Below are 271438 nucleotides of genomic sequence, written 5' to 3'. Positions count from 1 at the left end.
TTCACATATCCCCACAACACTGTCTCACAGCCCCTGGACCAGGCCTACGCTGGATCCTATGAGCTCCAGGCTTTTGTTCCCACTTGCAGCAGGGGAAAGTGAGGAAGGACAAACATATTCAGCTACTGGACAATCCAGCCCAGGCCACCCAGCAGCTGGAGCCAGTAATTCTTCCACCAGCAAGACTGTGTCCAGCTCCAACGTCCCATGAGCTTCCAGCTCTGGGACCAGCCTCCCCAGGCAGCAGGCCTCTAGCCACTGGTATATCTGCTGAGAAGACACTAGTGGGACCACAAAAGCCCTCGCTGTCCTGAGTCTTTTAAAAGGAAGCACAGCAGGAGCAGGGCCCTCCCCTGAAGCCCAGTCCTATCATGTGTTCTGTGGGGCCCGAACCCCCACTTGCCTGTGAGTTCCTCTAGGCTCTAATGTGATCATGGCTCACCAGAAGCAGGCTCAGAGAGATATCCAGGGTCATGCCTAGGGCCCCACAGAGCTGAGACTCAAACCCAGGCTTGCCTGGTGGTAGAGCCAGGCCCTTCAGCCTGAGGACCTGGCCCTCTGTTGCTCCTGTAAACACGGAACTAATTACGTAGTTGTTGAAAAGTCTTTCCAGCCCCTAGGAATTCCTGGTCCCATCTCTCATCACTGTTCTACATGTTAGAAGTAGAGCAGGGAACAGGACAAGCAGAGCATTATGCATTCACCTTCTAGTGAGCAAAAGATAGGAATTAATACAATAACTGTGTGACTGCAGATAAACGGAAGGATCTCACAGTCACTGTGCTGGTTAAAGGCCTTTCTTAGCTGACATTGGAACAGAGGGTTGATAGAGGGCACAGGCCTTGTGGACAACTGGGCAAGTATCTAGGCAGAGAGAATTGCCAGTGCAAAGGCCCCATGGCAGGCTCAGATGTGAGGATAAAAGGAATAGAATGAAGCCAGGAGGCTGGAATGGAGTGGGCTCAAGGAGATGGTAGGAGAGGAGGTGGGAGGAAAACTGGGTCCCACTAGGCAGGGCCTTGATGTTTTAAGTCATTTTAATCTGGGACTTCCCTGATAATCCAGTGGTTAAGAATCTGCCTGCCAATGCAAGGGGAAAGGGTTCCATCCCTAGTCTGGGAAGATCCCACATGCCACAGAGCCTGTGCTCTAAAGAGCCCTCGAGCTATGACTGCTGAAATCTATTTGCTCAGAACCTGTGCTCCACGACAAAAAGAAGCCACCACAATGAGAAGCCCATGCACCACAAGGAAGAGTAGCCCCTGCTCGCCACCGTAAGCGAAAGCTCTTGCACAGCAGCAAAGACCCAGTGCAACCAAAATTAAATTTAAAAAAAGAAAAAAAAAATTAAATCCAAGACACGTTCACAATACAGGTTTTTCTCTAAATAAAATCCCTGATCTTGGTGTTTGTGAGATGCCCAGTGTTGCTTATTTCACAAGGTTCCCCTCCTCCTCCCTGCCTTAGGAAGCCCAGGACACGTAGGTGGGCCGCATTTCTGTCGGGAGGCTCCCTACCTGGGTTCACAGGCCACCCCTGAAGACTGGAGACCACTTTCCCCGCCCTGGCCTGGCTCAGCCAAAGCTGTAAAATCTGTGAGGTGACTGGACACCGAGGGGACCACCTTGAGCCTCTGTCCCTCGTGGATTTTACCCCTCCTTCTACCTTGTATCATAGTGAAGGTCTTCAACTCCAGGAAGCAAACGCCTGGCTTAAGGGGCCCCAAGCTACAGGGACATTTGTTACTCTAGATTCTGTTACTGCTCTATTCCACCCTCTATGTGTCTGAGTTTCACTCCCTGGCTTAGGCCCTCATGGTGGCAACACAGCTGCCATGGTTCCCAGCGTATACCCTCACCTAACTAGGAGCAAAGGCACGAAGCTGGGCACCCACCAAGGTCATGGGGGAAAAGTGCCAAACCTTCTTAGACACCCTTCCCTTTCAGGGCAGTTGCAGGCAACAGGAATGGAAATGACTAATTTGCTTGATTCAGCCATTCTCCTGTCCTGGGCATGTTACTGTTTGAACAAAATTGGGTTCTCAGCACAAAAGAAGGGTGGGCTGGCAGTGTGTCTGCCAGTCTCCACCTTTGCTGAGCTCTTCAGTCCTGGAAGGACAAGACTTTCCTTAGACAAACCAACTGGTTAAGAAACCACTGCTGGAGCTTCCCTGGTGGTCTAGTGGGTAAGACTTTGCACTGCTAATGTGGGGGACCCAAGGTTCGATCTCACATGCCGCAACTCAAGAGTTTGCATGCCATAACTGGAAGATTCAGAGCACCACAACTAAGACCCAGCACAGCCAAGTAAATAATATTTTTAAAAAAGAAACCAATGCTGGTGAATGTGTGTGCATGCAGCAGTGTCCCAGCAGGAAGCATGCTCATGTGGGATATTTCAAAGAGAGTTCAGCAGAGGGATCATTTGTAAAGAAGTAGACAGGGGAACCTCAGGGCCAGTACAGTACCCTCGGATGGTACTGGAGGAGAGCTAGTCACTGCTCAGGCCAGAAGGCATAGGGAGCAAAGTGGAACCCAGAGGAGAGGGCGCTGCCCTGAGGGGAGCTGTGACCCTGGCAAGAGGGGCTCCATCTTCTGTGGGGCCCCCCATTACCAAACCCTACCGGAAGCCAGCAGGCACAGGGGTTCAGGTGATGCTTCCCACCCTGGTCAGCCTCCAGGACACAGGACAGAAAGGGGACAGAAAGACCCCCAGGCCCAGAGTTCTTCCCTAATGTGTTTTCAGCAACAACTCAGGAACCAGGTATCCCAAGAGACCTGGTGTTGGGCATGGAAAACTAGATACCAGAGAACAACAAAATGGCTCCCATAACCCATTCACTGGCTCGTTCTTCAGTGCCTCTGGGCCCTGCACTCCACAACCGACAGGTCCTAGATACTGGGCCCCCAGACCTGGGCCAGGCACACTGCATAAAGCCCAGCAACTGAGAGATGAGACACCTAAAATCACATTTCACAGGCTGATTGAAACTCAGATGCTTGCCTAGCCACCCCACCCTGCAAGACTTTGAAACAGGGCTTCCCTGGTGGTCCAGTGGTTAAGACTCCCGAGTTCCCACTGCAGGGGAGGCAGGTTCAATCCCTGGTTGGGGAACTAAGATCCTGCATCATGATTGCTATGTGGCAAAAAAAAAAAAAAAAAAAGACTTTCAAACAACCCCCATTTATCACTGTCACATGCCAGATTCTATGCAAAGCATTCCCACCTGGTGATCTACATGGATTTTCAACACAAAACAGTGATGGGAAGACTCATCAGTCCCATTTCCAGATGAAGAAACTGAGGCTCAGTGAGACATGGCTTGGCCCAGGTTCCATGGAGATTAAATGGCAAAGCTCTGGGCCTGCAGACTTCCAGCACTAAACTCCCTTGTTTCTGCAAATGCATTAGCAGGACTGACTCTCCAGGAATGTGAAGAAATGAATAAATATTGCTTCTTTCACCACCAAGCCTTTTACAGATTATTCCTCTGCCTGGAGAGCCCTCCCTGTTTATCGGAGACCTTTTCTTCCATCAAGTTTCACACCTGGAAAGTCGTTCCTGAACCCTTAGACTGAATCAGGAGCCTCTCCTGGGTCTCCTGAGCCCCTTGGCTTTTCCCCACTGAAGCTGGGTCCCTCTGCCTGTGCTCCATAGCCTTGGTCATTCTGGGTGTCTCCCCATAAGGTTATGTCTTCTTTTTCAGTGCTAAGGTAGGCCTGGCCTGTTGTTGGAGCTCAGGAAAATGTAGGTGCATAAGTGAAAAAAAGTTAACTACAGGGGAATATTCAAAATCCATAATCCCTGGCTAAGAAGCCAATGACCAGTCTAGAACAGAGCCTGTCCAGAGTGCTGGGGTTAGGGTCCTGAGAGCCTCTGGCTGTGTCACGTGACCCATCCTTTAGTTCCTGAACAATAGGAGGGTGGTGTCCCAGACAATTACTAGGAGCTGGGCTGGTGTGTTTGCATGTGTGTGCGCACATGCAGGTGCACATTCAGTTACTCAGTCATGTCCAACTCTGTGACTCCATGGACTGTAGGCTACCAGGCTCCTCTGTCCATGGGATTCTCCAGGCAAGAATACTGGAGTGGGTTGCCATTTCCTTCTCCAGGGGACCTTCCTGACTCAGGAATTGAACCCAAGTCTACTGTGTCTCCTGAATTGGCAGGCAGGTTCTTTACAACTAGCACAACCTGGGAAGGCCCTGGACTAATAACCAAGTATTGTAATGTCCCCTACACTAGAACAGTGCTTCTGGCTGACCGTCAGCTCTTATCCTCTGAGGATCAGAAAGGTAGAGCTTCTTCTTGACGATGATCAGCATGGACTCTCACTTTGATCTTACTGAGTAGACCCTGCTGTCCCCCCACCCTCTGGAGCAATCACAGTCACCCCCTCCCCTGATTCCTCACACAGCTGCTGTGATTTGAATAACCAAGCAGGCTGGTGGATGTCCGGTAGTGACTAATTTGCTTGGCAAACAGGCCCTCTGGTCCTGGGCCCTGCTGGTACTATGGAAAGACACTCAGCCTCACTGGGGTCTCTGTTTCCTCTCTCCACCCGCATCCCCCCACCGCCGCCCCCCAAGAGCCACCTAGGTTCCCTCTTGCCCTGCTGGACCTCCTCGGAGGACTTAGGGCTTGTCTCCCCCTGGAGGCTGGAGAGGGCCCTGGGAAACCTGGCAGAGGAGAAGCGGGAGGAAGGGCAGGCCCCGAGGCAGAGGTAACCAGAGCTGGCTAAGTCTGCCCCCAGAGCCTGTCAGGAAATTTGCATGGCGGGAACAAGGCTTCTCTGGGGCTTCCCCCTCCCTTCCCACCTGGGAGAGTCATCCTAGACCTGAGATCTGACAGCAGGTGGAGGAAGCAGCTGCATGTGTGGAGCTGTCGCCCTATTCCCAGAGGTGATGCCCCGTGCCTTTCTGGTCAGGAGTCGGCGTCCACAGCCACCCAACTGGAACCACCTGCCTGACCAGCTCCGGGGAGACACCTATGTCCCAGGTGGGCCCCTCCCTGGGCCTGGAGGTGAGGGGCAGGGGAGACATAAAGCATGACCACCTGGTTTCTCTTCTCAGGCTGCAGCAACCTGGGCGGGCCGCAGGCACACCGGACTTCCGACCCTGGGGACTCTTGGGCAGCGGTGAGTCTGCGGCAGGCGCCCAAGGCCCTGCTGTTTCACCCCTGCCTGCTCTCAGCCTCAAGAGACCCTGACTGCCCCTTACTCCCACAGACCCCTCCAGGCTCAGGAGCTGCCCACTCACTGCCCTCTCTGCTGGGAATGCCTTTACTGAGTAGCGGGCTCACTGTTAGGCCTCCTCCTAAGCACTGTTTCCCCAGGGCTTCTATGCCCAGTGGGGCAGAAGAACAGATTCAAGCCCATAAAATGGATGGTGATCTATGTCAGAGAGCTGGACAAGGTGACAGGAGCAGGATGAGGGGTGGGGGAGGAGCTTGGGGCCTCTCAGAAGAGATACTCAGCCGTGAGTACACTGGAAGAAGGAAAGCCCTAGGCGGGATGTGAATGTGCTGGAGTTTTATTTCAATTTTTACTGGAAGCCAGGACTGTTCTAGGCTATGGGTGTTTAAGAGTAAGACAAAAACTCATTCCTTCCTGAAGCTTATCATCTGGTGGGGGTTGCAGGTATAGATAATAAAATTAGAGGAAAAAATATGTTGGAAGGTGGTATGTACTATGGAAAAATATAAAACAAAGGAAGGGAGATGGGGGCTGGGTGACCAGGAAAGGCCTTGTGGGATGGGATTTGCTCACACAAACTGCAGTCTCCGGCCTTACCAGACCTCCATGGTTCCCGGTTCTAGGCACTTCATTCCATCCAGGGCAGGGGAGTTGGGGTCCTAACCCTCCTGTCCCTCCCCCAGCCCTCCCAGGGTACTCTGACCGCCACCCCTAGTAGCCCCAGGACCCTTGGCTGCCCGCTGTGCCCCAAGGCCTTCCCGTTGCAGCGCATGCTAACCCGGCACCTCAAGTGCCACAGCCCTGCTCGCCGCCACGTATGCCACTGCTGTGGCAAGGGCTTCCATGACGCCTTCGACCTCAAGCGCCACATGAGGACACACACAGGTGAGCCGCGGCAGGGACTGGGAGGGGCTGCTGGTGGGAGATGGGAGGAAATGGTGGGAGGTGCAGGGGACTCAAGAGACTCCAAACACCTGAGTTCGGTGCACAAGTGGTGCTTGTGTTTGTGGGGCAGGACTCAGGCCTCAGCAGGCTAGGAACACCACGCACCTTAGCTCCTGGCCAGTAGTTGTCAGGTAGTGCCAAGGTGGGGGCCTGCTGAGGGATATGGGGAGAAAACAGATACTGGTTACAGGATTCAGGTCCCAGATTACAGGGTGCAAAAGGGAACATCATAGTGAGGAGGGTAGGAACACAGGTCTCTGGTTCATTTTTGCACTGAGTGGAGAGGGAGCAGATGATGAGATGCAGGCCAAGGTCTGGTGAATTTGGGGCAAAAATGTGTGCGTGTGTGGAGGGGATGCTCACGGAGGTTGAGTGAGGGTGGGGAGGCTCTGGTATGAGGACCATCGCCCTCCCTCTGGCCCACCTGCACAGGGATCCGGCCGTTCCGCTGTGGAGCTTGTGGAAAAGCATTTACGCAGCGCTGCTCACTTGAAGCACACCTCGCCAAGGTGCACGGGCAGCCGGCCAGCTACGCTTACCGCGAGCGCCGTGAAAAGCTGCACGTGTGCGAGGACTGCGGCTTCACCAGCTCGCAGCCCGACGCCTTTGCGCGGCACCGCGCTCTCCACCGCACTGCCTAGACTGTGTACCCGGCGTCCAACCCATGAGACGGAAATAAACAAAAGGCACTCACAGAACACAGCATTTATTACACAAGGGAGAGAGAGGGTCACTCGGTCCAACGATGGCCGCAATGCGGGGCCGTGCACACATAGTAAAGGCGCATGGCATCCTGGCAGAAAAGATACATGGTTAGGAAGGCTCTCGACCCACAGTGGGGTACAACACTCAACCTCCATTCAGAGAAGCCTCACCCCAAAAGAACAAACTATAGAGGGCTTTCCCCACTGCTAAAGGTCCATCTCAGGAAACCCGGAAGGGCAGGGTCTTCCCCAATATAGGTATCCCCACCCCCCGGGAAGGACCAGACCAAGATCATCCAGAAAGTTTTGCTCGCGCCACTCACCTCGGCCCGAGCACTGTGTGACTGGAAGAACACCGCCTCCTTGTGGCCGCACCTGAGGGGACAGTCACTCAGAGCCTGCCATAGCCCACCCTCACCGCTTCTCGGTCTGGTGAGGATAAGCCAGCCACCTCCCCTCCCCAGTACCAGCTGCGCACTCACTTTTGGCACGGGTGATCTTCGGTTCGCGGCAACGTGGGGTCCTGGGACACGTCAGCAATGATCTGGGTCAGCTCGCTAAGGGAATAGAGGGTGAATAATTATGCCTGGTCTTACCTCCCAAACCAACAAACCCGTCCCCGAGCTCCGGTCCTGCCACTCACTCCACTTCGTGCGTGATTTTGTTGACGTAGATGCAGCTGTTGTCGGCTTCCTGCTGGTAATCACAGTTCCGGCACTGCGAGAGGGAGTGTGCGGCGGGAAGGGGGTCAAGGGGTGATACCCGAAGGGAGTGGAAGGAAGGGCAGTCTTCCCCGGAGGGCATGACTAGGAGACGGAGTCTCGGAACTGGGGTCATGGGGTGTAATCGAGGATCACCTCAAGGATGGGCAAAACAAAGCCTAGTTCATTTGGGGGATAGTCTGGAGTTTAGACCAGGAGTGGTCGGGGCGGCACAGGGAGTAGGGCGGGGCCACGTTGGGTACCAGGGGGCCGGTCTCAGAATACGCTGCGGGCTCGCGCTCACCGCGTACAGCAGAATGCGGTTCTCCTTGTCCTCCTTGGGGTAAAGCATGTTATTACTGTGAAGAGGGGAAGAGGGAAATCAGAGGTCAGTACTGGGGCCATTACTTGCTGCCCTTCCACACTGCTAGCCGGGCCTCACCATTCCTGGCAGAATCGAATACCCACGAAGCCGGGCTCGTAGGTCCCGTCGGGTTCCATAGCGACTCACTGCCGGTCCAGCTTCCGCGCTTGCTCCGCCGTGCGACAGGTCGCAGGAAGGGTCAGAACTCCTAGCTTCGCCAAACTAAGGGCGGAGCCGGGCACGTGTACTGGTGCCCGGCAGCTTTGTGCTCGCCTGTCTGCCCTGAGGTTTGATTAATTACTTCAGTCTCTTGATACCTCAGAATAATTGCTTCCAATTTCTGGGCCGTGCTTCCCTAGTTCACACAATAGTGTAGTACGAAAGCCAGCAAAACGATGCGTCACGTAACGCGCGAAGAGCTTAGCATTAATGAAGACGCCCCAGCTCGTTGCAGGCTGAAGGCCAGTGCACATGCGCAAGTTTACCCTTCGCGGACTGGGCTAGCTTTTGCCAGTTCTTCCTCTCGGCTTCAGCCTTCGCCCGCCAGGCCGTTTCCCGTGCCGCTATTGGAGGAACTGTGCACCATGAAAGACCGTGGAAGGCCTCTCAGGACTGGCTGGGCCTACTCAAGCGTACCCGAGAGCCCTCTTCCTGCCGACGGCAAAGAGACGCGGCGATTGGTGGACTCTCCTGACGGGAGGGCGTGGATTGGCCAGGTCCGGGAGCAGGGGCGGGGCTGATATCCCAGAAGCGGTGGCGCCTGAGGAGCCGGTGTGAGGCGGCTGACCGGGCTGCGGGCCGCCACAGGGCGCGGCGAGATGGAGGTGACGGGGTTGTCGGCGCCCACAGTGAACGTGTTCATCAGCAGCTCTCTCAACAGCTTTCGCTCCCAAAAGCGGTACAATCGCAGCCTCACCGTAGCTGAGTTCAAGGTGTGGCCATGGGGGCGGGGTCCGGAGAGGCGGGGCGTAGGGTTTGAGGGGGTGGGACCAAGAAGAAATGGAGGGTCTGCCACAACGCAGGAAAGGGGCCAGAAATGAACCCAGGTTGCAGAGGTTGGGGACGAGACCTCAGCGGGGCGGGGCCAGATAGAACCTTAGGTTCCAGAGAATGGGTGCGGGGCCAGGGAAAATCAGAGGTTGCGGGGAGTTGGGGGCAAGACCCGAACGGGGTGGGGCCAGGAATACCTGGTGGGTCCCAAATGGTAGGTCTCTTGGAGAAACTGGGAAGGGATAGTGGTTATTGATACAAAGGACGGAGCCTCAGGGCAGAGGGTGGGGTCACTGACAGCCTTCCACCTCTTCCTCGCCTGCCCCCTCTTGTATCTTCACAGTGTAAACTACAGCTTGTTGTGGGCAGCCCTGCTTCTTGCATGGAATTGGATCTGTATGGACCTGACGACAAGTTCTACTGCAAGCTGGATCAGGATGATGCACTGCTGGGCTCCTACCCCGTAGATGACGGCTGTCGCATCCATGTGAGGCCTCCCTAACTAGGATCCCTCCCTTCCGTTCGTTTATTTATTCAACAGATGTTTGCTGTGCTTTGCGCTATGTGATAACCAAGATAGCCCCTAACCTCATGAAGTTCCCAGTCCAGCAGGGAGAGAGACGGACCCATCCCCAGACATTGGCACTCAGCGATCTGGACTGGGTTGAGAAAAGCCTAGGGGACTGGAGGCATCCAGCAGAGGTGCCTGACCTCACCTAGGGGTATATGAAGGGGATTCTTTTTTTTTTTTTTTAAGGGAGATTCTTGAAGGGTGGGTTGCCTGAGTTGAAATCTGAAGGATGAGGAAAGGGCCTCCTAAGGGAAGAGGAGGGAGGGACACACCAGGCAGAGGGAACAGAGGGTCAGGTGGGTCAGGGTGAGCAAAGAGGCTCATGTGTCAGGAGATGCCAGAACACAGAGGACCTCTGTATACATCAGCTCACATCATCCTCTCTGTTCTCGGTATCTCCCACAAAAAACTCAGACGAGCCAGCATCCTGTTTGAGGTTTGCGGATGCTAGTCCTGTGCCTGAATGGTTCTTTTTTCTATGCCTCCATGGCTTGCTTCTTCCTTCCAGTCTTTACATAAATGTCACTGGGTGTGAGGACTATATGGCCTTCAGTATAAAATTTAAACCTCCTCCCTTTCCCACTTTATTTAATTTTCCTTCTTCTTACTAATCACCCTGTGACATACTGTGGAGTTTTCTTCAGTACCTGGAACAGAGCCTGGCACACAGAGGATGCTCAGTGATTCATTGTTGAATGATGAATTGAATCCAGAAAATAAGACTTGGAAAATGGTATAATCAACAATATTTTGCAAAAGAGAAAACTTAGCTTCAGGATGGAATTGACTTTCCTAAGGAGGAACATGGGTAGATTATCTCTTTCATCATAACTATTCATTGAGCTTACATGATGTGCCAGGGGTATAGTCATGAATCAAGTTTGAGAAGGTCTCTGTTTTAGCTTTGTCCAATATGTGAGGTAGTTGTTAGCTAAACATTCACAGAAACAAATGTGAAGGGTTAGTGAGATGAGGGCCAATAAGGAGGACATCACAGAGCTGGAAGATCATATACTGTGGAGCCTGACCCATCAGTAAGATCCAGGAGGACTTCCTGGAGGAGGTGCTGCTTGAGCAGAGACCTGAAGAATAGGAAGAATTAACTAAAGAAGGGAAAAGCATGCTCCAGGAGGAGGGCACAGCATGTGCACTCTGAGGTGGGAGGGAGCAGAGTGGGTATGGGGGCTGAAGAGTGATCTCTTCTGTTGTAGAGGGAAGTGGCAGCCAGGGGAGTACTTGAGCTGGGAGGGTCCTGGTGTGAGTCTGGTGTTAACAGGTGCACTCTGCCTGCCTGCGGGGAAATGACTGGAGGACAGGAAAGTAGGGAGACCAAGGAGGAGACTGCTTCCATAGTTGGGTCCAGGACCCAGTTGAAATGATGGGTCCTGGACCATAGTGGGAGTCGGTCAGAACTGTGCTGGGCTCACAGTCCGAGAACTGTGAACTAGAACTCACAGGCCCTAGAGCTGACTGGGCTGACCTAGGCAGTCTCACCCTAGGGATGCTGGATGGATCACGCAGGGCAGTGGCATCTCCAACAGGAGGGTTTTACACATGGATTAAGGTACAGGCTGGCTGCTGACTGACGTGACCACACAAGGAAAGTTTCCTAGAGGTGGAGCCTCTGGAGAATTTGTATTTTTTTTAATTGGTTAATTTATTTTAATTAGAGAATAATTACTTTACAATATTGTGATGGTTTTTGCCATACATTAGCATGAATAGGCCACAGGTATACATGTGTCCCCCTTATCCTGAATCCCCCTCCCACGTGCCTCCCCTGTATTTTTTCTAAAATTCTTTTTCTGTTTCTAAATATCACCCCTATTTCTTATAGCAGTGAACAACAGCAATCTCAAACACAAAAATCCCTAATGTAGAAAGTAGACATTCTTAGTGATCCTTGGCCAGAGAGAAGAGCCATTTCTATTTTGCCCAGCGACTCCAGCTGAACATTTTAGGGTGTTCCTGACCTCTGTCTTTCCCCTACATCCACATCTAATCTCTCTGCAGCCCCTATTGGCTCCACCCACAAAATCTATCCAGAGTCTAAACTCTGCTCCCCCATGCCCCCATACTGGCCCCACCTCCATCCTTCCCTTCCAGACAACCCCCCACCCCACCCCACGCAGGGCCATCACATCCTCTCCCTGCCCCCATCCCGGTGCCTCTCCAGCTGCTTCCCACACTCAGCTGAGGGAGCCTGTGAGCCCCTGAGTCAGATCAGAGCCCTCCTAGTGGAGCCCTTCCCTAGCTGCATCTCGTTGTGGGTAAAAGCCAAAATCCTCAATGGTCTTTTGTGTCTCCCACTTTCCCTCTGGCTCATTCCACTCCTACCTCGCTGGCCCTGCTGTTCCTCAGAGGAGCTAAAGACATTTATACAGCTGGGGCTTTGTGCCCGTTGTTCCTCCTGGCCTTGTCTCAGACATCCCTTCCTATCAGAAGCCTCTTCAAGTTGTATTTGTCTGCATAGAACCTTGTCGTTGTCTGGTGTTTAATATACATCTCTGTGCGTTTGTTTCCAGTTGACCTCCCAACAGAATGGTCACTTCTTGAGGGCAGGGATTGATCTGATTTTGCACTGTGGCCCTGGTCCCCAGCACAGGCTTCTCAGGTGGTGCTAGTGGTAGAGATCCCACCTGCCAATGAGGAGACATAAGAGACATGGGTTCAATCCCTGGGTCAGGAAGGTCCTCTGGAGGAGGGCAACCACCCCAGTGCCAACGACTCCAGTAGTCTTGCCTGGAGAGGCCCATGGACAGAGGAGCCTGGCAGGCTGCAGTCCATGGGGTCGCAAGGATTTAGACACAGCTGAAGCGATTCAGCACTAGTACCCAGCACGGGGCCCAGCAGGGCACCCTGGAGGAGCAAGTGAATGGATGTCAGGGGCAGAGATGTTCCAAGACATGGAACCTGGGACCAGCGTAGGAGGGTCCCAGGGTCCGGAGAAGACAGACACGCTCCCCAGAGGGTGAGCTACCTGAGCCCTCATGCTACCCTGAGCCCTGCCCTTGGGTTCCAGTGGCCTGGGGCCATCAATCATATGGATGCTGGCGTATGGAGTAGATGGGAGGCAGATGCAGCCTCCAGGGCCTCAGATGGAGCACAGAGGGGGAGACACCTATTGTAGACACCAGCTGTCACCCCTTCGGCTGTGCCCCGGGGAGTACAGAAAGCAGGGATAAAAGTGAAGGTAGGAGAATGTTGTTTTTTGGAGGCAGGAGAGACTTAAATCTGAAGAATGTGCAGCCACACTCACCCCGCAGCATCCTAGGTCTCTGTGCCCACTGACCTCACTTGCCTCATTCCAGGTCATTGACCACAGCGGTGCCCGCCTTGGGGAGTATGAGGACATGTCCAAGGTGGAGAAATACGAGATCTCACAAGAAGCCTATGAACAGAGGCAAAGTACGGGATGCCCAGCGATGGATGGGGGTCTATGGGGGCTAGAGGAAGTGTGGGGGCAGGCAGAGGTGTGTGCAGGGGCACACAGGATAGACAGGGACACTGAGGGGAAGTTGGCGGTGTGTGGGGTGGGGTAAGGCTGGCATGGGGACAGATGGGTCGTGGGAGAGCAGTCAGGGTGGACAGATATGAGGTATGAATGGAAGCTGGGAGGTGTGGGGAGTGTGGGCAAACAAACAGGGCCATGGCAAAGGTTCAGGGTGTGAGGGCCTGGTCTGGGGCACAGTGTGGAGGGCCAAGTATGGTAGAATATGTGGGCCAGACAGAACAGTGTGGTGACAGACCAGAATGTGGGGGGAAGGATGAGGAAGGTTTCCGGGGTCGGATGGAGGTAAGTGGAGTTAAAGGGCCAGGGAAGATGGGGTAACGTGAAAGACTGTAGGCAAGCACCTTCTATTTATTTTCAAGATTATGGGGAAGCACAGGGGATCTGTGGAGAGGTCAGGGCTCTGGTGGAAGACCTGGGGGAACTTGATGACAGCCCTTCAATGCCCAGAACGGGAGAGTTTGTCTCTGGATGTTGGCCCTGTGGGGATGTCAGGTTATCTCCTCAGGCCAGAGGTCTCCCAGGTCTCTCATGTCTGACCCCCCGCCACCCGCTCCACCCACAGACTCAATCCGCTCCTTCCTGAAACGCAACAAGCTAGGTCGATTCAATGAAGAAGAGCGGGCCCAGCAAGAGGCCGAGAATTCCCAGCGCCTTATTGAGGAGGAGGCCCAGGCCAGCACCATCCCTGTGGGCAGCCGCTGTGAGGTGCGGGCAGCTGGGCAGCCCCCTCGCAGGGGCACCGTCATGTATGTAGGTACGTGGCCCACAGAGGCCTCATGCCCTGCCCTGTGGTGGGCAGTGCTGGGGACTTAGCCTTCAAGGGGATCCCAGTCCAGGAGGGGAGATGTCTCCAGGGGTGGCTGACAGCCTAGTATGCTCCCAGCAGGGAAGTGGGAAGCAGAGGCCATCTGACCTGGGATGTGACAGAGAAGCAGAGGCCAGAGGGGTCAATTCCAAGATGAAAGCCTGGGTGCAGTGATCAGAGCTGAGATGGGGAAACTAGCAGAATTATTAGGGCTGTGATGGGGGAGGCTCAGGCTGAAGTGATCAGAGCAGAGATGAGGGAAACTGAGGGGGCTGTGTGAGCTGCGAGGAAGTACCAGACCCTTGAGAGTAACCCAGGAAGGCTTCCTGAGGGAAGGGCTATCTGAAGGGAAGGGATGAGTGAAGATGGAAAGGGGGAAGAAGGAGCCAGGGGAGTAGCAAGCGCAAAGGCCATGAAAGGGCTTGGTCTGTGAGCAGGAACAAGCTTGACTTGTTTGAGGCAGGGAAAGGAAGTCAGCATGGCCAGTGTGGAGTGACAGAGGGGAAAGACGAGAGCTGAGACCCGGGGCATGGGCAAGGCTGGACTGTGCTAGGCCTCAGGGACAGGAGAGAGCAGTGTGGGTTATGTTTGTTTTTATAACAGCTTTTATAACAGCTTTATTGAGCTATAATTTATATACCATATAAAATTCACTTAGAGTACCATTCAGGAATTTCTTGGCAGTCCAGCGTTTAGGACTTCTACAGCGGGTACAGGTTCACTCCCTGGTCAGAGAACTAAGATCACACAAAACCAAGCAGCATGGCTAAGAGAAAATAAAAATGAAAAAAGAGTACCATTCATTATTTTTTAGTGTGGTCACGGAATTGTGCAACCACACCACAGTCAGTTTTACATTTTCATCACCCCCAAAAGAAATGCTATAACCATTAGCGGCTATTCCCCATTTATGAAACCCCAGCTCCCTAGTCCACATCAGTGGCCACTAATCCATGTTGCAAAGAGTCGGACATGACTGAGGGACTGAGAACCCCAGTGGTGTTGCTTCCCTTTAATTTTTACAAAGCCCCCTATGACTGGGGCTGTTGAGTGAACAAGGGATCAGAGGTAGGAACAGGGAGACCAGTGAAGGGACTACCATATTATATTAGTGGGCTGGAAATGGTGGTTGTCCTGGGTGGTAGCAAGGAGTGGTTTTTGCCTGGACAGGCTTTACAGTCAGTGGGCAGGCACAAATCTGGGGTGAGCTGCGAAGGGAGGCTTCACAGGCATTTCTCCCCTGGGCAGGACTGACAGATTTCAAACCTGGCCACTGGATCGGCGTCCGCTATGATGAACCACTAGGGAAAAACGATGGCAGGTAAAGATCCTCACTCTAGTGTCTGTGTGTGTGCACAGGTACACACACATGTGTGCGTTTATGTGTTGCATGCGGGTACTGCTGGGGGAGCCCACCCACACTAGCATCTGGAGTAGGAGCCCTCTGACACTGCCTCCCCCATCATGTCCTGCAGCGTGAATGGGAAACGCTACTTTGAATGCCAGGCCAAGTACGGCGCCTTCGTCAAGCCATCAGTTGTGACAGTGGGGGACTTCCCTGAAGAGGACTACGGTTTGGATGAGATGTGATGGCCAAGGAAGGGCAGCCCCCTGCTCCAGCTAGCTCGCCTACTCATTGCCTTTCCCTGTGTGTGCCCATGGCCCTCTCCCTGTGAGCCTGTTTTTATTTTATTGACTACCCTCTCCATTGACTTTTGAGACACATGTATTAAATTTGCCGGAAACCTTGGAAGTGTTTGGAGGACTCAGTGATTATAGGAGGAGCTGTAGACAGCTGGATAGGTGAGGGTGAAACAGGATGCTGGGCAAAATCCAAGTTGGGCATGGTGAGGCTTTAGGTATGTGATGAGTGCATGCAGCCCATGCATTCTAGGAAGACTGATCCACCCTGTTTCTGCTGCATGTGCAGTAATCCCTCATTAGCTCCTTGAAGGGATTCCTGACTATAATATAATGTTTGACTATATATTATACATATGTAATATATAGTATATATAGTATAATGTTTATTATATATAATGTTTGACTATATATTATATATTATTTTATAATATAAAATTATAATTGTATATTATATAATATACATATTATATATAGTATCAATATATTATAATCTATACTATATAATATAATAATCTATACTATATATAATATATATAAAATTATATAATATATATGATTATATATTATATGTTATATAATTATATATTTTATATATATAATATTTGACTATAATAATTGTTGTGGTTAATTATAACTTCTGGAGAAGAAGTTGGCAGTGGTAGGAGCAACCACAGTAAGCAGAATGAGGTTGAAATGCTTAGGGGCTGAAGGGGTCCTGGGGGAAGGTGCTCACATGTGCCTGCAACCTGATAGATACATTCTCCAATGTCTACTGTAATGTACACAGGCTCACTCAGATACTCAGAACATTCACACATCTGGACTGACTTCGGGAGGCACACATGGAACACAGACACTACAGATCATAGGTAGAGAAATAGAGTCAGTGCACAAAGATTCTCTCCACATAGGAGAGTGACGCACACACGGTACACTCAGAGATTGACATCCAACACCTGTGTGGGGTAGATGTACACCTACACACACGCGTGCACACATGCAAATCAATGAAGTTGTCAATCTATAAAACAAAACTGGCTATTTTTTATTTTTATTTATTTGTTTTGGCTGCACTGGGTCTTAGTTGCAGCTCCCAGGATCTTCATTGCAGTATGCAGACTCAGCTGCAGCATGCAGGATCTAGTTCCCTGACCGTGGGCCCCCTGCATTCAAATCAAGGAGTCTTACCCACTGAACCACTAGGGAAGTCCCCTAACTGGTTACTTTAGAAAAGGACCCCAAGGCTTAGGTCCCTTCTACATGAGGGAGTTGTCAGAACAAGGAGCATTGGGGGGTGTCCCCAAATTCTCAAACAAAAGCTATCAAAGTTCAGCCAGAGTTCAGCAGAATTAGCTAGAGGGTTGGCATTTGAAGACCCAAGGCTCACTTTAAATTCAGGCCCACTATGCACCTCCATGTGATGAGGCTAAAGAACAGGGACAGGAAGATCACGTGCTTTTCACTTTCCTGGACACACTGATCACCCAAAATCACCTTTGAGCTCCAAGCACAGGTCACAGCATCAGCGAACATGAGGATCTGTCCACCTGCAGTGGAAGATCTCAGCACACACTTCCAGGGTGTGCTTTAATGGCTTCCAGCTGTCAGCATGGAAGAAGCTGTCCCCATCAGAGGACAGTGGAAGGGATCATGCTGGTGATTTCTGAACAGGAAACACTTGCTGTGGGCTTCCCTGGTGACTCAGACGGTAAAGAAGCTGCCTGCGATGCAGGAGACCTGGGCTTAATCCCTGGGCTGGGAAGTTCCCCTGGAGAAGGGAATGGCAACCCACTCCAGCATTCTTGCCTGGAGAATTCCATGGACAGAGGAACCTGGTGGGCTACAGTCCACAGGGTCGCAAAGAGTTGGACATGACTGTGCAACCAACACGTCTGTGTGAAAGAACCACAGTTAGGGATTGGGGAGACACATTTTACAGAATAAGTGCTTAAGCTTTAAGGGGGGCCAGAAAGGAAGGGGGACAGTGGTCAATGTGTTAAGGCAATACCAGCTGCTGTAACCAATATCCCCCTACACACAGTCCCATGCAGAGGTTCTGGTTAATTGGCAGCAGTCTCCATGATTCACACACCCAGACTCCATACTGGGGCTCCATCATTTTCTTGTGTTTGGAATTACCACTTCCAGGTGGCAAATAGGGGAGGTTTCATCATTTTCTTTAAAAATCTACGTGTTCCATTTCTGCTTCTCTTGGTGAGAACCTGTCAGTCATGCATCCACTCCAATGCAGAGTGGGCTTTGGAACATACTCCTGGGCTGAGCAGCTCCCTCCCAGCCACTAACTATGAAAACCGACTGAATGTTGGTGGCTCTAGCATTGACCACCCTTTACAAGGTTACTAGATCCACAATCTCAGGGGAAGCAGCAGGAAAGGGCTGTGGGATCCACCAGACCCATTAAATCCGCAACTGCCCATGCCTGACCTGTACCATCCACCACCCTCCCCTTAATCCTCAGGTAAATGCAGGTGGAAGACAGTGGATGTCCAGCACTCTTTCTGCACATTTTTGGAGCCCTCCCCACCCCCACGGTGTCAGGCTTGATGCTGGTTACAGGCTCATAAACACCATACAGGCCTGGGAGTTGAAGGCAGACAAACATATAATTACCAAGTATTTTCTTTTTATTTTTTTGACTGATATTTGTATGAAAAAGTTTACTGACTGTAGGGGAAAGGAGAACAAAATCAGTAAATCTGCCAGGTGGTGCTGGTATGATGGAAGGAATGAGATGGAGGATATTTGAATAGCAGCCACGTGAACAAAAGAGGACTAGGCTTTGTGGCCCTGAAGCAATCCTTTCGGTGATTCATGCTGACCAGAAACTTGTCCCAGTACTAAACACAAAGTTAGGGTGAATGCAACCTTTTTCCTGGTTCCTGGAACTGTGGGATAAATCACTAACTCAACATGCTAATGGCTCACTTGAATTCATTCGTGTACCAGTTACAAACTTGGGATAATTCAATAGGTTAAGAGGTAGTGTAACTTAATGAGAAAGAGCCAAACAGCCTAGGTTCAAACCCCAGCTCTGTCCCTCACCAGCTGGGGTACTGAACAAGTCCTTCTCCCTGGGTTTCAGCCTCATTTCTATTAATTGGGGCCAATAATAATAGTACCCACCCCCAAGCGATTTTATGAGCATTAAATGAGCTAATACATCTAAAGCACTTAAATTCAGAGCCAGACACGCAGGTAAGTGCTGTATAAGCCATAGAAATAAAAATGCCTGTATACGGTCAACAGTTCCAATGCTGGCTTCATTTAATCCTCATAGCGGGTCCTGGCTCCAGTTTCTTCGTTTTCCTCTTCCCATGCCATCTTTTCTGGGCCAAGTCTGGGGCCACTCTCTCCTAAGGGGTTTTCCAGGCTGGCACCGGCCTCCCAAAAGTCCCTGAAGCCTCAGCACCCCTAGCCTCTGCACGGTCCCAGATGCGGGCAATGACCTCTCAGTCGCCGCGTGGGGGCAGCAACGCACGGCTCTGCGCACCGTGCGCGCGGAGCACTGTGGCAGGCGTAGGTTCGCTTTCGCGGGGCGGTGCCTCGCAGTCGGCCTCACGAATAGAGTTTCCCAGAAAACCAAGCGACACCCTCCGTCTAACCTTGTGCGAGTCTGGAAGCGAAGGTCTTGCTCCCTTCCTGCGGCGCGGGGAATTCTGGGGTGAAAGGATTTGGCTCCCTAGTGGAGGACTGGGCAGCGCAGACGCCGGAGGCCTATCGAACCCGCCGCGGTTTAATCAGAGACTAAGAACCAACGTCCTGGCGGGGGCGCCAGAGCTGACTTTCTGGCTGCACTAAAAGAAAGAGGTGACCTCTTCGTGGCCGGCGTGTTCTTGCCTGCCGCTCGCTTTCTTACATCTCAGCCGGTCACTCTCCGGGCTCCTGATTAGCTCTCAAGCTGGGTCAAGGCTCACCCATCTTAAAAGAAAAAACTATGTTTTCCCCCCTTTACTTGTCACCCAGCTTCAATGAAAAAACTGAAAGTGAAAAGTGAAAGTTGCATAGTCATGTCTGACTCTTTGCGATCCTGTGGACTGTAACTTGCCCGGCTCCTCTGTCCATAGGATTCTCCAGGCCAGAATACTGGAATGGGTTGCCATTTCCTTCTCCAGGGGATCCTCCCGACCCAAGGATCGAACTCAGGTCTCCTTCATAGCTAGCAGATTCTTTGCCAACTGAGCCAATAATTGTCCACATATGGCCAATCATGTTCAGTTTTTCTGGCTTCCTCCTATTTCTCCCATCATTATTTTAAAGCACATCTCAGGCAACATAGCCTCTCATCCAGATGTATATCTGTATTCTAAATGTATCTCTAAAAGTTATGAGGTCTTCACACCAAACAAAATTGCAGTAATTCTTTAGTATGACTTAATATACAGTCAGCGTTATTATATATGAAACAAAGCCCCCATTTGTTTCATAAATGACTTTTTACTGTTGGCTTGTTCAAATCAGAATCCAAATGGGTTTAGGCATTGCATTTGGCTGTTAATGCTCTAAATCTTCTACTCTACAACAGTTTCCCTGTGTGATTTGCCACAGTCTGATTTAGCTGGTTGTACCCACTGCTGTCCTCTATCCCTGTGTGTTCTACAAACTGGTAGATTCAAAAACTAGGTCAGCTTCAGCTTCAATTTTGCAATAAATATACTTTCTAGGTGGTGGTGTTTTTGCCTCAGGAGGCACATGTTACCAGGTTGTCTTTGTGATATTAAGATCCAAGGTTGGATTCTTGTGTTGTCAACCTGATCTATCCATTATAAAACCACAACCAAACTTCAGGAAAGAGATATCTAGGTGGTCCTTCCTGCAACCCTCTCCCAACTCCACAAAAACTAAACTTTTATTGCTGGAGCCCTTCCTTGTTGATAAACTCAGGAGGCGACTCTTCACCTCAACTCACTGATACAGCAATGACAGCTGACATTTAGACCAGTGGTTCTCAAACTTGTGTCTCAGGACTTTACATTCTTAAAAATTGTTGAGAACCTCAGACAGCTTTCGTTTAGGTGGCTTATATCTAGATATTTACCACTTTTGGAGATTAAAATTTTTAAGCTTTCATTTAAAAAATAATCCAGGGACTTCCCTGGTGGTCCAGTGGCTAAGACTCCATGCTCTCACTGCAGAGGGCCCTGGTCAGAGAACTAGTTCCCCACATGCTTTGACAAAGAGAGAAGGTCCCACTTGCGGCAACTAAGATGTGGCACAGTCAAATAAGTAAATAATTAAAACAAACAAACAAAATAAACATGTTACTGTTATTAACATTTTTATTAAAAAAATAACTTGAAAAAAACTAGCAAGAAGAGTGACATGTTCTTACATTTTGAAAATCTTTTTAGGGAATTCCCTGGTTGTCCGGTGGTTAGGCCTCCGAGCTTTCACAGCAAAGGGCCCAGGTTAGGGAGCTAAGATTCAGCAAGGCAACCATGTTAGGCTTAAGAGAAGATAGCTGGGTTCTCACATCTGCTTCTGCATGTGAACTACTGAATATTATCATATCACCTCTGAAACCCCCCTCTGTTCACTTGTGAAAGAATGAGTGGAAAAGGAAAAAGTCTTAGTAGTATTATGAAAATAGTTTTAACTTCAAAGACTCCCTGAAAAGATCTCAAGGATGCCCGGGTGTCCCCAGCATTTGAAATATCCAAACATTCCCTGTGACAATCCTGGTCTCTGGCTTCTGCCACACTGGGATATCTAACAATACAGAGTCCGTGTCTCTACTAGGCCCAGTGGGTTGGATCTGCTGTACCTGCCAGGACCTAACTGGGATGCAGAAACCACTCCTATATGAAAACTGAGGGACATGAACACATGGAGGTGGTTACACAGTGGATAGAGGAGCTGAGGGGCCAAACAGGAGCCAGTAAACCAAATGGAAATTAGTGCAGCAGGAAGCTGCTTAAGTTCCTAGCTCTCTCTGGTCTCTTGCCCACATTTCCTGTTGGCAAAAGCCCAGGAGCATCTCTGAAGAGGAGACTGGGGAACGACTGTGGCCTAGAGCAGCAAGGGGAGGGCAAGGACCAGATGGGGCAATACCGCCCAGAGCAGCACAGCCCGGGTTCCCCTCTGCACCAGGATTCCCACCATGACCTGTTGTTCTACACCAGGCTCTGCTCACTGATTTACCTGATGTGTCTGACTACTTTAAGATTAGAATTAGAGGTTAAATTTGTAATCCCTGTTATGATTTTAAAATATGTTTACAACACACTTGAAACTAACATAATGTTGTATATCAACTGTATTTCAGTTAAAAAAAGAGAAAAAGTGAAGTGTTAGTCGCTCAGTTGTGTCTGACTCTTTGCCACCCCATGGACTGCAGTCCACCAGCCTCCTCTGTCCATGGAATTCTCCAGGCAAGAATACTGGAAAGGGTTGCCATCCCCCCACTCCAGGGGATCTTCCTGACCCAGGTCTCTGGGGTTTGGAATATGTATTTTTTATTTAAAAAAAGAAAATATAAATAACAGATAAATAAATATATAATAGATAAAATATGTCCACAAATTTTTTGACACATTTCTCAAGAGCTTTCCCATTGGGACTTCCCTGGTGGTCCAGTGGTTAAGAATCCACCTCGAACAGTGTATGTCTTTGTGTATTGGTCTAAACCCACAGAATGCATAACACTAAAAGTGAACCCTAATGTAAACTATGGACTTTGACTGATAATGATGTGTCATTGTAGATTCATCAATAAATGCACCTCTCTTGTGGGGGATGTTAATAAAGGGGAAACCTATGCTGGCAGGCAGTGTGTGAGAATCTCTGTGCCTTCCACTCAATTTTGCCATGAATCTAGTAAAACTCTAAAAGATTAAAAAAAAAAAAAAGAATCTGCCTTGTTGTGCAGGTGAGCAGAGTTCAGTCCCTGACTGGGGAAGTAGGATTCTGCACGCCACAGAACAAGTAGGTGCTGAAACTTCTGAACCAGGCACCACAACCTGTGTCTGCACACTGCAACACAAAATGCTCCGTAAAGCAACTAGGATCCAAGGCAGCCAAATAAATAAATAAATTTTTTTAATTCAGTAGTTTGTTAAAAAAAAAACAGAACAAAAGACCCTCCCATTGAGTGAGGGCTGGTTGTAGTACATCCCTTCCAAGGAACAGAAGAACATAACAGAAGAAATTGTGTGGGACTTCTGAGATCAATTCACAAAAGGCTTTGTATTTTCATCCTGCTCTCTCTCTGGGTTCACTGGCTCCAAGAGAACCCAGCTTTCCATATGTGAGAAACCGTGCTTGAGAAACTGAGTCCTGCAAGGACTCAGCCAGCAAGAACTGACGGGCCTCTTGCTAACAGCCTTGTGCATAGGCCCGGAGTAGGCCAGTATGAGTAAGAACTCCTGAGTTCCTGACCCACAGACAATGTGAGATAATAAATATTGTTTTAGGCTATTAAATCTTGTTTTTTAAATTGTTAACAGCAGTAGTTCATGTAACTGTATTCCAGTTATCTGTAACTGCATTAAATTTTATCTAAACCTCAGCAAGTTAAAACAGCCACTTTATTTTTCCCATTCTGTTTTTGTAGATCAGGGATTTGGGATGAGCTTGACTTGAGATCTCTCCTGTGTTTGAATCAGAAGTTGGCTGGGGCTACAGTCATCTCAAGGTTTGAGCAGGCTGGATGTCCAAAGTGACTCAGCAGCTTGGCAATGACACTAGGAGTTGGCTGGGAGCTGAGTGGGGACTATAACTAAAGCACCTCAGATGTTCTTTCCACAATGGCTGTCCCAGTGTGGTTGGATGTTTTACATGAGAGCTGGCTTTCTCCAAAGCAAGTGTTGTAGGAGAACCAAGGAAAAACTGCGTGGCCTTTTCTGACTCAGCCTCAGAAGTCACTTCTGCCACTGTCTATTTTTTTTTTTTTTTTTGCCACTGTCTATTGATGAAAGTGATTACAAATCCACCCACATTCAAGAGAAGGCCACATAGATCTGAATTCTTCTTTTTTTTAAATTATTTATTTGGTTGTGCCAGATCTTAGTTGCAGCACCCAGGATCTTTGATCTTCATTATGGCATGAGGCATCTTTAGTTGCAGTACACAGAGGGATCTAGTTCCCCGACCAGGGATGGAAATGAGGCCCCCTTCATTGGGAGCGTGGAGTCACAGCCTCTGGCGCACCAGGGAAGCCCCTGTAATAAGTCTTTTTCTCTTTCTCCATATATCCTATTGGTTCTGTTTCTTTGAAAACCCTGACTAATACACCGGCGAGGTGAAAGGACAGTAAACTGTATTAGTCATCATGGAACAATTTGGCATCAACTACATTTGGGTTCATACCTGACTCTGCCATCCCCTCAGGCAAATGACTCCACCTCTCTGAACCTCCACTTCTTTTCATGTTAGTTCCGTTCTAAGAGGGTTGTGAGAGGCCTGGCAAGACATGTCTATAAAAATGCTGCTACTTCAGCCTGGTCCCATCAAACCCTCAGGAGGCATGAGCTAGGGTAGTTATGACTATTTTGAGTTTATTAATTGGTGGTGGCATTGTAACATTAACATCACTGAGGTAGCAAATTGTGAGGATTAAGAGCACAAGCCACAGGTCTTCCCTAGCTATCCAGTGGTTAAGACTCCATGCTCCCACTTCAGGGGATGCAGTTTCAATTCCTGATCAGGAAACTAAGATCCACATGCCAGGCAGCATGACAAAAAAAAAAAGCATAAGCTACAAAGTCAGTCTTCCTGGATTTGAATCTCGACTCTGGTGCTTCCTAGCTGAATGATGTTGGACAAGTAATCCCATCTTTCTGGTTAACTCATGGCATCATAATTACTTCTACGTGCATAGTCAGAATAGGCTAGGTTATATGGCGGTGACAATGAGCTCTGGCCCTCAGTGGACTAACACTTCAAAATTGTTTTCTTGTTCACAGAAATTGGCAGATGTGCTCCTTGCCATGGCTTAGGCATCCAGCTAGCCTCCTTTCTGTGGCACCTCAGTGCTTGCATAGCTTTCAGAGTTGCCTAGGCAACCTGAGAGCATCAGAAAATTAGAGCTTTGAGCATCCCGCACTGGCTTTTAAATGCTACTACTGGGAAGTCAACTAGATCCCTGATTCCACAACTAAAAGATGCCTGGAGCCTTAATTAAGACCCAGCACAACCAAATAAACAAAAATATATTTTTTTAAAGGACCAACCTAGGGTATTTGGTCTCAGTCACTGGAATGATAGAGATGCCATTAAACTAGTTGGGGAAGGTAAGGAGGAAGGTAAAGATGTCCCAAGCTCACATCTCTAAGACCCCTGTGAAGACAGTGAGTAGGATACAGAATGGAGGAGCCTAAAGATAGAAATATCTGGGCTGAAGATAGAAACCTGGGCATAAGCTGATAGCCCAGAGATGGAATTTATTTTGCTATGCTGTGTTACTTGCAAGATCCTAGTTACATAACCAGGGGTTGAAATCTAGCCCTTGGCAGTGAAACATAGAGTTCTAACCAATGGACTACGAAGAAATTTCCTGGAGGTGGAATTTAAGCTAAAGAATATCAACTCAATATTTATTGAAAAGACTGATGCTGAACTCCAATACTGTGGCCACCTGATGGGAAGAGCTGACTCATTAGAAAATACCCTGATGCTGGAAAAGATTGAAGGCAAAAGAAGAGGGCGGCAGAGGATGAGATGGTTAGATAACTTCACCAACTCAATGGACATGAATCTGAGCAAACTCCGGGAGATGGTGAAGGACAGGGAAGCCTGGTGTGCTGCAGTCCATGGGGTCACAAAGAGTCAGACACAACTTAGCAACTGAACAACAACAACAAGAAGAGAGGGAGATCCACGATGGCATGAGTGGGCTAGAGAGGCAGACTAAGATTTGGAGCTGGTCAGAATTGAAAGATGAGGGAGCCAGACCTAGATGATTGTAATTGGCAGTGAGTGCTATGAGAATGTATGCTACAAGCATGTAACTGCAAACTTCAGTTTCAGTCTCAGGCTCAGACAGGGAGGGCTTCCTAGAAGAGGTGACTCCTAACCTGACACTCAAAGCTTGAGTGGTTACAACACCAGGCAAACAAGACAGAAGTGTATTCTAGACACAGCCCATGCAAAGGCCCGGTAGCAAGTGAGCCCAGGAAAGGGCAGAGGAGGAAGCTACTCAGACTGACAGGGAGGGGTGTGGTCAGAAGGGAATCCAGATCAGTCATCAAGCAAATTTTTGGCATCAGCCAAGCCCAGGTTCAGATCTGGTCCTGCCACTCTCTGTGAACTCAGGCAAGTTGACCCAGCCTCCATTTTCTCTCCTGTTAGATCCTGCATCATAGATAAGGCCTTCGTAGCAGCCCCAACAAGCCCTCAGGAAGCATAGCTGTGACTGGGGTTTCATCTGTTGTGACTTTGTTATTTGGGCTATTATTCATTATGTTATTGAAGAGTCAATACACTAGGGTAGTGATGCCAAAAATTTGGCCTTTGTGCACCAGTGCTGAATTGAATCTTGGAGACAGAGTTTTGGTGAAGCAGAAAAGAATAGCTTTATTGCTTTGCCAGGCAAAGGGAGACACAGAGGGCTCATGCCCTCAAAGCTTGTGTATCAACTCAGGAGGACACGGTAAGGAGTTTAAGGGCAGGGTTGCTGATAAGGATCAGGGAGTATTCAGGGCCTGCACTCCTTTAATCTGACCTCCTGTTGGTCTTCTGATTCTCTGGAATGAAGAATGCTTCATCAAGCATCTGACATCTTCCATTGGGTGGAAGTTTTAATTCTGCAGAGCTCAAAGGTATTATGTGTATCCCTTAAGGCAGAATGAGGATCCTGTCCCAAAGCTGCACTATTGTTTCTTTTTTTTTGGCTGCATCAGGTCTTCGTGTGATCTTGGTTGCATCTTGCAGGGTCTTTCATTGCAGTGCATGGACTCTCTAGTTTTAGCTTGTGGGCTTAGCTACTCTGTGGCATGTGGGATCTTAGTTCCCCAACCAGGGATTGAACCTGTGCCCCCTGCATTGCATAGTCAATAAGGCAAAAGTAAATGTTTTTCTGGAACTCTCTTGCTTTTTTGATGATCCAAAGGATGTTGGCAATTTGACCTCTCTCTGGTTCCTCTGCCTTTTCTAAATCCAGCTTGAACATCTGGAAGTCCATGGTTGACATACTGTTGAAGCCTGGCTTGGAGAATTTTGAGCATTACTGTGCTAGTGTGTGAGATGAGAGAAATTGTGTGGTAGTTTGAACATTTTTTGGCATTGCCTTTCTTTGGGACTGAAATGAAAACTGACCTTTTCCAGTCCTGTGGCCACTGCTGAGTTTTCCAAATTTGCTGGCATATTGAGTGTAGCACTTTAACAGAATCATCTTTTAGGATTTGATATAGTTCAACTGGAATTCCATCACCTCCACTAACTTTGTGGTGATGCTTTCTAAGGCCCACTTGACTTTGCATTCCAGGATGTCTGGCTCTAGGTGAGTGATCACACCATTGTGGTTATTTGGGTCATGAAGATCTTTTTGTATATTCTTCTGTGTATTCTTGCCACCTCTTAATATCTTCTGCTTCTGTTAGGTCCATACCATTTTTGTCCTTTATTGTGCCCATCTTTGCATGAACTGTTCCTTGGTATCTCTAATTTTTTTTAGGAGACCTCATTTTTTCCCACTCTATTGTTTTCCTCTATTTCTTTGCATTGATCATTGAGGAAGGCTTTCTTATCTCTCCCTGCTATTCTTTGGAACTCTGCATTCAAATGGGTATATCTTTCCTTTTTCCCTTGCTTTTAGCTTCTCTTCTTTTCTCAGCTATTTGTAAGGCCTCGTCAGACGACCATTTTGCCTTTTTGCATTTCTTTTTCTTGGGGATGGTTTTGATCAGTCTCCTGTACAATGTCATGAGCCTCTGTCAATAGTTCTTCAGGCACTCTGTCAGATCTAATCCCTTGAATCTATTTGTCACTTCTACTGTATAGTCATAAAGGATTTGATTTAGGTCATACCTGAATAGTCTAGTGGTTTTCCCTACTTTCTCCAATTTCAGTCTGAATTTGGCAAGAAGGAATTCATGATCTGAACCACAGTCAGCTCCCAGTCTTGTTTTTGCTGACTGTATAGAGCTTCTCCATCTTTGGCTGCAAAGAATATAATCAATCTGATTTCTGTATTGACTATCTGGTGATGTCCATGTGTAGAGTCTTCTCTTGTGTTGTTGGAAGAGGGTGTTTGCTATGACCAGTGCATTCTCTTGGCAAAATTCTGTTAGCCTTTGCCATGCTTCATTTTGTACTCCAAGGCCAAATTTGCCTGTTACTCTAGGTGTTTCTTGACTTCCTACTTTTGCATTCCAGTCCTCTATAATGAAAATGACATTTTTTGGGGGGTGTTAGTTCTAGAAGTTCTTGTAGGTCTTCATAGAACTATTCAGCTTTAGCTTCTTCAGCATTACTGGTTGGTTGGGGCATAGACTTGGATTACTGTGATATTGCATTTCAGACTCTTTTGTTGACTATGAGGGATACTCCATTTCTTCTAAGGGATTTTTGACCACAGTAGTAGATATTGTAATGTATAGTTCAGGCCAAGGCAGAAAAGGAAAGACGACCTCAACAGAAGTGAGTGAAGTCTCTCAGTCGTGTCCAACTCTTTGTGACCCCATGAACTGTAGCCTACCAGGCTCCTCTGTCCATGGGATTTTCCAAGCAAGAGTACGGAGTGGGTTGCCATTTCCCTCTCCAGTCAACAGAAATAGGTTACCTTTATTCATGCAAGGAGGGGCGACAGTCGGACCAGGCTGAGCACCCAGAGGGATCAGGGAGGCTCCATATTTATAGAGAGGTTTGTGGAAGTGATAAGGGAAACATTAATTAGGCAGGATGTTTTGGGTATTATTTAGTTGAGATGGCATTTGTAGTTGGTCAGGGGGTGATAAGTCTTCTGGGCAGGTGTAGGGGGTGGAAGGTTTCCAGGCAGAGGGTGATAAGTCCCAGATAGATGCAACTGGCCTAGAGCATCAGGACGGAACCTAAAATTCTGTTTTGTTTTCTCCAAAGTTAGATGATTCAGCAAGGGCCTTTGACACTTGTTTTCTTTTCTAGGTCCAAAAGACTCCTTCATCTAGACCCTGAGGTCATTAAAAAAAAAAAAAAAAATGGGGAAGAGGGTGCTGTATTTCTCTGGCTACTTCCTGCTGGATAGGGGCAATGGTTTTGGGTCTGGAATGGAAGATCGTCCTAGGGCCCAGGGTCTCCTTTTTCTGAGCTTGGGGTGAGGCTCTCGAGAAGAAGAATGGTCTTGACCTGATCTCGAGAGATGGCTGGAATCCGTTCTTGGAGAAACCTTTGAATGAAATTGAAGAGACAGGGTCCAAATAAGAGGAATAGAATGATAAGTACCAATGGCCCCAGGAAAGGGAGCAACCAAGGGAGGATGTATTGGAACAGGTTTTGGGGTGTGTAAAGGTTTTGTAACTCTTTTCAGCAGCGTTCCATTCTGTCTCTAAGTTCTTTGACTCTGCCCTGGGCTATGCCTGTTTCATTAACAAAATAGCAGCAGTCCTCTCCTAGGAAAAGGCAGGTCCCTCCCTTTTCTGCAGTGAGAAGGTCCAGGGCTCACCTATTTTGTAGGGCCACAGAAGCTAATGAGTTAATTTGCCTTTGGATTGAAACGAAGGACTCCACTACCTGCTCCATGTCCTCATTAAGTTCTTGGGACAGTTTGTAGTAGAAATGGGCAGAGGTCGAGATGCCTCCAATCCCGGTGCCTAGGGCTGCTGCTATGTCAGTCCCAATCAGGAGGGGGGCTATGACAGATCGTCTTTTCCTGTGAGAAAGTTCCCCTTGGGGGTAGACTATTTGTTCTACCTCTTCTTTTTTGAGGAATGTTAGGCCCGGGGTCAGGAAGACCAAGATGCAGGGTCCAGGGGGGTCCAAGGGGAGACATGAATATGCATAGGTCCTGCAGAGAATGAAGATTCCAGGATTGGTGCAATTATTTGTGCTGTTCCAGAGAACCCAAGTGGAACAGAAGGAGGGAGCGGAGTTTGTAAGACCAGTGTAGTTGGGACTGGAGTAGTTAATACAGGTTAGGTTTGAAGAGGCTGAGAGTAGGACATTGTCAGAGACTGGCCCAATGAGTTGTGTAGTTTTCTGTTGGGAAGGGGAGGTATAGTTGCCCTGTGACAGCCAGGTTGAGGGTAAGGGAATTGCTATGTGTGGTGAGGGAGACAGTGACATGCATATCCAACACTGAGATGTGTTGTGTGTACTGGAAGAATTGGAAGGAAGAGTTGAGAAGGCGGGTCAGGTGTTGGTTGCCAGAGGGAGGTTTTAGGAGAGGCCCTAATTGGGAAAGGAGGTCTAGGCGTTTATAAGGCTCAGGGGTCTCCTGTAACCAGGAAGTTATGTTCTTTATGAATTCTTCTTGTTTCTTTTCCCGATTTTGATCTAGTACCCCACCCCCGACTGAGTACCCCTAGTGGGTAATGGGCTAGAAACATATGTTTCTTCCATTTGATTTATGGCAGGTACTCAAGAAACTCCCTCTCTTTTGTTCTTTAACAGTGAGTAGGGATTTGGACTTCCCGCCCCCGAGGTTCATGGTGCATGGTTTTGGAGCTGTATTATAACATGAGGAATGTACGTAGGAATAAATGTCTGAGCAGGGGCAGGGAGTGGCCAGAAGGCTGGGGAGTGCAGCAAGGATAAGGAGCAGAGGAGTCATGGGGCTGTTAGTTAGGCAGTGCAGAGGAAATAGCATCCTAGGAGTAGAACCCAGCTAGCAACGTAGGCGATACCCCCGGAAAGACGAAGGATAGGTGGCCAGTCCTGAGGGGAGACAGTTACTAGGCCTATAGCAAGGATTAAGATTCAGAGTGCAGTTATAGTTAGAGAGACAGGGAGAGACCAGTCAGGGCGAGGGGCAGAAGGCCCCAAGGTTGTTTGAATCTGAGGAGGAACAGTGCTCATTAGGATGTAGAATGATGTAGAGAATGAGAGTAAAGAAATTGATTTCGTCTGGAGTCAGGTTGTAGAAGGTTCCCTGGAGCCACAGTTGAGACACCAGTGTAGTCAGGTCTTTGAAGGAGGTTCCTGTCGGGGCGCTGGTCCAGAGGCCTTGCAGTAGCTGGGTCAGGAACAGTTGTAGGTTGAAGAGAGTCCAGGTCATTCAGTGTCTTCTCTGATGGTTGACAGGGGTTGTCGCCGGGTGAGTTTTAAGGAGGTGGGTCCTGTGAGGGAGACCTGATAGGGGTCATTTAAGGAGGGCAGTGCAGGATTGGAGGTGACCCGTTTTAGACGAGAGAGGTCTATGCATCTGGGACCGCATACAGTAGGGAAAGACCTCAGATCTGTCAACTCAGGGCGGTGTCGGGAATGCAAGACACTGGAAACGCAGGGTGGAGCCCGGGCAACCGCACCCAGTCACAGGCGGTGGGGCCGACAAGCGCATGCGCAGTCTTAAGGTCGACTCTAGGACCGCGCGGATGCTGGCTGGCCACCCCCCCCAGAGCCTAACCCGGCCTTGGCAGCCTGAGTCACCTGCCCCGCCCTGCGGAGCCGGACGCAGCCGCAGGCCCCAGAGCTGCACCGACAAGCGGACCGGCGGACGCGTGAGCGAAGCGGTGAGCGCCCAGTCCGGACTCCCCCTGCACTCTGTAATTCCGGCCCTGGAGGCCTCCGGACCCGAAGAGGTCCTAAAATCTTAGCCTCAGGGATCCATCACACCCTTGATCTCAGATTCGAGCTCCCAGATATGTCCGGCCTAGTTATCCCGCCCCGGGGACTCTTCCGCCCTTCCTCTCAGGATCTAAAATAGGAGCCCATGGAGAGGTACTCAGTAAATTCAGCCCTGGGTGCAGCCTCTGGGACCACGATCCGTCCTCTCAGTTCTAACAGGAACTCCGTTATCCCAGGCCCCGGGGCTCAACACTTACAGTCTTAGACCTGAACCCAAAGATCCAGCAATGAGTTTAGTCTCGCTGCTGTGAAGTGAAGTCGCTCAGTCGTGTCCGACTCTTTGCAACCCCATGGACTGTAGCCTACCTACCATGCTCCTCTGTCCATGGGATTTTCCAGACAAGTGTACTGGAGTGGGCTGCCATTTCCTTCTCTAGAGTCTCGCTGCTGGTTGCACCTAAATCCTTAAACAGTTTAGATTTCCTAAACTGTTTCTGGGGCCTCCAGGCGGCGAATTTCTAAGCCACCGTTCTGACCCGCCTCAAACCTCTAGGGCTCCGGATTTCTGATTCGAGCACTAGCTTGGGACCCCCCACCTTGAGAATCCCACTTGACCCGACCAGTGCCTGGTACTTCATGATGCCTATGCGTAGACTCAGTCCAGAGTTTTTCAAGCCAGATGCGGACCTTTGGAACGGAAGAGGTTTCAAACCTGATTTTCTGTCCCTATGCCACCATCCAAGAACTACCTCTCCCGGAAGCCCAGACCTCATCCCGAATGGGCCCTTAAGCCCCAGCTGGAGGATAGGTCTCCGCCTAGAGGCTTCATATTACTTCCTCACTTCCAGCAGTCAGAAATGCGTATTTTTGTGGGGGAAGGGGCGGGCTCAGGGAGGAGACAGCCATCTGACCCCTTTCTTTCTCCTCAGGAATCTTGAGTCACAGCCATGTTCCTGGTTAACTCGTTCTTGAAGGGTGGCGGAGGCGGCGGAGGAGGCGGGGGCCTGGGCGGGGGTCTAGGGAATGTGCTTGGAGGCCTTATCAGCGGGGCCGGAGGCGGCGGCGGTGGTGGAGGCGGCGGCGGCGGCGGCGGCGGCGGCGGCGGCGGAACTGCCATGCGCATCCTGGGCGGGGTCATTAGCGCCATTAGGTAAGGCGGGGCCTGATGGTGGGCGTGGCCTGAGGAGGAGGCTTGTCCAGCAATAGAATGGGGTAACCTGGACACTGACCAGGAACCTTAATTAAGCTGGGCCGGGCCTGGGCTAGGAGACTCTCTTTGAGGGCGCCGACCTTAATGAGTTCATGGGGGCGGAGCTTGACATGGGGGTACTCTGATTATTGAGGGGACACAGTCTGATGGGACTAGCCGGGCTTTGGGAGGTGGGACTTACTGGGGCTGGCGTGGCCTACTTCCGCTAACCTGGAGACGAACGTTAAGGGGGCGGAGCCAATGAGGCTGGTTATCCCTTCATGGGGGCAACGCTAGCCTTGTGGGCGCGGCGTGGCCCTCGTAGGTGGGTCAATGAGGTGTGCTCAGAAGAGGTCTAGCCCTTATAGGATTGGGGGAAAGGCCATCAAGGGGCAAGGCTGGGCTGGGAACTGATTGGATTAAAAATGCCCTAGTGAAGGGAGGGTAGGGTTCTGTAGGTGCCTGGTAGGTCTTAGCAATTGAGTGTGATACTTTGAAGGGGTGAGAACTAATGGAGCTGGGGTGGGATATTGAGAAGACACAAACGTTAGAAGCCATGTTGATGGAGTAGGTTCCTACACGGGTGGAACCCAGGAGGATGAGGCCGCGGGAAGCTGGGGCCAAGCTTCTATGAGGCGAGCCCTCGAAGGGGCTGGGTCTTTTGAGGAATCTGCCATTATGTAGGTGTGCTCTGGCAAGGGGGATCTTACTGTGGGGGCGCAACCAGGGCGGCAAGGATAGGGACAGGTGAGGACAGGGACTGATGAGGGCGGAGGGAACAAGTAGGCAGGGTGGCGAGCTAGGGGTTGAGGGATGGGGTGTGGGGGCTGGCTGCCGGTTGGAGGCTCCGCCCCTGGCACTAACACCACCCCCACCCCCACCCCACCCCCCGCCCATGTTTCCTGCAGTGAGGCGGCTGCGCAGTACAACCCAGAGCCCCCGGTAAGCCACCACCTGTTTTCTCATTCTGAGGCCTTTTCCAACACCCATCCTTGCCCCTTTGAAGAAGCCCCATCCCTTTCCTTATGAAATTTATCTCACTGAATCTTTCCCTTGTAACATCCTCCAACTTAGCTATTATTTTCCAGTCGCTAAGTCATATCCAACTCTTTACGGACTTTGCTGTATCCATTCCCTGTTCACTGCCCACCTCTCATTCATGGGTCACTCACCACACAGCCCACGCAGACTTTCCCAACCTTCTGCTGTCCCGGCCCGGGCACCCCTCCCCCTGCCTGCTCTAAAATCTCCCTCTGCAGCCCCCCCGCACACATTACTCCAACATCGAGGCCAATGAGAGTGAGGAGGTCCGGCAGTTCCGGAGGCTTTTTGCCCAGCTGGCTGGAGATGTAAGTACACAGGGGACCCCAGACCCGTCCTTAACCCTTCCATGCCTTCCCTTGGGCTGCCCTTCACATGTACACTCCACCATGGCAATCCCAAAGTTCCCATCCTCCTTCATCACACCCCCAGACCCCTTTGAGTCACCCCTGACCCATTCCTAACTTCTCCCCCCAGGACATGGAGGTCAGCGCCACAGAACTCATGAACATTCTCAACAAAGTGGTGACCCGACGTGAGTGACCGGCGTCAACAGACAGGGCAGGTTTGGAGGCATGTCGGCTGGGGTAGTTGTGATCTCTGGCCTCTGACCTTCAACCTGTATCCCACAGATCCTGATCTGAAGACTGATGGCTTTGGCATTGACACATGTCGCAGCATGGTGGCCGTAATGGATGTATCCTTGAGGGTAGTCTGGTGGAGGCCTCGGGGATGAGGGAATTTTCTTTGGCCACGCTGGGTGGTTTGTGGGATCTTTGTTCCCCAACCAGGGATTAAACCGGGGCCCTGACAGTGAGAGTAGGGAGTCCTAACCACTGGACTGCCAGGGAATTCCCAAGAAGGGATTTTCTGCGAGAGTGGCTGGGGCAGTCAGGGTGTAGCTTTCATACCCACAGATGTGGACATGTGTACATTAGAACACACACCCACCTATGGACATGTGGCAATACATAATAACATCAGCTGTCATAACTGGCACTTTACTTACATTTACTTGAAAGCTACCCTGTTAGACAGGTATGATTATTATATTCCATTTTACAGATGAAGAAACCAGGACCTAGAGAGGCAATCATTCAACTGACCTTATAACCTTATAACCCCACCTTGTAACTGCCATAGGTTTGCCCCCACACACACACACACATATAAGGGCACACCCACATACATGAAGATATATAGAGACGTGTGCATGGGAACACACATACATCATTCACTGATTTTGGACACAGGCACATACTGCACAAAGCATTATAGACACACATATATATACATGTCATGTGATCACATACATGTGTTGCCTAGGTGAAACAAATGCAGCTCAGCCCCTTAGCAAGGTTATTGAACCCCTCTGTGCCTCAGTTTGCCTCTCGATAAAATTGGGTGAATGATAATGGTGATACCAAATTGGCATTTCATGCAAAAGGCTTAGCACAGTGGGTAGCACACAGTAAGTGGTCTGCACACACTGTTACTATGATCTCACCCAGGTAGATTTTTCAGCTCTGAAGCTGTTTCTCTGTTACCCAGATATAATACGGATGGGGCTGGTATCTTGAGGATTTAGTGAGACAAGTGATGTTCCTGAGAAGTTTAGCACTATCTGAAGTCATGTGATAAGTCTTGGCCATTGTTGCTATTTACTGAGAATTTATCAAGTGCCAGCCCTGAGTTGAGGCTTTATACCAATATCTCATTCACTTTTTATCACAAATGCAACAGGTATTTACTCTTATCACCTCATTTCCCTAGAGTTCTAAGATACCCTGGTGTTTTACATGTCCTAACATTTATGTTTTAATTACTATCAAAGAATGTTATAAACAAGGATTTCATGAGGTTATGTGTAAAGAGAGTCTTTATCATTTAGAAATACAAACTGTGGGCAAAACGAACAATGAAGCGGCACCCAGGTGACAGGACGAGGCTGGGATGGGACCTGGGGTTTCAGCCCAGGCTCCCCTTCTTGGCCCTTACTGTCATCGCGCACACTGTCCACACTTCTGGGTGTGGCTGTTCTTAACACCCTCCCACCAGAGTGACACGACTGGCAAACTGGGCTTCGAAGAATTCAAGTATTTGTGGAACAACATTAAAAAATGGCAGGTGTGTTCAGCCTCTGAAATGACTGGCACAAAGATCCCCAAGCCTTGGAAATGTCATGCCCCATGAGGCTCAGTTGAATCCTGACCTCCTTGTCCCCACAGGCCATATACAAACGGTTTGATGTTGACTGTTCAGGCACCATTGGCAGCAGTGAACTCCCAGGGGCCTTTGAGGCAGCAGGTGTGGCTGGCAGGAACATGGTGGGGCTGGGGGTGGGACTGGTGAGGCAGCCCCCACTGATCTGGTCTGAGCCTGAGTCCTGGGGCTAGGAGAGGGTTGGGCTATGTGACCCCTACACCTGTTAACTAAATCGTTATCAGGATTCCACCTGAATGAACATCTCTACAACATGATCATCCGACGCTACTCAGATGAGGGAGGGAACATGGATTTTGACAATTTCATCAGCTGCCTGGTCAGACTGGATGCCATGTTCCGTAAGTGACACCCTAGCTCTCTTCCCAGGTGGGGATTTGTCTAGCCTTCATGGGCCAAGCCTCCTTTGAGCCTGATGCTGAGGTGGCCAGTGTTAGGGCTGAAACAGCCCATGTCCCTGCCCTTATGTTGCTCACAGTCCACAGGAGAGGCAAATTACCAGACAGTGACAGCTCGGGATGGTTAAGTCTGGGATCGGGGAAGCCTGTGCAGAGTGATGGGGGCTGTGAGGGGAAGGGCAGGGTAGATCAGGTTTAGATTTGTGACTGGGAACTCTTCAAACTTAACTAGCCAACTGATGCAGCTTAAGTGATCAAGGAGGCCTTCCTAGAGAAGGGAGGGCATGTGTGAATTGAGACCTGATGGGTAAGGAGTGACCCCAGCAAGCAAGTGGGGAGCAGTGTTGCATTGGGAGCAGCCTGTGTGAAGGCCTAGAAAGGAAAGAAGAGATGGTGCTCTTGGTGATTTTGGTTAGAGTATTTCATGGAGGAGGAACCTAGGGTTCAAAGAGGCGAATTTCTTGCTCACAGCCACTTAGCTAGGAAGTTGCAAAGCTAGAATTTGAACTGAGATTTGTCTGAGAGAGGGGGCAGGAGCAGTGGGATGGTCAGGCCATGCAGGGCTGTGAATGCCAAGTTTGGAGGTGCTCAGACACTAACGGGGACAGTGGACAGGGTCTAGGCAGGGGAAGAACAGGGTCTCAGGTTTCCTTTAGGAAGATCTCCTGGCATGCCAAGAGCCCAGGACGGACAATATATTAAGAGCATGCAGAGAAGAAAAGGGGCAGGTGTGTTGGGGACATGAAGGGAACGTGAGAAAGGACAACAGGGCAGATAATGCCAAAAGTCATGTATGAGAGGGTCAAGAAATGGCCTGGGATTTACCAGCAAGAGGGCCAGCTGTGAGTGGAGTGTCTGGGGTACCACATGCGTGGACCCCCGAGGGTGGCAACAGCCGTGAGTGAGAGAGAAGCCACACAGACTGTGGGCACCTGTTTACATACAGGTTTGGCAGTGAGTGGGGAACATGGAGATGAGTTTCAGGGCAGGAGTGGGGACCACAACAGACTGTAGGATTAGGAAATGCAGAGCCTCCTTCCAGTAGCTTGTTTCAGCTGGAACTGGAGGGTGTGGAGCTTAGAGGTTGGTGGGGGGCTGGGGCTTGGGCAGAGGGTGATGAGGGGCGTGAAGGTCAAGATATGGAGGCCATTACTGAGATGAGTAGCAGTCTGGGTTCCAATCCCAGTTTCCTTTTTCTCTATGTAACACAGGCACATCACTTCACCTTTCTGTGCCTTATCTTAAAATGACACTTATCTCCCAAATTCAGATTAAATGAATTCGTACATGGAAAGCACTTTAGACAGGTGCTTGCCAGAGTAGGTAGACTACTAGCTGTTGGTATTATCATATATTAGTATATTTTAATCCCACCAACCCTTCCTTTCCCCAGGTGCCTTCAAATCTCTCGACAAAGACGGCACTGGACAAATCCAGGTGAACATCCAGGAGGTAAGAACCCCCATCTCCCCCCTGGAATGTGGGCTCCTAGCAGGGGGCCCCTCCCCTCAGCCCCATATACCAGCTCGGAGCTAGGGCTCCCTCCCTCCCATTTTCCCAAAGACCGCTGGGTGAGAGCAGAGAAGGGCTGCTGGCATTCCTGGGTTCCCTGCTGCTCACTGTCTGTCCCTTCCTTTCCCCAGTGGCTGCAGCTGACCATGTACTCCTGAACGGGAGCCCCAGGCCTGCCCCTCATCACCTCACTGTAGGAGTCACCTTGGACTCTTCGGGCTCCCCCAGGGCTGATTCTGTCTGCAGTCACATCCTCCTGGGTCCTGCTGACCCACAGGCCTTTCTGTCTTCTCAGCCCTTGGCACCTGGATTCTCAGTCAACAGCCAGGGCCCAACATGCTTCAACACGCCTTGCCTCTCGAGTCACCCCCACCCAGCACACCCATCTCGTCTACTCCAAACCCTTCTCTTGCACCTGTGCCAAGCCCAACATTTGTGTGGCTTCCACACCCCAAGGGCCCTTCTCTTAGTTCTGGGAGGATCACTCCAGTCCCTCCACACCCAGGCACACCCATTCAGTTACCACCCAGGCACCTGAACTCCAGGCCAAAACAGGGCCACATGCCCCAGTGCCTTTGTCTGTATTCTGCTCCCAGCCTGCCAGGCCCAGAAGGAAATAAATGCACCCTAGTTGCTGCTCTCTCCGAGATCTGCCTCCTGTTCTGAGAGTTGGGGGGTGGCTCTGCCTCTGTTTAAGGCAGAGGAAGCCTGTCTGTATGTGTCTCCTAGTCCCAGTCTTTTTTCTCATTCTGGATCCCAATTGAGCTGTAGCCTTATTCTTTCTGAGCTCTTGCTCAGATCCCATGGAAACCAAGACAAGAAGTCTGGACCATCTCTGCTTCTGCTGCAAGAGCCAGACCTGTGGGAGGTCTCAGTGTCCCCCTGGCTGTGCCCCCCAGGGCCCTGTTTGCCCCTCTCAGCTTCTGTGCTTGAATGAGTCTGTCTTCACTCGCCTCTACCTCTCTGGTGTCATGCAGTATGCTCAGGATCTTCCTCCCCACCCTCGGGCCTCTGCAGGGAGAGGGGCTGCCATCCCAGGATACAAAGCCCCAGACCCTGAGGGGACAGCCCAGGGATGCTGTGTGGGGCTTCTGGGAGGGCTGAGAGGCAGTGACATCCTAGGGACAACCTGGTCTAGTCGGAGGGTCCCGGGGCTGTCCACAGGGCAGAGATGACTTGCTGGTGGAAGGATGGGCTAGAAGGCACAAATAGGGAACATGGAGCTGGCTGGGTTCCCCAGGAAACCAGCACATTTATTGATGCCTGTTCGTGTCCTGCAGACTTCTTGGTTTCACTTCTTGTGAGGGAAGGAGGCCCAGCCAAGGCAGTACAGGCTGTAGAGAGTGCCTAGGGAGGGAGTGTGGGGGATACTGAATGAGGCCCCAATTCCCTCCCTGAGCCCCATCTTGCTTCTGAGCCCATGCTGCAGGCTCGAGCCCCTTCCCAAACTGCCCTTCAGCTGGGGAAATGCTGGACCTTGGTACAGACCAGGCTTCAGGCTTTCTCCCCAGATGCATCACTAGCTCAGCCACCTTCCTGGGACAGGAGCCCAAGCCCTGGGGTGCTCCCTCCGTATTTGTCAGCCCAGGTTCCCAAACGGTCCCACACCAGCTCAGAATCCAATTCCCTGGCGAAACCCTAGCGCCAGAACCCGCCCCTTCCCCTCTCCATCTCGAGCCCCGCTGCCTCCTCCCGCAGTTCAGGCCGAGCCTGGCCTTGCACTCACCCCCCAGACACAGAGTCATCGTCACTCGATACAGGATGTTGTCTGTTGCACCGCCCTTCAAGTGCACCGGGAGGCCATTGTCCTCCTGGAAGTTGGGGGCACACGATGAGAAAGGCGCTGTCAGCACCGCAGACCTTAAGCTCCTGCCTCCCCCAGCTTCTCCTCTGGACCGAGCGGGCGGCCCAGGCTCCTCCCCCACCCCACCCTCGCCCCGCCCACCTGGAAAAGTTTCTGTTTCTCAGCTACTCGGTTCTCGAAGCGGTTCCGGGCGGTTGAGCTAAAGGAGCGGACCAGTGCCTGGGAGACCTGTGCAGAAGGGATGGGTGGACATTGGGGGAGCCTGGAGGGGAGTCCCGGAGGAGGTCCCGTTGGGGGTAGGGTGTCGGACTTTCCGAGGCTCTGACTTGGGGACACTCCTGTCCCACGGGAGCGTCTCTAAGGCAAGATGCGAACTGACAGCGCAAGTGCGGGAGGGTGTCCTGGCAGGAAAGGCCTAGATGAACGGGACTTGTGCCTTAGAGGGTCTGGCTTGAAGGTTATCGGACCGTCTAGAGGATCGGACCCAGAAGCAAGTCTCGTGTTCTGCGGGTCCCAGTCCCGAGAGGTTTCTTTCTTTCTTTCTTTTTTTTTTTCGGTTCCCTGGGTTAATGGGAGGAGCTCAGGTCGCAGGAAGGGCAGGACTGGATCGGGGTGCTTAAGGAATTTCCCGGCAGCTTAAGAAGTTAGGGAGAGGGGAAGGAATGCTAAGGGAACCCTGGATGAAGGGAAGAAGTTCAAACTCGGGGCTTTCGATCAAGTTAACGGGTCCCCGGGTGTCTCAAAAGCTTTTGGGTTGGGAGCTGGGGAGAGGGGCCCCAGGCTTAATAGAAGGGAGCCCCGAGCCCTGAAGGGGGCTCACGTTCCAAGCCCCCAGATCCCGGAATTGGGGGAGAGTCTCATATAGGGGTGAGAGTTTCTTAGAGTTTCCGAGTTGGGGGCCGCAACCCGACCCCTGGGGGCCCTCACCCGCAGGGCCCTCATCCTGTGTCCTCCTCTTCGGCCGGAGTCACCTCCCCTCTCTGCCCAAGGACAGACGGCGCCCTCCCCTCTGGGGGAGTCCCAGGCCACGCCCCCCGAGTGCCTTAGGACACCGTGGTCTCGGAGGACGCTTCCCGATTCGTCCAATAGGTGGGCGGGGAAGACGCTGCAACCCCATCCCCGCATCCCAGCGCGGAATGGTTGGAGCACCCATCTGTTACTCATCGCAGAATTCTGTTGGTCCACGCGGAGAGGAAAGCGGTCCCAGAGGATACATTTTTGGGTTGTTTCTGAGGTGGTATCAGGCTAGGGCTAGCGCAGTTCCTCCATTGGGTCCCTTGGATCTCTCCCTATCCGGTTGATGTTGAGAGCAACTGAAGGAAGGTAAGACACCATCTTTTATTATGCCATTTTCCTCCCACGTTGTGACAGATTGCTGTGGCTTTGGCTAAATGTCAGTGTTCATTTTGGGGTTCAGGGACTACGTTGTATGGAAAGTACACTCAACTCACACCACATCCAGATGAGATACGAGACCCAAGGAAGTAGATTACGCCCATATCTCATACAGGAGGAAGCATACGCTGCTTATTTATTAAGTGGAATGAAGGGCAGGATAATTTCCTTGTTTAAGTAATCATTTTTCATTATCTTTGTTTATTGTGACCCCATGTAGCTGACTGCTTAAGTTAAACATGCGCACAAAACGACGACGCTGCATAGCAACTGTCTTTGCTTCTTCATCTTACCCCCACCACCACACTCGGTTCTTCACCCTGGAAAGCAGTGTAGTTGCTCTGTCTGTTGACTAGACTCCACTGCATCCCCAGCACCTGACAAATGGGGGGATTTGATAAATATTTGTCAAAGGATATACAATGCAAGCCAAATGTTCTCTAACTTGGTCACTCCCACCTACTTAACCAAGTAGGGCTTCAGTGCTTCTCCTAGATTCTACTCATTTAGATATTTCTGGTCATCCAGGAAGTGGCCACACATGTGCTCATTCCCCCAGCTGTCCCCTGTTATCTTCAGCTGTGTAGAATCAGTATTCAGGGAAAAAAACAAATTGCTCTGGGTTGGGATACCAGGAAGCTTGGAAAGGCTGAAGGAGTGCTCTCTAAGCAGGACAGCGAACTGATGTATGGGGCCCTGTGCAAAATGAAAATGTGTGACCCCTCATTCAAACAGCAAACAGTAGGAAAGAAAAAAACCACTGTTAAAAATACCAAGATATTGGGATTTGCCTGGTGCTCTAGCAGTTGGGGTTCTGTGCTCCCAATTCAGGGGGCACAGGTTTGGTCCCTGGTCAAGGAACTAGATCCCACATGTTGCAACTAAGACCTGGCACAACCAAATAAATAAATATTTTAAAAAATACTAAGATATAAAGCATTTTTCTTTCTTCCATGATTGTTCTTGACCTGTCATGGTGTTTTTAATTTGCTATTCATCGTCATGCTCCCTAGAGCAAGGGATACCCTTGGGGTGAGTCCAAGCTGTCACTGTCGCCTGGGTGACACATGGCTGCTGGCTGCCAGGTTCTCCTTCTCTCCCCACCAACCACTGGACCAACTGGTGCCTTGGCCTGAGGTGGAGAAGTCCAACAAGGCATAGCTCCTTCCCACAGGCTTGCTCCCTACAGGGGGATTCAGCCTCTCTTCCAAGAAGACACAAGAACTGGGATTAATGGTGGGCAGAACACTCGCTCTGCTGGTCACCTGCTGAATATGCCAGGGACTGCCAACTGAGGAGGGAGAAGCTGCCACTCTGCCCTGCCCTCAGAGGCCACGGGATGTGTGTAGTGGACCTTGACCCTCCTGAAGCCCGGGCCCTCAGGAGGCAGAACAGGCAGCTCAGAGCCTGTCTCAGGGAGACAGAGTGGTGGGAAGAGAGAATGCACACAGGTCAGGCTCTAAGTTCCTGATGGCTGCTCCATTGTCCCAGCAGACTTCGCTTACAAAACACAAAACACAAATTCAAAGATAACATGAAGAATTACAAGGTGGTGCGCTTCCCTGGTGGTCTAGTGGTTAAGAATCTGCCTGCTAAGGCAGGCGATATGGGTTCAATCCCTGGTCAGGGAAGATTCCACATGCTGTGGAGCAACTAAGCCCATGTACCACAACTCCTGAAGCCTGTGCACCTAGAGCCCATACTTCACAATGAGGAGTAGCCTCCACTTACCACAACTAGAGAGAACCCTGGCGCCATAAAGAAGACCCAGTGCAGTCTATAAATAAATAATCACAAAAATGTGTGTTGAATAAGCAGCAGTACATAAAAAATAAAAAGGAATTACATGATGGCAACTGCAGAGGATTAAACTCCCCACTTCTGAGGGTGGGGCTCTGTGTAGCTGCACTAGACACATGCCTCACTTTTAGGCTAGTCCTATAGGACTGACACTCAGGACATGTAAAAACTGACCTAAGAAGGCTGTTCTCTGAAGCTTCCCCTGCAGGGAGAGTCCAGAACACACCCTGTAGCTCTGGCCTTGGTCAGGAAGCCCTAGTCAGAAACTGCTGCTGGGACTCCCCTCGTGGTCCAGTGGCTAAGACTCCTTACTCCCAATGCAGGGGACCTGTGTTTGATCCCTGGTTGGGAACTAAATCCTACATGATACAACTAAAATTTCTGCATGCTGCAACTAAAAAAAAAAAAAAAAGATCTTCATGCTCCTTCATGCTCCAAGGAAGATCTGTGTACTGCAACTAAGACCTGGCACAGCCAAATAAACAACTAAAAAGAAATATTAAAAAGAAAAAAGAAGCTGCTGCTGCCATCACTCAGGTCTCCTTTAGGAATGGGTTCATCAGCTTGCAAGACTAAACAGCTCAACTTCAGGATCAAGAGCCGGCTGGGGGATGTAAACTCTGTTGCCCTGTGTTAGCATGAACACTTATTGATATAACAAAAAGGCACCAAAATACTGTGATTTGAAGAACACAGAACTTACATATTTACTAATCTCACCCTGTGGATATTATCTGGATCTTGATATGGGCAAACAAAAAAACTGCAACACTTTTGAGACAATTGGAAATTTAAACAATGATTGACTTTTAAAAAACGTATTTATTTTTGGCTGTCCTGGGTCTTTGTTGCTGCGTGAGCTTTTCTCTTATGCAGGCTTCTTATTTCAGTGGCTTCCCTTGTTGTGGACCACAGGCTCGAGGGCACTGAGCTTCAGTAGTTGCAGCATGTGGGGTCAGTAGATGAGGTTCCGGGCTCTAGAGCACAGGCTCAACAGTTACGGCCAACGGAGTGAGTTGCTGCTTGGCATGCGGGATCTTCTGGATCAGGGATTGAACCTGAGTCTCCTGCATTGGTGGGCAGATTCTTTACCACTGAGCCACCAGGGAAGCCCCAGTGATTGATTTTTCTCTCAATATTTCATGAAAAATTTCAAAGATACAGAAAGGGTAAAGGAATCTTCTAGTAAACATTCATATACCCACCACCTAGACTCTATAATAAATACTTTGCTACATTTGCCTTATCACATAACTAGCCATCTATACCTCTATCCACCCGTATAATTTTTTGGTCTATTTTAAAAGAGATTGCAGACATTAATATTTTTAATTCAATTAATATTTTTAATTCAAATACTTCATGTGTCATTAACTAGACTGCTTGGATATTTTATTATAGTAAATAATTTAAACTTTTATTTCTATTGTGGCTGTGTTTTTTTTTTTTAAGAGTGAGCCTCTACGTTTTAGAAATACATAGTCAAATACTTTTTGGTGGAATAGTATGAAGTCTAGTATCTAACTGCCAAGTAACAAATCACCTCAAAATGTGGAAGCGTAACACAACAGTAAACATTATTTCACAGCCTCTGTGGGTCAGGAATCTGGGGATTTAGCTCAGCTACAGCGTCACAGCTCAGTATAGTGGTGGGCCGGAACCTACCAGCGTTTGCCTGTCCTGAATGGGGAGGGAGACTGAAGGCAGCCAGGCAGCCTTCTTGAGTCCAGAACCAAGCTTTGGTGGCACTCTGCTGCCATCTTGTGGCAGGTCTGGAAAACAGCCCCTCCCACCTCTACTTCCCGCATTCTTCTAATCCCTTTTGATGATGTTTTAGGACTTGCCTTTAGAAAACCTTTTACTTTTAACTTCCCAGTTGTTGAGTAGATCATGAGTTCAATTTGGCTTAAAATTCGTAAGTGTGCATAGGAAGAAAAATCTTCCTTCTGATCATTCTCTGTGATCCTCTCCAAGGGAACCATTCTGTGTTATTATGTGTCCTTCCAAGGAAATTTTATGCATGTAAGAAACAAAACAAAAATAACCCCTCAAATACAACAACAAAAGTACAAAAATATACTCGGCCTTCCCCAGACATAAAAGGATAACTTGTTCCTGAAATCAGCAGTTATTCAGTGATATTTATTGATCCTGATTTGAACAAGCAGTATGTATATATTTTCAACAAAGAAAAAATATAAAAATAATATGACCAAATAGGGAAATATGGACACTGACTGAAAATTTTATTATATGAAGGAATTAATGTTCATTTTTCTAGGGGTAATATGGAGCTTGAAACTGTATACAGGCCCCTGTGTCCCTGATTTTTGAAGTAAAAGGCTTTTGCTTTAGTCTGCCAGTCTTCTGCAGAGTCCCAAAAGGCTTGCTCAAGAGTTAATAATTAGAAAATGTGAAGATGGAGAAATAAGACATAGCTGTTGGACTGGGAAGCCAGTAACAGCTTAGACTATAAACCAGTCACATAGCAGAAGCACAACACCCAGTTCCCTGAAGATATAAAGGTCTGACACACCTTCTTAAGTTGCTCCTGTAAGGAACCAGACCCCCACCAGCTGAAAACTGCTGGCTTCAAGCACACAGACCCCAGAACAGTTGAAACCAGAAGATTGACAATGTGCAAAACTTCACCTTGATCCCAACAAACCAACACATTTCAGTATAATAGCTCCAGTGTTTGAACAAAATATTTCATTAATTCAGCTCTTTGATGAGATTCATTTTAACAATTCTTACTGCATTTGAAAACAATGCATCTAATAAGATTCAGAAGAATCTATTTGGGTGCCAAAGTTTTGTCATATGAAGAATTATTCCTGTAATTCTTCCAATAGTTTAATAGCTCCACTATCTTTTCTGGTCATAGTTATAGCTCCATCGCTTGTAATCCCTTTACAAATTTTTCAGTTTCATGTGTACTGATTAATAGTGCCTTTTTATAATCCTGTTGGTATGTTCAAACCTGTGAGTATAGAGTTGAATTTAAATAAAACTAAACTGTCATAAAATTATCATTTTGTGTTTTTTTTTTCCTTTTGGCCGTACGCATAGCTTGCAGGATCTTAGTTCTCCAACCAAGGATTGAACCCTTGGTGATAGCATGGAGTCCTAACCACTGGACTGCCAGGAATTCCCTCATAAAATTATCTTGATATGTCACATAAATGAAAAGTATTGTGAAGTTTGCAGTATTAGTATTCTAAGGAAATAGACTATATCAAATCTATGCCAGACTTGATGGCCTAAAAAGAATTGCCTCTTAATATTTCACAGCAGTGTAGGTTTGGTTTGTTGAGATATATGCTCTAATTATTGAGATGTAGAGTTCTAACTTATCTGTTGATTTATTATGGAAAAATTATATACACCGTATCCCAAAATAGAACTTTTTTTTTTTCTTGACTGAGCTGTATGGCTTGTGAGATCTTTGTTCCCCAACCAGGGATTGAACCTGAGCAGTGAAAGTGCCAAGTCCTAAGTTGTTTCACTGATACTTTGTCACACCAAATGCAAGTAAGTATAAATAAGGTTAAGGTAAAGGAACCCTCCTTTAGCAATGGGGTAAGTAGGATACACTCAAAACAGATCACCCCACCAGGTAAAGAACCTGGAGCAGATGAGGTTCTGGCTGAGGGTGGTGGAAATACAGAATGGGCTGAGGAAGAAGGAAGCTATCAATTATGGCCTTGTGACCAGTTACAAAAGTGAAAATTGTAGTGGCTTTCCATATTTCCCATTTGCCTATTTTAAAAAAACATTTACTTGCTTGACTGTGCTGGCTGTTATGGCAGGTGAGATCTTTAGTTGCGGATTGTGGGATTGAACCCCGGCCCCCTGCATTGGGAGCCCCAAGTCTTAACCACTGGCCCCCAGTGAAGTCTCTTATTTGCCTCTGTGTTAGTTGCTCAGTCGTGTCCTACTCTTTACGACCCCATGGACTATAGCCCGCCAGTCTCCTCTGTCCATGGAATTCTCTAGGCAAAAATACTGGAGTAGGTTGCCATGCCCTTTCTCCAGGGGATCTTCCTGACCCAGGGATTGAACCTGGATTTCTGCATTGCAGGCATCCTTTACCATCTCAGCCACCAGGAGAGGCCAGTCGCCCATTTTCCTACTGTATGTATTTGTTTGTACATGCTATTTTCTCCTCTTTCCTTGGTACATTTTTAGTTTATATGCAAGTTTTTGGAAGTTACTTTACAATTGAGCCTTAAACTAGTATTCAGTCAGACTGTGACTTCAGGAGTAATTAATATAGCCAATAATGGATACAGTGACTTTTGGGGTCTGTGAATTTCTTCATTAGTAAGGAGGACAGCTGTATCTTGTTAGATACGTGACTAAGTTTCGCATTTTGCGGTTGTATAGGGGTTCACGTGTGTGTAGAGAGTGCTACACTAATTAGTCCAAGAGGTAGGCAGTTCTGACTATTGATTTATTGCCCTTTAGCTCTAAATTCGCCCTTTTGTCTGCTTTGTGAAAATGAATATAGGGTCACTAAAAAGTTTTTTCTTTGCCAGTTGGCATGATGATAAGCTTCATCCGTTGAGGTTGATGGGGGCTGCAGAGTGGAAAGGGGGGTCTGCGTCCTGGTTCTGTTGTGCTCGATGGCCAGGCTCCCACGGCGTGCTTGGCTTCCCTGATGCCCAGCTCCTGCAGTGTGGGCGGTTTCTAGCACCAGGCTCCCACGGCGTTCTCAGCTTCTCCTGAACCAGGGCGCTGCACAACATAAAGTACGGAGCAGCCAAGTAGCACCTAGTGGCCAGTAGCTTTGTTTTTCTTCCCCCGTAGTCCTGCTGTGTGGGATCTTAGTTCTGGACCCGGGACTGAACCCACACCGCCTGCAGTGGAAGCATGGCGTCTTAACCACTGCAGCACCAGGGAAGTGTCCCCTTTGGGTGGTTTTTTTTTTGTTTTTTTTTTTTTCCCATTTATTTTTATTAGTTGGAGGCTAATTACTTTACCTCATTACAGTAGTTTTTGTCATACATTGAAATGAATTAGCCATGGATTTACATGTATTCCCCATCCCGGTCCCCCCTCCCACCTCCCTCTCCACCCGATCCCTCTGGGTCTTCCCAGTGCACCAGGCCCGAGCACTTGTCTCATGCACCCAACCTGGGCTGGTGATCTGTTTCACCCTAGATAATATACATGTTTCAATGCTGTTCTCTTGAAACATCCCACCCTCGCCTTCTCCCAGAGTCCACAAGTCTGTTCTATACATCTGAGTCTCTTTTTCTATTTTGCATATAGGGTTATCGTTACCATCTTTCTAAATTCCATATATATGTGTTAGTATACTGTAATGGTCTTTATCTTTCTGGCTTACTTCACTCTGTATAATGGGCTCCAGTTTCATCCATCTCATTAGAACTGATTCAAATGAATTCTTTTTAATGGCTGAGTAATATTCCATGGTGTATATGTACCACAGCTTCCTCATCCATTCGTCTGCTGATGGGCATCTGGGTTGCTTCCATGTCCTGGCTATTATAAACAGTGCTGCGATGAACATTGGGGTGCACGTGTCTCTTTCAGATCTGGTTTCCTTGGTGTGTATGCCCAGAAGTGGGATTGCTGGGTCCCCTTTGGGTGGTTTTATAGCAGAGTGCCTCGGTTGAGACACTTCCCCTCAAACAGCTTTCCTTGACACACCAGAGTGGATTTCCATTCCAACGAGTTCCAAATGGCACATTTCCAGCAAGATCCACCACCACCATTCTCCGTGTCCTTCGGTGAGCCATAGCCATGCCCTCTCAACAAGCTCTGGATCTCAAGCCCTGGGAGGGCCTCTTCCTCGGGTGTTCCACATCAGGCCGAGGGGAGCTGTGGAGCTTGGATGGCTTCTCAGAGTTCTCCAAGTTGGGACAATGGGGCTGGAATCTCTAGGATCAACCAGTAACTGGATACAGGCGTACATTGTTTTATTATGCTTCATTTTATTGTGCTTTGCAGATATTGTGGTTTTTACTAATTAAAGGTCTGTGGCAACCCTGCGTTGTCAGATGAAGGTTAGCACTCTATAGCAATAAAGGATTTTAAAAATAAGATATGTACTTTTAAAAGATATAAGGCTATTGTACACTTAATATACTATGGTATAGAGTAAACATAATTTTCATATGCCCTGGGAAACCAAAAATTGGTGTGACTCATTTTATTGCATTATTCACTTTATCATGGTGGCCTGGAACCAAGCTCACAGTATCTCTGATGTGTGCATGTATAAGGCATCTCTAGAAAGGGGATATCACATTGCAATATTTATTTGACTTTTTGTCTTTTTTTAAAATTTATTTTTAAATTTAGATATAATTGACACATAATGTTCTATTAGTTGAGGTATACAACACGATTTGATATTTGTATATATGGCAAAATGAGCACCACCACAAGTATAGTTAACATTCATCACCACACGTAGTTGCAAATGGAAATCCTTTTTTTTTCATTTATTTTTATTAGTTGGAGACTAATTACTGTACAGTATTGTAGTGGTTTTTGCCATACATTGACATGAATCAGCCATGGATTTACACGTGTTCCCCATCCTGATCCCCCCTCCCACCTCCCTCCCCTGAAATCTTTCTTTAGCTGAGAGCATGCACTGGGGGGAACTCAGCTGCAAGGCATTACTAGCCAGCACTTCAAGCGGACGAAGGAGAGTGCCTTGGTCCTGAAACAGTGATCTGAGTGGCACAGAACAGCATCTTCTGGACACAGCAACAGGTGGGTGTGCTGTATGTCCATATTTCTTTTTTTCAAATTAATTTTTATTTCTTTATTTTTGGCCATGCTGGGTCTTTGTTGTGGCCCACAGGCTCTTCGTTGCTGAGCAAGGGCTTTCTCTAGTTTTGGGGAGTGGGGACTGCTCTCTGGTTGCATCGGGTGGGATTTTGTGGCTGTGGCTTCTCCTGTTGCAGAGCACAGGCTCAGGGTTGTGGCACAGGTGCTTGGTTGCTCCGCGGCAAGTGAGGTTTTCCCTCCTGGACCAGGAATCGAACCTGTGCCCCTGCACTGTATGGATTCTTAACCACTGGACCACGGAGGATGTCCCTCATGTATCTTTAATTTTTTTTTGAGAAATATATTGTGGCATGACATTTTTCTTGAATTTTATATATTTGATAAACCATTAAAAAATAATCTTCATGATAAAGTCTTATTTTTTTAATTTATTTTTTATTGAAGGATAACTGCTTTACAGAATTTTGCTGTTTTCTGTCAAACCTCAACATGAATCAACTATAGGTATACATATGTGCCCTCCCTTTTGAACCTCCCTCCCATCTCCCTCCCCATCCCACCCCATTAGGTTGATACAGAAACCCTGTTTGAGTTTCCTGAGCCTTACAGCAAATTCCCATTGGCTATCGATTTTACATATGGTAATGTAAGTTTCCATGTTACTCTTTCCATACATCTCACCCTCTCCTTCCCTCTCCCCATGTCCATAAGTCTATTCTCTATGTCTGTTTCTCCATTGTCGCCCTGTAAATAAATTCTTCAGTACCATTTTTCTAGGCTCAGCAGTACAGCCCCGCCTCTGCAGCGCAGGCTCAGCAGTAGGAGTAAATCTTTGTGATTTCAGTTTAGGCTGTGGCTCCTTAGGTAAAGAATCTGCCTGCAATGCTGGAGAAGACCTGGGTTAGATCCCTGGATGGGGAAGATCCTCTGGAGAAGGGAGCAGCTACTCACTCCAGTATTCTTGCCTGGAGAATTCTAGGGACAGACGAGCCTGGAAGGATATAGTCCATGGGGTCGCAAAGAGTAGGACACAACTGAGTGAGTTTCACTTTCACTCCTTAGATATAAATTCAGTTTTGGTTGTTTATTTTTTTCCCCACTGTCCCATTTCCTACACCCCGCCCTGCTGCCCACGCCATTTCCCACTGTCCTATTTTTCCCATTGTGGATTTTTCTTTAAAATTTTATTTACTTTTGGCTGCACCATGCAGCCAGCACGTGGGATCATAGTTTGGTTCCCTGACCAGGGGTGGAACCCACGCCCCCTGCATTGGAAGGATGGAGTCTTAACTAATGGACCCAACAGGGAAGTCCCTATTGTAGTTTTTTCTCACTGTCTCTCTGAGCTATCTTATTGGACTTCTACTAAGCCCAATATGAATTCAGATCCTGGTTCTGTTGCTGGCTTTGCTTTAACCACCCCAAGTCTGTTTCTTCATTTGCGAAACAGGTCTGTTACTACATCCCCAGCATCGTGGGTGAGAAAGGGAGAGGGGGCTGATTTCCCGCTGGTGTGGGTAAAGCGGAAAGAGCTATGGGACTGTGTGGGTATCAGAAAAGATGTATGCAGGTCAGAGGGTAAGGACTGATCCCCAGGTTGAAGGAGGGTGTGGCACAGTCAGGTGAGTCTGGGAGCCTCTTCTCTGCCCTTCCCCAGCTAAAGTGTCTCAAGACCCTGACCATCCCCAGGAGGGAGCCTGAGCCAGGGGCTGCCCTCTGGATTTCAAGGGTTCTGTCCTCAGAGGCCATCCATGTTCCCCAAGGGTGGATGTGTTTGCTTGCCAAGGCCTGAAGCATCTTTCCTTCCAGTTCCTGCATCAGGACTCTGGGCATCTAATGAAGGTGAAAGACTGCCCAAGAAAATCTGTCTTTCCTGATACCTTTCCCCTTCATGTCAGGCTTTTTAAAAATAAATATTTATTTATTTGGCTGTGCTGGGTCTTAGTGGCAGCATGCAGGATCTTTAGTTGTGGCATGTAAACTCTTAGTTGCAGTGTGTGGGATCCAGTAACCATGACCAGGGATGGAATGCAGGCCCCCTGCATTGGGAGTGTGGAGCCTTAGCTACTGGGCCACCAGGGAAGTCCCCACGTCCCCTTGGGTATTAGAAGCTAGAAGAATAGTCATGACCGGGAACCATGTACCATGAACCATGTCATTTTTGTGGTTGCAGAGCATTATTGTCTCTCATTTCAGATTTGGTCACAGAGTGACTTGTCCCTTTCTCATGTCATTATGTCACAGGAAATCACAATATGCTGTGAGGATGAGCTGCAAGTGACTTAGGTAGATCCAGAGGGAGGCCTAAGAGCTGGAGCTGATGAGCAAAGCAGAGCGAAGGTTCAGTTAGGTCACTCTATTCCTTAAGTGAGTGAGACTATTGATGGAACATAGTTATACTTGATTTTAGATACAGCTTTCTGAGGGAAGATAAGAGGTGATGAGGGCTGACTTAAGGCAATAATAAAATTGTAACAATGATAAACAATGATCACTGATTATACTACTTAATAATTAGCACTTAATAACTATAAATAAGAGCTTCCCAAGTGGCGCTAGTAGTAAAGAATTCACCTACCTGCCAATGCAGGAGAGGGAAGAGACACAGGTTTGATCCTAGGAATATCCCCTGGAGGTGGGCACAGCAACCCACTCCAGTATTCTTGCCTGGAGAATCCCATGGACAGAGGAGCCTGGTGGGCTACACTCCAGAGTGCCACAAAGAGTCAGACATGACTGAAGTGACTTAGCATAGCACAACTATAAATAAGGGTCTCCCAGGTGCTCAGTGGTAAAGAACCTGCCTGCAAAGCAAGAGACTGTGGGTCCGATCTCTGGGTCAGGAAGATCCCCCAGAGAAGGAAATGGCAACCCACTCCAGTATTCCTGCCTGGAGAATTCCAAGGAAAGAGGATCCTAGTGGTCTATATGTAGTCCATTGGGTCGCAGAGTCAGACAGGACTCAGCGGCTAAACAACAACAACAAATGATAAACAGTAATGAGTTCAATAATTAATAAGAAACACATATATGTATTAACATATATAAAAGAACAATTATTAAATACTTGGTGATGACAATAACTAGCAATCGCTGTATTGCAACCTCCCTCCCATTCCTGATCTCCTTACCCTGCCCTTTTTTTCACCTCAATGCATAACACCTTCCAACATACTGCAAAATTGACTTATGATGTTGGTCTCTCTTCCCCTATTTGGAATACAACCTGCAGGAAGGAGGGGCTTTTTGTCTGTGTTGTTCACTGCTGTATCTCCAGGGTCTAGAATAGTGCTTGACATATAGTAGGTGCTCAGTAAGTAGAGTTGAACTGAATTAAATGTATTCAACCTTAACTATGTTCCAGACATGCTCTAAGCATATATTATCTGTATTCTCACATAAGAATTACTACCTAGACACAAATTATGAAGCTAGTTCAAGGCCACCTGGCAAGTAAAGTAGCAGCAATTGAACTTGAACTCAGGAATTTTGGCCGCAGGGCTTACCACCCTAAAGTACCTCTTCATGGTACTCACCAAAGGGGTGTGTGTTCCAGAAATGCCCCAGTGACAGAAGCAAAAGAGATTTCAAAATAACCAGGGAGAGGCAGGCCAAGGAGTATCAGGGTGGGCAATGGGGGTCATTTACTGAATTAGAGGAGCTTATTTGTATGACTAGGAATGGGTCAATTTAGGTATGCCTGCAATTATTAAAGTAACTTTGAATTGTTATGTAACATCAGACTTTTCTTTCTGATTTTATTGTTGTGCTGGAAATTCTGCTAGGTTTTCACATTGAAGTTTTCATGATAACTCCATGAGGTACTATTATGAGCCCCATACAGATGCTTAGAGAAGCTAGGTTATCATATCTATCTAGTGATAGAGTCCAGACCTGATCCTAAAGCTGATATTTGAAATGTGGAAGATAAGGTACCAGAACTCATAGCCAATAGTATATTTATGGCTTGGGAGACCAGGGCAACTGGGACATTGTTAGAAGATATATTAGAAATGTGGAAGGAAAAGAGGATTTTGGAGCTGTAAGGTGGGGGTGGTGGAGATGTAAACCTGGCTTTAGATATTACACTTGAGATGCCTGAGGGATTCCTAGCTGGAATAGTAAAGCAACCTGGTCCATCATTAATGTTGCTTATGAATCTAACAAAGATGAAATATCAAACTTTATTTCCAAAATTAAAATATGTGAATTCTTGGGAATTCCTTAGTGGTCCAGTGGTTAAAACTTGGTGCTTTTACTGGGACTTGGGTTGGATCCCTGGTCAGGGAACTAAGATCCTGCAAGCCACACAGCCTAGCCAAAAAAAAAAAAAAAAAATTAATTCTTTGGAATTACTCGTGAAATTCTTCAGCCAAGGTTTAAGGCATGGTGACTTATAAGTGAGGAATTTCACATCTATATTTATCTTAAAAAAAATTTTTTTTTTCTAAAGGGAAAGTTCCCCACCTACATCTTTCCTCACCATAAAAATATTCTATTACTTGCCTACTTTATTAACTCAGTCATTCAAAAAGTTTCTGACTGCCTCCTAAGAACAGAGTAGCAAATGCAATTCTAAACACATCAAAGATTTAGAATTATGGGTAAAACTTGTACCATGTCAGTTATTTTTAATACAAACAATAAAAAATCCTTCACATTTCACAATCACATCTGATAATTTTTCTTTTTGAAAAGAAAAGAGAGAATCTGGGAGAGAATGTCATTTCTAGGAAAGTCTTGTCCTAAATTCCTAATTCTCCTATGCATATGAAACAATGTTCTCTGCAATCACAGTGAGAATCAGCTAAAATGCATTTGGTAGAAAATTTTACCGTTGTTTTCTACTAGAGGCTCAGGATTAGAAATTCTTACTGATATTTTTAAAAAGTCCCTTTAAGAGATAATTACTGAAACATTTTCAGATGTCATCATATAACATCTGAGATCAGCTTTCAAAAGAATCCCATGAACAGGAAGTAGATGTGAGTACAGACAAACAACACTGGCCACAGGCTGACGATTTTTTAGATTTTTTTTGATGTGGACTATTTTTAAAAGTTATTGAATTTGTTACTATATTGCTTCTGTTTGGCCATAAGGTATGTGGGACCTCAGCTCTCCAACCAGGGATCAAATCTATACCCCCTGCATTGGAAGGCAAAGTCTTAACCACTGGGATATCAGGGAATTCCCTGGGCTGATGGTTTATATAGTAGGGTAATGAGAATATAAGGGCTCATTCTACTATACTTTCTATTTCTGTGTATGTTTGAAGTGTTCCATAGCAAAGACAAAGTTTGAATTTTTAAAAACTTCAAAGCTAGAAGGAAGTATGCAAAAATGGTAACATTTATGTTTAAGGTAAATGTTTTTCCCTCCCATTTTCTTATATTCTCTGTATTCTATTTGGGCATTTTTACTCTTTTATAAGGATAAAACAAACAAAAATCTTATTAAGTTCTTTCATCCTTTTGTTCCTAGCATTTCCACTTTCTGTGTTAGGGCCATGAACTGACTGCAATTTATAAGTGAAAGTCACTCAGTCGTGTATGACTCTTTGCAACCCCACGGACTATACAGTCCATGGAATTCTCCAGGCCACAATATTGGAATGGGTAGCTATTCCCTTCTCCAAGGGATCTTGCCAACCCAGGGGTCAAACCCAGATCTCCTGCATTGCAGGTGGATTCTTTACCATCTGAGCCACCAGTGTTTTTTCAGACTGAAATTTATAGATTATCTGAAAAAACTGCTCTTTTTCCTTTTCAGTCATACACTCAAATCTGTACACATGAAACTCTATCCTGTCTTGCCCTTGTCCTTGAAATTAGGATCTTCCACTTAAGAGGCTTTGGGCAAACTACTTTGTCTCTTTGACTCTCAACTTATCTTTCTTTTAACTAAATTTTTATTTATTTGGCTGCACTGGGTCTTAGTTGCAGCATGTGAACTCTTAGTTGGAGCATGTGGGATCTCGTTCCCCGACCAGGGATTGAACTGGGCCCTGTGCACTGGGAGTGTGGAGTCTTAGCCGCTGGACCACCAGGGAAGTCCCTCCATTTCTTTATCTTAAAAGTAGAAAAATAAACCCAATCAGAGGCACAAATAACAATGGACACAAACAACAAGGCAGGGAACTAACACTTGCTGAATTCCAGGCATTGTACTAGGAATTTTGTACACATTTATTCCTCTCAAAAATAGTTCTCTTAAGTAAGAAAAATATGAATACCTCAATATTAAGTGAATAAAGCATATGGATATAAAATTAATTTATTCAATTAACAAATATTTATTGAGCACCTACTATATTTTAGGCACCATGCTGAAAGCAAAACCAGTGGTCAACAACTATGTGAACAATGGTCATCTCTATTCATCATAATCAAAGGAATGAAAGAAAAAACAAAAGTGACTTTTCCATTTTTCATCCAGCCAATGGTGAACATTCAATAAATATTAGATGAATTCATGTGGTGCTTTGGGATCTCCTGTAAAGTGGGCAGATGCATAGATGCATAATCTTCCTGAAGGCACTTGAGTGATTTATACAAAATGGCCTAAAATGTGTATTTATAAAAAAAAAAGTCCAAACAGCAGAATGACGTACAACTAGTGACTGTGGTTTCTAAATACCATTTTGGAAAGTACCAAATTACCAGAAAGAAAAAGGACTCCTTAGAAAATGGCTATATCAAGGTGGGAACTAGGGAAATGAAAAAGACCCTACTGTGGCAGACACCAGGCCAGTGATCAAAGACAAGTGTCCTTTTTGACACTCCTGTGTCAAACCACACAGGGGACAATCTGAGCATCAATGAGAGTATAGCTTACACAGATTTAAATGTACTGAATATGTTTCACATACACACCACCCTAAACTCACTGGTTACCATGGCAGTTGGCTAGAGAACCAGCTCATTATTTTGGAAACTTGTCTTTCTTTATATGGGTAACCAAACAGCAGTTTAAGGGACGTTTTTCTTTATAAAAGTATTCTAGCTAAATAAGGGAAAAAGAATAATATATCATTTTGTAGTCCCTATTAACAGATTTACCAATTGAACATCAATGGCTGCTACATCATAAAAAGACACCTAAATATTATGCCTCTCAATATTAACCACTTATAAGAAATCTTAACAACAAAAATTGAACCTCAATGTATCCTTGATATCAAGTACCAACTTATAGGAAATACCAAGGATAGAGGAGCAGGTTAAACTGACCACTGGGATCTGCCAGCAAAAACCAAGGTCTAAGAAACTTTAAGGCAAACAAAATAGCTTTTTCAAAAATTAAATTGCTGGAGGCAAAAACAAGGATAAAGGAGAACGCATAGACTGAGGCTTAAAAAACAACAATCAACAACAATTTTTGGACATTATTTGGATCCTGATTAACTTTTAAAAAATTGACATTCATGAAACAGACATTCATGAAACAATCAGAAAGGAACACTGCCTATCAGATATGTAATAGCATTAAGGCAGTACTCTCAATTTTTTTAAGGTGTGAAAATCTTTTGTAAAATTGTGATATATTTCATTAGAGATACATATTAAAATTTTTATAGTTGAAATGATATATCTCGGTTTCATTTCAAAAACAACATGGAGTTGGAGGAGTTTGTGGAAATACAGATAAAACAAGCCTGGCCATAAAATGGTAATTACTGAAGTTGGTCATGGGAGCACTGGGTACATTGTAAGAGTCTGTGAGGATAGAAAGCTTTTAAAAACTATATACATTTTGATCTAACATTTCCACTTTTAGAAATTCATCTTAAGGATATATTACACATATATAAAATAATGTAGGTGCAAGGATATTATTGGATTGTTGGAAAGAGCAAAATTAATAAAAACTAAATTGATGAAGTTAAAGAAATTATGAAACACATATGGAATACTATGCAGTTGTTACGAAAGAATAAGGCCACTATGTATTGATGTGGTCCAATCTTTAAGGTATATGGCTAAGCAAAACTATTCATAGAAATGTACGGAAATTTGCTACCATGTATGTAAAACAGTTTTATAAAGAGTGTTATGTGTATGTTTACACTTAAGCAAACAGAGAAATCAGGAAGTATATGCATGAACTTGATAGCAGTGATTGCTACATGAAGGGGGACAGGGCGAGAAGAATGTATGAAGATTCACTTACGTGGATACAAAATTTAACTTGAAAATTTTTTATCCTCTGCCTGCATTTAAACTATTCAGAGTTATTTTTCTTTTTTGTGGCTGTGTCCCTTGGCGAGCAGGGTCTTAGTTTCCTGACCAAGGATGGTACCTGTGCCCCCTGCAATGGAAGCAGAGTCTTAACCACTGAAAGTTGCTCAGTCATGTCCGACTCTTTGTGACCCCATGGACTGTATAGTCCATGGGATTCTCCAGGCCAGAATACTGGAGTGGGTAGCCTTTCCCTTCTCCAGGGGGTCTTCCCAACCCAGGGATCGAACCCAGGTCTCCCGCACTGCAGGCGGATTCTTTACCAGCTGAGCCACAAAGGAAGCCCAAGAATACTGGAGTGGGCGGCCTATCCCTTCTCCAGCAGATCTTCCTGACCCAGGGATCAAACTGGGGTTTCCTGCACTGCAGGGGGATTCTTTACCAACGGTCTATGAGGGAAGGCCCAACCCATCAGGGAAGTCCCATGAGAGATAATTTTTAATGTCATAGCTTTGAGCCCTTCCAACTGTACAGCCTAATCATTAAGCCACTTAAAGAAAAATGACATACAGCACACTGCTTTCTAAACCCTTTGTAGGCAATGGTATACGTAGAAAATGCAGGTGTTTTGACTGAATACTCAGGATGACTGAGAAGATGGATGGCATTAGGGTGCAATGAACATTCTGCCCCAGACACTGGGTGCAATGGGTATTCTGCCCTAGGCTACCACGAGGGCTGAGGGAATGTGTTTTCTAAGATTCTCAGATTCATTCATAGGCCCTGACCTGGATGTCCCTGGAGTTGGATCAAGGTCTTTTTCCCCATCACCATCATATCCTGGAGTTACGATATCAAAATTCTAATATTTAAAGAAAGCTGAGCACCAAAGAATTGATGCTTTTGAACTGTGGTGTTGGAGAAGACTCTTGAGAGTCTCTTGGACTGCAAGGAGATCCAACCAGTCCATCCTAAAGGAGATCAGTCCTGGGTGTTCATTGGAAGGACTGATGTTGAAGCTGAAACTCCAATACTTTGGCCACCTGATGTGAAGAGCTGACTCATTTGAAAAGACCGTGATGCTGGGAAAGATTGAGGCCAGGAGGAGAAGGGGACGACAGAGGATGAAATGGTTGGATGGAATCACCGACTCAGTGAACATGGGTTTGGGTGGACTCCGGGAGTTGGTGATGGACAGGGAGGCCTGGCGTGCCTTTCATGGAGTCGTAAAGAGTTGGACATGACTGAGTGACTGAACTGAACTGAGTATTTAATCCAGAAATGGGTACAATTCCAGACATTCCATCTAAAATTAATGCTGATAAACTGGATCAAATTAACTGGAATTCTATTTATCTTCACAAATGATAATTATCTACAGTTTGTTCTTCAGGAGCTATCCTTGTTGAGTTTCTTTAATCATAATTTTATTTAGCCTTGATGATGAACTGGCAAGCTTCTCTCAGGGATTATTTGTTCTTTAAGGTTTTGTAGGTTAAACTGTTTTCTCTAAAGAGACAGAGCTTGGATGACTTTTTATGTTCTTCCACAATCACTGATTGTTCAGAAATCCCATATTTTCTTAAATCAATTTTGATGTTTTTACAAAAACCCATTCTTTCTAGATTTCTAAATAATTAGTCATGCATAGTAGCTATTTTTAAAAAGTACCCCCTCCTCCTTCATACTGCTAAATGTCTTTTTTTTCCTACATCAGCATTCTCAATGTGTATTAAAATTTTTTTTTAACAATTTTGTGTATTTTTTTATTTTTGGCTGTGCTGGGTCTTCATTGTTGCCCATGGGCTTTCTCTAGTTGTGGTGCGTGGGCTGCTCAGTAGTTGTGGCACACTGGCTTAGCTGCCTTGGGGCATGAAGAATCTTCCTGGATCAGGGACCAAACCCATGTTCCCTACACTGGCAGGTGGATTCTTTACCACTGGACCACCAGGGGAGGTCTGCTATTAACTTTCAGTTTAGGTCTACTGTTGTTTCTGATTTTATTGGCTTGTTCTTTTATTTTTAATAATCATTCTTACTGTTAACTTGGGTTGATGTGATAATTTCCCCTTTGAATTGACCATTCACTTAATGTGTTTAGTATGGGATTGGCAAGGAATAGATGCTGGAGATTTACTTGGATCCTTTAATCTACTTTTATACCTTGGGTTCTGATAGAAGTACAGCTTTGGTTACACTGAACTGTTTATTTATTGACCATATCAGGTGGCATGCAGGATCAAACCTCCTGCAGTGCAAGTACATGTTCTTAACCACTGGATCACCAAGGAAGTCCCATGAACTGGTTTTGATACGCAGAATTCACTGCCATTCACTTCTAGTTTGTAATCTTAGTTTTGATTCTCTTGAAGTTATGGTTGGAGGTGGTTTTAGATTCCTTAGTTGGGCAGATTTTTTTTGACTACTCTTCTGTTCCATTTCTAATCTTGAAATTTTACAACCCTTTCAATGAACATCTTCTCATGATAATTACTTTGCTACTGTTTTTCAGAAGAGGTAGTTTTGAAGGTTTTTTCACATTTGATATATTCATAAGGCCCACCTCTTACATGAACTCCTAACTCCTTAACAGTAATATGTATGTATGCTTAGTCTCTCAGTCGTGTCCGACTCTTTAAGATCCAATGGACTGTAGCCCACCAGGCTCCTCTGCCCATGGGATTCTCCAGGCAAGAATACTAGAGTGGGCTGCCATTTCCTTCTCCAGGGGATCTTCCTGAGGCGGGGATCGAACGCGGGTCTCCGGCATTGCAGACAGATTCTTTACCATCTGAGCCACCCTAGGACTTATGTCCTTAACAGTAATACTGTTATTAATTAATGACAATAACTAGTATTTATTGAGCATGGGCTTATGTAAAATTTCTGACAGTCCTCACAAAAACTCTATTAGATACACATAATTATCACTGCTTAAAAATAAGTAAACTAAAAAAAAAAAAAAAAGTGTTGTGAAAAAAAAAAATAAGTAAACTGAGGAACTCAGACACTGCATAATTTGTGCAATGTTGTATAGTCAATAATTGGTGGAAGTGAGATAATGTTAATTAAATAAGGTAAATGGCAAAAGGCACAGCCATAAAATATTTTAATAGGGTCATTTTTTATTAGGAATTCTCATAGTTTAATATATTTTGAGTGGTAATATGAGGCTTTTCTATATTCATATTAAATTTTTTTCAGTATAAGCTCCCTGATTCCCTTAGTAAACAGTGAGTATGAGGCAACAAGAATTCCCACATTTATTGAATTTTCTTCTGGTATGAGTTACCTGATGTTCCATAATGGAAGTGACAAATGAAGGTTCTCTGACAATAATTACATTACATTATGCATTATTTACTACTGATCGAGGCATGAATTCCACATAAAGGCTTTCCTACATCCCTAACACCAAGGCTTTCTAGCCAGTATGAATTCTGTAGTGTTCGATGAGCTGTGAGCCAAGAATAAAGGCCTGCCCACATTCTCTACATTCATAAGGTTTGATACCAGGATGAATTCTTTGATGTTCAGTAAGTTGTGAACTACGAATGAAGGCCATTCCACATTCCCTACATTGATAGGGTTTCTCACAAGTATGAATTCGCTGGTGATGAGTCAGTTGTGAAACACGAATAAAGGCTTTCCCACATTCCTTGCATTCATAGGGCTTGTCACCTGTATGAATTCTTTGATGTTGAATAAGGTATGAACTACGACTGAAGGCTTTTCCACAGTCCTTACACTCATAGGGTCTGTCACCTGTATGAACTCTCTGATGTCGTGTAAGCTGTGCATGCTGTCTAAAGGCCTTCCCGCATTCTTTACATTCATAGGGTTTCTCCCCAGAATGAATTCTTTGATGTCGAGTAACTTCTGAGCTATGAATAAAGCCCTTGCCACATTCCCTACATTCATAGGGTTTCTCCCCAGTGTGAATTCTCTGATGTACGGTAAGTTGTGAATGCTGTCTAAAGGCCTTCCCACATTCTTTACACTGATAGGGTCTAGCACCTGTATGAATTCGCCGATGAACAGTAAGTTGTGAGCCACGAATAAAAGCCTTGCCACAGTCTTTACAGACGTAGGGTTTCTCACCTGTATGAGTCCTGTGATGCAGAATAAGCTGTGAATGCTGTCGAAAGGTCTTTCCACATTCTTTACATTCATAAGGTTTGACACCTGTATGAAGTCTCTGATGGAGAATGAGTTCTGAAGTTCGACCGAAGGCCTTCCCACACTCCTTGCAGTCATAAGGTTTCTCACCTGTATGAATTCTCTGATGTTGAACAAGGTGTGAGGCACGACTGAAGGCCTTCCCACATTCCTTACATTCAAAGGGCTTTTCACCAGTATGAGTTTTCTGATGTTGAATAAGGTGTGAGCCGTGGCTGAATGCTTTCCTACATTCATTACATTCAATCGATTTCTCGCCAGTTTCACTGCTGGGATGTAGGGTGAGTGATGTATGCCCACACTCAAAAGTGGGCATGTTTCCATAGGTGATATTCACTTGCTTAAAACAGCACTCATGATTTATTTGTTGTTTTTCAAACTGGCCTTTGTATGCCCAGTCTTCATCATAGCACTGAAGGCTTTCCATTAGCTCCCAATTGAATGACACTACTTCAAAGGTGTCTTTCTGCAGAAATGTCTTACACCTTGACTCCAAGTCTGCAAAATGACAAAAAGTAAATACAACTTCTTCTCTCCCTCTAAGAGAAATCTGAAAATTCTCCAGTAGATGAGAGAGACAAAATGAAAATAATCACCATAACTGGTGAACTGCTTGTGTAAGCCTCAAATATTGCTGTGCAATGTCTAAAAAGCACAGGAAGGCACAGATATGATGAGACCTCACATGGTGCCAGAAAGGAACAAGAAAACAAGTTAAACCAGTGGTTCTTAGTTCTGCCAGGCGACAGAATCATCCAGAAAGCCTTGTAACAAAAGAAATGTTCTTCAAGAACCACCCCACACTGAATCAAAATCTTCAGGTGTAGGCACAAGACATGTGTGTACATACTTCTCGAAATACAAAGTTAAGATTCACATAATGTGAAATTTCTCATTTAATCATTTTAAAGTGTACAATTCAGTGGTGTAGAGTACATTTCCAGTGTCAGGCAATCACTGTCACTACCTAGCTCCAGAGCACTCTCATCACTCCAAATAAAAACGCTGTGCCACAGACTCACAGACACAGAGAACAGACTTGTGGTTGCTGAGAAGGAGGGGGAGCGGGGGAGGGTCGAGCTGGGAGTTTGGGACTAGCAGATGCAAACTATTATATACAAGATGGATAAAGAACAAGGTCCTACTGTATAGCACTATATTCAATTTCCTGTAATAAATCATAATGGAAAAGAATATGAAAAAGAATATACATATACATACACACAGACATATATATAACAGAATCACTTTACCATACAGGAGAAACTATCAAAACATGTAAATCAACTGTATTTCAATAAAAAGAAAGAAACCCTGTGCCCATTAAGCAGCCACTCCCCATTTTGCAGTCCCTCCAGCCCCTGGCAATCACTAATGGCAGAGCAACACTAATTCTCTATGGATTTGCCTTTTCAGGGCATTTCATACAAATAAGGCATCTATATATTTAACACCTTCCACCATGTGATGCTAGTACCAATCAAATGAAAATCTCTGCTTAAACTTTTTCATAGCCTCCCCACTGCACTTAGAATAAATTTCAAATTCAATGCCACGGTTCACAGGTTTTTGGCAAAGCAGGTCCCTGCTTGTCTTTGTAGTCATTCTGTTGCTCTATCTCCATCAAGGACAATGCATCTTCAAATTGAGTACTCTCCCCTTTCCACCCTAGGTAACAAACCACAGTCCTCCTTTGAGCACATAGAATAAATCTAGGTCTTTTCCATCTTTCCATCTTAGATCTCTATCAGGAATCCTGTCCTGGACCCTCTACATGGCTGATTTTCTCTTCAGGTCTTGGATTAAAACACATTTTCAAAAAGCTCTCAGCACTTTCACTGCCCAGGGTGTGGGTTTCCCTGGTCAATCCTGCAAGCTGTGTGGTGTAGCCATTTTAAAAAAAAAGAAGATGGAAGGGGGCTATGATCCAAGAAATGCAGGTGGCCTCTAGAAGCTGGAAAAGGGTAAGAAAACCGATCTTTACCTAGAGCCTACAGAAAGGAATAAGCCCTTTGGACACCCTGAATTTACCCCAGTGATATATTTTGGATTTCTAATCTCTAGGACTGTGAGAAAATACATGTGTTGTTTTAAACCACCAAGTTTGTGGTAATGTGTTATACAAGGGTAGGAAACTAATACACACAGAAAGAAAACACTGAGTAACTCAATGTATCGTGTCTATTCAGTCTTAACTCTGGAGTCTAGTCTTCCAGGGAAATGGAAGATAGAGCCAAGTATAAAGAAAACCAGAAATCTGGTTCTCGGTTTCTGAGCTTTGAAGTACAAATGTCTTGGTAATTTTAGTCTAATTTAAGTGCATGGCAAATATAGTTTTGATTATATATACTTTTGTCCTCAAACATGGACTTTCAACTGCATCTCTGAATCAGGGGTTGGAAAACTTTGCTTTATAAGGCCAGATGATAATTATTTTAGGCTTTGTGGTTCAAGAGACAAAAATGAGGATGTTATGTAGGCACTTACATAGTAAGAAAACAAATTGCTACACATTTTTTATTGATGAAATTCAAAGCATAATAATTTTTTTTTTTGTAATACAGGTCAAAGAATGATAAGCATAGAATTCTTTTCTGTGGGAGGTAACATTTCACTTAACTGGAGTTCAAGGTTAGTGTTCTCCAGCATCAGAATTGATGGTAAATATTTATCTGTTAGTGCTGATCTGTAATCAGCTTTTATGTATGTCACTTTTGAACATGTTGCATATAGATAGTACTGCCAAATACTGATATAAATCCATAAGCATATGATTTTAATTATGTATATGCCTCTCTTAGAAGGCATTTACAGAATTCAACAGGCTCATAGGCTATATAAAGACAGGTATCAGGACAGATTTGGCCCATAGTTCACAGTGCACAGATGACTGACTTATATCATTACTATTAAGAATAATGCAATCTATATGTTTATAAATTATAGAAATGACAGTATGAAGCAAGAATTTCAGATCACTAAAACAAGATTAGAATGGGGTGAATCCAAGCAGAGGTCGACAAAACTTTTTCTGCTAAGGCCTACATAGTAAATTTTTTTTAGATTTTGTGGACTACATAAAGTCTCTGTCACATATATATAATTTTAAACTCTTATGAAATGTATAAGCCATTGTTAGCTTGTGGATGGTACAAAAACTGGCCACAAGCTGGACATGACCCATAGATTGTAGTATGCCAACTCCTGGTCTAGGGCATAGTAGAGTAAAAGGTGATAAAGGTCTTAAGGTCTTACTTTTCTCAGAAAAAGAATTTCAAAGATACTATTCCATACCATCCACCAATAAAAGAAACCAGGTCTCCTTTGAGGAGTGGCTGATTTCAGGAGTGAGGCAAGAAAGATACAGGATAAACCCAGAATATGTTGTAAGCACCAGAAAATAAGGAAGTAGTCAAAAACAGGAAGAGGAATGCCAAAAGAACCTAGGAGTCAACCTGAAGATGTTCCCAAATGGCCAAAGCTTTCCCAATGAGCAATTTGAACAACAAAACAAACAATCATATTTCTGGACTACAACTCATAGGATAAATAAATAAATAGCCTATACTGATAGAAGTAAATCTCTGAATAAGCAGATGAATGGGAAAGGGGGTAGGGAAAGCCCTTCCATACAGAAGAATTCCAATTAAAAAATGCAGGGTACAATAAAGGACACAAAATCAACACACAGCAACACTACTGTATTAACTGTTATAGACAAGAAGAATACTAAAATTATAGTGGGCAAAGTGAGGAGAAACAGCAATATCTATGAGGCTGCAAAGTATCTCCCTCCAAGATAATTACCAATTACAGTTGGAAAAGCAGTAACCTTACAGGAAAGAAATATGGAAGAAACCTTAACCAAGTTGATCAAAGTTAACACTACCAGTAATATTAACATCATATTGGGGGTTGCAACCCCCAATATGATGCACAGAGAAGGACACAATATCACTTCTGTGTATTCCTGCCAAAGATGCATAACCTCAACCTAATTGTAGAAAATATCAGACAAACGCCAAGTGAGAGACATTCTCCAAAAGAGTACTCATCAAAAGGATCAAGCTCATGAAAGACAGGAATTGTCACAAGTGGAGGATGCTAAGTAGACCCAACAATTAAATGCAATGTGGGATCCCAGACTGGATCCTGGTATAGCAGGACAATAGAGGAAAAACTGATGAAATTCTAATAAGATCTGTAGATCAGTTAATAGTACTATATCAACGTTAATGTCCTGATTTTGATAACTATACTATGATTACATAAAATTTTAACACTGGGAAGCTGAGTGGAGGGTATTTTGGAATTCCTTGTAATAATTTTGTAAATTTTCTACAAGTCTAAACTAAAATGATTTCAAAATAAAAATATTTTGGAGAAAAACTTTACCAGAAAGAAGGACTTCCCTGATGGTCCAGTGGCTAGGACTCTGAGCTCCCATCACAGGAGGCCTGGTTCAATCCCTGGGTTAGATCTCACATGCTGCAGTTAAGAGCTCCTGTACTACCAATTAAAGATCAGCCAAATAATTAAATAAACAAATAAATATTTAAAAAAATTTTTACTAAATGGAAAAAAATCCTATTTCAGTCTTTAGGTGGGAAGAGAAATGCAGGTTTAAGCACATTTCTTAAAAGGCAAGTTAAAGATTATTGTACTTCTAAATTGCTTGAAAGGCAATAAAATGTGAGGGAAACAAAAAGAATGAGGAACAGAAAATATAAAATAAGATAGCAGAAATAAGAGCAGACATATGAATGATCACAAATGAGAATGGATTAAATTCTATTAAAATTGATTAAAAAAGGAAACTAATTCTGATTACAGTGACACACTAAAAATGGCAATTTTTAAAAAGGATAAGCAAAGATACACCATAGTTCTATAAACTAACAAAAACAAGGCACTTTATATTAATATCAGAAAAATTAGAATTCAAGATTAAAAGCACTAAGTGGCAAAATGAAGGATGGACTGTACTGCAAATACAATTTGCAACAAGGATCTATATTTCACTTTTACATTAATAAAAATGTATGTAGTAGCAAAATATATAATACAATTAACAGCTCTCTGAATTTGACAGTACAAGTACAGAGAAAGTTAAAAGGACATACAGACTCTAACCATATAATAAAAAGGCTTAAAGAGGTGAATGCACCATCCAAAGAACACTAGTTTTAAATACACGTGGAGTATTTCCCCAAACTGGTACAACTTGACTTGTTGACCACACTGGAAGAAAAAAGGCAGTGGAATGAGTTCTTTGGGCTGAGAAAAAACTCTTGCCAACACAGAATTCCATACTCATTGAAAATATCCTAGAAGAAAGAAGGTAGAATAAAGACATTTTCATGTGGTCAGAAACTGAGAGAATTTGTCAACAGCAGACATACATAAAAGGAAATCTTAAGGGTGTTCTTCAGATAGAGAAAAAAATGATCCCAGAGGAAAATAAATGACAACAATACAAAGAAGTCAGGAGGTTGTACTGATAACCAAGTATTCAAAGGCTCCAGTTCTATCAAGCAAGTACCAGTTACAAATATTTGCTAACATATGTTTAGTGATTGTTATCGCCTGGCTTTGTTCTGGGCATTTTCACATACTAACTCATAAAGAAGCCACAGTAACTGTATGAGGAAGGCACTATTTTTAATCATATTTGCAGAGGAGAAAACTGAAGCACAGAGAATTGAAGTAACTGACCTAAACTCACATATCTAATAAGTGACTGAGCCAGGATGTGAACTCACAAAATCTGATTCTAGAGTATTCCCTTAGTCACTCTACATCCTAACCTCTCAAAAGGTAAGAGAATAAATGGATTGCTGAATTAGGTAAAGCAAGAAGCTGTTTTAAGAAAATAAGTATTTTTTTAAGGAATGAAGACACTTGCAGAAAAAATGATGCTAATAACAGGCGAAACAGGTGCCCCTGGAGAAGAAAGAGGGGCACATTCCTTTTTGAAACGAGATGAAACATGAGAGAAGAAAGAACAGGAAGGAGTTAATGGGGATAGGGTGAGGTTCCCTTGGAAACGGATGCTCTGTTCTTCATGGCCTCATGTCTCAGGCTTTTCTTCCTTAGCAGGGTTTTGAGGGAGTTTCCTGACAATAACTCACGTTACTGTGATGAGTTAACACTCCTGCAGGGCTGTCATTGCCAGTGACTTCCCACCATTGGATCAGCCCTCACTCACCTGGGCACCATGGTCCTGTCATATCATTCACAACCATCCAGGGTTCTTTCCCTTGCTCCAGTAAGGAGACAACATCGGGCTTAGAAATGGAAAGTCCTGTTTATAGGAAAAGAAATGGGCATGATTACGCTGTTCCCAGACTCAAACCCAGTCCCCCGGTCGCTGAGGAAGAGAGACAGTTACACAAAGGGAGGTGTGAAGGCTGTCCGCAGGATAGGGAGGTGGAGGTGCCAAGGCACTATCCATTTGCACTTCGATGAAGCACTAAACAATTCCCTTGGAGACAGAGCAGGAACTTAGTCAGCCACTTGTAAGTCTTCCTAGAAATTCACCATGAAGAAACCAGAAACTGCGTTCTCCATTTGCGCTCTCCTTCTCCCCAGGCCGCACTCTTCCTGGGCCTGCTCTATGCCCAGCTGTGCCCTAGCTTACCTGTATTGCATGTGTGTGCTTGGTGAGGGCTCAGTTGCTCAGTCATGTCTGACTCTGCGATTGCATGGACTGTGGCCCTTCAGGCCCCTCTGTCCATGGAATTTTCCATGAAAGAATACTGGAGTGGGTTGCCATTTCCTCCTCCAGGGGATGTTCCCAACCTAGGGAATCAAACCCATGTCTCCTGCATTCTTCACCACTGATCCACCTGGGACACAAGGACTGTATTACCCTTATCTTATCATTTCTCACTGGGTTTGGTAGGTGGAAAGCATCAGTGGGCTGGAAGAGACAGTCCAGGATATTTCTTTTTCCTCTCCCGCGATCCTTTGACCCAGGAGTTCTGGATACAGCTACATGCTGCTGGCCAGCCCTTCTCCACGGCTTGCGCTCTCACCATTTTCCAGTGGCAGTCTTTCCTCCCTTGACCCCTTCAGCCAGAGTGGATAACAGCCTCCCACTGCTGTAGTCCCTGGCAGCCAACTTTCCTGGCTGCTCCTGTATTACACAATGTTCTTACCTAGTGAGACCAAGTTGCCAAAGTTTTCCAAAGTCACCTCCCTGTACAGGTCCCTCTGGGCAGGTTCCAGGCACTTCCATTCTTCCTGAGAGAACTCTACAGCCACATCCCTAAATGTCACCAATCCCTGAAACAATAAACCCAGGCACTATCAGTAAATGAAATGACTTTTATTTTTTAAATTACCAAATTGTTCAAAATCCACAGAAGTATAGAGTATAGTATAATGGCCCCCATTACTCCAGTCATTTAAGAGGACCTTACACATTTCCATTTTTCACCCTTGCTGTTTTCTGAGGTGAATCCCACATACAAAATTATAGTATTTCACTCACCAATACTTTAGTATCTAACAGATTAGACTTAAATTTTTTTTAAGATTTATTTATATATTTTTGGCTGTGCTGGGTCTTCGTTGCTGGGCATGGGCCTCCTCTAGTTACGGTGGGTGGGAGATACTCTTCATCACGGTGCGTGGGCTTCTCAGTGCGGTGGCTTCCTTGTAGCAGAGCATGGGTTCTAGGGCACAGTGGCTTCAGTAGTTGCAGCTCGCAGGCTCTAGAGCGCTGGTTTAGTAACTGTGGCACAGGGGCTTAGCTGCTTCATGGCATGTGGGGTCGTCCCAGACCAGAGATTAAGCTGGTGTCCCTCACATTGCAAGGCAGATTCTTAACCACTGGCCCACCAGCGAATAACCAGAATATCACCATCACATGGAATAAAATTAGCAACAGTTTCCTAATAACTAGATCGAGTTTCAAGTTTCAAATTGCCTCAATTTCCTCAGAAGATTTGTTTTTTGCCTCCAGAAATGATTTTTGACAGTTGGTTTGTTGAAATCAGGATTCACACAAAATCCACCCCTTGAAACTAGTTTAGAGACTTCCTCTATCTCTAAAATCTCTAACAGCCCCTTTAAAAAGTTTCATTGCTATTTATTCATTAAACAAACATTTGAATCAGTAGCATTTCCCAGATTCTGAATTTGGCTCACTGCATCTTCATGATAGTGTTTAATATGCTGCTCTACTTCCATATTTTTTAAGGGTCATAAATGTCAGAGGTTGTACTGTGTTCTTCCTGTAGCATCTCACTAGGAGGCACATAATGACTGGCTGTCTCATTTTTAATGAGGTTAAAATTCATGCAGTTGGGGCAAATAGGAGAAAAATTAAAGTCTGCCCAATGCGAGACACTCCTAGGTGCAAAGCCTTTCTGAAGAAAGGCATCTTCTTGTTGTTGTTCAGTCTCTCAGTTGTATCTGATGCTTTGTGACCCATGGACTGCAGCACTCCAGGCTTCCCTGTCCTTTACCATCTCCCGGAGTTTGCTCAAACTCACGTCCACTGAGTCGGTGAGACACTCCTAGGTATAAAGCCTCTTTGAAGAAAGGCATCTTCCACCAGCTCCCTAAGGACTACCACACAGCAAACCAACTGAGATCATTCAATGGGGAAAGATTAGTCTCTGTTAACAAACAGTGCTGGAATAAGTGAGTATCTAAATGCAAATTAACTCAAAATAGATTGTAGATATAAATGTAAAAGCTAAAATCATAAAACTTTTAGAAGAAAACACAGGAGTACATCTTCACAACCTTGGTCGGGCAATGGTTTCTTAGGCATGGTACCAACCACCAAAAATAAACAAAAAGAACAAAAGAACAAGAAGATAAAATAGATTTCATCAAAATTAAAACCTTTTGTTCTGCAAATAATTTCATAAAGAAAGTGAAAATCCAACCCACAAAACTGAGAGAAAATACTGGCAATTTCTATATGAGATAAGGGACTTGAATCCAGAATATATAAAGAACTCTTACAACTCAATAATAAAAAAGACAACCTAATTTTAAACTAGCCGAAGACTCTGAAGAGATTTCTCCCAAGAAGATATACAAATGGCCAATGAAATATGAAAAAGATGCTCAACATCACTAATCATTAGGCAAATGCAAATCAGAACCACAATAAAATGGCACTTCACATCCATTAGGATGGCTATTATGAAAAACAGAAGAAAACAAAAAAATAATATTTCCAAAAACACATTTCGGTGAAGATGTGGAGAAACTGGAATCCTCTTACATTGTTGGTAGGAATGTAAAATGGGTAGCCGCTTTGGAAAACAGTTGTGACAGTTCCTCAGAATGTTAGAGAGTTATCAAGCTACCCAGAAGTTCCACTCCTAGGTACAGAGAAACACGTCCACCTAAAAACACTGGTATATACTGACGTTTACAGCAGCATTATTCATGATAGCCAAAAATGTAGAAGCAGTTCAAATGCCCAAAGACTGATGAGTTGATGAACAAAATGTAGTCTACAATATCCATGGAATATTGCTTGCTATAAAAATGAACAAAGTACTGATACATGCTATATCATAGAAGTTTGAAAACATACTAAAGGAAAAAAAATCACACATAAAAGACCAAATATTGAATGACTCCATTTATACAAAAAGTCCAGAATAGGCAATTTCATAGAGACAGAAAGTAAATTAGTGGTTGTCAGGGGAAGAGGAGGGGAGTGTGGGAGTGATGGCTAATTCAAACAGGAGTATTTTTTTTTTGGTAGTGATGTAAATGTTCTAAAATGGCTTGTGCTGACAGCTGCACAACTCTGCAAATATACTGAAAACCACTGAACGATACACTTATATGGGTGAATTTAATTTTATGTGAATTATATATATATACAATAAATAAAGCTGTTAGTGTTTTTGTAAATGCTGGTTAAATCTACCAATATATACCACATTAGAAATTAAAAGAGAGAAAATGTTTAAATTATTATTAATTTATTTAAATAACTAATAATAAGCCTGTTACATGTTAACATAAATAACACATTTGATGAAAAATAACTGTCAAAATAAAAAAGAATTTAGTAGTACTGTTTTATATTTTTGCAAATCTCTTTAATGACTGGCTGAATGGAAGAGATTTTCATACCTCTGTCTTCAACCTGCTGGTCAACTTAATTTTATTTTATTTTTTGGCCATGCCACATGGCTTGCAGGATCATAGTTTCTGGCCCAGGGACTGAACCTGGGCCACGGTAGTGAAAGCCTGGAATCCTAACCACTGGGCCACCAGGGAATTCCCCAGGATAACATATTTCATATAGCTTCCGGGAAATTCTACTGTACACTCATTAGAGTTGTGAGTGAAACAAGGAAATAATGTGTTAGTATTATTTGAAGTTATTTTGGCCCCTAGACCTCCTGAAAGGGTCTCAGAGTCTTCCTGGACCACTTTAAGAACTGCTGACCTGGCGCTACACAATTTAACATGAAAGACTTGAAAATACACTGTGCTGAGTAAAAAAATCTGCTTAAAAAAAAAAGAGTATGATAAGTGTACATCAAATTTAAAAATGGCAAACTCAAAAGTAAATTGTTTAGTAGGCATCCATGTGGGTTTCCCAGGTGGCACTAGGGGTTAAGAACCCGTCTGCCAATGCAGGAGACATAAGAGACACAAGAGATGTGGATTCGACCCCTGAGTCGGGAAGATCCCCTGGAGGAGGACATGGCAACCCACTCCAGTACTCCTGCTTGAAGAATACCACGGACAGAGAAGTCTGGCAGGCTATAGTCCATATGGTCACAAAGAGTCAGACATGACTGAAGTGACTTAGCACACACGCATGCATGAATCCATGTATGGCAAAATTATTATAAGAATCAAAGTAAAAAAAAAAAGAATCAAAGTACCAACAAACACAAAATTAAACATAGTCATTAACAGTGGCAAGGCAGGCCTTCCCTGGTGGTCCAGTGGTTAAGAACCACCTTGCAATGCAGGGGACACCGGTTCAGTCCCTGGTCCAGGAAGATCCCACATGCTGCAGGGCAACCAAGCCCCTGTGCCACAACTACTGAAGCCCGAGCCCTAGAGCCTGTGCTCTGCAGGAAGAGAAGACACTGCAGTGAGAAGCCGGTGCACCACTACAGAGTCGCTCCACTTGCCGCAACTAGAGAAAAGCCCTCACGTAAAAACGAAGATCTAGCGCAGCCACAGATAAATAAATAAGTTAAAAAACACTGGCAAGGCAGTAACAGTATGTGAAGGGATGTGGGAGGGGTTGCTCAGATGGTACATTAAGCTGAGTGATGAATATATCAACATTCATTTTATTATTCTTTATATCACATGCATGTTATAGATATGTTTTTGTATATATTCTTTGATAGTGTGAAATGTTTTATGATTTTTATGGGGGGGGTTGACATTTAAAAATCAAAGAGAAAAACAGAAACTACTTGGGTTAATGGAAAAGGTCAAGGTTATCTTCTCTTTGGCTCTATTTAGCCATGGTTCTGATAAGGGCAGCTCCCGTATTTCTCTCAAGAGAATATACTTCTGCTCCATTGGTACTCTGGTAAGAACACTGCTGGAGAAGAGAGGGCCACCAGAAGTAGGGGCGGGGGGGCATCATCATTCAGTCCCTGTAATGGAGGAACTGAGAGCAGGTTATCGAATGGGGCTCAAGTGAGACAGGAAAATTTCAGGATAAGGAACACAAATGTTTATACTATTTCAAGAATAGAGGAAATTTCACTTACCTGGATCATGGCTTTTAGAACCACCTGTCCTACTTGAATTTCTTTAGATTCTCTGTTGAACAAGTGAAGAGTCCTGAAGAAAACAGAGTAGGGGGGAGAAGGGGCACATCTCATAAACTGAGCTTAATTAGAGACAGCATTTATTTAGGCATCTCTAGTAGCTCTGACAGTAAAGCATCTGCTTGCAATGCAGGAGACCCAGGTTTGATCCCTGGGTTGGGAAGATTCCCTGGAGAAGGAAATGGCAACCCACTCCAGTATCCTTGTCTGGAAAATTCCATGGACAAAGAAGCATGGCGGGCTATATAGTCCATGGGGTCTCAAAGAGTCGGACACAACTGTGACTTTTTTTTTTTTTTTAATTTAGCCATAAACCACCTAAACAGACAAGTTTAAAACAACTGTACTTCCAGGGTCCCTGCTCGGCTTCTTTTCCACCTCCTTGACCCACTGCACAACACTAATACCAAGAGTGCTCACTTCGGCAGCACATATATTAAAATTGGAATGATACAGAGAAGATTAGCATGGCCCCTGTGCAATGATGACATGCAAATTCGTGAAGCGTTCCATATTTTTAGAATTCATTTGAATCAGTTCTAATGAGATGGATGAAACTGGAGCCCATTATACAGAGTGAAGTAAGCCAGAAAGATAAAGAACATTACAGCATACTAACACATATATATGGAATTTAGAAAGATGGTAATGATAATCCTATATGCAAAACAGAAAAAGAGACACAGATGTACAGAACAGACTTTTGGACTCTGTGGGAGAAGGCGAGGGTGGGATGTTTCAAGAGAACAGCATCGAAACATGTATATTATCTATAGTGAAACAGATCATAAGCCCAGGTTGGATGCATGAGACAAGTGCTCAGGCCTGGTGCACTGGGAAGACCCAGAGGGATTGGGTAGAGAGGGAGGTGGGAGGGGGGATTGGGATGGGGAATACATGTAAATCCATGGCTGATTCATGTCAATGTATGACAAGACCCACTGCGGTATTGTAAAGTGATTAGCCTCCAACTAATAAAAATAAATGAAAAAACAACAACAAAACACTAATACTAAGAACTAATGAGTTAACAAAACCCAGCCCTTTCCTAGACCTTAGGGAAACTGAAAGATGCAATCAAGGTGAATGTGCTCCATCATTCACAAAGAATCCAAGCATCTCAGCAGGTGGGGTTCTGGCGGGGACAGTCTCTGTCCCAGAGACTGGGATAGCATCACCTATTGTTAATGCTAATCTATACCCCAGATGGGGCCTAGACAGCTCCCAGTCGTTCCAAGCAGACCTTCCTTTGTGACTGAGGCAAGGAAGATTGCAACACAGACTCACTCAGCCTTCATGTGAGGACAGTACCTACAGGCTGAATCCTACAGGCTAGGAGCAGAGCATACCTGTGCAGGCCAAACCTTATGAAAAAGACATCCTTAAACAGTCTTCCAGCTTCTCTGGGCTCAACAGGCAAAACCTCTTGGGTATGTCTCTGGCTCTGTGTTCTCCTTCCAAGTCCAAAAAGGGGCCCCGCCATCCCTATGAGGGGCTCTGTCAAAACCTCTAGCCAGAGCTGGACTAACCAGATAGGAGCAAGGAAACCACAGTAATACAGGCATCCTACAAGCATATGGGCACATCCAGAGTACTGACCTGAGTGAGAACTCAGTTCCTAGAAGCCTCTTGGCCAGGCAATCCTTATTTTCTACCTAAGCCCTCTCCACTGCTTTCCTGAAGAATAAGATTCCTTCTGTGGCTGGCAGCTGCTGAGGCTGGTGGAGAACAGCCTACTTCAAAATTAGGAGAATGCAGGGGGGGTTTTTTGGTCTGTTTGTGGTTTTTTTTGACCTCACTGAGCAGCATGCAGAATCTTAATTCCCTGACCAAGGATCAAACCTGCAACTCTTGCAGGGGAAACTCAGATTCTTTTTTTTTTTTTTTTTTTAATTACCTTTACTTTCAGATTCTTTCTTTTTTTAAGTTAAAATTATTCATTTATTCACAAATAGGTATTGATCACATACTATGTGCTCAGCATTGGGGGATATAGTCATTGCATACATAAAATTTATAATCTCAAGTGAAGAGTTATTATTATAACCTCATCTAGCATTATACATATATGTACTTAGTAACTCTTAAGTGCTCTGTAAGACAGGTGCAGTAAAGAGTATATGGCAATTGGGTGGAAGCTCAAATTCTTAACGACTGAACTGTAGGGAAGTCCCAGAACTCAGGGGTTTTTTTTAAGAGGCTGGTTCTAATTAGAGAGACAAGGAGCTTACTATGGTGAGGGGAGTCAGAAGGAAGATTAAATCACTGGGGGATGATGTCAAGAAGATTTCAGAATGTGATCTGGGGCCTAAAAATCAGAGAATTTAATAGACAAAAAAAAGGACAGAAGGTGGCTCAGTGGTAACGAATCCACCTGCCAAGCAGGAGACATGGGTTTGATCCCTGGGTTGGGAAGATCCTCTGGAGAAGGAAATGGCAACCCACTCCAGTAGTCTTTCCTGGAAATCCCATGGACAGAGGAGCCCTGCAGGCTCCAGTCCATGCGGTCACGATGAGTTGGTCATGACTGAGCGCACACACTTGGAAAGGGACAGAAGAGCACTCTGAGCAGAGTGAAGAGCAGTGGCAAAAAACAGTGGACCGAATGTAGATGGTGTGTTTGGAGAGCAGAGAATATTGGGAGTAACTTATATAGTTTGGGGCAGAGTTCAGACCAGTGCTGTCTTATAGAACCTTTGTGATGTGGGAAATCTACACATCTTGTTCTGTCAATAAGGCAGCCAATAGCCACATGTGGCAACTAAGTATTTGCAATGTGGCTAGTCTGACCTAGGAACTGAGTTCTTAATTTTAGTCAATCTGAATTTAAATTTAATTAATTCTAGAATCTAGAGGAAGATGGCATCCCCAGTGGCTCAGTGGTCAAGAATCTGCCTACAATGCAGGAGTTGCGAAAGATGTGGGTTCAATCCCTGGGTCGGGAAGACCCCCTAGAGTGGGAAATGGTAACCTATTCCAGTATTCTTGTCTGGAGAACTTCCATGGACAGAGGACCCTGGTGGGCTACCATCCAGTGTCACAAAGAACTGGACACAGCCAGTTCTTTGTTGTGTATGTAGTTGTTGTGTGTAGTTGTTGTGTTGTGTGTAGTTGTATGTAGTGTTGTTATGTTGTGTGTGGTAGTATGTAGTATGTATGTAGTGTTGTGTATGTAGTATGTGCGTGCACTACATAATGCATGTAGTTAATGCTTACAACACTAACTATGAGGACCAGGTCTCATCATCACTGTCAATGGCACCTGCCACAGTGATTGAAGGATAAAGGTGACCAATGAATACTGATCAAATATATAAAAGTTTGGTTTTCACCAGAAATTAATGGAAGGCCACTGAAGAACTTAAGGAAGTGATAGGGCCAGTATGGCCAGATTACTTTTGCAGAGAGGAGTAAAACTGGAGTCAGGGAGATCAACTGAAAGGTGATTGTCCTTTCCCAAACAAAGGGTCTGACCCAAGACAGTGACAGCAGAAACAGGAAGGGGATGAATTCAAGATGTTGGAGAAGTAAAATCAACAGGCTCTGGCATCTGTTTGGATATGCACACAGAGAAAGAAAAAGGAGTCAGGAATTCTTTCCTATTTACTGAGTTCCTACCTCAGTTGGCATGGTTCTACATGTAAGGAAGATAACAAATCCAGGCCCTCTCCCACAGATCTCACGTTCTAATGGAAAAAGTAACAAATATTGATACACTGACATCAATTCGTATTAATGTATAAAGAGATCAAAGTTCTGTGGAGGGAAATAAAATGGTTAAGGAGACAGGGAGTGTTGGGGGAATGAAGGGCAGCCCGAGGACGCTTTTCATTGGGAAGATGACATGTGGTACACAGATATCTAGGGTAAGTGCAGTCCTAGCAGAGGGAAAAACAAATGCAAAGGTCTCAAGACAAGAGCAGGTTTCTCTGACTACAAAGAGGAAGGAGACTAGAGCGGCTAGAATGGGTGAGTGAGAAAAAGAGGGCCAGAGAGGAAGATGGAAGTTGAATCACACGGGGCTTATGGGCCATTGTAAGAACTTTGGTGTTTATTCTTGAGTAAGACGGAAGTTGAATCACACGGGCCTTATGGGCCATTGTAAGAACTTTGGTTTTTATTCTTGAGTAAGACAGGAAGCCACTGAAACATTTTAACCAAGGAATGACATAATCTAACTTTCATTTGAAAGGATCACTCAGAACTTCCCTGGTGGTCCAGTGGCCAAGACTCCAGGCTCCCAGTGCTCCAGGCTCCAATTGAACTAGGAGGCTTAGTTGGATTCCTAGTCAGGGAACTATATCCCACATGCCACAACTAAGACTCAGAGAAGCCAGATAAATAAATAAGTAAATATATATATATATGTATATATATATATATATATTTCTTTTTACAAAAGGATCATTCATGGAAAAAATGGACTAAGATGACAGGGGTGGGGGTGTGTGTTGGGGGGTGCCAAAGCAGAGAGACCTGTGAGAAGGTTACTGCAGTAATCCTGGCAAAGGATGAAGGGCTTGTGTTAGGGTAGTATGGTTGCAGGGGAGGTGATGAGAACTGATCAAATTCTAGATAGTCTCTGTAGGAAGAGTTGACAGGATTTGCTGACTTTAGGTATTAAAGAAAAAAGAGGCCAAGAAGATACTAAGGTTTTTAGCTTGAGCAACTAGAAGTATAAAGTTGCCCTTTTTTGGCTGCACCATGTGACTTGTGAGAATCTTAGTTCTCTAACCAGGGATCTAACCCAGGCCCACAGCAGTGAAAGCCCAAGGCTTAACCACTGAACCACCAAAGGAATTCTCATGAAGTTGCCATTTTTTAACACAATGGACTAGGACAGAAGCGGGTTTGGATGGACCAATTACGGGTTCTGTTTTACCTTTTATGTCAATCCTTGAAATGATTATTATACATCCAAGTGGAAATGCCAAATGTCCATTAGATGTTTGATCTTGGAGTTCAGAGAAAGTCTAAATGCAGGAATATAAAACTGGAAGTTACTGATGTTCAGTTGATATTTAAAGCTCTGATACTAAATAAGATTGCCTACAGAAGAGTGAAGGGAAGGAATAAAAAAGATAGAAGACCTGAAGACAAGATGAATTCTGAAGATAAAGGATAGAAATATTGAAGAGAGATCCAGAAGACCTAAAATATGTATAAACTATGATATGAGTGACAGTGAAGAGCCTTTGGGAACTTGTATACTGAAGAAGCCTAATCTACATAGTCTTAGAGCCACTGAGGGACTGACTTGGAGCTCCTGGTTCCCACAGAGGACATGAGCTTTCATATAAAAGGCTTCCCATTGCCTGCATCTCCTCACTCACCTGGGCTTCCCAGGTGGTGCTAGTGGTAAAGAAAACTCCTGCCAGTACAGGAGGCATAAGTCAGGAGGATTCAATCCCTGGATCAGGAAGATCCCCTGGTGGAGGACATAGCAACTCATGCCAGTATTCTTGCCTGAAGAATCCCCATGGAAGAGGAGCCTGGTTGGCTATAGTCCATAGGGTTGCAAAGAGTCGGACACGACTGAAGTGACCATGCACGCACGCACTCACTAACCTATGCACAAACCTTTTGTCAGTCTCTCTCCACAGCCCAGGATGTCTTCCTTGTTCCAAAAAGAATTCACACCAAATATCCAGAAGCAACTTTGTATACATAGAAAAAGAAATGCGTCTAGCCAGTGTGGTAGACATTACTAATTTAATTATTAAAGTTTCACCACTATCCAGTTTTTCAAGCTTCCAGTTTTCCTCTCCCCTTTGGGCACGCAGATGACATTTTCCAGTCCCCTGTAGCTGTTGTTTAATCGCCAAGTCGTGACTCTTTGCCACCCCATGGACACTAGTCAGCCAGGCTCCTCCATCCATGGGATTTCCCAGGCAAGAATACTGGACTGGATTGCCAGCGCCTGGGTAGGGGTAGCGGGAGATGTTGCTAGTCATGAGTAAATCTATATAGGTGTTGTCACCTTAACATCAGTAACCTATTCCTGAAAAAGCAATCATCCTGAGTAAAAAGTCTAACTAGGAGCATCTTTCCCAATATTTAAAATGTGGAAAAATAAAATATACCACATTTTAACACAAAGCCCCCAAATAATTTCTAAACATAATTAAACACAAAAAGACCTGCATATAAATAAGAAACTGCTGTATTAAGATGAAAATTTCTTAAAACATCACTTCCTGATCACTGATTATTATGGCTATTAACAACTAGTGATTCCTTTTGTTGACAAGCCAATCTATACCTTTGTCAAAATACTCACATGACTGATATTTTACTAAGTAAATTTCTGATGTAACTTGAAACTTTTCCTGTATGTCATATTTTTATAGGTATTGAGCTTTATGGACATAAACATAAATTTTTCCAGTCTAAATATCAACCCAAAATCTATACACTGAGAGGTATGTACATTCCTGGACAATGGTCAAGATTCTGAGTCAGACAATAGCATATTAAATAAGTGAAAGATTTCTATAAAATGGTAATGCTGAGTACTCACAAATTTAGTAGTAATGAAGTAGTTCACAACATAGAAAATATTCAAGATATGGTTAGTGAAATAAAAGCAGATTACAAAACAACTGGGCATCATATGGTCTCATTTGTAAAATACATGTATATATCAAAGTAGACAAGATAGAAAAACCAGACTGAACACATCTGGGAAGTTTTGTGTTTTGTTTTTTGGCCGTGTCATGTGAGGCATGCGGGATCTTAGTTCCTCGACCAGGCATCAAACCTGCACCCCTTGTGGTGGAGGCACTAGAAGTGTGGAATCTTAACTACTAGACAGCCAGTAGAAGTCCCTCTGGAAATTTTTATCCTTACAGATTACTTTGGTTATTTCTGGGTTGTGATCTTCAATTTTCTTAGTTTTACTTAAGTGTGTTTTTTCAATAACCACGCATTAATTTTTAAATATAACCTACAAGTAGCAGATGAAAAAGAAAGTACATTCTTAAGACTCTTCCTTTGAACATGAAATAATAGCTCAGGATATTCAAAAGCAGTTCTCTTGCACAGAATGGCTTTTGTTATTTCTACTTGGTCAGTTCCCAAGAGTTGCAAACTTCTTGATTTGGTAACTACATTTATGTGGCTGGAAAAGAACTAAAAGTCACTGAGGCCAAGTCCTATGTACAAGTGATGCTTCCTTTCAGCTCTTCTTGCCAGATAGGTTTATGATGTTTTTGTAACCTGCCCTATTGGCCTCAGGGTTCTCTGAACAGCTATAGAGGCACCTTGCTCCACTTGTCATATTTTGGATTTCTGAAGATTAGAATGAAAATTGCAGGAAATACAGGTGACTCAATTCACTTCCTCAGAGTTCTTATGGGATCAGTTTGACTTAGATATGATGACATGACAATGATTGCTCTCTGGTCACACAGATATCTTCCTCCTAAAAATTCACACAGAGTAACAGCAGAGTAAACTAGTGCCCTTTATCATCCTTTGCTTTGGACATTTGTATACCAGTTTTATCTCCCATATTACATTATCTGTAATTTAAAAATAGAGATTCACTTTTTTAAAGTATTTTGTCTCCCTGTGTTCTAGATTAGGATTTTGCATATTTGCAAATTCTTAATAAATGCCTGACCCAAAGGAATTCATTATAAAAAGTCCAAATGGGAGGGGATACATATGTATGTATGGCTGATTCATTTTGCTGTACAGTAGAAACTAACACATTGTAAAACAACTATATTCCAATAAAAGTTAATTTAAAATACATAAATAAAAATACAATTATCATATGATCTATCCAAAAAAAAGAGAGATGTAGGTCTATGCTAACAGGAACCCTTTGCTGCAGAGATGGTATAAAAGAGAAACGGAACAACTTGATAGTAAAAAAATGAACATCAGGAAAGTAGCTGTACTAGACATTAAAATGTACCATAAAGTCTCTTTAATTAAAAAAAGTGTGGCAGTAGTTCATAAACAGACAAACCAGTGAAAGAGAACCAAAGGCCTATAAACAGAACCAAGTATATATGGACATTTAGTATATGATAGAGAGCACATTTCAAATCACTGGGGCAAAGAAAATTCTTAATAAATGGTGCTAGGAAAACCTATAGCCCTTTAGAAAATACAAAATTAAGTCCATACCCCAAGATTAAACTCCAAATGGATCCGGGTGCTTGATGTAAAAGATGAAACTCTACAATTATTATAACACATGTAAATTCTCCTTTAATTCTGAGATCGAGAAAGGCTTTCAAAATCTAGAAGCAATAAAGGAAAATACTGGTAATTTGATTATATAAAAATAAAAACATTCAATGGAAAAAAAAAAACATAAACAGAGTCAAAAGTATGTGTTAGTCACTCAACAGTATCCAACTCTTTGCGACCACATGGATTGTAGCTGGCCAGGCTCTTCTGTCCATGGGATTTCCCAGGCCAGAATACTGGAGTGGGTTGCCATTCCCTTCTCCAGTGGATCTTCCCAACCCAGGGACAGAACCCGGGTTCCCTGCATTGCAGACAGCTTCTTTACCGCTGAGCCACCAGGGAAACAAAGTCAAAAGACAACTGTTGAACAGGGAGAAAATATTGAACACTTGCACCATACATCACAGATGAGAAAGTAATATTCCCAATGCATAAAGAATTCTTAAACATGTGACAAAGCATCCGAAAAAAAAAAAACAAACCCAAAACAAACAAACAAAGCACCATGAAAGAGGGGAAAAAAAAAAAAGAAAGTAAACAGGAAAAAGAGATGGACAATTCACAAAAATCCAAACCATGAGATACCGCTTCACACTCATTAGGATGGGTATTATTAAGAAAAGAAAAAGCAGAAAGAAACAAGCAGTGGCAAGGACGTGGAGATATCAGAACCCTTGCGCACTGCCAGTGGGAATGTATTAATAAAACGGTGCAGCTCTTTTAGAAATGGTATGGTGATTCCTCAGAATAATAAACATACTATGTGATCCAGCAATTCAACTGCTGGATATATACCCAAAAGGAAAAGCAGTGACCTGAACAGATAATTGTAAACCCATGTTCACAGCAGCATTATTCACAAAAGTGAAAAGATGTTAGTAACCTAAGTACTCACGGATAGATAAACCATTTAACATAATGTGGTATATATGTACAATGTAAATGCACTTAATGTTACTGAACAGCAGAATTAAAATGCAAATTTTATGTATATTAAACCATAAAACCCCCAACAAACTGAGATTGGTTGGTTACCTACAATGGGTGACTGGGAACAGAGTGGAAAGAATGGGAGAATGGAATTAGGGGAAGGAATGATGGAGGAATAACTGAGTAGACCTTTTGATCTAATTCTGACTTTCACAATACGTTGAGTTTCACATACTCAAAAACTAATTAAAATCAACCAAGATGTGTGATGTGTGTTTGATTTGATACATACAGTATCAAATGAACCCAGGTATATTACAAATGAGTAATGTTACTGTTGCAGGAAGGGGGACCCCTTCCAGGGCCTGAAACTGGGCTCTTGTCTAACACTCGGAAATGAATTGTCCGAGGATACACATGTGCTGATAAAGCAAGAGATTTTATTGGGACAGGACACCCAGGTGGAGAGCAGTAGGTAAGGGAACCCAAGAGAACTGCTCTGCCGCATGGCTCGCAGTCTTGGGTTTTATGGTGATGGGATTAGTTTCCAGGTAGTATTTGGCCAATCATTCTAATTCAGAGTCTTTCCTGGTGGCACACGCATCGCTCAGCCAAGATGGATGCTAGCGAGAGGGATTCTGGGAAGTGGACAGACACGCGGTGTCTCCTTTTGACCTTTCCCGAACTCTTCCGGTTGGTGGTGGCTTATTAGTTCCATATTCCTTGTCAGGATCTCCTGTCACAAAACAACTCATGCAAATAGTTACTATGGTGCCTGGCCAGGGTAGGCGGTTTCAATTAGTGTGCTTCCCCTAACATTACCATATAGAAAAGTACAGGGAAAACTATTTTTATTTATTTTTTGGGTTGGGTACTGTATATTGGGAGATTTCCCTGGTGGCTCAGTGGTAAAGAAGCTATCTGCCAATGCAGGAGAGGCGGGTTCAATTCCTGAGTCAGGAAGATCCCCTGGAAAAGGAAATGGCAACCCACTCCAGTATTCTTGCCTGGGAAATACCATGGACAGAGAAGCCTGCTGGGCTATAGTCCGTGGGTTTTCAAAGAGCTGGACAAGACTGAGTGAATAAACAACAACTATATTTTTACTATGGACTGTAAGACTAAGTACAAAAGTACTATATAAGGTTTGGGGATGTGGATTAGCAATTCTTAAACTACTTTCTACTTAAGACTGAGCAAATAAATAAATATATGTGGTTAATGAGAGCCAAGTTTTTTTTACTGCCAGAGAAAGGAATTTCAGAAAAGGAAATGGAGAAGGCTAAAAGAAGTGCTGTGGTACTGAACTGGAGAGATCATATAAAATCATGGATTATCTATATAAGTATACATAAAGACAAATATAGATATGTGAGTACAGATGCATGTATTTCATATCTGAGAAAGTCAAGAAGCAAGGGCATCCCATTTGCAATGAGTGCATCTAATCCCGGTTTCTAAGTATAATTTTCACATAAAAGGAGCCAGAGATCCCTCAGAAATTTGCTGATTTCAGGACTGGGGCTGGGAAAGTACAGTTTCAACCTGGAACATCTTGTGGTGCAGGAAAATAAGGAAATGCTAAAAATAAATGCATCAAGCGGACACACTGAAAGGATACAGAAGCCAATCCAAAGGATTTCCCAGTGGTCAAATTTGGGATAATTCAGCAATAAAATAGTGATAGTAATGGATTATAACCTACAGTACTTCAATCCAGAGAGTTGGTAAGTTAAATGGGGAGAAGGAAAATTTATTTCTAACAAAATGATAGTGGGAATATAGAATGAATAACAGGATCTTAAAAAAAAAAGCATTTGGAAAATACCTGGTAATAAATTTTCAGGCAAGAATTATCAATGGATGTAGTAGGTGAAAGTAGGATGAGAAACAGCCTATTGATATAGACTAAAAAGTAATTGTCCATAAGACACATTAATTGTAATAAAAAAAAGAATGATTTTGCAGTGAAGAAACTTGGCAAATTAAAGTTAACATTGCTAATAAAGAGACAAATTAATCTTATGTGTCTCCCAATAGAGCTTCCCTGGTGGCTCAGTTGGTAAAGAATCTGTCTGCAATGCAGAAGACCTGGGCTTGATTCCTGGGTTGGGAAGATCCCCTGGAGAAGAGAATGGTGGCTACCCACTCCACTATTCTGGTCTGGAGAATTCCAGAGACTGTACAGTCCATGGGGTCACAAAGAGTTGGACACGATGGAGCAACTTTCACGACTGAGTGACTTTCACTTTGCCTCAACTGCATACTCTGAATTTAATTATGAGGAAGTGTCAGACAACTTCAAATTGAGACTGTAAATTCTATATTGCAGAATTTACAAAATAAATTGCCAGTTCTCTTCAAAAGTGTCAAGGTCATGAAAAACCAAGAAAACTGAAGTCACTCAGTCATGTCTGACTCTCTGCAACCCCATGGACTGTAGCTTACAGGGCTCCTCTGTCCCCCGGATTTTCCAGGCAAGGGTACTGGAGTGGGTTGCCATTTCCCTCTCCAGGGAATCTTCCCAACCCAGGGATTGAACCCAGGTCTCTCACATTGCAAGCAGACACTATCATCTCAGCCACCTGGGAAGACCTAGTAAGTAACTGTTTCAGATCAAAGAAGACTAAAGAGGACTTCCCCCACCCCACCCCCACAGTCCAGTCATTAGGACTGCATGTGTCCAATACAGAGGGTTTGATCCCTAGTCTAAGATCCCATGTGCTATACAGTGCAGCAAAAAAAATTTTTAAATAATACAATAAAACTAAAAGAGAAGATTAAGGAGAGTTAACTGCAACATATGATCCTGGATTGGATCTTTGTCCAGAAACAGGACAGTTAAGCCACATTGATGAAATCTGAACAAAAGCTGTAGATTAGTTATTAACTCTTAGTATAACTGAACATGAACTTACGCAAACTCTGGGAGATGGTGAGGGACAGGGAGGCCTGGCATGTTGCAGTCCATGGGGCCACAAAGAGTCAGACGTGACTGGGCGACTGAACAACTGTTGCAGGGAGGAAGCCAATTCTGACTTGTAGGAAACTTTCTTTGACTTGCTTTTATTATTATAATCAAACTCAATGGCTTGCCTGGAGGACCTGCCCCTCTGCTTGACTGTAAACTAAAGTGCCTTTTCTCAGCTCACAGAGAAATAGTTTGTCCCTGCCCAAATGTGAATAGAAGAGATTAACCTTCTGAAGGCTGAACATTCCCTTGGAGATGTTTTGCAAGATTGAAGACCCTTTCAGTTTACTTCCCCCCTGCATCTCCCTTTCTATTCTTTTGACTTTAGTTCCTCATTGCTTCCTTCTCTCTGATCTATAAAAGAACCTGGCATCCAGACCCCAATAAGATGGTTATTTTGAGGCGCTAGCTTGCCACCTTCTCCATCGGTCTGCTCCCAGATTAGTCTCTTCCTTGCCTCAACACCTTGACTCTCGGATTCATCAGCCTATCTGTGGCGAGCAGAGCAAGCTTGGACCCGGTAACACAACAATATCAGTATCTCTTAGTGTATCTGTTAATCTCCTGGTTTTGATAGAGAAGCTGGGTTAATAGTATTTGGGAATTCTATTTTTGCAACAGTTTATTTATTTTTATATTTTAGTATTTAAAATGAAAAGTTTTAAACATTTAGATGAACACTAGTTGTGCAGGGAATATGGAAAGTGTGAGCCTTTCAGTTTACCTTCATGGCACTCAGTAATTGACTCCAATGGTAAATACTGGACTCCAGTTCACTTGGGGGTGAATGGTGGTGTGGGGCTTTGTTAGGCCAGAAGTTTCAGAAGGAAAGGAAAGCACGTGTTTAAAAAAAAAAAAAAGCCTAAAATGGAGTCATGTGTCCCATAACAACAAACCAAGACTTAATTCCAGTTTAAATGTTTCTCAAGAAAATGTGCTCTTTAAATAATCAATCTGAAATTTCCTGCTTGGCACCAGTGAGGTAACCTGCATGATAAGACCCCAGCCATTCCATTTCCCTAAAAGATGTCCTGGCCTAAAACAATCCTTTCTTTTCTTTTGCCAGTAACTTCCTTGCCCCACTTTCCTACTGCCCGTAAAAAACTTCCATTTTGTACAACCCTTTCGAGTAGCTGCTGCTTAGATGGGATACTGCCGGATTCAGAAGTTGAATAAAGCCAATTAATCTCCACATTTGGCTGAATTGCTTGTGTATGTGTGAGTGTGTTTAAGCACACATCTCGAAAAAGAAGGGTTTCAGGGAAAGAAGAAAAACTGATGCACGGAGAACCTAGCTTTTTAATGTTCAACAGTAGTTCTCTCAATATATCTCTCAGAGAAGAATCAAGAGAAAGCAATCGTGAGGGATCAGGGCATTTTTAAAAGGTTCATCGCCCAACTCTTCCCGCACAGGCAAGGGTGAGCAGAGAAGACTGGACATCATGCCCCATCCCGGTGTTACAAGGGAAGGCTGAGGTTATAATTACTGTCTGGGGTCACAATCTGTCAGAGCACTGGAGTCACAGGCACCACCTCACAGCTACACACTTGGTGCTGAACAAATGGTCAGTATCACACAAATACAACATATTCGCTCTTAGGACACACAAGGACACACCACACAATGAGACACCTCCACATCTTTATACACAGTCACAACCTCACACCCAATAAGGCACACACAGTCGCACAATCTGCTCACACTATGACACACAAAGCCACATACAGAATCTCGCATCCTCAGCCGCCAGCGCGCAAAAACCCAAGGCTCTCTGGACACGCCCCGTCCCCGCCCCAGAGTCCCAGACCCCTCACCTTCTGCCTTCCCTTGGTCGCGTCCGGGTCCCTGCGGAGCTAAGGATCTCGCCACGACGTCAAGTGAGACTTAACGCTGGGCCACTGTGGACTCTGGGAAACGTAGTCCAGAGCCAGTCCAGCCGCAGACAAGATGGCGTCCTCATACCTCACAGTCTGGTCTTGGCCCGTTTGACACTGCCCTCGAAAGCCTTCAAAGAAAGGGGTTCCCTCTCCAAACCTTCCATCATGCCTGAACTTATCTTCCCCCAAGTCAGGATCACTCACTCTAAGAGCCTCATAATCACAGGAAGAGGTCGCCAAGTTGGCAGGGGGAAAGAGACGGAGAGACATAGACTGTCAACCAGCAAAGCCTTAAGGGAAATGTAGTCTAAGGCCGGGAAAGCGCCGTTGCTGTTGACAGAAGGTAATCAGATACCAGCTTGGGCTCGGCCACCGTGACTGTGCGGGCGGCGTCGCGAAGACTTCTGGGAGTGCTCGCTCGCCCTCGGAGTGCGCAGGCGCAGCGCACCGAGTGGACATTTTGGTCTTTGTCCGCGGGTCAGTCCGGCCCCTGGGTCCACGTGGCGCGAAAATAGGAGGTGGGATGTGGGCGTCTTGGGCCGATGGGGTCGGGGAGGTTGAAGGGAAGGATTCCGGATCTATTGGGGTGCGGTGCGAGAGTGTGGAGTGGGTTTAAGAGCTTCTGGCCTACATGTAGGGTGGGGGTGGGGGCCTCTGGGGAGGGCTCGAGCGATGTGTGACCCTGAGTTTGACCGCAAATTTGACCGGATGTTTGAGATAGTTGAGGGAGAAACTGTGGGTACGGAATTGTATGGCTGCTTCTAAGAGAGAGATGTACGAGACCAGCACTGAGAGAATATCCGAGCGGCACTTCCCTTGTCGAAAGTGCTGATGATTAACGGTGCCATCTGTCTGGAACATCTTATTTACTTGAAGATTGAAGGGCTATAAAAGCTAAGTGGTAAATAATTTTAAAATGGGCTTTGGTATAAAAGTGCGTTTCCTTTTAATTGGGTAGAAGGCAAATCGCTGTGGGTTTTGTTTTGTTTTTTTTTTAAACAAGAATATTTCAAAGGATATTTTTGTTAGGGGTAGCCTGCTTCAAATGGTCTCCAATGTCCTGATCTTTGGGGTACTTTAATAGGACTGCTGTTAAGTCTAAAGAGTAGATATCAGCGTTACGTTTTTAGAAGCAGTGTCCTATTGGGCAGAAGCCGACAACTGGGGGGTCAAGGGTTTGAGGTTCCAGATTCGGCACTGTTATCCTCGTTCTTTGAAGAAACTAATTCCTGGAATATTTATCCATGAATCTGGACTAGTTAGGTATCCTGACTGCTAAATGCGTTTTCCCAGGTTAAGGATTTTGTGAAGTAACAAAGGTACTTTTTCTAAGGATCTCCTCCAGTTATCCTCGTATTTTAAATAATTGGGTACCAAATCAATAACTACAAATCAGTAGCCTTCAAATAGAAAACAACTGCCAGTTAGAAGGTGTGATAGAGGAAAACCATTATTTACAACAACGGTTTTTTTTAAAAATTAAGGAATAAGCTAAAGAAATATGCAAAACTACCGGAAAAGAACTTTAAAATACTGCTGAAGGGCGTAATGTAAGATAGGAACAAAAATAAAGTGTTTTTCATGTTATCCTAATAAAAGTATCCACAAATTTTTTTGGCGGGGGCGACCTAAATTAAGCTGATTCTGGACTTCATATGGAAAAATAGACAAGCTAGAATAGCCAGTAAAACTCGAAAAGCAGTCGGGGTGTGGGGAAGTGGGAACCCAACAGTAACATTTTACTTTTTTTTTTTTAAGCCACACTGCTCAGTTTGCAGGATGTTAGTTCCCCAACCAGGGTGTGGATTGAACCCACACTCTGGGCAGTGAATTCGCTGAGTCCTAACTTCTGGACCACCAGGGAATTCCCCTGATGGCATAACATTTTTAAATCCTCAGAAATTAAAATAGTATTGGCATTAGCAGGAAGCAGGCCTATGCAGGGCAATTCAGCAGTATGTATAATAACTACTTTTCTTTTGACCTAGTTATTTTACAGATGGAAATTCATTCTACAGATGTACCTGAATTTACATGAACTGATGCAGGCACAATGTTTCACATAGGAAAAGGTTAGGAACAATTCATGCCCATCAGTAGGAGATTGAATTTGAAAAAGAATAGCTAGCTCTATGGGTATAACTGAATCTCTTTGCTGTTCACCTTTAACATGTCATTGATAATCCCAACTGTACTCCAATATAAAATAACAAAAAATACAGAAAGGGAGAAAAAGTTCCTCAGAAATAGTACAGTTATTCTTACTGTTTCTGGTAAAAATTTCTGAAAGATTCAGATATGCAGATGCTCTTTTTAAATTTCTCTGTTTAAGCTTTTTTTTCTGACATTTCTTTTTATAACTGGAATGAGGAAGTTAGAATTCTTTGTTCAGGTTACACTCATCTTTAGCAACTCATCATTGCCTCCTTTATGAGATTTTGTTCTTTGATTTCCATGATGGTTATTTCTCATGGTTAATTCAGTGCTTCTGATGATATTTTTTACAGATCCTAATTGTGAGTTATTTTGGGTCAGACTACATCAGAGGTGATCTTCAAATTGCATAATAACATCATGAGAGAAATAGTGATCCACCACTAGTGATTGTATTTTCTCCTTTATGACCAAAATGTAATCTTCATGGTTTCATAATTTGCTCATTCATCGCTCATTTAATGAATGGTTTTAACATCAATAAATAATCTTTTAGCTGAATCAGCAGTAATTGCTTCAGGCTTGCAAAGTGATGATTTTCTAGTTTTTTCATTACTTTTACATTTATTTGGTTGCTACCTCAAATTGTATCAAACTTATCCTGGCTTTTTCTTCTTTAATCATCATTTTAAAATTATACTCTTATAACTCTAGCTAGTTTTCTTTTTCTGATAGTCATATTATCACAGTTTTATTCAGTGGAACTTCCTTCTTGCTAACTCCTGTCTCATTTTAACTTGCCACCATTTAACTTTGAAAGCTTTTCCACTCCAGACCCACCTTATACCTTCCCTCCTAGACTTGGAATTGGCCATTTCTCCAAGGAGCTCTGGTTCCTTCTACTGGAGAATGGTATTTGAAACCAAGATCTGGGTGCTCGATGCTCTCATTGCTGCAGAGGTAACATTGTTTCAAGGCCATTTCATAGACAGAATGAATAAACCCATTTTTAAAAATCACGAGTTCATATTAGTATTTCTAATTCCGTTTAAATGTTTAAGGATTTTTACCTCAGTACTTAGCTTGTAATTGTATTTTATGGTAAAAAAATTTGGAACAGGTTAATACAAGTGTGGGCTTATTTGCTTTATTCTGCAGTTTCAAAATAACTGAAAATAGTTTCAAAATAACAATGTTGGTAGTGTAGTAACCATAAACATACTGTATCCTGTGAAAATTTTCTTTGTAGCTCTTTTTGCCCTTCCACTGTGTACACTAAAGATGTAGAGTCAAAGTTCTCTGCTTTATTTATTTTTTATTTTTTTCTGTTTTAAAGTCATTTGAAATAAATCCTTGTTTTGAGGAATTACGTTAATTACCAAGTTAATGCACAGTTGAGTTCACGTGTTTCAGTTTGTTTCCAGTTTAGGGACTGCTTTTTAAGAAGTGAATTTGTAAAAATGTTGATAATGCATTTCAACAAAAACTATATATCTCATAGAGAGATATTCTGCTCTCCTCCCCATCACATTCTTCTCTGTCCCAATTAAAATGTAGTTTCTTTTTTTTGCTGTTGTTTATCTTTCAAGTAGATTTTGAATTTGTTAGGCCATTTGTATATATTTCTTCTCTCCTGTCCCCCATCCTTATGTAAAAGATGCACTCTGTACATTCCTCTTTTTTGTCACTTCGCAATATGTCCTGGAGATATCCTTTCTTAATCATATATATGATTTTTAACTGCCTTGTGTGTGAGTACTGTAGTTGATTCTGCTGTTGGATGTTTGGGTTGATCCTAATCTTTTGCTGTTACTAATTAATTGCAGTAATGAGTAATTTTTCATCTGTGTCATTTTGTACTTATGGAAGGTTCTCCTGCGTTGGCAGGAGGATTCTTGACCACTAGCACCACCTGGGAAGCCCCTTGATTATCTCTAAAGTAGATTGCTGCAAGTGGAACTGCATATAGGGCTAAGAACTTTAATTTCTTTTCAGCTATCTACAAGAACACTTCTCTTCCTAGAACCTTACCATCAGAGTGTAGTGTTGAATGTTTTATTTTTTTGCCAAAAGTATGAGTGAAAATTGATATCTCAATGTAGGTTTAATTTACATCTCTATTATGGATATGATTGAGTACTTTTAAAGGCCACATGTACTTATCTGGGAACTGTCCTTATCCTTTTCCTCGTTTTACTATAGAGTGCCTCTTCTAGGAACTGTTAAATTACATTAGAACGGTTAGCCCTATGTGAGATGAGTTGCAGGATTTTTTCACGTTTTAAAATTTGTGTTTTGATATTGTTCAGTGGTAGTTTCTTTTTAAAACTCATGTGGAATCAGGAAATTTTTGTTTTTATGTTAGATTTATCAGGTAGTTAAAATGATAAGTTATGTTAGTTAATTGGTCTTTTCACTTATGGTCATAGAAAGCCTTTCTCACTCCAGGTTTCACCTTTACTTTCCAATCCTTACAAGGTTATAACTTTTATGGGTTTTCATATCCTAGCATATGATATTAGGTATGCATCAGGTTTATATTTTTTTCCAGTAGGCTACCCAGTACTTCCAACACCATTTATTAATATTAAAAGACCTTAACTCTCCTATTTTAAGATTCTTTACTTTGATCATATACTAAATTCTCATGTATTTGGTTTGTTTCTGGACTTTATATTCTCATCCATCTTCCAGTGTGTATTCATGTACCCATATTTATCTTTTTAGTGTGTGAGCTTTATGATTTTGTTTTAATATCTAGTATAGTTGGTTTCTTATTGCTTATCTTTTTCAGTTTCTTAACTATTCCTCTTTATTTTTCTATGTAAACTTTAGAATCAGCTTGTCTAGTTCTAGGAAAAAGCTAATTGATATTGCATTAAATTTTGTAAAATGATTTTAGGGAAAGGGACTATAGTGTTAAATATTCCTGTCTGTGTACATGTTGTATGTTGTAAATATGCTAGTTTCCTTTTGGGTCTTTTAGAGTGTTTTAAAATTTTCTTCATATAGATTTTAGACACTTTTTACTAAGTTTATTTTTAGGTCCTTTATCTATTATATTGCTCTTCTGAATGGAGTCTTTGTTGTGGTATATGTAAAGCTTGTTGGTTTCTGTAAGTTAATTTTATTCCCTGCTTAATTTATTATTGTTTATAATTACATTTAAAAATGAGACATTGGGCATCCTTATCTTTATTTAGAATTTAATAGAAATGCCTTCAATGTTTTTGCATTAGATGAGATGTTGGCTTTTGTGGTCAGATGTAGATTATGATGACCTATATGTGTAAATATTACCCTTCCTGCCTGGGTCTCTGGGGGTGTGAGTAGAAATAAAAAGTTTAAAACTGAGACCACTGCCATGCCTCATATACAACAACCAGGAAAGATCACATTAATCAAGGAAATAAAAATCTCTCTAAACTCTGATAACTGCAGTCTTTAAAACATCAAACAGAACAAAAAATAAGATACTCATTCATATTCTGTTTTTCCATTTCCTCCTTTTGGGTGACCATGTTTTAACTCACTTTATCTTTTGCGTTCTTTTCATAGCTTTTGTTTGCTTAAAGTTTTTGTCTTTTTCAAAAAATAATTCTGTTAAATTTTTGTAATTTTCAGGTGAGTTTAATTGTTGGAAAATTTTGCTGTTCATTGCCACTGTTTTTCTTAAAGCATCCTTGTATAGACCACAAAGTATTTGCCATGTTTGTAGGAGGTAGATTTTCCTAGACAAGTACCAGGAAAAGGGAAACATAGTAGCATTCTGTGCTTCAAAGCTCTCCTGCCTCTTTTAGTGTTTAAAAGCAGAAGGCTTCTGTACCTTCTTTGGCTAGCTGACCCTAACTTGGTTGAGGCCGACCTCTATCTTTCTCTATTTCCTATAAATCTTCATAGTAGTTTCCTTCCAGGACGATGTGTTTACTTTCAGAGGTTTCTGAATCTGGGGTCACCCCACTCCCAAATGCTTTTTAAGTCTGCTCTGCTAGCCCTGCAGTCTCTTTTGGTTTAATATAGGTTTTACTCTCATTGATTCTTAGAGTAAGACTTATTCTGTAAGGAAATATTAGCTGTGGATTTCTGAACTCCCTAAGTCCTTAGAATCTCCCTTAGCATTCCCAGTGTTTCCTAGGCTTTTTTGCAACTTCCTCTTTAGGCCCCCTGTGTGGGTTTTCCTTTGGTAGAGATAACATGGAGTTTGGGCTGGGTTTTTTTTGTTTGTTTGTTTGTTTTTTGTCATGAGTCTTGTTGATTACCACAGTTCTCACTCAGGGTGAATTCCTCTTTCTGAGAATGAATCTTTCCTAGTTATTTCTGAGGTCTGCTACCTTAAGGAACTCTCACCATTATCTTAGTCTTTCTTGCTACACTGTCGCACACTATTGTGCTTCCTGTACCACATCTCCTATTGTAGGTTTTGGGACCACACTTAGATATAATTTAGAGTTAAATTCTCACTACCACTTTCACTACAGATGTAATGTATGGATAACTGCTTGCCCCTTACTCCCCTCTAACCATTAACCCATTTTTCTTGGTATTTTGTATGGTTTTAAGGAAAAGTACTTAAAAGATTGAAACTAAGCAGTCACCTGACTCCTGTGAAATGTTTCCTTGTCTTCCTGACTATTGGTGTTCTAGGATTCAATGCTCCTTGACCATTCACATACTGTGTATGTTCTCTATAAGCAATCACATAACATTCCACCTGTCTTCAGCAGCAATTACAGTCTGACAGCTGACAGATTCCCATTTCCATTCTAGGTTGTTCTGAGTTCCTCCTTTATGTATGCAGTTGCCTAATGGATGTATTTGCCTGCATGTCCTTAGAAACCTGACACTCTGAATGTCCAGGAGATCAAACTTGATCTTCTTCCTGCAGGTTGTTCCTAGGCAACCCACACTCTCATGTTTATCTCTGTGTACATTACTATTTAAGTCAGTCTCTGAGCCTTCCATCTGCCATACCCCAGTACAGGTTGGTGACTGTGCTTTTTCACCATGCATAGTAGATAGAGTGTATAAGTAGTAATTTGTATTTTTTAGGGTTTTGCTTTTTTTTTTTAATAATTTCAACTTTATAGAAAAGTTGCATGTACCCTTTCTAGAGAAGAGTGCAATGTACAAAGAAGTCCCATATACACTTTACCCAAATTCACCATTTACTTTTTAAATTGCCTTATTTTTCCTTCTCTAATTCTCCAGAAATGTGTAGGTTTTTTTGCACTATTTGAGACTAAGTTGTATACTGCTCCCTTTATCTGTAAATACTTCAGCATAAATTTTCTAAGAACAAGGATATTCTTATACATTATCATGGTACAGTAATCAAAATCAGAAAATATAATATCAGTACTATTAATTCAAAGTCTATATTCAAATTTTGTCTATTGTCCCAATAATGTTCATAACTTCTTTTGTTTTGAATGTGTGGGTGAACATATTTACAGGACATTCTTTATATATAGTTTCATTTAGAGTATATTGCAATCAAATATTAGGAATCCAGGAACACTTTTTCAGTTTTTGTTCCTAAATACTGTCAAGAACAACTTTATCCATGTGACTTAGTGTGATAGGCATATGTTGTTCTAGATAATGAATATTAAATTTCATCCAAGAGTAAGGGTCACAGTTAAAATCATATTAGGAACCTACATAGGAGTGTGGTGCTAGAGAACAGTAGCAGCCAGTCATGTAAGATGTGAACAACTTTTCCTATGTAAGTCAAATTCTCAAAATAAATTCCCCCTCTCTTCCTCCATTTTTGGGTGTGTGGAGCTTTAAATGGTTTAATGAGTATATGGCTTTGAAATTCTGGATCCAGATAGTACCTGTGCTCATATAGTTGTATGTGCTTTAATCTCTTAAGGCAAAAAGTTATTACTTTATTCTTTTTCACAGGGTCACTTCCTTGTGCATTCCTGGAGATTGCACCGTCCTCATCCTTCAGAAGGTTCGGGAGGCCCCAGGGCTCAGCCGAGTTCTAGGAGAGAACTTTGGCTTCAGCATTAACATTCTAGTGCTGTGTCATTTCCCCAGTAGCAGGTTGTGGACTGATCAGGCTGGATGTGATCCTCTGTTGAAGCACGAAGACAAACTCTGGATGGTGGAGAAAGAAGTGGAAAGGAAGTTTGTTCAGGTGAGTGCATCACAACTGGGCACATCACAGTTGTTCAGTCAGCACTGCCACCTCTGAAAAGCTTTCTTACCAGCCCTAATCTTAGAGTAAGTCTTTAGAAACCTAAAGGACATTACCAGTCATCATTTTTTCTTTCAGTATTCTGTGCCTTTAATCAGATTCTAGAAGGGCAGGTGCCCTTATTTTTATTCTGCATGTCAGCACTTCACACTTCATTCCCTCTGCCTCTCTGTGATTGTTCTGTCTTCCATGATACCCTCAGTCTCATATCTCCTGGTGTGTGTAGGCTCCTTTCCTTGTGTGTTGTCTTTTACTATCTTAGGTTTACATATTGTATGATATTTAGGTTCCTTTTTATTACTTACCAATTTCTCTCATTCTTTCAGTGGTTAAATGCTTCAGCATCATATTTTACATCTGTAATCACACTTCCTGTTGCCTTATCCAGTTCCCTCATTATGCATCAATAAACTCCTGCCTCCTTCCCTTCTGCCCCCATGTTTCTCTTTTCAGAAGTTTTTGCTGTAGCAATCAGTTCTGCTTTTTTGCTATGTGTGTGTGTATAGATGAATGGATGGATGAGTCTGTATTTATTTTTTTATATAATACATGAATTTGTAAAAAAATTTTGAATATCAGTAAAAACATCTGACCCTTGGTCCTGTAGTTCTTTTTCAAAGCTGCAGTCACTTAAGAGTTTCACATGGATTCTTCTTGAGGCAGTCTGTGAATAAACAAGCATATATTAATGTATCTGTGGTGCAAATACAAGTATATATAAGCACTCAGTCTTTTCATTTAAATGGTGGTATGTATTCTATTGTGTACATAGTTTTCTTCTTTTCTCCATCAACACTTAATTCATTTAACCTGTCTCTAACGGACATTTAGGTTGTTTCCAGACTTGTGTGAGTGAAGATGCAAGTGAATATACTTGTTTATATTGCTTTGCAGAGATGTGCAGATACAGTTACATCCTAATTTACTCAAGTAGAAATGCTGGGTCAAAATTAAGTTTATTTATAGATTTGATAGAAATAGGCACACTGTTCTCAAAAGAAGTAAACCAATTTACATGTCTACCAACATGGTGTATTGATATATTCAATAAGTATTTCCTGCATGGTTTGTATTTAGCACCATTTCAGGTACTAGGGAAATGTTATGATCCAAGCAGTCAAAAATTCCTCCTTCTTGAGGCCTACATTCTAATTGGGGAAGACAGACTATGTAAATAGGTAAACAGTGTATTCTATCAGATGGTGGTGAGTCCTATGAAGAAGAATAAAGCAAGGAAAACTGGCATAGTGAGGGCCAGTTGGGGGTTATAATTTTTTTTTATTTATTTTTTATTTTTTGGGGGGTTATAATTTTAAATAAATTGGTCAGGAAAGGTCTCATTAAGAGAGTAACATTTAAGAATGTGAGAGTGCAGTATGCAGTATTTGGTGGAAGAGCATTCAGCTAAAAGGAACGAAAAGTCTTAAAAACCCTGAGGTTTGTGCTTCCTCTTAAAGAAATAGTGATGAGGGCAGTGGACTTGAGCAGAGTGACAAAGGGTTTGGTTAGGTAACAGGCCAAATCATAGACTTTGGCCTTTATTCTGAGTGATTTGAAAGGCCATCAAAGGTTTTTGAGGTGAGGAGTGAAAAGATCAGAATTAAATTTGAGCTGCTATAAAGAAAGTATGGTATAGGGGGCCAAGGCTAGGAGATTAATGGGAGTGATAACTGCTGCAGTGATCTAGGTAATAGTTGTACTTAGTGACAAGTGGTCAGATTTTTAAGATGCTTTAAAGGAATAGTTGAAGGATTGACTGATTTTATGTTGGATATGAGAGAAAGAAGTCACTGATGACTTAACTAGATAAGGATGAGACAAGAAGACTTCAGGAATTTTGAGAGACCGATCAAGGATTTTCTTATGGACTTGTTAATTGTGTCCTGTCTACTGATCCATCATCTAAGTGCATATTCAGGTAGGCAGTCAGGAATCTAGGGAGCTGGAGAGTCAGGAATTTAGGGAACCTAGAAAGTTGAGAAGACTTATGTTCTGCTATACTAACAAGCTGCTTTAATCAGTGGTGCTGTCTGCATTTCCTTGCTCAGTTCTACTTCTCTTACCACTCAGAGATGCCATTGTGTCCAAGTCTCCTGCATCCAGCCTGCATTCCTAGATTCTGTTGTTAGAAACTAGGAGGTGGTGATGTGACCCCCCTGAGACTGTGCCTTTTGTTTTTGGAGAGTGTTGTGCATAAGAGCTCTTCCTAAAAACAGCAGTGACAGCTGCCTACACATATTCTTCCTAGTAGGACATTAGAATTATAGCTGTTTCCTACTTTTACCAACAATGCAGTTTTCCCTTTTTCTTCTTCTCAGACGAAAGTGAGCAGAGATGTCTTTTTGGTTTTATTGGCTGTACTGTGAGGCTTCTGGGACCTTAATTCCCCAGCCAGGTATTGAACCTGGGCCCTTGGCAGCGACAGGGAGGAGTCCTAACCACTGGATCATCAGGGAAATCCCAACATGTCTTTATTTTACCATTTTAGAGGAAAGGATCTACTTATGTTATGTTTGAGTCATCCTTCTAGGAGTACTTTCCAGTTTCAGCTTTATTGGTGCTTTTGTTGCTTTATCTGTCAAAGTATTTCCCCATCTTTTGCTTTTTTCTCCGCCTTCTACCTTCTTATTGGACATGTCTTCTGAACTCTGCATTCTGCCTTTCCTCTTTCTGTTTATAAATTAATTCTCAGAAATGACTCGTTCATTCTGAAGTTAGAAGTAAAAGTAAACTGAAGTCGCTCAGTCGTGTCAACTCTTTGCGACCCCATGGACTGTAGCCTACCAGGCTTCTCCATCCATGGGATTTTCCACTCAAGAGTACTGGAGTGGGTTGCCATTTCCTTCTCCAGGGGATCTTCCCAACCCAGGGATTGAACCCTGGTCTCCCACGTTGTAGGGCAGACACTTTACCATCTGAGTCACCAGGGAAGTCCCAAGCTTTCTATAAATATCAATCTATTTTTGCACCTCTAGCCTTTCTGTATTGCCCACCATAATTTTACCTATTTACAGGGTAAACAACTTTCCAATTGACTTCATTTTCATTGTGTTAGACAGAGATTTCAGCTCATTGTTTCAGGTCCAGATGTCACATCAGATTAGGTCTGGATTACTTCCTTTCTCATGGTCCTTGTGACATAGTCAAACCTTTTAAAAGATAATTAGGAGAGGACATATTAACCCTGTGAGTATAATGTGAACATATTTTCTTCTTTCTATAAAATTATTTGAATCTTGGCCTTTGAGCTTATTTAAACTCGTTACTTAATTCCTCTTTTATTGATCTCCCATCTTATTGTCCATCCTACTTCACATTTTGCACAGCAATTCAAAAGTCCTCAGTAAACATCTTACATGTTTTTTACTTTTATGTGTGGAATCTATCATGTGGAATCTACCTGTTGAAAGGAAGGCCAATATTTTATTTTTTCTGTCTGAAATTTTGATTACACATGCAGTAACTTGTTAAATAATCTGAATTATTGTAGAAGGATTTTTTTAGACCTGTTCTTAACATCTTCAAACAGTAAAAACATTGAAAGAATAGTACATTGATCTACTGTATACCCACCACATAGACTCAGTAATACGTATTTTGCCATGTTTGATGCATCTATTTCCTAGTGCATGAATATTGTGTGCATTGAAACAGCATGACATTTAACTACTAAATAATGAAGTATACATTTTCTAAAAATAATGTTATGTGGGGGGGCCCACATAACAAAAACACTATTATCATACCTTCATCAGTTCAGCTCAGTCGTCCAGTCGTGTCCGACTCTTTACGACCCTATGAACTGCAGCACACCAGGCCTCCCTGTCCATCACCGACTCCCGGAGTTTACCCAAACCCATGTCCATTGTGATGCCATCCAACCATCTCATCCTCAGTCATCCCCTTCTCCCACCTTCAATCTTTCCCAGCATCAGGGTCTTTTCAAATGAGTCAGTTCTTTGCATCAGGTGGCCAAAGTATTGGAGTTTCAGCTTCAACATCAGTCCTACCAATGAACACCCATGGCTGATCTCCTTTAGGATGGACTGGTTGGATCTCCTTGCAGTCCAAGGGACTCTCAAGAGTCTTCTCTAACACCACAGTTCAAAAGTATCAGTTCTTCAGTGCTCAGTCTTCTTTATAGTCCAACTCTCACATCTACATGACCACTGGAAAAACTGTACCCTTGACTAGATGGACCTTTGTTGACAAAGTAATGTCTCTGCTTTTTAATATGCTGTCTAGGTTGATCATAACTTTCCTTCCAAGGAGTAAGCGTCTTTTAGTTTCATGGCTGCAGTCACCATCTGCAGTGATTTTGGAGCCCCCAAAAATAAAGTCTTCCACTGTTCCCGCATATCTTAGATGATTAATTTTATGTAATATTTAGATTTCCCCAGTTGCCTCCAAAATACCTTGTATAGCATTTTTTGTCTTTAATGCCAGAATCCAGTCAAGGTTTAAACATTGGATCTGGTTATTGTCTTTTTAATCTTCAAATGGTAAGCTGTCCTCTCCTTTATTTCCCCCTTTATTTTGCCCCCCGTATTTAAAAAAATACTTAACTGTCAGCCATCCAAAGAAAAAAGAGTACAGCCATTACTGCAATCTAGCATCTCAGATTATAGTTAGTATATTGACTTAGCTATGTAGAAATTTGGGTTTAAAAATACTTCATATGAAACACTTATTTTAAGAAAAGTGAAGTGTGATTGTGATGGAAGTTAAGGGAAAGATGTTTAGAAGTAGAAGACAAGATTGGAGAAGTCTAGGAGCCTGTTACTGGAGCTGCTTCTAGGACGTTCCATAGATTATAAAAAGCCTAAGATACAGGATGGGGTTGGGCTAAACCAAGGGACATAAGGAACATAATATGCCTAATTGTGACTCATTGATTGCATACCTAACACACTTGGTAGGTTTTTTCTCAGGCCTCTGAACTTAACTATTACTTACAGTGCTCTTCCTCCACGTATCTATAAGGATCACTCTCTTTCTTTTTTTTTTTTATTTTAAAAGCACTTTATTTTTAAATTATTAAATTTATAATATTTATCATTGAAATTTTATTTCACTAGTTCAGTTCAGTTCAGTCACTCAGTCAGGTCAAACTCTTTGCGACACCATGGACTGCAGCATGCCAGGCCTCCCTGTCCATCACCAACTCCTGGAGTATGCTCAAACTCATGTACATTGAGTCGGTGATGCCATCCAACAATCTCATCCTCTGTCATCCCCTTCTCCTCCCACCTTCAATCTTTCCCAGCATCAGGGTCTTTTCCAATGAGTCACTTCTTCACACCAGGTGGCCAAAGTATTGGAGTTTCAGCTTCAGCATCTGTCCTTCCAATGAATATTCAGGACTGATTTCCCTTAGGATGGACTGGTTGGATCTCCTTGCTGTCCAAGGGACTCTCAAGAGTCTTCTCCAACACCACAGTTCAAAAACATCAATTCTTCGGCACTCAGCTTTCTTTATAGTCCGACTCTCACATTCATACATGACTACTGGAAAAACCATAGCTTTGATTAGTTAGACCTTTGTTGGCAAAGTAATGTCTCTGCTTTTTAATATGCTGTCTAGGTTGGTCATAACTTTTCTTCCAGGGAACAAGCATCTTTTAATTTCATGGCTGCAGTCACCATCTGCAGTGATTTTCTAGCCCCCCAAAGTAAGGTCTGTCACTATTTCCACTGTTTCCCCATCTATTTGCCAAGAAGTGATGGGACCAGGTGCCATGATCTTATCTTTCTGAATGTTGAGTTTTAAGCCAACTTTTTCACTGTCCTCTTTCAGTTTCATCAAGAGGCTCTTTTTTTTTTTTTTCCATTTATTTTTATTAGTTGGAGGCTAATTACTTTACATCATTGCAGTGCTTTTTGTCATACATTGAAATGATTCAGCCATGGATTTACATGTGTTCCCCATCCCGGTGCCCCCTCCCACCTCCCTCTCCACCCGATCCCTCTGGGTCTTCCCAGTGCGCCAGGCCCGAGCACTTGTCTCATGCACCCAACCTGGGCTGGTGGATCACTCTCTTTCTTCCTTCATGTCTTGAATCTTAACCTTCTCAGAAGCTGTTCTATCTGAAACTGAAACTCTTTATCCATTCCCTAGTTTTTTCACATAGCAGTTAAAACTTGTTAACAAACCTCTTTTATTTTCTGTCTGCTAGAATGTAAACTTGATGGGTGCAGAAAGTTTTGTCAGTTTTGTTCAATGCTTTTTATCCTTGGAGCTTAGAACTGTGCCAGACTCACAGTAAGAAGGTAGAAGAAGGTATTTGTTGAATGAATAATGAGATGTGTTTTGAGCATCAATTCTCAAACTTTTTGGTCTTAGGAACTCTTCACATTCTTTTTTTTTTTTTTTTCTTTTTTTGTAATTAAAAAGACAGCTTTATTGAGACATAATTCAGATAACATAAAATCTACCCTTTTGGGGATATACAATTCAGTGTTTTGTAGTATATTCACAAAGTTGTGTAATCATCACCATTACCACATTATCTTCATCACAGAATGTAACCCATTACCCATGAGCAGTAACATTTATAGTCAGTCCTAAAACTTGAGGGCCTCCAAAGGAGGTTTATTATGTGGACTTTTATGATGTTTATTTAATGTAAAATTGGGAAACTTTTGAAAACATTTATTAATTTTTTAAAAAACTCAAATAATAATCTCATTACATATAAACTTAAATTACAATTCTTAAGTAACTGTTTTCCAAAATAAAAAAGTTTAGTGAGAAGAATGGCATTGTTTTGCATGTTTGTGGAGCAGTGTTTTAATAGCCTTTTCAGATAATTGTAAATATTCTTTGGTACTATACTAACACTTTATAAGTGGTAATTTTTCAAGATTAGCCACAATGTGCAATTTGAAATTATATCAGATTTTTCTGTTCTGTTACACAGTATCCATTTATCTTAAACTTGGAATGGATTTCTGACCCATGCATGATTTTGTAACATCATGCATTGTGTGCTTAGTTGCTCAGTTGTGTCTGACTCTCTGTGATCCCAAGGACTGTAGCCCACCTGGCTCTCTGTCCATGGGGATTCTCCAGGCAAGAATACTGGGATGGGCTGCCCTGCCTTCCTCCAGGGGATCATCCCAACCTGGGGATTGAACTCAGGTCTCCCACATTGCAGGAAGATTCTTTACCCTCTGAGCTACCAGGGAAATCCATCATGCACTGGCCAGTTGAACTGTAGCTCTTTCAGGTGTTGACATGGGGGCCTTCTTGAGTGGCTCAGTTGGTAAAGAACCTGTTTGCCAATGCAGGAGACACAGGAGAACACCAGTTCAATCCCTGGTTTGGGAAGATCCCCTGGAGAAGGAAATGGCAACTTGCTCCCATATGCTCGCCTGGAAAATTCCATGGACAGAGGAGTCTGGTGGGCTACAGTCCATGGGGTTGCAAAGAGTCAGACACGAGTGAACACACAAATGTTGACATAACTCATACAATATCAAAATGTCATATTTTGTTAACATTACCAGTCTCATTAGAAAAGTCTTTGGAAGATTCAATCACATGGTGGGGGAAACAGGTTTTCCAAAATCCTAATTTGTACTTTTGTTCGAAAACTTGAATTCTGTCATTGGCAGCATATACAATCAGTTGTTTTCCTTGAGGTGATTCTCTTACTTTTTTGTCTGAACAAAGTTCCTGCCAAACAATGCCCAAGTCTTAATAACCATAGTTGGTAAGGCATTTATTAGTTTAAAGCAAATTAATGGTGCAGCATGAAGTAAAGTAAAAAATGGTGCTTCATGAGTAAAGTGGCCAAGTTTAGCTCACAACTTAATTTGTTTGCCCAAGTGCTTTCCCTTGAGACAACTGTCATCCTCTTGTGTACAACAGAACTATACATGTATATGTATAAAATTAATATTTCTTTAAATGTATAGTTTTTGCTTTTCATGGATTTGATACTCACTATACTTTTTGTTTGCTTGATTTTCCTATACTTAAGCACAGATTTCCTTGGACTTTCTCCAGAATAGTTCAAAGCCCTCTCAGTACTAGTTTCCACATTGTTACATGCATTGTGAAATCTCCATTTTTCCCTTTGGAGACGATAAGTCTAGAATTCTTGTCCTCTTACTTCAGTGTAGACCAGGCTGTACTCTGACCTGATAGTCATCGCTTCCCTTGTAGCTTTTTCATCACCATTAACATAGAAATTATTTCATTTTTCCCCCTCTGTACATCCCCTCATTTTTGGATTCTATATCTGTTACCATCTCTGTCTACTAATTTTGGTGGAACACATCTTCTAATAGCCTCCTGGGAGAAAAGGTTTCTTTTGGGCATTTGCATATCTGAAAAATGCCTGTACTTGACTGTCTCATTAGATTGATAGTCTTAAGCTTAAATTGTTTTTTTTTTTAAGCTTAAACTTTTCAGTAAGAATTCTGTCTTCTAGCTTCCTGTCTTTCTATTGGAAAATTTTATTCTCTTTTCTTTGAATGATGCATATTCTTTCTTTTGAAAGCATTTTTCGCCTCTTTGCTGTTTTGAAATGTCCCAATAATGTGTCTAGGTATTCATCTTTCATTATTCATTTGCAGGGTACCAAGTGCACCTTTTAAGACATCTGGAGTCATGAATTAGAGGAGAGGGCATTTTTTTGTTCTTTGACTATTTCCTCTAAACCAGTTTCCCCCTTTCATTTTCTGGAACTTCTTTTACTCAGCTATTTTATTACTTTGGTTTATCCTCCAATGTGTCTTCTTACAACTTCTATCAGGAAATGACAGTTGTCACCTATGCTTATATGTCATTGATCAAACAAGGGACCTGGCCACGCCTGAGTTTGCTAGAGTGAAGAGGTGCAATCCTTCTGCACTATGGAAACCCTGTTATTGGTGAATGGTAATACAATTTCCATTACCTTAGCTCTCACCCCACCCCAGTGTCCCCAATCTTACTTTCTAAGGGACCTTTTTCTGTTTCTTGCTTCCAAAATCCTCTTATTGTTTCTCTGATAAAATATCTTCTCATAACTGTCTGTGATTGGTTTCAGGGTTTTGTTGTTTGCTGTGCCTTACCTTTATTTCCTTAGAGTTTCTTTCTTTCAATGTTGATCTTTCATGTTAGTGGGGTTCCTCTACTGTGTGTGGAGTATTGGCTACACAGTCATGTTTAAGAATGATTCACTAAAAGGTAAGCTCTTTTGTGCCTGGGTGCTTCTAGTCAACTGGTAGGCTTCAGTGGATAAAGAGTAGAGCATAGAATGCCTCATGGACTTGGGGGTCTCCTTTTGAGTTATACTGTCATACTCTCATGGTCAGATGTGGCCAGGTCCTTTGTTTCACCAGAAAAAAATGACCACAAATAAGTATCATCTTAGATGGGAGGCATCCTATTTAAGTTTTTCACTGGCCTTTTAGTTGGTCCAGAAAAGGGTCTTTTCATATCCTGCTCAAAGTTGCCAACACTTTCGGCACTGATGACAGAATGGAGCTGGGGTCTCACCATGTTACATACACATCCCATTGCTTTCAGTATAGCACCTGTCATCTCATTTGTTTAGTGTCCCTGAGACTAGGGCTTCTGTGATTAAATTCCTGCAAAGAATAACTTTGATTTTGTGAAAAGAGTGGTCCTTTGTCCTCATGACTGACAGTAAGGGGCCAGCTGCACCTTAAACAATTTTTATTTTTTCAGCGAATATCATCCCTTCTTTTGAGGCACTTAAAATTTCTCTTCATTTCCTGAGTCTTTATGATATTTTGTGGCACAGGTTTGCTTGCTTGACATCAGTGTCCTCTTCTGCAGTGCCTTTATGTTATTTGAACTTCTTCAGCTCTTCTGTCTGTTGAAAATCTTCCATGTACTTTATGTTATTAAAAAAAAAATGTTAATACCTGTGTGTATTGATGTTGCCTGTCCTTGATGTGCTTTCTTGTCCTTTGAATGGAATTTTAGAAGGAAGCAGTTGGCTTTTCCAGTCCCTTTTTCAGAATCCCTGGTAGACTTTCTCAATTTTATGTGGTTATCTTTTTATCCTATTTGTTAGTCCCTCATTTTTTGGTATATTCAATTTGCTGGATTATGAAATTAGGTTATTTTTCAAGAGTTTTCTGAGCTGTTTATACATATGTGAATGTTTAATTTTCAACCAGGAGTCCTATTCAAGGGTTTCCATCTAAGAATTTAGTTGAAGACACTGATCATGAGGATTCTTTCATACTTTGAGCTAGTTCATCCCTCAAAGCACAATCTGAAATTTCATTACTAATGGAAAAATTCATAAATAATGATAACATAAAGCTAACATTTGTGGGTGCTTACCATGTGCCAGCCACAGTTCTAAGCACATTATACATTGACTCCTTTAAATGATGATTCTTTGTACTCCATTTTATTTAGAAGAAGCTTGAGAAGATGATGAACAGATAGATTGGCAACAAGACTTGGGAGACAAGTTGCATCCAGCTTCAATAAAGTACAGACTGAGAAAAAAAGCAGTGACTAAGAAAATTGGAAAACTGCTTCCTCTGCTATCAGACTATCTTTTAAGGCAACAACTTTTTCAACCTAGAGTTTGAAACACAGTTTAGACTTAGTTGTGTAGGAAAGAATCGTCAATTTAAATAGTGTGGAAATCTGCCACAGTTTACTCCTTGTAGTAATAACCCTTTTTGTAAAAGGGTATAAAATCAGTGTGGAAATGCCTTCACTAAAAATTTGAACCCCACATGATATCAGAGCATTCATACTGGAGAGAAAACCTATGAATTTATTGAATTTTGGAAAACTTTCATTCGTATGTTGCACCTCATTCAATATTGAAGTCAGGCTGGAGAGAAATCCTGTGCTTCTAAAGAATATTGAAAAGCCTTTAGCTAGATAGCATCTCATTGAGCAGAAGAAAATTCATACTGGAAAGAAGTCAGTGAAGGTTATAAATCTTCACTGAACATTTTAGAAAATTTAAGAGTTGGAGAGAAAGCTCTAAATATACTGATTATGATAAAGTTTTCTCTTGAACCTTATCTCTTACTCTACATTTGAAAGGTCATAACAGAGAAGCCCTGCACATGTAAGAAATGTGGAAATACCTTCAGCTAAAAGTAAATTTTCATTCGTCAGAAAATTCATACAGGAAAGAAACCTTGTGAATGTGGGAAAGCTTCCATTCAGATGTCACACCTCAGTCAGCAGAAAATTTGTAGTGGGGAAAACCCCTTTGCCTGTAAGGTATGTGGGAAAATCTTCAGCCACAAATCAACTCTTACTGAGCATGAGCATTTTCATAATAGAGAGAAACCTTTTGAATGTAATGAATGTGGAAAAGCATTCAGCCAAAAGCAGTATGTCATTAAACATCAGAACACCCATACTGGAGAGAAGCTTTTTGAATGTAATGAATGTGGGAAATCCTTCAGCCAGAAGGAAAACCTTCTTACCCATCAGAAAATTCACACTGGAGAAAAACCTTTTGAGTGTAAGGACTGTGGGAAAGCTTTCATTCAGAAGTCAAACCTCATCAGACACCAGAGAACTCACACAGGAGAGAAGCCCTTTATATGTAAGGAGTGTGGGAAAACCTTCAGTGGCAAATCAAACCTTACTGAGCATGAGAAAATTCATATCGGAGAGAAACCCTTCAAGTGTAATGAATGTGGAACAGCTTTTGGTCAGAAGAAGTACCTCATAAAACATCAAAATATTCACACTGGAGAGAAACCTTATGAATGTAATGAATGTGGAAAAGCCTTCTCTCAGCGAACATCACTTATTGTACATGTGAGAATTCATTCAGGTGATAAGCCTTATGAATGCAATGTATGTGGAAAAGCCTTCTCTCAAAGTTCATCTCTTACTGTACATGTGAGAAGCCATACAGGTGAGAAACCCTATGGTTGTAATGAGTGTGGGAAAGCTTTCTCTCAGTTCTCAACCCTTGCCCTACATTTGAGAATACACACAGGTAAGAAGCCTTATCAGTGTAGTGAATGTGGGAAAGCTTTCAGCCAGAAGTCGCACCACATTAGACACCAGAAAATTCATACCCATTAAAACCCTGTGGATATCATGAAAGGTGTTCATCAGGAATTTACACCTTATAACACATCAGAAATAATCATTCTGAAGGAAGGCATCACAAATGAGGGAAGCAAAAGCTAAAAACTTAAAGGACACCAGAGAATTCATCTTGAAGAGAAAGACATTTGTATGATTAAAATCCTGTATCCAATAAAAAACACTGCAAAAGTAATGCTGAAAACTTTATGATTGCCATCTGCATGAATCTGGAGATCTTCACCAGTGTAATTAAAAAAGAACAAACTATAAGTATTAGAAAGAAAGAGACTTCTATGGTATTGATTTAGCAGAACAGAAGAGATTCTGGAAAAGCCTATGCATTTATTAGAATTTATAATATAGAAAAGGCATCAGGAGCTGAGAAGCTAATGGGACTATTTTTAAAAGTGCTTTGGAGGTAATTTGTTCTCCAAGGGGGGTGGAAAATAGAACATGAACTATACACAAAGGTAAGGGGATTGGGCTAAAAGCAGAAGTATGAAAAAGCTATATAGTAAAATGGTTATGACCTTGGGAATGGGAAACATTCCTTATGGCAAATTGAAAAATATCTTGCAATTCTACTCTTGAGTTTGTATGCTCAGGAAATTATGTACCAGACTATTTACTGTAGCATGATTTGTAGTACTCATTAATTGGAAACAACTTAAATGCCCATCAGGAACAAAATGGAAAATACTTACAATGGAATACTGTATATCTGTAAAGTGTAATAAATGAGATCTATATGTATTAGAAAGATCTCAAAAGTCATGTTGAGGGGGACAGATAAAGTTGCAGAATGACAGATAATACGATGACATTTTTGTAAATTTGAATTAAAACTTCCTCACAGGATTTCAGTGCTATATATTGGTAATGGATACATATATGTATGTATGTTTTTTAAGTGTTTTTGAAATGGGTTGGAAGGATACAGACCAAACTCTTGATAGTGGTTGCCTGTGAAGAGTGGAGAAGGGAAGGGAATGCGTGTGGGGGAGGGGGTTGTTAGAGGGGGACTTCAGTTTTATATATAAACATCAATTTCTCTTAAAAAAGACTGCAGAAAATATATTGAAATACTGGTTAATTCTGGATTGTGGTATATGGATATCTTGTCTTATTTTTTGTACTTTCCTGTATTTTTAAATTTTCTCAAAATCAGTAAGAATGGGGGTGAGGATGGGAACACTGTACCTATAGAAATCATGTTCTGATGGATTCATTCCCAATCAACTACTAAACTTTTTATAGGAAATATTTCTAAAATTTTATGAATGAATGGATGGACTTGCTCTCTATGTAGTAGGAAATTATCTATTTTATTAAAATTAAAACTGACAGTATAATCCAAATGTTTTAATTTATTTATATCTTCATGTTTCTGACACTATTTTGTGACATATCATTCGAGCTTAGGAAGTTTTAAGAACATTTAGTTAAATAAAGATAAACATAGACATCATATAATTTGTCTTTTTCAGATAAACTGGCTTTGGAATGACCATTTTACTGTCTTGTACATTTCTGTGGGAACAGCATATGCGTTAACAGGAGAGTTTTTGATTATTTGATTTTTAAAAAGAGAAAACCACTCAGCATCCCAGAACATCCACAATTTGAGTTAAAAGTCAACACTTGGATCTCAGTCTTAATCTGCGGATTATTTCATTCTTCCCCTACTTTAACAAACACACCTTTTTTTGTTTTTTTCCAGCTTTTTTTGTTGTTGTTGTTTTCTCCAGCTCTTCTGAGGTATAACTGACAAAACTGTAAGATATTTGAAGCATACAACACGATGATTTGGTAGACATTGTGAAGGGATTCTCCCCATTGAGTTACTGCTTTCTTTTACAAAGGTGGAGAGGATGGGATGTGTATGGAAAAAGTGGTTCACACTCTAGGCAGGATTCTATTGTGCAAACCAATCCTTCCTGAAGGTACTTTTTATTCCCTCATCACAGTGTAACTTGATATAAATAATGTTTTTAGATTTTCTTGAATGGTGAACATCAGCAATATAGCATTTGAGGTTGACTTAAAACTGCTTTTTAAAAAGCTCTTAAGGATTTCCCTTGCAGTGCAGGGAATACTCCATGCTCCCAATGCAGGGGGCACAGGTTCTATCCCTGGTGTGGGATTCAATCCCTGGTCAGGGGAACTAAGATCCTGCATGCTGCATGGCCAAAAAGAAAAACCCACAATGTTACTGTGTTGTTATGTACTAAATTTACAAAGGAATTAAACCAGTTGTTTGTACACCATTTAAAAACTGCCTCCCGGGGATTCACTAGTGGTCCAGTGATTGGACCAGTGGTCCAGTCCTAATCACTGGACTAGGACTCTGCACTTGGCACTGTCAAGGGTGTGGGTTCAATCCCTGGTTGGGGATTGGGTGCAGCCAAAAAAAAAAGTCTCCACTTATAAATCACAGTAGGAACATTTCCCATAAAGATTTTAGTCATAAGGCATTTTCTTAATCTCTCATGCTTCATTTAGGTCTCAACTCTGCTCTGTTTTTGCAGCTTTGGAGTCAGTAAATAAAGCCTGAAACATTAAGACAAAACTAAGAGAATTCATTAATGTATCTGTTGACTATGGCTTAGGATATCCCCCACTCCCACCCAGCTTGGCAGTGTTGACCCAAAGAGGGAAGTCGAATCTGAAAATCACAACTGTCATTTTATTTAACATGTCAGGAGGTAGATGACCTGAACATCTTATCTTACTCCATCCTAATAAAGTAGTTTATTGGGAACCAGAATCATTGTTATTCAAGATGTATAAGATAAATTATGGTTAATCCCACTTTGCCCACATACATATTAATAGTTCCCTTATACCTAAACCATGTGAGACATCATAAAACATTCTTCTCAAAACCCAACAAAATATCTAAAGTATCCTAATTTTCAGTTATAACCTTTTATCTACTGTTCCAGGTATTCCTTAGTTATATCTGTTTAAGTGATATTATCTCTGCTTTCCTTGCTTAGATACTGCATATGTACTTCACGTTTAAGGTGTTCTGTTTTAAAATACTGGGCCAATACAAGCTATTTTATGAAAAATTCCACTTTGTAATTTTACTGTGTACCACTGGTGAACAGCAAACATGATTTTGTCATACAAGGCAGTAATAACATAACCTAGCATTTACTTAGCTCTATTTTTTTATGGTGTTTTCATGTAAAATTTTAAACTTCAGTGTACACTAGAATCTCTTAGAGGGCTTATTGCTGGGTCCCATTCCAGAGTTCCTGATTCAGGAAATCTGGGTTGATGGGGGCTTAGAATTTGTATTTCCAACCAGTTCCCAGGTAGTGCTGTGGCTGCTGTGCCACAGACCACACTATGAGAACTTACAGCCTAAACTATTTTATCTTCAGAGCAGCTCCACTGGGTGGTAGACAGTATGCATATGATTTCTTCATTTTATATCTAGAAAAAACGAGAGGCAAGTGACAAACTTGGTGTGTTATGTCTATTTTATGGCTGCTTGTAATTATTTCAGTGTAATAGATGGGAGAGATGGCTTTTGCAGACTTTGGCAAATATTTGCTTACTACCTCTTACACACTGGTCATTAGATATATAATGAATAGCAAAACAACATACTGCTGTCCTTTTAAGGTCTTACTAGTGCTTTTGTGTGTGCTGTGTGGGATTGGGGGGAGGTGGTGTAGGATGTGGTTGAAGATACAGGTATGGAGCATATGATGTGAGAGTCATAGGCCATTGTGTCAAAGACTTGATTCGTTCTTAAGTGCCATGAGAATCTGCCAAAGAAGACTTAAGTATGGCAGTGTGATTGATATTTTGGTAAGACCATTTGATGCTTTGTTAAGAGTGGGTTGAAATGGGAGCAAGAGTAGAGAGGCAGAGTGGTCATTTTAGAGGCTTGAGTAATCACTAAAGCAAGGTGATAAAAGTTTAAGATGTTAACATTCGAGATGGGTGGAAATTGATAGTTCTGGTTTTTATTTGGAAGTGAGTTGACAAGACTTAACAAGATGCATGATAACAGGAAGACATCAAGTACTATGCCAACTTTTAATGTGTAAGGCTAGCTGATGAAGATGTTAGGGGCCATGGAGAAGCAGTTTAAGAGGGAACAGAATCAAGAATTTGAGGTATATCAGATCTGTAAAGCTTGTTTGACAATAAGTGGGAATCAGAGCAATTCTTTTTTAAGATTTGCACCAGAAGCCTTAAAACAGTATTAATGACAGGCGATAGGACAAAATCCTTGAGGTAAAGTATATGTATTTAGAGGAAGCAAGAAAGCTAGATTTGAGCCTTGGTACTCTCCTAAGTCACACAGAAAAGAAAATCAGCTGATTCCTTTGCTAATGAGGTACTGCAATCCTATCTAGAGTGATGTCTTAGAAGCCAAGTAGATAGAAATGATCATTTGTTGATTTTACCACAAATTAAATGAGCCAGTGTCCTTTAAATTTGGCAGTATACAGGCCACTGTAAACCTGTTCAAAAGCCTTTTTAGTGGATTGTGAGGGGTCATAAACCAGATTGGTTTAGCATAAGGTAGACTGATAAGAACTTGGCTCTGTTACCAGGTTTGAAAACTGTTACTGCCACTATTTTTGAGGCTCTCTGCAAGTCTTGTAACATTTGTACCTCAGCTGCCTTATCTGTATATCATCTCATAAAGTTGTAAGTAATAATTCACATTTTTAAGTACTCAGCACATAAGTGCTTGACAGATGTTTGTCATTCCTAGAGTTAAAGGGTGAAGGTAAAGATAGGAAGAGAGGCAGCACATGTAGACCCTTTAAATGTTTCACTGGAAACCTACAGGTTAGTTAGTGTGAGGCAAATGTGAGGTAAAGGGAGTTTAATTCTTTGGTTTTGGTTTGTTATTAAAGCTGGGTACAGTATATTTGTAAACTGGAAGGTAACTTTGGGACAGAAGTATTTGAGAAGATGGGAGAAGAGGAGTTGTTGCACAGATGACTCAGTAAGTGGTACTTTCTCTGAACAGGAGGGAGGAGAATACAGGTGTCACAGCAAACAGATCTGAGAATTTGGTGGTGGGGAGAATAAAAGGAGTTCCTATTTGGTTAACTGTATTTTCTCAGTGGAGTATCAGATGAAACTGGTTAGAATGAAAGAGGAAGGAATGTGCAAGATTTGAGATCAAGGAGGTCTGTCATAATAACTGAAGCATGCTCATAGGTCCCCAATAAACTATATCTCAATGCTCTGGGATATTTCAGTAAAAATTGCTTTTCCCTCAACAGTCACCCCTTAGTTTAGACATTCTGAGATGTGTCCAATTTCCACTGCATGCCCTGGGGATGGCTTTTCTCTAATGATTATTTTTCTACCCTTAGAATAATATCAGGCTTGAGAGACATTTATTCAGATATCCTGCCACATGAAAGGGAATTTTGAATGTGTATTACTGAATGAAAGTTCTGTAAGAAAGTGCTAATCGCTCAGTCATGTCCAGTTCTTTGTGACCTTATGGACTGTAACCCACCAAGGTCCTCTGTCCATGGAATTCAGGCAAGAATTGGAGTGAGTTACTGTTACCTTCTCCAGGGGATCTTCCTGATCAAACCCGGGTGTCCTGCATTGCAGGCAGATTATTTACCATCTGAGCCACCAGGGAAGGCCTATAAAAGTTATATAAAATGAGATTATGTGCAGATGGTTTGGAGGAGTGAACTCCAGGGCTTTAGCTGGGTAGAGTTAATTAATTAGGATAGGCAGCCAGGGAGTTCCTAGCAATGCTGCATCAGGAATCTTTTAGGAAATGTGTAAAATAGGAGAAAACACTGGAGACCAAATTGAAATACACCAAAGGTTAAACATTTACATAAAAGAATGTTTAATATAAATGTTTTTATTAAGGAATAGTGACTATAAAACCATGATATGTCTACTTTGTGGAGTTAAAAGAACTCAGATTTTGAGAGACAAACTTTTGTGATTGAGTTATTGGGTTAAAGCACTGTCAGATCCTTATATTTAAGGAAGATGCTAAATGTACTGATGTTTAAGTGTACATGCTGAAAACAAGCAGGGTAGCCACTAAGAAAGGGAAGCAGGGTGGCAGGGGGAGAGGGAAAATTAGAGAAAGATAATGGAGTAAGGAAAAAAAAAAAAAAAAAACCCAAAGAAAGGCAGGAATGTGAGGAGGAAATAACAAAACCGAAATGGAAGGTAAGTAGAAACCACATAATGAATAGTGGAAATAAATCTAAGAAATATCATTAATCCAGTAAATGTAAAAGGCTCAACTTTTCAGTTAAAATTAAGGATCATGAAATAGGATTCTTTTTTAAAAGCAGCTATAGGCTATTTGCAAGGGAAATCTCTAAAAAGACAGGGACAGAAAAGTAAAAAATACAGAAAAAGATATATTAGGCACATGGGAAATGGCAACCACCCCAGTATTCTTGCCTGGAGAATCCCATGGACAGAGAAGCCTTCACACTATAGTCGATGGGCTCGCAAGAGTCGGACACGACTTAGTGACTAAACTACCAAACCATCATCCAAAAGAAAGCTGTTGTATTTAAATTCCAGACAAAATCGTCTTTAAGGCAAACATTACTAGAGATAAAGTCACCAGAGAAGGATAAACATTTCAGTTCACTAAGAAGATAAAATTCTAGTTTTGTATTTTGCTGAATAATATAGCCTGAGAATATTAATAAAGAACTACAGAGAGAAACTGACACATTCACCAGGTATTTTAAAACTATTAGGAGCAAAGTCAATTTGAGAGAAAATCATTTCTATCGTTTTTTAAATCCCTTATGATCGAATGCCTAAAGGGATGGGAGAATGACCCAAACTGTCATGGCCTAGATCTGGCTCTTTCTACTCAAGGGATTATTTCCTCACCCATCGATTATGGATAACCATTCAGGAGGCCTGGCCTCATAGGGTTAAGTGTAAGTTGGAAGGCTTTTGAGAACCCTTTTACCTGAAGTACTTTCAAGTAGGACTGTGTCCTCTAACTGGAGAGTGCCAAAAGCATGAATAGAGTGGGATGGGAAAGCACATGGCACATTTCATTACCCTCAGGTCTCTTTCTCCACTGCCTTTCCGTGTTTTTACAGTACAATAAAAATATATCATTTTCTACAGTGTGATAGGGAAGCTAACAAAACAAGGTGTAAAATAAATAACCATTTCTATCCAAATACACTTTTGTACAAGTTCAGAATACAACATGAAGGAGAATGGTTAGCAGATGTCAGAGTGATAATCCTGAAGAGCTGGGATTATGGATGGTTTGGGGTTTTTTTCCTTCATTTTTTCTGTCTTTCAAGAAGTGTAGATGTATTGTGTAATAAAAGTGAACAACAGAAGTCCACACACTGCACTCCTCGTAGAATTTCTGCTTGGCCTAGTTGGAGTCCTACTATAGTAAGTTTGGTAGAATTTAAGCTTTCAAATCTGACTGCGTAAATGAAAGAGACATATACTTTTACTTGTCTTTCATTACTGTTCTCTACCATTGCAAAAGTACATGACAGAAGAGGCGGACCAGCCAACTGGGTAAGTTTTCCATGTAGGTAACCATAATGGAACTAGAGAGAGAATTCAAAAACTGCTGTTGAAGTTTTCAGTGACTAAGGAGTGTGTTTATTTCCTAGATCTACCATAGCAAAACACCACAAAACTTAGGCCACCAAGTATTTTGATAAGCCACCAAGTCTGGTATTTTGCTCTTCTCTCACAGTTATGGAGGCTAGACAGTCCAAAACCCACAGGTGTGATCAGCACCCTGCTCCCTCTGAAGGTTCTAGGGAAGAATCCTTCCCTGCCTCATACAACTTCTGTAGCCCCAGGCAATCCTTGGCTTGTAGTTGGATCACTCCAGTCTCTTCACATGATCCTATTCCCTTTGTCTCCTCTCTGATGTCTCCAAAATTTCTCTTTATGACAGGAGTTACTAGATGTAGAGCCCACCCTCATCCAGTGTGACATCAGCTTAACTTAATGATATCTGCAAAAACCCTGTTCCTGTTTCCAAATAAAGTCTCATTCATAACTGCTGGGGTTAGGACTTAAACATATCTTTTGTGGGGCTTCCCTGGTGGTCCAGTCATTGGGAATCTATCTGCCAACACAGAGGACACAGGTTCGTTCTCTGGCCCAGGAAGATCCCACATGCTGCAGGGCAGCTAAGCCCATGTGCCACAACTACTGAGCCTGTGCTCCTCAACAAAACAAGCCCCACGCGCCACAACATTAGAGTAGCCCCTGCTTGCTGCAACTAGAGAAAAGCCTGTGTGCATCAATGACCCAGTGCAGCCAAAAATAAATATTTTTTTATTAAAAAAAAACATATCTTTTGGGGAGGCATGTGGAAGGAAAGTTATGACCAACCTAGATAGCATATTTAAAAGCAGAGACATTACTTTGCCAACAAAGGTCCGTCTAGTCAAGGCTATGGTTTTTCCAGTGGTCATGTATGGATGTGAGAATTGGACTGTGAAGAAAGCTGAGCACCGAAAAATTGATGCTTTTGAACTGTGGTGTTGAAGAAGACTCTTGAGAGTCCCTTGGACTGCAAGGAGATCCAACCAGTCCATCATAAAGGAGATCAGTCCTGGGTATTCATTGGAAGGACTGATGCTGAAGCTGAAACTCCAGTACTTTGGCCACTACATGGGAAGAGTTGACTCATTGGAAAAGACCCTGATGCTGGGAGGGGTTGGGGGCAGGAGGAGAAGGGGACGACAGAGGATGAGATAGCTGGATGGCATCACTGACTCGATGGACATGAGTTTGAGTAAACTCCGGGAGTTGGTAATGGACAGGGAGGCCTGGAGTGCTGCAATTCAAAGTGTAGGACACGACTGAGCAACTGAACTGAACTGACTGTAACCCACAACCTGGAAATCAGTAAACCTGGTTGAAACAGTAGTTTCTGTGAAAATGGGCTTAGATACATATGTCGTTACAACTACCAGCATGAGTGAGAGCAAGTCTAGCTGAAATGCAAATTTCTTTTTTTTTTTTAAAAAAAACTTAGATCCATAAGATTTTCTCAAAACTATATTCCAGAATGAGTTTTCAACAGGTTACAGTAGCTTGAAGTACAGGAAGGGATATAAGCATATGACATAGCTCTCACACTGAAAGACTTATTAATATATGAAAATTACTCAGCCATTAAGAATACATTTGAATCAGTTCTAATGAGGTGGATGAAACTGGAGCCTATTATACAGAGTGAAGTAAGTCAGAAAGAAAAACACCAATACAATAAACTAATGCATATATGTGGAATTTAGAAAGATGGTAATGATAACCCTATATGCGAGACAGCAAAAGAGACAGATGTATAGAACAGTCTGTTGGACTCTGTGGGAGAAGGCGAGGGTGGGATGATCAGAGAGAATAGTATTAAAACATGCATATTATCATATGTGAAACAGACCACCAGTCCAGGTTCGATGCATCAGACGGTGCTCAGGGCTGGTGCACTGGGATGAGTCAGAGGGACGGGATGGGGAGGGCGGTGGGAGGGGGGTTCAGGATGGGGAACACATGTACACCCATTCATGTCAATGTATGGCAAAAACCACTACAATATTGTAATTAGCCTACAATTAAATAAATTTTTTAAAAATGGATAGAAATGTGTAGGTTGGTAATAAAAAATAGCACCCACCCTTTCTCTGGGCTCCATGGATGTGAAGCATGTGAAATAAGCAACATCAACTCTAAAGGCCTAGAGAGGAAGAGAAATTCTTAGAAAAAGCATGGTTAAATTAAGGCGAAAAATGGAGGCAGAACCTTTCAAGTTGAGGTTTAACACATTTGCAGTGTTCATGACACAACTGGCATTTCCAAGGGCAAAATGAAATGTAAGCACAGACAGAAGTAGAGCAGAGAGCAGGTTAGGATTTTTTACTTCAGTTGTACTGACAGTCGAAAAGTAGGGCTGTCATCTACCCTTTGCAGACATCCATTTCACATATAACCAGAATCACTAAAAAGCAATGTATCTGGCTGTATCAGGTCTTAGTTGCAGCACATTGGATCTTTATTGCATCATGCACAGAGACTGTGTAGCACACGGCCTTGGTTGCTCCATGTCATGCAGTTGGATCTTAGTTCACTGACTAGGGATCAAACCTACGTCCCCTGCATTGTGAGACAGATTCTTCACCTCTGGACCACCAGGGAAGAACCAGTTTTTATTCTCCCTAACTCCATTTAGTGGAAACAGCTAAATGGTTACTTGGGTTGCTGAGTGAATTAATCCAGTAAGGAGACTGACAGCAAATTTTTTGAGATCATGGAGCGATGCAGAATGTGCATTGTATAAAGATGCAATCCCTATTTATATCTCCCAGACAAATCTGAATGACAATTTTGGTTATCTCATTGCTGCACTAACATTCTTTAGTTCTTGAACAGTCTGAACTTCTTACTGTATTATTCAAGGTCTTTCATATTTTGTTCACTTTCTACTTTTCAAGTTTAATCTACCACTAACTTAGAGCATATACTTTATATGTCAACTGAACATAGATTGTTTAATATTTCCAGGACTTGCTTTGCTGTTTTCCACATTAGCAATGTTTCTCATGCCCTTTCATGTGCTTGGAATGTCCACCCATTATAATTCTCAGTTACCAGCTATCAAAATGTATTCATCAAAGGCTGAGATCAGCTATCACTCTTCCATTGAGCCTTTCCTAGTCCTCTCTGCCTTTTTCCTCTCAGAAATCATAGGTTACCAGTAATTGAGTCTTCTATAATATGTCAAAATTCACATCAAGTTTATTAAGTGTAGTCACTTATTTCCATTTTATAGTTGAGGAAACAGAATTTACATAGCTAGTAGTTAATCATTTTTATTAATTTTTTTACAGATGAAAAATAGAAATTTACATAGTTATGAATTAACTGTTTTCAAAACATTATTTTAATAGTGCATCTTCAGAGATCAATTGGGAAGCTAAAGGCTATTTATTCCAACCCCTTTCTAAAGTGAACAGAGGCCAATAAAATGAAGCAATTGGACTCATAAACTATAATTAGCAGGATGGATCTGGCAGAGTACCAAATCAGTTAATCTTAACAGCTTGATAAGGTTTGCAAAAAAATGACATTGAAATTATGAAAGAGGGACTTCCCTGGTGGTCCAGTGGCTAAGATTCCACACCCCCAATGCAGGGGGCCTGGGTTCAATCTGTGGTCAGGGAACTAGATCCCACATGCTACAACTAAGAGTTCACATGCTGAAGCTAAAGATCTCACATGGTGCAATGAAGATCAAAGATCTCGAGTACACCAACTAAACACCTAGAGCAGCCTAATAAATATATTTTTAAAAAAGCATCCAACAAGGTTTAATATCCACTTGTATTAATACCTTTTTCCCCCACAAAACTAGGAATCTAAGAATAGAAGACAGTTTCTTCAAACTGTTTCATCAGACCACCCCCACCAAAACAAATACACTGTTGACATCATGCTTAACGGTAAAATATTGAATAATTTCCTCTTAAGATTGGGAGTAAGGCAACAATGCCCATTGTCATCACTTACATTTCAGCAGCTATATTAGAAGTCTTTGCCAATGTAATAAAAACAGAAATAAAAGGCATAGATTATAAAGAAGGAAAACCATTTTTTTGCAGAGATATTTGAGTATTTACCTTATCTGTCAAACCAAAAAAAACCAAGTTTGGTCATACATTTAAATATAAATGCCAAAACCAAAGAGTGATTATTGAAAAAGATAAAGAGTTTTGTGATTTAGGGATAGGTAAATGTTTCTTAGATCACAGAAGACAAAAAACATTAAAGGTTAAAACTGATAAAAAGTTCATCAAAATTAAAAACTTGTCACCAAAAGACATCTTTAGGAAAACAGGCAAGGAACAGACTAGGAGAAAATATTCACAAAACATATACTGATACATGACAAAGGACTGGTAAAAAGGATACATAAAGAACTTCACAACTCAATAATTTTTAAAAATCCAATTAAAAACGGCCAAAAGATTAGTATATTTTATAAAAATTGCAAACAGCCAAAAATCTTATGAAAGAGAATGCAACATCATTAATTAGCAGGGAGATGCAAATTAAAACCACTAAAATACCACTGCACACTCACCAAGTTGGATTTTTGTAGAACTGGCACTCTCAGATATTTTTGGTGGGGCTGTAAAATGGAGAAAGATCTGGAAAGTTTCTTATAAAACTAAATATACATCATTTTATGATTCAACAATGCCACTCCTGGCTCTTTACCAAAGAGGTTGAAAACCAGGGGCTTCCCAGGTGTCTCTAAGTGGTAAAGAATCTGCCTGCCAATGCAGAAGATGTAAGAGATGTGGGTTCTATCCCTGGGTTTGGAAGATCCCCCAGAGGAGAGCATGGCAACTCACTCCAGTATTCTTGCCTGGAGAATCTCATGGACAGAGAAGCCTGGTGGCCTGTAGCCAGGGGTCCATGGGGTCGCAAAAGAGTTGGGACATGACTGGAGCGACTTAGCACACATGCATGAAAACCATAATCACAGAAAGATTTGTACAAGAATGCTACTGAAGTTTTTAGCCAAAACAACCCAAGTATACATCCTTAGGAGAACTGATAGGTGGTGTGCTATGCTTAGTTGCTCAGTCAGTCCGACTCTTTGTGACCCCATGGACTATAGCTCGCCAGGCTCTTCTGACCATGGAATTCTCCAGGCAAGAATACTGGAGTCAGTTGCCATGCCCTCCTCTGGGAGATCTTCCCAGCCCAGGGGTCAAATCCAAGGCTCCTGCATTGCAGGTGGATCCTGAGCCACCAGGGAAGCCCATAGGTTAGTCATACAATAAAACACTACCCAGTGATAAAAAGGAATGAATTTCTGATATATCCAACAATATTATATATATATATAAAATCTAAAAAACATGCTCTTCAAAAGAACACTTACACAAACCTGTATATTTTGTGTGATTTCATTTATATGAAACTCTAAAGAGACAAAATTAACCAGCCATCCCCCTCCAAAAAAGAATGATATTTGCCTCTGGATGGCTGGGTGTGAGTTTTGATGACATCTGAGACATGAAGGCAATTCTTCACGAGATAGTAAACTTCTACATCTTGACAAGGGTTTGGATTATATATACACATTGGTCAAAACCAAGAAAGTACACTCAAAAATTTCTGCATTTTTCCTATATGTACATCGAAACAGGCAAACAAAGATTGAACTCATTAATATGCTTGCTAAAGTATTTAGGAGATACTGTACTGATGTCACAGTTCACTGTGAAGTGCATATAATAATTAGATGGATTAATGGGTGCATAGAGAAATGCCCAGATATATGACATAGCTAGTGTAATAAAACATGAAGGATAGGATATAGGTGGTGAGCATATGTTCAGTGTAAAACTCCCTCAAGTTGGCTATATGTTTGAAATTTCTCATTAAACTATTGAAAAACAAAGAGATTTTTAAAAGTTATCTTTGAATGCCACCAGGCAAGGTATAACTTTAGTTAGATTACTGCAATACCAATCAAGTGAGATTTTTCTTGCTCCTTATTTTTCTCTTCCCCTGGTTCAATTCCAGATGAGCCAGAGACCACCTACAGAGAGGGATAAAGTAAAGGAGTCAAATAACAGACTGGTATATCAGAGAAGAAACTAATTTTTTATTCTTTCCAAGTTGCAGAAGGTGGAAAGTTTTTGATTTAGAAGAAGTATGAAGTAGTGACTTCTTCCAGGGAATATTTTAATTCGCAAAAATGATTATAATACTGAGAGTGATCTCAGATTTATTATCTTACAGTGACTGAAGAAGTTATTCAACCTGCCAAGATTTCATCTGTACTCATTTGTGTCTGACTCTTTGTGACCCCATGGACTGTAGCCCTCCAGGCTCGTCTGTCCATGGAATTTTCCAGGCAAGAATAGTGGAGTGGGTTGCCATTTCCTACTCTAGGGGATCTTCCCTGACCCAGGGATTGAACAGGTGTCTCCTGAGTCTCCTGCATTGGCAGGCATATTCTTTACCACTAGTGTAACCTAGGAACCCTCAAGATTTCATCCAGGGGCAGAAAGAGAACACACAGACGTATTCACAGTGGTAGTTAATAAAATCTTTTGTTTGCAAGCAACGTGTGGCATCTTATTCAATTTACTGTATTTGTTATCAGTTGATATGGAGTTTCTGGGTATACAATGCTATCATTTGGAAATTACAATAGTCTTACCACCTCCTTTTCAATTCTTACATCTGTAATGATTTTACTTACCTAATTGCCAATCACAATTTTATAGGCTCAAATAAAAGCCAATATCAGATTCCTGGGCTTCCCAGGTGGCTCAGTGGTAAAGAATCTGCCTTCCAAGCAGGAGACGTGGGTTCAAACCCTGGTCAGACATGACTTAGCAACAAATCAGATACCCAGTTAGTCACAGCCAGGTACAGTTTATGAGTTGCTCAATAGTCTGCTACCATGCAACAGATACACAGGAGAACCACAAGCTTTCCATAACTATCATATAAATACCAACACATCTATAATAACAGACATATTCACAGTTACCTACTAGCTCATTCAGCCAACAAAACCACAAGCCTAAGGCACCACATCATTCTCTACCTCATATAAGTAATTCCACAGTCAGAAAATACCCACAAACCACTTCCTGTTACTTCTCCTCCAGTCACATACAAGTGCATATACAACTCACACCTAATCCAAAAAAACAGACACACCAGAGTAAACACTACAGGGCAACATGACTCCATCCACTGCCACAATCGTTGCACAGAAGTAGCTGGAGGTCAGACACATCAGGTCAGGCACGGAGAGCCGCCCCTACACACCTAAACACAAACACACTACACTACCAGCTGTGTGCTAGGTCCAGTTTCAGGCCCTAGGGTTTCCCCAGGGATAAAAACCCCTCCTACCCCCAACCCTGGACCAGAGACCTCATCCAGGTCACATCCAGGGTTGACATCAGCATTCCTACCTGGAATGAAAGTCGGGTACTCAGCGCACACAGGCTTGACATTCCTAGTTTCCTCCTTGGCTTTTGCAGGCCTGTCTCTGGCTATGGCATCATCGCTCAACAGGCTACACCTGGCTGTGCATGCGCACTTCTGCAGGCTGAACCGCCCTGGAGTCTGGGGCATTTCTGACTCTGCAAATTTTGGGGGAATAGCTTGTGAAGGATAGGTGTTAACTGCCCTCTAAATGTTTGTTAGAATATACCTGTGAAGCCATCTGGTTCTGGACCTTTGTTTGTTGGGAGATTTTTGCTTTTTAAATAACTTTTTCAACTTCAATACTGGTAATTGACCTGTTCATATTTCTTATTTCTTCCCGGTACAGTCTTGGGATAGTATTCATTTCTAGGAATTTGTCCATTTCTTCTAAGTTGTCCATTTTATTGGCATATTTGTTTGTATTTGTATTTATTTGTAATCTCTTAAGACCCCTTATATTTTTGTGGTGTCAGTGGTAACTTTTTATTTCTGATTTTATTGATTTGGGCTCTCTTTTTCCCTTGACAAGTCTGGCTAAAGGTTTATTAATTTTGTTTATCTTTTCAAAGAATCAGCTCTTAGTTTCATTCATCTTTTGTATTGTTTTGTGTGTATTTTATTTCTGAGCTGATCTTTGTGATAATTTTCCTTCACCTACATTTTCATTTTGTTTGTTCTTTTTCTTGTTCATTTAGGTGTAAAGTTAGGTTGTTTATTCGAAATTTTGATGTCCACATTTTAATTTCTGATATTGCGAACTTGTGTGTTCTCTCTTTTCTGTTGATTGCCTCTGATAGAGGTTTGTCAATTTTATTGATTTTTTTCATAGAACTAATTAAACTTTGATTGATTTTCTCTATATCTCTGTTTTTCTCTTTGCTTGATTTTCACTCTACTTAATTTTGTTTGCTTTGGGTTTAACTGATACTTTTTAATACTTAGAGCCTTGATTTGGAAGGTAGAATTTCCCTCCCTTCTCTGTAGTTCTATTTAGCTGTCACTCACAAATTTCAGTATGCTGTATTTTCTTTATCATGTTAAAAGTTTTACATTTTCTTCATGATTTCTTCTTGACTTATGGATCCTTTAGACATATGGTGTTTAAATATTATTTTGCAAATTTTTCCAAGTACTTTTATTTTTGATTTCCAGCTGAATTCTATTGTGGTCAGATAATATATTTTAAGCCCTTTAAATTTACAGGGACTTATTTTATGGTCTATTGTGATGAATATCTTATATACAGTTGAAAAGAAAATGTATCCTGCTGTGGTTGAATGAAGTGTTCTATAAATGTAAAGTTGATATAAACAGCAGGTCAAATCTTTATTTTTGTGTCTACTTGTCCTATAAATGAAAGAGGAGTGTTGAAACTTCCAGCTGTAATTAGAGATTTCTTTTTTATTTTTGTCTGATTTTGCTTCATGTAGTTTATAACTCCAATAATGTATGTGTTTTTTGTCTTTTTATACTGTTCATGGGGTTCTTGTGGCAAGAATACTGGAGTGGTTTGCCATTCCCTGCTCCAGTGGACCACATTTTCTCAGAACTCTTCACTATGGCCTGTCTGTCTTAGGTGGCTCTGCACAGCATGGCTCACAGCTCCACTGAGTTACGCAAGCCCCTACACCACAACAAGGCAGTGATCCATGAAGGGACAGGATGTTTAGATAGCATCACCGACTCTATGGACATGGAGTTGGCCAAATTCCAAGAGATAGTGAGGGACAGGGAGGCCTGCCATGTTGGAGTCCATGGGGTTGCAAAGAGTTGGACATGACTTAGCGACTGAACAACAAAAATATGTATGTTGGACCTCCTGGTGTTATCCCACAGGTCATTACTGCTGTGTTACTGTATTTTGTTTCCTTTTTCCTCTCTGAGCTTTGTTTTGGATACTTTCTTTTGCTGTGTATGCTAGACTTTTTCTGCTCTCATGTCTAATCTGTTGTTAATTTCATACACTTAAGATGTTGCAGTTTCAACAGACAAAGGATTAATCTCAAAAATATACAAGCAACTCCTCCAGCTCAACTCCAGAAAAATAAATGACCCAATCAAAAAATGGGCCAAAGAACTCAACAGACATTTCTCCAAGGAAGACATACAGATGGCTAACAAACACATGAAAAGATGCTCAACATCACTCATTATCAGAGAAATGCAAATCAAAACCACAATGAGGTACCATTACACGCCAGTCAGGATGGCTGCTATCCAAAAGTCTACAAGCAATAAATGCTGGAGAGGGTGTGGAGAAAAGGGAACCCTCTTACACTGTTGGTGGGAATGCAAATTAGTACAGCCACTATGGAAAACAGTGTGGAGATTTCTTAAAAAGCTGGAAATAGAACTGCCATATGACCCAGCAATCCCACTTCTGGGCATACACACCAAAGAAACCAGATCTGAAGGAGACACATGCACCCCAATGCTCATCGCAGCACTGTTTATAATAGCCAGGACATGGAAGCAACCCAGATGCCCATCAGCAGACGAATGGATGAGGAAGCTGTGGTACATATACACCATGGAATATTACTCAGCCATTAAAAAGAATTCATTTGAATCAGTTCTAATGAGATGGATGAAACTGGAGCCCATTATACAGAGCGAAGTAAGCCAGAAAGATAAAGACCATTACAGTATACTAACACATATATATGGACTTTAGAAAGATGGTAATGATAACCCTATATGCAAAACAGAAAAAGAGACTCAGATATATAGAACAGACTTGTGGACTCTGGGAGAAGGCAAGGGTGGGATGTTTCAAGAGAACAGCATTGAAACATGTATATTATCTAGGGTGAAACAGATCACCAGCCCAGATTGGGTGCATGAGACAGGTGCTTGGGCCTGGTGCACTGGGAAGACCCAGAAGGATCGGGTGGAGAGGGAGGTGGGAGGGGGGACTGGGATGGGGAATACATGTAAATCCATGGCTGATTCATTTCAATGTATGACAAAAACTACTGTAATGATGTAAAGTAATTAGCCTATTAAAAAAAAAAAAGAATTGCAAAAAAAAAAAAAAGGTGTTGCAGTTTCATCTCTAGAAAGTCCATTTGAGGTATTTTTTTTTTCTTTTCTTTTTAATCTTAACTTTTTCTCATCATGTCCATGTTTTCCTATACACTGGATCTTATTTATAATGATTCTTCTAAACTTCTTTGCTGTTTCGCTTCTCTGTCATTTCTGCATCTATTTCTATGAACTAATGTTTTTCTGCCTTTTCAAACATCTATTAACTGTTTGTTTCAAGTTTATTTATTTATTTGGCTGCTCCAGGTCTTAGTTGCAGCAATATGGGATCTAGTTCCCTGACCAGAGATCAAACCCAGGCCCCCAGCATTGGGAGTGCAGAGTCTTAGCCACTGGACCACCAGGGAATTCCCAAATGTCTATAACTCTTGATTGGATGTTGGATATTCATTTGCTGTCAGCAAAGAGATGTCTCTATTCTGCTTAGACTCCCCTTCTCTGTTTTGCAGAGTATGGCATTCTAAATACAAAATTATTTTCCTTCTAACTTTGTCATATCTACAGACTTTCTCATACAAAGGGCATTATTATCCATTTTTAAGTGGTCATACAATGTTCTAAGTACAGTAAGAAACCATTGGGGAAAAAAGGTGTAAGTAGATAATGTCACAGAGTTCCCTGGTAGTCTAGTGGTTAGGCTTCTGGGGTTTCATTGAAGTGGCCCAGGTTAAATCCATGCTTGGGGAACTGAGATCCCATAAATTGCAGTGTGGTCAAAAAACTCAAAACAAGCAAAAAAAAACAGAGAATGTCAAACATTGATCTGACTTTGATACATCTGAGGTGGTGGTTAAAAATATACAGATGCCTAAGACTTATCCTTAAACTAAGATCGTGGCATTCGGTCCATGATCACTTCGTGGCAAACAGATGGGGAAACAATGGAAACAGTGACAGACTTTATTTTCTTGGGCTCCAAAATCACTGTAGATGGTGACTGCAGCCATGAAACTAAAAGATGCTTGCTCCTTGGAAGAAAAGCTATGACCAACCTAGATAGCATATTAAAAAGCAGAGACATTACTTTGTCGACAAAGGTCTGTCTAGTCAAAGCTATAGTTTTTCCAGTAGTCATGTATGGTTGTGAGAACTGGACCATGAAGAAAGCTGAGCACCAAAGAACTGATGTTTTCGAACTGTGATGTTGGAGAAGACTCTTGAGAGTCTCTTGGCCTGCAAGATCAAATCAGTCAATCCTAAAGGAAATCAGCCCTGAATATTCATTGGAAGGACTGATGCTGAAGCTGAAGCTTCAATACTTGGCCACCTGATGCGAAGAACTGACTCATTAGAAAAGACCCTGATGCTGGGAAAGATTGAAGGTAGGAGGAGAAGGGGACGACAGAAGATGAGATGGTTGGATGGCATCACCAATTTGATGGACATGAGTTTAAGAAAGCTCTGGGAGTTGGTGGATAGGGAAGTCTGGCGTGCTGTAGTCCATTGGGTTGCAAAGAGTTGGACACAACTCAGAGATTGAACTGATACTGCTAACTTACCCTTACAGATTTTGTGGTCTGGGTTGGTCTCTGAAATTAACACTTGAAACAGGTTCCTGAGTTGATTTTAATTGAACATTCGAATTTTAGAATCAATGACTTAATTTATTTTCATTGTTACAGATCTCACAAAATATGCTTTCATTATTCTCTTTGCCTTCTCCAAATTGCATAATAACTTTATCAAAATTCATTTCTAATGTACTTTATCTTGTTTATCACTTACCTCTGCTGTCTCTCCACCCCTACCTCCTAGAACAGGAAAACAATATTTGTTAGTTTTCTTGCTTTATTTTTCCAGGTTTGGAGACCAGGTATGATACAAAGACATTATCTCCAGAAGAAAACATTTCTGAAATAAATTTATCTAAATGGAAGATAAAGAAGTGAAATGCCTGACCTTGAGAATTCCATTATTCAAAATAGCTGGCAGAGTAAAGTCAAGATTGAGAAACAAGAACTTCAAAATGAATATTTTAGCCAAATGAAAATCATCTATGAAAATATAGCTATTCACAGAAAAGATACATCTCTCACCCTACATCACAGAATTCCTAGTAGAGAAACATTTATGAATGTACAGAATGTGGGAAGATCTTTAATTATGGCTCAGATCGAATCAAATGTGAGAAAAATTCATACTGGTGAGAAGCCTTTTGCATCTAAGGTATGTGGGAAGGCCTTTACAATTTGTGAACAACCAGCTTGACATCTGAAAATTCATAATGGAGTGAAACCATATGTATGTCTAGAATCTGGAAAGGCTTTTAGTTTTGGCAGAGACCTGAGAGTACACAAAAATATTCATTCAGGGGAGAAATCCTATGAATGTAAAGAATATGGGGAGGCATTTTGAATTCATCAACAACTCACTCAATATGGAAAAATTCATAGTGGAGTGAAATCCTATATATGTAAAAAATATGGGAAAGCTTTTAGTTAGGCAAAGTCCTTAAAGTACAAAAGAATATTCATTCTGGGAAGAAGTTCTATGAATGTCAGATCTGTGGGAAGACCTTCAGCTCTTCCAGACCAGATACTTTAGAGTATACCAGAAAATTCATACTGATGAAAAACCCTATGAATGCAAAGAATGTGGAAATCTTATAGCCTATGTGCACAATTTGTCAACATCAAAAAATCCATACAGATGAGAAATCTTATAAATGTAAGGAATATGGGGGAAAAAAACCATAAGACTTCATTCATACAACAGAGCATTCATACTAATGAGAAACTCTATGAATGTTAAGAATGTAGGAAGGCCTTTAGGCAGAGGGCACATCTTACTAAGCATCAAAGAATTCATATTGGTGAGAAACCCTATGAATATAAGGAATGTGGAAAGACCTATAGATGGAGTTCAACACAACCAACATCAAAAACTGCACACTAAAGAGAAACTGTGAATTTAAGATACATAGAAGGGCCTTTGAGGTTCATTCAATTCTTACAGATCATTAGATAATTCAATGGTGAGAAACCAAAAATATGAATGTATGGGGCAATATGGGATGGCTTTCAATAGAATGAGTATTAGTGAATGTACATCAGTAGAAACCCTGTGAATTTAAGGAATGTGGGGATGCTTTTCACACTTTATTGAACATCAGAGACTTAATAATGTCAAGAAGCTAAAAATCTAAGAAATGCAGGAAGGCCCAATATTCATGTCTCTATGAACACCTGAGAATTCATAACCCTGAAGTGTTAATATAAAAGAGCTTTTTCTTTCAATTAGCTCTTCCATATTAATACTAGAGGGAATGTTTAGGAATTTTTTTTGCCATTCTTACAACTTATTAGGTGTAAAAGATTTCTTGCCAGGTATCTTAATCTAATGATCATATAAAATACTTCCAAAACTGAGGCAATAGATAGGCCCCAGGCTGAGCAACTGATCTGTCCCCTGTGGACAGATACTCCAAGATAGAAATAATGGCAGAAGTGAAGAGGAGGTGAGGCCTGCCCATATAAAAGATTAAGAGAACATATTATTTCTCATTCTTGAGGTCAAGGAGACCTTCCCAACTACACATGTGCAGAAAGGCTCCTCAGAGTCCAAAAAGGCAGGAGGTGCCACCAGTAGTAGGTGATGTCAGTCATCCCATAGGCCTCTGTGCTGGAATCCATCTGAGCTAAGAAATGTGCATGCACACAGGGGAGGACCCCCAGTTATATTAAATACAGACTCAGAGCCAGCAAGGTGACTGACCAGAGGAAACCCAGAAGAAATGCCCCATATAAGGAATTTAAGCTACCATGAAAGCAAGATACTCTCTCTCTGGGCCCACCTGTGTGCGTCTATTCATGTGTACTTTTCTTTCCTCCTAGTAATTCACTACTTTCCATCTCTTTGTTGACATTCATTTCCACAAAGCAGACAAGCCAGGGCCTTGTCACTGGCCCTCGTAGTCTAGTGGCTAGGACAGCACTCTCACTGCCGCTTCCTGACTTCAACTTCTGACTAGGGAAGTGAGATCCTGCTTCAAGTTGCTGCAGGCCAAAGCCACCTGAGATCAAACCACTCAACTCCTGCTGGATGTCTGCAAATTTGGATAGTCTCTTAATCTACCAGTTGTGGAACTGAAAGAAAGCCTTTAGTCACAGCCCATACCTAGTCTATCACATTATCAAGATATGCAGCAATATACTTATTAGCTCTGTGCCTCAGTTGTGAAACAGTGATAATACCAATCTAATTGAGTTTTTATGAGGACTAATAACCTGTAAATCTTTGTTAAGATTATCTAACAAATAAATATTAGCTACTGTTGATCAGATAAGCAAGAGCATTACCATTAGTGAATTCTTAGAGAAAGACACTATGTTGGTAATGATCTTAGAAAAGCCTCCAATCACCTCCATCCTCCTATTCAACTTTAGATGACTGACTTTGAATAAAGTCCTGTAAAATACAGAGAACATGTGAGACAACTTCATTCTTGATGAGCTGCATCAGGAAACTAATGCTGGAATAAACACTCTGGAACTAGTGGCTGTAAATATATATTGAGAATATAGCTAACTGCTGAAGTAGAAAAGGGTATGAAGCAGTTTGCTATTAATAAACTCCTAATAAGAGATACCCTATAATCTACACTCTCTGCTCACAACCCAGAATTTATCAGAAATGATCAAAAGGATAACTAAGAGAAAACTGTCCATTAGTAAACCTTCCAAGTTGCCATTATAAAAATTTTCAAACATACAGGAAAGTTTAGAAAGTACAATGGACATGTATTTACCATCCTACCCTCCACCTAGTTTAAAAGCTAACAGTTTGTCATATCTGGCTCATCTTCCTATAAGTAATTTTCAACATAACCCTACTGTAACCACATCTTCTAAAATATATCATGTGACACATGTTCAGATATTCCCAGTTGTCCCAAGATTGACTTTAATAGTTATTTACTTTCATTTTCTAAAAAACTATTATATTATTCTTTTGTTATTTTATTTTTTGGTCGTACTATGTGGCATATGGAATCTAAATGGATCAAACCCACACTCCCTGCATTGGAAGCACAGTCATAACCACTGGACTACCAGGGAAGTCCCTACTTTTTTTTTAATCTAAGGTAAACTCTAGGCTCAGAAATTGCATTTCGTGATATGTCTCTTTTAGTCTAGCTTAGTTCTTCACTTTTATTTTTCTTCATGAGTTTTCTTCTTAGAGTCCACGTTGCCTTGCAAGATGGTCCATATTTTGGATTGTTGTGCTTTTTTCCTAATGTTGTCATTTAGTTTATTCTGCCATCTACATTGGAAATTAACACATTATTGACCAGAGACATATTAATACATCTTTTGTTACCCAAACATTGTGGACCAGAGCGTTTCAATATTCTTTACGTGACAAATCACTGGCCACAGGCGTTGGTTTCTGCAAAACTTCCTGATCAGTAATGTGTTAAGCGTAGAGAGAAGATTAAGTTTGAATCAAACAATTTTGCAGAATATTTCCTAAATGATGTATTTAGTATTGCCATATATCAAGGTACAGATTGAAATCATGAGGCTAAATTTGAACATATGGTTAAGGTGGTGACTGTCAACTCTATTTTAGAGGGTATTTTTTTTATTCTTACAATTAGAAAGTAACTTATGGAGTGATTCTAATCTCCTCTTTATTTGATTCACAGAGAAAACCAGAACAAAAATAGGATACCACTCAGATGAGTGATAATGAATTGCTACATATCAAAACCTTTAAGAGGTCACCAAAGTCATTTTGCTGTTGTTGTTTAGTTGCTGTCTTGTCTGACTCTTTGTGACCCCATAGACTATAGCCCACCAGGCTCCTCTGTCCATGGGATTTCTTTGTAAGGTTGCCATTTCCTTCTTCAGGGGATCTCCCTGACCCAGGGATCAAACCCACATCTCCTGCATTGGCAGGTGGATTCTTTACTGCTGAGCCACCAGGGAAACCTCAGGTCTTAATTCTGGTCAATTACCTGGTTTCTTTTTCCACACTTGACCTGTCCTAGGAAAGCCATCTTATAAGAACACTAACACTCTTTAACAAAATTTGGAAAATCAAGATATCATTGTTCTGAAACAGTGTCTATCACATAGTGGACACTTGATAAAACTGATGATGTAATCAAAACCCAAGAAACTAGAAAAAAAACAAATTAACCTAACTACTGCAGAATGAAATCGTTTATATGGTTAAAACTAGAAATCAATGAAAGAAGAAATAAAGCCTATTAAATTTATTTGTGTGGAAAAAACACCCATGTAAATTAGACTTATAAATTTAATCTATGTAAAGACAAATATGACAGCATTAATAAGGTAATATATATATTTATGGAAATTTAAAAATAAGAATACTAAAATTTTTTTTTGTTTTATTAATTTATATTAATTGAAGGCTAATTACTTTACCTCCATGGTTTTTGCCATACATCGACATGAATCAGCCACAGGCGTACATGAATTAAATGAATTAAAATTCATTCAAGATGAGGTAGAAATCTGCATAGTCCAATACACATAGCAGAAAAATAAAAATTTGGTCCAAGTTCTCTCTAAAAACAATACTTAAATCATCACTTAGAAACTCTAAGGATAATCTCTAAAAGAATTTTACAAGCTCATCCTAGAAGTCTAAACACTGGATGAAGACAGCTTTCAAAAAATCTAAATGAGCTTAATTTGTGAATATGAATGCAAATATTCTAAGGAAAATGTTAGCAAAATGAAACGAAACATGGAGGAAATCATGACTTGAGAGGCAGAACTCTGAACTGAAACAACCTAAATCCCAAGATTCCGAGCCAAACTTGGATAGAGCTATCTCCATGAGAAGGTATCTCTAGTTGGAAGAGTGACAGAAGGGATTTTTGTGGAGCAGAGAAGTGGAAGAAATCCATGATACCAGTAGCTGCCAGCAAGTACTTAAATCCCAAGGAAAGGGAATCCTATCTTACTAGTGGAAGTCTGTTCTGAAGAAGATGAAAAAAATCCCATTGCTTTTTTCTTCTTTATTCTCTCACTGGTTGGAGCTGGAGGAAGACCGAGTTGTGGCAAGGACACAGCGGAATGAGAAGACTAAATAAAGCCCTGTTGCTGTAACTAGAGCCAGGAAGGGGTCCTCTGGGAACTAAAAAGTTATAGGGAGATAGGGGAGAGGAGGTAACTCAAGTTAGAGATCCTTTAAAGTATATGAACTCGAGGGTGCACACATGTAGATCTGACACTATGCAGCAGCATACCAAAGGTCTTGAGAACTGAACCAGAAGGTGGACCATAAACCAGGTCTCAGAGTGGGTCCTGGGTGAAGCACTTGAAAGATAAAGCACACTGGCACTGCAAATACTTTGAAAACTGAACTGACATTGGAAGCCCAGGGCACAGAAAGTACTTTAGAACTTACACACTAAATCTGAATTCAACCTACTAAGATAAACAAACCAAAATTATGCCCCCCACGGGATTAAAACTAGATTCAAAGAATCAAATTATTCAAAATGTCTAGCAAACAATAAAAATGTATTCTGCATACAATGGAATAGGACAATTTTAACAACTCACAATGGAAAAGAAAAAAAGGAAAAGACATCAACACTGAGATGATCCACGTTAGAATTACCAAAGACTTTTAAACAGCTATTAGAACCATGTTTCAACAAGTAAAAGTAAATCTAAGCAGAGACACCAGAAGCTGTAAGAAAACAACCAAAAAGAATTTGGTTTTAAGGAACTTTAATTAAAATTTTTTATTATATAATTTTTTCAGATGTATAATAGGAAATTTTAGAACTAAAAAATATGATGAAAATTAAAACCTATTTGATGGGTTCAGCAACAAAATGGAGAAAACAGAGAAAAGACTTAGTGAACTTGAACTTGGGTCAATAAAAAATTATCTAATAGAGAAAGATTTAGAATAAAACAAAACTTATTAGAGCCTCTAGGATATGAGGGACAATACCAAAAGGTTTAACATTTGTGTCCCTGAGATTGTGAAGGGAAAAAAGAAAGTGCCAGGAAGAAAAAAATATTTATAAGGAATTAATGGTTGAAAACCTACCAAGTTTAGCAAAAGATCTTAAACTTACAGATCCAAGAAATGTAGCATATCACAAAAAGGATAAACTATAAGAAACCATTGCTGAGACACATCATAACCAAACTGCTGAAAATCAAAGAAAAAATATACCAAAAGCTTCCAGAAAATACAGATGCATTTTACATATAGGAGAACAATGCCTTGAATAACAGAACTCTCACTGAAAGTATGAAGGCCCAAGGGTAGTGGAACATTTTTTAAATGCTTTAAGGAAAGAAATGTCAACCCCAATCTTTATCCAATGAAAATGATCAAGAATGAAGAATAAGAGATGCTAGATAAAGAAACACAAAGAGGATTTGCTCCCATAAGGCTTGCTCTAAAAAGAAATGCTAAACAAAATTCTTTAGATGAAAGGAAAATGATACCAAAGGAAAACTTGAAACTTCAAAAATAAGAGCTAAAAGCAATCCCACTCCTGGGCATACACACCGAGGAAACCAGAACTGAAAGAGGCATGTGTACCCCAATGTTCATCGCAGCACTGTTTATAATAGCCAGGACATGGAAGCAACCTAGATGCCCATCAGCAGATGAATGGATAAGAAAGCTCCGGTACATATACACAATGGAATATTACTCAGCCATTAAAAAGAATACATTTGAATCAGTTTTAATGAGATGGGTAAAACTGAAGCCCATTATACACAGTGAAGTAAGCCAGAAAGATAAACACCAATACAGTATACTAACGCATATATATGGAATTTAGAAAGATGGTAATGATAACCTGATATGCACGACAGAAAAGGAGACACAGATGTATAGAACAGACTTTTGGACTCTATGGGAGAAGGCGAAGGTGGGATGATCTGAGAGAACAGCATCGAAACATGTATATTATCAAGTGTGAAACAGATCGCCAGTCCAGGTTGGATGCATGAGACAAGTGCTCAGGGCTGGTGCACTGGGAAGACCCAGAGGGATCGAGTGGAGAGGGAGGTGGGAGGGAGGTTCAGGATGGGGAACACATGTAAATCCATGGCTGATTCATGTCAATGTATGGCAAAAACCACTACAATATTGTAAAGTAATTCGCTTCCAACTAATAAAAATAAATGAAAAAAAAATTAAAAAGAGCTATAGAAATGACAAATTGCTGAGTAAATAATAAAATTATTTTTTCTTTTTATAAATATTTACTTGCTAAAAAGCAAGGAGTATAACACTGTCTCATGAGGCTTGCAATGTATGTAGATACAATAAATAATCATAATATAAAGAGGGGAGGCTAAAAAGACATATATGGTGTAAGATTTGTAAATATAACATGCAGCACTAAAATGTAACTCAAAGTATACTGTGAATTACATATACTGTGTGTATCATAATACTCTCCAAAGTGAATCATCCCATGTTGAGAAAAGTTTAAGAGATCTCTGGCAGTATCAAACGTAACTGAAAACCCTTTATACATACCCTGTGATTGAGTTATTTCAGTCTTTGTATAAAATCAACAGAAATACAAGTGTACACACAGACACACCCACAGACAGACATATACAAGAATATTTACAGCCACATTTTTATTACAACACAAAATTATAAAAAAATACAAATACCCATCAAGAGGATTGATAAATAGCAGAATATTCTTAAAATGGAATAGTATACAGAACGTAAATGAATACACTACTGCCACATGCAATAATGTATGGATCTTTAAAACACTGAGTGAAACAACACAAAAGAATTTATAATGTATAATAAAATGCATATATAGTTTGAAGACGTAAGAAAACTACTTCATGTTAAAAACCGGGAAGTGGTCAACTTTGGGGGTAGTAGCAATTACATTTTATTCTGAAGAGTGCAATAAGAAGTTTACTTCATATTTTTTTCCTCTTATGGAGGCTGATGCTTATAACCATTTTGTATCTTGCCTCTGTATGTACTATATAAGCACTTAAAAAAATAAACTGAGTCAGGAGAACTCAAAAACTTAGAAAATTAGCTTCACTGCTGATAAAAAGTTCAGTATCAATGATCACACCCATTTCATATGCTAGTAAACATAGATAAATATTTATGTGGTACAGTACATTAAATTAATAATTATTATTACATTTGTCATTAAAATTACCTCATATTTATGTTTAAGCATGCTTTAAAAAAACAAAGTTTTACAATAACTTAGAAAGGCTTCACAAAGAAATCACATCATTTATTATTGCATTTCCATGTTTTCTCCCTTGTGAGTTCTCTGATGGACAATAAGATTTCTCTTATAACTGAAAGACTTACCACATTCATTACACATATAAGGTTTCTCCCCTGTGTGAGTTCTCTGATGTACAATGAGATTTGTCTTCTGGCGGAAGCACTTCCCACATTCATTACACTTGTATGGTTTCTCTCCAGTATGAGTTCTTTGATGGTGAATGAGATATGATTTCCTGCTAAAGGCTTTCCCACACTGAGGGCATTCATAGGATTTCTGCCCTGTATGTATTTTCTGATGTACAGTGAGGGTTGCTTTCTGGCGAAAAGACTTCCCACATTCATTACAAATATAAGGTTTCTCTCCTGTATGGATTCTCTGATGTAAATTGAGATTTGTCTTCTGACTGAAGGATTTTCCACATTCATTACATTCATATGGTTTCTCTCCTGTGTGAGTTCTGTGATGATCAATGAGGTATGACTTCATTCTAAAAGCCTTCCCACAGTGAGGACATTCATAGGATTTTTCCCCTGTATGTGTTCTCTGATGTGCCACGAGGGTTGTCTTCTGGCGGAAGGATTTTCCACATTCATTACAAATATAAGGTTTCTCTTCATTATGAGTCTTCTCATGAAGAGCAAGGGTTGTCTTCTGGGAGAAGGATTTCCCACATTCATTACAAATATAGGGTTTTTCCCCTGTATGAGTTCTTTGATGTACAGTAAGGTTTGCCTTCTGATGAAAGGACTTTCCACATTCTTTACAAATATAGGGTTTTTCTCCTGTATGAATCCTCTGATGTAGGGAGAGGGTTGTCTTCTGGCGGAAAGACTTCCCACAGTCACTACACTCATATGGTTTCTCTCCTGTGTGAGTTCTCTGATGACGAATGAGGTGTGATTTCAATCTAAAGGCATTCCTACATTGTGGACATTCATATGATTTCTCCCCTGTATGTGTTCGCTGATGATCAGTGAGGGCTGTCTTTAGGCGGAAAGATTTACCACATTCATTACAAACAAAGGGTTTCTCTCCTGTGTGAGTTCTCTGATGATCAATGAGATAGGATTTCCTCCTAAATGAATTTCCACACTGATGACACTGATAGGGTTTTTCTTCTGTGTGAATTCCCTGATGCAGAATCAATACTGATTTCCTGCAAAAGGACTTCCCACATTCAGTGCATGTATGCTTTTTTTCAATATTGGCTGTTCTTCTTCTTTTATTATAATCAGATGTGTTTCCCCTTCTGTAAGTTCTACTATGTGTAATTGGGCCTCCTCTTTTAAGAAAGGCTTTCTCACAGTCATTATATTCAAATGACTGTGCTGGAGTTTCCATCTTATGATATTGCGTGATCATTTCATTATGACTGATGGTCCTCCCACGTTGATTATGAGATTTGACTCCAGAGTGAGCTATCTCTGGTTTAGTATTGAGGAGTGATTTCCCATACCCATTACACTCACTAAGTCTCCTTCTTGTAGGACTTAGATTACTGATGATTAATTCTGAAACATTTTTAAAAATTTTTTCATGAGTGTCATATTCAGGAGGTAGCTTTTTTGAATTAATAGGGTTTTTATTTAAAGTAAATGTCTTTTCACATGTACTCCCGTTCTCGTTAACCAGTTTTTTGTGGTTGATTAACATAAATGATCTAGAATAGTTATCTTGCTGTTCCTTGAATTTCAATAAAAAGTCTTCGGCTTTCCAGTTTTCTTCTAGAAAAGAATATAATTAATAACAACTTGTGAATCTTACATATTTTCTATGAAAAGGAATTGTACATGTATATGAGGCCAAAAAAGACCAAGGACAAACTATTCCTTGCCTGGGAAACTACATGGAACCTAAATTAAAAACTCTGCCTCAGTGTGGAAAAAGATGAAAAATAAGTAATGAATGCTAGTAACATTTGCACTTTGTACCAGAACTTCATACAGAAAGTGAAACAAAGACAAGAAGCAGTAAAGAGAAGAGACAAAAGAATAGTGGATGAAGAATTCATGCTTGGATAGGTGGATTCAGAGGCAATAAAGTGAACCTATGGCATTAAGATTTAAGTAGGATGAACAAGACAAATTAGTGGAAAAGCTAGTTCAGGGAAAATTTTAGAGGTAAGTGTTTGGAGGACACAGATTAGAGCTTTTAAATGTTCATCCCTAGATTGTGAGGTAAAATACTTTCAGTTGTCCCACCAACCCCCTTCCACACAGCCATCGATAAATCTTTCCAAGCATTAATTATTTTCCTAGCATTTAGAAAAAAAAAAATCCTATAGTCTTACATTCTAATCCTCCATATGATTGGGAATCATTTTTTCTTGTGAGGGAAGTACAAAGAAAACACTCCCAACAGGAACTTTATTTTTATTAAAAACAAATGGGTTTTTTCATCAAATTGTGCAGCATGCAGGATCTTAGCTCCCTGACCAGAGATTGAACTCATACCCTCTACAGTGGAAGCCCAGAGTCTTAACAACTGAATCACCTGGGAAGTCCCCCAACAGGAACTTTGAAATAAACTAGTGTTTTGTTCACTGGTGTATTCAGATTGCTGTTATTATTTTCTTTCAAAATTGTTCACTAACAAAACACTCATGATAATTAATTATAACTATTCTTTTCAACTGCTAACTTAATTTCTGAGGTTTAAAGAAAGAATCAAGTCTTTCTCTAATACAGTAACATTCTTAACTCCAGTTTTCCATATGTGGACCAGGAAGATTGCTCCCTTTGGTTCTAGATCACTCATTAACCTTAACCTTTATTTCTCTTATAAATTTATAACTATATTTGAGATCATCCATATCTAGTGAAACAACATTAAGTCTAGGCTCAAAAGTCTGTTTCTTCCTGAGTCCATTGCCCCCAGTACTAACATACAAGGAATTTCTCCTGTAAACAAAACTTTACATCACCTAAACTCATTTTTTATATTCAAACAAGTTTTCAGGGTTGTCCGTATATCTGAAAAATCTCACCCATTAACACGTAAAGCCTCATATTTATTGCTGTATATACACCTCACTTATTCCTAATCATATGCTTTCCTTATATTCTTTTAATCAGCTGACTTTTTTCCTAGTCTTATTTCTAATCATATTTAGAGAATCTTCAAGAAAATGCTACCACTCCATATCAAAACCCTTCACATATGCCCCACCATCAATTTAAGGATTCTTTATAACTTGAAAACAATTATAGCTTATAAAAATAATTCTAACAAATCTTTTTACATGCTTACACTGTATCATAAATATTTCATTAAAAATGCAAACTTTGATAATAATCCTTTCTCATAATTCTTTATTGAAATTCTTTATTGGTTATTTTCTTTGTATTCTTCTGAGTTTACATTAACACTGCATATCACAGATAGGTAGTGCTAGAATCTACCACTTCAATCAGATGTACAGATCCATGACCTGAGCAAATACTTCTGAAAGGACTTATCAGTACATGCTTTGTGAATGGAGGACAAAGAGATATCCCTTATATAGTTCCACAAACAGAAAAAAAGCAACTGACTACTTAACATGTATACTACAGCAAAGAAAGTACAAAGGATATTATCTTTGAAAGAATGAATCCTTAAGCATAAACCATGTATAGTCAAGTATCAAATTATATAATATTCAAGAGTTGTACGTGTTACAGTTATAAGCAACATGGGAATGAAGAAAAAGGAGAGGTGGATATGCTGGGGAGTAGTCAAGGAAAAGCAAGGGCAGGAAATCATGACTTCAAAGAGATACATTATATGGGAGGGTGAACACAGTGAAAAGTACAGACATGACAAACCTTACATGTATAAAGGACATTTAGGAGACTAGATCAAGTGGAAATTAGCAAGAATTTCCACAAAAGAGAAAAAGTAGAAAAGACCAGATGACGGCTTACTATGGTAGTCCTTCTATAAAGGAGAATTTCAATTTCATGTAATTAACAAAAAGAAGTAGGGAATAAGTATCTTGTCAGTAAAGTAACAATATAAGTTGAAAAAATTAGGCAAAAATTATAGCAAAGCCAAACTGTAATTACAGTTTCAAGATATGAAATACAGTAGCTGTCAATTTGTATGATATTTATGTAGAAGTGAGAAAACTACAGTGAAAAATGAAAATATAGGAGGATGTAAATATATTTCACAGGTTTATAAACACAAACTGTGAAGAGGTTCCCAAAAGATTATGACAGAGACAATCAAGCTGGTATCACAGCGGGAACAAAATAATCTGGAAATAGTTAATGGGAAAGAATTTAACAGCTAGGAAAGTTGGAAAAGGTAAGACATCAGAGTGCAGAACTTATGAAGGACTAGAGTGAAGGTGAGAGAAATGTGCCAAGTATGTCAGTGCTAGAGGTACCTATATAAAACAAAGAGTTTAAGTTCTCAGAATGGATGATTCTACTGTAATTAAAAGGCAGATCTCTTGATGACAAATTAGAGAAAAAAGACTGAGAGTCTAGAGAAATAATATACATTAAAAAAAAAAAGATTTATGTGACTATTATGTATAAGGCACTGTTCCAGGCAATGTGGCCAGAGTATAAAGAGAACAGACCAAGCTGTAAATAATCACTTAGAGAATTAGAGTAAGAACAAGTCAATGTTTTACCCAAAGCAAGGGATGGTTTCAGGTAAGATGATCACCCATATACAATGAACCATGAAAGCTTACTGGAAGAAAATAGTAACTATGGAATTATCTGTCTAGTCCAAGGCAAGGGAATTTTAAAATTAATAGCTAGACTTAAAAAAAAAAATAGCTAGACTTGTGGTGAGAATGGGAACTCAGAGTTAGCATAGCAAACAAATCTGAAATGACACTAAAGATACGGAGATCAAGAAAACAGAAAGCACCTGAGAAATATTAACCAAGAATTTTTTCTTTCTTAAAGATAGATAAGAATGCCTAAAAGAAACCTATACAATGGCTAGACGATAAAGGACTGAGAAAGCTAGAAAAGGGCAGAAATGGATGAAAAGATCTAAAAGAAGGAAGGCTTACAGTACATTTTGATTAAGAGTGGCAATCAGGCAATTAATTAGACAATTAAGAGTGGCAAGCAAATTAGGAAAGTCTATAATATAGGGTAAGTGATATTTGAAAGTGTGATTTAAGATTTTTGCAGGCACAATGGTCATTTCAAAGGTTAGGATCCTTTAAAAGGACACCACCAAAACATTTCAAAGGTGTCGCCCACCACACGATCACTTTAAATTTATTTTTCACTAGATTTCATCTGCCTGAGAGAAACTCACCTAAGCAGGTATGACCTTTAAATGATGTCCACGGTTCTTCTCCTCGTTCCAATTTGAGGATCACATCAGGCTTGGTCATGTGACACCCTGATTAAGGGAAGATTTGGATTAACTTGCTTAGATGTTAATACATTTGAAAAATCAGTAAGTTGAATTTCCGTTCTGCAAAGTAAGATACTCCTTTGTGTAAGAGTAAACTTAACACCCTGTACCAGGCAAATGAAAACACAATTATCCTTTGTGTCAACCAAAAAGAATTCATCACCTTTTATCCCTGAAATCCAAGATCACATGTATTTTAGGCACTCTGAAAGGAAATGCATGCTACTTTAAGTTTCAAAGAATTTTTCTTACCCACAGAAATGAGATGGCAATAGTTTTCCAACATTACATCCATGTAGAGTGTCTTCTGAGCAGGATCCAGGTGCTGCCACTCCTCCTGACTGAAGTCCACAGTCACATCTTTGAATGACACTGATCCCTGTAATGGTTTGGAACTGTGATCAGAAAATTGGCCAGAAATTTGGGACTAGTTTTTTATTTTATAACTTATTTTATCTTTGGCTGTACTATACGGCATGTGGGATCTCAGCTCCCCACCCAGGGATTGAACCGGTGCTCCCTGCAGTGGAAGCACTGAGTCTTAACCACTGGACTGCCAGGGAAGTCCCTGGAGACTAGTTTTGATCCTGCTCCTTTCTGGCATTCATATGAAACTTGTAAAGAAAGCCTACCATTTTTCTTGTTTTGTGATTTAGATTGTAAGGGAAGCAACGACAACAAAAAATCAAAATAGAAGTACTTGCCACCAAATTTACTTAATAACTCATTCTAAAAATGTATTGTGAAGTCACTTAGTAATCCCAAATTGCATTAGTTTGCTGGGGTGCCAAGATATACAAAACACAGTCTGCTCACAAGAAGTTACAGGTGCAAAGCATGCAACACATACTTTTTTTTTTTTTTTTAACACATACTTTTAAGAAATCTACAAGACTGGTGGTAAGGGTACTACAACAGAAGTATGTTACAGTGTATTACAAGGGCAGAACAATTTTTCAGGCTTCACCAATGAGGTAAATTTTTTCTCCTTTAAGATTAATGTGTTATGCAGGAAGAATATGGTTTTAAAATGCATGGGTGTGAATGGAGAGAGCAGCACGATAACACATATACTACCATATGTAAAATAGGTAGCCAATGAGAATTTGTTGTATGACTCAGGGAACTCCACCGGAGCTCTGTGACAACCTAGAGGGGTGGGATGGGTGTGAGGTGGGAGGAAGGTTGAAGAGGGAGAGGACATATGTATACCTATGGCTGATTCATGTTCATGTATAGTATAAACCAACACACTATTGTAAAGCATTGTCCTTTGATTAAAAATAAATTTTAAAAAATGCATGAATGTGATATATCCAGCAATAATAGAGTGAACTGGTCAAGAAAACAATCCCTCAGATGACAATTTTAAAATTTGTACACAATACATAATAAATAACTAATAGAAGGCACTGGAAAGACACCAAAGTAAGCAAAAATTGTAGGAGAGTTTATTCTTAAACAACAACGAGTGAGAATTCTTAAGTTTGTGGCTATTTTGCATGAAGGTACCCACCCCAAAGTCCACAACTCTGCAGGCAGAAAACCAGTTTACTTCCTCAAAGGTGACAGAGGCTAGAACTGAGGACTGGTAGATGAGCTGAAGATTTAGCGACATTTATCTAGAAGTGAGAAAACTACAGGAAGAATGAGACTCCAAATCTGAGTATAAACTTTGCCAGAACTCTAGTTTGATAGATAAACTAAGCAATTGTTAAGAGAGATCAAAGGAGCCTTAGGAAAAAGCAAACAGACATGAGAAAAGAGTTTTGAAAACCAGAAGTATACTGAGTGAGATTCCGAGATTTCTGCATTTTTGATTAACAGCATTACACAACCTGCTTATAAGTTAAGCAGAAGAAAACTAGAGCCTTATTGGACTGAGGTGTCAGAAAGTTGGGGCTAACAAAGCAGCAGGAAGTATTAAAGGGTGAAACACTAGAAGAAAGAGAACCACAGAAAGCCCGCCCTCAGATCTAAACATTAATATATACCAATTCTTTGAGAGCTAAAAGTACATGAACATCACCCATCACGGGACCAGAGTGAAAAAAGCAGCAGGAGGAAGCTGAAGAGACCCAACTATCAGCTGCTTCACACTTGGGGTGGAGGTAAGAGGACAGGGAGGGCAGGGTTTGAAGCTTGATTCCAAGCAAGTTAATTGTCTGCTAGAAGAAAAACAAACAAAACTCCTCAAAAAAACAAGACATACAGAATTTGGATTACTTCAACACATTATTCAAGAGATCCTGGTTTCTAGCAAAAATTATCAGATATGTAAATAAAACAGAAAAATAAGAGGGGGAATATAACCCATATTCAGAAAAAGATAGTTCATGGAAACTAATTCCTAGTGGGCCCAGATCTTGGATTAAAAAAGAAAAAAAAAGGCTTCAAAATAGCTGTTCTAAATGTGTCCAAAGAAGTAATGAAAAATCTGGCATGGAATCTTGAAACATAAACTGATAAAAAAACATGAACTGAAAATTCTAGACCTACCAAGTACAATAAATGAAATGAAAATTTCACTATATAGGCTCAATAGCATAGGAAAAGGAACAAACAATAACCTTGTAAATGCAGACATACCTTGGAGACATTGCAGTTCCAGTTCTAGACCACTGCAATAATTATTGCAATAAAGCCAGTCACAAAAATTCTGATTATGCATTGCATATAAAAGTTACATGTACATTATATTGTAGTCTACTAAGTGTGCAATGGTATTATGTCTAAAAAACAATGTATATGCCTGCCTGAATTAAAAAATACTTAGATAAAATGTGTTGATCATCACTAGAGCTTTCTGTGAGTTGTAATTTTTTTGTAATAGTAACATACAAAGATCACTGACTACAGATGATAACAAATACAATAATAATGATAAGGTGAAATATTTCAGGAATAGCCATCTTGACAGACATGAGCAAATACTAAATACTGTTGGAAAAATGGCACCTACAGACTTGCTCAACTCAGGATTGCTAAAAACCTTCAATTTGTAAAAATGAAATATCTGCAAAGTGAAATTTACAAAAGCATAATAAAATAAAGCATGACTACATTGATCAACATAAATTAAGCAATCTGAATAGAAAGGAAATAAAACAGAAAAAAATGAATAACAGATTCACAGAGATTTTTGGGTCAATTTTCAAAGTAATGCAAGACAGATATAATTGGAGTCCCAGAGAAAGAGAAAAAAAAAGGTCTGAAAAAATTTTAAGGAAATAATGGCATAACATATTCAAAATAAGCAAAAACTTGACTTACACATTAAAAAAGCTTAATGAACCCCAAAAGAACAAAAATGAAAGAAAACTACACTCAGAAAATCCTAATCAAACTGCTAAAAGTCTAAGAGAACATCAACCAAGAATTCTGTACTCAGCAACATTACCTATTAAAAACAAAGGCGATAGAAAGCTATATGAGCAGATAAACTCTGAAAGAACTCATCACTAGTAAAACTGTACTGTGTCAGTATTGACTGACACAAAGTAAAACAGAATGTAGAACAGATTAAAAACAGATTAAAAACCTGCATAAAAACAGGTTAGGAGGAATCTTAAATGCGTTAAGAAGCCCAATCTGAAAAGGCTACAGAATATAAGATTTTGACTACGTGACATTCTGGAAAAGTCAAAACTACAGAAAAGATAAAAAGATCAATGGTTGCCACTATTACAAATTATAGAGGAGAGGGGAGGGATGAGTAGGCAGAGCATAGAGGATTTTTAGAGCAGTGAAATTAGTCTGTATAATATTATAATGGCAGATATATATCACTATATATTTGTCAAAATCTATAGAATAAACAGCACCAAGAATGAACCCTAATATAAACTATGAACTTTGGATGACAATGATGTATCAGTGTAGGCTCACTGATTTTAACAACATACCACTCTGGTACAAGATACTAATATTAGGGAAGCCTATGTATTCATCAGGATAGGGAATAAATGGAAACTCACTGTACTTTATACTTAATTTTTCTCTGAATGTAAAACTGCACTAAAATATAAAGTATACTTAAAGGATTTAAAATAAAACAGGTCAGGTAATCTGAAAACAAAGAGCAAAACAGCAGCCCTGACTTCAACTGTAGGACTAAACACTCTAACAAAAATATCAAGATGATGATGATGATGATGATGATGATGATGTTGGCTGTGCCACGTGGCTTGTGGGATCTTAGTTCCCTAACCAGGGATTGAACGCCTGCCCCCTGCATTGGAAGCATGGAGTCTTAACCACTGGACTGCTAGGGAAGTCCAAAGACTCAGATTATCAAAAATGTATAAAAAAGCAGGACTCAAAATATATTCCCTGGTGGCTCAGACAGTAAAGCGTCTGCCTACAATGCGGGAGACCTGGGTTTGATCCCTGAGTTGGAAGGATCCCCTGGAGAAGGAAATGGCAACCCACTCCAGTAATCTTGCCTGGAAAATCCATCCTATGGATGGAGAATCCTGGTAGGCTGCAGTCCATGGTGTTGCAGTCAGGCATAACTGAGTGATTTCACTTTCAAAATATATTCTGTCATCAAGAGACGTATTTTAAATACCACAAATACAAATACACGTTTCAAATAAAAGGATGGAGAGGGACATAAAAACATTAAACATGGGAAAGCTGATGTGGCTATAGTAAAAGGAGACAGAACAGATTTCAAGCTGAGTTGAGGAGTATTACCACAACAGACAAAGAAGAACATTTCCTGACGATAAGAGAGTAAATACATCAGGAAGATGTAACAATTACAACTGTATATGTACTTAAATAACAATTTCAAAACACATGAGGCAAAAATTGACAAAAGTGAGATTTCAGAAAAGTCCAAAATTGATGTTAATGTTTTCATTCCAATACCAAAGAAAGGCAATGCCAAAGAATGCTCAAACTACCGCACAACTGCACTCATCTCACACGCCAATAAAGTAATGCTCAAAATTCTCCAAGCCAGGCTTCAGCAATACGTGAACCGTGAACTTACAGATGTTTAAGCTGGTTTTAGAAAAGGCAGAGGAACCAGAGATCAAATTGCCAACATCTGCTGGATCATTAAAAAAACAAGAGAGTTCCAGAAAACATCTATTTCTGCTTTATTGACTATGCCAAAGTCTTTGACTGTGTGGATCACAATAAACTGTGGAAAATTCTGAAAGAGACAGGAATACCAGACCACCTGACCTGCCTCTTGAGAAACCTATATGCAGGTCAGGAAGCAACAGTTAAACTGGACATGGAACAACAGACTGGTTCCAAATAGGAAAAGGAGTACATCAAGGCTGTATATTGTCACCCTGCTTATTTAACTTATATGCAGAGTACATCATGAGAACTGCTGGGCTGGAGGAAGCACAAACTGGAATAAAGATTGCCAGGAGAAATATCAATAACCTCAGATATGCAGACAACACCACCCTTATGGCAGAAAGTGAAGAGGAACTAAAGAGCCTCTGGATGAAGGTGAAAGAGGAGAGTGAAAAAGTTGGCTTAAAGCTCAACATTCAGAAAATTAAGATCATGGCATCTGGTCCCATCACTTCATGGGAAATAGATGGGGAGACAGTGGAAATAGTGTCAGACTTTTTTGGGGTTCCAAAATCACTGCAGATGGTGATTGCAGCCATGAAATTAAAAGACCCTTACTCCTTGGAAGGAAAGTTATGACCAACCTAGATAGCATATTAAAAAGCAGAGACATTCCTTTTTCAACAAAGATCTGTCTAGTCAAGGCTATGGTTTTTCAGTGGTCATGTGTGGATGTGAGAGTTGGACTGTGAAGAAAGCTGAGCGCCAAAGAACTGATGCTTTTAAACTGTGGTGTTGGAGAAGACTCTTGAGAGTCCCTTGGACTGCAAGGAGATCCAACCAGTCCATCCTATGGGAGAGCAGTCCTGGGTGTTCATTGGAAGGACTGATGCTGAAGCTGAAACTCCAGTACTCTGGCCACCTCATGCGAAGAGTTGACTCGCTGGAAAAGACCCTGATGCTGGGAGGGATTGGGGGCAGGAGGAGAAGGGGACAACAGAGGATAAGATAGCTGGATGGCATCACTGACTCGATGGACATGAGTTTGAGTAAACTCTGGGAGTTGGTGATGGACAGGGAGGCCCGGTGTGCTGCGATTCATGGGTTGCAAAAAGTCGGACACGACTGAGCGACTGAACTGAACTGAATGTTAGTTTTGATCACTAACTGAGAGAACTAGACCAACGGGGGAAAAATCTGTAGCCATTCAGAATCTCTAAAGAATACTGACACCTGATGCTGGTAAAGATTGAGGGCAAGAGAAGGGGGGGTGACAGAGGATGAGATGGTTGGATGGCATCACTGACTTAATGGACATGAGTTTGAGCAAACTTGGCGAGACAGTGACGGACCGGGAAGCCTGGGGTGCTGTAGTTCATGGGGTCATAAAAAGTCAGACAGATTTAGCGACTGAACAACAACAACAACTCATTTGATATTTATAAACCACCACTTTCAATATTTTGTACATTTTTTTTTCAAGAGTAAATGGACTATGCACCAAGATAGATCATAAGTAAATCTCAACAGATTAAAGAAAAATCACATGAAGTTATGTTTTCTGACCACACATGAACTAAATTAGATATCAATAAACATAACATATCTAGACAAGCCCCAAATGTTTGGAAATTAAACAATACACTTCCAAGTAATCAATTTAGGATCAAAGAAAAAGAAAAAAGAAAACTTTCATAAAATATATTAGGCTAAATACAATTTTGAAGAATAGGTTAAGAGAAAAACTTATAAGTTTAAATGCTTGCTTATATTAGGAAACAAGAAAGATTTAATATCAATAATTTAAACTTTCATCTTTAGCTTTAAAAAAGAATATGCTAAACTCAAAGCAAGTAAAGGAAATCGTTTGGAAAAAAGGAAAAATCAGTAAAATAAGAAATAAATAAACATCAGGGGGGAAAAAAAAATCAATGAAACTAAAAGCCAGATACTTGAAAGTATCATTAAAATGTAAAACCTCTAGGGACTTCCCCGGTGGTCCAGTGGTTAAGAATCCACCTTCCAATGCAGGGAACGTGGGTTCCATTCCCAGTCAAGGAACTAAGATCCTGCATGCCACGGGGCAACTAAGTTGGTGTGTCACAACTATTCATAGAGAAGCCCTCACGCAGCAATAAAGACCTGCAACAGTACCAAGCATAGCCCCCCACCCCTCACAAAAAAAGGTAAAACACTAGTTAGACATTTAAGAAGTAAAGAGGGATGCTACATATGGCCACTATCAGTTCCTGCAGATATTAAATAGAACAAAGAGATTATAGCATAAATAAATTAAAGGCAATAAATTAGACAGTTTAGATGAAATGGACAAATATTTTCACTTAAAAACATGATACCAAAGGGAAAAATCTGAAAACCCTTAACTATTAAAGATATTGAGTTTGCAATTCAAGAAGTTCCCACGAAGATTTTTCCAGGTTCAGAAGACTTCAAGATAAGTCCTGTGAAACATTTAAGAGTTAATGATAACACTACACTCACTCTTTCTTAAAAATAAAGGACCAAGGAATACTTTCCTAATCCTTTTATGAGGTAAATCTTATACAGTTACCAAAACCAGAAAAAGGCATAATTACAGACCAATAGCCTTGATGAATACCAATTAAAAACCAAAAAATAAGAGTGAATTATACAAAGGGACAATATAAAAAGCATAACACATGAACAAGTGGTGCTTATCTCTGGAATTCAAGGTTGGTATAATACCTGATAATCAATAATATAATCCTCATTAAATCATAATATAGTAGGAAAAGCCTATGGTCATTTCAAATGAAAAAAAAGGCAAAGACTCTTGAGAGTCCCTTGGACTGCAAGGAGATCCAACCAGTCCATCCTAAAGGAGATCAGTCCTGGGTGTTCATTGGAAGGACTTATGCTGAAGCTAAAACTCCAATACTTTGGCCACCTGATGGGAAGAGTTGACTCATTGGAAAAGACCCTGATGCTGGGAGGGATTGGGGGCAGGAGGAGAAGGGGACAACAGAGGATGAGATGGCTGGATGGCATCACCGACTCGATGGGCACGAGTTTGAGTAAACTCCGGGAGTTGGTGATGAACAGGGAGGCCTGGCATGCTGTGACTCATGGGGTCGCAAAGAGTCAGACACGACTGAGCAACTGAACTGAACTGAACTGAACTGATATTTGTATTAAAATCTCTCAACATTAGAAATAAACTCTTCAACTTAATGAAATGCAACTACAAAAGATTTATACATAATATCATACTTATTGGTTAAAGGTTGTTTTCCCCCTAAGATCAGGAGCAAGACAAGGATAGCTGCTCTCTCTAGTTCTATTGAACACTGCAGACAATGCATAAAGAATGAAAAATACAAGGCAAACAGACTGGAAAGGAAGAAGGCAAACTGTATTCACAGACATAACCAGATATGTAAAGTACAGGAAAAGTGAATTTACCACAGTCACAGCATATTTATCTCAAAATATATTTTAAAAAATCAATTCTATTTTATATACTAACAACAAACAATTGAGAATGAAGTTAAAAAATAAAATTAAGAAAACATTTGCAAGACCTGTGCACTGGAAACTACAAAACACTGATGAGAGAAAATTTAAAAGACCTAAGCAAACATGGAAATACATTAGGTCCATGGTTCAGAAGACTTACTACTGTTAACCTAACAATTATCTTCAACCAACTTATAAATCTTTGAAAACCTAATCACAAACCATTGGGTTGTTTTATAGAGACTAATGGGTTGATTTGAAAATTTATAGGAAAATGTAAAATACCTATTATACCTAAAACAATTTGGTAGGTTCACATTACCTGATATCAGGACTTAATACCCTAACTAAAACTGTTATCTTGGTGAAAGTATAAACACACAAATCAATTAAACAGACTATAAAAAAACACCTACACACATGATCAACTGATTGTCAACAAAGGCTCCAACAGAATTCAGTAGAAAAAGGATCTCTTTTCACAAAAGACTCTGGAAAAACTGGATATCCATTGAAAACAGAAAAAGGGAACTTTAACTTTTACCTTACAGAATGAAATTGACATGGATCACTCCTTTAAAATGAAAATCTAAAACCATAATACTTACATAGTAAAGAATAAAATATGCATAATATGGCGTATGCAAAGCCTTCTGAGGTAGTGCACAAAAAGCACCAATCATAAAAATTTAAAACCTGGTAAACTGGATTTTGTCAAAATTAAAAACTTCAGCTCTGAAAGACACCACTAAGAAAATTAAAAATCAAGTCATAGACTGGGAAAGATATTCCCAGTATTTCTATCTTACAAAAGACTTGTATTGAGAACGTATAAAGAACTCTCATAGTACAGGAATAAGAAGACAACCAAATTAACTGGCAAAAGATCTAAACAAATCCAGTAGCTATATATCCATGACAAATATGCAAAATAAAAAACACCCACCAATTTTAATTGTTAGGGAAACAAAAAATTTCAACAGAATGAAATGCCAATACACACCTGCTAGAATTAACTAAAATTAAAGAGTGACCATACCAAGTATTGGTGAAGATATGCAGTTATAATATAATAACTATCATACATTGGTAGTGGGAAAGTAAAATGACACAATCACTTTGCTTAACAGTTTGGCAGGTTTTTTAAATAAATTTTTTAAAAATAAATTTAAACATATATTTTTCACACAATTTACTGATTTCAAACCTAGGCAGGTTTTATTCAAAAGAAATGAAAATATAATCCACATATGAGCATAATAATACTATAACAGTCAAAAAGTAAAAAAAAAAAAAAAGTCTATCAAAAAGTGAGGTTATAACTAAAAAATTGTGGTATATTCATATAATGGAACAAGAGTAGTCAGCAATATAAGGAATGTTCTGATGCACACAACATGAATTTCAAGAGAAAATTACATTGAGTTAAATAGGCTAATCCCCTAAAAAGCACATATTCCACATGTGCCATTTATATGAAAGTCTAGAGGAGGCAAAACTAATTTACAGTGACAAAAGCAGGTATGATTAATAATATCCTAATAAAGGCCAACTGTGGCAGTAGAGTACCTGGTTGTAGGGGGGCATTTTTCCAAAAAAAACACAGAGATGGCCAACAGGCATATGAAGGTACTCAACTTCACTAACATGGGAGAAATGCAAATCAAAACCATAACGAGATACCATCTCACACCTGTCAGAATGGCTATCAACAGAAAGACCACAGACTAACAAACACTGGCAAGGATGTGGAGAAAAGGGAACCTTTATACTCTGCTGGTGGGAATGTAAACTGGTGCAGCCACTGTGAAAAACAGTTGGAAGTTCTCAAAAAACTAAAACTAGAACTGTCACATGGCCCAGCAATTTCACTCCTGGGTAAAATGTAAAAACACTTATTCAGAAAGACACATGCATCACCCCAATGTTCAGAGCATTATTTATAATAGCCAAGATGTGAAAGCCACCTAGGTGCCCATCAACAGGTGAATGGATAAAGAAGACATAGGGAATAGCCACACACACACACACAGAGGAATATTACCCAGCTAGGTGCCCATCAACAAGTGAATGAATAAAGAAGACACAGCCCCCCATAACACACAGGAGTATTATTATTCAGCCATTAAAAAAAGAATGAAATTTTGCCATCTGCAACAACATGGATAGATTTGGAGAGTATTTTATTTAGTGAAGCAAGTCAGAGAAATACAAATACTGTATGTCATCATGAATGTGTGGAATTTAAAAAATAAAACAGATATATATAACAAAACAGAAACAAGACTTACAGACAGAGATAACTAGTGGATACCAGTGGTGAAAGGGAAGGAGGGAGGAGTAAGATAGGGGTAGGAGATTAAGAGGTATAAACTACTAGGCATAAAATAAATAAGCCACCAGGATATACTGCATAGCACATGGAATACAGCCAATACTTGTAATAACTATAAATGGAGTTTTAAAAACCTTTAAAAACTGAATAACTATGTTTTACACCTGAAACGTATGTAATACTGTAAATCAGCTGAAAAAAATAAAGAAAAGGTGGGAGATGCTCTAGGTTAAAAAGCATTTAGGATATTCCCAAAAAATTAAATTTAAAAATAAATACTAATCATAAGAACGCCAGAACGGCTATAACAATATTAAACAGAATAGATTTTAGAACAAAGAATATTATCAGGGATTAAGAAAGCCACTTTAACTTATTTATTTATTTTCTGGCTGCATTTTGTGGCATATGAGATCTTAGTTCCCCAACCAGGGACTGAACCCATGCCCCCTACAGAGGAAGCACAGAGTCTTAGTCACTAGGTCACCAGGGAAGTTCCAAGTAAGGCATTTTATAATGACAGAGGAGATCAATTCAAAAAAAGACAGAACAGTCCTAAATATACATTCATCTAAAAACAGAACTTCAAAATATATTAAGTAAAAACTGATAGAAGCAAAAGTTAAAATAGACACAATTATAGCCACATGAATTCTACATGTAGCTCTGTCGGTAAAGAATCTCCCTGCAATGCAGGAGACCTGGGTTCAATTCCTGAGTCAGGAAGATCCCCTGAAGAAGGAAATGACAACCCACTACAGTATTCTTGCCTGGAGAATGCCATGGGCAAAGGAGCCCAGCAGGCTACAGTCCATGGGGTCACAAGAGTCGGATATGACTTAGCCACTAAACCACCACCACTGTCCTGTCAGGAGCACATGATGTCTGGTTGTCCTGCTTCAGTGATGCCAAGAGTGATCAGCAGTGTCATCCTATTCCATCCATTTAAAAAAGCTCAGTCAGCCTTTCCATTAATAGTTTTGGGATTCCCTGGTGGCTCAGATGGTAAAGAATCTACCTGCAATGCGGGAGACCCAGGTTCTATCTCTGGTGGGAAGATCCCCTGGAGTAGGGAGCGGCTAACCACTCCAGTATTCTGGCCTGGAGAATTCCATAGAGGAGCCTGGAGGGCTACAGTCCATGGGGTCACAAAGAGTTGGACATGACCTCGCGACTTTCACTTTCACAGCCACACTTGTAACTTAAGATTTTGACTTCCTTTTCTGTCATCGGTATAACAGACTGAAAATCAATAAGGATATAGAAGACTTTACCATCATAATCAAGCAATTTAACTTGATTATTTACAGAATACACCATCCAACAACACTAGAATATACATCCTCTACAAGTACATACAGAACATTCATCATATGGTACTATAATCTATGGTACAAAAGAAGTCTATAAATTTAAGAATGAAATCATATACAGCATGTTTCCTGATTGTAACAAAATTAAATTGGAAATCAATAAGAGAAAGCTATTTGGAAAATCCCCAAATATTTGAAAATTAAACACACTTCCTCTAAACAAATGGCTCAAAAAGGAAAACATGAGATAAATTAGAAAATATTTTCAAACAAATAAAAATGAAAATACAACATGTCTAAATTTGTTAGAGGAAAATTTACAGCATTAAATGTCCTACAGGGGAAAAAAAGTTCAATATCAATGATATAACCTTCCATGTACAAAACAAGAGGTAATTAAATCCAAAGTAATGAAAAGGAAAGGAAATACAAAGTGTAAGAGCAGAAATGAAGAAACAGGAAACAGAAAAACAGAAAATCAATGAAACCAAAGGTTGCTACTTTGAAAAAAATCAGCAAAATTGATAAACCTCTAGTCAACTGATCAAGCAAAAAACTAAAAGTCAAATAATCAACAAATAATCAACAACAGAATGAAAGAAAGGCACCATTACAGATTACACAAACATCAAAAGGATAAAAAGAGTAGATTTTTGAACAACTTTGTGTCAATAAATTCTATAACTTGGATGAAATGGACAAATTGCTTAAAAGACATAAATTATAAAAGCTCACTGAAAAAAAAAAAGAAAAGCTCACTGAAGAGAAAAAAATTGACAGCATGAAAGTAAAAGTGTTAGTCGTTCGGTCGTGTCCAACTCTTTGCAACACCAAGGACTATAGTATGCCAGGCTCCTCTGTCCATGGAATTCGCCAGCCAAGAATACTGAAATGAGAGTTGCCACTCCCTTCTCTAGTGGATCTTCCCAACCCAGGGACTGAACTCAGGTCTTCTGCATTGCTGGCAGCTTCTTTACTGTCTGAGCCACAAGGGAAGCCTGAATAGCATTAATAGCCACAATTCTATTAAGGAAATTGAACTGCTAGTAAAAAAATCTTCCCACAAACAAATCTTGAGGCTCAGATGGCTTCACTGGTGCATTCTAACAAACAGTTAAGGAAGAAATAATAACAATTCTATACAAATTCTTTCAGAAAATAAAAGGAGAGAATACATCTCAACTCATTCTGTAAGTTATTATTACCTTCATACCAAAACTAGACAACAACATTATAAGAAAAACTATAGACCAAATTATTTATGAACCACAGACAAAACAATCCTTAACAGTGTGTTAGTAAATTCACTAAGCAATATGTGAAAAATGAATATATGAATCTATCAAGACCAAGTGGGGTTTATTCTAGGTATAAGCTGGTTTAGCACTTCAAAATCAATCAATATAATTCATCATGTTAATTTAAAAAGGGGGAAAACCATATAATACAGAAAATACAACAGAAGCATAAAAACTTTTGACAAAATTCAACATTCATTTGTAATAAAAATGATCATTAAACTAGAATTTCTTCAACCTCATAAATCTGATAAAGAGTATTTATGTAAAACTAATCACCAATGTTACACTTAGTCAAAGACTACATGCCTTTCCCCTTAGTCACAAATAAGGCAAAAATATCTGTTCTCATTACTTATATCAACACTGCACTGAAAGTTCTAGACAATGTAGTAAAGCCAGACAGAAATAAAAGGAATATGGATTGGAAAGCAAGATGGACAACAGTAATATTATGCATCTGACATGATTATGTGTGTATAAAATCCTAAAGAATCTATCAAAAAATTACTAGAATAATTTTTGAGAGAAGGTAGGTTAATAAACAAAAATCAAATTGCATTTTCATATACTAATCAACTGCATTTTAGCAATAAACAATGGGAATTTGAAATAAAAATGAATTGCATTTACAACAACATAAAAAACACCTCAGTATTAATACAATAAACATCTGCAAGACTGGTACACTGAAACAACAAAACATTATGGTTACCCACTCCAGTAATGTGGTCTGGAGAATTCCATGGATTACAGTCCATGGGGTCACAAAGAGTCTGACTCTTTGAGTCACGACTGAGCGACTTTCCCTTCCTTTCTGTTTGGAATGTGAAAAAGCTCTGGAAATAGATACTGGTGATGGTTTAATACCTGTGCTCCTTTTCCAATCCTCCAAGTGTTTGCCCCAATGCTCATTTATGGATATTCATGTTTCTTATACTTTTCTGTTTAACTGTGTGTGTGTGTTAAAATATAAGTGACATAAAATTTTATCATTTTAACCATTTTTCAGTATATAATTCATTGCCATTAAGTACATTCACAATGTTATGTAACCATCACCAGCATCTACTGGAGTGGGTAGCCATTCCCTTCTCCAGGGGATCTTCCAAACCCAGGGATTGAACCCAGGTCTCCTGCATTGCAGGCAGGAGCCACCACGGAAGCCCAAACAGAAACTCTGTGCCAATAACATTGAACAGTTAACTCTTATCTTACAGTTTGCCTAGTATTAAACCCAAAGCACATTAGAAGAATATTTAAGACAATCCATTATGGGAGAGGAAGATATTAAAATACACATTAACAGTTTAAATTCAAGGATCTCTTGAAGGATCAGAGGGGAGAAATACAGTATTCTTGGTTTTTGTACAATCTGCCAAGCACAGCTCTTGTCTCAAAACCTCAAGACAGGACTTCTTGACACTTAACTAATAGCAATCTGTCAATTCTATCTTCATCTTGACTGTTCTTTTCTTTGCAAGACAGGTGCATGCTGCATTATGTGCTGTGCTGTGCTTAGTTGCCCAGTCATGTCCTACTCTTTGAGACCCTATGGACTGTAAAATGCCAGGCTCCTCTGTCCATGGGGATCCTCCAGGCAAGAATACTGGAGTGGGTTGCCATGACCTCTTCCATGCAGTACTATATTCTCATTTAATCTGAGGAAATGCATTTTTGTTCTAGCACTGTTCTCAGAAGACTGAGAAAAGATGTTGAATGATTACACCCATTAATATGTGAACACTGGTTAAAATTAGAAGGAGCACTTGTGGAAGGTAAAAGCTTATCTGACCAATAGAACAAGTGGGTACTGGTTTCCTGAAGGGGAAGGCAAACAGGGGCTTTTAGTACAAGAAAAGCAAATGCTCAAATAGTCTTTAAACAAACAAACAAAACTATTTCAGAAAAGAGAAAAGAACCATCATCTCACCTGAGCCATGGTTTTGAGATTTACAAGAGATGACCAGTCTTCCTTTGGGCTCTTCTTTAGAAAAGGGGTGGTTTCTAAGAAGGCAAAACCAATATGAAAAGAAGCCACATGACACCACATACGTCTTTCAGCTCTCATGACTTACAACTCAATTAAAATCGACTCTATTTCCTTTGCTTTGGTGCCTGTCCACTCAGTCCACACCACTTTTCTCTCCTAAGCTGCCTACTAACTACTTCCAAGCTCTTCTCCATTAAGGCTCAATCCACATCATGACCAACAATACATGAAAATACTTGTCACCCCATACCCTGAGAACCACTGATACAAAGTTCTTGATGCTTGCCAAAGTATACACTGTGATTCTAGTTCTTATTTTTCTCATTATGAGAGAAGATAAGCTTCTAAAGTTTTTTAAAAAAAACCTCATCTTTAAAAAAAAAAATAAAAGACAAGCCAGGCCAAGTCAGGCCACCAACTCCCCAGTCTGCAGCTACCACCAGCCCCTGCAGACATTACTGCAGTCCATCTTTAGTTTCCTGTCTGTGAAAGGTCTCAAATTTTTTTCACTTTTCTAATAACTATTTTCTGGATTGATATTAGATCTTTTTAAAGGAAGGAAATTAATCCTTTAAATACCTAAAATAATTTTTATAGCTTTTCTTTATCATATACTTTATTTCCTTTAAATATTTGAGTATATCTGGACTTCATATTTAGTTCCACTGATCTTTTCATTTAACTGCCAGGACGATTCTGCAGTTATTACAGTTTTAAAACATATTTTAGTATCAGGTAGGCCTACTCCCTGCTCCATTATTTTCTCTAACCACTTCTGTCTTGTTCATTATCTCCTAACAACTTTGGAAAGTTTAAAAGCTTTACTGAAATTTTACAGAAACTTCATGAAATGTCAGTTTTGACACTTATTGTGTGTCTTCTGGTTCTTAAATCTTTAATTTTTGAGTCTGTCAGGAACATCAAATTTTTTTTCACAAACCACACAATCTTTGTATCTTGTATTTTGATAGCCACTTCCCATAATTTTCTGATATGTACACACACACAGTCTATTGATTTGTTAATGTCTTTTCCAGTAAACCTCTGAGTTTTCTGTTGTCATTATTTTTGACAGGATGGTAACTAAGAAATTTTCCTACCTCAGTCTCAGCAGATGTCCCAAAGGTGGTGAGCAAACAAGCTTTTAATTGTCCCTCATGCTAAAATAAAGTCTTAAAAAGCAGCTGACTGTAAAGTTTTGCTACCATTAATTTAACTCCAAGGAGGAAGAGGCTCCTTCAAGAGGATAGAAGAGGCTAAGAAAAGGAAATGTCTCTTTAAGACAGCAAATTATTTTTAGAACAGTTTTTTAGGGAGAAGAAAAATAGATTCTTCTTCCTCCCTTATAACAAACAAGGGGCTCCTTAGACCCTAATACTACTATAAAGTAGTGAGAGAATTTGGGGGAGAAATGTACATGCTTCCAGGATATGGGGGAGTGGAATGGTGGTGACTAAGGGGGCTAATTCTCATCTGAGTTCCAGATGGGGAATCCAAGGATGATGGAGCATACCTAGGTTGGCTTAGATCCTATCCAAGAGGACTGACAGGAGAGAACAAGACCTATAAGTACGTGGGTCACTACATGCCAAGAGAGGTATATGGAGAAGTGGTTGTGCCCATAAAAAGGGAACTGTATCTGGAAGTTCCCAACAGTGGGGTCTCTCAGAAGGAAAGGTGTTTGTTGTTGCTCAATCACTGAGTTGTGTCTGACTCTTTGTAACCCCATGAACTGCAGCACACCAGGCTTCCCTGTCCTTCACTGTCTCCCAGAGTTCACTCAAACTCATGTCCATTGAGTTGGCCATGACAAAGTAAGATATAACTTACACTATATTATAATGGTACCAGTCATGTTAGCCTGTTTTTGTCCTTGACTTATGATTTCTCTTTTTCAGCTCCCAATCCATTCCAGCTGAAGACTATCAACCTAGACGGAATAAAGAGGGGACAAATAGAGGAATTAGAGAAGAAACTGATCACATTTTCTTTCACACAGCAGGCTTCCAGCAGGAAGGAGCGTTTTTGCTTTTAAAACAAGTTTGAAGCACTGATTTCTACAGTGAACATTCTATTCAGCTAAATGAGGCTGATCTCGGGTTTAAATGTTCAGCATCTTTGCAACGACTGAAGAAATTATTGAACCTTTATTGTCCAGGAATTCACCCAAATACAAACTTTGAGAGCAGCAGTTTTCGGAGAAAGTTTTTTGTGTGCTCCCAACAGTGTTCTACTTATGTCAACATACTGGTCATTAGTCAATACAATGACTTTCCCAATACAAGACTGTACCATCTGAAAATTATTTTAATTTTACCTCCTCCTCTCCAATTTAAAAATATGTATTTTTTTTACTTTTCTGTTTACCAGAGTCAAATTTTACAGGCATATAAAATGGCCAAAATTCTGATAATCTAAATAATACATACTACTTACTAGTCTTGAATCTTTCTCAAGTGTTCCATCTCAGTCACACAATGAACCAGCCACATTCACAGTCACCGTGAACTGTGCACTTACTTGTGTGCACAGTTTAAAATGTGACATATTCACTGTTGTATCACCCACTACACAATCCCAACCCCACAGCCACATGTCGTGCATAAACTCATACAGTCCATTACATACTTCTACACAAAGCAGCAAAATTTTACTCACAACCCCCTTACTGCTGCCACTCAAGTTGCACAGCCTCAAAACAGACTCGCACCTAATTTAAAAATTAGACCACATAGAGACCCTCTGACTTTCACAAACAATAGGTTCCATAACGTCGCACAGAGTAACACATGTCCACACACACACACACACACACACAAGAACGGGCACAAAAAACTACACAATCAGAACGCCTGTATGTGCCAGGCCGAGCCCACAGCCTCCTCGGGCTCCCTGTTCTACCTCGGCGTTCCCAGCACTTGCTCTCAGTTTCTTCTCCTGACTAGGTTCTCGCTTCCCTCCTCGCTTTCTCTAGGGCCCGGATTCTCGCTTTCCTTCCCGGTCTTCTCTCAGTCCAGGTTCCCTCTTCTTTCCTCGGGGTTCCCAGCCCAGGTTCCCACCTCCCTCCTAGGCAACCCCCACCGGGACCCAACATCACACACCCGCCCAGAGAGCGCTGGACCTACTAGCCTCACCTTCGAAAGGGGGCCGGCCGTCTGCGCCTGCGCACTCCCGCGCGAGCACTGCCTCCCAAGGGTCTCAGCGGCCGGTCTCCGCCGCCGCGGCCTCGGCGCGCGCCTTCTCGACATCCGGGCTTTTGCGGCCTTGAACTACATTTCCCACAGTCCCTGGGTGGCTTTTGAAAAGAACTTTGATCTTTGGTTATCTCTGTTTCCCCTCCGAAGTCCTCCTCGCAGTCGTCGCCCTCCTAGTGGTAACCGGAGTCTGGGCACGGCGGGCACTCGCCGTGAGGAAGCCCCCACCCTCTGGCTCACACTGGGCGTGTGGAGCCTGCGTGTGAAAAGTGCGTGTGAGCGTTTGTGGCCGTAACGAGGCGGCTGTGTGTGCGGTGATGAAGCCGTGACAGGTGCAAGATGTGGGACCCATTGGCTCTGATGTGAGGTAGGTGACACTGTGGGGCTTGAGATCTCCCTTCAGAAGACGGTGCTGTTGTTCCCTAGTGAGAGGTAACCCAGTGTTAGTCGCTCAGTAGTGTCCGACTCTGCAACCCTATGGACTGTAGCTTACCAGTCTCCTGTCCACGGAGTTCTCCAGGCAAGAATACCGGACTGAGTTGCCCATGCCCTTCTCCAGGGGATCTTCCTGACCCAGGGATCCAACCCGAGTCTCCCGCATTGCAGGCAGATTCTTGACCAACTGAGCCCCCAGGGAAGCCCAATGGGGATTTTAATTCTGTGACCGGGTGGGAGTTTGGTTGTGTCTGGGATAGAGCTTCATTTCTGCAGTTTTAGTTTTAACATCAGGACACAGGGGTTCTGTTGAAGATCTCCCTGAGAGAATATCTGCTCCTGTAAAGACAGGCCTTTACCATGCCGGTATTAACTGGAGTCTCACTGAAGCATGTTCTACGCTGCCTTTGTCAGGGCACCCCCACCTCCAGTGCCCAGACTCCAGTGCTTAACACAAAAGTGAGTTGTCAGTGGAGTGAGTATTGCCCGCCTAGGGGCCAATTTTAGTTTCTATCCTTTCCTAGGATCTGTATCCTTGTATCACTGCTTTCTCTTTCCTCTTACTTTATAGTCAGGACCCCAGCTGCAGAGAAATGGTCCTCCTGCTAAGGGCCTGGGCACAGTCCTTCTTGAATCGATAGCTGGATTCTCTCCTTGCTTTGAGTGAGGTTGGGATTTGTCCAGCTTCTCTGTGATCTTTTATGTATGTGTTTGGGATCTGGGAATAGGAGACATAAAATAAGAGAAATGTTCTAAATTAGCACATTGGGAGCTCAGAGACAAGATCATCACTTTTTTTTTTTTTAACCCTCTTATTCAGCAACACTTTCTTTGGACTGTGAATTTCTTCTAAAGTGGAAACAAGAAGAGGACTAATAAATACTCTGAATTCTTAAAAAAAAAAAAAAAAAGCCATGGCCCATGTAAGTTGGTGTTTTGTTCCTCATTGAAGTAGTCCTTTTTTTCGCTTTATAGGTCATATGCATATTTGCATTCTTTATCCTGATATTGTTACCTAACTGAATATCATATAACTTGCCAGTGAGTGGGTAAGTGATGGTGCCATGCATCCTCCTCCATATTTTCTGAAAGTTTTGTGTGTTTTTTTTAAAAATAGAATTGGTATTATTTCTTCCTTAATTGTAGGATAGTTTTTTTTTTTTTTATGCTGAAAGTAGAATTTTTTTTTACTTTAATGAATAATTACAATTGGGAAACCACACCTGCCTTAACAGTCTGCTTCATCCACTTTACTTGGGATTGATTTTGTCTTACAGAAAGCAACCATCAAAGTTTCTTTTCCCTTGCCCAAGATTTTAAAAAGTCAACCATTACATATAAATACAGAAAGGCCAATGCCAAGTTAACAAATGAAAACTGTAACTCAAAATAAGGTATGCACATTGACAGTAAGTGCATTGGAATACTCTATACAAAATGATGCTGGAGAGTTTACAAACAATTGGTGATGTAAAACAGAGGCTTCCTAAGAACTTACTTAATCAGACCTTTAAAGAGCCCTAGAAAACTTCATTTTTAACAAGGGTCCCAGATGATTCCAGGTTTTGATTAAAGTGTAGTTTGGGAAACATATTTAACCTCCATTGAGTGTCAGATTACATATACAATAAAATTAAAATACAAACCATGTAACTGAACAAAAAATAATATCTTTATATAAGCTATTAATAGGTATCTAAATACAATATGGTTTTTTAAAATGAAATCATGTGTATAATTGTATTTATAAAGTACACTAATCAAAAACTATACAACATTAACAACAAATCCAAATAAAAATGAAGATATTCCTCTGAATTTCATGTTTCACTGAGCATCAAAAACCACCAATCTTTTAGTCCTTTTCTTGTACATTATTCTGTATCCACATTCTCTGCATCGGATTGGATCCCTTGATTTTATTTCATTTTCTGTGTGACATTCTCCACAGATATATATCATTGGCTGCTGCTTTGGGGGTTGAACATCCTTCTGGGTGTCCATTGTTGTCCGTAACACGGAGAAAACGTGAGGCCTCTTCAAACAGATTCCGACTCGCCTCTCTGTAGGATAGTTTTTAACCAGCAAAAAGCATCTGTGATAGGCAGAATAATGACTCCCCTCCAAGAAAACTGTCTACATGCTAATTCTAGAACCTGTGAACATGTTACCTCATATGGCAAAAGAGACTTTGTAGAAATGATTGAATTAATGCTTTTAAGATGGGAAGATTCTCTTGGGTTATCTGAAGAGTCAGGGTTAAAAGAGGATGTAAGGATGGAATATGCATGCTTATGTTTTAAAAAAAAACACAATATTACTGAACTTTTAAGATGGAGGAAGGGGGCCATAAACCAAGGAATGTATGTAACCTCTAGAAGCTAGAAAAAGCAAGGAAATTGAACTGGAGAGAGCTGCCAGAAAGATGCATAGTCCTGCCAAAACCTTGATTTAGTCTAGTAAAACCCTTGTTGGACTTCTGACCAACAGACAATAAATGTGTTCTTTTAAGCAACTGCATTTGTGGTGATGTGGGCAGTAGCAGTAGAAAACGAATACATCATCTGAGTTTACAGTTTTCTTCATGGGGAGACTTTAATTTCTTTAATAGGTAAAAGGCTTTGGTATTTTATTTTTTCTTGAATTAGTTTAGTAATTTGTGCCTTTCAGGGAATTGACTTATTTCAACTTAGATGTCAAATTTTTTGGCATAAAGTTGTTCATAATATTCCCTTATTATCATTTTAATGCCTGTCAGATCTACAGTAATGTACCCTTTTAATTGATAATTTATGCCTTTTTTTCTTGATCAGTATATCAATTTTATTGTTCTTTCCAAAGAACCAGCTTTTAGTTTTAGTTTCTCCCTAGTTTGCCCTTGCTGTTTCACTGATTACTGATCTTACTTATTCTTTCCTTCACTCTGTATATTCTAGATTTAATTTTATCTTATTTTTCTAGCTTAAAATTCTCTTCTTCCATCCATGAGTTGTTTAGAAGAGTGCTCTTTAACTTCCAAATATTGGGGGACTTTTTTAGATCTTTCTGATAGTTCATTTTTAATTCTCTGGTGGTCCAGAGATGTTCTCTGTCATTTCTGACCTTTTAAGTTTATTGAGATTTGTCTTATGGCCTGAATTGTGAACAATTTGGTGAAGGTTCCATGTGCAGTTTTAAAAAATGGGGTATTATACTGTCTTTTGGTAGAGTGTTTATCAGTTTTGTCTGTAGTGGTGATCAACTCTTCTATATCTTTACTGATTTTTTTGTTGTTGTTGTTACTTGTCTGTCAATTACTGGGAGAAGACTGTTGAGACTTCTATTTTTTTTTTTTTCCCATTTATTTTTATTAGTTGGAGGCTAATTACTTTACATCATTGCAGTGGTTTTTGTCATACATTGAAATGAATTAGCCATGGATTTACATGTATTCCCCATCCCGGTCCCCCGTCCCACCTCCCTCTCCACCCGATCCCTCTGGGTCTTCCCAGTGTTGAGACTTCTAGATACAATTGTGGATCCATCTGCTACAGTTCTGTTAATTTTTGCTTTATGGTAATTTGAAGCTCTGTTATGAGGTGCATGTTATAGCCTCTCGACGCATGGATTCCTTGATCATGAGATGTTTCTATTGATAATACAGTATTCTTGTCTTGAATTCTGTTCTCTTTAACATAAATACTTTAGCTTTTTTTTTTTACCATTTTTTTCATAGCAACTATTTTTTTTCATCCCTATTAAAAAATTATTTATTTAGCTGTGTTGTGTCTTAGTTTCAGCACAAGAATCTTTGTTGCATCTTGTGGGATCTTTCGATGTGGTACACGGACTCACTAGTTGTGGCACAAGGGCTCAGCGTTTGCCACAGAGGGGGCTTAGTTGCTCGGTGGCATGTTGGATCTTAGTTCCCCAGCCAGGGATCAAACCCACGTCCCCTGAACTGCAAGGAAGATTCTTTACCACTGGGCTACCAGGGAAGCCCCTCCATCCTTTTATTTTAACCTATTTTATGTGTATCTCATATAACAGCACATAGTTTGATTCTACTTTTACCCAGTCTGACAATTGCTGCCTTCGAGTATCTAGACAGGGGTTAGCAAACTGTGGTTTACTGGCCAAATCCAGCTCACAGCCTTTTTTTGTACGGCCTTCAACCTGAGAATGGTTTTGCATTTCAGAAGGGTTATAAGTAAGTTAAGAAAAAAGAATGTCATGGAGGCTGTATGTGACACACAGACCTTGAACTCTGTATAGGGTAGATTGCTTATCTCTGCTTCACTTAGTTCTTCTTCTGGGGTTTTATCTTGTTCCTTCACTTGGAGGATATTTCTCTGTCACCTCATTTTCCTCAGTTTACTGTTTTTAATTTCTTTTTTCTGATAGGTTGGTTATCTTTTCCAATCATGGAGAAGTGGTCTTGTAGGAGGTGTCCTCTGTCTTCCAGCAGTGCCCCCCACTCTGGTCACTAGAGCTATATGCTCTAGTGTGCCTTGTATTTGCACTGTGTTGGCACTCCTGTTGTGGTAGGCTGACTACTGTGAGCAGTCTGGTAGGTGTGGCTGACTTCTGGTCTGGTTGCCTAACAAACCCTTTAAAATATCTATATCTATATCTATTTATTTGGATGTGCTGGGTCTTAGCTGTGGTACACAGGAGCCAGTTCCCTGACCAGGGGTTGAATGCGGAGCCCCTGCACTGGCAGCGTGGAGTCTTAGCTGCTGGACTGGACTATCAGGGAAATTCATGGCCCTGTCTTATGCAGAAGCTGATGGGCACTGGTTGGCAGAGCTGGATCATGAGACTGCTGGCAATGGGGCCTCAGAGGATCTCAGAACTAATGTTGGCCCACTGGCACAGTGGCGGGGGGGCGGAGCTAGATTCTGGAATGGGTGTTGTGTGCCTGGGGGTCCCAGATCTGGTGTGGCATGCTGGTGGAGGGAGCAGTTCCTGACATGGTCCCAAAAGCTGCTATTGGCCTGCTGGTGAGTAGGCTGTTGTATCAAGATCATGTTGAAAAAGACCAAACGAGGTGGGAGATATACTCTGTTCATCTTTGGAAAATACAGTCTGCACTGGATGTTTACTAAAGAATTTGCTTTAAAAAAATTCTTAGTCATAACGGGGAAGAAAAATCTTCAGGTCCTTTTTCTAAAGATGGAGGTTGTCATAAGATATTCTGGAAAAATTTAAAAACTTTCAACTATTTAACTTAGTTGGAAACCTCTCTTTATTTTCTTAATTTCTAGATGAGTGATTAACAATTTTCCACCCTATGCAAGAGGATGTGTATGCAGAAACTGAATTGTTTAAGAGTATGTGGGCACTCTTCTTCAGTCCCACTAAATTCATTTTCGACCCACACAAGCTTCCAGCCTGTATACTCACTGTATCATCCCTTTCCTGCAGTGACTTCTTTAGCACTGCTTTTTCCTTTTGAAAAATGTTTCTTATAATTTCAAAAATAGTACTGTGATTTGCCATTTTAGGGGTTGGTGATGTTCAAAGACGTGGCTATAGATGTTTCTCAGGAGGAATGGGAATGCCTGAACCCTGCGCAGAGGAATTTGTACAAAGATGTGATGTTGGAGAACTATAGCAACCTGGTTTCACTGGGTAAAGTTATCTGTCTCTAATAATTCAGAATCTGTTTCTTGGAGTTTCTGCTTTCTGTGCTATGAATTTTAGGGCTGCCTTTCAAATAACAAGATGAATTTTCACTTTGTGTAGAAATGAGCACAGTTAGATGGAGTTGCACCTTCATTTTCTCTATCCTCATGCTTTTCTCTGGCATTTCTTATAATTGACTTTCTTCCTTAAAAATTAAGGAGCAGAATTAAAATTCTATACCATTAAAGCATAACATGGTCAAAGAAAGCAGGCTTTGTCTTCGTTTCACTTGCAGTGTACCAAACGAGCAAATGCTCTAGTGCAGATAAAGCTAAACACATGGGTCCTGGGTGCAAAGCTCATTAACCTTCTCAATTAGTGCAATGGACTGAATCAAAATATATCACTTACATTTACAATTCAAAGGAACACTATTCCATTTACTGTAATGTTTGTACTCTCTTTTAAACATTTGGAAATTACATTCTAAGAACTTTACATTTCTCATGGAAAAATATCTGAGAATAAGTATTTCAGAAACTCCTTTTTTTCCTCAAAGGAAAATAAGGAGAGAAAGCTTATGTAATTTAAATAACATTTTACCTTAGACATTATTTGTTTCTTATGATCCCGAGTTTATCTGTATATGAGAAGTGGACTCTTCTTTCTTCTCTAGACCTTATCAAGTATCTTCTTGTCCTATAGGCTTTTTAAAATGAATTCTGAAACACGGTATTTGAATACTCTAATTTCAACCTCATCTCCATTTCTTTTCTTATAACCAGGACTTTCTGTTTCTAAGCCAGCTGTGATCACTTCACTGGAGCAAGGGAAGGAGCCCTGGATGGTTTTGAGGGAGGTGACAGGAGAACGGTGCCCAGGTGAGTGAGCAGGAAGTTGTTGCAAGGAGTAGGCCAACTGGTCAGACTGTTGGGCTGGTAAAGTTATTTTAGACAGACTAATTAGGGAAAATCTGGCTTAAAAACTTATTACAGTGTTATAGTAATCAAACAGTGTTGTACTGGCATAAAGACAGATATATAGATGAATGGAGTAGAATAGAGAGTCTACAAGTAAACCCTCAGATATATGAGAAAATGATTTTAGATAAGAGTGCCAAGACCGTTCTATGAGGGAAAAGACTGTACTCTTAACAAATGGTTTTGGGGAAACTGGATACCCCACATGCAAAGGAATAAAATTGTATCCCTACCTTACACTATATACAAAAATTAACTCAAAATGGGTCAAACAAGTAAATCTAAGACCCAAAACTATAAACCATCTGGAAGAAAATACAAGGGGAAAAGTTTCATAACTTTGGATTTGGCAGGAATTTCTAGGATATGACACCAAAGGACAGGTAGTCAAAAAAGACAAATATCAAAGTTAAAAAACTTCTGTCCATCAAAAGATGTAATCAATAGAGTATTAATTAAAAAAAAATCATGCAAGTTCCTTTTGCTAGGAGATGAGAATACTATATTTAAACATTATAACGATGGGTCTTCCCTGGTATTTCAGTGACTAGGACTCCGCATTCCCAGCACAGGGGGACAAGCTTCAATCCCTGGTCAGAGGCGGAGTGGGGGTATTAGATCCCACATGCTGCAACTAAAAGGTCTCACCTTCTGCATCTAAGAGCTGGCACAGCCAAATAAATAGATAAAGAAATATTTCAAAAAATCATTTAGCTTTAAAAAATAAATAAAAATAAATATTATAAAGACATTTTCACTCTAGTAGTCGATCAAGAACATATGAATATATATTCTAATAGAATATTTAGGAAAAATTAAATTAATTAGAAATTGTGAAAATTAAAGAAAATGACTACATTGAGGAGACAGAGATGGTAGAGGAATGACTGGAAAGAAAGGAGTAAGACCTTAGGAAAGTATAAGGTCATAAAGGCAGGTTCATTCCACAAGACCAGGTTCATTCCACAAGTCAGAGGTCTTTGATGATGTCTGTAACTCCCAGTACTCCAGAGCTATGAGAAGAGTTGTTTCTGTTATTTTAAGCCACCTAGTTTGTGGTACTTTGTTATATCGGCTCTAAGAAATTAATACAGAGGGGGAACATGGAAAAATAATATATACTTTCCTAAGTGTTTTGCTTTCATTTAAGATGTTATTTTTACTAATTTTTTATACGTGGTGAGGCCTTTCCTTTTGCATAGATGTAGTGATTTCTTTAAAAAAAATTTTATCTTGAAATATTGAATCAGCTTTACCTTGAGTATTCTACTTGATCATGATACATTATTCTTTTTATTCACTTTTGGTTTTGATTGGTAAAATTTAATTGAAGATTTTTTCATCTAAGTTGACGGGAGATATTGGCCTGTAGTTTTTTTGTGTGTGCATGTATACGTGCTGCCTTTTGCCTGATTTTGGTGTAAGAAAAATAGTGGCTTCATAACATAAGTTGACAAGTATTCCCCTTTCATCTTTTTCTGGATGAAATTGTGTAAAACATTCTGTAAAGGTTTGGTAAAATTCTCCAGTGAAACCATTTGGATCTGGATTTTTTTTTTTTAGCCTCTTTTAAATTATAAATTCAATTTGTATTAATATAATAGTTATAGGACTTCCTTGGTGGCTGAGCTGGTAAAGAATCCACCTGCAATTGGGAGACCTGGGTTCAATCCCTGGGTTGGAAAGATCCCCTGGAGAAGAGAATGGCTTACCCACTCCAGTATTCTGGCCTGGAGAATTCCATGGAATATATAGTCCATGGATTGCAAAGAGTCAGACCCAGCTGAGTGACTTTCACTTTCTTTCTTTCTTTCACTTTAATAGGACTATTCAGATTTCCTGTTTCTTCTTTGGTAGTTTTGGTAGTTAGTGATTTTTCAAAGAATTGCTTCATTTCTTCTAAGTTGTCAAAGTCATGAGTGTTTAAGTTATATATGGTTTTCTTATTATCCTTATGATGGATTTTATATATATAAATGTATATATATATAATATATCCATGTATATAAAGGATATACATGTCCTTATAATCCTTCAAAAATTTTTTTTCTTTGAGATTTTTTATTTCACTCTTGGATTATTTAGAAACGTTATTTGGAGGTGTTTGGAGATTTTCTTTTCTTTCTTTTATGGTTTGATTTTATTCTGGTCTCACGTGAAAGTTAGAGGAGGCTATCTACAAGAGTCTTCCCTCACTTCTGACATCAATTCCACTTTCAAGGGACTCCCTGGTGGTCCAGTGGTTAAGAATCTGCCTTCCAATGCAGAGGGGTGGGTTCAATCCCTGATTGGGAAACTAGGATCCCACATGCCGTGTGGTGCAGCCAAAAGACTTTTTTTTACAAGTTGCTCTTTCAAGGGTTCTCAAGACCACTCTTACACTTGATAAGTCACTAAAAGGATTCATAGAACTCACTGAAAGCTATCATCCTCACAGTTAGTTTGTTATAGCAGGAGACAGATTAAAATTAGCCAAAGGAAGAAGTACAAAGGGCAGAGCCTACAGCCAGAGTTCCAAGTGTGGAACTTCCCACTGTCCTCTCCCAGTGGAGTCATGGACAGTGCTAAGTTTCCCATCAGCTATGTGTAACAATATGCATTTGGGCATATTGCCAAATAGAGAAACTCACCTGAGCCTTAGTGTCCAGAATTTTTGCCTGGGTTCCTTGTTGGCTACCCATGTGGCTGACCTTTAGTTTCTCGCCTCTTAGGAGGTAAAGCTGATACCTTTAGTCTCCATTCTTTTTGATGGAAAGTTGATACCTCATGGCTGAAACCTTCCGTCATAAATTTTATCATTAGATTTGTCTGGTGGCTTTGGCCCTCAGGTAAACAAAAGACACTTTTTGTAGAGGTCGCATCCCTGGAGATGAAGACTGAAAAACCTTTCTTCAGGTAAGGTTAAATTCTTTACTATATATCATAGAACATATTCTATATGATTTTGATTCTTTTAAGATTCAAGATTTGCTTGATGACCCAGAATATGGTCTGTCCTGGGGAATGTTCAATGTATGTTTGAAAACATTGTGTATTCTGCTGTTGTTGGGTAACATGTGCCATGAATGATGATTATATCATATTTGTTGATGGTCTTGTTTGTTTTTTCCATATTCTTGCCGATTCTCTGTTCAGCAGTTCTATTGGTTGCTGAGATTAGGGTATTTGAGTCCCCAGCTATAATTGTGATTAGTGTATTATCTTTCAGCTCTTTCAGTTTTTCCTTCATGTGTTTCGAAGCTCTGTTAGTAATGCTTATTAATTTCTTTACTCTGAAATCTACTTTATCTGATACTAATGTAGCATTTCTATTTTCTTTTGATTATTTACATGATACATATTTTTGAAATGTGTTTCTTGTAGTCACCATGTAACTGAGTCATGTTATTTATCCATTGTGTCAATCTCTGTCTTTTAATTGGTTATATAGACCATGTACACTTAAAATAATTATTGATGTATTAGGCTTAAGTCTGCCATTTTGTTGTCTTCTGCTGGTTCCCCCTGTTTCTTGTTCTTCTGTTTCTTTTATCTTGCTTACCTGTGAGTTGGGCTTCCCTGGTGGCTCAGTGGTAAAGAATCCGCCTGCCAGTGCAAGAGACACATGAGATGCTGGTTAGATCCCTGGGTCAGGAAGATCCCTGGAGTAGGAAATGAAAACCACTTCAATATTCTTGCCTGGGAAATCCCATGGGCAGAGGAGACTGGTGGGCTACAGTCCATAAGGTCACAAAAGACTTGGACACAACTTAGCGACTAAACAACAACCACCTATGAGTAACTCAGACATTTTTAGAGTTCTATTTTGATTTATAGTGTTTTTTTTAAATATACTTTTTTTTTAAAAATTTCAGTATTTGTTCACACACACATACACGTTTGTTTATTTATTTATTTAGCTTGCTGGCATTGAAATTTAACCATTTCAAGTGAAGTGTAGAAAGATTACATCCATTTAGGTCTTTTACCTTTTTTTTTTTTGATTGTTTTAAGTATGTCTTCTACATAGATTGATCACTATGTAAGATACTGTTACAATTTTTGTTTCAACCATAAAATAAGGTAAAGAAACTTGTGGAGTGGGATAGTCTATTATGTTTACTTTTATTTTTTCCCATTCTTGTCTTTCTTTTCTGAAGATCTTGCCTTCTTCTATTATTATTTTCTTTGTATTTGGAGGGCTATTTTCAACTATTCTGTAAGAGCTACTTGCAATAACACACTCTCTTAGTTTTCCTTTGTCTGAGAATGCCTTTATTTCTACTTCATTCCTCAAAGATAGTTTCACTGTATGTAGAATTTGAGGTTGACGGTTCTTTTCTTTTAGCACTTAAAAAGTACTGTGCCATTTCCTGTTGCTCAGCATGGTTTCAGATGACAAATCCAGTCTTTTGAATTGGTGTTTCTCACTATTTTAAAATATTTTTTTCTTGTTTTGTTTTCAGAAATATGTGTTTTGGTTTGATTTCTATTTATCTATTTAGGAATTTTCTCAGTTTCTTGAATCTATAGATTTGTATCTTGTATGAAATTTGGGAAGTTTTCAACCATTATTTCTTTGAATACTTTTTCAGTCCCACAGTCTTTCTCCTGTCCTTCTGGGACTTGGATGACATGAATGTTGGATCTTTTGCTATTGTCACACAGGAACTGAGGCTCTTAATAAAAAGTCTATTTATCTTTGTTGTTCAGGTTAATACAGTTTTTAATTTCACTGAATCTAGTGTCTCTGTCATCACTCTACTCTTGAGACCATTCAGGGTGTCTCTTAGAATGGTTACTATATTTTTCATTCCATTTACCTTGTATAACTAGTATCTTTTTGAATATTTTATTTTATTATCTTTTATTGAGGAATAGTTGACTTACAACAGCAAATTCTTCTTTATGGCTAAGGAATATTTCATTGCTTATACATCTTCTTTACCCATTCATCTGTTGATGGACACTTGGGTTCCTTCCATATCTTGGTTGTGGTGTATAACGCTGCTATGAACACTGGGGTGCATGTAGCTTTTGGAATTAGTGTGTGTGCATGTGTGTGTTTGTTTGTTTTTAGATACATGCCCAGCAGTGGAATTACTGGGTCATATGGTAGTTCTGTGTTTAGTTTTCTAAGGAACCTCCACACTCTTTCCCCTAGTGGCTGCACTAATTTACATTCTCACCAACAGTGTACAAGGGTTCCCTTTTCTCCACATCCCTGCCAGCACTTGTTTCTTGTAGACTTTTTGATGATAGCAATTCTGACAGGTGTAAGGTGATACCTCATTATGGTTTTGGTTTTCATTTCTCTGATAATTACAGATGTTGAGCATTTTTCTTGTGCCTGTTGACCATCTGTATAGCTTCTCTGGAAAAAATTTTTTTCATGTCTTTTGCACATTTTTAATCAAGTTTTTTTTTTTTTTTTGGTATTGAGTTATATGAGCTGCATGTTTTGGATATGTATCTTGGATATTACCCTATTGGTCATATCACTTGCAAATATTTTCTCCCATTCAATGGGTTAACTTTTCTTTCTTTTTTTTTTCATTATTTCATTAATTGCTGTCATCTTTATACTGTATTTCTTTTTTTTTTTTTCATTTATTTTTATTAGTTGGAGGCTAATTACTTTACAATATTGTAGTGGTTTTTGTCATTTAACTTTTCATTTTGTTGATGGTTTCATTTGCTGGCAAAAGCTAAGTTTAATTAGGTCCCATTTGCTTATTTTTGCCTCTCTTTCTTTTGCCTTTAGAGTCAGATCCAAAAATGTATTGCTTCAATTTATGTCAAAGAGTGTTCTGCCTGTTTTCTTCTAGGAGTTTTATGGATTCAGGTCTTACATTTAGGTCTTTAATCCATTTTGAGTTTACTTTTGTACATGGTATGATGAAATATTCTAATTCCATTGTTTTATGTGTTGCTGTCCAGTTTTCTGAGTACCACTTATTGAAGATACAGTCTTTTCTCCATTGTATATCCTTCCCTCCCTTGTCATAGATTAATTGACGATAGGTGTGTATGTGATTGAGATTTTAGATTATCTTTTTTAAAATGAACCTTAGAATTCCCATTTTTGTGACATTTGCCTTGATTTCTTTAAAGAAGAGGAAGATCATCAAGACAGTGTGAGTGCAGAGTACTTCGTTTTCATGTTTCCCCTACCACCAGACTTCTTCTTGTTGCAGTTTTCATTTATGTTTTTTCTTAAGTAATTGCCATTACCTGATCTTTCCACCTGGTTTTCACACTCATTTCATCTACTGGTAAAAACGAGGAGGGGAACAAATATGACTGATTTCTGGTAGCATCTAACTTGGCTGTTGAGATTAGTGGAGAATGTATATACTCCAGTAGCTAGTACCACTGAGTTTTCTGGGTCCTGTCAATGTTTTCTAGAGAGAATGGAATATTTTGTTTAATCTGAGGGTCTTGTCTGTCTGAATTAGTTAAGAACCAATGCTGTAGAACCATCAATTCTGTGTGTTTCTCCCTGGTTTCTCTCCCCTGCTACATCCCCAGAGGTAATCATTATTTTGAATTCTGTTATGGTTATTCTATTTAAAAACTAGTTTACCACATTTGTGTATACCCTTATACACTATATTGTGTTTTGATTGTTTCTTTTATAAAAATGATAATGAGTATGTGTCTTCTGTGATTTAGTTATTTTGTACCACATGGTTTTACAAATTTTCCCAAATTACTTTATACCTGATTTCATTTTCACAGCTATATAATATTCCATTCCACATTTTTCTGGTTGTTAATTAGATTGTTCATAATTTTTTGCTAGTATATACAGTGGTACTATTAATATTCTTACACATCTCCTGAAGCACATCGTACGTTATTTACTAGAACTGGAATTGCCAGGTCATAAAATACATACATCTTCAACTCTGTATTATAACAAATTGTTTTCCTACATGTTGGTACTAATTTACATTACCCCTGGCAGTGTGTAATAATTTTGGGTCTTCAACATCTTAACAAAAATTCAAATTCTTAGACATTTAAAATTTTAGTCTGATGAGTATAAATGGTTATCTCATATCTTAATTTGAGTTTCCTTGATTCCTAATGAGCTTGAGCATTCTTGCATATGACTATTTAACACTGGTTTTTCTTCTATGAAGTGCCTATACAGATCTTTTGCCCATTTTTCTCACAGGTTATCTTTTTTCTAGTTAGAATTGTATCTTTTGTGTCTTGTTTAAGAAATTTATGTTGTTGTTTGTTGTTGTTTAGTCATTAAATTGTATCCAACTCTTTTGTGACCCCATGGCTCCTCTGTCCATGGGATTTCCCAAGCAACAATACTGGAGTGGGTTGCCATTTTCTTTTCTAGGGCATCTTCTCAACTCAGGGATTGAACCTGCGTCTCCTACATTGCAAGCAGATTGCTTACCATTGAGCCACCGGGGAAGCCCTTTTTATGTATACATATATATTGTTTTTCACCACAAGCCTTACAGTTTTTCCTTTACTTTAATCCAGTTAGAGTTTATATATTTATAGTGCATGGTAGGGATCCAAGTTAATTTTTTTTTCTAGCTATAGCTATTTTTTCTAATATGATTCAGTAAGTAATTCTTTTCTCACTGATCTGCAATGCTTCCTGTGTGGATCTGTGGATCAACATGAATGAACCTTGAGGATATTATGCTAAGTTAAATAAGCCAGTCACATATAGAAAAAAAAAAAACAGCAAATACTGTAGGACTCTAGTGATATAAGGTATATAGTCAAATCCATAGAAAAAGAAAGTAGACTGGTGCTTGCCAGAAACTGGAAGAGGGAAGAATGGGGAGTTATTAATGGGTACAGAGTTTCAGTTCTGCAAGGTGAAAAAGTTCTGGGGATGGTTGTACAACAGTGTGCACACTTAACACTACTACATTATACACTTAAAAGTAGTAAGATGGTAAATTTTATGTTGTGTGTATTTTATCACAATTTAAAAAATATTTTTAGAGGTAGAGGTAAAATTTAAGACTTAGCAGTGTATGATTGGTATTTAAGCCAGACTGTTATTAAGGGAAAATGTGTAGATTGAAGGCTGAGCAGAGCCTGATTTCTGGGACATTCCAACATTTAGAGGTCAGAAAGTGGAAAAGAATGCATTAAGGTGAACTGAATATAAGTAGAGATGTAGGAGGATAACCAAGAGAATATGGTATAAAGGGAGCAACTGATCAGTTGTGTCAAATGCTAGTAATGAGTCAAACAGAGTGATGACTGGCATTTGAGCACTGATTTTGGTAATTTTGTTAGTGACTTTAGTTAGGAATGTTTCAACAGAGTTATGGGAGTTGAAATATCTGTTGGAATGGATTACAGAGAAAATGACTAACATACAACGTCACTTGATCTAAGACAGAATCAGGGAAAGGACGGTCTTTGCAATGAAGGGGGCTGATATCTATTGAAAAATAGGAATCTTGATTTCTGCCTCACACTAGGTGGATTATAGATCTAAATACGAAAAAACTTCTAGAAGATGATATGAGTATATTTTATGACCTCGCAATCAGACTGTTTTAGAATTAACAATTTCTGTTTATCAAAACATTGTATTAAGAGAGCAATGGGGCCAGCCTCAGAATGGGACAAGATACTTGCATTATGTAGTTGATTATATTAAGGATTCCCTCCAAGTCAAAAAGACAACTAAAACCTAGAAATACCCAAATGTCCCTTGACTGAAGAATGGATAAACAAAGTATAGTTTATCTGTACAGTGAAATATAACTCACTCATAAAAATAAATGAACTACTGATATATGGTACAACATCATCGAACCCTAAGAACATAGTGAGTGAGAACAGACACAAAAGGTCACATATTGTATAATCACATGTTTATGAAATTTCTTGACAAATTCATAGAGACATAAAGCAGATGGGTGGTTTCCAGGGCATGGGGGTGAAGAGGAGAACAGAACATGACCATGGATATGAGGTTTCTTTTTGGCGTAATGAAAATAATCTGGAATTAGAGATCTGACGGTTGCAGAACATTGGGAGTGTACTACAAGTTACTGAGTTATACACTTCAAAGTGGTTAAAATGATGGATTTTATTTGTACTTTATCACTCCTAAATTAATAAAAATGAATGAAATACTTGAATAGGCAATTTATTAAAGAAGATATCCAATTGTCCAATAAATATATGGCAAAGTGTTCGATCTTGTTTGTCATGGGGAAATTAAAAATCAAATCATAGTGCAGTATCACAACACATCTGCCAGGATGCTTAGATATAAGACGATTGGCAATAACAAGTGTTGGTGAGGATATGAGGAACAGGAACTCTTTCAGAGTTTGATGGAATTATAAATTATAAATTAGAAAACTGTTGCATAATGTCAGATGGACCTGAGCAAGTGCATATCCTCTGATGCAGTAATTTCACACCTAACAGAAAGGAGTCCTATTTCCACCAAAAGAAATGTGCATGAATGTTCATATCATATCATAATAGCCAGAAACTGGAAACAATGAAAATGATCATCATTATGAAAATGGAAAAATAAATTGTTAGAATTGAATGCTTTATGTATCTGTTGGCTTCAAACTTTCTTTTCTGAAACAACCTCTGAAAAGCTCTAAGATAAAGAATTTGTAATATCCTAGTTGTTACAAGAGACTAATGGTGTTATGACACAATGAATAAAGCAGAAATAGACTCAAAATGTGATTTTAAAGCTAATCAGAGGCCTTATGTAAGACTCATGATAAAGAGTTGGAGTTTTAAAATTTCACTTTAATGAGAGGCTCTATTAGTTTGAATATAGGTCTGGCTGTATGTGACAGAGACCCCAAAATAAATGTAGCTTAAACTGTATAGAGGACTAATTTTCTCTTGGATTAAAGTCCAGGGTAGAGTGCCAACTCTGCTCTGCAGAACCATCATGTGACAGACATGACATCAAATGCACATTGTAGCTGGCTTCGCTGAGGAAGCAGGAAAATAACAGATATAGGGGGTGGGCCAGCCAACTCTTAAGAAAGTTCTCGGAAAGTACTGTATGATACTGCATTTCTTTAGGCAGAATCCAGTTGTACGGCATATTCTGCTGCAGAGTGCTGGGACAGGCAATCCTTATATTGGGCAGCCTGTTCTCAACTAAAACCCATGGGTTCAATCAGTGTACAAAAGGGAAATAATAGATATTTGAGAATAACTAGCAGATATCACATAATCCTTTGGCCTGATGGAGAGTGTTAAAACATACAGACTCTTAGAGATTCTGATTCAGGTGATCTAGAGTGTTTTGTAAACCTCCATAATTGCAACAAAATCCCATGGTGATTCTCAAGTGGATCAAAATATGAGAACCACTGACCTGTTAGAGAACTATCTCCCGTTTCTCTCATGAGCTTTCATTTCTTTCCATTCACCTTACCCTTTTTCATTGTTACATTATGGTATTTAAGAGCCCCTTAAGCCTTTCATTTCTTATGTGAATTATTTCCAATTATCTCTCTTTTCTGGCTTCCCTGATAGCTCAGTTGGTAAAGAATCTGCCTGCAATGCAGGAGACCCTGGTTCGATTCCTGGGTTGGGAAGGAAAGGCTACCCACTCCAGTATTCAGGCCTGGAGAATTCCATGGACTGTATAGTCCATGGGGTTGCAAAGAGTTGGACATGACTGAGCGACTTTCACTTTCACTCTTTTCTATCAGAGATATTTCATTTCTCTTCTAACACAAAACTAGCAATTAAAATGTGCTTCTTTATCTTTCAGATTTGGTGTCCAAATGTGAGCCCAAGAAGTTATCTCCAAAAAGAAACATTTATGAGACAGAATCATCCCAGTGGGTTATCACAGACCCATTTAAAAACCATAGTCCTGAGAAATCCATTTTCAGAGACATTCAGGCATGCAAAAATCAGTTTGAGAGACAACAGGGAAAACAGGAGGGCTATTTCAGGCAATTTGTTATCAACCATGAACACATGCCCGTTTTTAGCCAACATATTTTGTTCACTCAGGAATTTTATAATAGACAGAAAATCTTTGAATGTAAAGAATGCAGGAAAAACTTCAGTTACCATTTATTCTTTAGTCATCACAAAGCTCATTCTAAAGAAAAACTTTCTGACTATAAGGAATGTGCAGAAACTGTTGATACATCATACCTTACTAAACAGAGAATTCAAAATAGTAACAAGTGCAATGAATGTAAGGAATGTTGGAAGGCCCTTATTCGTTATTCACAACTTAAACAACATTTGAGAATTCATAATGGTGAAAAATGTAAAGAATGTGGCAAGGCCTTTAATTATGGCTCAGAACTTATTCTACATCAGAGAATTCACACTGGTGAGAAACCTGATGGACGTAAGGAATGTGGGAAGTCCTTTATGCAGCTGTCACAACTTATTCAACATCAGGGACTTCACACTGGTGAGAAACCCTATGAATGCAAACAATGTGGCAAGGCTTTTATCTGTGGCTTTCAACTTACTGAACATCTGCCACTCTGTACTGGTAAGAAACTCTTTGAATGTAAAGAGTGTGAAAAGACTTTCAGGCATCGATCACCCATTACCATACATCAGAGACTTCATACTCACAAGAAACCTTATGAGTGTAAAGAATGTGGGAAGGCCTTTAATTATGGTTCAGAACTTATTCTACACCAGAGAATTCACACTGGTGAGAAACCCTATGAATGTAAGGAATGTGGGAAGGCATTTAGGCAACGATCACAGCTTACTCAACATCAAAGACTTCACACTGGTGAAAAACCCTATGAATGTAAGCAATGTGGGAAGGCTTTTATCCGTGGCTTTCAACTTACTGAACATCTGAGACTGCATACTGGTGAAAAACCCTATGAATGTAAAGAATGTGGGAAGACTTTCAGGCATCGATCACACCTTACAATACATCAGAGAATTCATACTGGTGAGAAACCCTATGAATGTAAAGAATGTGGAAAGGCCTTTAGCTATCATTCAAGCTTCTCTCACCATCAGAAAATTCATTCTGGCAAAAAACCTTATGAATGTAGTGAATGTGGGAAGGCCTTTTGTGACAGCTTACAACTTACTCTACATCAGAGGATTCATACTGGTGAGAAACCCTATGAGTGTAAGGAATGTGGCAAGACTTTTAGACAATGCTCACACCTCAGAAGACATGAGAGAATTCACACTGGTGAGAAACCTCATGAATGTGTGATATGTGGTAAAGCCTTTAGACTTCATTCACACCTTATTCAACATCAGAGAATTCATACTGGTGAGAAGCCCTTTGAATGTAAGGAATGTGGAAAGGCCTTTAGCTATCATTCAAGCTTCTCACACCATCAAAGAATTCATTCTGGGAAGAAATCATATGACTGTGGGAAGGCCATTAATCGTGGCTTACAATTTAACCTACGTCAGACACTTCATACTGTTGAAACACCAGTACGTTTTCTTCTCCCCACATCCTAGTCTAGCATCAGAAAATTCTTTTTGGAAACATACATTTCCTTTTTTTCTTCAAAGAAAATGTTGGTAAAATACTGGGTTTCATTAGTATTGATTTAGTTTAATAATCTTTCTACTCTTTTTTAAGTGGGAAAATGAAGTTATTAAAAGGAAAAAAACAACGCTCTGGTTTCAATGATGATTATGAATTATTGTAATTATCAGTATTGGAAGTAAATTTTATAAAACTGTGTTTTCACTGAAACCAGTGAAGTGGGAAGGAAATAAAATGAAAACAATTTCTTCCTCTCCTACAAATCCCTGAAAAAACCTGTATGTATGTGTTGCTTCTTTCTTCATGATCAAACATATCTGCACATTGCATGTATGTTTTGCCATGTGTGTGAAAGTTTTTACCCTCTATAGTGACATATATCATGACATTTGCTTTTTTCATTTAAATAATTGTGGACATTTTCCCAGGTGAATACATACAGATCTGACTCATTCTTTTAAAGTTTCAGAATATTTCTAGTATGGGATGTAGGCCAGTATTTTGAAACATCTCCTACTGTAGACATTTAATTGTTTCTACTTTTTCACCAGAAATGATGGTGTAATAAACATTCTTACATTGTCATATTTCTATTGGTAAATTCCCAATCATGAGAGTGTGTATATGTTTTGATATATTAATTTTATAGTTGAAAATATTAGGAAATAAAAGCAATACTATAAAATTCAAAAATTACCCAAAATAGGGCTTCCCTGGTGGCTCAGTGGTAAAGAATCTGCCTGCCAATGTAGGACACATGGGTTTGATTCCTAATCTGGGAAGATCCCACATGCTGCAGAGCAACAAAGCCATCTGCCACAATTACTGAGCCTGTGCTCTAGAGCCTGAGATCTGCAACTACTGAGTCCATGTGCTGAAACTACTGAAGCCTGTAAGCCTAGAGCCTGCTACAACAAGAGAAGCCACTACTCACTTCAACTAGAGAAAGCCCACTTGCAACAATGAAAACCCAGGGCAACCAATAACAAATATATTTTAAAAAATATTCAAGGCATCCCTGGTGGCTCATGGTTAAGAATCTGCCTGCCAATGTAGGAGACACAGATTCGACCCCTGATTGGGAAGATCCCACATGCCATGGAGCAACTAAGCCCATGTGTCATAACTATTGAGCCTGTGCCCTAGAGCCCAGGAGGCACAGCTGCTGAAGCCCCCTTTCCCTAGAGCCCGTGCTCTGCAACAAGAGAAGCCACCACCATGTGAAGCCTACACATCAAACCTGGAGAGTAGCCCCTGCTCACTCTAACTAGGGAAAAGCCCACACAGAAACAAAGGCCAAGTACAGACAAAAATAAACAAAATTATTTTTTAATTACCCAAAATAATGTGAAAATTAAAATCTCTCCTAATGAGTCCTAGAGTCATCTGCTTTTGTAACTATAGCTGTCACTTCTATTCTTCCAGGAATTAAATTTTAAAAATTCTTTGGACAAAACTGGATTAATCATAATCCATGATTCATGATATTCTCATCAGTCCACATTTAGCCTACTTTTTAATACATTAGAGAGTTTTATAAACATTGACGGATCTATTTATTGGGGCAGGCCTGGAGCTTAGGTCCATGGGTGCCAGACTGGTATCTGGGTCTGTAGGGCCAGTATGGTGCTGGGTTGGGCAGCCTGGAGCCTGGTGTTTGGGTTCACAGGGGCAGGCCTGGATTCTGAATCATATTGGTTTACCTGGGGATTCACTGGGGAAGGCTGGTGCTGGGGTCTGTGACAAGGATGGGTTCTCACTTCACTTTCCTTCCCTCCATGCAGAGGGTACATTGCTTCATGCTTCACTGCACAGGCTTGAAGAATAAGTAACCCAGGTAGTGTGAAATTGTCCTTATCCTCTTCAATCTATCTTTCATTTCTGTGCTCCACCCAAGTGTTGTAATTTCATGGGGATGGTTGTTCAAATTGTTCAAATTTCTATGAGACAAATGCTATTCCACAATCTTACAGATGTTGCTACTACAATTCTCTATTTTTGATATGTACACACTTCTGATTTTTCACGTGTATTTTTATATTTATTACCACAAACAGTATGCAAAACAATTACAACACCTCAAGGAATTCCCTCACGCATCCCCTTTCTACTCAGACACCCCTAATCCGTGGCAACCACTGATATATTCTGGATGTTTATATTTTTACATTTTCCACAATGTATAAATGGAACCATACAGTATGTAACTTTTTGAGGCTGGTTTCATCCATAATGTTGCATGTGTCAGTAGTCCATTTTTTTTGTTGTTGTTGTTGAGTAGTTATTTTATTGAGTGGATATACCATGGTGTGTCCATTTATCCACGAGGAACATTTGGGTTGTTCCAGTTTTTAGTGATTATAAATAATAATACTATAGACATGCATGAATAGGCTTTTGTGTGAACATGTGGTTTTATTTCTCTATGCTAAATGTAAGTGGGATCACTGGGTCACATGGAAAGTACATGTTTAACTTTTTAAAGAACCCACCAAATTGTTTTCCAGAGTAGTTTTACTACTTTGCATTCCCATTAGCAGTGTATCAGAGTTCTAGTTGTTCCACACCCTCATCAGTGCTTGATATTGTCACACATCTATGATTTTGAAAAGTCCCAGATTATAAACTGATGAATATCTCAAATGGTACAACATCCCAGATGAATATTAGAGACCAGTGTTTATATCTATGTTTTAACTGTTGCATATTACTTATAAAGCAGGGGATGATAAGTCTGATTCTATTGCTGGACCACAAATTAAGTGGAGATATTCAAGCACTACCTGGCAAGAATGTTTCAGGTTTGAGATGCACTATGCAGATACTGGGGACATAAGAAGTGAGGCAACATGCTTGTTTACGCAGATTATCAGACAATACATAGGAGATGTAGGAACCATGTTTGTAGGATGGATTTGATTTATAGTTGGACTGGAAATTTGATTTATAATTGCCATCACTGACTCAATGGACATGAATTTGAGTAAGCTCCGGGAGTTGGTGATGGACAGGGAAGCCTTGCGTGCTGCAGTCCATGGGGTCACAAAGAGTCAGACACGACTGAGTGACTGAACTGAACTGAACTGGACTGGAAAAGCTCTATTATCTCCATGATGCCTGAATGTCTGGCATTGAGTTTGATTGACATAGGGCAGAGGGATACATAAGATGCTGTTTGAAGTTGAAATTTTCCCTGAAGACCCCCGGAGTCAATTTGTTTACCATATAAATGATTAGAGAGCCCACTTTGACTATGTGACCAGTGAACAAAGGGGCATAAAAGTCCTTTTGGGGAACTTCTGCCTTGAGCTCTCCCAAGATTCACATAGATCTTAGTGGTTCTATCTGGAGGTAGAGTGCAGTCTTTATGTGAATAAGGACACTGTGGAACTTGCACCTGAATGATTCTCAGACTCCCCCTACCTTTTCTCTTGGTAAGCTACATCTTTTGCTTTTAAATGAAAGCATTAAGTATATGAGCTTCCCTGGTGGCTCAGTGGTAAAGAATCTGCCTGCCATGGCAGGAGATGTGGATTTGATTCCTGGGTCAGAAGATCCCCTGGAAAAGGAAATGGCAACCCATTCCAGTATTCTTGCCTGGGAAATCCCATGGACAGAGGATCCTGGTGGGCTACAGTCCATGGGGTCACAAGAGTTGGTCACAATTTAGTGACTCAACAACATTATATGTATATACTCTGTGGAGTTTTGTTAGCCCTTTTGAACTGATGAAATCTTTGTACATGTTAATTCTCTTGTGTCCTAGGACCTTACAGTTAGGTCTACAAAGAATGAATTTGCAAATTAATTCCTATCCTGTCATATATATTTAGGAATAAGTGGACTAGAATTCCAGAACCATGTCTACCCCTCAGAGCTACACAAACTTCACTGCCCAAAGTTAGATGAAAAGTCCTCATTTTTTTTTTAAAAAAAAGAAAAGTCCTCATTTCATATATTAATCAATTCATAAAATAAGGACCCATAAAAATCAATGAAAAAGAACATTTTCAACTTCTTCAAAAGAAATCTTCACACAGGAGACTGAAAGATAGCCCAATTCTGGTTCACACCAAAATAAAAACTATTGGACCTAATTTCCTGAGAAGTAGCTTATATGTGAATAGTTGTTTGAAAGCAAAACTTCATTTAGACTTTCTTCAAGGCATTCCAGGTTACCACCTACAAGGACATGGCTGTACTTAATGTACATTGGATTCTATATTTTGATTTCTGGCTGGACCTTAGTTCATGAAATGACTCTGCAGAGGATCTTTAAAAGATAGACTTAACTTCCTTCTGCATTGTCCACAGCTGGTATTTTGGGGCTATTTCAATTTTTTTTGCAAAATTGGGAAGTATGCATTTGAATAATCAAGTTGATAAGTGTAACTTACTACCACAGAAGGAGAAAAATAAAAAATATGTCTATGAACTCCTCACTGAGTTGTTATTTAGGTATGTAGTTGTAAACAAAAAATACAGCCCAAACTTCAGCTGTATTTCAGGGCCAGTTTTTGCTCACATCAAGATCACCTAGTAGTCACTACACTTTTGCTCTTTGACTCTGGAATACAAATATTCATACCTTTACTTTTACAATACAGATACTAAGAGATTATTTTCCGCTTACTTTAATCCATCAAATTTAAAAATGTAACCATTTATTCTTAAGGGTCAGAAATTTGAGAAGGCCTCAGCTGAGCTGTTCCTGCTTGAGGGCAGAGGGTCTCTTATGTGGTTCCAGTTAGCTGGCAGCAGTGCCTAGTCATTCAAAGAACTGACTTGCCCCAGATTGCTCAATCATATTTGGCAGATAATACTGGATAATGACGGTGCTTAGCTAGGGCTATTGACAACAATTGACTCTCTAGCATCATGATCTTGGTATAGCTGGACTTCTTTCATGGAAACAGCTTTCCCCAGAGTTAAGAGTTGAAAGCCTCATCTGTTGCCTTGTCAATCTTTCTTTCTTTAATATGAATTCTTTGCTACTGTATAGATGTGAATTATGACTAATTATTCTTACAATCATTTCATTTGAAGTATTCACATCCATTGTGAATTCCCTGTTGATGTAAGGATTTGAGCTGTGGCTCTAAGCTTTTCCATATTCATCATTTTCATGTGACCCAGTAAGATAATGTTTCATCCAGTTAGAATTCTCTCATGTTGAGCAAGGAAGACACTAGGTCCCTCTCTTCCTACAGCATGACTTTGATTTCAAATAGACATACTTATGGCTGAAGGCAGTCTCAAGATTTATAATCTGTATCTAGTATTTATGATTTGAGCTGTTGCTAAAAATCTTAATATCCATTCTATTTGAATTCCCAGTTTTCACAACATTCATAGTTTCCCTCTAGTATGAATTCTCACATTTGAACCATCACCATATTTATAATATATACAGCTGTCTTCCTTCAGAGTGAATTATCTCCTAACATCAAAGTTATGCACTGTTTGGTAGTACCAGCGTACACATAACCCAGGGCCCAGCAATTTCATCCCTAAGTATATGTGTGTAAGTATATACACAAGAGAAATGAATATATGTACACCTAAATATAAATATATTTGAAGAAGCATTATTTATTATGACCCTAAGCTGTAAACATTAAAAAAAAGTCCATCAACATTAGATTGGATATACTGAAATGTAATTATATAATGAAATTTTATACAGGATGAAAATAAATAAATTTCTCCAACATGCACTAATGATGAGTTTTAAAGACATAGTGATGGATGAAACAAGTCATATATGAAAGAATACATGATGTATACTTTATATAAAGGTTTATAATATGCAAAAACTAATTTATAATGTTAAGAGTTAGAACTGTGGTTAACTCTGAAGGGATAACTTTTATTCCATATTTGCAGTGAGAAATACAGTCACACCTCCTTCTTTTAGAGCAATTCTGTTCACAGTGTGGTCCACGGACCACGGTCAGGTAGCCTACTACTTAATATTGGGTCACAAACGGTTATATGTTGAAATTTTAAATAAGCAATTTAAAATGTTTTTAGCAACTTGACAGAAGAATTTATGTCTGGTGAAGGTAATAAAAAATTTAAGCTTGTATTTTCAGTGACTTTTATCACTTAATTCATCTCATAATTCTTTTTATGTGTTTCATGGACTAGCAAATAGTAGGTAAATATGCTACAGTACCTTAAACTGTTTAATATTATTACACTTGCAAGCAACCTCATGTACAGGGTTTACTATGTCTTAAAAATTTTTCACCAGAAAAGTCACGTTTTAGTGAATTCGCACAGTTTCTATCTTGTGAGTTTTCTGATGGACAATGAGGTTTGACTTACAACTGAAGAACTTCCCACAGTCTTTACATTCATATGGTTTCTCTCCTGTGTGAGTTTTCTGATGGCGAATGAGGTTAGATTTCCTACTAAAAGCTTTCCCACACTGAGGACATCCATTGGATTTCTCTCCTGTATGTATTCTCTGATGAACCGTGAGGATTGCCTTCTGGCGGAAGGACTTCCCACATTCATTACAAATATAGGGTTTCTCCCCTGTGTGAATTCTTTGATGGAGAGTGAGAGTTGTCTTTTGGCAGAAGGACTTCCCACATTCATTGCAAATATAGGGTTTCTCTCCTGTGTGAGTCCTCTGATGTACAGTGAGGGTTGTCTTCTGGATAAATGCCTTCCCACATTCATTACATTGATATGGTTTCTCCCCTGTGTGTGTTCTCTGATGATCAATGAGGTATGACTTTTTTCTAAAAGCACTTCCACACTGAGTACATTCATAGGCCTTCTCTCCAGTATGTGTTTTGTGATGTCTAGTAAGGGTTGCCTTTTGGCGGAAGGACTTCCCACAATCCATACAAATGTAGGGTTTACCCTCTAAGTGTGTTTTCTCATGAAGAGTGAGGGCTGTCTTTTGGCGGAAGGCTTTTCCACATTGACTGCAAACATAAGGTTTCTCACCTGTGTGAATTCGTTGATGTTCAATGAGGTACGACTTCCTTCTAAAGTTATTCCCACAGTAAGGACAATGAAAGGGTTTCTCTTCTGTTTGAGATCTCTGATGCATGATAAAAATGGACTTCCTACAGAAGAATTTCCCATATTTGCTGTATGAGTGGGGTTTCTTCTCCATATTTTGTTGGTGGACATTGAGATTTGACTTTTCAATGAAGGCTGTGCCATCTTTATTGTATTCACAGGATTTTTCTCCTCTGTGAGCTCTGGTATGTGTAAATAACATTCCTTTCATAAGGAAGGGTTTTTCACATTCATTATGTTCAAATGATTGCTCTGGAGTTTGAACCTTCTGATGTTGAATAAGCTCTTGTTTACCACTCAGACTCCTTTCTGTTTGTTTACAGAGATTCACTGCTGCATGAATTTTCTCATGTTTAGTGTTAAGGAGTGATTTCTCCCATCCATTACTCTCACCAAACTTCTCTCTTATAGGACTTATATTTCTAATGACTAATTCTGAAATATTTTTAAAAACTTTTCCATCAGGTTTATATTCACATAGTGTTGTTTTTGAAATAATACGGTTCTTGTCGATAGTAAATGTTTTCCCCCAAATGTTACTTCTCTCTTTTATTAGTCTTTTGTGGTTGATGGATATAACTGACCTAGAATGCCTGTCTTGGTATTCTTTGAATTTCACTAAAACATCTTCAGCTTTCCAATCTTCTTCTAGAAAAAATACAATTAACAATAGTAAGCCTCCATGTAAACATTATGGATAAGATAAACAATACAAACACAATCCATGGTGGGCCTGTCTATCACACTTCTTTAGTCTACAGAAAGGTCAAAATAAATTACCTCTGGGAGCTAACAAACACATACCCTGCTACACTGTTAAAATGAGGAAAAACTGTCATAAGCAAACAACACATATCTTTGGGATGTTGTAAATATAAGCTACACTGAACAGGTATGATAAACACAAGGGCAAGTAAGCAGAAGACAAAGGATAGTGAAAGCAGGATTGTTCTTGGAACAGGCTGATTCAGAGATAATGGAGTGAGCCTATCAAGGGTACTAACAGTAAGTAGTGAAAATGTTCAGGTGATGATGAAAAACTATATATTTATTCCCTAATGACTAAATAAATGTTATAAAATACTTCCATTTGTTTCTTCCTCACTTGTATTGAGCCTATCCATGGCAAATGAACTTTTTCAGTCCCTCATTTCCTAGTGTTAACAAACACACTCGTCTATACTCTTGACCCTAGTTCTCCACATAACTGTAATTTTTTTCCTTGAAAAGGAAGAATTGGGAAAACATAATTCCCTTAGGAATTATAAAATAAACCAGAGGAAAAGGATATTTGCAACATGAATATAATCACTGTTGTATTCTGATTGCTGCTACCATCAATTTATTCTTCCAGAGATGATCAATAACTAAATTCTCTTGACCATCAATTATAACGTTTCCTCTTTTCAATTTGCTAAATTACTTTTTTAGTTTTAGGGAAGGATGAGTTCAAGTTTTCCTCCCAATGCAGTGCATATGTGCTAAGTTGCTTCAATTGTGTTTGACTCTTTGTGATCCTATAGAGCATAGCCTGCCAGGCTTCTCTGTCCGTGGAATTCTCCAGACAAGAATACTGGAATGGGTTGCTGTGCCCTTCTCCTGGGGGTCTCCCCGACCCAGAGATCGAACCCACGTCTCTTATGTCTTCTGCAGTGGCAGGCAAGTTCTTTACCACCAGCACCATCTGGGACTCTGCTATTCCCTATTGGAGCTGTGAAAAACTGAATTCTTTAATATACATGTATGGCACTGGTTGACCTATTATTTTTCTTAAAACTTCTTGGCTATATCTTACTATTTTACCTTACTACCACCCATATCTGATGGGGCAGTTTTAAATGTGGATTCATCCTACTTATGCCTTGCATCTTATTTACAATAGCCTTTTTATCCCATCAAACTAGTCATGAAAATGTAAACAAGTGATACCGTATCTATCTTTAAAATTGCTCCACCAGATATGGGTGGTAGGATCATGTATTTATAAAACAGAATACTACAATGAAATGTATATAATGGAATACTATTCAGCAATAAAAAGGAAAAAACCAACTGAAACATAATGACAAAAGAGATGAATATTAAACATTTTTTAGACTTAAAACTTCATGCAAAAGAGTACATATTTCATTTATGTGTAGTTCTAGGACATACATAACTAATCTGTATCAGTAATGGAAATTATACTGCCTTCCTGACAACTTCAAGCTCCTCCAGGGATATACTACTATCCAATTTATCCAAAAGCCTTCACATATTCTCTCTACTCTTCAATGTCTATTTTGTCTGAAATTAGTACATAATTTTATAGTCTGAATCATCCATTTCAAATAATCTTTCAATAAGATTTGTTGCTATTTTAATATTATATGTAAAATGCTCAATTTGATAATAATGCCTTCCCAACTAAAACTTATGTTCTTTGAAGTCAATATTTGATTAACTATCTTCTTTGAAATCTTCTGAGTATACATTAACACACTTAAGAGTGGTGAAGGGATATGATTATCTTGGCATGTATATATAAAAAGAACTTACTGTTTAAATGATTTCTGAATGGATGAAAAAGATAATTTCCTTTCATACTATCATAGGCCATCAATCAGGTAACTACTGAATGTCTAGCCTCTCTTACAAACTACAGTAAGGAAAAGTAAAAGAGAGGACCTTATTTTGAGGGAACTGTTAATCAGATGGGAAAAGAGGCCTCAGATAAAACAAGGTTGAATCAGGTAGCAAATTACTAGATCATATCAGAGGATGGTTCTGTTTGTGTGTTACAGACACTAAGTATAACGTGAATGCAGAAAAACAGGAGCTGACATGCATCTGGAGTCAGCAAGGGACATTTCATGTGGAAGTAAAATTTGATCTTTTAACTCAAGGATATGTAGTATTGTGTGGGAAAGAACATAATTCTTACTCTAAAAGAAGTCTTGACATTTGCCTTCGTCTTCTGGGAGGTAATCTCTAAATCCTTGGAATGTCATGTCTTAGAGGAATATTTATTTGCCTGGGAACCTTTGGCCAGCTAGAAAGTAACAATGTGATTTAGGCTGGGGGAGTTCTTTGAGTCACACCAACAATGTGATTTAAGTGGGGGTTTGGGTCACAGAATATTAGTTCAACCTCTTATGGGGATGGAAACTTAGATCAGTCACATGGGCAGTCAGGCATCCTATGTGATGGAGCCCTAATATAACCAACTCTGGACTCTAGGCTTGAGCAAAGCTTCCCTGGCTGGCAACATTCTATAAGAACTGTCACAGGGAAGTAACGCTGTCCCTGATTCCACGAAGAACAGACAACTAGAAGCTCTGTGTTTGGTACTTTCCTGGACTCTGCCCTATGTGCTTCTCCCCTTGGCTAATTTTAATTTGTATTCTTCTCTTACAAACCATAACTGTGAGTATTACAGCTTTCAGTAAGTTTTTTAAGTCCTTATAGCAAACTATTGACCCAAATCTTCAGAGTCCTGAATTTACAGTTGGTATCAGAATTAAGGGTGTCTTTTTGTGTACTGTTTTACTCTCTTATTTTGTAGTTGGTTGACTTTCCAAGTATTTCTATAAGTATACAGCAGCTGTCACATAATGAAAGGTCCAGTTGTACATTTGAGAGACTAGAACAGAGATGAGCAGGAGTTCTCAGTCAAAAAGGGAAATACATGTGGAATGACCAGATGGGATATTATTGTCAGCCCTTGAAAAAGAAGGGACTTAAATTTCATATAATAAGGGGATATCTTTTTTTGCATATTGACTGAAAGAAAACTGAAAGAACTAGAAAAAAATCATGGCAAATCCAAATACTAACTACAGCAGTCCATACCTGAAATAACATGGTTCTTACTTTGGAAGATGTCAGTGGCAAAGGAGAATATGATAGGATGTAATATTTCATGGAGTGAAATAAACACAAATTGTGGAAAGCTAATTTTTAAAATATAGCAGAGATGATGAAATCAACCTGATTTTATAAGAAGCTGACTACAGTAATAAAAGGATATAGAAACAAAGATAAGGTTAATGACTATATATTATTTCTAAAATATCAATAACTGAAAGGATGAGACAAGTGATCACTATATTGCTATAGGCAGATTAAAATAGCCCAGTAGAGTCCAAGTGGGAGAAATGCGCTGAAAAAGGCTATTTGAAAGCCATTCACATAAAACAAGGATATCACAACTTGAGAATGGATCAGATTATTATAGCTTACGTGGCTGTTACAAAGATAAGAACTGAGGATAAAGAATGATCCTTTAAGGATACTGATGAGAGCCTACTGAAATAAAATCCATTTATTTGACAAATATTTATTTTTTCAGAGGGAAGAGATGTAAGCAAGATGAAAAAGGAACTCAGGGACATAGGATACATTTTTCACCCCAATCAAGGTGGGTACATATCAGGCATCTGAGCACTATGTTATGAAACATGGAGATTTATTGGGAAGAAATGTATTAAAAGGAAGTGATACTGAAATTATCACCTTAGTCCGAGGCATATGGATTTTGAAATCTGATAGTAGGTCTCACAGTAAGAATGGGACATGAGACTGAGTGCAAGAAACAAGTAGAAGGGGAAAGGAAGAAAAGAAAATGAAGACTAAGAGGAAGATAAATATTAGCAATGATTACCCTTTTATATTTTGGATTTATGAATACCTATAAATAGAAGACTATAATAAAAGAAGAAAAGTTAAAGAAAGAGACAAAAAACAAGAAAGGCCTAAACCAACAGTTTCCAAAAGATTCATATGGGAGGTCTACAAAGTCAAAATTATTTTTGTTAATAATAACATTCCACTGGGACTTCCCCAGTGGTCCAGTGGGTAAGATTCTGTACTCCTAATGCAGGGGAAATGAGTGCAATTTCCCTGGTTGGGGAATTAAGATCCAGCATGCTGCACAGTGTGGCAAAAAAGTGATAACAACACTTAATGATTAACAAAAATAATAGTATTTTAAACTGTGTTCTTATTTACACTAATGACAACAGCAATAGTAGGTGTAGGTGACTGAGTGATGACACAGAGTTGCTAATGTTGTTAAAAGAAAATTTCCTATTACCTTTCCTGAGAAGAGGATCTCTGCCATGCCATGCAGGACCACACGGGGAAGCACCAAATTTGGTCAGGAGGCAGAAAGAAGCAAGGGGCAAGTCTAGACCACAGTCTTTACTGGGGCTTACTTCCATGGAAAGGCAGGGCAGGGCAAACAGCTTACGGTCAGTTAGTTTGAATAGTGTTGGCAGGTCATGGGTTAGAGGGATGATCTCCAGTAGTCTGATACCTGGTCCTGGTGACTCAGGGCAGGGAAAATATTGGCTTGGTGTCTGTGAGTTATATAAAGGAGGTGGCTGAGGATATAGAATTGTAACCGATTGATTTGTATATGAAAAGTTGGCTCACCAACAAGTTGTTTGCTTGCTATCTCTAGGAATTGGCTAACTCTGGGAAGGGCAATCTCTCCTTAGCTAGTAGGCTCCCTAAAGATGTCAAAACATCATAAAATATAAAAAATGTTTAAATGATTGATACAGTGGGTAAAATGCTGGCACATTAACATATATCAAAGCACTGCCAATAGTAAACACTGCATTTCTAACTATCACACACACGAGAAAAAAGTTTCATTAGTTTTATTAATTTATTAGATCTCCACCCTTGAGAACATATATTTTCAATATTCTATGTGAGTTAAGGGTACCAACCCTCTGCCTGGTCAAAAATCTGCCTATAACTTACAGTTGGCCCTCAGTTCCTCCAAACCCACAGTTCCACATCTATGGATTCAGCCAACTGTGGACCCTGTAGTCCTATAGTATTTGCTGTTGAGAAAGTTGCATATAAGTGGATCTGCATAGTTCAAATGTGTATTTTTCAAGGGCCAATCATATTTTGTGAGGAAAAGTGCTGGTATAATTATTTGAGTTGAGAACTGAATATCTACAATTTATGGAACAGCAGTTTTACTTGAAAAAACACTGACTATTATTCATTTGTGGGTATCTGGTAGACATTTTCTTGAACAATGTGAACCTGTCTATTCAAAGTAAACATCTGCCAATACTTGTTATCTATGATAAAGTTCAAGCTTTTAAGTGTAAGTCATTATGTAGGAAAGCTTGTATTTGCTATGGTATGCCTGTCAATTTACCAATACTTAAAAGACTTTTATGATGAAATTGCTGGTAATACTAACACATGTGGGTTTGGGGTTTTTAAAAAATACAGTATACGGAAAAGTAAAAATTTGGCAGACCTGTATATACCAGTGAACTGTTACTTTCCAAATGACCAATATATAGTATTACAAAACAATGCATGGGGAAAATATTTAAATAGACCATTGGATTTTATGTAATAGTCTACCAAAGCTCATTGTTATATTTTCAGATTTTATATTGCAACTAACTATTTAGACATAACCAGTTGTTAAATGGTACTGTTTAGGAACTACCAATTAAGTTTGGGTGTAGTATTAATTTAGAATACCCATGACAATCTAAAAAGGCTTTTAAAAATTTCTCTGTCAAACTACATAAATGCATGAAAGAAGATTTTTCTCCACATATTTCAATTAAAATAGCATATTACAACAGACTAAATGTAGAATCAGATGTGAAAACCAGCTATCTTCTGTTTACCAAGATATTAAATAAACTTCAATCATCTAACAATGCCCCTTTGCTCATTTTTTTCTTTTGGAAAAGTTTTTTTTTTGGTAAAAAATATGATTTTTATGTCAACATTAGTTTATTATTTTTATATTGTTCTTTTTAAATTAAATAAATGAATATTTTAAAATTTTGTTTTAATTTCAAATAGGGTATACAAACATGCACAAAGTTCTTTTAATTCTTAAGAGTATAAAAAAGTCCTAAGACTAAAAAGTTTGAGAACTGCTTATTTAGACATTCAGATTTTGGTAATGGCAAAGAAGTCTATATCAAAAGACCCTTCCAACTGATAACAGTGATAACTATGGACCAACTATAAAAGACTAACTTCCTTGAAGGCACTGAAGAATGATCAAAAGCAGGCAGAAACTGGAATGGATACAAACTTTGAAAGAAAGAAACCCTATTGCATTAAGATCTACATTTTTCCAGGTCTTCCACTGTGTATTCTGGCAGTTCATGCAGCACACAGGGGACAGATATCAAGTAGAAATAGAAAGCAGGAGTCATCATGTGCAGAAAAATCAGAAATCAGAGTTCAGGAGTACCAGAGTGGCTGAAAACTGAGGACAGAATCCAAGAAAGAAGAAAGCACAGAAGGAAAACCCCAACATTAGCATAAACCCCTCCACAAAACCTTGGTTAACTTCATTTCCACAGGGTAAGACTGCAAGGAGCATAAAGGGAAAAGAAAGCTGGAACACTGCAAGAATCAAGCAAAGATTTCAGCAGTTAACTCAACTCTACAAAAGTAGTTTTTATTATAATTCCAGTCCTATGCCAAGTTAGAAGAATCTGGTGAAAACTTCGGTCTTTCTATTGAAATCCCATAATGGTCATGTATTAGGAACAAAGGCTGCATCCAAGGACTTAGAGCAATAACATAAAACTAAAGGCGAAACTGAAATGGAAATAAACATAACCTAAACACTTAAAGGGCTTCCCTGGTGGCTCAGCTGGTAAAGAACCTGCCTATAATGGGCGAGACCTGGGTTCTATCCCTGGATTGGGAAGATCCCCTGGAGAAGGGAATGGTTACCCACTCCAGTATTCTGGCCTGGAGAATTCCATGGACTGTATAGTCCATGGAGGCACAAAGAGTCCAACATGACTGAGTGACTTTCACTTTTCAAACAACTTAAAAGCAACCTGACAAAAGAATTCATGTGAGCCTCTAGTAACTTAACTAGAGATACCAAGGGAACATTTCATGCAAAGATGGGCAAAATAAAGGACAGAAATGGTATGGACCTAACAGAAGCAGAAGATATTAAGAAGAGGTGGCAAGAATACACAGAAGAACTATACAAAAAAGATCTTAATGACCCAGATAACCATGATGGTGTGATCACTCACCTAGAGCCACACTACCTGGAATGCGAAATCGAGTGGGTCCTTAGGAAGAATCACTATGAACAAAGTTAGTGAGGTAATAGGATTCTAGCTGAACTATTTAAAATCCTAAAAGATGATACTGTGAAAGTGCTGTACCCAATATGCCAGCAAATATGGAAATCTCAGCAGTGGCCACAGGACTGTAAAAGGTCAGTCTTCATTCCAATCCCAAAGAAAGGCAATACCAAAGAATGTTCAAACTACTACAGAACTGCACTCATCTCACACACTACTAAAGTAATGCTCAAAATTCTCCAAGTGAGGCTTCAACAGTACATGAACCAAGAGCCTCCAGATGTTCAAGATGGATTTAGAAAAGGCAGAGGAACCAGAGATCAAATTGTCAACATAAGTTGGATCATAGAAAAAGCAAGCAAATTCCAGAAACATCTGCTTCCTTGACTATGCTAAAGCCTTTGACTGTGTGGATGGGAAAATTCTTAAAGAGATGGTAATCCCAGACCACTAACCCGCCTATTGAGAAATCTGTATGCAGGTCAAGAAGCAACAGTTAGAAACAGACATGGAACAATGGCTGCTGCTGCTAAGTCGCTTCAGTCGTGTCCGACTCTGCCATTCCAGAGACGGCAGCCCACCAGCCTCCCCCGTCCCTGGGATTCTCCAGGCAAGAACACTGGAGTGGGTTGCCCTTTCCTTCTCCAATACATGAAAGTGAAGAGTGAAAGTGAAGTCACTCAGTCATGCCCAACTCCCAGTGACCCCACGGACTGCAGCCTACCAGGTTCCTCTGCCCATGGGATTTTTCAGGCAAGAGCACTGGAGTGGGTTGCCATTGCCTTCTGGAACAATGGACTGCTTCCAAACTGGGAAAGGAGTACGTCAAGACTGTATATTGTTACCTTGTTTATTTAACTTACATGCATAATACATTATGTCAATGCAGGACTGGATGAAGCACAAGCTGGAATCAAGATTGCTGGGAGAAATATCAATAACCTCAGATATGCAGATGACACCACCCTTATGGCAGAAAGTGAAGGAGAACTAAAGAGCCTCTTGATGAAAGTGAAAGAGGAGAGTGAAAAAGTTGGCTTAAAACTCAACATTCAGAAAACTATGATCATTGCATCCGGTCCCATCTCTGCATGGCAAATAGTTAGGGAATAATGGAAACAGTGACAGACTTTATTTTCTTGGGCCCCAAAATCACTGCATATGTTGACTGCAACCATGAAATTAAAAGATGCTTGCTCCTTGGAAGAAAAGCTATGACCAAACTTAGACAGCATATTAAAAAGGAGAGACATTACTTTGCTAATAAAGGTCTTTCTAGTCAAAGCTATGTTTTTCCCAGTAGTCATCCACAGATGTGAGAGTTGGACCATAAAGAAAGCAGAGTGCCAAAGAATTGATGCTTTTGAACTGTGGTGTTGGAGAAGACTCTTGAGAGTCCCTTGGACACCAAGGAGATCAAACCAGTCAATCTTAAAGGAAGTCAGTCCTAAATATTCATTGGAAGGACTGATGCCGCAGCTGAAGCTACAATACTTTGGCCACCGCATGCAAAGAACTGACTCCTTAGAAAAGACCCTGATGCTGGGAAAGACTGAAGGCAGGAGGAGAAGGGGACAACAGAGGATGAGATGTATGGATGGCATCACCAACTCAATGGACATGAGTTTGAGCAAGCTCTGGGAGTTGGTGATGGACAGGGAAGCCTGGTGTGCTACAGTCCATGGGTTCGCAAAGGGTTGGACATGACTGAGCAACTGAACTGAACTCATAAGATCACAACTCATCAATCTTTAGAAGAAGAAAAATGATCCAACATCTTTACAACATGTTACCTAAAGTTTTCCTGAGAAGAAACAGGAAAATGGAGAATAAAAGCCAATCAACAGACCCTATATTGAAATTAGAAGAAATTTAAAATAGCTAAATTTAAAATAATTGTTATTTAAAATAGCTAAATTTAAAGTAGCTAAATAGATACTTTACTAAATAGATTTCTTACAAGTCTGTAAGAAAAGATGAAAATATGGGTGAAGATCTCTCCTTATCTCAGGAGAGATTAGGAAATGCAATATGAAAAAAAAACAATATTTGAAATTTAAGATTCACTGGATGGGTTTAATAGCAAATAAATATAAGGGAATAAAGAATAAGTAAGCTGGAAGTCAGAATAACAGAAATTACTCAAACTAAAAGAAGTTTTAAAATCCTTAGTGAACTAGAGAAGGATGAAATGATTTAAAATATAATTGAGAATACAACAGGAAAAAAACTGTAGAAGTTCAGACCAAAATTTTCCCACATTTGGTCTAAAGACCAACTTGCTAAATTCACTTACTAGTTCTAACAGTTATTTTCTTCTAGATTCCTTAGGATTTACTATGTACACAAATGTGTCACTTACAAATGAAGACAGTTCCCTTTCTAATCTGTAGCCTTTAACTTCTTTTTCTTGTCTTATTATACTGACTTGTGTCCCATATAATGTCTAACAGAATTTGTGATAATGGACATCCTTTCTTTGTTTTTGCTCTTATTAGAGGACAAGCATTCAATCTTTCACTACTGAATGTGATGGCAGGTATAAGCTTTTCAAAGATATTCTTTATGAGGTTGAGTAACTTCCCTTAGATTGCTAAAAACAGATTTATAATAAACAGAAATTGAATTTTATTATTTTCCTGCATTTACTGAGATGATTATGTGGCTTTCTGTGTTTTTAGCCTCTTTTTATCTTTACATGGTAAATTATATAGCTTGATTTTTTAATACCAAATCAACTTTACTTTCCTTGGACAAAGTCCTTTTGGTCATGAGATATCATTCTTTTAAAATATTGCTATATTCAGCTTTATAGTAATATATTAAGCTTTATAATATTATATTAATATTATATAAATTATATTATAAAAATCTCTATATTAAGGATTTTTATCTCTCACTTCACAAAGGATGCTGGTGTGTAGTTTTTATACTTATAGTGCCTTTGATTATAAATAATGCTGGTCTTATAAAGTAAGTTGGGAAGTGTTCTCCCCTACTCCATTGGTTTGCATAAAATTATTAGGGAATACCCTAATTGTTCTTTCAATGTCTGTGGGAACTACAGTGTTGTAGTTCCTTTAATTTTTGGTATTGGTAATATGTCTTCTAATTTTTATACTGTTGCTGTTGTTTAGGTGCTAAGTCATGTCTACTCTTTGCAACCCCATGGACTGCAGCATGCCAGGCTTCCCTGTCCATTGCTGTCTCCTGAGTTTGCTCAAACTCATGTCCATTGAGTTGGTGATGCAATCCAACCATCTCATCCTCTGTCACCCCCTTCTCCTCATACCCTCAATCTTTCCCAGCATCTTTTCCAATGAGTTATCTCTTCGCCTCAGGTGGCCAAAGTATTGGCCCTTCAGCTATGGCATCAGTCCTTCCAGTGAACATTCAGGGTTGATTTCCTTGAGGATCAACTGCTTTGAACTCCTTGCTGTCCAAGGTACTCTCAAGAGTCTTCTGCAGCACCACAGTTCAGAAGCATGAATTCTTTGGTGCTCAGCCTTCTTTATAGTCAAACTCTCACATCCATAGGTGACTACTGTAAAAGCCATAGCTATGACAATATGGACCTCTGTCAGCAAAGTGATGTCTCTGCTTTTCAATATGCTGTTTAGCTTGTGTCATAGCTTTTCTTTCAAGGAGTGAGCATCTTTCATTTTCATGGCTGTAGTCACAGTCTGCACTGATTTTGGAGCCCAAGAAAATACAATGTATGGTTTATTAATTTTATTATTTTAATGCATCAGCATTTGGCTTCACTCATTTCCTCTATTCTTCTTCTGTTATGTATCTCATTGATTTTTGCTTTAGTCAGTTTTTTCCTTTTATTAACTTTTGAGTTCAACTTACTTTTCTTTTTCTAGTTACTTTAGGAGACAATTTAACAGGGCCTGTTTCAGAAGGCCCTGATTTAAAGTGATAAAAATTTTTTAATGTTACTATAATTGCTTCTCACAGACTTTGATATGCTGTTTTGATTATCATTCAGTTCAGAATACCTTCTAATTTACCTTAGGATTTCCTCCTTGATTCATTGGTTATTTGGAAATGTAATTAATTTCCAAATATTTGGGGAATTTAGAGAAATGCTTTTTGATTTCTAGATAAATTCTACTGTGATCAGAACATAAGGCTATTAAAATTTCATAGAGGGGAGAGTTAGAAAGAAAATCTCTAAAAACACTCTTTAGGTAGTGAAAATGATAAAAAACTGAGAAAAACTGAAGGATTTTGAAGCTGTTAGAACTGTTATGATTTCTGATGAAGTGTTCCACTTTATCACTGTAATATTCCATGTTCTGAAATATACTTTGATCTATAGCCACTCCCATTTTCTTCTTAGTGTTTGCATGTGTAACAGAGTCATTCTACTTTTGATCTCTTATGACTAACAAATTCCTAGACCCACTCCCTTGTTGTCCCCTCTTGCCCCACAGCTGGGCAAGCCAATAAGGGACCTTGCATACTTTCTACTGGTGCTGGCAAGAATTTTAAACCCTGTAAGCCCTAGACCACATGTAGAAACCCGACCTGACCACCTCCATAACCACAGTAAACACCAAAGACAGACACCTTTCCTTGCTCTCTCAAGCCATTTTAGCACCAGCTTGGGAATCCTCCTGGCTCTCCCTACAAAGCTTCATTATGTGAGATTTCAGTCCATATCTGTCACATATTTTGAGTGGGTGGGTGGGGGGGTGATTTCATCCCCACACAGTCAAGTCAGTTCAGTCGCTCAGTCGTGTCCGACTCTTTGCGACCCCATGAATCGCAGCATACCAGGCTTCCCTGTCCATCACCAACTCCCAGAGCTTGCTCAAACTCATGTCCATTGAGTTGGTGATGCCATCCAACCATCTCATTCTGTCATCCCCTTCTCCTCCTGCCTTCAATCCTTCCCAGCATCAGAGTCTTCTAAGGAGTCAGTTCTTCGCATCCAGTGGTCAAAGTATTGGAGCTTCAGCTTCAGCATCAGTCCTTCCAATGAATATTCAGGACTGGTTTCCTTTAGGATTGACTGGTTCAATCTCCGTGGTGTCCAACAGACTTTCAAGAGCCTTCTCCAACACCACAGTTCAAAAGCATCAATTCTTTGGCACTCTGCTTTCTTTATGGTCCAACTCTCACATCCATACATGACTACTGGAAAAACCATACCTTTGGCTAGACAGACCTTTATCAGCAAAGTAATGTCTCTGCTTTTTAATATGCTAAGTTGGTCATAGCTTTTCCTCCAAGGAGCAAGCGTCTTTTAATTTCATGGATGCAGTCACCATCTGCAGTAATTTTGCAGCCCAAGAAAATAAAGTCTGTCACTGTTTCCATTGTTTCCCCATCTATTTGTCATGAAGTGATAGGGCTAGATGCCACGATCTTAGTTTTTTGAAAGTTGAGTTTTAAGCCAGTTTTTCCACTCTCCTCTTTCATCTTCATCAAAAGGCTCTTTTGTTCTTCTTTGCTTTCTGCCATAAGGGTAGTGTTATCTGCATATATGAGATTATTGGTATTTCTCCCAGCAATCTTGATTCCAGCTTGTGCTTCATCCAGCCCAGCATTTCAAATGATGTGAAAGTGAAAGTCGCTCAGTTGTGCCCAACTCTTTGTGACCCCATGGACTATACATATACAGTCCATGGAATTCTCCAGGCCAGAATACTGAAGTGGGTAGTCTTTCCCTTCTCCAGGGGATCTTTGCAACCCAGGGATCAAACCCAGGTCTCCCACATTGCAGATGGGTTCTTTACCAGCTGAACCACAAGAGAAGCCCTCACATGATGTACTCTGCATATAAGTTAAATACACAGGGTAACAATATACAGCCTTGATGTACTTCTTTCCAATACTGAAACCTGTCTGTTGTTCCATGTCTGGTTCTAACTGTTGCGTCTTAACCAGCATACAGATTTCTCAGGAGGCAAATAAGGTGGTCTGGTATTCCCATCTCTTGAAGAATTTTCCAGTCTGTTGTGATCCACACAGTCAAAGGCTTTAGTGCAGTCAATAAAGCAGAAGTAGATGTTTTTCTGTAATTCTCTTGCTTTTTCTATGATCCAGCAGATGTTGACAATTTGATCTCTGGTTCCTCTGCCTTTTCTAAATCCATCTTGAACATCTGGAAGTTCTCGGTTCACCTACTGTTAAACGCCTAGCATGGAGAATTTTGAGCATTACTTTGCTAGCATGTGAGATGAGAAGAATTGTGTGGTAGTTTGAACAGTCTTTGGCATTGCCTTTCTTTGTGATTGGAATGAAAACTGATCTTTCCCAGTCCTGTGGCCACTGCTGAGATTTCCATATTTGCTGGCATATTGAGTGCAGCACTTTCACAGCATCATCTTTCAGGATTTGAAATAGCTCAACTGGAATTCCATCACCTCCACTTGCTTTGTTCATAGTGATACTTCCTAAGGCCCACTTGACTTCACATTCAGAATGTCTGGCTCTAGGTGAGTGATCACATCATTGTAGTTATCTGGGTTATTAAGATCTTTTTTGTATATTTCTTTTGTGTATTCTTGCCACTTCTTCTTAGTATCTTCTGCTTCTGTTAGGTCCATACCATTTCTGTCCTTTATTGTGCCCATCTTTGCATGAAATGTTCCCTTGGTATCTCTGATTTTCTTGAAGAGATCTCCAGTCTTTCCTATTGTATTGTTTTCCTCTAGTTCTTTGCATTGATCACTGAGGAGGGCTTTCATACCTCTCCCTGGTATTCTTTGGAACTATGCATCCAGATTTTTATATCTTTCCTTTCCTCCTTTGCCTTTAGCTTCTTGTCTTTTCTCAGCTATTTGTAAGGTCTCCTCAGACAACCATTTTGTCTTTTTGTATTTCTTTTTTTTGGGGATGATCATCCCCACACAGGGCAATCAAAAAACAGTAAGGTTTATTATTTTTTCATCTTTTTTTGTTTCACCTACCTGTGTCTTTATATTTTAATATATAGGACATAGTTGGGTCTTCTTATTCACTTCAGATACAAAATAGTCATCTTTAGAAGTTTCATTTGGTTTTATTTCAGTCTTTACTACCTTGCCTCATTATATTCATTCTTGCTTTACATCCTTGATAATACTCAAGTCATTTATAATGGTGTTTTAATACCCTTGTCTGCAAATTCTATTACCTCTACCATTTTTAGGTCTGTTTTTATTAACTGAGTTTTTCCCTACTGAATTATTTTTTCTTGTTTATGGGTCATATTTTCCTGCTTCATATGTTTAATAATTTTTGATTGGTCACCAGACATTATCAGTTTAATGTTGTTGAGTTTAAGATATGGTTGTATTTTCATAAAGAATACTGGTTTTTTTAATTTTGGGTGGTTTTTTTTTGGCATTCAGTGGCATCCATAGAGTTACACCACTAGGACATCCCTTCAAAAAGAACTTACCATTCATGTGCAAGAACTGTTAGCACCTTCAGGATGCTCTTTAGGTTTGGAAGCAAGCCAGGGTGTCCCCAGAGAATCCCCACCCAATGATGAATACTGAGAAGGTACTAGAGGGTGGCCATTTCTGTCCATGAGGACTCCTCTGATGAACAGTCTTTGCTTCAGAGGACTGAGATTGATTGAGCCTCTGTCAGATCTGCATAATGGTCTGAGGCTCTCACTGCTCAGTCCCCTTTCTTTCCACATGTCTATACCATGGTCTGAAGACTTTCTGTTTCTTACTTCTCCCTTTTATCTTTCATAGACGTCACCTCTAAGAAATCCATTCCACTCCCAACTCCATCTCAGCATCTCCTTGGAGGAACCAATGGACAAACAGAAGTTATTTTTGGATTAGTTTAATCCTTTTGATTCTTTTTTTAAAAAAACTGTATACTTTATTTATTTTTGGCTGTGCTAGGTCTTCTTTGCTGTGTGGGCTCTTCTCTAGTTGCAGTAAGCAGGGTTACTCTCTAGTTGAGGTCTGTGGGCTTTTCATTGTGGTGGCTTCTGTTGCTGCAGAACATGGGCTCTAGGGTGTGAGAGCTGCAGCAGCTGCAGCTCCCGGCTCAAGAGCACAGGCTCGGCAGCTGTGGCTCTTGGGCCTAGTTGCTCTGTGGCACGTGGGATCTTCCCAGATCAGGAATCCAACCTGTGTCTCCTGCATTGGCAGGTGGACTCTTTACCACTGAGCCACCAGGAAGTCCTAATCCTTTTGATGCTTTTATTTAAGTTCTTTTATGACAAATCTTGCAGTCTCTAATCTATGGCTAATCAAGCCACATTTGTTAGGTCTGACCTTTCTAGTGTCTACCTAATGTCTTATATATTAACATGTTCTCTCCACTCTGGCTGAAGGGAAATAAAATGTTTCTGGTGGGAGAGGCTATGAGAATTGTTTGTCTCACAACACTGTGGTAACTGTATTGTTCTTAGAACATGTCTTTGCCTGCTGTCATGGGGTTTCACCTACACACATGCAGACTTATCTTTAGCCAAAGACTCAAGAGGAACCTTCTCCACATTTGGGGAACTCTTTCTCTGCATAGCTCTCTCTTTTTGGGAAGTGTGTCCTGCAAATTCTAGCCACCTCAGTTTCCTTGAATGCCAATGTTGGTCCCTTAAAGTCAGTGAAATTGCCAGGTTCTTTTTGGATTCCTCTCTCTGCACTACAGTCTGGATGTTACCATCATGTCAAAGCCTGGAATGTGGTAGGGTGCATCTCATTTATTTCCCTTATCTCAGGAATCCAGGCCTGTGGTGCCTGTTGTTTAGTAGTTTTGTTCAGTTTTCTAGCTTTTTTCTGTAGGAGTATAATTCTAGACTCTGTTAATTCCTCAGGACTAGAAGCAGAAGTCTTGAATTATAAAAAAGGAGACCCAAAAGGTTCCTCAGACATTAGGGAAGCAACAATGTCAAGCTTAACAAAAGTTCCATAAGAAAATAGATGAAGATGAAACACCCCCAGTTTGATATGGCTGACACATTTCTGGATATAACAACTTTTCGATGACACTACAATAAAACTACAAACCACTGTCCTTGGTAAAATCATGCACTAAAGCTTTCTAAAATATTAGCAAACCAATGTCAGCAATCTATAAGATGAATAGTGCATCTTGTCCAACTGGGGTTCATCCCAGGAACCTAAGGTTGGTTTAAAATTCAAATTAATCAATGTAATTATATACAGTAACAGATTAAAAAAGAAATAAATCAACAAAAGCTAAAAAAGCATTTATTAAGATCAACATTCATTCATAATTAAAATTGTCTAAAAACTAGGAAAAGAGCTCCCAGAATCTAACAAAGAGCACTTATGAAAAATCTAAAGTTAATATTAAGCTTAAGAATGAAATATTAAATGTCTCCCTTCTAAATTTAGTGAACTGCAGAGAATGCTCACTATCACTACCTCTAGTCAACATTGTACTATAGGTCATAGTCAGTACAGCAGGGTAAGAAAAAGAAATGAAAACAAAAAAGTATGCAAATGTAGAAGTGAAATATATTTCTAGAAGGCCTGCTTTATATGTATAAAACCTAAAAAAATACCAAAACAAACAAAGGATAACATTAACAACAATAAAATTTAATGTCATCAATACAAGTATACAAAGTCAATATCTAAAAGTCAGTTGTGGCTATTCATATTAACAAAAGCCTGGATAAAGAAATTTTTAAAATCTCACTATTTACAATAGCATCAAAAATATTAAAAGTTTAGAGATAAACTCAATAAAATATGTGTAAGAGCTCAATAGTAAAAATAATAAAACACTGTTTATGGGAATTAGAGAAGGTAACTAAAAGGTTAAGATATAGTATTATAAGAGACTGTGAGACTCAGTATTGCTAAGATGTTTGTTCTCACCAATAAAAATCCCAGCATATTTATTTAAACAAATAAAGAAGTTGATTCTAAAATGTAATTGAAAAAGAAAATGAAAGGGACTTTGAATAGCCAAAACAATTTTTTAAAAAGGAAGAGGAGTAATTCTGACATCAAGACTTATTATAACACTATAATAACCAAATTAATCATTAAGTCCTATTAATAATAGGACTTAAATTTTATCAAAGGAAAGACTGCGCTATAAATGGACTGACACAAATACAATCAATTTTTGATAAGATCATCAGAGCAATTTAATTCAATTCTACAGTGATGCAACAAATGGAAGAAAACAGACTCTTAACCCTTACCTCATACCATAAATAAAACTTAACATGAGATGGGTCACAGAACTAATTTTTAAAAAGCAAAATATACATAACATTTTTAGAAGAAAATACAGGAAATTATCTTTATAACCTAGGGGGAGGCAAATATTTGAAAGATCAAAGAAATATTGATAAAAAAATTATAAATTGGACTTCATTACAATTAAAACCTTGCTCCTATTGAAAGACTACTAAAATGAGTAGGCAAGCCACAGACTAGAGGAAATACTTGTAATACCTGTATCAAATGAAAGACTTCTATTCAGAATATGTAAAGAATTCCTAAGGAAACAATACATTAACCCCATAAAAGATGAGTAAAACATCTGAACAGATATGTCTGAAGAAGATATAAAAAGCACTTGGAAAAGTTCTTAACATCATTAGTCATAAAAGAAATCTAAATTGAAACTGCTAAGATATACTACTATTCTTAACAGAATATTTCAGAATGACCAAAATGAAAATATTGATAACATTAAAATGTAGAGGAGAATGTGGGAGCAATCAAAATTCTCATAGATTGCTGGTAAAAGTTTAAAATGGTATGATAACTTTTAAAAACTGGCAGTTTCTACAATGTGAAATGTAAACCTGCCCTACAAATGAGCAATACCATCTAATAGGTGTTTACTGAGCAGAAATAAAAACATATATTCACAAAAATATTTTTACAAGAACATTCACAGTAGCTTTATTGATAATAGACCCAGGAACCTTGGTGGTCCAGTAGTTAAGACTCCACACTTCCACTACAGGGGGAGTGGGCTTGATCCCTGGTCAGGGAATTAAGATCCATATGCCACACAGCATGGCCAAACACAAACAAAAACATAATAGCCCCAAACTGGAACATTTCAAATGTCTATCAATAGGAGATGTATAAACAAACTGATATCTCCATACAACTGAGTACTATTCTGCAACTTAAATAAGCTATTTTAACATAAATACTGAAACATGTATTAATACCTCAGTCATTAAGCTGAGTGAAAGAAAGTAAACATGGGTCTGGTTTAAGATGGTGAAGTAGGAAGATGTATGCTCATTTCCTCCAGCTACAGTACCAAAATTGCAACTAGCTGTTGAACTACCATTGACAGGAGGACACTGGAACCCACTAAAAAAAGATACATTATATCCAAAGACAAAGAAACCACAGCAAGACAGTAGGGGGCCCGCAATCACGATAAAATCAAACCCCATGCCTGCTGGTTGGGTGACCCACAGACTGGAGAACGATAATACCAAAGAAGTTCTCACATTACTGTGAAGGTTCTGAACGCCACATCAGGCTTCCCAGCCTGGGGATCCAACAAAGGGACTGAGAATCCCCAGGGAATTTGGCCTTGAGGGCCAGTGGGATTTGACTATAGGCTTCTTTAATTATAGGATTTTCAGAGGACTGAGGGAAACAGAAACTTGTCTTAGAGGGCACAAACAAAATTTCACATGCACCGAGACCCAGAGGAGAGGAGCAGTGATCACACAGGAGACTGAACCCAAACTACCTGCTAGTGTTGGAGGGCCGCCTGTGGAGGCATGGGTCAGCAGGCGTTCACCACAGGGACAGGGGCACTGGAAGGACCCCTTGGCATAAACCCTCTTGGAGTTTGCCATTAACCCTATCATAGAGCTAGTAGAGCTAGGGCTGGGTTGCCTCAGGCCAAACAACTACTAGGGAGGGATGCAACCCCACTCATCAGCAAATAATTGGATTAAAGCTTTATTGAGCAAGGCCCTGCCCATCAGAGCAAGAACCAGTTTTTTCCATCCAAGTCCTTCCCATCAAGAAGCATACACAAGCCTCTTAGCCTCATCCATCAGGGAGCAGACAGAAGAAGCAAGAAGAAGCACAGTCTCACAGTGCCGAAAACAGAAACCAAATTACAGAAAGTTAATTATGATGAAAAAGCAGAAAGTTTTGTTCCAGATGAAGGGAAAGATAAATTCCCAGAAAAACAACTAAATGAAGTGGAGCTAGGCAACTTTCCAGAAAAAGAATTCAGATTAATGATATGATGATCTAGGATCTTGGGAAAAGAACAGAGGCAAAGATTGAGAAGATGCAAGAAATGTATACCAAAGACCTTGAAGAACTAAAGAACAGACAAACAGATGAATAATACACTAGAAAGAATCAATAGCAGAATAACTGACACAGAAGAACGGATAAATGACCTGAAGGACAGAATGGTGGAAATCACTGCCACAGAACAGAATACAGAAAAAAAGAATGAAAAGAAATGAAGACAGACTAAGAGACCTCTGGAACAACATTAAATGCGCCAACATTCACATTATAGGAGTCCCAGAAGGAGAAGAAAGAAAGGACCTGAGAAAATATTTCAAGAGGTAACAGCTGAAAAACTTCCCAAACACGGGAAAGGAAATAGTCAACCAAGTCCAGGAAGCACAGAGTCCCAGGAAAGATAAACCCAAGGAGGAACACACCGAGACACACAGTAATCAAACTGACAAAAATTAAAGACAGAGATAAAATATTAAAAGCAACAAGGGGAAAATGACAAATAATATACAAGGGAACTCCCATCAGGCTATCAGCTGATTTCTCAACAGAAACTCTACATCCCAGAAGGGAATGGCATGATATATTTAAAGTGATGAAAGGTAAGAACCTACAACCAAGAATACTCTACCCAGCAAGACTCTCCTTCAGATTTGACAGAGAAATCAAAAGTTTTCCAGACAAGCAAAAGTTAAGAGAATTCAGCACCACCAAACCAGTTTTACAACTAAGGCAAAAGGAACTTCTTTAGGCAGGAAACCCAAGAGAAGAAAAAGACCTACAGAAAAACCCAAAACAATTGAGAAAACAGTAATAGGATCATACATATTGATAATTACCTTAAATGTAAATGTATTAAATGCACCAACCAAGAGACATATACTGACTGGGTGGATGAAAACATGTGCATGTATGCACTTCCACTTACTACATCACTCTGACTGACACCCCCCCCCCAAATTGCATGTAATTATTTTAGAATGTTAGGTTAATCATGTTCCCATTATGGTTTGCAGTTATAATTAGCTTTTATTTTTTGTCTGGCTATTGATTATGAAACTGATAAACATCTTTTACTTTGTGATTATGTAACTGTTACTCACTTAACACCATTGTATCATGATTGGTCAACAATTGGTCAAAAATAATAGAACTCTGTATCACCGAAACTAGGATCAAATAGAAAAACCTGTAATCACTTTTTAAAATCCAGATGCATATCGGAATTATCTTGAAATTTTTTGAAAAATACAAATGTTCAGGTACTGCTTTTTTTGTCCAGAGCTCCAGATATGTTTCTAATGAGCAGTCATATTTAAAAACAACTGGACTATATGATGATCTTTTACTTTTATCTAGTTTGTTCCACTTTTTCTATTTCATATTCAGTGCTTCCATTTCATTTATGTTCTCCAACTTCTCCATCTCTTCATTTTTTTTTTGAAGTTTTTCTCAAGCCTTTATCAAGTGTAGTAGAAAAGCTTTTGTATACATATATATATATGTATAATACATGTATTTTAGAAAACTTATGAATTTTTGCCTAACTAAAAAAATTATGACATTTTGATTCCACTTGTTTGACTTAGTATGAATAGAATGCTAGGTTTCTAATTAAAAAATAGGTATGCAACAAGCAACAAAAGTCTCTGTATAGCATAGGGAACTATAGTCAATATCTTGTAATAATATATGATGGAAAATAACTTCAAAAATAATATATGTGTATTTGTATAACTGAATCACCTTGCTGTGTACTTGAAACATTGTAAAAGTGAACATGAAAGTCTCTCAATCATGTCTGACTCTTTGCGACCCCATGGACTATACACTCCTGGGAATTCTCTTAGGCCAGAATACTGGAGTGGGTAGCTGTAGGGATATTCCCAACTCAGGAAAGAAACATTGTAAGTCAACTACATTTCAATAAAGTAAATATATATATTTTTTAAGTATACATGAAAAAAGTCCAGAATAGACAGAACTAATCTGTGTTGGTAGAAATCCCAGTAGTGATTGTCCTGGGGAGGGATTGCCTTGGAAGAGGGCTGATGGAACTTAACAGGTTAGTAGGAGCGCCCTTTATCTTGATTACAGTGTGAGACACATGGGTTTCCACTTCTGTCAGAATGCAAAGAACTTTACACTTAAGATCTTTATGGACATTGTATCTACAAAGCATGGACTGGATTCTCAGTAAAATAATAGCAGCCAATAGCTCATAAGCATAAGTCACACAAGGAAAGGATTTATGTAGAGATTAATATTTAAAAAATTTAGAATTTAGAGGCATAGAAGTCAGCCATATACAGGTACTTCAGAGATCTCAGGCCTTTAAAAGTACATTCCTAAATAAGATGGCTACTATTAGGAAAAAAAGAAAATAATAGTTGTTGATAAGGATGCAGAGAAACTGGAACCCTTCTGCCTTGTTGATAAGAATGTAAAATGGTATAGTCACTATGGAAAACAGTATGGCAGTTCCTTTCAACATCAGACATAAATTACCAAATGATCCAGCAATTCTACTTTTGGGTATATACCCAAAAGAACTGAAAGCAATGACTCAAACAGATAATTGTACACCCATATTCATAGTAGCATTAATCACAGCAGCCAAAAAATGGAAGCAACCCAAGTGTTCACTGAGAGCTGAATGGATAAGCAAAATGTCACATGTATCTATAATGGAATATTACTCAGCCTTCAAACAGAAGAAGAGTCTGATACATACTATACCATGGATGAAACTTGAGGACATTCCGTTAAGTGAAATAAACTATTCACAAAAAAGGACAAATACCATATAATTCACTTACATGAGGTATCTACCACAGTCAAATTCACAGAGACAGAAAGTAAAATATTGGTTGTTGGGGGCTAATGGAGGTAGGGTAACAGGGAGTTATTGTTTAATGGGTACAGTTTTACTTCTGACAAATGAAGGGTTCTGGAGATGGATAATGGTGATAGTTGCATAACTATGTAAAAGTACTTAATGCCATGGAACTATATGCTTAAAAATGGTTAAGATGGTAGATTTTATGTAATTTTACCACAATTAAAAAATACAGATCTCCAGAAATACTCAAGGACATCAACTACCTGAGTCCACTAGACATTATACAGACTCACCTAGGTAACTCTGACTTTGAAAAATTTTCTCTGTTGTCCATAGTTCTTTTCCTTGTTCCAATTTGCGGATCATATCAGGCTTAGTTATGTGAAATCCTGATAATAAAAAATAAGACTTGGTCTAAGAAGCTGTTAGGCTTTAAAACTATTGAAGGAAGAGAAAGATACAGCTTCAAGGTGGCTATTAGACAAGGCTATTAATGTCCTACCAAAGTTAATACCTTGCACTAGGCAAGTGAGGACATAATCATGCTTTCTATTAACAAAAAGATTATTCATCACCTCTGATCTTTGAAATTCAAAGTTCCACAGTTTCAGAAATTCTTGAAAGGAGGTGCATGACACTGAAACATGCAAGGAATTTTCCTTACCCACAGAGATGAGGTGACAATAGTTTTCCAACATGACATCTCTGTAGAGGGCCTTCTGAGCAGGGTCCAGTTGCTGCCACTCCTCCTGGGTGAAGTCCACAGTCACATCCTTGAATGAAACTGATCCCTGTAAGGGCATACTCCAGTTCATCCTAAAGTAATTGGAACTAGTGAGAACTAGACACTGGAGACCATGTTCAGTGGTCAGACCTGGTCTTCTTGCATTTTGTACTGTAGAAAATTCTCTCTGGAAATACATTCAATTGTATTTACCTATTATCTCATGCTAAAAATATATGAGATCATACTCTTTGCCTTGAATGTGATTGGTTGCTTGGTGCAGTGAAACAAATAAAATCTTGACCTTGCTCATAAGAAGTTACAGGCTAAAAAAGAGGCATATGTGTAAATATTTACACTCAATAGATATTATAGATGTGATGACAGAAATATGTACAGGGGAAAATACTATAGCGTATTCTAAGATTCTGGATTCTAAGATTTCACTGAAGACATAAAAATTTTGTACTCACAATGAATTTATTTTGTAGCACTACATGTCAGTGGGCTTTTAAAATTCATTGGGAAAGTAAAACCAGTTAGTAAATTCAGGAAATAGCAAAAGGTACAGTATGTTAGGAAAGAATCTTTGGGCTTAAGAAGAAAAAAGTGTATGAAGGAAAGTAGTGGGCATATTTATGTAATAATACTGAATTTTTTTTCCTACATAGCAGTAGTCTTAAAAATACTCTAAGTACACTCCCAACATACAAATCATTAGCTGGCATTAATAGCAATCCACATTGTTAACAATAAATGTTCCTGAATGTAAACTACTACTATCTTCCTCCTTTTCAGTATACTCTCTTGTACATTGTGTACACATGTCTTTTGTAACACACGTCCTACTTTGGATCTACTGCTTTATGGAGTATTAAAAATGAAGAAATGTTAAGTCAGCACATATGTGAAAAAAACTTGTACTTTAGAGGCAATATTCTTGAACACTAGAGAAGGCCTGAAGTGTGTTAGGTGGGAAAGACAAGTAAGTACCCACTGTTGGAGGTCTGTCTGAGATTAAAGTGGTATTAATGGTCTAGACAGGGGACAACTGTTTGTTCCATGGTAAATTTCAATAGAATTGGTCATCAATTACTCGTAGAGTAGAAAAAAAGAGAGGTATAGCTCTCAGGTCATCTGCATAGCAAGTGGATAGGTGCTGAGACTAGAAAAAAGAAATGGGAAGCAGGAGAAAGAATAAGCTGGACCAGAGGTGGTAATGAGGTAAACCCAGGTACTGAGTGTACTTGAAACGGCTATGGAACATACAGGCAGTATAGCTGTTGGAGGCTGGATATATGGTTCTGATACTCTGGATAAAGGTCTAAAATGGAGAGCAGTATCTGAGGGTCACTAGAATCACATCAGTATAACCTTTAGAGTGAATGTGATTGTACATACATAAAAAGAGACATAGAGGAGAAGAGAACCAATTGGCATCTGGGGAAAATCCAGAATGGCATTTTAAAGACTGGTAGATAAAGAGGAATTTTTTGAAAGAAAAATATGGGAAGAGGAAAAAGTACCAACTTTGATTCAAGAGTAGACTATTCTCTTAAGAGTGAATGAACACATGCATCTTCTTCTCCTGCACCCACATATAAAAATTAGAAGAAAGTAAAAAGATAAAAATACATCTATGACAGCACTGAAGTACAGGAAGGTTTTTCACTGGTGGGTCACAGTTTGTAGGAATTGCCAACAAACATGGATAAAACAGAAAGATCAGAGAGGAATGTGAAATTTCAGTTTTCTGTATAAGGTTGCAAGCAAATCTCTATCTTAAAAACCTCACAAAACAGGAAATTTAATCACAAAATAATAATGTGATCTATTAATTTTACCTCTCACCATACCATTGCAAAACCTAGGTCAGTGGAAATTATCAAGGTTTTGCATGTCTGCTCCTTGATTTCTTACAAATCTAGATCTCAAATCAGTGTCTACATAAGATAGATTCATTCAAGTAATATAAATCAAGATAATACATTTCTCTTTCAGCAGTACTTTCATGAGAAGACTATGAAAGGAGACAATGAATGATACATCCAATCAGTATGTGAACATTGGCTACAACTAGAAAGTGCATTTGGGGAAGACTGAAGCCTATCCTGTTGGAATGAGAGAAACTGGGAATAGGGCTGTAACTAGGGTGAGGCAGGTGAGACACATGGGCACAAAATTTAGGGCTGGACAGCCCTGAGAGTCCCTCTTAAATTTTGTATGAAGGCCACTTGCTTGCCCTATGGAAACCAGTTTGATGGAAGTAAATCCCAATATCCAGAAAATTTAAGAATAGGGAAGCAAATATTCACACAAACTAAAAACAAGTTACTTCAGAAAGAGAGGAAACATCATCTCACCTGAGGCATGGTTTTGATGTTTGCAGGAGATGAGCCTTCTCTTTTGTGCTCTTCTTTGGAAAAGGGAAGAGACCTGAGAAGGCAGAGATGGGAAGATACAAGGAGCCATGTGAAACCAGATTTGACTTAGAGCTCTCAGAATAACTCAGTTAAACCTGCATCTATTTTCAATTTCGGCACTTGCTCACTTTGTGTACCCCACACAAATCCAGGACAGAGATGAGTATGGAAATGAACCAATCCTGTTCCCTTACCAATGCCAGAAACCTAATCTCCTGGTGAAGGAGAAGAGATTCTGGGGAATCTGTTGTAGCTTGGAGAGAGGGAATATAGTGTTTTTCCTTCTGCAGCTCCACCTAATGTCTCCCATGGAAGACAAATTTATCACGTTTCCAAATCGTTCTTCATGGATTTCCTACCAATTTACATTGTTATCAGCAGTGCATGAGAACACCTCCCCAAACCCTAATGAATATAGTTGAAAATAATTTTAATCTCTGCCTACCAGACATATATATATACATATATGTATATATATGTATATATGTATGAAAGTGAAAGTGAAGTCGCTCAGTTGTGTTTGACTCTTTTCGATCCCATGGACTGTAGCCTACCAGGGTACTCAGTCCAAGGAATTTTCCAGGCAAGAGTACTGGAGTGGGTTGCCATTTCCTTTTCCAGGATATATATGTATACATCTCTAATTTACATATTTCTTATATGAGAATAACCTCCTTTTATTTCCTTCCTGTGAAGACATCTTACAGTATATTTGTTTTTCTCATGGTGGTGTTTATTTTATAGTTGGTTGACATTATCTCCTTTTTCAATTTAATAAATTAACCTATTTTAAGTTGAAAATAATTTTTAGCTGCTCAAGTGACTATTAAAATGTTTTTGCCTTGTGAAGATTTCTTCCCCATATATATTCTTTAACAATACTACGTACTAAACAGTCCATATTTTCTCAGTTGATGTAAAATGCCATCTCTATCATTATTACATATCCCTACATACTTGAGAATATCTGGATTTTCTATTTAATTTCTCTACTTCATCTCTTTGATTCACCTGTACATTCTACTTAATTAACATAGTTAATTATTGAAAATTAACCATTATTTATTAGTAACTTATTAATAGTAGTTTAAGTATTAACTACTGAACAATACTTTTTAGCAATGCAGGTATAGCAATAGAAATTGATCTTTCCACTTTGTAGGCTTCCAGACAGAGAGGAGTATATTTTGCTAAATGAAGTCTGATGTATTGATTGCTACAGTGAATGTTTTAATTAGCAAAATAATATTTTAATTACTAAAATGAGATTGGTCTTACGATTAAAAGTATACCTAATACTTTGATATCATGGAATGCCTTAAGAAGCTATTGACCCTGCCATAGATTTCGTCCAGAAGCAGGAAACCTTATTCATACATCACTGTTGAAAGTGTTGCTAGCGTGTGCTCAGTAGTGTGCAACTCTTTGTGACTCCATGGACTGTAGCCCGCCAGGTTCCTCTGTCCATGGAATTTTCCTGGCAAGAATACTGGAGTGGGTTGCCATTTCCTTCTCCAGAGGATCTTCCCAATGCAGGGTTGGAACCCCCATCTCTTGTGTCTCCCGCATTGGCAGGCAGATTCTTTGCCACTGTGCCACCCGGGGAAGCCTCCTGAAAGTGCTAGTTATGGGTGAAAATAAATGGTTTGCTTTTTTTCTGCATGCTACTCATAGAACACTAAACATTTTAACACACTGGTTTTAGTTAGTGTGGGTTTCCCTGGTGGCTCAGACGGTAAAGAATCTGCCTGCAATGCAGGAGGCCTAGGTTCGATCCCTGGGTCGGGAAGATCCCCTAGAGACAAGAATGGCTACCCCCTCCAGTATTCTTGCCTGGAGCATCCCATGGACAGAGAAGCTTGACGGGCTACAATCCATGGAGTCACAAAGAGTTGGACACGACTGAACAAATAAAGAATGCTTCCCTGTAGTGAACCTTACCATCTGGGAATTATGAAATCTTACCTCTTCCTTTCCACTACTTATACCTCTATTTTATTTGCTAAGTTGCTACTGAGTTACAATTTTGGAGGCAGGCTTGATGATCTCTGTTCAGATAATCAAATCTTACCTATCTAACTAGTGGTCAGACAGTTTCTCAATCAAAAAAACTATCACAAAACATTAACAGTAGGTTACAAACACACGCAGAGTTAAATTCTATCACTTCAGAAAAGCACCATAGCACAGGCACCCGCGTATCATTCACAATCTCTGACAGCACATTAATAATTCCAGGCAAAGTCACAAAATCACATCACAAATCATATCGCTTCTCCATAGTCACCTGCGGTCTCAAACAGGACTCACACCTATTCGGAAGAGAGACACATGCAGAGGAATCCTCACGCAGCAACGAGACTCATTCAGTTTTAAACACAGTTAGCCGCAACACTGCACAGAGCAGCAGCACGCATCCAAAACGCTGCCGGTTGGGTACAGACGGCCGCCTCCATTTGGTACACACACACCCGCTGTGTGAGGTCCTGCTCCTCGCGATGGAACTCCCTCGGGGTCAAAACAGACAAAAATCTCCCTTCGCAAAACTCGCTCCAGGTCACGCAAGATTGTCACCTTCAGGGTCACGCCCACGGGCCACGCCCGAGGCCGCGCTCTCACAGATCTAAATGTCTGGTTTACTAAGGGCCCGGTTCCGGTTCCGTCCTCATAATTATAGGCCCGGTGTGGACTCCCGGTTTCCCCCCTAGGCTTCCCATCAGGTAAGGCTTCCCTAGTATGCTCTCCGGGGCCGGAACTCCCAATTCGCGCCCCCTCCTCTGGGCCCCTAGGACCTACCAACCTCACCCCAGCCAAGGCTCAGTCGTCTGCGCCTGCGCACTCGAGCACTGGCTGGCGCTCCCAGGAGTCCACGCGGCGGCGGGTTAGCAGCGGCGAGGTCCGGGCTGCAGGCGCTTGGTCTGTTTCTGCCAGGGTCCGCTTTTCCGGGTTGGACTACGTTTCTCACAGGCTCTGAGGGCACGAATGCACTTCGGCCTCTGGTTTATTTTCCCCTGACCTTGTAGTCATAGTTTGCCTAGCGGTGAGTGGAGGTGACTCGGGTCTGGATGCAGGAGGAGCTCACTGCTGGAGTCCTGAAGTTTCCCAGGCACGGACGCGGCAGGTAGAGGCGCGAGCCTTAGGCTTTGCAAGTCACCTGCTGAGGAAGGTGACTGTGGGTGTGACTGTGTGCGTCAGCGTAAGTTGTGGTTATAAGTGCTATGAGAAAGAGCAAGAACGAGTGTGTTAGTAACGGGACCAGGCTGTGTACGTGCGGAGTCTCTAACTGGTCCAGGTTAGGCGCCTAGGACTGTGAATGTGGGCGGGGCCTTATTACTGACCCTGCTCGGCGGCGACTGTGAGGCTTTATATACTGTGACTAAGTAGCCATTTGACAGCACTATTGTAACAGGCTAGAGTCTGATCACTGCCGGCCTAAGGACTTACCAGGTGGCCCAGTGGCTAAGATTCCAGGTTCCTAATGCAGGGGGCGGGGCTTGATCCCCAGTTGGGAAAGTAGTTCCTACTTGCTACAAATAAGAACCTGCGCAGCCACATAAACAAACATGAAGCTACCATCACCTTTATTTAAAAAGCAAAACAAAAACTGGCCTGATGTGGCTTTTTCACTTTTAGTACGGTAGAGCTTCATTTTTGTAGTTCTAGCGTTGAGGAATCCGTGGACAAGATCCCTGTGTGACTGTCTGTTCCTGTTAAGCCTCTGAGACCCTTGTTAACCACAGAGACCCTCAGTTTTATTTTATTTATTTATTTTTTTTTGAGACCCTCATTTTAAAGCATGGCCCCTGTTGCCTTCATCAATGTACCCTGACTCTATTGTCTAGCTTAAGAGCTTGATACACAGGTATTCAGTACATTAAGTGTAGCCTGTTCTGGCACTAATTGTCAATTCCATGGTTTCTTGGAATTTGTTGGAATTGTGGGTTTTCTTTCATTGCCTCTGTATTTTCACTTTTTAGAGCCACGTTACACCGGAATGCTAGCTGCACAAAAATAGCATTCTGGGTCTTGAATATATTGAGAGGTAGAATGAAGGTTGCAACTAAAAAAAAAAAACAAAAACACATTTCTGTGTTTATTAGGGCGATTTTAGAGCTGGAATTACCCCTAAAGCAGGGTGCTGGGAAACCATGATATTAAGGCATCAAGAGTAAGATTTCTGCTTCCAAAGATTCCTTTTGGAAGCTCTGTGGTAGCAAACTGCATATTGCATACATACAGTATTTTCATAGCTTTGTCAACAGGAAAATTCGGTGAACATAGAAACAGATTCTGGCTCTAGGTTACAGTTAACTGATTTTTCTTTATGATACAGGGAAGGGTCAACAGTATTCCAGTCTTTCTCATCCTTCCATTGGGAACATGGATGATGGAGGCTTGCTCGCAATGAAGATTGTGTTCTTATTTAACCTGTCTTGGTATGAGAGGCCTGTATGTCATGATTCCCTTTCTCCTCCAAGTTTTGCTGTATTCTAAAAGAAGAGCCATGAAAGGAAAAAAATGTTGCAGTCACACATCTCAGACCCAAGCTAGAGGTCATTTTTGAGCATTTTGTTTCATGGAATGAATTAAATGCCCTGCCAAATAGTGACTAATCCATTTACCTGGTCTCAAGGCCTTCTCTTCTTAGTTAATGATAGTTATTAATACCATGAGGATACATCCCCTTCTTTCCCAGTTCCTCATCAAATGCCTTTCCTACAGTTAATTTTTGTATAACTACTCACCAGCACCTTGCCCATGTGCTGTTTTTGCCTAAGTAGATTTATGACACAGAAAGAGTCCTCTGTTACATGGTGATTTGTGAAGGAAGAGACCAATTAGGCAGAATTACACATTAGATACCTTAGATTTTCTTCAAAGACATGAATGGGGAAATGGCAAAGAAGGAGAAGGTTTGATTTCAGTAACAGTCTTCAGTAAAAACAGTCTTCTGTTTTGGAGGCCTTTAAGAATATTATCTGGAGAAAGCAATGACAACCCACTCCAGTACTCTTGCCTGGAAAATCCCATGGACAGAGGAGCCTGGTAGGCTGCAGTCCATGGGATCGAGAGTCGGACATGACTGAGCAACTTAACTTTCACTTTTTACTTTCATGATTGGAGAAGGAAATGGCAACCCACTCCAGTATTCTTGCCTGGAGAATCCCAGGGACAGGAGAGCCTGGTGGTCTGCCATCTGTGGGGTCACACAGAGTCGGACATGACTGAAGCAACGCAGCAGCAGCAGCAGCAAGAATATTATCATCCCCTGGAGAAGGAAATGGCAACGCACTCCAGTATCCTTGCCTGGAGAATCCCAAGGACAGAGGAGCCTGGCAGGCTACAAACAGTTGGACACAACTTAGTGACTAAAACACCACCAAGAATATTATTGGGGATATGTACAGAGACATCTCTTTGAAGGGCAGACATTTTCTCCCAAAGGTTTAGGAAATTTATATGGTACCGTCACTCCAAATCTTTGTTGTGATGAGACAAAGAACCGAGGAGCTTACACTCGCCTGACAGTATCAAGCAGTTCTTGTATAAGATTTGCCATCATTTTTTTCTTTTTTGAGTCACATAATTGTGTAAACTGAGAGTCAGTACTATATAATGGTCTGAGTCTTGAACAGAGGTCAGCAAACCATGACCCTGTCAGCAAAATGCAGCTTGTAGCCTGTTTTTTTGTATGGCCTGTGAACTAAGACTGGTGTTTAACTTTCTCTGTCACTGAAAGCATATCAAAAGGACAATATTTCATGACATGAAAATTACATAAAATTCAGATTTCATTTTCATAAAGTTTAGAATTTTGTGAAAACATTTTGTGGAAATTTGTTTTCTCTCCTGTTATATTAGCATCTACATAATATCCTTGATTTTGTCTTTTGGCTCACAAAGTCTAACATATTTACTATCTGGTTCTCAGAGGGTAACAGGCAGGAGGCCAGGGGTCTCCAAATGGAGAAAATAGGCTGAAAGTGGCAGACATTTTTTATCCCTCTCTTAAGCAGCTGGAGGAAACAAACTAGTGATATATATTTTTTTCCTTTCTATATACAAATTTAAAAGAGGTTTCTCTTAAAATACTGTGTTGCCATAATGACACCTGGTTCCACCTGAAGTGAACTTTTCTCAAATCTTGAGTTAACCAATGCACTTTTCTTATGGAAATGTTTGCTTAAGCTATGTTAATATACTATGCGTTTACCCCAGACTCTTCTTCAAGTCAGTTCCACCTAACGGCTCAGAACTGACTTGATAAACCAGTATGTTAGACATTGTTCCCCTTATCTATGTAAACGAAACTATTTGTATGGTAATCTGCCTTTCTACAAGAATCAAGTCAATCGTTTTTTTGGCCCATCTCTGAGTTTTAAGACATTCCTTTCTTTCATTAAGAGACCACTAGTAATTATATAACATCCAGCTAGAGACTAGCAGGGGGTTATTCTTTCTGCCCACTTCTGACACGTATGTCAGAAGCTTTCTCTGTCTCCTTTATACTTTAATAAAGCTTTATTACAAAAAAGCTCTGAGCGATCAAGCCTTGTCTCTGGCCCTGGATTGAATTCTTCTCCTCTGGAGGCCAAGAATCCCAGTGTCTTTTCGTGGTTCAGCAACAACCTTTCAGTTCTTTACAGAAAAATTTACTAACCTTTAATTCCAGAGTCCACATTCCACATGGTGCTAGTGGTAAGGAACCTGCCTGTCAATGCAGGAGACCTAAGAAGTGTGGGTTGATCCCTGGGTTCAGGAAAATCCCCTGGAGAAGGGCATGGCAACCCACTCCAGTATTCATACCTGGAGAATCTGATAGACGGAGGAGCCTGGAGGGCTACAGTATATGGGGTCGCAAAGTCAAGACACAACTGAATGCCTTGCAGGCACACATGCCACATCCTGTACACCTTGTGTCATCAGAATATTTCCGGTCATTTAGGGCTTCCCTGGTAGCTCAGCTGGTAACGAATCTGCCTGCAATTCAGGAGATCCTGTTATAGCCACGCTATAACAAACTCACTCAGAAGGACAATGCAGATAGTGGAGTGCAGCTTATTACACTGGCGGGCCCAAGGCAGGGTTTCCTCTTAGCCAATGACCCTGACCAGCACTTGTGAAAACCTTTTATACCCCAAGTGTACGTGTCCGAACCCACCACCCCAAATTCCTTGAGACTTACAAAGGAAGGGTAAATACAATCACAATAACCCCATCATTCACATGTTATGTGATCAAACAGTTAACAATCAATAAGCCTGCGGTTACATTCCAACCAGTTAATAACCGATAAGCCTGTGGTTACGTTCCGATAGATACTGTCCGGAGTCAGGGGTGATTAGTGTATGTTTTTTCTTAGGCATTGAGTAACCTGGGTACAATTGTCAGGCGAGTGTATGCTCCTCCATTCTTTGTCTCGTCACAACAAAGATTTGGAGTGATGGACATTAAAGCCCCTTGGCAGGTCACAGCTCTCGGAGGACAGACCGTGTTACAGCTCAGTGTTACAGCTCTATTTATTTAGATGATAGCAGGAAAATCCATCTTTGAGGTGTGAGGGCACTTCGGTCCAAAGACGGGAAGAGAAGAGCGCCCCATCGTGTGTGTGTTGGGGGGGGTCGGGGGTAGGGAGAGAGAGAGAGAGAGAGAGCTTAGGCAGGAGTGTTGTTTGTTTTACCTGAGGTTCTCACGCTGGTCCTCGGACCTTTGTTGTATTTTCGCGGGCTTTCCCTTCCAGGTCTTTTAGCCACCGCCATTTTGGACTCCTTTTCCCTATTCTAACTACCTAACACAATATTCAAGGTTCCCCTGTCCGGAGGGGGTTCCCATTGTCGTTCCCATAGGCACTAAGCAGAGAGTCCAGAGTCCATTGGAGAGGCAGCCGAGCATGATCAGCACGGACAGGCCTGAGATAGAGTACTGGCCCTATGAATTCCTTCTTCAAGCCCAGTTCGATTCCTGGGTCGGGAAGATCTGCTAGAGAAGGGATAGCCTACTGGTTGCAGGAAGGAGGACCCCTTCCAGGGCCCGAAACCAGGCTCTTGTCTAACACTCGGAAATGAATTGTCCAAGGAGACACATGTGCTAACAAAACAAGAGATTTTATTGGGGAAAGGGCACCTGGGCGGAGAGCAGGAGGGTAAGGGAATCCAGGAGAACAGCTATGCCAGGTGGGATTGGTTTCCGGGTTGTCTTTAGCCAATCATTCTGACTTGTTCAGCCAAGATGGATGCCAGTGAGAAGGATTCTGGGAGGTGGTTGGACATGTGGTGTCTCCTTTTGACCTTTCCTGAACTCTTCCTGTTGGTGGTGGCTTATTAATTCTGTGTTCCTTACCAGGACCTCCTGTCGTAAAACAGCTCATGCAAATGGTTACTATGATGCCTGGCCAGGGTGGGTGGTTTCAATCAGTGCGCTTACCTTAATATACCCACTCCAGTATTCTTGGGCTTCCCTGGTGGCTCAGCTGGTTAAGAATTGGCCCACAGTGCGGGAGACCTGGGTTCAATCCCTGGGTTGGGAAAATCCCCTGGAGAAGGGAAAGGCTACCCACTCCAGTATTCTGGCCTGGAGAATTCCAAGGACTGTATAGTCCATGGGGTCACAAAGAGCCAAACATGACTGAGTGACTTGACTTCTTCCTTCCTTCATTAATCTAGAGTATCTGGATTAAAATCTAGGTCTTGTAATGACATTATATTTATGCATTCACTTTTTAAAAACTTGAATGTTTTGAATGTTTTCATACTTTTTCCAAGTTTTGAGATATATTTGAACATAATTTTAACTAAAAGTTTTTTTATAACCTTGCATTTAATGACTAGTAGTCATGAATGGATATTCTATATTCTAAACCAATCAGTTGTTGTTAAAGCTGAATCTTACCTGGGTAATTCCTTCTACTTGCTATGCAGCTCGCATGTCTTACCCAAATTTTCCTTCCTTCCAGAACCTTCTGGGAACATGTATCCATGTCTTTTCACATGCAGACATGTTCAGGAATGTGGCATTGGCTTCTGCTGGGTGGAAATGCATCTGCTCAGATGTATTTATTAATATTCAGGGGAATAATGTAGGAACTGGATAGTTTACATTATTATCTGGGTGCTACTGAATAAAAATATCTATGTACCTCCCTATTCAAAAGCTACTTGATTTTAATTTAAATCTTTTTTTTCTGACATCTTTGTGGGATTCACCCATGTTATGCACGTAGCAGGCACCTTTTTTTTTTTTTTTGCTTTATATTCCATTATAGGATGTTGCACAGATTACTTTTCTCTCCTTCAGATGCTGGAAATTTGAGTTGTTTTGAATTTTTCTTTAAGAGATACTATTGCTATGAACATTACTGTATTGTATGCTTATGTTTTGTCAACATAAGCTTTCTTTTTTGCTATGGGAAAATGTCCTGGGAAAGAATTGCTGGGTTATGTAATAAATCTATGTTTAGTTTTGTAGACACTATGTTTAGTTTTGTTTAGTTTTGTATTGTATGTTTATGTTTTGTCAGCATAAGCTTTCTTTTTTGCTGTGGGAAAATGTCCTGGGAAAGAATTGTTATGTAATAAATCTATGTTTAGTTTTGTAGACAGTTTAGTTTTAAACACACTGTAGTGTGTTATGCTTTCACACCCACTGCATGAGAGTTGTTGTGTTTTTTTGCATGAGAGTTCTAATTGTAATAAGTTAAGCATAATATTGTAATCTTTATGATAACCACTAAGAGAATAATGTATAACAGTATAAATTAATGGAGAAACTATTTGTGTAATACAACAGGAGGTAAGAATGGTAGAATAAAAATATAAAGAAATAGGGACTTTCCTGGTGGTCCAGTGGTTAAGAATCCACCTCAAAATGTGGGGGACGTGGGTTTGATCCCTGGTCGGGGAACTAAGATCCCATATGTTGCAGGGAACTAAGCCAGGGTGCCACAAATACTGAACCCATGTGCTGCCACTAAGACTCAAAATAAATTTTTTTTTTTTAAAGGGGGGGTCTTCTCTGCTGGTCCAGTGGCTAAGACTCCATGCTTCCAAAGCAGGGGTCCCAGGTTCGTTTTCATACCCTGGTCAGGGAACATCCCACAACTAAGAGTTCACATGCTGCAGCTATGGATCCCATGTACCTCAGCAAAGACCCAGTGTAGCCAAACAAATAAATAAATATTTTTTTAAAAGACAGAGGGGACACATAAAAGCAAATGTTGGTATACCCAACATTATTAGTAATTAAATGTAATGGAAGTGGATTAAACATCCCAATAAAAAGAAAATTGTTATCAGCCTGGATGAAAAGTACAAAATCAACTGTATGCTTATAGCAGCTGATATATATTAAGTGTAATGATACAGAAAACTTGAAATATGAAAGAGGTAAAAAAAAATATATGAAAGAGGTATAATGTAAAGACTAACTTGTGGAAAGTTGATGTCTCTATATTAAGATCAGACCAAAAAAAACAAAAAAAACTTACAATAAATAACTGTTTTATAGTGTTTTATAAATGATATAAAAGTCATTTATATGGGGGGATGTTTTATAATGATAAAAGTTTAAACCTAAAAAGAAGATACACTAGTCATGAATTTGTACCTAGTAACAGCCTCAGGATATTATTAATAAAAACCAAAGATTAACAAAGGATGAATCCACAAATGCACTCATTGTTCATAACACTATACAGGAGGCAGTGATCAAAACCATGCCAAAGAAAAAGAAATGGAAGAAGGCAAAATGGGGGACTTTCCCAGTAATCCAGTGGCTAAGACTCCATGCTTCCAGTGTTGGGGGCCCAGGTTTGATCCCTGGTCGGGGAACTTAGATTCCATATTCCACAACTGAAAGATCCTGTGTGCTGCCACTAAAACCTGGCACACCAAATTAATTAATTAATTAAAAACAAGAAGGAAAAAAACTGGTTGTCTGAGGAGGCCTTACAAATAGCTGAGGAAAGAAAAGAAGCAAAAGGGTAAGGGAGAAAGGGAAGGATATACCCAACTGTATGCAGAGTTCTAGAGAATAGCAAGGAGAAATCAGAAGGCCTTCTTAAATGAACAGTGCGAAGAAACAGAGGAAAACAGTTGAATGGGAAAGATTAGAGATCTCTTCAAGAAAATTGGAGATATCAAGGGAACATTTCATGCAAGCATGGGCACGACAATGGGCAGAAATGGTAAGGACCTAACAGAAACAGAAGAGATTAACAAGAGGTAGCAAGAATACACAGAAGAACTATACAAAAAGGGTCTTAATGACCTGGATAACCATGATGGTGTGATCACTCACCTAGAGCCAGACATCATGGGCCTTAGGAAGCATCACTATGAACAAAGCTAGTGGAGGTGATGGAATTCCAGCTGAGCTATTTCAAATCCTCAAAGATGATGCTGTGAAAGTACTGCACTCGATATGTCAGCAAATTTGGAAAACTCAGCAGTGGTCACAGGACTGGAAAAGGTCAGTTTTCATTCCAATCCCAAAGAATTACAATGCCAAAGAATGTTCAAACTGCCATACAACTGAGCTCATTTCACATACTAGCAACATTATACTCAAAATCCTTCAAGCTAGACTTCAGCGATACATGAACCAAGAATTTCCAGACATATAAGCAGGATTTTAAAAAGGCAGAGGAACCAGAGATCAAATGGCTAACATTCGTTGGATCATGGAGAAAGCAAGGTAATTCCAGAAAAACATCTGCTTCATCGACTACTCTAAAGCCTTTGACTGTATGCATCACAACAAATTGTGGAAAATTTTTTAAAGAGATGGGAATACTTTTCTCCTGGGAAACCTGTATGCAGGTCAAGAAGCAACAGTTAAAACTGTCATGGAACAACAGACTGGTTCAAAATTGGGAAAGTACCACAAGGCAGTATACTGTCACCCTGCTTATTTAACTTATATGCGGAGTACATCACTCGAAATGCCGGGCTGGATGAATCACAAGCTGGAATCAAGATTGCTGGGAGAAATATCAACAACCTCAGATATGTGGATGATACTACTCTAATGGCAGAAAGTGAGAGGAACTTAGGTTGTCTTCACATCTTGGCTATTGTGAATACTGCTGTGGTGAAGATAGGAGTCAGGTATCTCTTTAATAGCCTGTTTTCATTTCCTTTGGATATAGCTTGTACTGCTATTTTACTTGATCAGTAACAGTCATAATTCTACAAGCAGAATCAAAATGACATGTACCTAACTAGACACATAGAGTCTCTCATTCATTAATATCACTTATGATCCAGTTTCACAGTCAACATATAATGAACACATAAAAATCATGATAAGAGTTGGTACAGCACATTGTTTCCTATGATCTCACCCACTGCACAAAACCACAACATGGATCCTACACGATATTCCTAACTCCACTGAGCCCATCGCATAATTCCACAGAATTCCAAACCAAACAGAGAAACCACTTACTACAAAGTCACAGTTTCCCATACAAAATTAATCATCCTACAAGGTTTGTCAGCTTCTTAGAAAGTTAAATATAAACTTAATCTATTATCAGCATTTTTTTTTCCTCTAGGTATTTCCCTAGGAGAAAGGGAAACATGCCATCGTTATCATAATATATAAAACCTGAAAATACACTAAACGCTCATAAGAAGAAAAATGAAGAAACAAATTGTGCCACATTTGCACATTGGAATGCTGTCCGGAAGAAAAAAAAAAGATGAACACAACATCCATAAATCTTAAGGAACAAGAATGAGCTAAAGGAGACAATTGGAGCTGGAGAACTGACAGAACTAAATTAATATGACACATATCAGAACAATGGCTGTCTCCCTGTGAGACTGACTGGAAAAGGACACCAGGGAATTGAAGCTGAAGCAATGATGATATAAAACACTCACGAGGGCGGGCATACACTCAATACACTGAGTGTCTGCTAAGTGCTGATCTGGGTGTTGGGGCGTTCTCAAGGGGCAAACCTGACAAAAACAACAAAATCCTTGTCCTCTGGTTCACGACCTAGGGTCTCGCCGGTCTAAGTGAGGTTCTCGCCCCGGCCTCTGCACGGTTTCAGCCCTTCTTAGCCCTGCCTCCCTCGGCAGGGATTCACGATTCCCTCCCCGGCCCTTCTCAGCCGGGGTCCCGAGTCCCTCTGCCCTGGGCTTCTGATTCTTACCGGGCCCTACCAGACCAAGGCTTTCTTCGCTTGCTTCCTCTGCCCACCCCGAGTTCCCTTTACTGCCCTCCCTGGCCCAGGTTTGCAATTATTTCCTCGGCTTGGGCTTTCCTTCCTTCCACGACCTCCCCTAGCTAACAGAGGAGCATCACCTGGCTCTTCGGCGTCTGAAAGGCCCACCAGCTGCAGCTCCTCGCCATCGGCGAGCGATCCGCACACCCTGGAATTCCCGGGAGTCGGAGGCTCGGAAGGGCCTCAGCTGCAGGTGGGCTTCACGCTCTGCTCGGAGGGCTGGACGTTTTCTGTGTTGGACTACGTTTCCCACAGGCCCCAGAGCCTCGAATGAACTTCGACCTTGGGCTCCCCTTCTTGTGTCGTGACGGTTATTGGGTTATGCCTGGTGAGTTGAGATGAACCTGGTCAGGCTGCAGGAGGGGCTGGCGGTGATCGGGGAGGATGGGGTCAAGTTCGCGGAGGACGGATGGGAGGTGTGGAGCCAGGAGCCTGTGTCTGCGTGAGAGGCGGACGACCAAGGTTGCGGGTGCTATTGTTCGTGACGGCGTCTTTGTGGAGTGTTCTCGCTTGTGCGTGTGTGAGAGCCAGCGAGCCAGTGAGAGCTAGTGTGTGTTGGGGCCCTGAGATGGCGTGACTGGTATCTGATTGGGGTCGTGGCACTGTCCGTGGGGGCGGAGCCTACCGTGGTTCACATCACCAAGGCAACGAGGGTGTGTGACTGACATTGTGACCACGTGGTCCGGTACCATCTCTGTTATGACTGTCAAGAAAATGGAGTTTGTTTTTTCAATTAGCTTGTTGAAATTTTGAGTTTTTTTCAGTGCACTAGGAATGTGTGAATTTTTTTTTACACGTGTGTGTGTGTGTGTGTGTGTGTGTAAGTTGTATCAGCACGTCTGAGTACCCAGCCTAATGCTTAACACAGAGAGGACACCGGTGAAGTGAATGTTGCCCACCCAGGGTATAATTGTAGGTTCCATGATTTCTTGGACTGTGTTTCCCTGGATTCTCTTCGCTCTTCACACCAAATAGCTAATTGGATATAGCTGTGAAGAAAAGTTCACTAGAGTGAGTCATGAATTTCATTCTTATAATGAGAGTTCCCAATAGAAAATTACCTCCGAAATCATGGGGTTAGAATTGAGGCTTGCATCTGTTTTCAACACAGGTTTCTGGGAAGACTTGAAGCGGGAGGGGGACACAGGTGTAGCATCCCTTCCCGGGTAAAACTCCCTTGGATGCATTATGGAGGCCATTTACACATTTCAGAACCACAGCATTCCCTGTCCTGTGCCCTCCAGAAACTGCTGTGAACTTAGATTCCAGCTTTGAGCATAGGTGGCGCTTACCTTTTTCTCTGATACTGGCAAAATCAGCAGTATTCTAGTTTCCCATTTCCATCTGGTTGTATTTGTGGTGGGTGATGGGTCATGTCTGTTGGTGGACAATGTGTTCATCACAACTTTTAGCCAGTCTAGAGTCTCATAAGTCCTTCTTCTTGGTCCTGTAGTTCTGCAAGTTCTGAGGTGGAGAGCATTGCTACTTGTTTAACGGCCCATACAAGGTCAGTTCGTATTTGCTTTTTGTTGTCATATACTTTTGTTTTACAGAGTATTAAAGTATTGCTTTCCTTCTCCTAAGTTTCCCTAATTGTGACTTATCCACTTTCCTGGTTCTAGGCTTTCCCTTCCCAATTAGTAACAGGGCCATACAGATGGATGCCTTATCTTTCAGTGCTTTTCCAAGCACCCTTTACCTTTCCAGTTAATATCCCCATACCCACTGGGTAAATCATTCAGTAATCCCGCATGCTCTTCTTTCCAAAGGAAGGCACAAAAATACAACTAGTGGAGGAAAAATGAAGGACTTATTTTAGAATGTGATTTGTTAAGGAAGAGATCTGTGGCTAGGTATAATAACATAGCAGATACCTTTGATTTCCAAATAAAGCAAGGTAGGAAGTGGTTTGACTTCAATTAGTAAGTGAAAAAGTTGACTTTGACATTTAGAAGTGGGTATATGATTGGAGTTTTGTGAAGAGAGGTATGTGTGTACAAGAGCAGGGAGTTTTTCCAGAAAATCCATGGGGAGTGTTGAGTGGTGATAACCAAGTCTTGTTTGAGATCTGGCAGTAGACTTAGTTTCAGACCATATATTGGTGTAGACTGTGATAGGCAGTGTGGTATAGTGGTATTTGAGTCTGAAGAAACACTAATGGAAATATAACAAAAGCCACTTATGTAATTTTATAATTTCTATTGAACACATTTTAAAAAGTAGGAGGAAACAGTCAAAATTAATTTTGATAATGCATCTTATTTGAACTAATATATCTAAAATATTATTTCAACATAAAATGACATAAATAAATTGAAGTATTTTACATTCATACCTTCATACTAAGTTTTCAAAACCTGGTGCATATTTTATTGTTACAGCACTTCTCAATTTGGATACTAAATTTTCAGTGGTTAAGGTGAAGTATGCTTGCATGCATGCTAAGTTGCTTCAGTCGTGTCTGACTCTTTGTGACCATATGGACCATAGCCCACCAGGCTCCTCTGTCCATGGGATTCTCCAGGCAAGAGTACTGGAGTGGGTTGCCATGCCATCCTCCAGAGGATTTTCCCAACCCAGGGATCAAGTCCATGTCTCCTAGCTCTCCTGCACTGGCAGGTGAGTTCTTCACCAGTAACGCCACCTGGGAAGCCCAAGGTGAAATATACTCACATCAAAACAGTAAAATTGTGTTTAACTGAAAAACATTTTATATTGCTTTTCTATTTTAATTAAAACTAGATTTAAAATTCTGTTGCTTGTTCAAACTTGCCATATTTCAAGGAGGTCAATAGTTATTAGGATCTCTATTTTGTAATTTCTTGTTATAAAATGTTCATAATAATCACATCAGTGCCTTATGGATTTTATGAACATTGAATATATTAATCTGGGCATAGCCCTAGAGCACCTTACTAAATACCTTGTACTTTATTAAATTCTCAAGAAAGAAAAGTTGCTATTATGTGGAGATTCTAAATATTCCTCATAAATTTCTTAACTAAAGAGTAATGAAAATATAAAGTTAATTTTAATGAGGACTTAGAAGGAATTTTTAACAGCCAGATTTGTGCAGATATCCATAATAGAAATTCTTAAGGCAATTTAATTCCATTTTGGTACTCATAAAGGATCACAAATCTGTTGAAATTATGTTCAAAATTCTTCTATATAGTTCCTAACTTTTTTTTTTTTTTGATATGTTTGGTTTTGTTTGCAGAATATCTGTAACTTCATGGATTTATATAACTGTATATAATTTTAAAAACTAAGTTAATCGCATTACATAAATGTGATATAATACCATGCAGATAAGACAAGCTTTTTACATAGGAAAAAGAACACTCCTAATTGTTAATATTGTATATGAATCTGTTTTACTAAGATTGCATTTATAATCAATCTTATATATCTAAAATGATATTAGTTTTTGAATAATAAAGTTAAAAAATTACGTCATATATAATAAGTATATCCCTGCAGAAGGGAATGGCAACCCACTCCAGTATTCTTGCCTGGAGAATTCCGTGGACAGAGAAGCCTAGCAGGCTACAGTCCACAGAGTCACAAAGAGTCAGACATGTCTGAGCACACAGCACAATAAGCACATACACTGTACCAAATACATTTCTGCCTCTTTTACATACATTTTCTTATTTAGGCTAAAAATGCTACTACCATCTTTAATTTTGTTAATTCAAGTACATGTATAATGAATGTATCATATTGCATTGGTGTGATAAAACAAAAGGATGTTCACAAGTTTGTAGAAGTAGTTTATTTCAGTCACAAATTTCCTTCATGTTCCCACCCATTTTGAAGATCTTTTGTGCTCATTATGTTCCTAAACAAAAGGAAAGCTTGTTTCCAACTCTGTTAAGTCTTTTATGTAGAAATAACTCTTTTATATATGTCTGATGGTGGAATTGATGCAGATTGTAAAATATTCAATTTTTAAGGAACTTATAACTCAATAATTACCCACAATCCCACCATCTAGAAATAATCATTGTTAATAACATAATATACATTCTTTCAAAAATTTTCTCTCTAGGTATGTGGGGCTTTATTCATTTTTTTGGAGATATAATTAACATATAACATTATATTAGTTTCAAGTGAACATGATTCAATATTTGTATATATTGCAAAAAGACCACAATAAATCTGTTTTAATATTCATCACTATACAAAGTTACAAGTTGTTTTTTCATTGTAACAAGAACATTTAAGATTCAGCAACTTTTTTACTCTCAGGAACTTTCAAATATACAATACAGTATTATTAACTATAGTCATCATGGTGAACATTCATCTCCATGATTTATTTAGAATTAAAAGTCTACTTTTTGACCACCTTTACCCATTTTGCCCACCCTCTAACCCCCCATCTCTAGCAACCACCAATCTCCTTTCAGTGTCTAGGAGTTTGTCTTTTGTTTTTTTAGAATTCATATATTAGTAAGATCATACAGTATTTGTCTTGCTCTTACTTACAATGTCTTCAGGGTTCATCCATGTTTTCACAAATGGTGAGATTTTATTTCTTATGGCTGAATAATATTCCATTTGTGTGAGGGTGTCTGTGTGTGTGTGTGTGTGACATTTTCTTTACTCATTCATCCATCCATGGACAGTTACATTGTTTTCATTACTTTCATAATTAAATAATATTGAGGGTACATAAATCTTTTTGAGTCAGTGTTTTAACTTCTTAAGAAAAATACTCAGAAGTGCAATTGCAGAATCATATGGTATTTGTTTTTAATTTTTTAAAGGACCCTCGATTCCCTGGTGGCTCAGTGGTAAAGAGTCTGCCTGTCAATGCAAAAGGACCCTCCATTCTGTTTTCCACAGTGGCCTCACCGGTTAACAGTCCCACAAACAGTGCATAAGAATTCCCTTTCTCTGTGTCCTCACCAGCATTTGTTACTTCTTGCCTTTTTGATAATCACCATTCTGAAGGTTGAGATGAGGTTTCATTGTGGTTTTGATTTGCATTTCCCTGATTAATGATGTTGTGCACCTTTTCATGTACATGTTTGGAATCTGTTTTCCTTGGGAAAATGTCTATTCAGACCCTTTGCCCATTTTTTAAATTGAATCGTTTGGTTTTTTTCCTATTGAGCTGTATGAGTTCTTTATGTGTTTTGGATATTAACCCCTTATCAGTAATTTGATTTGCAAATATTTTCTATTAGTAGGTTGCCTTTTCATTTTGTTGATGGTTTTCTTTGGTGCACAAAGTTTTTTAGTTTGATGTGGTCCCACTTGTTTATTTTTGCTTTTGTTGCTTTTTTCATGCTATATCCAAAAAGAATCACAGCCAAGACTGATGTCAAGTTGTTTACCCACAATATTACCTTCTGGGAGTTTTATGGTTTCAGGTTTTATGTTCAAGTCTTTAATCCATTTTGACTTTATGTATGGTGCAAAATAGTGATCTAGCTTCATGCTTTTCCATATTACTGTCCCTTTTCCCAATACCATCTGTTAAAGAGCCTGTCCTTATTACGTTGTATATTCTTGGCTCTTGTGTCATAAATTGACCATAAGTATAACACTTGGGTTTATTTTCTGATCCCTTTATTCTATTCCACTGGCCTGTGTGTATGGCTTTTTTTTTTAATAATATAGTATATTTTTTTTATCAATATAGTATATTGATTACTATAGCTTTGGAATGTAATTTGGAATCCAACTCTTTTTTTTTCTTCCAATCAATGAGCACAGGATAGCTTAATTTTTCTGAGTGCTCATTATAAGTCTATAGAAATGCAACTGATTTTTGGTATATGGATTTTGTATCCTGCAACTTTACTAAATTTATTACTTCTAAGTTTTTTGATGGACTCTTCAGGGTCTTCCTGTATATACTATGATTTCATCTGCAAATAGTGACACTTTTACTTCTTTTCTCATTTGTATACCTTTTATTTCTTTCTTCCTTTTTTAAAAAAATGTAATTGCTGTGGCTAAGACTTCTAATTCTGTGTTGAATAAAAGTGGCAAGAGTGGGCATCTTTGTCTTGTTCCTGATTTTGGAGGAAAAGCTTTCAACTTCTCACCATTAGGTATGATATTGCTATGAACTTGTTATTATGCTGAAGTATGTTCCCTCTATATCCACTTTGCTGAGAGTTTTTATCATAAATGGATTTTTAATTTTTGTCAAATATTTTTTATGCATCTATTCAAATGATTATGTGGGTTTTCTCCCTCATTTTGTTAATATGTTGTATCATATTGTTTGGGGGATGGTGAGCCATTCTTGCATCCATGGAATAAATCCCACTTGATCATGGTATATGATCATTTTAATGTATTGTTGAGTTCAGTTGGCTAATATTTTGTTGAGGAATTTTAAACCTGGGTATGTATTTCTTTTGTTTCTACAAAAAAAATTGCATAAATTTGCCACATAAATCAGTTAAGTGAAGGAGAAGAAATACGTATGTGTACTATATTTTATAATTACATAATTACCTTTACTAGTGCTCTTTGTTTTTTTCACATGAATACATATTACTACCTGGGACTTACTTTTAACCTGAAGAACTCACTTGAGTATTTCTTTAAGACAGGGTTGCTAGCATTTAATTAATTCCCTTAGTTTTTCTTTATCTGGTAATGTCTTTATTTCATCTTCACATTTGAAAAATAGCTCGTTTGAAAGTTTTTTGAGCACTTTGTATATATTATCCCATTGCCTTCTGGTCTCCATTGTTTCTATGCAATGTCATCAAGTAAACTTATTAGGGATTCACTTTTAAGTGACAACTAATTTTCCTTTCTGCTTTCCAGATTCTCTCATATTTCACCATTTTTACCATGATTTGTCTGTTTGTAGATCTCTATGAATTTATTCTATTTGGTGTTCATCAAGCTTTCTGGATATATAGATTAACATTTTTCAATTAGTTTAGGAACTTTTCATCCATTATTTACTTTAATAGGTTAAAATGCTCCTTTACTCTTTTCTGTTACATCTATTACAAGAGTGTGCTTAATGGTTTCCAACATTTCTCTGAAGCTCTTTTCATTTTTCTTATTTTTGTGTTGTTGTTCTTCAGGTTGCATGATGTCTATCGAGATACCTTTAAGATATGCTTTAAGTTATACTTTTTTTCTGTCTAGTTCATATCTACTGTTGAGACACTAGTGAAATTTTCATTTTGGTTATACTTTTCAACTTCAGTATTCAGAATTTACATCTGGTGATACTCAGTTCAGTTCAGTTCAGTTGCTCAGTCATGTCTGACTCTTTGGGACTCCATGGACTGCAGCACGCCAGACTTCCCTGTCCATCACCAACTCCCTGCTGATATTAAATAACTTCTGTCTCTTCACAGATTATTTGTATGACATTATGATTATACCTTCATTTACTTTTAAGCATTTTTATTGTTTATTTGAACATATTTATAGTTGTTACTTTGAATCCTGTGTTCAATCTAGTTGTTTTCACAGGCAGTTTCTATTGTTGGTTTTGTATTTGGTTTATGGGTTATATTTCCTGTCTCTTATTTATGGAAAGTTGACATTTTTAGATACTTATTTCAACTGTGATACTTTTGTCTCCTTCCCTTCCCCAGGTTTGTTATCATTATTTATATTTCTTATTTAGTAACTGGCTAGACTAATTAAGTGAAATCTATCTCCCCTATAGTGTAAATCTCTAATATTGCTCCTTGGAGTATAGACTTGACTAGTACCACAGTCACCCTTGGATGACAGTGGTTTTGACAAGGCTCTTTGAATGTCTCTTTACCTGACCACACCAAGCTGTTAGGATCCACTAATTGTGACTGATGGCACTATTATTTTCAGTAATGCCCTGGGGATACACTGCTTCACAGACTAAGGAAATCAAGTCAGTGTTTGAGATTTGTTCTGACAATAGGAAGGGCTCCCCAAGTATCTTTCTCTGATCCCTTCTGACAAACTTGCCTGCCTACAGTTTAGCATTTATCTCCAATGAATTTTTCAATCTTTATAGCCTTTCACTAAAATTTCCAGTTTTTGAGACTGCCCTTACCCTTGAACTTCTCCACACTCCATTGCAAGTGGAGAGGGATATGGAGGGGGTTGCTCGGTAGTCTTGGGTCTCAGCTCCCCTCTCTTGGCATGGAACTCCTACGCCATGAGCCAAGGCAAAGACAATTGGAACCCCAGTATTCTCAGTAGTGCCACACCCAAGGTACAGCCTACAGTTCTTAGGTGGCTGCCAGGCAGTTGCATGGCTTAGTTGCATTTGCCTGAGCGAAGGTAGCTGGGGGCAAATGAGAAATGCTGATGTTCTGCTCCTCCCAGGAAGATCTGACTGGGAGCAGGGATTGAGGAGGAGTGAGGAAGTTTGTGTCCTTAGTTGTACTAGTTTGGAAAAGAATCTTTCTCACTAGGATGGAGGGGTAAGGAGGGGTGCAGATTAGGTTCAGATACTGCAGACTTTTACAGTTCTTAGTAAGTTTTATTAGATTTTCTTGAACAAATGTTTCTTCATTTGCTGTATGTTTTTATATATAATTTTCGCCAGTTTCAATGGAGACAATCTCCATAGAAGTCCTCATGCTGTCATACCAGAAGTGGAATTCCTCGATCAATTCTTTACAGTTCTAACCATGGACCATGTAAGTTGCTATTTCTCTCCTTTGTGAACATTTCATTTATCTGAATCTTCCAAGAAAACAGCTTTAAGAGCCTACCCCCCACATCCTCATGAAAATCCCCATTTTCACTTTCTAGTGAGAGCTGGAGTCAACAGCACACTGTACCTTCTATGTGCCTATCTCTTTTCCAAATAATGTTCAGTATTCCTATGTATAGATTTTTTGTTCAGAGCAGTTATAGGGTAGAAATAGAATCCCCAGAGGGAGGCATTTACCATCCTTTTACATACTCTTGAGAAAAAGAGCAAATGTATCCATTTAATGACATATGAGCAAACTCTACTTCTGAACAGACCTGATTTTCCAGGTAGATTGGATTTGATGTTGGTTAGTCTAAGACATGGGGAAGGCAATGGCACCCCACTCCAGTACTCTTGCCTGGAAAATCCCATGGACAGAGGAGCCTGGTAGGCTGCAGTCCATGGGGTCGCGAAGAGTCTGATGCGACTGAGCTACTTCACTTTCACTTTTCACTTTCATGCATTGGAGAAGGAAATGGCAACCCACTCCATTGTTCTTGCCTGGAGAATCCCAGGGACTGGGGAGCCTGGTGGGCTGCCTTCTATGGGGTCACATAGAGTCGGACACGACTTAAGTGACTTAGCAGCAGCAGCAGTCTCAGATATAAACAGTAGATTATTATTGATTTCAGAATTGGAGAAGACCTTATCCAACCTATGCCTAAATATAATTAAGGCAGGTATATTTTCACCAAATACACTACTCTGCAGCCACTAAAAAGTGCTTAATAAATAATTTCTCATTAGAAGTTATAATTCTTATATAATGTGAAATGGTGATTAACAGTGATGAACTTGGGGTTGAAAGAAATTTTAAAATATTGTTCATACCCTATTTTCTAAGCTAGATATTTTTCCTATACCAAGGAACAAGGATGTGGGAATTCATCATCATTGATAATTCATGCCACAGGCATGTGACATAAAATGTTCATTTACAATGTTAATTTCTGCTATACAGCAAAGTGATTCAGTTATACAAATACATTCTTTTTCATATTCTTTTCATTATGGTTTATTACAAGATATTGAATATAATTCCCTGTGCTATACAGTAGGCCCTTGTTGTTTATCCATTCTATATATAATAGTTTAATTCAATTCTTTTTTATCTATTAGTCAAAAATGTTTTCTTCAATTTTACATGTAATATGTGGTTTCTTGTTTTAGGAACTGGTGACATTCAGGGATGTGGTCATCAGCTTCTCTCAGGAGGAGTGGGAATATCTGGATTCTGCTCAGAGGGACTTGTACTGGGATGTGATGATGGAAAATTACAGCAACTTGGTCTCACTGGGTAAATTTGGCTATTCACATAATTTAGAATATTTTCTATAGACTATCAGTTGACATTCAGTTAACTCAATGCTACACTAGATGAATTTCTTCTCCAAGTTTCCAAATGCATGGATTGAGCATGGTTTTGGAGATGACACCTCCTTTTAGAACCTTCATCATTCTTCATATAATTTGTATGAAGTCCCTTCTTAGTTTCTTCATATAATTTCTGCCTTCCTTGATATCCAGAGAGCTAGATCTGATTATAGGTTACATAGAGTATATCCTTTAAGGTATCTATTGTATTTTGTTTGAGCCCAGAATTACTTTAAGTTCTTTACATTATTCCCTTACCCACCTCTGGGAGAACAGCTAAGATACTGTCTTGATTTGATATGATTATCAAAAGAATCTGTGTAATTTATAGTTAGATTGGCAAACAGAATTCATATTCATTGCCTGATACAAGTATTGTCTTACACCTGCTATGAGATTAAAGAACTTTGAATTTAACATTAAGTCAGAATTCCAGCAAGGACCTCTTAATGTTTTAGAAAGCTACTTGTTTTCCTCTCAGCTCATGTAGTTCTTGCCTTGTACCAGGCCCTGTTTTAAGCCCTTTTAATATACTAAGTTACCTAATTCTGCAACCCTACGACATAAATACTACTTGCATTATTTTTCTTTGAAGACATTGCTAAGACGAATATTTAGGCTACCTCTCCAAGGTTACATGGCTAATTAGTGTCAGAAGCAGGTTTTATTATGTTACATTTCTTTCTTGTAAGCAGTGTGTTCCATTTCTAAGCACGTTGTGACTACCTTATTGATGGAAAGGAAGTTGCTATAAAGGGTTGTGTGGGATGTGACAAGTCAACGGGGCCAGGAGAGTAAAGACTTGATGAAACAAGGAAAGTCATCACCAGAATAAAAAGCCTAGCCTGTTCAAGCGGAGGCGAGCCCCTGTGATGTTTTGGGGAAACTCCATTTGACTGACCTCTTATGTGTCATTATGGATTTGTTGATTTTCATTAGTTTAGTATACTTTAGCCCATCACAGCCTTTGATTGTTGATACCTAGCTGTATAAATACCAAGGAATTCCTTATAGATTTTTGTGTACCATTGACTCGATTCTTTATTTCTTGAATATATTACTGCTTTCTGAAGTTTCCCCGGGCTCACTCTGTATCTTCCCTATCCCAGACCATACATCTGAATTGGTTAAAAGTGAGTTCTTCTGGACTTCCATGTTTTATGTGTTTTTTTGTTTTGTTTTTTTTTGGACTATTTTATTTATTTATTTTTTTCCATTTATTTTTATTAGTTGGAGGCTAATTACTTTACAACATTGCAGTGGTTTTTGTCATACATTGAAATGAATTAGCCATGGATTTACATGTATTCCCCATCCCGGTCCCCCCTCCCACCTCCCTCTCCACCCATTTTATGTGTTTTGCTTCATCTTGAAAAATTAATACTAGCTATAAAAAAATAAAAATTAATACTAGCTATAAATTTTATTTAGTTGTTTACTTAACATATTTTAGTACACAAAGTATTTTTTCCCCTTTTTCTATTCTTGCATTGTCAAAATGGTGATCTCCTTCAGATAATTTTTTGTCTTTTGTCATGATTCATTAATATGATAACATTCTTGCTTCTGTCACAACCATCAAGGGCATATCTTCTACTTTCCCTGCTCCAGGTTATGGCTCAGATCTTTATTTTAGGAGCCCTGACTCATTATCTGGCTTACTGTCACAACTTAGACAGTAGGCATGCTTAAGATTTTTTGTTTCATGGGAGGTAAGTCTTTGACAATTTTATCTCTTTTTAGCAAATTGTTCTTTTTTTTTTCAACTTCTATGGCATCTAGGGTTTCACTATTTATTTACCTACAAAATAATTTATATCAACATTTTCAAATTGATTAGCATAGGAATCGTATATCATTTTAAAAAATACCCTCTGTGATGGTTCTTTCCCTTGTCATTTACATTTTATATTTGTTAATTATATTCTTTACATGTTTCTAACTCATCACATTCTGATTCCCTATGTATTCAATTCTCTCCTCACCTTTTCTTTAGGTCACTTTGTTCTCATCTATCTTCTTGAATGGGATGTATACATTGCTTATTTTCATTCTTTCATTTTTATTAATATAAACATTTAAATCCTTTCTTTGTGACTAATTTTGTTTCATGGGTTTTTAATATGTAATATTTTCAGTGCCACTATTCTTAGAAATTTCAATACATTTCCACAACAACTGAACAGTTGTTTGATAGAAACTTTCTTCATTTCTAAAAGGAAGTACTTTTAATTTACTGATACTGGCATTCATTTATGATTTTATTGTTGCAGTCAAATAAGATGTTTGCATTATTTCACCTTAATTATACATAACATAATTCAGTCACAGGAAATTATTTTTGTTCTTTATCATACAATGTGTATCAGTCACTTTGGATTTTCTTCAGGTTGTTCCCTCATTGATTACCAATCTCCAGCTAGTTCCACCAGATTGTTACAAAGTGCCTTACACTATTCCCCACCTCCACCTCCCTTTTTTCCCACCTCCTACCTCCACTTTTACATATCATTTCAGCTACAGCTTTACTCAGAACTGCATAAGCCTTAAAATATGGTATATACCTATTATAATGTCTAAAACACTGATATTTTGGGGGCAACATAGCAATGGTTAGCTTTGAGTATAAGAAAATGGAGTATTTGGGAAAGAGCATGAAGGAAAATATGTAAATATAAACTAGGATTTCAGTAGGATAGATGAATAATAGTGACAATACTACTGAAGAGAAGTAAATAAAACATTTCTTTATTCATATATGGGATAAACTCATGAGTATGCATAGGAGGAAATTAATAGCAATGATGGAGATAATATGTGTAAGTAGAGAGGCAATTAGAAGACAATCATTTATAAACACTATTATATATATACATATATCTTACTATATTAGAAATTTCATATGTATATAAATTTGTGTATATAAAATCACTGTAGTGTAGTGTGATATTTTTAAAAGCATGGCAGCATGCTGTAACTATTGCACTATTCTTATAGTTACTTTGATAGTTGTATTCTCCAGTGACATGTGTGTAATATTTGCTTTTATTCTTAAATTCCTTTCAACCAGTGATTTGCTTTTCTTCTAACTGTCAACTACTATGACCTTGAGCCTTGATATTCAGTGGCACATAAAATAAATGATTTTGTCTTTTTGCAGTTTAAGGAATAAGGAAATAAATAGTATGAATGACAACAGAGAAAATTTCAGAATACAAAATTGAAAAAAAAAAAGGGTATGAGGGCAAGGAACTAGATATTGGAATAGAGATGGATATATGAACTTACATAGAGTCAGCTAGTAGTACATCATTTCTGAGGGTACTAACTTTTAGACCTGGACAATGAAAAGGAGATGGTATATAAGGAGTCTGTTTCTGAGAAATGAAACATCTTGTGGGTATCTCTAAATGACAGGAAATGTGGTTTGATGTAGGAGGTGAAAAAGGTTAGGTGAAAGGGGATAATGGATTAAAGCACTGTCTTACAAGCAGAACCTTGTTATCCATGGTAAAGTATTAGGATTATATTATAAAAGAAAAATCTCAGAAAACTGTTAGAATGTATAGGTTATCAAATTTTCATCTGTATTTGCAGTATCTCTACAAGATAGCCGATAACTAAATTCCACATTTGTAAATGTTAATTCAGTTTATCTGGATTATGGATTAGTTCATGCACATCAGTGTTTGAGAAGTTTACTAGGTGATAATCCAACACCAAAATTTCAGACCCATTGCCAATCCATATCTCTTATCACAAACTTCACATCCTTATTCTTATCCTTCTCTGAGCTCTCTTTACCTTTCTTCACACTTTATAACAATATTTTAATCATTCATTTATGCTGTGAATTATTTTCAGCTTTTCTACTGTGCATTTTATAACTTTTATTTTTGTGGTACATGAAAAAAGAAATTGTTTTCTTCCCCCTTTCTTTCAGACTTGGAATCCAAGTATGACACAAAGACTTTATCTGTAGAAAAGGACATTCTTGAAAAAAATAATTCTCAGTGGGAAGTAATAGAAAACAGTAAATTAGTTGGCCTTCAGAATTCCATTTTTAGAAATGATTGGCAAAACAAAAGGAAGATTGAAGTACAAAGACCTGAAGTGGGATGTTTCAGTCAAATAAAAATCATCTCTGAAAAGGTGCACAGTTACAAAAATCACAAATTTCTTACATTACATCAGAGATTTCATGATAGCAAGAAGCCCTTTGAATATAAGCAATATGGGAAGGTCCTTAGTTGTGAATTAAGCGTTGATGAATATGAGAAAATACATAGTGGTAAAAAAACCTCTGAATGTAGTAAATATTGGGAAACCTTTGGAGTAGATGACCCCCATACCCTACAACTGAATATTCATACTGGTGTGAAACCTTGTAAATGTATGGAATGTGGGAACGTATTTAGTTTTTATGAAGACCTTAGTGTACACCGTGATGATCAGAAGTGCTATAAATGTAAGGAATATGGAAGGACTTTTAGAAGAACTGAAGAAATCACTTCATTTCAAAGAATTGATGATTGTGAGAAACCATATGAATGCACTTTTTGTGGGAAATCTTTTAGAGTGCATGCACAACTTACTAGACATCAGAAAATCCATACTGATGAGAAACCTTACAAATGTATGGAATGTGGCAAGGATTTTCGATTTCATTCACAGCTAACCGAACATCAGAGAATTCATACTGGTGAGAAACCATACAAATGTATTCAATGTGAGAAGGTCTTTAGAATTAGTTCACAGCTTATTGAACATCAGAGAATTCATACTGGTGAAAAACCTTATGCATGTAAACAATGTGGGAAGACTTTTGGAGTCTGTAGAGAACTTGCTCGACATCAAAGAATTCATACTGGTAAGAAACCCTATGAATGCAAGGCATGTGGAAAGGTCTTTAGAAATAGTTCATCCCTGACCAGACATCAGAGAATTCATACTGGCGAGAAACCATATCAATGTAAGGAATGTGGGAAAGCGTTTGGAGTAGGTAGTGAACTTACTCGACATCAGAGAATTCACAGTGGTCAGAAACCTTATGAATGTAAAGAGTGTGGAAAGTTCTTTAGACTTACTTCAGCTCTTATTCAACATCAAAGAATTCATAGTGGTGAGAAACCATATGAATGTAAGGTATGTGAGAAGGCTTTTAGACACAGTTCAGCCCTTACTGAACATCAGAGAATTCATACTGGAGAGAAACCCTATGAATGTAAAGCATGTGGGAAGGCCTTTAGACATAGTTCATCCTTTACAAAACATCAGAGAATTCACAATGGTAAGAAACCCTATGAATGTAAGGAATGTGGTAATGCTTATAGTATGGGCAGGCACCTTACTTGATACCGAACAAGTTATACTAGGGAGGAGTCTTTTGAATGAAAGACATATATAAAGCCTATTTGTTTCTGAGTTTCACTGAAAACAACCTGTGTATTTATTGACAAGATTCAATCTCTTTTAAATCTGTTTTCAGAATTTATGGCCATTCTAGAAGCAGAATTGTTCATTCATAAGTGATAAATACTTTCAGCTTTGTTCAATATTGCCAAATATTTCTCCTTTTTATATCAATCAACATTCTGAATATCCATTCACATAGGATGGTCCCAGTTAATCCATTTTTTAAATGTGTGAGAAATGTATTCCTGTAATTATCAATTATTTGAGTTATTTTCATATGAGTTTATCCATGGATGTTTTGCTTACAGTTACTTTTGGTGCTTGTGTTTTTGTTTTTTTGGACTATTTATTGTTTTTGGCTTACTGTTCTGTAATATTGCTCAGATATATCTTTTGCATTCTAATTTTTTGCTTGTTATATATGGTATACTTATCTTCTCCAAAGAGCCAGAACTCTCAGATACTATGTGGTTTTAAAGTATTGTGGTCCTGCAAGGTGTTTGTGTAGATTTGTTTTGTTTTCTATTGATTTTGTTTTAATGGTAGATGTTTAAACTTTCCATTATCATCAAATGTTTGAGTTCTTTTTGAATTTCTATGTTGTTTTGACACAACAGATTTCCCTAAATACCTCCTGCAACACAGTTCCTTTAAGGAACCTTTTCACCTCTAGGCAGTACCAGTCAGGATCCAAATGAAATGGCATTTTAAATATTTCATAAAATATTCTAACCCAATCTTAGCAGTCTCTTAGTAGCTTTAAATGGAGGGGAAACTTTACAGCTATTGCAAGGATTATAAATTGATCACTAAACTTAAATAAAGAGGGTCTATAAACACTACTATTGAATGGCTTTGATTGGGTTTTATAACTATAATTTTCCCTGTTATTCCCACTCAGTGTTGTCTTACTGTGGTTGGCAGTTGGACCTTTGATTTTAGCAGTCTCAGCTGACTCAGAAAAAAAAAAAAAAGACGAAAAAGAAAATAAGACCGTTAATAAGGTTGCAAATCTTAACCACCCATCATCTCTTTCTTAGGACAGTTGACCTGGTTGTTAATCAAAGCGATCAAAAGCCACACTGATTATTAGATTTTTTATAATAATATTTACCTGTTATATTTATATATATTTACATCACTATCATTCATTAGATTCTAATTTTTGAGATTGGTGCCCTGCCCAGTTTTGCATGATCAGCAGTAGTAAGTAAGCTGTTTTCTAATTGGGTATATTGAGCTATGCTTCCCTTACATATTAATTATTAGTATTTTATTTAAACTAGCAGTTAATAAAAGTATATAACTGATAGTTCATGCCCTACAGAGTAAAAGAATGAGTCTCTGTTACTACCCTTATTAGGATACTTGCTATTTCATATCTTTGAAATAGTTCAATTGTATTATAATTATTAATATTGTTACTAATACCTCACTCTACTTACTGAGCTATCATGTCACCACACTGGTGAGTTACTCTTCTATCCTACTCCACCTAGTTATTCTAAGTTACCATCAGTGCTGATTAATTTCCCTCTTCTTGAGTAGTACTCCAGAACTACTTGCCCCACACTTCTTCATGTGGTTTAATATTTTTTGCTTGCTTGAACAAATTAAAACAATGAGCTATCTAAACCTTATCTACAAACTTAAAATTAATGACAAGTAAAATAAACAGCTGTCTTGACACTTATTTTTTGAAACACTAATAAATTAAAAAATTAATATAACATATTCTTATTGTCTCCCTTATTTGTAATTATAGCTACATTTTGGAAATATATCATTAATATTTTTCTTTGAACTTTGTTATGAGCTCCTGTCACTTCACAGTCTGCTAATCTGATAAACCAGAATATAATTATTGTTGTAAACTGTTGTTTTTGATTCTTGCTCATGGTGCTTTAGTTGACAAAACTTTACTTGTTTCCATTTTGTTTTTTTTCATTTCCTCCTTTATCCTTTCCACATGTTCCCTACACTACTTGGAAGCTTTGCTTTTTTTTTCCCCCTAAATACAAGGAGATGTTCCTGACCTATCCTGTTTATTGCTGCCATGAACCATGAAATTAGCTACCCCAAAGAAGGAATTCTGGTTCAATTTAATGAAGAAGAATTCTACTTTATAAAGGGAATGAGGAAAATAGAAAATCACCATAATTTTATAATTATATAAAAAAATCCATTGATGGATGGTAAATATGAAGGTGAAAGTATAAGGGGAAAATGGGTTATTAGAATTATCTCATAATATCTCTCCCAAGTATTTAATTACAAAGATAAAACATTGCATACAGCCCCTTTACCCAAATAATCACCAATAGTGACATTGGTATCAAGGTGATTCACTAAGAAGGGCAAATACTTGGGTAGTATTCTCACCAAAACATGCATGTGCTATGTGCTAAGTCACTTCAGTCATGTCCAACTCTTTGTGACCCTATGGACCATAGCCCGCCAGGCTCCTTTGTTCATGGGATTCTCCAAGCAAGAATACTGGAGTGGGTTGCCATGCCCGCCTCCAAGGGATCTTCCCAACCCAGGGATCGAACCCATGTCTCTTATGTTTCCTGCATTGGCAGGCAGGTTCTTTACCACCTGTGCCACCTGGGAAGACCAAAACATGCATAACTATGTCCTAATAATGAGGGAACTGCAGGCAGATCCAAAATGCAAAACCTTTTGTAAAATAACTTGCTCAGTTCTCCAAAAGTTCATAACCTTCCCAGGTTATAAAAGGAAAGGGAACAAAATACAACATAGGATTGTGAATTCAATTTTTGGAAAATCAGTGGAGAAAACTTGATGGAAGCCAATCAAGGCCTGTCATTTGTTTGATAGTATTGTGCCCAATGTTAATATCCTGGTTTCCATCATTATACTATGGTAATGTAAAATGTTAGTATTAGGCAAATTGGGAGAATGGTATATGGAAGCTCTGCTTTCTTTCAATTCTTAAGCACAGAATTTTTTTTCTTTTAACATTGTTTGCAGTCAAAAATGGGAATAATACAGGCTGGATTTACCTTCCAGCCTAAAATAACAAAACACTAGATAAAATATGAGATATACATGATTTCAGACATTGGACACCAGACAACAGAATGGTCATGCCTAACGAAGTATAAACAAACAAATGTCCATACATTTGACCCAGTGTACTGTTTAGAGAGCATTCCCACATCTCAGCACTGGGAGGGGTAATATAAAGATTTGTAACTCCCTTAAGTAGAAAAGATGGAGCTGAGATTCCAGGGAGGCAGTGATGGCTAAAGTTTGCAGGGCAGAGTATTCAGTCAAGTTCTAATCACTTCAGAGGATTAAGGAGACCACCTATGACCAGCAAAAGAAATGCTTAAGAGCAAAGGCAATCCTTGGAGCTCACATAGGGTCAGGAATTGTTTGTGTCCCCATGAACAAGAATGGTAAACTTCATAATTCACAGGGTACTGGTTAGATTACTCAAAAAGCTATTGCCTCAGTAGAGAGGCAAGCTAGCACTAGACTAAGGCTTTCCTGGTCCCACCCAGCAGAGCTTAAAGCAAATCTTGAACAAACTGTTCTCAAGTATCATCAGTATATTCCAGAACAAAACTTGAGTATATTTATAGAAATGTAAAAATACCAAGGATATTGAGGGTAACTTTCATACTGTCTGGTAGCAAATAAGTTTTATAAGCAGGCACACATGACTATAATAAGTAGAAAAATCAATAGAAATACATCCAGAAATGACAAAAATAGATTTTGTATTCGATTTACAAGATTTTGTATTTGTTAATAGATACTAGCAGTACAAAACTATATCCTGCATGTCCAAAAAGGAACAAGAGAGATTGATCTTGGTAAGTACTGATGTGGAAAATATTTAAGACTCAAACAAATCAAGAGGTTAAAAACAACAGTGTCTGAGAATACAGTTAATAGGATTAATCAATTAAACATTCCAAAAGCAAGCATTACTAAACTTGAAGACATAGCAATAAAAACTATATAACTGAAACAGAAAAACAGAATGAAAAGAGAGCTGTGGGACAACTTCATCTAGCCTAATTATGTGTAGTAGAGATCCCTGAAAGACAGGAAGAATGGGCAGGGGACAAAAAAATAATTGAAGAAATAATTGCTGAAAACTTTCCAAATTTGATGAAAACTGTAAACCCAAAGATCTAAGTTCAACCCATCCCAAGCACAAGTAACAAGGCAGAGGGGAGTGGCAGTGGGGTCGGGGAGGCAACTATTCCCAGGGACCCATAACTACACTGATTAAAATCCATGATAAACAGGGAATCTTAGAAGCAAGGGAAAAAAAATCTCACATGTGCAGAAGAGAATATAAGAAAGAAACTGCAAGTTGGAAAAATGAAGGTCAACTGGATTGACCTTGGGATTTGAGGAAAAACCTAGCCCACTGGTGAGTTCCCTGGTGGAGAACTGGGTGTTTTGTTGTTTTGTCTTCCCATATATTCCAATCTGAGCACCTGAGAAGCTTGAAATTAGAAATGTCACCAAGTGCAAATAACTACCAAAACCCTAAACAATAACAAAAAAACAAAACATCCGAAGTATACTTGCTTTTCCTATCAAAAGGGCTGAGAAGGTTGCTGACCTGCAGAACAAAACCCTATTGACAATGCCAACTCTACACTAGCTAAACACTTTAAAAATACCAATCTTTCACACTATTATGCATGACACCTAGCAACACCATCCTCCCTTTTTGCCAGTAAGTATCTGCAGAGGCACATGAAGATGCTATGTGTGTGAACAGAAACCTGACAGCCATCCTTGCCCATTAATAATGGGCATCTATAAAGACTGTATGTATGAGTGGAACATTGACTGCCATCCTAGCCCAAGGATCACGAAGCACACCTCATTTCCTGGCTGGCAGGTCCACTGAGAGGGTGTAAGTATGACTGGGGCATTGATTGTTGTGACTCGGCACTTATTCCTCCCCTTACTATCTGGTAGGCATTTACAGAGGCAATATGTAAACTATCACTCCAGATGCAGCAGTAACATGCACCCTAATGTTCACAGCAGCACTATAGTATTTATAACAACTAAGATATGGAAGCAACCTAAGTAAGTGTCCAGATGAACGGATAAAGAATGGATAAAGGAAATATGGGGGATACACACACACACACACACACACACACAATGGAACACTACTCAGCCATAGAAAAGAATGAAATTTTGCATTTGGACCAACATGGATGGACCTAGAGGGGATTAGTGAAATAAGTCAGACAGAAAAAGATGAGTACTGTAGGATATCACTTATTAAATAAAACAAATGAATAAATATAACAGAAACTCACAGATACAGAGGAGTAGGGGTTACCAATGAGAAAAGGGAAGGGGGAGGAGCAAGCCAAGGGTAGGGGATAAAGAGATACAAATTACTATGCATAAAATAAATAAGTTGCAAGGATATATTGTGCAGCACAGGGAATATAACCAATATTTTATAATAACTTTAAATGGAATACCTATAACTAATACAATATTGTAAATCACTATAGATCAATAAAACAGTATTTTTAAAAAATGAAATACCTAGGAATAAATTTAACCAAGGAGGTTAAAGACCTGTACACTGAAAACTATGACTTTGCCAAAACAAACTGAAGGAGACACAAATAAATGGAAAAAAATCTGTGCTTATGGGTTGTAAGAATTAATATTTTTCAATACCCATATTACCCCCAAAGATTTTTCAGATTCAACACAACTATATAAAATGTCAATGGCATTTTTCACAGAAATATAAAATAATCCTGATTTTAAACTGTAGTACAAAGCCTTAGGAATCAAAACAGTGTGGTATGGGCATAAAAACTGACATGTAAATCAGTGGAACAGAATAGAGAGCCCAGAAACAAACTCACACATTGTTATAATTAATGAGAAAGAAGCCAAGAATATACAATGGGAAAAGGATATTCTCTTCCATAAGTGGTGCTGGGAAAACTGGACACAAGGATATTCTCTTCCATAAATGGTGTTGAGAAAATTGGACACCACATGTAAATGAATGAAACTGAGCCACTGTCTTACACTGTACACAAAATCAACTCAAATGGATCAAGGAATTGAACATAAGACCTGAAATCACAAAATTCCTTAATGAAAAGGGGGGTAAGCTTTCAAACTTCAGTCTTAGCAATTATTTTTTTGGATTTGACAACAAAAGTAAAAATAAACAAGTGGGACTACATCAAACTAAAAAGTTTCTGTACAGCAAAGGAAACAACAAAATGAAAAGGCAACCTATGGAATAGAAGAACATATTTGCAGATTACATATCATATGGGGGTTAAATGGAAAATATATAAAGTTCATACAACTCAATAGCAAAATAATAATCCAAATAAAAACTGTGTAGATGATCTTAATGGACATTTTCCAAAGAATTCTAACAAATGACTCACACACACATGAAAAGATGTTCAACCTCACTAACCATCAGGGAAATACAACTCAAAACTAGAATGAGATACTATCTTACATCTGTTAAAATAGCTATTATCAAAACGACAAGAAATAACAGGTGTTGGTGAAGATGTGGAGAAAAGGGAACCCTTGTGCACTGTTGGTAGGAATGTAAATTGGCACAGCCACTAAGGAAAACAGAAGTTTCTCAAAAAGTTTAAAAATACAATTATCATAGAATTGAGTAATTTCACTTCTGGGTATTTCTTGAAGGAAACAAAATCATTATCTCTAAATGATATCTAGGACTCTAGAGCCCATGAGCCCTAACTACTAAATGAAGCCTGCACTCTGCAACAAGAGAAGCCACATGCATTGCAATGAGGAGCTCATGCACTGTAACTAGAGAGTAGCCCCCACTTGCCACAACTAGAGAAAGCCCATGTACAGCAGGTAAGACCCAGTGCAGTCAAAAATAAAATTTTAAAATAATTTTAAAAATTAAAAAAAAAAAACTCAAACTACTTGATGTGCAGCAAAAATGAAGGAAATGAAGCTTGGAATATTTCCCACTTAAAATGGGCCCCTGCACTGTACGGATCTATATAGCAGACTACTGAACTCAAACTCACTTTAAAACAGTGCTCACAGAGGAAATGACACTCACACCAGGACAAGAAGACAACATCAGAAATAAAAAGCTATCCCAAGATTCAGAACCTGACCTGTATGATTATTTATAGTGTTCTCTTGATATACTGGACTTTTGCATATGAATCAAATGTTTTCTATCACAGGCAAAATGCTACGCAGAATTTAAAAATTAATCCAACTGTTGAGCTTATGGTCAATCACCTATGTCCAGTACTTCTGAGTTACCTTGGTGGATTTCTCCTCTCCAAGGCAATGACTTGATAGCCCTTGGGAAATTTATTGTAGAAGAAAGAAGTTATTGTTCTGTTTGGGCCACTATTGATATTACTAGATGGAACCCCCTCAGTTGGCCAGTCAATCACACTTGCTCTGACCCTAGCCATAAATATGAATTTTCTTTCAAAGTTACTCAAGCTCAGAGCAATGAGCTAAATTTCAGTGAAAGAATATAAATTCCCAATTATGAGAAGGGATCCTCCTCCTGTTATGTGATGGCTTTATATAGCTAACAGGCTATGGTCATTTAAGTTTAACAGAACAATGTGTTTGTTGGGAACAATTAAATCATACTAAAGATAATCAGCTTAATAACACTAGGAAATTAGGCTGAGTGCCTTATGAACAATGCTTATATATCATTACCTTTAAAGACAGCAATTGGTAAGGAATAGACTGGGTCAGATGACTAAGAATATACTGGGCCATGCTGAATGGAAGTTCTTGGTTTAAATTCTTAGTTATGATCTTATTAATGCTACTAGTTGTTCTACTTATACTCTGCCCATTTTACAACGTTATTGGTTTTTGCATTACCAAATGTGTGACTGAGCCTCCAATAAAGATAATGATGACTATGCAACTTGAACAATTAACCAAATATAGTTTTACATATATATATATATATGATCAAAATGATTGTAGTAGTGTAACTCTAGATATGGGAAGAAGCAGCAACAGGGAATCAATTCCTATATGATAACTGACTAGTACAACAGATGATGGTACAGTGAGTTTTATGACTATCACTAACATTGCCTAGTCCAGTAATTCCACATTGGGGAAAGATTGAAGGTGGGAGGAAAAGGGGATGATAGAGGTTGAGATGGTTGGATGGCATCACCGACTCTACATGAGTTTGAGTAAGCTCTGGGAGTTGGTGATGGATGACAGGGAAGCCTGGTGTGCTGCAGTCCACGGGGTCGCAAATAGTCAGACATGACTGAGCAACTGAACTGAACAACGAAATCCTCACCTGATCTAGGAATGCGTCTTCCGAGCATTGTGGGGCAAATTGGTCACAAATGTCTCCCAAACGTTGGTTGAATTTATTATCAAAAAAGGAGAATTGTAAATCACCATCGAGTTCTACAAGAATCAAGTCATTAACCACCATAATTGTTGACTACAATAAAACATCCTAAAATCATGAAGTCCTTATTACCAAATTCAGACTTAAAGTAGGGGAAACCACTAAACCATTCAGGTATGATCTAAGTCAAATCCCTTATGATTATACAGTGGAAGTGAGAAATAGATTTAAGGGACTAGCTCTGATAGAGTGCCTGATGAACTATGGACAGAGGTTTGTGACATTGTACAGGAGACAAGGATCAAGACCATCCCCAAGAAAAAGAAATGCAAAAAAGCAAAATGGCTGTCTGAGAAGCCCTTACAAAAAGCTGAAAAGAAGAGAACTGAAAAACAAAGGAGAAAAGGAAAAATATACCCATTTGAATGCAGAGTTCCAAAGAATAGCAAGGAGAGCTAAGAAAACCTTCCTCAGTGATCAGTGCAAAAGAAATAGAGGAAAACAATAGAATGGGAAAGAGTAGAGATCTCTTCAAGAAAATTAGAGATACCAAGGGAACATTTCACGCAAAGATGGGCTCAATAAAGGACAGAAATAGTATGGACCTAACAGAAGCAGAAGATATTAAGAAGAGGTGGCAAGAATACACAGAACTGTACAAAAAAGATCTTCAAGACCCAGATAATCGCAATGGTGTAATCACTCACCTAGAGCTAGACATCTTGAAATGAGAAGTTAAGTGGGCCTTAGGAAGCATCACTATGAACAAAGCTAGTGGAGGTGATGGAATTCCAGTTGAGCTATTTCAAATCCTAAAAGATGATGCTGTAAAAATGCTGTACTCAATATGCCAGCAAATTTGGAAAACTCAGCAGTGGCCACAGGACTGGAAAAGGTCAGTTTTCATTCCAATCCCAAACAAAGGCAATGCCAAAAAATGCTCAAAGTACCACATAGCTGCACTCATCTCACACTCTAGTAAAATAATGCTAAAAATTCTCCAAGTCAGGCTTCAGAACTACGCGAAACATGAAGTTCCAGATGTTCAAGCTGGTTTTAGAAAAGGCAGGGGAACAAGAGATCAAATTGCCAATATCTGCTGAATCATCAAAAAACCAAGAGAGTTCCAGAAAAACATCTATTTCTGCTTTATTGACTATGCTAAAGCCTTTGACTGTGTGGATCACAATAAACTGTGGAAAATTCTGAAAGAGATGGGAATACCAGACCACTTGACCAGCCTCTTGAGAAATCTGTATGCAAGTCAGGAAGCAACACTTAGAACTGGACATGGGAAAAACAGACTGGTTCCAAATAGGAAAAGGAGTACATCAGGCTGTATATTGTCACCCTGCTTATTTATCTCATATGCAGAGTACATCATGAGAAATGCTGGGCTGGATGAAGCACAAGCTGGAATCAAGCTTGCTGGGAGAAATATCAGTAACTTCAGATATGCAGATGACACCACCCTTATGGTAGAAAGTGAAGAACAACTAGAGAGCCTCTTGATGAAAGTGAAAGAGGAGAGTGAAAAAGTTGGCTTAAGCTCAACATTCAGAAAACTAAGATCATGGCATCCAGTCCCATCACTTCATGGCAAATAGATGGGGAAACAGTGGCTGACTTTAGTTTTGGGGGTTCCAAAATCACTGCAGATGGTGACTGCAGCCATGAAATTAAAAGACCCTTACTCCTTGGAAGGAAAGTTATGACCAACCTAGACAGCATATTAAAAAGCAGAGACATTACATTGCCAATGAAGGTCCATCTAGTCAAGGCTATGGTTTTTCCAGTAGTCATGTATGTATGTTAGAGTTGGACTATAAAGAAAGTTGAACACCGAAAAATTGATGCTTTTGAACTGTGGTTTTGGAGAAGACTCTTGAGAGTCCCTTGGACTGCAAGGAGATCCAACCAGTCCATTCTAAAGGAGATCAGTCCTGAGTGTTCATTGGAAGGACAGATGTTGAAGCTGAAACCCCAATTCTTGGGCCACCTGATGCAAAGAGCTGACTCATTGGAAAAGACCCTGATCCTGGGAAAAACTGAAGGCAGGAGGAGAAGAGGATGACAGAGGATGAGATGGTAGGATGGCATCACCGACTCAATGAACATGAGTTTGGGTAAACTTCAGGAGTTGGTGATGGACCAGGAGGCCTGGCGTGCTGCGGTCCATGGGGTCACAAAGAGTCAGACACGACTGAGCAACTGAACTGAGCTGAACTGAACAGAAATTCAGGATCAGTCATTCTGTGCTCTGTGAAAATGAGCCTTTATTTAGAACTATTTCAGGAGAATTTTTTAATGAACTTGGATTTTTGCATCTTCCCATACTTAGGAAAGCACTAAAATCATTAACCAAGATATCTATTCCTCACAACTGGCAATAATCGTCTACCAACATGTGTCTTTAATCGCATGTATACCTTCACATCTTCAGAGTAATTTCTCAGAGCTACCTGAAAGGCTGTCTCCCAGGCTATAGTGCTCAGTAAGTACTCAGATAGAACTGAAACTCACGGCTATCACATTGTGTGTTTTTCAGTCAACATTACCATGAAGAGAATTGAAATGCTACTATATATTTCATGCACCTATAGGTAAATATTGTTTTGTTTACCAAATAACTTTCATACAATATACACTATTTAAAATCCTCTACTTTCATTTAGTATAATACTTAATTCTCTTACCCTTCCTTTCCTAGTGCATGCATGGTTATATGATGGCTGCTCCGTGAACAGCACTATATCCACTTCCCAGGCAGGAAGGAGAAAAGGAAGAAGGCTAAAAGAATGCATGTCTACTGAGCCTTCCCCATGTTCCCCCCTTTAAAGAACTGTCTAAGAAATCCAATCTGACAGCTTTTGTTTACATCTGTAAAGTGGTTGGTTTTTTTTTTCGTATTTGTTGTTTGGCACAGTGCCCCTTCAAACAAAATCAGAATTTTTATAGCAATAAAGGAGACAATGACTATTACATTAATCACACATGACAAAACAACACTGTGTAATATTAAAAATATTCTCAAATAATTTTCAATTATGTGGAAAGTTACAACATCACTTAAGTGAAAATATTTAAGATGCATGTATATACATGTGTATATGTATCTACATGATTGCAAATGTGTACATATGTAAAACCAAAATACTCAGCATACATATTAATTTTAAAAATTAGGAAATGCAAAGAAAAATAATAGGCTTTAGTTTACTTCATGGGTCTCTGTTAGAAGTCTGCCAAGAAAGGAAAAAAAAAACTCCCGAAAAAATAAAGCATTTTAGAAATAAAGGGAAAATACCAAATCATCTTATATATAACTTATAGATGTCATAACCATTATATTCTCCTCCTTGGAGATCTCTCTTGTTGAAGGATATATTAGCTAGGCAGCAGTAGGGAAAGGATGGGGTTAAACCAAAGTATGATTGTTTTGCAGAAATTGTTAAATTACAGAAAGTTCCAAACACTAGATGTTTCAAAAAGGTTACAGTGCACACAAACAACCAAAACACTTTGCTTGCAGTTTTTTGCAACCTAGAGCAGCTTTTGTCTTTTTACCATGCCTGCCCTTTTAGTATTATGCACGCGGAAGTTTAAAACTTCCCCATCCAGCTTTGCACAGACAGTGCTTTGAGACCTGGCTCCCTGTCTTCTTACTGTCACAACTAATAAATGCTTCTGCTTTAATCAAAAGTACTTGATGTGGGACTTCCCTGGTGGCCCAATGGTAAAAGAATCTGCCTGCCAATGCAGGAGACAGGGGTTCACTCCCTGATCTGAGAAGATTCTCGCATAACTCCAAGTAACTAAGCCTGTGCCCAACAACTACCGAGCCTGTGCTCTAGAGCCCTGGAACTAACCACGGAGCCTTCCGGTCGTAACTACTGAAGCCAGCGGGCCCTAGAGCCCGGTGCTCCGCAACAAAAGAAGCCACCGCAGTGAGAAAACTGCTCTGCAACTGGACAGTAACCCCCGCTCCCTGCAACTAGAGAAAAGCCCAAGCAACAAGGAAGATGCAGCACAGCCAATAAATAAATTAAAAAAAAAAATGTTAAAGTACTTGGTGTGTTCACTGGCTATAAACTACAAGGGACAGACTCATTAAGCCTGGTTAATAGATACAGATGAGACAAGGAGATAACAAACCTTTCCTGAGGTCCAGATGACAAGGATATCTAGCTCACTTGCCCCTGGGATCTCAGAGGAGATCTCAAGCTTCCATCTCAACTACAATGCCATACAGAAGATTCAGGGTCTTAACTGTCAAACGGCAGAGTTATCCTGTGTCTCATATATGACTATATGTGACACACGGTCACCGACTCAGTCTCTCCAGATTCACCAATCAGAAGACACAAAGGTGTAACAGTCTCAGTCACAGAGTCCCCCTCCCTTCCGCACACAGGGCAGCAGAACCACAGTCCCCACCAGGGCGCAGTCACAGAAGCACAGTAACAAAGCTCCCGATGCATGCACACCAACAGGAATATATACGGTCACACAGAAACAATCCACACACCCACCACAGGGGCACAGAGTCACAGGACAACCCACACTAGCACAGAGCATTACACACGATCGCACATTAACAATCATACCTCGCAGACTCACCCGCATAAAGCTAAACACACGGTACCACACACTGTCATAATAACACACCCATCACAAGGACATACTGTCATACATAATAACCGACACTTCCCTTTCCAACCTCGCCCGTTCAGCCTGAACAGAGAATACTCAGTCTCCATCCCCGCCCAGACCTCTGGATGTTTCACCTCCAATCTCCCTTGCAAGGCGTCAGTCGTCAGGAACAGCTCAGACACTAACACCGGCTGCCGTACCGCTCCGGGCAGACCCGCCGGCCTGAGAACGCGGCGACCTCTGGGAAAGGTAGTTCAACACCGCATTCGCGAGGGACAAGATGGCCTCGGGCTGGAGCCTAGCCAGAGATCCCCACAGTCACTCCCTCCCTCACCGCTTCTCCCCCACCCTAGCCTCAGACCGTGCCCTGGAATTTTCTGGCGCTGCCTTGCACCGCGGTTCCTAGTTGGAGTCACCCCCAACTAGGGGTGAGCTTGAACTGAGCTTATTACCACTGCCTTCTCCCAGAGGTAGCTGGCACAGGTACAGTATTACCTAAGTCCTGAGTCTCGGGCTACGTACACTCCTCCCCCAATCAGGGAGACAGTCCCACAAGCTCGGGTGGAGTTGAGAAAGCGCGAAAGCTGACTCGAACCACCGAAACTTCTGGGAAATGTAGTCCACGATCAGAAAAGCGGACGCCCGACCAATATCGACCGATTCCGCCCGGTTCTGAGCCCGGGCTCTGTGGAGCCCAGGAGACCTATGGGAATGCTAGCCAGCCGGCAGTGCGCAGGCGCAGGCTGTCTGGCTCGCCATCGTCGTCTTTGTCTGCTGGTGAGTTTGGTTTTGGTTCTGCGAAGCGCAGATCTGGGTTGCTGGACCTAGGTTTCTGGGCTTAGAGTCCGGTCGGGTAGGTTGTAGGGGAGATTTCGCGGAGCCTACGACCGGGCTGGGGAAACTGAAGGAGAGGAATCGCCTTCTGTGACGTGCAGCGGTGTTCAAAGCTTCTGTGGATGGGGGCAGGGGTACAGAAGGAAACGGGCGGGTTCGTCGGTGGGTGACCTAGGGTGTGAGGGAGAGTGAGAGGGTTGCAGAGTTGCAACCTGTGTGGTTCCAACTTCGTGAGAATGGGTGGCGTTGGGAACTTACTGGGATAGTACCATTTAAACCTCACTTTTGTAGTTTCTAAAATAATGATAAAAGGGCATTTCTCTGCAACATCCGTTTCTGTGAAAGATGAGAAAGGGAAAAGGCTAAGCAGTTGAGAGATAAGTGATTTTTGTATAAAAGCAGACCCATTGTGGAGTAGAAAACAACATCAGCTTTATTTTTTTTTTTTTTAAAGAGAAAAGATTTCCGGGAAACTTGTTATTGGATGTTTAGACTCCCCAGAGGTATTGACTTTTCTTAATTCTTTGGAGGACTTACGGTGAGGTTGCTTTGAGAAGTCCTGGGCTAAGGAACAACTTTAAGAGTTCGTTTCCACTGGTGCTGATAGCGCAGAATTGGGAAGCAAGTTGTCCTATCTTGGGCGCACAAGTCAGAAAACCAAATTAAGACTCCCTGATTTGTCAGTGAGCATGGCAATTTGACTCCTAATTTTACCAGGTTTTCCCCAAACCAAGTGACCTTTGTAAATGTAGTGAAACAAATTTTTCTTTTATCTGTAAAAAGAATTTCTTCAAGTATTTTAATCACACAACATATTTTTCAATAAAATGAGAAAGTACCACCGTACAAAAGTTCATATATGGAAATAATATTTTTGCTACATAGAGAAAATAATCAGTAATAGTTACGAAGACTACTTGCTTTACAATAGCAACAAATCAGATAAAACACCTAGGGATAAACAGTAAAAGTATAAAAGCTTTATGAAGGTATTTTTAAATGTTAATGAAAGACCCAAAAACAACTTGAGCAAGTGGAAATATATACCATAGATATATTAGATAGATTTTAAAAGTGTGATGTGTTTTGTTATATGAAGAAAGTAAAGTGTATGTTTGGTATAACATACTATTTTTTTTTTTAAGTAAGTGGGGGTAGAAGTGTATATTTGTAGTATGAAGAAACTTTTAAAGTTTACAGAGAAAATAAAAATGGTTGTGAGGGGATGTAGCAGCTAGGGCAGGAATAAAAAATCACATTTTTGCTTGCCTGTTTTGTGTATTTCCATTTTTAACTGGGATGGAGTAGTTAGATTTCTCTGTTCACTCCGTTCCTTTTCAGGTGTTATCGCTGACTCATTCTTGAATATTTCCTTGGCTTCCATAATACTTCTCTCATTTTTACAATTCCAGTGAAAACCAAGGAACAAGGTCCCCTCACCCCCCAAAAATCTCCATTAGTGAGTGATGTTTGTTTGTCCCTCAAATATCAGTGTTCCTGAGTTTCTGACTTTGATCTTTTTCACTTCTAAGAACTCTTAGGAGCAACAAAATTCCACTATAGCTTCAGCTGTGACACAGGACTAATGAATGACCATTGCTATTTGAGGCTTGTCCTGAGCTTCTCAGGCATATATCCAACTGTCTAATGGACAACTCCATCTGGAGGTTGTATAGGAACTTCAAACTCTTTATGTCCAGAATGTCATACTTACCTCTTCCCTCCTGTGTGTTGCTTGTTTCCCATTTTTTGAAATGTGTGGAGCCTTTAAATGACATAATGAGTTTGACCTGAGATGCAAATTACAAATACTCTTTTTCCATGTGCTCACATGTATGTGTATGTGTGTGCTCTGGCTTCTAAGTCAAAGGGTCATCATTCCTTTGTTCTTTTTTCACAAGTCAGCTTCTTTGTGCATCCCCAGGAGCTTCACGTTCCTTATCCTTTAACTCCGCTGAGGGTCCTAAGGGCTCAACCTGAATTCTGAGATGCTGCTTTAACCTTCATCCAAGTCCTACGTCAGTATTTCAAATTTTAAAGTAACCAGTTCAAACAAGAAGAGCAATTGATGATAGAGGAAGAAATGTAAAGGAGGTATTCTCTGGGTAAGAGAGAACCCAGCAGGTATGAATGGAATAAAGGGTCATTACAGTGGCTCAGTGAGTTTGCAACATCTGAAATTTTTTGAAATTTTCTTATTGTCTCTTGTCTTTTGGAGTGAAAATTGCTAGGCATCCTTTAGATATCTAGGTAACGTTTCTAAATTCTCTTCCTGGTTTGATGCTTTTCTTTTCTCAGATTCTGGAGGACTAGTTCTCTCTTTAACCTTGATTCTGGATGCCAGCCTCTCTATATCATTTGCAGCCTCAATTTTATAACTTTTACAGTCTAAATTTCATGCTTCTTCCTCTCACTAACATTCTCCATTTTTTCACTTCTCCCTATATGCCTACACTCCTTTCCTTCAGCATTCAGTCCTTCTTGCCAAAGATTAGAAATCTGTAATCTTTCAAATCTACAAATGTAGATTATTTTCTTTAAAATTTTACTATCATATTTCTCCCTCCTTCTATTGTAATGTACCTCAAAGTTGAATTTTGCCCTTTTATCCTTGTTTTTTTATTGTCTTATTTTCAGATATCATATTTTGTATATCTATAGTATACAGATATACAAGTATATATCTATATACTATATACACAGATATACAAGTATATCTACATACTATATCTGTATACTATCTGTATATATATCTGTATACTATACTATAGAGTATATCTATACTGTATACTATACATAGTGTATCTCCAGATATCGTCTCTACCTCCTGCTTTTTAACAATAATGCGGCCTGGAAATGAGTGCTGTATTGTACTGTTATTTTTAAAATCTAATACATATACTTGGTAGACATTAAAAAAATAGGTATATCTCCTATTCCTGGCTCTCAGTTCTCTATTTCTGCTCCTCGGAAGCAGCACAATAAACATTGTATGCTTCTAAATATTTTTATGATTATATGAGGAGACTTATCAGGGAGAGCATGACATGATTTGCCTGTGACAAGATTACTGTGGTTGCTGTGTAGAGAAGAGTGTTAACATATATCGAAATATTCAAATGTCAGGCAAACTCAGTGTATTTTTTTTTAATTTTATTTATTTGTTTTTGGTTGTACTGGGTCTTCATTGCTATGTGGGCTTTTCTCTAGTTACGGTGAGTGGGGGCTACTCTTCGTTGTGTTGTGAGGGCTTCTCATTGCAGTAGCTTCCCTTGTTGTGGAGCAGAGGTTCTAGGCACGTGGGCTTCAGTAGTTGGGACACGTGGCTCAGTAGCTGTGGCACATGGGCTTAGTTGCTTTGCGGCATGTGGAATCTTCCCGGACCAGGGATTGAACCTGTGTCTTCTGCATTGGCAGGCGGATTCTTTGTCATTGAGCCACCAGAGAAACCCAGTGTATTCTTTTTAAATGGTGACCTGTTAAGAGCAGAGGTTGGCAAACTCTGCCCTACTATCTGATTTTGTAAAGTCATTTTCTTGTCCATTAATTTTCTTACGGTCTGAAAATACTTTCAATGCCTGAATTGAATTGGTATCTGCAGATACATGATATGTAAGGCAATGAAACAGGACTAAAAAGTGTTCATCAATCATGGTAAAGCTAAATGAAAGTCACTCAGTCATGTCCAGCTCTTTGTGATCCCATGGACTTATACAGTCCGTGGAATTCTCCAGGCCAGAATACTGGAGTGGGTAGCCTTTCCCTTCTCCAGGGGATCTTCCCAACCCAGGGATCGAACCCAGGTCTCCCACAATGCAGGCAGATTCTTTATGAACTGAGCTATCAGGGAAGCCCCTATAGTAAAGCTAAGTGGTAAACCAGCACATTTGGGAATTTAAAGCTAAGGGACTATAGTGAAGTGAAGTTGCTCAATCATCCGACTCTTTGCGACCCCATGGACTGTAGCCCACCAGGCTCCTCTGTCCATGGGATTTTCCAGGCAAGAACACTGGAGTGGGTTGCCATTTCCTTTTCCAGGGGATCTTCCTGACCCAGGGATCAAACCCAGGTCTCCCACATTGCAGGCAGATGCTTTAACCTCTGAGCCACCAGGGAAGCCTACTAATAAATGCCCAAATGTGCTAGTTTAAGGAATGTAAGAATTGATTTATTGGCTTACATCAGTTATGTGATGGGTAGTCAAAATCTGCATAGTACCTTTGGTCTTTGTTGTACTTTAAGATCCAGACTTCTTCCAGGTTTTCTCTTTATCATTTAGTTGTGGTTAAAGCTGGATTAACAATGTATCCTGGTTCCAGCCTGGTAGGGGAGAGAGGAATCACCACTCTAGGGTAGAAGAGGGTCAATAAATTTTTTTGTAAAGGGCCAGAAAGAAAGTTTTTTGCCTTGGTAATCCATAGGATCTCTGTGGCAACTACTCAGCTCAGGTATTATATATAGCACAAAGTTAGGACGCTTGGCATTAGAGCACTTTGATTTATATTTAAAAACACTTTTTAAAGCACAACATAAATGCTATTGAAAGGACCAGTTTGCCTGGTATTCAGATAATGTTGCCTAGTTCAGTTCAGGACTGTCATTTTACAGTATAAAAAATTCAGTTCTGGTTAAGTATCTGTGAAGGATGTTGATATAATCCCTGTAAAAATATAAGGGGGGGGCTTTAATTATCAAGAGAATGTAATTTCTGTGTTTTCTTTTGACTTACCAGTTATACAGAACTTAGTTCTAATCTATTGTACATCATACTTTTGCAAATTTAATGAATTTGAAAATTGGAAAATTTTAAACAAATAGTATTATTGTACTTTGTTAAAAGTTTAGTAAAATTCTCACCTTAAACCACACATACCTTGGACTTTGGAGTGATAAAATGAGAGAATGATTGCCTCTATTTTTTTCTGTTTATTTTTCTGTTTAAATTTTCTTTTCTGGTCTAAGTTTTCAGAGGTTATATTTGCTAGGTTTAAAAATTTAATTGCATAGAATTGAACAAAATAGTCTCTATAATTCTTATTTTCAAATAATCATTTTTTTATTTTTTAATTTTGCTTTTATTCTTACTCATGAATCTATTATTACTTGTAGTTTTGTTTGTAATAATCAATTTCTCTTCCTATCTTTTCTAATTTTTGTTTTTCTTTTGTTTACTTTTCCTTATTGTAATTCCTTAGTTTGAATATTTATTATTATTATTTCTTTTAAAAATGATGTAACCATTTATGCTAAAACTCTCCAAGCATTTTTTCAAGTGGGTTCTGATATACATTGTGTTCTGAATAATATTCTAAATATTATGTAATATATTTTAATTTCCTCTTTGATCAAATAGTTTGTTCAAGCCAGTAGATTTTGAAATTTACAAGTGAAAATTTTTAATTTGTTTAATTTATGACTTTTTTTTAGGCTGTTTTATCTGTCCTTTTCTACTTTGTGGAATATTTGAAGTTTTATAGGCCTACTATGTGGACTTATTTTGAGAATGTTCTCTGAGCATTTTAAAAGATGTTTCACTATTTTCAAGATACAGAATAAACTAGTTCTATATTATAAATTAGTACATATTTTTATTTCATGTTCCCATTTCATATATATTCTCATATTTCATGGATTTGATCTCCTAGGTTGAGAGAGGTAGACTTCTCAGTTGCTAATGTTTTTGTATCTTGGATTTCTATAGTTTATATATTCATGATTATCTTTATTTTATTTTTAGTCATTATTTTCAGCAGTTCTGATATATTATTTTAGAAGCATATCTTATATATAGTTTAGGGGGGATTTGCTATATCAGTTGTTAAACTTTAGCATGCATCAAAATCACCTGGAGAAGGCTTCCCTGGTGGTCCAGTGCTTAAGAATCTGCCTGCCAATGCTGGGGACTTGGGTTTGATCCCTGCTCTGGGAAGATCCCACATGCCACAGAGCAACTAAGCCTGTGAGCCACAACTACTGAGCCTGTAAGCCTAGAGCATGTGCTCTGCAACAAGAGAAACCACCACAATGAGAAGCTCACGCACTGCAACTAGAAAGGTAGCCCCCACTCACCCCAACCAGAGAAAGCCTGGGCAAAGCAATCAAGACTCAGCTCAGCCAAAGAATAAAATAAATAAGCATATAATAAATCTTTAAAAAAAAAAATCACCTGAAGGGCTTGTTAAATACAGACTACTGGGCCCCACCCACAGCTTTTTTAAGATTCAGGAGGTCTGGCTTGAGGGCTGAGAATTTTCTACATGAGCCTATCATAGATTTTTTAATAGTTATTATTATTCTGTTTGCATTTTTTTACAGGAACAGTATGGTTGGTATTGATTCTAATTTTCTGTACTGTTTTAAATTCTTTTTTGGTCATGGCTTGTGGGATCTTGGTTCCCTAACAAGGAATTGAACCCGTGCCCTTAGTAGTGAAAGCACAGAGTCCTAACCACTGGACTGCTAGGGCATTCCCTACTGTTTTAAATTCTGCCTCGTCTTTTATCTTTTGCTGTAGGATTTTTTTTTTTTTTTTTTTGCTGTAGGATCTTTGTTGTGATATATATCTTCCTGAGCATTTGAGAAGTTTATTTTTTTTCTTTCTTGTGTTTGATTTTATATTCATAATTTTCTTAGTCTTCATCCTTGATTTTAGATAATACCTATTTACTCTCACTAGGAGTGATGTATATTTTATACATTTTACAATGTATATATTTTCAGTCTCCCTCTTCCCTTCATCATGTTGTGATTATTATTCCAGCTTTAAATAGTAACAGTTGTACTGTTCTTATCGCCCCTGTCATGTGTATGAAATTCTTGGCATCTTTGCCTTTGATTGTGCAGTGATCCATTTATCAAAATCTTATCCACTGTTCAATCTTAAACTTCATTTTTATTGAACTGTCTCTTACTTCTAGCCCAATCTCTCTAATCCTTGTATCTCTCATCTCAGATACAGAGTAACTTGGATCTTAAGTATTAATATATACTCTCTTGGGTTTGTATTTTTCACTACATTGAAATGTAAATTCACTTCATTGTAAATTCGACGGCGCATGTTGAGTTGCTTCAGTCATGTCCCACTCTGTGTGACCCTATGGAGTGCAGCCAGCCAGACTCCTCTGTCCATGGGATTCTCTAGCCATTGATACATTTTATTTTGTGAAATGTCTATTCTAGTCTTTCTCCCATTTTAAAAACTAAATTGTTTTTATCTTTTTATTATTGAGTTTTAGCGGTTCTATATATTTTGGAGAGAAGCCCTTTATTAGTTCCTCCCAGTCTATGACTTTTGTTTTTGTTTTCTTAACTGTGTTTTTTGAAGGGCATTAATTAGTTTTTAGTTTTGATGAAGTCTACCATTTTTTCTTTTATATTTATTAATAGTTTTAATGCTCATGCTGTGGTCTGTGATTCATTTTGAGTGAATTTTTGCTTATGGTATGCAGTGAGTGTTCAGGTTTTTTTCTAACTATAGAAATTACAGCATTGATAAGAGTGGCAGCATATTACTAGTCAGTTCTTAAAATTATTTATATGAAAATGAGGATAAAATTTTGAGATGGATAAATCAGGATAATGTCAAAGGTTTCGAGAGAGTGGGTGGAAAACAGCTACAAAAGAAAGGATTTAGAGAGGGCAAGAAAAGAGTTCTTGACAAAAAAGAGCTTGGGTGCCAGAATATCAGGCATAATGAAAGAAGAAAAATAAATGAAAACTGAAATTTGATGGCAGTGACAGTTTCAGTATCCAGAAATGACAGTATCAGTAATCAAAATGGAAATAAAAATCAGATTTGGAAGCAAAGATGGCTATTTTCTGCCATGTTTTCTTTTTTTTCCCTTTCCCATTAAATGTATATGTACTTTGCTGTTTAGCCCATGTGAAACTCAGTTGTAAGTAGGTAAAAAAGCACTGTCTATAGTTATTACACATTTCTAGATTGATTCAAGTTAAAAGGCCTAAGTCTTCAAGGAAATTTCTGTAGGTATAACAAATTGGAGCTTTTAGAAGTCAGATAGGATTATAGCTGTGCTTACTCCATTCTTCCTTACCCACTGTTCTTGCTTCATGTAGACAGCCACCTTAAACTCATCTGACTGTGTCTATTGGTGTTTATTCTCGCATTTCATATAGCTGTTTTACCTATTTTAAATACAGTCAATTTTAATCATTATCAACACCCTAATAAGAAAGATGGGGCTCAGAAAATTTCCTGCATTCATTTTTCATATTTTCTGTGATGATTATAATCAGTGTCCATGAGTAGGTCTGTTAAAATGGTGGCTTCACTGTACACATTCAGTTGGATATATATCTTTCTTTTCTATGACTCCAAATGTCAGTATCAGGGTTCTCATGATTTTCTCATTTTTTTCAGACAAGAACCCTTCCATATCTGACACCTGGCAACTACCAGCATTCCTGTAGTCTAGCAGTAGAAAGAAGTTGGGATTCTATACTATATATAAATCTTTACTTATCACCCTCTTTCAGTATGGCATTCTCATCTACTTTCTCTGTCAAAACTAAATTTGGAGTTTCTCAGTTACACTTTTCTGGATAATAAATTCCAATTTCCTTCCAGTTAGGAGAGTTGGGTGCATCAGCTTCTCCTTATGTAATAATTTTATAAGCCACTTTCAGTTCTTACTCAATCTGTCCATAAAGTTATAGAGCCTTTTTGTCAACAGCTGTGTCACAAATTACCTTTCATCTAAGTGGCATCCTCATCTACTAGCATTTTATTTAAGCCTCTCAGTTTTGTGGTTTAGTCCTTTATTCGCTTTCCTTTCAACATTTCCTAATACTTTCATCCATTGTTGTTTCCTCAGCCTTTCAATTTTTATGAATAATGCCCTTCATCCCCTTATTGTCATTTTAATGGAGCTTCAGGAAGATGTAGAAATAAACATCTTATTTAACCACACATCCCTTTAATAATACTCCTATTCATTTTTTATCCCTTCATCGTACACTTTACAGTGTTATGTTTGTCTTTCATCCTGTCACCTGTTCTTTATGTTTTCCCTTATTTTACTGATTTATAAAGTATACATTGTTTCATTTAGAACCAGTTTAAGCTAATGTACCCATGGGTGTCATTTGTACTTGAGCTTTCTTTTATACTGTTAGGTTAGGTTTGAAATTAAAAGTCTGTTTTTAAATGGCACTGTTTTTTATTCTTTTGGCTGTGCTGGGTCTTTGCTGCTGCACTGGGACTTTCTCTAGCTGCAGTGAGTGGGGGACACTCTTCATTGCAAGGAGCAGGCCTTTTACTGCAGTGGCCTCTCCTGCTGCGGAGCATGGACTCTAGGCACTCGGGCTTCAGGAGTAGCAGCATGCAGGCTCAGTAGTTGTGGCTTGTGGGCTTAGTTGCTCCATGGCATGTGGGACCAGGCATCGAACTATGTCCCCTGCGTTGGCAGGTGGACTTTTAGCAACTGGACCGCAAGAGAAGCCCTAAATTGTACATTTCTGAAATTTTATTAAAAATAGTAGAGAAGTTCACAAGTGTGATAATGATGATGATGATGATGATAGCTACCTTATCAGACGTTCACTAGATGCCAGGCATTAAATATTTTACAGTTAGTTACTCTTTTCAATGATCTTTTTTTTGTACTCCCTTTCAGAAAAGGCCTGGGAAATGTATAAATAAATAAAGATACCACAGGAAAGACCTTTGAGTTAAGTTGCATCCTTCTTTGTGAAAATACAGCTAAGAAAAACTCAGAAAATACAATTAAAGAAAAACTCAGACAACTTCATAAAATACAGCTAAAAAAAAAAACTCAGAAAAGTATTTCCTCTGAGCACAGACATTGATTCTTTAAGACCACTACTCTATGTATGGAACTCAGTTTAAAAATTTGGACATAACTTACACTTAAGTGAGAGAAGCTATCTAAGAAAGAACCATTAAGAATATAATGAGGATGCTACATTTCATCCCAATTTATAATCATCTGACCTCAGGATAACCAGTGTGAAAAGTCTTCCATCATAAATTCAACTTTGTTAGAAGAGAATTATTATTGGAGAGAAACCATCTGCATATGTTGAATGTGGGAAAGCTTTCACCTATGTCACATGTCAAGAGATACTAAGGAATTCTTGTTGGAGAAAATACCTGTGCATGATAAGAATGCTGGAAAGCCTTCGGCCTGAATCAGATCTCCTTCAGCATGATCAAATTCATACTGGAGAGAAACTTTATGAATGTAATGAGTGTGGAAAAACATTTAGCCTGAAGCAAAACCTCACAGAGCATAAGAAAATGCATACTGCAGAGAAATCACATGAATGTACTGAATGTGGTAAAGTGTTCTCTCGAGTCTCATCCCTTACTCTACATTTGAGAAGTCATACAGGAAAGAAATATCAATGTAATAAATGTGGAAAAGCCTTTAGCCAGAAAGGAAACTTGCTTACTCATCAAAAACATCATACTGGAGAGAAACCTTATGAATGTGGGAAAGCTTCTATTCAGATGTCAAGCCTTATTAAACACCAGAGAAATCATATTGGAAACAAACCCTATGCATGTAAAGAATGTGGCAAAGCCTTCAGTGGCAAATCATATCTCTCTGAGCATGAGAAAATTCATACAGGAGAGAAACCCTTTGAATGTAACCAATGTGGAAGAGCCTTCAGCCAGAAGCAATACCTCGTCAAACATCAGAATATCCATAGTGGAAAGAAACCCTTTAAATGTAATGAGTGTGGAAAAGCCTTTAGCCAGAAAGAAAACCTCATTATCCATCAAAGAATTCATACTGGAGAGAAACCTTATGAATGTAAAGGGTGTGGGAAAGCTTTCATTCAGAAGTCAAGCCTCATCAGACACCAGAGAAGTCACACAGGAGAGAAACCTTATATATGTAAGGAATGTGGAAAAGCCTTCAGTGGCAAATCAAACCTCACTGAGCATGAGAAAATTCATATTGGAGAGAAACCCTATAAGTGTAATGAATGTGGAACAATCTTTAGGCAGAAGCAGTACCTCATTAAACATCACAATATTCATACAGGAGAGAAACCCTATGAATGTAATAAATGTGGAAAAGCCTTCTCTCGAATCACATCACTTATTGTACATGTGAGAATTCATACAGGTGATAAGCCTTATGAATGTAAAATATGTGGGAAAGCCTTCTGTCAAAGCTCATCTCTTACTGTGCATATGAGAAGCCATACAGGTGAGAAGCCCTATGGTTGCAATGAATGTGGGAAAGCCTTCTCTCAGTTCTCAACTCTTGCTCTGCATATGAGAATCCATACTGGAGAAAAACCTTATCAGTGTAATGAATGTGGGAAAGCTTTTAGCCAGAAGTCACATCATATTAGACACCAGAGAATTCATACTCATTAAAGCTCTATGAATGTCTTGAGTTTAGGAAAACCTTCAATAGAAGTCATACTAAACAATATATCAGAAAATTCATTTTACAGTAAAGTGACATGAATATGGAAAAACCTACAGGAACAACTCAAAATGTAATACACTGAGAAATAACTATCATACTATCATGAAAACCTATACCCCCAATACCCCCACAACAAACATATTCATGCTGGACTTTTGGGAGCATTCTCATTAAGGATCCAGTCATGGACACTAATCAACATGGTTCTAGAAGGCCTACCTGATATATTCAGACAAAGATATGCAAGGTGTAAAGATGTGAAACAAAGACAAAATTGTCATTATTTTGTTACATGTTTTACTACATGTATAACCATCAAAATTACTTGCTCTTGAAAACAAAGATTGTGCCAGGATATTATATCCAGAAATATATGCATGTTTGTAAGGGAAATTGGCAGTTCATAGAGGTGGTAATCTCAAATTGGTAGAAAAATCTGGATAATTCAAAAAATGGTCTCAGGGTAATTGATTCTTCATGTGGAAAAATACTAGAACTTTGCTGTTGTCATACATTATAAAGTATTTATTAAAAAGTTCAAAAGTATTGAAGACTAGAACTCAAAGAGCAAAACTTAATAATATAAGAGTTTTGTAGGGGAATTTTTTTTCAAACTTTGGAGTAGGAAAGAATTTTGAAAACACATTCCAGAATACCCATTCTTGAGTATATATACATATAGTGAAGAAACTGATACATGTACCCAGGGAGTCCTGTTTCTTTAATGTTCATTGCAGCATGAGTTATATTAATATAGCAAAAAATTGGAAACAAATGTCTGTCACTTTGGAGATGGTTGATAAAATGTGATGTAGTCACCCTGTAGAATACTCTCTAGCAGTTAAGTATAACAAATTAAATCTATATGTATTAACAGAAAGATCTGAAAGTCATGTAGAGTGAAAATGAAGTGTTGAATATATTATAACTATACCTGTGTTTGAATTAAATCAACACTAACCAACACTAGTATTAAAGCATTGGTTATGGGTAAACATTTTTATGTAAAACTATGAAGAATGGATTGGAAGGATACACACTCAATTCCTAAAAATGGTTGTCTCTAGAAAGGAAGGGAGTAGAAGGGAAATGGGGCCAATCATGGTGGATGAACAATACTTCAGTTTTGTATCTAAATATCTATCTTATTAAAAAAATAAAGATTCCAAGTAAATATGAGAAAACATTAGTTGATTCTGGATTGTAATAATATATGAGTTTATTGTTTATGCTGTTTCTTTAAAGCTTCTGAAAATTAAAAAAAATAGGGATAGGAGTAGAGAGACTACATGGAATACATGTCATAATGGACTTACATTTCCAATTAGATGCAGATACTTTGCAAAAAAATATTTCTGAAATCATATCTTTACTATAAAACATGAAATAAAATTTAAAATTTTAATGGTAACTTAACATCCATTTATTTAAATTTACTGTCAAATGTATCACTAATCTCTGTGGTCTCTGAGAGCATGATTTTGCAACAGGTGATTGAAGCACATTAATTTAAGGATCATATTACTTTATAATACATGCACAGACTTGTTAGAAATAATTAGTTTTTCAGAAACATTTATCAGAAATTTTAATAGGCCACATAACCAGTTCTGGTATTAGAAATCAGACATTTTAAAAATGAAGAAAACATGTTAGTCTTTTTTTTTTTTTTTTGGTATGACACCAAGTAAAACAACTGTTGCATTTCAGCTTCAGTTTTTAACTCAGACTAGTTATTTTCTCTGATTTGCCAGACACAGTCAACTCCCCCACCCCACTTCTAGTTTGTTTCCTTGTGGAAAATGGAACTGAAAAGGGAGATCTCAGACCTAAAGAGAATTCTGTTATTAAAAGCAAATCTTGAGGATTTTCTATTCTTTACCACAATAACTTGATATATAGAAACAGTTAATGCTTCTTTTGAATAGTGATTGTATGTAACATTTAAATCTTAGGCTCCATTCAAATATATCGATTTGTCTTAAACTCAGAAAAATACTATGCTAATATAACTATAGCACTGCACTGCTTGTTACTGGCATTTTTGATATTTGGTTTTAAGATTATAAATGCCATAGGTTGACTTTGTGAGGTAATGTATCCAAGTAACATATATGTGTATCTACATGAATCTAAATTATCCTCTTTTCTTCCATTTTTCATTAAACATTCTCTGATATTCCTTAAGTATTATGCCCTTGTGCTGGTACATCTTTGAAGTCACAGAGCAACTAGGAACTCTAATCCAGACCAAACTCGGATTACCATTTAGTGCATATAGTTGGCCAGTGCCACGGCTCAGCAACAAGAATGATTATAATGGTCAGGTAGAGTAAGATAAGCAGATGCTGCATGGTATTCTGTGATGGTGTGTACTGTGTATTTATTTATTCACCCATCCTCCCTGCTGATTCAGCTTGTTATAGTTATTTACCATGACAGACAACACAAGTAAACACCCTTACAAGTGGCCCTTACATTTTAGGTATTTTTATTTCCAGGGGACAGATTATAGGCAAGAGACTGCCAGATCAAAGGATATGTGCTATTTAAAAATTTTAGTAGATGCTATCGGTTATTTTCAAAACAAGTTTCCTCCAGCTATACAATAGGTGGTATTATACTAAAATTCATGTTTGTCTGATGAGTATAAACCTTACCTGTTCCTAGATTTGCTTCTTTGTAAACTTTCATATTGTTAGCCTATATTCCTATAGGATTATTTATCTTTTGGTCAGTTTTGAAGATCTCTTTCCATATTAGATATTAGGAAATGTATGGGTCAGTTATAAAGATACTTTAATCTTTACATTATATGTTATTTCTTAGGTTTTCTTTCAAGTTGTCTATTTCCTTTTTGTAATATAGTAATATATTAACCCATCTGGAATTGAATTTTTAATTTATGAGGGTTCATATTTTTTTCTTCCAGATGGGTTGCCAGTTGTACAAACACAATTTGTTAAAATAATCCAGCAGTCAGTTTAGGGTCAAACAGCTCTTGACACCTGCATGTCCACCAGAAACAATCACAGATTTGAACTGGTAATCAGAAAGAGGAAGAGAGATAACAGAATAAGCTTTAACCTAGCATTAGGTTTATTATTAGCTTTGTCCTAACAAGAAAATATCTTTATAGCATGTTCATCAGAAAGTCTTGCAAGTGCTCAAGCAAGCACAGCTTCCACTGCCCCACAGTGCACAGAGGAGACAAGGTCAGAATAGGTGTGGTTCACCTCAGCACTGGGAGACTAACATTCTCATCCAGCACATTCATCGAGCAGGGCATCTGCATGGTGTGCCACCATCAAATAGGGTACACTCACTTGTAACAGGGATAACCACTTAAGCACAGGGAAGCTACTACCTACCTTGGTTTCCCAAGACTTATGATGCCTTAGTTATATAGGCAGTCAGTGTCTACATGCCAGTTCACAGTTCATCCCATCCAGGTACAGGCCACAAATGAGAGATTTCCAGTATTTTCTTCAAGGAAACTAGTAGAAAAACAAATCTAAAGTCATCTTTTCAGGTATGGGTCAGTGGGAACGGCCTATTACTTTGATACCATACTTTTCCTATTCAACTAAAACTTTGCTAAAAAAAAAAAAACAAAAACACTTTGCTATGTAATTCTTTACCCAAATGATCTTTTATTCTACTTTAACTGGCTTATATTTTGATTTACACCAGGAGTTATTTATATTATCTTGCTTCATTCATCTATTTTTCTATTCCTATACTAACATTAATGGATAATGTTAACATTAGCCTTATTGTATTTTGTTACTGTAAGTCCCCCATTCCTTGATGTTTTTCAGTTTTATTGGCTAATCTTCATTTTTCTTTCTCTATAAATGAAGGTAGGTCTTCTCAAATTATAAAAACCCTTTGAAATTCTAATTAGAATTGCCTGAAGTGTATACATTTGGGGAGAAATGATATTTATGATACTATCTTCCTATCCCCAAACATAGTAAGCCTTTGCATAGGTTCAAATTGCAATTCCCGTCCTTCAGCATGAGAATTCAGAACAGAGTAAAGCCCATCCCTGCATAATACCATTAAAGATTTTTGTTAGTTGAGTTAAATAAGGAACCCCAGCCCAGCTCAGAATTCATGTGCTGAAGCCCTAGTGCCTAGCGTGATGGTATTTGGAGATAGGGCCCTAGAAAATTAATTATGTTTAGATGAGGTCAAGAGGATGGTACAGTCCTGGTGGAAGTAATGCCCTCATAAGGAATGGGGCATTGTGTGTGCACCAAAAAAAGGCCATGTGAGCAGAGTGAGACAGTAGCTGTCTACAATCCAGGAAATGGACCTTTTCCAAATCTGCCAGCACTTGCTATTGGGGCTTCTCAGCCTCTACAACTGTGAGAAATAAATTATTGTTTAAGCCACTCAGTCTATGATATTTTGTTATAGTAGCCCAAACTAAGACAGTCCCTTTCCTGCTTATTTCTACCCTAGCCAGTTAAATGTGAGGTAA

The 271438-nt window shown here is 39.8% G+C and overlaps 11 protein-coding genes, 1 long non-coding RNA gene and 1 other non-coding gene across 41 annotated transcripts; 7 read left to right on the top strand and 6 right to left on the bottom strand.

Annotated features, from left to right (window-relative positions):
• Positions 1–4904: 4904 nt before the first annotated feature.
• On the top strand, positions 4905–6780 carry OVOL3 (ovo like zinc finger 3). The gene is made up of 4 exons (XM_020871797.2): positions 4905–4998; positions 5073–5137; positions 5878–6079; positions 6572–6780. The coding sequence occupies exons 1-4, from the start codon at positions 4905–4907 to the stop codon at positions 6778–6780; spliced, it is 570 nt and encodes a 189-aa protein (XP_020727456.2).
• A 49-nt stretch (positions 6781–6829) lies between these two features.
• On the bottom strand, positions 6830–8464 carry POLR2I (RNA polymerase II subunit I). The gene is made up of 6 exons (XM_020871798.2): positions 7987–8464; positions 7849–7903; positions 7487–7560; positions 7326–7400; positions 7167–7218; positions 6830–6932 (listed from the first exon to the last, which is right to left on the bottom strand). Exons 1-6 carry the CDS (start codon positions 8043–8045, stop codon positions 6870–6872), a joined length of 378 nt encoding a protein of 125 aa, XP_020727457.1. The 5' UTR covers positions 8046–8464; the 3' UTR covers positions 6830–6869.
• A 178-nt stretch (positions 8465–8642) lies between these two features.
• TBCB (tubulin folding cofactor B) lies at positions 8643–15541 on the top strand. Of its 3 annotated transcripts, none has more exons than XM_020871796.2 (6): positions 8643–8840; positions 9242–9385; positions 12781–12877; positions 13546–13737; positions 15037–15109; positions 15264–15541. In XM_020871796.2, exons 1-6 carry the CDS (start codon positions 8727–8729, stop codon positions 15376–15378), a joined length of 735 nt encoding a protein of 244 aa, XP_020727455.1. In that variant the 5' UTR covers positions 8643–8726; the 3' UTR covers positions 15379–15541. The 3 variants fall into 3 exon arrangements, with proteins under 3 accessions (XP_020727455.1, XP_070307957.1, XP_070307956.1); XM_070451856.1 differs by lacking the exon at positions 8643–8840 and adding an exon at positions 8931–8954; XM_070451855.1 differs by lacking the exon at positions 8643–8840 and adding an exon at positions 8942–8963.
• Positions 15542–25936: 10395 nt separating this feature from the next.
• On the bottom strand, positions 25937–30840 carry LOC139030010 (uncharacterized). Its single transcript, XR_011482352.1, has 2 exons — positions 29275–30840; positions 25937–28750 (listed from the first exon to the last, which is right to left on the bottom strand). It is a non-coding gene; the product is annotated as an uncharacterized lncRNA (long non-coding RNA).
• Positions 30841–30944: 104 nt separating this feature from the next.
• Positions 30945–38096, top strand: CAPNS1 (calpain small subunit 1). 3 transcript variants are annotated; one of them, XM_020871762.2, is made up of 11 exons: positions 30945–31031; positions 32016–32236; positions 33184–33217; positions 33535–33624; positions 33794–33851; positions 33949–34013; positions 35375–35443; positions 35545–35623; positions 35764–35880; positions 37331–37389; positions 37581–38096. In XM_020871762.2, exons 2-11 carry the CDS (start codon positions 32034–32036, stop codon positions 37605–37607), a joined length of 801 nt encoding a protein of 266 aa, XP_020727421.2. In that variant the 5' UTR covers positions 30945–31031; positions 32016–32033; the 3' UTR covers positions 37608–38096. The 3 variants fall into 3 exon arrangements, with proteins under 3 accessions (XP_020727421.2, XP_020727422.1, XP_020727424.1); XM_020871763.2 differs by lacking the exons at positions 30945–31031; positions 32016–32236 and adding an exon at positions 32469–32600; XM_020871765.2 differs by lacking the exons at positions 30945–31031; positions 32016–32236 and adding an exon at positions 32589–32613.
• A 562-nt stretch (positions 38097–38658) lies between these two features.
• Positions 38659–40283, bottom strand: COX7A1 (cytochrome c oxidase subunit 7A1). Its single transcript, XM_020871767.2, has 4 exons — positions 40181–40283; positions 39395–39481; positions 39176–39260; positions 38659–38796 (listed from the first exon to the last, which is right to left on the bottom strand). The coding sequence occupies exons 1-4, from the start codon at positions 40193–40195 to the stop codon at positions 38741–38743; spliced, it is 243 nt and encodes an 80-aa protein (XP_020727426.2). The 5' UTR covers positions 40196–40283; the 3' UTR covers positions 38659–38740.
• An 86-nt stretch (positions 40284–40369) lies between these two features.
• Positions 40370–109117, top strand: ZNF146 (zinc finger protein 146). Of its 3 annotated transcripts, none has more exons than XM_070451848.1 (3): positions 40370–40576; positions 95416–95653; positions 106101–109117. In XM_070451848.1, the coding sequence occupies exon 3, from the start codon at positions 106875–106877 to the stop codon at positions 107751–107753; it is 879 nt and encodes a 292-aa protein (XP_070307949.1). In that variant the 5' UTR covers positions 40370–40576; positions 95416–95653; positions 106101–106874; the 3' UTR covers positions 107754–109117. The 3 variants fall into 3 exon arrangements, with proteins under 3 accessions (XP_070307949.1, XP_070307947.1, XP_070307948.1); XM_070451846.1 differs by lacking the exon at positions 40370–40576 and adding an exon at positions 87778–87872; XM_070451847.1 differs by lacking the exon at positions 40370–40576 and adding an exon at positions 88054–88255.
• Positions 59138–87707, bottom strand: ZNF565 (zinc finger protein 565). Its single transcript, XM_020871744.2, has 5 exons — positions 87292–87707; positions 73311–73383; positions 68739–68865; positions 67787–67882; positions 59138–62076 (listed from the first exon to the last, which is right to left on the bottom strand). The coding sequence occupies exons 2-5, from the start codon at positions 73317–73319 to the stop codon at positions 60824–60826; spliced, it is 1485 nt and encodes a 494-aa protein (XP_020727403.2). The 5' UTR covers positions 73320–73383; positions 87292–87707; the 3' UTR covers positions 59138–60823.
• LOC139030137 (U6 spliceosomal RNA) lies at positions 73783–73889 on the top strand. The gene has a single exon (XR_011482443.1). It is a non-coding gene; the product is annotated as a U6 spliceosomal RNA (small nuclear RNA).
• A 10450-nt stretch (positions 109118–119567) lies between the features above and the next one.
• ZNF567 (zinc finger protein 567) lies at positions 119568–160124 on the bottom strand. 4 transcript variants are annotated; one of them, XM_070451765.1, is made up of 7 exons: positions 160047–160124; positions 158743–158842; positions 156853–156926; positions 141688–141814; positions 141334–141420; positions 127542–127567; positions 119568–121359 (listed from the first exon to the last, which is right to left on the bottom strand). In XM_070451765.1, the coding sequence occupies exons 3-7, from the start codon at positions 156859–156861 to the stop codon at positions 121270–121272; spliced, it is 339 nt and encodes a 112-aa protein (XP_070307866.1). In that variant the 5' UTR covers positions 156862–156926; positions 158743–158842; positions 160047–160124; the 3' UTR covers positions 119568–121269. The 4 variants fall into 4 exon arrangements, with proteins under 4 accessions (XP_070307866.1, XP_020727380.2, XP_020727383.2 ...); XM_020871721.2 differs by lacking the exons at positions 119568–121359; positions 127542–127567 and adding an exon at positions 135400–137786; XM_020871724.2 differs by lacking the exons at positions 119568–121359; positions 127542–127567 and adding an exon at positions 135400–137786 and having other exon boundaries at positions 160014–160055.
• Positions 160125–160226: 102 nt separating this feature from the next.
• On the top strand, positions 160227–180188 carry ZNF461 (zinc finger protein 461). The gene is made up of 5 exons (XM_070451769.1): positions 160227–160473; positions 161362–161464; positions 166028–166154; positions 166934–167029; positions 177873–180188. The coding sequence occupies exons 2-5, from the start codon at positions 161456–161458 to the stop codon at positions 179570–179572; spliced, it is 1932 nt and encodes a 643-aa protein (XP_070307870.1). The 5' UTR covers positions 160227–160473; positions 161362–161455; the 3' UTR covers positions 179573–180188.
• ZNF382 (zinc finger protein 382) lies at positions 161766–226323 on the bottom strand. 16 transcript variants are annotated; one of them, XM_070451811.1, is made up of 6 exons: positions 226232–226323; positions 221810–221940; positions 212861–212933; positions 210438–210589; positions 210067–210162; positions 161766–162604 (listed from the first exon to the last, which is right to left on the bottom strand). In XM_070451811.1, exons 2-6 carry the CDS (start codon positions 221895–221897, stop codon positions 162369–162371), a joined length of 645 nt encoding a protein of 214 aa, XP_070307912.1. In that variant the 5' UTR covers positions 221898–221940; positions 226232–226323; the 3' UTR covers positions 161766–162368. The 16 variants fall into 16 exon arrangements, with proteins under 16 accessions (XP_070307912.1, XP_070307909.1, XP_070307896.1 ...); XM_070451808.1 differs by lacking the exons at positions 161766–162604; positions 221810–221940; positions 226232–226323 and adding exons at positions 185176–187292; positions 215392–215428; positions 215717–215920 and having other exon boundaries at positions 210438–210564; XM_070451795.1 differs by lacking the exons at positions 161766–162604; positions 221810–221940; positions 226232–226323 and adding exons at positions 185176–187292; positions 215208–215428; positions 215717–215791.
• A 69-nt stretch (positions 226324–226392) lies between these two features.
• On the top strand, positions 226393–268133 carry LOC110123646 (zinc finger protein 260). 5 transcript variants are annotated; one of them, XM_070451789.1, is made up of 7 exons: positions 226582–226613; positions 227068–227162; positions 227605–227658; positions 228533–228770; positions 234688–234781; positions 236011–236137; positions 240158–242471. In XM_070451789.1, the coding sequence occupies exons 5-7, from the start codon at positions 234773–234775 to the stop codon at positions 241567–241569; spliced, it is 1548 nt and encodes a 515-aa protein (XP_070307890.1). In that variant the 5' UTR covers positions 226582–226613; positions 227068–227162; positions 227605–227658; positions 228533–228770; positions 234688–234772; the 3' UTR covers positions 241570–242471. The 5 variants fall into 5 exon arrangements, with proteins under 5 accessions (XP_070307889.1, XP_070307888.1, XP_070307891.1 ...); XM_070451788.1 differs by lacking the exons at positions 226582–226613; positions 227068–227162 and adding an exon at positions 226393–226479; XM_070451790.1 differs by lacking the exon at positions 227068–227162 and having other exon boundaries at positions 226578–226613.
• The last annotated feature ends 3305 nt before the right edge of the window (positions 268134–271438 follow it).

Source organism: Odocoileus virginianus, chromosome 20, assembly GCF_023699985.2.
Source record: "Odocoileus virginianus isolate 20LAN1187 ecotype Illinois chromosome 20, Ovbor_1.2, whole genome shotgun sequence".
NCBI lineage: Eukaryota > Metazoa > Chordata > Mammalia > Artiodactyla > Cervidae > Odocoileus > Odocoileus virginianus.
Note: the sequence above shows the minus strand (reverse complement) of the source record. Positions and strands in the feature narration are given on the sequence as shown.

What these genes read in the sequence shown, in the direction of transcription:
- OVOL3 (XM_020871797.2), top strand. Translation starts at nt 4,905, where the DNA reads ATGCCCCGTGCCTTTCTGGTCAGGAGTCGGCGTCCACAGCCACCCAAC. An exon ending in GGGAGACACCTATGTCCCAG is followed by an intron (nt 4,999 to 5,072) that starts GTGGGCCCCTCC and finishes TTCTCTTCTCAG; the next exon opens with GCTGCAGCAACCTGGGCGGG. An exon ending in CTGGGGACTCTTGGGCAGCG is followed by an intron (nt 5,138 to 5,877) that starts GTGAGTCTGCGG and finishes TCCCTCCCCCAG; the next exon opens with CCCTCCCAGGGTACTCTGAC.
- POLR2I (XM_020871798.2), bottom strand. Translation starts at nt 8,045, where the DNA reads ATGGAACCCGACGGGACCTACGAGCCCGGCTTCGTGGGTATTCGATTC. An exon ending in GAAGATCACCCGTGCCAAAA is followed by an intron (nt 7,219 to 7,325) that starts GTGAGTGCGCAG and finishes CTGTCCCCTCAG; the next exon opens with GTGCGGCCACAAGGAGGCGG. An exon ending in CACACAGTGCTCGGGCCGAG is followed by an intron (nt 6,933 to 7,166) that starts GTGAGTGGCGCG and finishes CTTTTCTGCCAG; the next exon opens with GATGCCATGCGCCTTTACTA.
- TBCB (XM_020871796.2), top strand. Translation starts at nt 8,727, where the DNA reads ATGGAGGTGACGGGGTTGTCGGCGCCCACAGTGAACGTGTTCATCAGC. An exon ending in TCACCGTAGCTGAGTTCAAG is followed by an intron (nt 8,841 to 9,241) that starts GTGTGGCCATGG and finishes GTATCTTCACAG; the next exon opens with TGTAAACTACAGCTTGTTGT. An exon ending in AGCCTATGAACAGAGGCAAA is followed by an intron (nt 12,878 to 13,545) that starts GTACGGGATGCC and finishes CTCCACCCACAG; the next exon opens with ACTCAATCCGCTCCTTCCTG.
- CAPNS1 (XM_020871762.2), top strand. Translation starts at nt 32,034, where the DNA reads ATGTTCCTGGTTAACTCGTTCTTGAAGGGTGGCGGAGGCGGCGGAGGA. An exon ending in AGTACAACCCAGAGCCCCCG is followed by an intron (nt 33,218 to 33,534) that starts GTAAGCCACCAC and finishes CTCCCTCTGCAG; the next exon opens with CCCCCCCGCACACATTACTC. An exon ending in TTGCCCAGCTGGCTGGAGAT is followed by an intron (nt 33,625 to 33,793) that starts GTAAGTACACAG and finishes TTCTCCCCCCAG; the next exon opens with GACATGGAGGTCAGCGCCAC.
- COX7A1 (XM_020871767.2), bottom strand. An exon ending in AGAAACAGAAACTTTTCCAG is followed by an intron (nt 39,261 to 39,394) that starts GTGGGCGGGGCG and finishes CCCAACTTCCAG; the next exon opens with GAGGACAATGGCCTCCCGGT. An exon ending in GATGACTCTGTGTCTGGGGG is followed by an intron (nt 38,797 to 39,175) that starts GTGAGTGCAAGG and finishes CTCCCTCCCTAG; the next exon opens with GCACTCTCTACAGCCTGTAC.
- ZNF565 (XM_020871744.2), bottom strand. An exon ending in TGGCAACTTGGTCTCACTAG is followed by an intron (nt 67,883 to 68,738) that starts GTAAGAACATTG and finishes TCCTATAAACAG; the next exon opens with GACTTTCCATTTCTAAGCCC. An exon ending in GACAGGACCATGGTGCCCAG is followed by an intron (nt 62,077 to 67,786) that starts GTGAGTGAGGGC and finishes GTCATTTTGCAG; the next exon opens with ACTTGGAGTCAAGGTGTAAG.
- ZNF146 (XM_070451848.1), top strand. Translation starts at nt 106,875, where the DNA reads ATGTCACACCTCAGTCAGCAGAAAATTTGTAGTGGGGAAAACCCCTTT.
- ZNF567 (XM_020871721.2), bottom strand. An exon ending in TTGCCATCTCATTTCTGTGG is followed by an intron (nt 141,421 to 141,687) that starts GTAAGAAAAATT and finishes TCCCTTAATCAG; the next exon opens with GGTGTCACATGACCAAGCCT. An exon ending in TAAAGGTCATACCTGCTTAG is followed by an intron (nt 137,787 to 141,333) that starts GTGAGTTTCTCT and finishes ATTCTTTTCTAG; the next exon opens with AAGAAAACTGGAAAGCCGAA.
- ZNF461 (XM_070451769.1), top strand. An exon ending in TAGCAACCTGGTTTCACTGG is followed by an intron (nt 166,155 to 166,933) that starts GTAAAGTTATCT and finishes TCTTATAACCAG; the next exon opens with GACTTTCTGTTTCTAAGCCA. An exon ending in GACAGGAGAACGGTGCCCAG is followed by an intron (nt 167,030 to 177,872) that starts GTGAGTGAGCAG and finishes TTTATCTTTCAG; the next exon opens with ATTTGGTGTCCAAATGTGAG.
- ZNF382 (XM_070451800.1), bottom strand. Translation starts at nt 210,588, where the DNA reads ATGAACTGGAGTATGCCCTTACAGGGATCAGTTTCATTCAAGGATGTG. An exon ending in TTGTCACCTCATCTCTGTGG is followed by an intron (nt 210,163 to 210,437) that starts GTAAGGAAAATT and finishes TTTTATTATCAG; the next exon opens with GATTTCACATAACTAAGCCT. An exon ending in TCAAAGTCAGAGTTACCTAG is followed by an intron (nt 187,293 to 210,066) that starts GTGAGTCTGTAT and finishes TATTTTTTCTAG; the next exon opens with AAGAAGATTGGAAAGCTGAA.
- LOC110123646 (XM_070451787.1), top strand. Translation starts at nt 226,536, where the DNA reads ATGGGGTCAAGTTCGCGGAGGACGGATGGGAG. An exon ending in TGTTTAACGGCCCATACAAG is followed by an intron (nt 227,659 to 234,687) that starts GTCAGTTCGTAT and finishes AATTTTCGCCAG; the next exon opens with TTTCAATGGAGACAATCTCC. An exon ending in CAGTTCTAACCATGGACCAT is followed by an intron (nt 234,782 to 236,010) that starts GTAAGTTGCTAT and finishes TTCTTGTTTTAG; the next exon opens with GAACTGGTGACATTCAGGGA.